A 288,358-nucleotide genomic window follows, 5' to 3' on the forward strand; every position below is an offset into this window, starting at 1 on the left:
CCATACGGAGATCATTTGCAACCTTCACTAATGCTGTTTCCGTACTGCGATGAATTCTGAATCCTGACTAAAACTCTTCAACCAAACAATTCTTCTACAGATGTTTTACAGCTACTCTATCAAGAATCTTTGAGAGAAAGGAGAAAAGGAAGGTTGGAGATTGGCCTATAATTAGCTGGAACAAGTGATGGCTTTAAAAAAAAACAAAAAAACTTTATTTTACCAGGTAAAATGTTTGAGAACCAGTTCTCATTTACAAACATGACCTGGCCATTTCTTTTTAAGTATTGTTTAATTACTCCCACCTTAAAAGCCTGTGAAACATAGCCAACCACTAAAGAAAGATTGATCATACTCAAGATTGAAGCACTGGATAATCACAGGTCTTCTTAGTGCAGTCTAGTAGGAATGGGGTCTAATAGAGACATTGATGGTTTGGAGGAAGTAACTATTGAAGCAAATGCAGAAAGACAAATTTGAGGGAGAGAGTCTAAATAAACATCAGCAGTACTGAAAGTAGCTGTATACAAAGATACGTCTGTAAGATGGAAATGAATAATTTTTTTCTCTAATGGTTAACATTTTTTTCTTGAAGAAATTCATGAAATCATTAATAGTTAAGGTTAAAGGAATGCTCAGCTCACAGAGCTCTGACTTTTTATCAGCCTGGCTACAGTTCTGAAAAGAAACCTGGGGTTGTTCTTATTTTTTTCAATCAGTGATGAACAGTAAAATGTCCTAGCTTTACAAAAAAGGAATGATATGACCCAAAGAGCACTAGTCCAACCGTCACGCATGGAGGTGGAAACATTATAATTTGAGGCTATTTTTCTGCTGAGGGTACAAGACGACTTCATCACAATGAGGGGCCACTTGACTAGCCATGTAGTATAAAATACTGCTAGAACACTGAAGATGAGTCTTGGATGGGCATTCCAGCATAATAATGACCAAGTCCATGGCAGGGCTAACACAGAGAGACAGACAACATTTCACACTCACAACCACACCTATAGCCACTTAAGAATCACCAGTTAACCTCCGGAGGTAGAGCAGGTCATCCGCTAATCAGAAGGCTGGTGGCTTGATCACTAGCTGCATACCAAAGTGTCCTTGGGCAAGATACTGAACCCTGAGCTGCCGTGTGAATGTGTGTTTGAAAGACAGAAAGCACATAGACACTGAAAAAAGTGCTTGTGTGACTAGGTGAATAAGACATGTTGTATAAAGCAGTTCAAGTGCTCAAGTAGAGTAGAAAAGCACAGTATAACAACCAGTCTAAACTAATATGCACGTCTCTGGACTCTTAGAGGAAGCTGGAGTACCTGGGGAAAACCCACACAGGCATATGGATAACATTCAGACTCCAGACTGAAAGGAAACAGCTGGCAGTTGGACTTGAACCCAAGACCTTCTTTCTGTGAGGTGATGGTGCTCTCTGTAATACCACCAATTAATCAAATATAGCATTCTAAAAATTTGGGTCACACTTACGTAGAAATTTTAGGCAATTAATTGGGGTTCCACCTCTTGATTTTTGTAACTAGGTGTTGGGTTGAAGACAGAAATGTACAATCATGACAGAAATTACTAATATTTGGATAATATATCAAGGCAGGAGCATAGAGATCCCCAGATTACAGAAAGGGCAATACTGCAACGGCATGAAAAGAAAAGACTTCTGGAGAATATTTTACCCCCCCCTCCCCAGAAGGTCATTGGGACTTGGAAGCTGTTTTGACTTGATTGCAGATAAACAAATCATATTTTTGTATAGCAAGGCAAATTAGTTTTTCACAGTGACTTTCTTAGGAAACAAAGACGATGAGAATAAATAAATAAAGAGGAGTATAGGAAATATAGCTTTTGATTTGTCTAAAGCTCTATTTGGCTATATTAATATTCGTACAATCTATACTGGATGTGTAGGCTCTATATTTAAGTGCTATAAAAGCATTTAATTTAAGTTTCATATACTCTTTTCTTACAGTCACTTTTTACTTCTGCTTTCTCAATTTCCTTTTTTCTTTTTCTTTCTTTATGCACTTATTTTGAATGTCCTATCTAAATTAACTTTAATTTCAGTTTCCATCCATGATTTATGGAGATTTATTTAAATAATATAATAATATGCATTTAAAACAAATATTAAAAGTTAACAGCAGATGTAGTAGGGTCCATCCATTCTCTTCCGCTTATCCGGGGCCGGGACGCGGGGGCAGGAGCCTAAGCAGTGAAGCCCAGGCTTCCCTCTCCCCAGCCACCTCCTCCAGCTCATCCAGAGGGACCCCAAGGCATTTCCAGGCCAGCCGAGAGATTTAATCTCCCCAGTGTGTCCTGGGTCTACCACGGGGCCTCCTCCCGGTGGGACATGCCCGGAACACCTCACCAAAGAGGCGGCCAGGAGGCATCCTAATCAGATGCCTGAGCCACCTCAACTGGCTCCTTTCGATGTGGAGGAGCAGCGGCTCTACTCTGAGCCCCACCCGGATGGCTACACTCCTTGCTTTATCTCTAAGGGAGAGGCCAGCCACCCTTTGAAGGAAACTCATTTGTGCCGCTTGTATTCGTGATCTTATTCTTTTGGTCACTACCCAAAGCTCGTGACCATAGGTGAGGGTGGGAACCTAGATTGACCGGTAAATCGAGAGCTTTGCTTTTACACTAAGCTCTCTCTTCACCACAACAGACCGGTGCAGCGTCTGCATAACTGCAGAAGCAGCCCCGATCCGTCTGTCGATCTCCCGCTCCCTTCTCCCATCACTTGTGAACAAGACCCCGAGATACTTGAACTCCTCCACTTGGGGCGAGAACTCGTCCCTGAGCCGGAGCGGGCACTCCACCCTTTTCCGGCTGAGGACCATGGCCTCAGATTTAGAGGTGCTGATTCTCATGACTCTTATTCTCATTATATGTTTTGACATGTGACAAAAACAATTTGGTTCTTAATTGATTCTTGATTCTAAATTCATGTACAGCACTTTGGTCAACTGTTGTTGTGTTAAATGCGCTACATAAATAAACTTGACTTGACTTGACACCATGTGAGAAACCTCAACAGGTCACATTTTGGCCTCATGTGGTCATTAGAGGAAGTGCAGTTTAATAAAATACCAGAGTAATAAGGAAATCAATATACATTATCAGTATATTGTAGGGCAAATTCAGAGGGGCAGACTTAGAAATATCAATTAACCTAACATGCATGTGTTTGGACTGTAGGACGAGTCTGGAACACCAAAGAAAACTCATACAAACACAGAGGAAACACGCAAAGTTCACACAGACATGCTCCAGCCAGCCAGCTGGGGAATTCAAAACATGGGCCTTTGTGCTGTGGCATGCCAGTGCTAACCACTGCATCACTGCTTTTCTTCAATATAAAAAATATAAAGAGATAATAATGTAATAGATTTAGATAAATATATGCAGACAGAAATACACTAAAAATAAATGAGTACAGGTGAAAATGTTCAAACACTCTATAAAAATAAATTGACATATTTCTCTATGGTGCTCAGCAGTTCTGCCAAGAAGAGGGGTCAAAGCCTGAATTATACCAGTAGCTTTCCTGGTCAAGGTGCACCTTGCTAAGGGACATTTAATCAAATATTAGTGGTGTGTGCATATTTGAGTGCATAGGTACTTTCTAGCCTATGTGGATTAGAGAAAATCAAAAATAAATTAAAACTTGTGCACCCAGGTCTCATTAAAATTATTAAAACCCCCAAATTGCCATGACGTTCATGTCCATAATAAGTGCATGTAACTGTAAGTGATACTTTAGCGGACTGAGCAGAAAGAGGCTTTAACATTTTAGCATCTGCTGCCCTCTAGTGCTTAGAGTTGTTCCTGCAAATGTTTCTGTTAAATGCAGCCGAGGCACTCGACCTCCATTTCTTGCTTAGGCCTCATGTCTTCCTTGCCTGTCTTTCACCAAACGTGGTGCTGTGCACTGTGGCCTTTATGCATTATCTGTCCAAAGGACATTGTTCCAAAAGTCTTGTGGTTTGTTCAGATGCAATGTTGCAAACCGAAGCTGTACCATGTTCTTTTTAAAGAGAAGTGGCTTTCTCCTGGTAACTCTTCCAATCAAGCCATACTTGTTCAGTCTTTTTCTAATTGAACCATCATGAACTTTAACATTTAACATGCTAACTGAGGCCAGAGAGTCTGAGATAAAGCTCTGGGGTTTGTTGCAGTTTCTCTGAGTATTGCAAGCTCTGACCTTGGGGGTCTTGTAAATAATCTTTCTCACTGCAGAATGATGGACTTCAAATTGTTTGGAAATGTCCTTATAACTCAGATTGGATGGGCAGCAACCTCTAGGCTTCTAGAATCACTGCTCCTTGGCATTGTGTTAACACACACCTGAATGCTCCAGACCAGCAAACTGCCAAGAGTTCCAGTTTGGAATTTGTTTTGATGTTTTGCTCATGAATGGGACACAGAACATGGAGCTTTATAGAAAAATTGCCTGAAATGAAGGAATTAAAAAAAATATATCTTTACACGAGTAAAGCAATGCAGATTTTTAACAGGCTAGAGCACTTGTGATATCCTAAAAAATTATACATAGCAAACTGAGCAGGGCTGGCAGGAGTGGAGATGTAGATGGAGCGATCATCTGCAGCTTCCGTGCATTCAAAATGGATTTCTTGCGCACCTCCCAGTGGAACAAAAATGTAAATGTATTAATTTGTTTGCTTGTTTTTTAAGCTGTTTTATTTAGGTTTGTGCACTTCATCTCATTAGAAAAATTATGTATCCTTTTCTGTTTAAGTCCATCTCTCCACTCTATGGAAACCCTCCACACCAGTGCTTCCTGCTCTGCACATTTCTCATCCTCATCCAGCTGCCTCCTTTCCACCACCTGACACATTTCGCTGGAAACAGAGTAGAGTACCATACTTCTTCAGCAGCTCAATAATATTTTAGTCTTACCGTGGTGACACTGAGTTGAGATGAACAACAGGCATGTGCACAGATAAACTCCAGGTGGTGCTCATGTTTCACTGTAGCTCAACTGATTATGATGGTATAATTATAATATGACATGGAAATGTAGGAAAAATGTATGATTTTTTTTTTAATTAAATGTACTTCTATCTTTAGAAGATACATAAGGGAGTTTGGTCCAATGAGTGATAGATTTGATAAGATGTGTGTGTATGGACTTTCAGATCTAAGAGGCAATAATGAATAGAAGGTTTCTGCCCACCCATTCATTCATTTTCTTGTGCTTATCCAATTCAGGGTTGTGGGAGGGCTGCAGCCTATCCCAGCTGCCATTGGGCAAGCAGCAGGGTACACCCTGGACAGATCAGAAGGTTTCTGTGCTACATGGAAATCCAGCACACGTGAAACACAGGACAGCAGTCATGATCAGGTCAGAAATGCTACAAGGATACAATATACTGCAACTGTGTTCAAAGGATGAAAATGTTAGCTTTATTTGGTCTATTATAAAGCAGCAGCTGTCAGTTGTCGCTTGGCTCATGGTTCAGTGAATGAAAGGGATATCCTATGCAAATTTCCTGATAGACAAATGACTCACAGCTCCATTATATACCACCAAACCTCTTTTACTCTTCATTAATCTGCGGGACTCTTTAAACAACAATGGCTCAGATCTTCTCCTGCATCCTGCTCCTGCTGAGCTTCTCTGGAACTTTTAGCAAGTATGTTTCCATTCAAGAGGAAAAGACTCGGGATCAAGCTTTAAATTTCTGTCGGCAGAACTACACAGACCTGACTCCTGTTAGTACTGAACTTGATATTGGCAAACTTCAGGTGCTCAGCAATGTCACCGCTCCTATCTGGATAGGACTGGAAAGAAGTTCCCCATACAGAAACAAATGGAGGTGGCCAAGAGGAGGGGAGGTGTCCAGGTTTTACTGGGCACCAGGTCAATCCCAAAATAGACCAACTGGAAATTACTGCTTCATTCATAACAACACTTCACATGAGACAGTGGGAGATTATCAAATAACCTTCTTCTGCTACAGAGCAGTTGTGGTGAGGGAGAGGAAGACTTGGGAGGAAGCTCTGGAGTACTGCAGGGAGCACTACAATGACCTGGCCAGAGACTGAAATGTTGCTCATACAGAGAGAGCTGAAAAAAAATGGGATCACAGAAAATGTCTGGATTGGATTGCGCTTCTTGTCTGAGGACTGGCTGTGGGTGGACGGGCAGGAGATGGACTACAAGGCCTGGGGTCAATGGGGAAAACCAGCATGTCCAGCATGTGTGCAGCCTTACAGGTGATGGGAGGAAGTCAGAGTGATCCAAACCAATTTTTGAACAGCAATGCCACAGTTGGCACAAGCATGAATGATGCAAAAACTGTTATTACTGGACAAAGTTTTACAGTTGTAAGTGTAAATGGTGTTTGGGGGGCTTGTGACTGTGAGGAGAGACTCAATTTTGCTACTGAGCAAGTTCATGTTGCAGAATGAATTTGAATCATCTACATTTATTATGGTTAGTACAGATTGCTTACTTATCTAACTTGTTTGTTTTTTTGCTCTTTGTCACCTTTCTCTTTATTTTGACAGAATTGTATCTCAGAGTTTTGTTTGCATGCCTAAATGTTAAAAAGCTACAATGTTAATAAAAATGAAAATTAAAGCATTTACCTTGAATTTATCTTCTTTTTTTTTTCTTTCTGCATAAGTAACAAAGTCTTGAATGTTTTGAGAACTTGAGATTTGTGCTTGTTTAAACATTGGCTGTGCAGAACAAGCAGATTTTGGTTTGCAGTTTTCTCAAGAAAAGGAAAGACTGGTAATAGAAATTAATATGAAAGATAAAATATCAGAACTGTTTGTCCAAACTGTTTCAAATCTGGAAATGAATTTACTTAGGTCTCCAGCAAACAGTCACCTCGAGGTATTGTGAGTAAAAACCCTACAATAATACAGAGAAATCCCAACAGTCAAAATGACCCCCTATGAGCAAGCATTTGGCAACAGTGGGAAGGAAAAACTTCCCCTTAACAGGAAGAAACCTCCAGCAGAACCAGGCTCAGGGCAGCGCAGTCATCTGCCACAACCGGTAGGGGCTGAGGGGAGGGAGACAGGACAAAAGACGTGCTGTGGAAGAGAGCCAGAGATTAATAATAACAAATGATTAAAATATAAGTGAAGTATAAACAGAGTAAATAAGGTGAATGAAAAGCAACAGTGCATTATAGGAACCCCCCCCCCCCCCCCCCCAGCAGCCTAGCCTATAGCAGCATAACTAAGGGATGGTTCAGGGTCACCTGATCCAGCCCTAAGTATAAGCTTGATCATAAAGGAAAGTTTTAAGACTAATCTCTTAGGTGAGGCATTCCGGGCATGTCTTACCGAGGCCCCGGGACAGACCCAGGACACTCTGAAGAGATTATATCTCATTCATTCATTCATTCATTCATTCATGGATGTCAACATTTCTACTTACTTACATCATCAGTAATATAAACTAATCCATTTTTACACAGACTCTAAACAATGTCATCAAAATGTATAATTGAATATTCCATTAGTTCTATTAAAGTGTCTATTTTAATCAGTGGTGTACTGAGTTTGCTGAATGAGCTCACGTGCATGAACTACTACCCCCCCCCTTACTTTTCAATACACACTAAACACATTTTGAATTTGCTTGAGGCACATTGAGTAGGTTGCTGTGATTATTTCATACATATGTGAAATGAATTTATAAAAATGAATATCATTACTATTGCAGATTAAATTAAAATGTGCTACAGACGGACACAGTTTTAATAATTTGCTATCCTGGCACTCCTATTGGCTTCACTGTGTTAAACATGTGGTAGAAATTTGAATATGAAAGATTTATTCATATGATTTCTTACCCTAATTAAATAAATAAGATTAGAAGCTCCATTGTTTAGCCTGTTGGGGTTTATAGGAAAATGTTTGCAGATCAATAAGTCGGAGTAGTGTTACGTCCTGGGTGTGTCTGTCAGAAGTACAGAATGTGCGGTGCAGACCTGGCTGTGGTGATTTGTCAAAGTAAGGTAATTAAATCTGGGATTTAATGTGTTGCAACATAAGATATCTGTGAGTTTTTAAAGACATTATAATATAGGGTCCTTTTTATGCCTTTTATGGCCAGTGCTGTCCTGTACACAGCTTCATGCCTGTTTTCTCATCGTGACATCACCACAATGCCCAGTGTGGCGAGAGTATCCAGACAGTTCATGGAGGATGAAGGAATTGATACCACTGACTGGCCCACATGCTCGCCTCACCTAAATCTAATACAACACACCGGCCAAAAAGCGCTTGTATCCAGAAAGATCAGTAACGCTCCAGAATGATCCATGGCAGATCCAAATTTATGGATCTGTCACGTGTCCATAATGTTTCCGGAGAGAAGACGGGATGATCTGATCTGTCACAGATGTTTAAATGGATATTATCTGGATATTATCCGGATATGTAACAGCAGTTGAGGTGGGGTGGCTGTAGCTCAGGAGTTTGAGCAGGTCACCTGCTGATCAGAAGGTAGGTGGTTCAATTCCTGGCTACTCTAGGCTGCATGCCAATGTATCCTTGGGCGAGATACATTGGCGCTGTTTTTACCACACCTTTGTTCATATTGCAATGAAGATCCAAATATTTTTGGATGATTTGTGTGATGACATTTTGTGTTTATTCTTCAGAAAGTATTTGCACAGCTCAGCCTTTTGATTCATGGGAACAGTCAGTATACAGGAGCCAAATGAGAACACACAGCTGTTAAACCAAATTATTGTTTGTGCATTTTCACACATTTAAATGCTAATTTTTCAAATGTATTTTTTTCTACTCCCTTATTCATTTTTGTCTTCCACAAATAAGACATTCAAAAAAGAAAGCTATGTATCATTACATATTAAAATTATGACTCACTGAGGGCTAACCAAAGTGTGTTTAGGGCACAGCTGTTTTGAGGGAAGCAGATGTGGTGCACATATGATGCCACTTGACTTGGATTATTTTGCAAGTGGTGCTTTAGTGAAATTGAAGAGCTGATTTCAAATCAGAATCAATTTATTGTCATTACATGAAAAATGCAACAAAAATAAGTTCCAGAACACCCATCCAATAATAGGTGTCTGCGGCCTTGCTGCCATCACCGAGAGACGCTGCAATAAGTCTGGCTCCTTGGAAGCAACATATAAAGAAACAAGTGGTGGTTCAAGACTTTTGCACGGTAGGTGCATATTAGGTAAATCTCTCTTTTTGTATGCTTGAAGTTCGCTCCCTTGCAGGGAGATTCAGGTCAACATCAAATATCCTCAGCTTCATTCAGTCGGTATCTGTGTAAAAAATTGAAAGTAGATTTCGGGATTAAAAATTTTTTTTTAAAATTCAGTCAAGAATATTGAGAAAATATATATGAAACTATGTCCAGTATATGCAGATCATCAGCATATAATGAGATATTGCAGCCACAAAAATCATCTGGGTTCTCAACATTTTCATATAAAATATTTGACACTTTCTAATCATAATTTGACATTAAAAAAAAAAAAGATTTAAAGTACTTAAGCAGTACCTAGTGAGCTTTTACTGAATCTTCCAGTGCACAGCGTCACAGCTTAGCAGAAATTGACTTTAACATTTAAGTCTCTGCTGCCCTCTGGTGCTCAGAATTGTTCCTGCAGAAGCTTCCACTCAGATCTGACCACAAAGGTAACCTCTTCGCACTTGCTGAGTCTCTGTTGTCTCCTCCCATTCATCACATCTTCTTTCTTTGCCGTGTGTGTGTGTGTGTGTGTATTTTCATATTTTTATATTCCTTGCTGCATCCAGCTTTACTGAGAACCATTTTCTATATTAATCACTCCAGGTTTTTGTTCTGGGCATAAAATGTTTGCATGCTGCCCCAAAACAGTGATATGGATCAGCATGGCTGGGTGGAATGGGTTAGTGTTCTCCATTAGTTTTTGATTTCTGCAGGTGGAGTTTCTGGGCGTGCTGGGTGGAGTCGCATGGCCTGGTTCCTCGTCAGGCCACTATAAAGATAAAGGGGACTGGTGGGGCTGCAGTTCCCTGCCAGACTGTTCCTCTCACCATGTTACAACTCTGAAAGCCTTGCATGGAAACCACTGGCACCACGATCCACAGACTCACAACCTGGCTTTTAGAAAAACCATATCCGAAGACATCATACATGTTAGCTTGATCTTAAAGCTCGACTCTTCTATCCTTAGAGTGGCCATCTCCAGTGTTGTTTTGTGTTGGAAAGGCCTCTGCAGTGACACAACTGATCTAAACTGCACATAACAGACCAGACTGAAAAAAAACCCCCAAAAAGAACAGAAAAAATAACAATGCCACGTTAATGTTACCAAACGTTGCATCAGTGCAGTCAGTCCTGAATCACCTGATTTCTCTCGATAGAAAACTTCTTGAATTCACCTGAGATCAACAAGGTCCTGATAGCACAGCAGACAGAGAGCGAGAGAGACCGTCCACAAGGTGGTGCCACTCGTTCAGGCTGGGACCTGGAGTCACACAGACTTACTGATCACCAACTGCTTGCAGTAGTGGATGTGTCGATTAATGCTGCCACTGAAACACACTGGAAATCCCCAGAGACTGGCCCAGTGACCAGGACGTATGCACTGCTTTTTATGCATGTCATCCCAAAGTGCACCAACTTCCTCTCATTTCATGAAGAGTCCTACAAAGTAGAACAACCCATTGTTGAAGTAGTAACTTCATGGAGAGATTATTTTTGGTCCACTGCATCACAGCCCACTTGCCAGATTGTTTCGTCTCTTTATTTAGGCGCATTCTTATTTTCTATTGGACTTTCTCACGTATGGGCTCAGCCTGTTTAAATCGAATGCCTTCTGCCTGCTCCTTCCTACTTTTTTTTTGCTTCTTCTGACAACCGTTCCCGTCTTATTCTGAATTAAAGATTTGGACTTTGCTTTTCTGGGATGTCCACCTATTTCAGAATGGACATTTTATAATAGCAGAACTGTAAGGCCTATAGACAGCACACAAGATGGATGTAGTCTGTTATGAGGACCCAAGATGAGTGTTTTAACCGTTGCTATCTTGGTATTTTAAAAGCAACTGTGATGAGTAGGGAGTGCTGTGAAACTGCACGCCCACTGGCAAGTCATTAGCCAGTGAGCGTTTCCTGGATACTCCTCCTTTCTGACACTAAGAATGACTGAAATTTACAAAGTGGAGTCAATCATTTTTTTCAGTTTCACCCAAAATGAGTGACTAAGCCCATAAAGGCATGAAGAAAGTGTTTACAGAGGTCAGGTTAGCAGCAATTTTTTTTTACAAGCTGGGGACACACAGACATGGGGGTGATTATGGGATGTAGTGAAAGATAATCCAAAATTACACTCACTGGTTATACCTCGCTAGTACCAGGTTGGACCTCCCTTTTGCCTTCAGAACTGCCTTAATTCTTCAAGGGGTTGAACAGATGTACCTAATGAAGTGCCAGTGGGTGTATATTCGTGGCACAGATTCAACAAGGTGATGGAAACATTCCTCAGAGATTGTGGTCCTTGTTGACATGATAGCATCACACAGTTGCTGCAGATTTGTCAGCTGCACATCCATGATGTGAATCTCCTGTTCCACCAGATCCCAAAGGTGCTCTGTCGGACTGAGATCTGGTTACTGTGGAGGTCATTTCAGTACAGAGAACTGTTTGGGATGATTTGAGCTTTGTGACATGGTGCATTATCCTGCTGGAAGCAGCCATCAGAAGCTAGATACACTGCGGTCATGAAGGGATGGACATTGTCAGCAACAATACTCAGGCGGTGGTGTTTAAATGATGCTCAGTTGGCACTAAGGGACTCAAAGTGTGCCAAGAAAATATGCCACGCACCTTAACACCACCAGCCCAAAGTACTGATACAAGGCAGAATGGATCCATGCTATCATGTTCTGACTCTACCATCCAACTGCTGCAGCAGAAATCGAGACCAGGCAGTTTCTTTCCAATCTTTTGTGAGCCCATGCGCACTGTAGCCTCAGTTTCATGTTCTTAGGTGACAGACGTGCCCTTCCATAGCCCATCTGCTTGAAAGGTCGATGTGTTGTGCATTCAGAGATGTTCCTCTGCAAATCTTGGTTGTAATGAATGTTTATTTGAGTTACTGTTGCCTTCCTTTCATCTCAAAGCAGTCTGGCCATCCTCCTCTGACATCAACAAGGTATTTTCACCAAGAAAAATGCCGCTTACTGAATGTTTTCTCTTTGCTGGAGAAAATACAGTAAGTCAATGTACATCTTAGACTGACTTCCTGTCAAAAGGCTGCATGAGAAGATATTTGAGCTAACAAGAAGCTGCACAGGTGTAGCCGTTACCTTTGTTTCAGTGAAAATACATTGTTCTCTGACCAGTTGCACAGCAGAGGCTTGCATGCGCTATGAGCGCGCTGTGTGTGTGTGCAAAGGACTCTCAGATTTTGTTTGTACCTCTTATTTACGTTGCGCTGTTGTGGCTCCGCCGTTCCTAAGGAGGAACCGAGCTGTGTAGGTGTTTCTTTTGTGTTTGTTATTTGATAAATGGGTTCAGACTCCTCCTGTGGAACAACTTGCGTTGAGTTATTCCATGAGGTTGCTGGATCAAGATAATAAACAATCCTTTTGGTCACAGTTAAATGGGATAGCCAATCTGAAAATCAGAACACATGCACTCACGTGTAAACTCTTTTCACAAGTGGTTATGATTCAAAGGCCCTCATCACCCGCTGCACTTCCTGCCACATTATTTCACTGCTGCCTGATTTGATTTCCCCTGTATTCCGTCTGTGACAGGGACGGTCATCTAACTCCCTCCACTCTTGTTAATTATTTGCATTTTACCATACACGGCTCATTGAGCACTGCTTCAGGTGTCAAGGTAAGAGCAATAGGGCGCAACAAGGTGACATTAAGAGTTAAAATAGCAGCATTTAGTTCAGTCACTTCTCATTCGGGCACCAAGTGTGCGTCTGTGATGTGTCTCACCTGGCTTCAAATTGTGTTTGGTTTGATCGAGGTCTTTACATTTGAAAATTGGCCATTCTAGCATCTGACTCACTACTGTCCTCCTCATCTGCTCTGTGCAGCTTAATGAAGCTTCCATAATAAAAATAGACCTGCTTTTAGTTTCAGGGAATTGAAGGTGCTGCGTCTACACTGCCAGGGCACCTCTCAAGCACACTTCAGCACATCTGGCAGAGTTGCGAGCATTGTCTTGAGTGGGCCCCAGCTGCTGTATTCCCAGGGTAATTCTAAAGAGTCAATGATGCAGCTCTAAGCAGTAGCCCAGTCTGTTTGTTTGCCACAAGTTTAAGGCCCCACCTCGCTAACTGGAGCTAGAGCCATGAAGAATGACAGCCAGTGAGGAAACGTGATCAGAACCCTGTGAGGTTCTCGTGGCTGCAGACGGTGTTCAAACTCAAAAATATGCATGACACATTCCCCCCCTGACAAATTACATACACACTGTCACTCTCCACGTCACCACAGCACATTATGAGCTGGAAGGGAGGCACACACTCCCACTGAGTAAATCATGGTTGGGTTCATGGACACTTTCCTTTCGTTCTTAATGCGGGCAGAAGTTAAGGCGACAGGCTGTGGATAGTAATCCAGTTCTTAGTCCTGTTTGCAGCCAGTGTGAACTGATTTGATTTGACACATTTATTTGAACAGGGAAAGTTCCGCTTCACAGCAAGGTTTCCTTTTTAAAAAGATCCCCCGAGCAACAAAAGAGGTTTCCATTTCAGTAAACTATAACTGACACAAAACAAACTCAAATGAAATCAAGGCAATAAAACCCCATTTGAGTTCAAACAGCAGATCGATTGCTCAGTGGTTAGCTTCCACCCTGATACCAGGTGGCTCTGGGTTTGATCGATGGCCAAGCCATTGAATAACAAATCAGAACCATATGCCTTTCTGTTAGGTCTTTGGAACTGACTTTTAAAGTTGGGAGGTAAGCCGCTGTTGAGGTATGACATTACATGTAAAGGTTATTGCAATGAAGTTTTTGTACACTGAAGATCAAAGTGTTGTAGAACTACTAAAGGTTTTTGGCCTGGAATTTACCAGGATTCAAACACACCTGACAAAGCGTCCTCTGTGATTTTAGCGCAAGCATTGAGTGATAAAATCTCCCGTTTAAAACACAATGCATAAAATTTTATGCCAAGATATTTTACTCTAGACAACAGATGCATCCACCCTGATGTACTGTTTTGAAGGCTTCTGACTGACCTAGCGACTGAGACCATAAACTCTTAAGAAAACTGTTTACCAAGTTTATAAATCAAATGGACAGCAGTGTTATTTTGCTGTTGCCGCTTCATCTTGGCCTCATGTTTCAGATCTGGATGTTGGGGGCCAGCTGTGGTTCAGGGGGTTGAGCAGATTGTCCATCAATTCACTTCAGTTTGATTCAGTTTTATTTGTAAAGCGCCAAATCACAACAACAGTCGCTTCAAGGCGCTTTATACAATAATAGAGAGAAAAGCCCAACAATCAGACGACCCCCTGTAAGTAAGCACTTGGCAACAGTGGGAAGGAAAAACGCCTTTTTAACAGGAAGAAACCTTCGGCTGAACCAGGGGGAGGGGCAGCCATCTGCTCCAGCCGGCTGGGGGTGAGGGGAGAGAGACAGGACAAAAGAAACTGTGGAAGAGAGCCAGAGATTAATAATCTAATACTCAGAAGGTCAGTGGTTCGATCCTTGGGTAACAGACTAAATCCTGACTTGCTCCAATGAAGCGAGAATGAATGTCTGTGATTGGGTGAATGAGAGTGTTCAATTAGAAAAGAAAAACACTATATAAGTTCTACTCCCTCTTTTACATCGATTCCATGTATTTTACTTGATATGAAATTCATCATATGGCATCTAAAACTGATCACAATCTAAATCCAGCTTGTGAAAGATCACTGATTTCCTGAAATCAACCTCGTAGAGCTCGAATGGTCGATGTTTTGAACTGTAAACGAGCCTCCTAAAACAAGAAGCAGAACAAAACATATGAATGTGAACCTCTCACCAGTGAAGTGAGAGCCTAAATCTGCAGTGGAAATGTGTACAGCCTGTGAGAGGCGTCTCACCCACGTACGACCTTTCCACACAGAGGCTCGCCGTTTTGGAAAAATCTGACCCCTGAACAGATATCACTGGACTGTAAATATTCAAACAAGGGAAAGTTGCCATTCCAGTTTTATCAAATGGAAAAATCAACCTGCTTGTTTTGGTTTGCACTCCACCTCCTCCGTCTTCTACTTTTTTCTTTTTTTTTTTTAACTTCCCATAGAGGATTTGGGCCTTGTTATTTACTGGATAGAAAACAGATTAAGTGAGAATGATAGTGAGAGGAGCTGCAAAGCTGAGAAGCAGGTGCTAACTGCTAGTGATCCTAAATGCACAGGCTTTTAAGAGATTATTAAAAGCTCATCAGTGATGCTGGTGAGCTGCTTCTGCCAGTGGTAATCTTCTCCGGAGAAGCCTCGATTTAGCTCATTTGCAAAGAAAAACACCCCTAGCTCATGTCATATCCGCAGTTTGACCGATTCACAGCTCCTGAGGGTTTCCTTAAGATAACAGCACTGAGTTCGGGCTTATTAAGGGTGGAAACTGGGCTTCTCCTACACTGGGCTTCACCTCATATCCACATGTTGGTCAGGAAGAGGTCGTCAAGCACTCAGCTCTGAAACAAGCCAGCTGTTCTCGAGCCAAAGCAGCAGAACAGGCTCGGGCTCTCGTCGTGTCCCCGCAACAGCTCACTGACTCCCTTTTAGCTTCACGCTTGTGCGAAGGCTCTCCGGAACAACGACTATGCATCAAAGGGAACATCAGTGTTCATATCTACCATAGCCGCATACATTTTTCAGTCTGTCACGTGAGGATCAAAGTCAAAGCCCGTTCAGCTTGTAAAGGGACAGGTTTTATGAGATTTAATGGAGACTATCAAGCTCAGTCAAGCCCAGACTTCGATTTGAAAGAAAACAAGCAGGTTTTGCCCTGCCAGAATCAGGGAAAAAGTCTACGCTCTATTTGCAGTACTTTGTTCTTTAAATCTTTGAGTTTCAACAAGGCATACAGATAATTATGAAAGACTGCTTGACATTTTGGGAAAATATACCTGTTTTTTTTTTTTTTAGAGAGAGTTGGCATAAGAAGGCTTTATTATAGCAAGAAGATTTCTGACTCTAGCATCATTCAATTGCGTGTCTACTAAGATGGTATCAACTGTCTCATCTATCTTAAAAATGTTGATCATACTTGTACTTTACTAACACAGGGATCAGAAACAGAAATAATCTTTCAGGTGTTACATAAATTGCACTCGCTCTTTTAGCATCTCTTAAGGATTTGGGTGTTAATGGGTTATATTTTGCACAAAACCAGGCTAGATTGACATTGACTAATCTTCATCTCCTGGCATGCATAATAATCTTTCACAGTATTGTGGAAACTGTGCATGTGTAACGGGTCTGTTCCGTGATCGTATAGGTTGCAGAAGAAGACAGCTCACTCATGTGACTTGAGATATTTATTTTCTGCAGAAGAGATTAAAACCACATTAATCCACTTCTGTCTGCCTTTTTCCATGCACTCTGCTCCCTCAGCAGCGCAGAACAACACTGTCTGTAACATATTTTCTTTCTTTTTAAATTCAAGCTTTAACAAATTTCCTCACAAAATGGAAGTAAAGTAACAAGAGGAGAAAAACGCCACCTAGTGGCCACATTAACATATAATGCGGGGGGGCAGAGTTAAAGAAATGAACGGAAATAAAACATATAACTTAAAATAAAAGCACATACCTGCAGAAGAGATTAAAACCACATTAATCCACTTCTGTCTGCCTTTTTCCATGCACTCTGCTCCTAAACATGTAAACAAAAGCGGTATCTAAGCAACTTGTGCTGCATGAATATACACTGGACGGCGAACTAGTGGTCATGTTCGCGCAAAAAAGATCGACAAGAAAAACATCTATAAAAGTTATAACAGTGGTCTAAACAGCCCAGAAATGCCTCACAACATACAAATAAACAATGGTAAACAACATGTGCCAGAGGTTTCTGCATACATAGCTACTTTCATGAAGAAAACAATGATAAATCACAGCAGCAAATTTTCCCGCGACTTACCCTCAGCAGCGCAGAACAACACTGTGAGGGGAAGGGGGAGGGGGGAAGCTACACACGCTAGGGAGGGCTAAGGAAGCCCAGGAGACACAAACAAGGCAGAGTGCAGGAAGGCATTACCCACAAGCTAAATCAATAAAACAATGACAAATTAAAAACAGCCCAGTGAGATAAAATTCACAAATACTCAACATAACATGAATTAGAAATAATAATTAATGAAGTTCATTTTTAACTCTGTTACACTCACCCCCACTGAATTTTATCAAACATGAGCACCAACCACACAGCATACATCATCGAAGACAATGTGAGTCCACAGATTACCTGGGGTTGACAATAGAAACACAGACAACTAATGTATCCCATAAGGATGAAGTGGTATGAGGGCAGCGCCTATCCCTCAATCCAGCAACTGTCTACAGGGTGCCTTGTACACCCCACAAGACCCCAACATATAGCATAGTGCATTCACAGTACCCATTACACAGTACAGAATGAAAACATTTTAACATCTCATCCAAACAAAAATGGCAGACCCAGAAAGATTATAGGTCAGTTGGTTAAGAAATTAATCAGTAAAAGCCTGGAACATAGATTTGCAGGCAGCTTTAACATCGAACTTGTTCTGAACAACATCCTGCCTGGACATAGTTTGTATGAGCCTGGTCACTGGTTTGACTAGGCGGCCGAATCTGGACCTGACCTGCGTCTGTGTAGTACATCCATCACAGTGCATAGCTGAGGTGTGATCAACAGTATGCAGAATGTCTGGAGCATCGTCTGTGTGAGCCACAACACTAAGAGCGGGGTCAGGTCTTCTCACACCTGCTGGGATGTCAGTCACAGACACCGGGGCAGAGTTGCCACCCACAGATCGAACAGTCGTGTGGCTCTCAGGTAATATTGAGCAGTGTTTGAGGTCAGAGGTCATGCTCAGTAAGTCAGCAACATCCCCAACTGATGAATTGGGTGCAGACAGCTGTGTTATCCATTCAATGGTTCTCCTCTCAGAATCCACAGGTTCCGAATCAGATAAAGGGTTCTCTTCCTCTTCCACAACTTCAGGCGAGTCCCCAATACTGCCACGATCACAGCTCACATTTGCTTCATGAAGAATCCTTTTGTCACTCTCATCCAAGACTCCTCCATCTCCTCCAATGTCGTCGGATTCAGTGGCTGAAGAGGCATTAGCAGACAGTGAAGCAGAGTCAGATACATCACAAGTGGGATCCACAGGGAGGAAGCTGACCAGCATGAGCAGGTTCCTGTGAACCACCTTCTCCTGTCCAGTGACTGTGTCACAGATCCTGTAAGTATGTGTTGCTGGGTTAACATCCGTCACGATGTAAATGGTTGATTCCCACCGGTCGGCGAGCTTCCTCTTGCCCCTCTCTTTTTTGTTGGCTAGGAGTACTCTGTCACCGACAGTAATGCTGGTACTCTTAACCCTCCTGTTGTACAACTGAGCATGTCTGCTCTGCTCTTTGGAAGCATGGTCCTGAGCAATCATCATCGCCTCCTTCAGGCGAGGCATGCCACATACTTGTCATAGTTCCCCACAGCAGAGTCATCAAGGACGGCATGGAAGAGGACATCGACAGGCAGGCGAGGAACCCGACCAAACATGAGGTAAAAGGGGGGATAGCCTGTTGTCTCATGGACTGCACAGTTATACATAAAGGCTAGTGTCTGCAACCGTCTTGGCCAGTCAGCTTTCTCTTCAGGGGACAATGCCCGGATCATGCCACCCAAGGTTCGATTGAACCGCTCCGCGCTCCCGTTCCCCATTGGATGATATGGGGTAGTATGGGACTTTTTGACACCTGAAACCCTGAGGAGCTCACTTATCAGCTGACTTTCAAAGTTAGCCCCTTGGTCGCTATGAATCCTCTCAGGAAAGCCAAAGACACAGAAATAACGGTCCCAGAGAACCCTCGCCACCTGTTTAGCTGTTTGGTCTCTGCATGGAAATGCTTGAGCCATTCTTGTAAAATGGTCAGTAATTACTAAGACGTCGACAGATCTGTTTCTGGAGTCTTCAGCTGACCAAAAATCAATACATACAAGTTCGAGCGGCCTGGTTGATGTTATAGTCTCCAATGGAGCTCTACCTTCAGGCTCGATGGACTTGCTGACAATACATCGCTGACAATGTCGAACATGTTCTCTGACATCCCTGTCCAGATTCAACCAGAAAAATCTCTGCCTCGTTAAGCTGAGGCTCCTGAACTGAGCCTGATGACCTGCTCGGTCATGAACCCCGTGAAGCACCTCGGTTTTGAGTGAGTCAGGGACAATGTATTGGAATCTCTTCGCCTTGGTTTTCTGGTCCCGAGAAATCCTGTATAGCACACCGTTTCGTACAGTTAGCTTGTCCCAGTGCTTTAAATATTTTGTTACAGAAACAGATTCTTTAAATCTTTCTCTCCTAGAGGGCCTCCTCCGCCTCTCAACATAGTGCAGAACATGAGAGAGAGTTCTGTCTTCCAACTGTCTGTCGCGGAGTTCTTTTTCAGTGTAGGCAGGTAGGGTGTCTTGTCCGGATGGAATGAACTGAGGTAGATGCTGCAATAGTTCAATGGCACGGGTTCTTGGACCAGCATCCCACTCAATGTGTGAGCGTAATACAGCAGACACATCCTCCCTCGCAACAGTCTCGGGGAGCACTTGTAGTGGGCTGCATGTTGATTGGACGTTAACACTCAACGAGGAGGATTCTTTGTGACCACTGGATGACCGAAAGGCATTCTGGACAGAGGAGTTTGACATATCCCTAACTTCAGTGAGAAGATTGGCGTAAGGTTCAGCAAGCAGCCTGTGACCAACAGTCTACTGAACAAATGGCACACGACTAAGTGCATCGGCCACAATGTTTTGCTGACCTGGGATGTACTTGATATCAAAGTCGTAACTCGCCAATTTAGCCACCCAGCGTTGTTCACAGCAGTCTAGTTTCGGCTTCGTCAGGACATGAGTTAATGGATTGTTATCAGTCCAGACTGTAAATTTGTGACCTTTCAGCCAGTGGCTGAACTTGTCACAGATAGACCACTTCAATGCCAGAAACTCCAACCTATGAGCTGGGTAGTTCTTTTGTGACTGGGACAAAGACTTGCTGGCAAAAGCAATGGGCCTGGCTCGTGTCTCGCCCTCCTGGACCTGAGACAGAACAGCACCTATGCCATCCAAGGATGCATCAGTGGACAGCACGAAAGGACGAGTGAAATCTGGGTGAGCCAAGACAACGCTTTGTGTCAGTGAGGACTTGAGGTGTTCAAATGCATGTTCTTGTTCCAGTTTCCAGTCGGAGGCATGTAATTTCCTGGCTGACAGTTTATTGTGTTGGTGTTTGCCTTTCCTTCTGCCACCCTTTAGCAGATCAAACAGCGGCTTGGCAATGGCAGAGTACCTGGGTACAAAATGTTGGTAGTAGTTGATCATCCCCAAAAAGGATCTTATCCGCTTCTGAGATGGAGTCACACCATCTGGTTCCATGAGTTGGGCAGCTGTCATTTTTGAGATGGTCTCAACCTTGCTGGGGTCTGTTGAAACACCGTGTTCATCAATGATATGGCCAAGAAACTTAACAGACCTCCTGAGGAAGAAACACTTTTTGGGGGCCAGTTTCAAATTGTGGCTATGTAGCCTAGAAAACACCATTTCCAGACGTTGCAAGGCGGTCTCCTCATTAGGTGCAAACACCAACAGATCATCCAAATAGCAAAGTAGGCTTAGATAGTTCTGGTCTCCAAATATGCTGGTCATCATGCGCATGAAACTCCTAGGACTGTTGCAGAGACCTTGCGGCGGGCGGTTGTATTCATATAAGCCCATAGGAGTGGTGAAGGCTGAATACTTCCTGTCATCCTCGTGTAATGGCATGTTGTAGAACCCAGAGGTCAAATCCATTGTACTGAACAGACTGTTTCCTCCCAGTGCTGCCAGACAATCTGCCTGATGAGGAAGAGGATGGGCATCCCTCAAGGTTCTCTTGTTCAACCAGCGAAAGTCTGTACAGATGCGGAGATCTCCATTTTTTTTCCACACCAGCACCAAAGGTGATGCGTATTCGCTTGTGGATTTTCTGATGATTTCCTTTTCTTCCATTTCACTCAGTACTTGGCGCAGCTTCTGGTACTGGCCAGGGGGCACTCGCCTGTATGGAAGCCGGAAAGGTCTGCTGTCAGAGAGGTTTATGCGGTGCACAAAACCCTTCGCTTCCCCACAGTCAAGATGGTGGCGGGAAAATAAACTCTCATACTGCAAAACAAGGTTAGCCATTCTAGTCCTGCAGTCCTCAGAAACTTCACAAGACTCGACATCGACATCACCGAGCCCAACTGATCTGAGCCTGTCTTTGGCCAAACTGGCATCTGCAGCGGGTGACCTGGCAGATTGAGGGCAACAAGCAAGTGGAACCTCTGAGCACTCAGCACCACCCATGTCCTCCAGGGCCACAACAGTGTAGACATCAGCCAGTTTTGCGTTGCGTCTCAACAACACAGGTCTGTCAGACATATTAATGAGCTTTAATGGGACCCACCTGTCTCCCCACAATGTAGTCACAATCTTTGCAACCAAAATACCTCTGGGTGCTGAGCGGGATGATGTGAGCTCCGTCATGATGGTGCCGCCTGGAGACACGGGAGTGTTTTTGGGCAGTTTCCCCCACACAAGATATTCTCGCCCAGGCTCAAGGCAAGTAGCTGAGTTACATCTCACAGTGCTGACCTTATGAGGAACATCTCCACCTTTCCAGGGATTGAGACCAGACAGCATGGATAGGAAGTGTTCAGTTTCTGGATCCCCAGATGAGCAGGGGGCAGACACTGTTTTCCAGTAAGACTCACAAAGCTTGGACTGATGTAGGATGTGTTTTATGACATTAGTGCCTAGTATCAAATCATCATGCTGGCCCGGAACAACGAGTGTGGGGACCACCATTTTACAACCATATACTTCCATTTCCACATCAAAAGCACATTTAGGCTTAACACGGAGTCCACCACATCCAACTAAGACCACATCAACATCAATTAGCTTTTGTTCAGTTATTACACCAGCCTCTCTAAGCTTCATTTCAGCTGCCTCACTGATGCTGCAGGCCATCGAACCACTGTCCAACATTCCACCCATCTTAAATGTCCCACCCATGTTCACAGAAGTGTAGAAAAGACTGTCACTGCTGCCTACTCGGTGAACATTCTGGTAAACAACAACTCCAGAGCCACTACAAGAATCTTTCTCTGATGCGTATAAAGTCTCAGCATCTGACATGTCATCAATGTGGGAGCTTGTGATGTGACCTGCACTGCCTCCCTCCAAATACAGGTCTGCTAGTTTCCCTCCGACTGGTGTTGGGAAGGCTTATTTGCAGGACAGTTCAGTTTAGTGTGGCCAGGAGCAAAACAGGCAAAACACAGTCTCTTAGACATGCAGTGTGACGTCGTGGTGTGACTTGAGTCGTTACAGACTCTGCAACCTGTCTCTCTGGTGCGTTGCTCACGATGTGCACGCTGGGACCTCCCACCCCGAGCAGGAGTATCACGCTGCTGCATTCTCTCCATCACCTGTTGAAACATGTCAACCATTCGAGCGAGAAGTCTCTCTTCTGACTGTTGAAGATGTTGTGTAACAACTGGAACAGTGTCTTGGCTCTGACCATCCTGGGAGCCACCTTGGAATGAGGCCAAAGCTGGAGATGAGTATGAAGGACGGTCTGCCCGATGTTGAGATTGGCGAAGGGAGGCTGACGATAGAGAGCTGGGGGTGTTACAATGCTCATAAGCTGCCAGGCTAGGTGACGCTGGGCCGGGCTGCTCGGGAGTAATGGCAGCGACCTGGCTTCTTAGCTGTGGGGCATTAGTGGTTCTGCCAGCTGCCCTCAACTCTCTCTGGTAGTCATCAATCCTTAGCTGAACATCACGTGAAGTCCACTCATGAATTGGTTTGCACTTCAAAATGCAGGATAACTCAGGGTCAGGGCAGTGTTTGACAAACATGAGAGCCACTTCATCATTCATGCTCTCCGTCTGCTTCCCACGTTTACGCTGGCCGTCAAGAGCTAGGTCTGCTGCCTTGTTTAGTCTTATCCAATAGTCAACGGGATTCTCCCTGTGTCTGGGCAGAGTGGCATAGAAGTCAGCGAGAGGGAGACATGAGGTGGCTTCACTGAAGTAATGGAGGAGAACGTCATATATCAGTTCAGGATTCTCCTTAACATCCAATGAAGGATCACTACGCAAAGCAATCTGTACCACATCCTTGGCTTTGCCCATTAAGTGGCACATGATCTCTTCTGCTTGACTACAGGTAGGTATGTCTTGTTTTCTGAGGTGCATTTTAGTCAAGTCAATCCAGTCTCGGATTGAGCAGTTGTCAGTGTTGTCGCCTCTGTATGGCTGGAGTATCCTATCAGGTTTAACATGGACTGTCACATGAGGTAGGTCATGTCTGTTACTGTCGCAGTATGAGTTCTGAGTGGCAAGGGTAGGCTCAGGTTCACTCTTTGTGTTTACAACACCAGCTGACATTAGTTTGGAAACAATTGACTCACCAATTTGTGCCCCTAACTGTCCAACCATGTCTGTGAGGTGATGGAGGGCATCAACATCGCTGCGGGGTGTGGAAGTAGGAGGATTCTCCCTCATGAACCCATCAATAGAGGTACAAGCCTGGCTCTGACCTAGCCCTGATTCTGTGCAACCATCATATGAGAGCTTTGAATGTCCCACAGCCCCACTGTCAGCAGGATCGCTGAACCATACACCCCTACCTTTAGGTAACTTAGGAGTAGCAAACCTATCCATCGTTAACACACTGGCTACCATTAACTACCAACTGTATCACAGGTGTGTTCACAAATAGAAAGAAAAAAAAAAACAAAACAAAAAAAACAAAGCAGAACAAGCATCCAAACAGGAGCAAAAGTTAAAAAAAACATCACACACTATGAACCCCTTTTTTTTTTGTTTTTTTTTTTTGTTTTTTTTTTTTTTCACTCAATGATTGCAAAAGAATAGCGTTGTAACTCAGAGTCTATTATTAACCTGACCACAAAAGGATCTTGAAACGTCGATCAGGCCAGCTGCACAGCATCCACGGTGAAAAGCGTTGAGCTGATCTGTAGATCCAAAGGGTCACGGCACCAGTGTAACGGGTCTGTTCCGTGATCGTATAGGTTGCAGAAGAAGACAGCTCACTCATGTGACTTGAGATATTTATTTTCTGCAGAAGAGATTAAAACCACATTAATCCACTTCTGTCTGCCTTTTTCCATGCACTCTGCTCCCTCAGCAGCGCAGAACAACACTGTCTGTAACATATTTTCTTTCTTTTTAAATTCAAGCTTTAACAAATTTCCTCACAAAATGGAAGTAAAGTAACAAGAGGAGAAAAACGCCACCTAGTGGCCACATTAACATATAATGCGGGGGGGCAGAGTTAAAGAAATGAACGGAAATAAAACATATAACTTAAAATAAAAGCACATACCTGCAGAAGAGATTAAAACCACATTAATCCACTTCTGTCTGCCTTTTTCCATGCACTCTGCTCCTAAACATGTAAACAAAAGCGGTATCTAAGCAACTTGTGCTGCATGAATATACACTGGACGGCGAACTAGTGGTCATATTCGCGCAAAAAAGATCGACAAGAAAAACATCTATAAAAGTTATAACAGTGGTCTAAACAGCCCAGAAATGCCTCACAACATACAAATAAACAATGGTAAACAACATGTGCCAGAGGTTTCTGCATACATAGCTACTTTCATGAAGAAAACAATGATAAATCACAGCAGCAAATTTTCCCGCGACTTACCCTCAGCAGCGCAGAACAACACTGTGAGGGGAAGGGGGAGGGGGGAAGCTACACATGCTAGGGAGGGCTAAGGAAGCCCAGGAGACACAAACAAGGCAGAGTGCAGGAAGGCATTACCCACAAGCTAAATCAATAAAACAATGACAAATTAAAAACAGCCCAGTGAGATAAAATTCACAAATACTCAACATAACATGAATTAGAAATAATAATTAATGAAGTTCATTTTTAACTCTGTTACACATGATTTTCTGTTTAGTCTGCAACTGTCGTTGAACAGCTTTCACTGAGCATGCTGAAACACGACATCTTAACTTTTAGTTTAACCCCTTAACTGGCAGCAAAAAAATCACCTGACAAAAACTACATAACGCCTTCTGGTCATTATTGGCTCTGAACAACCCATTTCATAGCCTATTAATCGGCTGCGTCTGGTCCGCGGGCCGAATGAAGTGCATTTATATGGCAGGCTAGACCCGCCCATTTTGACTGACACCTCATTCGGCCAATCATGTTAAGAAATGGGTTTCCCAGAGCCAATAATACTCAGAGGGCGTCACGTAGCTTTGTCAGGTGATTTGGTGCAGCCAGTTACATGATTGGCCGAATGACGTGTCAATAAAAATGGGAGGGTCTAGCCTGCCATATAAAAGGGACTACAAACGGCCCGTCACCGGGCCCTTGCCAGTTAAGGGGCTACAAACCGACTATTTCCTTTTCACAGTAGCACCAGGCACCCAGTCTAGCATCCCATTTAGGGTACGAGTGTCAGAGCGGGCTTACCGTTTTTCTTCTTGCCTATCAAACTATTTTGCAAAGGTTTTTAACTATTTCTGCAAATTTAGGGATCAAGAGTGGAGTGTAAGGCAGGCCGAGTGGTGCAGTGTCAGCAGTGATACTACCAGATCATAGTGAAGTCAGTCAAAAGGCCAAGAGTATTTCTTTTTCATTCACCTCTTTTCACTCTGTTTATACACCACTCTGTATTTAATCAATAGCTATTAATCTTTGGCTCTCGTCCACAGTGTGTCTTTGTCCCGTATCCCTCCCCTCACCCCCAACCGGTTGTGGGAGATAGCTGCTCCTGCCAGACCCTGGTTCTGCTGGAGGTTTCTTCTTGTTAAAAGGGAGTTTTTCCTTCCCACTGTCGCCAAGTGCTGCTCATTGGGGTCGTTTAGACTGTGGGGTTTTCTCTATAATTATTGTAATTATAATTATAATTATATAATGCACCTTCAGGTTACTGTTTGTTGTGATTTAGCAAACGGCTGTATACATTAAATTGATCTTCAGCCTCTGAGATGGCTGCAAAAATGAAACATGACAGAGGTGGGGTGGTCACCGTTTCCACCTATATGTATGAGAAAAAAACACATGTATGCGAATACTCCCAAACTTGAGTCATGTTCAGGCATAAGAGTTTTCATTTTATGATGCAGCTCCTGAGAAGCCTCGAGGCTTTGGGAAGGGCCTGGAACACAAAAATCTTCCAAGTTCGCTATGTATGGAATTGAACCAGCATAATTAGTTTCAGATGAAAAAAAAAAAAAATGCTCTGAAGCGGTGCTATTCATATACATGTATATAAGGCGCCCTTAGGTCTTCATTTGTTTTTATTATGTATTTATTTTTTTATGATCATATTTCTAAAATCTTTCCAAAGCACAGAGAAGAGAAAAGGAAACCTTTTGCTTGAAGATTCATCTGGCTGGAAAAAGCCTTTTGAGGCAAACACATGCTCCCTCAAAGGTTGCCCAGTATCAAAATGTTGAGTGCACCAGACAGACTCACATGGGCGGTTTCTGGATCAATGCAAAGGAGTCAGTGTCTTTCCAAAGTTAATAATTTCTTTGCTTTGAGGGGGTTTTGCCTTTTTTTTTTCACTCAAAATGGCAGTGATAATTACCAGCATGAATGAACATGACCACCACCATTTATTTCCTGTGTTTGAGGGAGCACCGGTTCCATTACACAACCATTATTTAGTCTATGACTTCTGCCAATGGCAATAAAAATCGAGACGATCCCCTCCACGATGGAACTTACACCCCTCAACACATTCATTCAGAGATGAGGCTGCCAGAAAACTGCAAAAAGTGTCTCTCCGAGCACACGCTCGCCTCTTCGAGCCTGTTTTTTTTCTTTAAAAAAAAAAAAAGTTCTCCCCTCTCAAAATGATTTGTTTGAAGAGACAAGTACAAGCACACCCACAAGCTTTGAATACTGTATATGCTGTTAATTCCTTAACATGTAAACCTGCAGATATCAACCACCTTGTAAATCTCCTGGAGTTCAGCACAGCCAGAATTCTTTCTGTGCATTTTTAGGATGTCTTACAGACGATTCTGTAAATATTTAGCATGGCGTTCATTTTCGTTCTCAAACCAGATTCATATTTTACATTTCCTTTCACAGTGAGGGAATTTACTCACTTTTAAATTGTACATAGCAATATATAAGTGTCCTGTTAGGAGGGGCATTTTTTGCAGTGTAGTGAGTCATTATTACATCTCTACATATGGGAAAGGTGGAGTGTCTGATGCCGTGAACTGTGATCCCTATAAAAGCCTGTTTTTTTCTTAATAGAGAAATATAGTGCAGGGCTGGTTCCTTCATTTCAAGACCAACACGGATGCACCGCATAACTCCAAGTGATGGGTATTAATAGTGGAGATACGTGTATCTACAGTTCTTACACATTCAGCATAAAACTTGCCATTTGCACATCCTCATATGTGCACTGGCCTACAGAAACCTATAACCAATACCGCTAATACCAGATTTTACAACAGAGAAAAGCACACTGAGCAAGCTACCTGCTGGGATGGGTAACTGTATATCCTCATGCATAGCAGTGGGATCCTGTTGCTACCGTTGCCTTTATCTTCTTGAGATCATTGTTTTGATATGTCAGCTGCAAATTAATTCCTGCCATAACCTGAAAAGATAGATCACAGTACACTCTGAATGCAGAACAATACTAGATTGCCGTCTTGACGTCACGATCTGCATGACGTGGAAAGGTGAGTGAGCGCAAAGGAGCCTGAGACAGACTTCTGGGATCAGGAATGTCAACAACTGTGGCGTGCCGCGTCAAAGAAGCGGGCTGTGGACACTGGCAGATTCCACGGACTTCCACCTTTGCACACTCCGTGTAATGCAACAAATATCTGTGCAGTGTTTTGTTTCAACACAGGCGCTGCTCGTTTGTTACGGTCAGCCGTGCTAGCGTGATCGCTTTAGTCTGCCGGTGGACCACTTCGATATGCGCTCACCGCCCACTTTATTAGGCACATCTGTTCAAACGCTCATTAATGCAAATATCTGATCAACCTATTAATGGACTTATCAATTAAACAAACCTGTAACTTTAGATCATTCAAATATGTTTAAATATATTTTATTAATATGTGAATACCTTCAGATGAAATCTCTTATTATCACTTTTATGCTTTTAATTTGACCAATTTTAGTCAATAATTTCAGCTGTGGACATCTGCACCAAAAATGCCATTCTGGATCATTCTGGACCTCTTTAGCCCCGGAGTATCATGCTATAAACAAGAAGCACTCAGAGAGCGCGAACCTCTGCCAAAGCAGCTCACTCTCTAAGCAGCGTTTCCTTTTAAGGGAATAGTTTTGCATTTTGTATATATTCATTTTGTTTTCTTTGTTCTTTTTAAACAGACATTAAGAAGTTTGTAGTGCAGTAAAAACAAGTGCAGACTTTTGTTATTTCCCCTGCTGTTACCCCTTTTAATATACTTGACATAATCTTGAGTATAATTATTTTTTATTATTCTTTATTTATGCGGATTCATTCTCTTTCACTTGACAATACTTTCTTTAAAGATGTAACACATTTGGGGTTCAACTTGAAGGAAAGGCAGGTCAGAGGTCAAATGTGACGTGATATTTAGAATCCCCATACACCGGCATCATTTCCTAAATGTTGCAAATAAAGGCAGCAGAGTTTTAAAGATAAACTACATTTGATGAATGTTTGACCTCATTTGACCTTGAAGAAGAGGTCAGAGGTCCAAAGTAACCTGATATTTAGAATCCCCATATATCATTCCCTGTATGCCTATATGTTGTCAGTACAAACGATGGCAGTAAGAAGAATATTTAGTAATAAATATCAAGTGAAAAAAATTTTGATCCAAAATATAAGAAACAGATTTAAACAGGTTTAAACAGCTCTGTATAACATTATTGTCACTTTGACCTTCAGATCAATCTATTGACCCTGAAGGAGAGGGCAGTGCTCAAATGTGAAACGATGTTTAAATCTTTACATGGTATTTTCTATGTGTTGACATTACACAGCACATTTGTAAGAATCATAGTTTTTGAGTTATCAGGTTTTTTTGTCAATTTTTCAACAATAAATCATAAAGTTGACCTTGAAGACCTCGGTGGATTTAAGACCAGTTTAAATGGATTGTTAACACGACCCCGCTCGGCACCCCTACAAACTTCGTGTTTACAGACAGAGTGAATGAACGAACACACATGAACGCTTCCAAAAACGTAATTTTTTACTAGTGTTAATTTTCAATTGTTGCATCAAATTTTAGATGTGCATTCACAGCATCAAACTAGAGCTTAACTGTTTGTATTTGCTAAGTACAAGTAAGTAAAAAAAATGTAATGAAAAAATTGTGGTTCTTCAAAGTTGTAGGTTTTTAATATTATTTTATATTAGACATGTTAATCCAACCTGTGTTATTTAAATATAACTGTTTGCTTTCTTTTCTTTTCTTTTTACAGTGTGCAATCCATCCAGCACGCCTACTTCGTGGTGCTGTGTGGGTGGTTTCCTGGTGCTCTCTCCCCGGCTAAGGTGCCACCCACTTTCTCCTGTGGAGCCAACGTATAACCGACTCCACTCAGCAATCAACACTGGCTATAAAAGCTGGGGAGAGGATCTGGCCAGCCCCAGCAGGCCAGCTTCAGAAGTGCTGTGAACTACAAGGAAGTAGCTGTCTTCTACTGCTAGTGAAGAAGTGTGTTTTCCTTGGGTGAGCCCGTAGTTCAGCTGTTTTCATTAGGATGTGCTGCCATCTTTCTCTTGGTTTTGGCTTTCATAGCTACAGAGGCTTAGCTATCTGTTAAAGGCAAAAGCTTTTCAAGAAAATCTTTTGTTAATTTGCTTGTTTTGGAAAATGTAACCTCTCTCTCATTTCTGTTTTCCATCTGTCTCTGTTGTAAAAACAACAATCTTTATTATTTCATATGTCCTGAGCAGAGATGCAATATGAGGAAATGATATTTCTTCATGCAAATTCATCTTGTTTCCAGGAAAAAAAAATTTTAAAAAAAGCTCTTGCATAGGTTTTATATCTGAGCATCTGGCAAAATAAGCGATGAACCCCTGGCACTGACTGTCCCTGTCGAGATGCACGATACAAACACCTACTGTAGCACGGAAAACCAACACACATGGCCTCAGCCAGGTTCAACAACTTCAGATCCCAAGTCTGCCTGGAAAACTCTGCGCAGTGGAAGCGGAAAAAAAAAAAAAAAAAAAACATAATTCACTTTCTCTCAACACTGATTGCCAGAGGTACTTTTCAGTGGATCAGTCTACTGTCCGCTGCTCCCAGATGTGATGCTGTGCAAAGTTTTGGTGCAAACTGATTGTGAATAAAGGAACTGGCACAATGCCAAACATACGATTTCTTTCTCTGCTCTTTATGTCTTTCTAAGGGAGACCTCATGTAGGAGTAAAGCAAGCATGAAGCAAACAGACAAGGCTGAGTGGTTCATTACTAATTTAAAGATGTAAGTCTGTGGTTTGAAACCATTTTGGCCTTTCCCATTTTATTTTGAAATTACTCAACTTCTTTCATTCCTGTTAGTTTTGCTTCCAGTCTTTGTTTCCTTTTCCACCTTTTATAATTACAACCCCTGCCCCCCCCCCATTAGAATCCCATGTTTTCAGTAGTTCAGTCTCTTCTGTTTATGCACTCCCCCGGCTTCCCTTTGTTCTCTGCTCAATTGTCTGTTTACTCTCTCTAATCAACCATTCAAGCCATGATTGTGTGCATTCCACTTGTGTTCTTTTGTTTGTAGTTTCTATTATCTTTATGCATTCTTGCTAGTGCCCCCATCACCTCCCCCCATGAACAGCCTTGAGATTTTTTTTTTCCTTTGTGCCTGCCTCTTGCTGTCATTTTATAAAATTCTTAATGTAAACCATGTTAGCAAACATTCATGTTCCCAGCACTACATGTTCAACACTAACTGGCCTTTAAGAACAAACTATGCTGGGGGAGTATATGTACTGGGGTGAGTATTGTGCAGATTACACACAGGAGAGCAACTTGGATCAGGAACAGGTAAGGAAAACAGCACAGCTGACAGCAATGAGGGCATGCCAAACAACTGATAATTAAAGGGAAAAAGTAAAACAGAACCAGAAATAAACCAAAGTTTTACAAAGTAAAACAGGAAATAACTTCAACCAAAGCACAACATGAAAATATGACAATAGAAGCATCATTTGCCATGCACTTAGTTACAGTCTACACCCTTCATTTTCTTTTTTCTGTGTTCTTTTCTTTACCTACTGTATTAAATTCACCAATCAATCCAAATTTCCCCTCTGTGGGACAATAAAGGCTGTTTCTTCTTCTTCTTCAATCACTCACTCAGTATATACACTCACAGGCCACTTTTTTACACTTTGCTAGTACCATGTTGGACTCCCCTTTTGAACCTGAGACTGAGTTCACTGTACTTAAATGGCCTCCACAGTCACAAGATCTGCAACAGGGCACCTTTGAGATGTGGTGGAACAGGAGATTGATATTATGGATGTGCAGCTGACAAATCTGCAGCAACTGTGTGACACTATCATGCCAAGAAACCAGTTTGAGATGATTTGAGCTCTGTGACATGGTGTGTTATCCTGTTAGAGTCCACCACTGGAAGATTCGTTTCAATTTTATTTATATAGCGCCAAATCACGACAAACAGTCACTTCAAGGCGCTTTGGGTACACTGTAGCCATAACGGGATAGACATGAACAGCAACAATACTCAGGTTGGCTGTGGAGTTCAACCAACGCTCAGTTGGTATTAAGGGGCCCAAAGTGCGCCAAGAAAATATCCCCCACACCATTACACCACCAGCAGCAGCCTGAACTGTTGATATAAAGCAGGATGGAGCCATGCTTTCATGTTGTTTACACCAAATTCTGACCATATCATTCAGATTTTCCAGCAGAAATCAAGACTCATCCGATCAGGCAACATTTTCCAATCTTCTTTTGTCTAGTTTTTGTGACCCCATGCAAACTATGTCCTCAGTTTCCTGCTCTTAGCTGAAAGGAGTGGCACCTGATGTGGTCTTCTGCGTGTGTTGTGCAGTCAGAGATGCTCTTCTGCATACCTTAGTTGTAACAAGCGGTTATTTGAGTGACTGTTGCTTTTCTGTCAGTTTCAAGCAGTCTGGCCCTTCTTCTCTGATCTCTGGCATCAACAACCATGCCACATTTGAAGCAACTTAAATCACCTGTCTTCCCCATTCTCATGCTTGCTTTGGACTTCAGCAGGTCTTCTTGATCATATCTGCATGCCTGAATACACTAATTGGCTGCCATGGTCGGACTAGCTGGTTAGACATTTGCAATAACAAGCTGTTGAGCAGGTGTACCCAGTGGAGTGGCCTGTGAATGCCTTCCACCTGTTGTTCCATTCCAGCTGTTCTATAGCACTTATTCTTTGATTCTCCCATATATGACCTCAGCTTGCACATTTCATGTTTTGGGTTTTATTTTTGGTTTTTGGTTGTTGTTTTTTTGACAATGTGCCAAAATATGCTTTAATCCTATGTAAATGTGAGAAGGTTTGCAGAGTTTGGGGTGTCAGCCCTGCTCACAATGGCTGTAGTCATTTGATTTCTTGTTTATTCTAATTTATTAATAGTAAAACTTTAAAACTTGCTTCCTGTTGTCACAGCTGGTGTGGGCAAAGCAGGGAGGACCTCAGTGCAGGACATGACGAGAGCAGAATTTAATGCGTAGATTTTATTGTTATCACTTTTACACACAGAGCTCAAAGCTAGAAACTCGAAAACAAAACACACAGCAGACATCAACATAGACGTAAAAACTGACAAGGACCTGAACAAAGAACTAAACACTGAGACTTAAATACACAGAGGGAACGAGGGGTGAGTGGAAACAGTGGGGCAAAACAGGTGAAATGAATGAACAAGACTACCAAAATAAAACAGGAAGTGACCAACATAACACACGCAGACCTAATACAGAAAACTTGACAAAGGGGATCAGACAATACACAAAGAAACTGCGAAAACTAAACTATAAGAAACACAACCCAAAAAGTGCAACAAAACAGAGCTAACCATTAGAAACTCAAAACACTGGGCCACCGGCCCAGGACCATGACACCTGTGGGTGTTGGACTCTGCCAGGGATGCCCTTTGTCCCCAATTCTGTTCATAATTTTTATGGACAGAATTTCTAGGCATAGCCAAGTGGCGAAAGGCTTCCATCTTGGTGGCCTCAGAATCTCATCTCTGCTTTTTGCAGATGATTGGGGCAGCGTCTGCAGTGATGCAGAGGCTGCACTGGTCCAGCAAGGTGAAGAGGGAGCTGAGCATGAAAGCAAAGTCCCTACCCTCACCTATGGTCACAAGTTTTGGTTAGTGACCGAAAAAAGGAGATCGCGTGTATAAGCGCCAGAAATGAGGGTGTCCAAAGGGTGTCTGGCCTCTCCCTTAGAGACAGAGTGAGGAGTGCAGCCATTCGGGAGGGGCTCAGAGTAGAGCCACTGCTCCTCCACATCAAAAGGAGCCAGTTGAGGTGGTTTGCGCATCTGACTAGGATGCGTCTTGGGTGAGGTGTCCCGGGCATGTCCTACCGGGAGAAGGCTCTCAGGTAGACCCACGACACACTGGAGAGATTATATCTCTCGGCTGACCTGGGAACACCTTGCCATTCCATCCCCCCCACCCCTGGATGAGCTGGTTGGGGAGGCCTGGGTTTCTCTGTTTAGGCTGCTACCCCTGCAACTCGGCCTCAGATAAACAGAAGAAAATGGATAACGGATGGACGGATTGATTGATGGACAACTTTAAATTGGTTCTTTTGTTTACAAGTTAATGAATGAAGAAATATTGGAACCTGTATGCTGTGTGGACCTCTATGTCACTTAACAATTTAAACACAAGCAAAGGCTCCAATCAGTCCTCTCCTCTTTGATTTCACCTTTAAACAAAATGGAATGCTGAATTTTTTTTTTAATAATGTTTTTCTGGTTTTTGTATGCAGAAAACATGTGATGACTGATTATTTCTTCCTTGTTTACTGTAACTGTTGTTTTAGCTGTGAGGCCTGCAGATCTTGCTCCCTGCTCGGTCGTGTAACTGTTTATGACCACATCTGCGAAGTCATTTATGCATGCAGGCTGTTTGCAATGTAAACAAAAGGGTTGTGGTCTAAATAAAAGAATTAGATATGGCTCATATTAAAAAGCTGATGTAAACAGGAGGTCAAAAGCACGAGCATCTCAGAGTTTCAGTTTTGGAACTCATCTGTTATTGTTACTACTATTTTCAACCGATGTGAAGAACTAAAGAGGAATGTCACAAATTCCCTCAGAGAGCATTGTGCAAGGTGAGAGGAGGCAGAAAATCACAGGCCTCAACACAACTCCCTGCTGTTGTCTTCACCTGAGCCTTCTGTATAAAGAAGCTGTTGAAGGAGCCTTTGGTCACAATGTCGCAGTGCACACATGCACATACACACATCTTTTAGTGAGAGCGTTTCAGTCAGTTTACAACCCTTAAATTAAGTTATGTAAGTTATATAAGTTCAGACTTTTGTTGTGAATAAATAAAAAGCTGCATCTTCTCTAAAATATGCAAACATATGCCAAACCACGCTGTTAATAGGTCAGCGGTTTCATGTGCGCAGCAACCAGTGTGTCCTGTTCTTTAAAGCCTGTACCTCATCCACCCACTCTTTATGTTACATCAACAAAATTCAAACAAATGAAATCCTACACAATCCCCTATTAAGCATGATAAAGTGCAATAATCATAACTTTACACAGAATTTTTGCCTGAACTCAGCACACACATGAACACACACACACACACACACACACAAAAATGTTGTAATTACATGAAATTAGAGTCATCTGATTTTCTGGTCAGTCATAGCTGTGCAGGCATGAATGTCATGTTAAAGTACACCATGAACTTTAAGGCGACCTTGTGCTCAATCTTTTATTCTATGTTGGGTCTTGGGACTGAATGAGTTCTGTAAGAAAAAGAAATTTTGATTCAAGTCATTGTTAATATGTATGGAGGAGGTCAGGAGAGAGGTGAGTGTCTACAGCCATCTATAAAGCACGGTGGAGGCTCTGTCATGGTTTGGTGCTACATTTCAGTCAGTGGTGTTGGAGATCTTGTTAAAATTGATGTCATTATGAATGCAGAAAAGTACCATCAGACTTTGATCATTGATGGGATCATCTTGACAGAGAACAGAACAAAAGGCAGAAACATCCAAAGAAGCTTTGAATGTCCTTCAAGGAGCCTGGAGAACTATTCCTGAAGACTACTTAAAGAAATGAGAAGAAAACTGCCTCAGAGAGTTCAGACTGTGCAGAAGAATAAAGGCGGTCACACCAAACATTGACTTTCAGGCTCATTAGAATTGTACAAAATGTTTTTGCCTTATAGACTGTATCTCCATGTTTGCACATGGTTCACTTAATCCCTGCACCTATTTCCCATTTTCCTAGCAAATATAAAGAAATGAGGGGTGGCTTGAGATTTTTGCATAGTAGTGTCTATTTATTTTCAGGTCTGACAATAAAAATTCAATACTGAATGCACAAATGACCCTTGAAATGTTACACCTGTCATATCCAACAACTTCATTTCAGTGCAGTTAACTAACCAGAAAGCCTCCCCAGAGCTTGCTGACCTCTTTTGGGCAGCACACATTCACACAAAAACAGCAGTTGTCATTCAAGCAACCCACTGGGCAACATCTCTCTCACACAGCTCGACAGGCAGATCTGCCTCCACGTCTTTCCACCAAAACATGTTGCAGCCTCATCCATCACTTTGACACTGAGTGTTCTCCCTTTGACTGTCCTCTCCTCACAGTTTGCAGGTAGAGTCAAAGGGAACAATGGCTATTTATGATGTGTTTATGTACAATACCATGGGATGTTGTCAGCTTTCAAGGTTCAACTCCAAACTGACAGTTTTCAAGGGCTGTAGGAACTAAATACCCATCTAAAAGCTTTCATTGTGTGCATAAGTATACTTCATGTTCTCAGTGAGTATTAGCAGAGGAGGCTCTAAGGTTTTATCATCACATCTCTGTGGTTCTTGACCTTGGAAAGACTTCCTACAACAAAATGTAACATCTTGAGTGTAATGAATGCAATTTCCCTCTTCCTCCCGCGCTGTTTTGCAGGGTTGATATGGTGTTATGCATGTTAAGAAACTCGCAACCCTCCCACACAACCATCTGCTATCATGCTGTGTGTTGGAAAGTATTTATCATGCACTTTTGCAATCAGATTCCTCTGATCCAGCAAAAGTTTGTTCTGACAACTTTTTTTTTCTTTCTTTTTTTTTTTTTTTTTAGCAGATTGTGAAAGTTACAAAATACAGTACAACAAAATCGCTTTTACATACTGCTTTCATATCAGTTTAGAATTCAAAAAGTGAGGATAAAATGGGAATTATGATGCTGCATCGTGCATGATAACAAACCACCCCCCCCCCAGCGCCCCCTCCCCAGCCCCCATCCCTCTGATCTGCTGTAAGAGGATCTGTGGGCCTGGATATGGCATGGCAGCTGTACAAGGCACCAGGCTTCCAAGCACACCGTATCTGTTTGCTTTGGATACTGGTGTTGTTGCGAACCTCCCGCAAGAGGATAATATTTCTTTGTAATTAATAGCAGCCTGTTCTGTCTTTTGGCCCAGGAAGGAAGCTGGTTTGCAAGCAGAGAGAGACGGAAACTTTGCTTCTTTGCCGGTCGTGGTTGAGTTGGATCAGCTGGATGGAAGCGGCAGGAAGAGCTTCCCTCGACTGCAAAAACTGGTTGTGAAGCTTTGCCCTGCTGGAATACCCTTGTGCAAAAAAACTGAACCTCTGCGATCTCACTTACCTGCGGGGAAAAAGAATGAATTCCAGTAATCCTTTGGAACCCAGCTCTCTGTTTTACTAAACTCTTACACAGCATGTCCAGATTCTAGAAGCTAAAAGTCCTGAAAGTAAAGCTCCCTTTGATTCTTGTTGTTAATCACAAAAAGTCTCTGTGAAAAGACAAGAATTTTGATTTAGCAAACCCTAAAAAGTGTTAGGAAGAAAAACTGCCTCGTGCGTACACGTCTGCAGTTTTATCTAATGTCATCGGGTTCACTGACTTGGCATGAACACGACACGAATTGGCATCAAGAAGCCGTAGATGCAGCCTAATCCCTGAGAAATGCCATAATCCTGGAAGGCTTTAAGGCTCTCGCCTTGCAAATACACTCAAAAGGCCTCCATCTCTCAAACATTTGCAGGCTCAGTTGAAACTGTTGCATGAATTTTATTGATTTATCTCTTAACTAGTGCAACACAAAGACTTAAACTTATTCAAACCTTACAGATAAGCCCTTTACGCAATGGCCAAACGATAGACGTGCAGACGACCCGCATCCGGCTTTGGCAAAAAAAACAAGAGCAGCTCTGTGTGTGCAGTGTGGAAAAAGGCACATCCCTCTGACACATTTCTATCAACTCCTGAGTGTGATTGTAAGAACCTCGTCTCGGCCAAGAAGAGTGACTCAGGCCCCACTCATGACATGTCATTAAATCAAGGCTGTAGTGGGTATTAAGACGTGTCAGTGACAGCTTAGTGAAAGGTTTGTTTAGCATTGTTTTTCCTTTCAGACGAGTGAAGCATGCAGTACATCAGCACTTGACTGAGGAGGAAAAACAGAAAGAGGCTGGTCTGAGAAATTTAGGACTTAAAAGTTGCAAGTGTACATGGAGGAAATGTGTCACTGTTATAAAGCCACAAAAAAAAAGGATTCAAAAATCACTGATTTTATTGCAGATACTTAATTATAGGATTAGTACCACTAACTGGACCAAGCATCAGGATTATCTTTGAAGTATTTAGCCTAACAACGTCATTTAACTCTTCCGTCAGAAGATTATAAACACTACAGTATATGCAAACAATGCCATAACTCATCAAACTTTGATGCCTGTTAAAAATCTATCCAGCAGGGCTTGAACGATTATGGCCAAAATGATTGTCACGATTATTTTTTATCAACACTGAGAGCACGACGCTTTCACTCCATTCCTGCATGATGGATGTGACTAAAGCTCACAGCGAAGAACTCCAGGGCTGCGAGATCCCCTCTGTATTTCCCCTGCAATGTTTTGCACACAGTGCAGGTTTTTCCCACTTTTGAAAAATAATTGCGCAAGGGGATAGCATATCTTTTGTCCACTATGTTAATAATTTTACTGAAGCTTTTATTGCTCACTGTGTTTATTGAACACATAGCTTTGGCCAAATGGAATGCAGTTGTGTTGGTGATTTCAGTGCTTCTTTGTGAGCTGGATGGATACGCTGACGTGCTGCGCACGCTCAGTTTTATGGAGTTGATGTTCACTTTAGCAACCACTGCATTATTTTCCTTGGCCTTTGTGCACTCATCATACTGCTGTCTGTGGTGTGTTTTAAGGTGGCTGAATAAGTTAGTTAGTTAGTGGAGACACAACTCTGTATGATTTCTTCCTGGCTAACTTCACTCGCCCTAAATCCAAAGTATCCCCCAAACAATCCACTTTTAGGGTCAAGCTCTTCGCCTCCTGCTGTGACAGTCATTTTAATTTTCTTTCAGAAGGTCTGCTATTTGTCGCATATCTGTCTTTAAATTTAGTGGTACTCATTCAGACTACATCCAGAAAACCTCAAGCTGCATAGTGCAGGGAGCAGCTCTGATTAGCACATTCTGGCACGTCGTCAGGCAGTGATTTAGGGAGCGCTTGACTTCCTTTAGTTTGGCATTCTGCAGGCAGTGCATGCTTTTTCAATATTGTTCAGTAATGTTCATTTAATTGTGGAAAGCCAAAATTGTGATTGAGATTAAAATTTGATTAGCTGTGCAGCCCTGCATCCATAGACTATCTTCACTAGCACTGATGACGCCGCTGACTGGCTGAAATTGGTTTGTGTTGCCTCCACTTCCCTTGGAAAATAATGATTTGATCCCCTGCTGAATTTATTACTGAGTTTTATTTATTAATTATTTAATCTGTTCTGGATTTTTGGTTGATATTCTGTTTCTCTCTATTGAAATGAAACTACCATAAAATTTAGAGACGGTTCTTTTCTTAGGAAGTGAGCAAATTTACAAATTCAGCAGGGGATCAAATCATTATTTTCCTCATTGTATCCAAAATACCTTGGCTATTGTGGGTGAAATGTATAGCCTACAGCATGATATATTCACCTTTTTGGCAGTTATGAGTACATAGTCTGAGTAGTCAGTACATTTCATTTAGCCATACTTGTCAGTATGTACTCAAAATGTCATGTGCAAACACTGAAGTATGCAGTTTAAAACATCTAAAACTATTCACAAGCCTCTCTCAGTCTGCTGACCAAAATGTTCTATCCCATTTGTTTTATCTGAACAAAACCTAAGGGGAAAAATGGCAAGGTTCAGATTTGCATTGGTTATGTGCCAGATTATTTTTGCAACCTCGAGTAAGAAATCGTCTGGCACATAATCATAAAATATGCTCTTATTAAAAAACTACTCAACAAAACCTCACAACACAATCTGTCGTTTTTACACTGTGTATTTATTTTTTCAGTAATGAGCTTTAATGGTGCTGGTGAGCTCTGGCACAAGTTTCCTCTGTTGACTTTATGCTAAACTAAGCTAACCGTTTGCTTGCTGACTCTTAAAGAAATCCTTGTCAAACTATAAGAGAGATTTGTTGAGATTCTACGGTCACATTTCTCCAAAGGCTGCACTTCAAGATGTTCATTTTTCTGTCAAGATAATACAACACCCTCTGACTCATTCAAGTCTAACAATGCCTGTTAAGGTATCGCATATCTTGAAAGAGACACAGCATTGGCAGCAGCTCAGAACATCAGAACAAGAGCTTCAGTCCTGATGATTTTTGGACGCGGGTGCAGTGCACAAATCTGATACTTGACAGAAACAGAGGGTGGAGGGTTTTTTTTTTTTTTTTGAGGGGGGGGTTGCTGGAGACAATGTTCATCATGCACATTTCCATGATTCCCATCAGTACAATCTCAGCACCTCCGTGTCCAAAAATGCGGAACTGACAAGCTCAGCACCTCTGATAGAAATCAGCAATGCTCATGGGAACCTGTTCTTTTCTCTTACCCACTGTCATGCCGGTCTCCTTGGCCACTCACCTTGACATTAGGTGCACGATTCCTAAGGACACTGGCAAAAAACAGGATTTCTCAAATCGCTGACATGACTTACCTGACACAAACTGTGCCAGGGTTGTAAAATAAACCACAGGATTGTACTCCCCCCCCCCCCATAATTATACACAGGCCAACATTGTTGGAGATAATTTACCTCTGAGGGTGTAAAACAAGTGTACCAGTGTTTATGAAAGCCCGCATTTACAGGAGAGTTGATATAACATTGCTGAACCTGAAAGACTGAGAAGAATTCTCTAAAAGGGTACAATTGCATAGAAAAAATAGCTTTCTAAGAAGGAGTTTATTTATAATTTTGTGTGTTTTGTGTGTAAACACACATATGTGTGAAGCAAAAAAAAAAAAAAAAGTTTATGTAAGGGGTAAAGTGTGCGTCACAGCAAAGTCAAGGCTTCATTTCGCATCTGCCCCACAGCGTGCAGCACATTCTTTCCTTTGAGTCAAGCTGGAGACTTCGCTGCCTATATAATATTATACTATAGTCAAAGTAGATTAAATGAAGGGTGTTGCTTTATGAGCGTTCTAATCTGACATATTTACTGCTTGATTGAAGGTTGCAGTTAGGTGTGTAACTGTTCCCGCGTCAGCAAATTTCAAACGGTGATTCAACTATTTTTATTTTGTCACAATTATCCACGCCTAATTGAGACAGGAACCAACCTGATTAACCTGATTACACAGTTGCTTTATTGCCCTAGATTGAAGACACAAAGTCCTGCATTGTGAAGACACAGCCTCTGGTTATTGACGTTTTGTTTTTTTTTATTGGTGCAAAAAGAGAGACTCTGAGGAGGCAGAACACAGGATATGAGGAGACCATCCAAGGCTTTTGAGTTGTTAACAGATTTTGATGAAAAAACATTCATATGCATGCCATTTTAAACCAGTTTACTCTAAATCCTTATATGTCCAGATGTTGTTCTGTCAATCTGGGCAACCTTGCAATGAGCTTGGGTCGTAACTGTCCTCTAGTAATAGAAATGGAAAAGACAAATAAGCAGACTTATCAGTCCAAGTGAGATTACAGGAGTTTAACAATGTTCCAAGAGGCCTAGATTTTGCAATCTAGTATTATTTTAACAATTTTAAACATGGGAACATTTTTTTAATGTTCCTATGATATTAAGTAAATCAGAGGAGCATAGAAGCCTAGCAACATGGGAAAGACTCCAAATAAACTGAAGCCAGTTACTGTAGTTACCTTTCCTTGTGTTGGAAAAGGCATTTGTAAGTAGTAGTCTGCCAGTTTGGACTGACAAACTAATGCTGTCTCACAGCAGTTCATGGAATAATCACAGATCTATTGCTTTGTTTCCTTGTACATGAACCAACAGATTTTAATTAAATTTCCCCTTTTTTTGTGTGTGCATAGACACAAATGTGGTTGCTGCACTTTTAGGGGTTTGTGAAACAAAAGTGCATCCTGTGTGCATGTGTATGGATGGTGTGCTGAGTCAACAAGCCTGGTTAGCAAGGTGCATCAGTGCAACGCTACAAAATAAACAGATAAAATGCAAGAATCTCACTCACTCAAAACGTGAGCGCAGACATCCCAGTGCTTGCACAAATGCACACTCAGCAGCTGCACCTTCCGAGTACAGAGTTGGATCTACGTGCAAAATACCACTTTAACCCCCCCCCCCCCCCCCCCCCCCCCCCCCCCCCCAGGGGTTAAGGTGGTATTTGGCAGATGGGGAAACCCTAAGAGCAAGAGTATTAGTGCAGCATGGGTAAAAGAATTACTTGGAAAATAAGTCACATAATTTGTTCTGTGAGCTCCAGCAGATTTTTTTTTTCTTTGTGTACAGGTGTCAGCTGTCCTGTGCTGATACTGTACTCCAATATTCTATTCTTTTTTTAGGTTTTAGGGCTTCAACAAGATACACTATACTGCCAAAAGTATTCACTCGTCTGCCTTCACATATGAACTTGAGTGACCTCCCATTCTTAATCGATGGGGTTTGATATGATGTCGGCCCACCCTTTGCTGCTACAACAGCTTCAACTCTACTGGGAAGGGTTTCCACAAGGTTTAGGAGTGTTTAGGGGAATGTTTGACCATTCTTCAGAAGCGCATTTGTGAGATCAGACACTGATGTAGGATGAGAAGGCCTGGCTCACAGTCTCCACCCTATCTATTCATCCCAAATGTGTTCTATAAGCTTGAGGTTAGGACTCAGTCAAGTCAAGTTCTTCCACACCAAACTCTCTCATCCATGTTTTTATGGTCCTTGCTTTGTGCACTGGTTTGCAGTCATGTTGGAACAGGAAGGGGCCATTCCCGAAACTGTTCCCACAGAGTTGGGAGCATGAAACTGTCCAATATGTCTTGGTATGCTGAAGCATTAAGAGTTCCTCTCACTGGAACTAAGGGGCCGAGCCCAACTCCTGAAAACCAACCCCACACAATAATCCCCCCCCTCCACCAAACTTTACACTTGGCACAATGCAGTCAGACAAGTAAAGTTCCCCTGGCAACCATCAAACCCAGACTCATCCATCAGATTGCCAGATGAGTCATCACCCAAAAGAACACGTCTCCACTGCTCTAGAGTCCAGTGGCGGCGTGCTTTACACCACTGCATCTGACGCTTTGCATTGTGCTTGGTGATGTAAGGCTTGGATGCAGCTGGTCGGCCATGTAAACCCATTCCATGAAGCTCTCTATGCACTGTTCTTGAGCTAATCTGAAGGCCACATGAAGTTTGGAGGTCTGTAGTGACGAACTTTACAGAAAGTTGGTGACCTCTGCGCACTATGCACCTCAGCATCCATTGAACCCACTCTGTGATTTTACGTGGCCTACCACTTTGTGGCTGAGTTGCTGTTGTTCCCAATGGCTTCCACTTTGTTATAAAACTACTAACAGTTGACTGTGGAATATTTAGTAGCAAGGAAATTTCACAACTGAACTTGTTGGACAGGTGGCATCCTATCATGGTACCATGCTGGAATTCACTGAGAGCGACCCATTCTTTCAGAAATGTTTGTAGAAGCAGTCTGCATGCCTAGGTGCTTGGTTTATACACCTGTGGTCATGGAAGTGATTGGAATACCTGAATTCAATGATTTGGATGGTTGAGTGAATACTCATGGCAATATAGTGTATATGCTCAGGTTTCACAAGCTACATGGATCATTTCCAAAGCCTAGGCAGTATAAACAGTAGAAAAGGCAGAATTAGGTGTCCTGGGCCACATAGGCCAAAGCAACATGGAGCAAAAATGCATGCACAGAGATAACTGTACAAGTTTCTGAGTGTTTATTTCTCACAGGTTTAAGCAAAAGAAATGGGTCACTGAGGAAGCTGGAACCAGTGACTGGATCTGCAATGGGTTGAGCCACTAAGAGAGAGGACAGGGGAGTTAATTCAGATATTCCAAGAGTGAGAAATCCATAGAAATCATCAGAAGCAGAGATGGCATTGAGGGATTGAGTAAATCCATTCTTTGGAGGGGTTGCTGGCTAGTTCATCCGCAGGGGAAGGAGTTCCAGGAGGGCAGCCAGGAAAGCCGGAGGCAGGAATCCAAGTACAGGTGAGAGATGGAAGGTGAAGAAGACCAGTTTTGCAGAACCAGGTAGCTGCAAATGTAGGTGATATGCTTTTGAGACAGGCACATTAAACTGGAAGCAGAGAAACACAAAACCAACAGAGGAACAATATTACGGAGCCAGTTTACCTCTGAGCAATAGCAGACTATCCGATGAAGAGTGGTGGCTCAAACTGGTCCTTAAGTACCAGTAGTTGATTGCAGCTTGATGGGCAACCCATGGTCTGGCTGCTAAGTGGGAAACTAGACCCCACTCCGGAGGGAGGAGGAAGCCAGTCTGTCCCACCCCGGACTCCAAGCAGAAACAATACTCCCAAAACACAACTACCAACAGAGCTCACCTTAAATGTGTGAATGTGAGTATGAATGGTTGTGTGTCTCAACAGGTTGGTGTACCTTCCCTCTTGCCCTATGACAGCTGGGATAGGCTCCAAATCAACAAAATCCACCAACACCTACGTATGTCCTGTTTCTCCTCCCCTCCCCTCCCCTCATCCAAACTTCCCCACTTCTGTCAGCTGCTCTCCAGCTTTCAACTACCATCTCCCTCTCAAATCTCTGACCTCATCTAGAAATCCAAGCCTTCCACATGTCTACTTGATCCTCTCCCCACAGCTAAATCCTGCCTCTCCTCTCTCCTCCCCTTCATATTTGCCATTATTCACTCATCTCGCCACAGCACAGAAACTGCTCTACTAAAAATCACTGACCTTCTAGTGGCAGCTGATTCCAGACTACTCTCCCTCCTCATCCTCTTTGATCTGAGTGTGGCCTTTGACACTGTCTCCCACAACATCCTCCTCAATAGATTATCTTCTATTGGCATCACCCACACCCCTCTTGACTGGTTCTTATCTCACAGGCCGCACTCAGTTCATCCAGCTTAAGGCCTTTAAATCCCCCTCTCTCCCTCCTGTAACTTCAGGTGTGCCTCAAGGCTCTGTCCTGGGACCCCTCCTTTTCATCACTTACCTCCTTCCCCTTGGCAATATTTTCTGCAAATTCAGCATCCATTTCCATTGCTTCACGGATGAGACCCAGCTCTACTTATCCATCAAACCTAACTCTTCCCTCCTACCCTCCTCCCTCACCACCTGTTTATCTGAAATCAAATCCTAGTTCACCTCAAACTTCCTTAAATTAAACAGCAAAAAACTGAGTTCCTCCTTGCTGGAACAAAATCCACCTTATCCAAAGTTGGCAGTTTCTCCCTCTCAATCGAAAGCTCCTCAGTTTTCCCTCCCCTCAGGTTAAGAGTCTGGGTGTCATTCTTGACAGCACTTCATCTTTCCACTCCCGTATCAATAATATTACGAAACATAAATCGTCTCTGCCCCCTCCCTCTCCCCGCATACCACCTCCATCCTTGTTCATAGTCTTGTTACCTCCCGTATTGATTACTGTAACTCCCTTTTATTTGGCTTTCCTCACAAATCCCTCCAGAAGTTTCAAATGGTTCAAAACTCAGCTGCTCACATTATCACCAAAACCCCCTCATTTCACCACATCACGCAGTCCTGCAGCAACTCTACTGGCTCCCAGTTAAATTCAGAATTCATTTCAAAATCCTCCTGTACGCATTCAAGGACATCCACAACCTCGCCCCTCCTTATCTAGTCAAACTTCTTCACATCAACTCCTCCTTCCTCCAGTCTTCCTCCTCCTCTATCCGCCTTACTATGCCCTCTGTCCGCCTCAGTACCCGCTCTGCTCCCCAGCTGTGGAACTCTCTCCCACCAGACCTTTGCAATATTGACTCTCTTCAAGTTTTCAAATCACAACTCAAAACTTACATGTTCAAGATTGCATACTCACTTTAGTTCCTTTGGTCAGTTTAGTTTCTGTTTGTGCTTTATGTGATTTGTTTCATTTCAACCCCTGTAAAGTGTCCTTGGGTGTTATTAATAATTTAATAATTAATTAAATAATGTATTATTATTATTATTATTATTATTATTATTATTATTATTATTATTATTATATAATTGATGTCTGTACTCTTTATGTAACCCAGTATTGACCATGAACAGCCTGCTCTGTACCCGTCCAGCATAGTGATTCTCTATAAACTTCACCACAAAACTGCAACTGCCCGGTATTTTAATGCAATCGTTAATTCAATTTGTTTTGCAGGACTTTTCACAAACATATAATTCAGCAACACATCCAATATCTGATTTTAGTCCATCTATTTGAAGAGTTGTCAGTTCAGAGATGCTCTTCTGCACACCTTAGTGATAACGAGTAGTTATTTGATTTAGTATCATCTTCCTATCAGCCCCAAGCAGTCTGGCCATTCTCCTCTGACATCAACAAGGCTTTTTCACCCAGAAAACTACCACTCTTTCTAGTCATTTTCTATAAACCCTAGAGATGTTTGTGTGGGGAGGTGGTGGCTTGTATTGAGACATATACACATTTTAGCTGATTAGTTTTGAGTTCAGTGATGATTGAAACTTGGACTGTGTTTTAATTTACAACTACACTGAAACTGACCCACACCAAATTGATCCCTTTACTGTTGTATGTTGCTCATTGCAATTTAGCACTGCTCCCACACATGGTGCACTTGGGCCTATTTGTTTTTGCAAACAAACCATTTTAAAATGAAGGAGTTAACCAAAGGAAACACTCCTATGCCACTTCATACGTGGACACAGTGATACAAATGATGCACAAAATTGTGAGCAACACTAGAAGGGGTTAGTCTAGCCTCGCCAAATCACACCGACCATGAAAACCATAGCGGGATTTATTCTAGGAAAGACCCTTTGCTAAAATGTAACCATCACTCATTGCTCCGTGCACCGACGCCTGTGGGAAAGGCCCACGTGGTCCACAACAAGGGCTAAAGCCTCAGAGCTGTAAATCAAAACAGTTCCTTGGAGAGCATCTTCTTGCCAAATTCATCCATATTTTCCTGGGAGAACTTCTGCATAGCACACTGCAGATGAGTAGAAGCCGCAAATTCCGAGAAAGCATTTTCCTTTTAACGATGATGGTGACAAGGATGCCAAAAATCTTTTTTCCAGAAATGTTTTGCTATTTTCTGATTACACAGGTGCTATGAAAGAATCACAGAACATTGAGCATCCAGACCCAAATTTAGTTGTAATTTCCATTGATAACAGTGTACACTTTTAGTAAAAACACATTAGATTTGAGAGTTTTTCCATGTGGGATATTGAAAATACAGGAATTCCTAAAGAGAGTTTGGTCTAAATCTTCTTAAAGCATGTCAACACTGGTTGTTGTGAGCCAAATCCAAGCTACCTCCCTCTGAGTCAAAGACAACCTCACATAATTTGTCTCCACTGCAAGCCATTCAGATACAGCTCACTTTTCAAAAGACAATTTGCCAACAGATCTGAATATTCAGGTTCCATGAATTCACAGAAAAAGGCACTTATTCCTTAAGTAGAATCGCCAAGGCACAGGAGCGCCAAATCTTTCCCAACATCTGGAACCAATGAACTGCCTTTGTCCCATCCACATTTGCCAGGGCCACACAGATGTGCTGACAGGGTTTTACCCAATCTGCCATCTCACGTACTGCTTTCTATAATCCTCCCTCCCCAAACCCTGCAGCCTACGGAGCTCTTTAAACACCTCGCTTACGCTTGTTTTTCCTCCCCTTACTTTGCTCTATAGTTTTGCATGCAGATCACAGCACCCTGCTGATTTGCGGGTTACATTTCCCAAACATGTACTATATGAGACATGTAATTTGGCACTGGTAACTACAATTGCCATGTCAAGGGTGGGGGGGAATGTGCACTGTCATCCTAAGTTTGTGAGTCAGAGAAACCGCAGCCAGACACGTTACGGTAAAAGGCGCAAAAAAAAAAAAAAAAAAATGAACTGGCAGAAGAATTGGGGTTTTTTTATCGTTACTGTCGGCTGTAAATAGCACTTTGTTTTTCTTCATTTTGTTTTGTTTTTTTCTCAATCCAGATACTGTCATCGATGCTGCATTGCCATTGATGTGGTATTGCATTTCACTTCCTACATATGGTTCAAGTTTTTCCTGGGAATTTTGCTCAGGGATGCTTGAACTTCTGTAGGCAGCGCTGAGCTTAATCACCGAGATGACCGAAGAGTAAACAAATATGGATATGAAAATGTTTGCTATACTCAAAGAGCCAGTAGGGATGTTGGAGATATCTAACATATCCAGTCCATTAGTTCCTTTTGTTCCTAAATAAACACAGAGGGATATAAACAGAATTCAGCTCTACCTCTACACCTGTAAGATCCACCTGTTCTTTACTTTAAGCCTACTCTTAACGCTCTTGCATTGTTTGGAAATTTAGCTCTAGTGTATCTAACCTTCACTCGTCTAATTTTGCTGTGCTTACTGTATTCTGGGAACCGGCTCTGTATTTTCACTCAGCAATACAAGCTGCCTCAGCACATTTGCAGCTGTTTATTCGGCTTTATTGCTTACAGTAAGCTCTGACTGTGTCATGTGAAGTGCATAAGTCACACATATTAGTCAACTTCAGAGCCACAGTCAGCTTTATACAGATGGATTTATACCAGCATAATCCTTTAGTGTAGGATTGATTATAGACAGGGCTGGATAAACAGGGAATTTTGAATTAAATGTAACCAAATGTTCTTCTGTGCATTTTCAATACTGCATATGGTGAAGATGCTTGAACAATAACTTGCATTGCTATTAGTGTTGCACCAATCCACCCATCACTTTCATGAATTATCTTACACTCCCTTATTCTCTTTCAGTTTTGCAGGGAAAAAAATTCAAAATATTTATAGATTGTATGTATATATATATATATATATATATATATATATATGTATATATATATAAAAAAGAAGGACATGTCTATGTAACATCACCCATAGGTTTGTGGACTACAATTCTTAAGTCTAAAATTAGATATTTTAGGTTTTTCAGAAGCCAAAAGTGACAATATTTAGGCAACAGTGCTAAGTATTCAGCTAGCTAGCTTCGCTTAGCTACATTCATTGACTGTGTAGACCAGGGGTCGGCAAGCTGTAATCCGGAAAGAGCCATTTGAACCCAGTTTCCACAGAAAACAAAACAGTGAGAGCCGCAAATACTAGCGGAAGCCGGTAGCCGCTACCATGAGTGACACATATATTGAGAAACGAAAATAAATAAATAGATAAATAAAATTATTTAATTTTAATATTTCAATATCACAATAATGTTCCAATTTAAAACTACAACTAAAACCGAACTGACAAAAATAAAATGCACTTCAATTGGATATTTATAATTTACTTCCGTGAGCCGCACAGAGCCGCGGATTAAGCCTGAATGAGCCGCATGCGGCTCCAGAGCCGCGGGTTGCCGACCCCTGGTGTAGACACATTGGATGCGCATACCAGCGAACACTAAATACCATACAAGTATAATTTTACAAAAACTGGAGCACAGATAGACAGACCAAGTAAAGCTCCAAACAGCACCACAAACATGGTAGGCAAGTCCACTTCAGTGCCTTCAATTAGCTGAGGACATGCCTAACAGATAGCTGTCAGCTATAAATACCTGTGTCTGTTAAATGTCCCGCCGTTTGTGGACTTCTGCCAACAGCTCAAGTAAAATTACTTTAATAACCACATGCTATGTCTCAGCTTTTAGAAACCATTTCAAGTTTTCTGACAGGACAAACTGCAGTGCAATTACGGTAATGCCATTAAACGTCCATTAAATGCACGTTATCAATGATTATCAGACCCATAGTTAAGGGCCAGGAGGGGTTGTCTCCACCTCCTAGCCGGCAAAAAGGTTGTTATCATCGTTCTAATAGAGGATCACAGTTCGGGTGTGATATGGATTGGAGCAGATGTCTGGAGTGGATCTGTATTCTGCTGTAATTAGTGATAACGGCCTACTGAGATGGCTAACAGGTGCAGGAAGGCCAGTCTGAACTACACTTATAGGACTGATAACTGTTAATAATGTGCATTTAAGGACTGATAACATCTGAATCGGGTCAGCGGTGATACGGTCAGTGATGATACGGTCAGTGATGAAGGCCGTAAAAGGCTGTTAATAGATGTATGTATGGCTTGGTGTTAAAGGGCTAAGGAGAGTTTGGGACTGAAAATCACGATGAGACCAACGGGCAGCCTCTGGACCGTAAAAACGTAGCCACCAAAGAAGTGGCAAAAACTGCAGTTCTTCTAGTGGCCACTTGAGGCTGACGCTAAATGGAATCAATCCCCACAGATTCCCACATTAAAATGAAAAATTTTACAGCATTAAACAGCATATTTAGAGCCTGGTAGAATAACGGTTTGGGCTTATATGGAACGTTTCTCCCTTTCACTCTACCCTTTCACCTATATAAGGTGATTTATGGTTCCAAAGAAAACAACATGGCAGCAGCCAAAGCACTAACACTGAAGCTTCAAAATTTCTAAAGCAACAGGTGATGTTAAAGTGGCTCCATCTGCCACAGTCTATGGATTCGACAAAAATGATCATACATGTTCAAATACGATGTTTTGATGTTAAAATGTTACTACCATAGAGAGTATATAAAAATTAAAGTAGCTTCCAGCTCCAAAAAAAACCAAAGCAGTGTAGAAGTAAAAGTTAAACCTGCATTCTTTCTAATGGCCAGCAGGGGTAACTCTGATTGCACAAACCCTCCGAGTCTTCTAAAGAAGAATACGGGACTTCAGTAAACATATTGTTGATGACATTGTGGGCTAAAGTCATACTGGATACAACAGGAAGTTCATTTTGGAAACTGTGGTCCCCAATTGAGTCAGAAAGGAAGATAAACCCATGTGTGAGCATACAGTGTCCTTTAGTTTCACAGTCAGCTCTGCCCCATGTTTGTAATCCCGTGTTTCAAAGACTCACAAATGGACTTCATTAATCCCTTGTGTAACATCACACAGTGGTGCGTCTTTTATGTACAGTCTGTGGTTAATGCATATTTAAAAAAATAACTTTGCAACCATAAAACATCTTACAATACATACTTTGAAAGTATCACTTTCATGAAGATTGTTTGCTGTGTATTTTTTTTCCTCCTTAATTCTCTCCTGTAATGCAGCACATTAGCCTGAGGTCCTGGGGATAGAGTGAAATCAGACACTTAAGAGCTGTTTGCCATAGATTGTATCGCCTCCCCAAACTATTTTGTGCTGAGGTTGCTTCTTTTCTCTGCTTTTGATAATTTTCTCTGCTCCCACATCATTCAAGTTGGCTCAAGCTCCATTGTCTCCTACAAGAACAAGTGCATGAAGTCTTTTAACAGATAATAAAGTAGGTCAGGCTATAAAAGCCAAACTGCAGACAGAAGATGAACAATAGTAGAAAAACCTTTCAAACTTCATTGGAATCCAGAGATTCTTGTTATATACTTTTTTTTTTTTTTTTAACCCCAAGTGGTGCTATCTAAAGAGTTGTACCTGAAATACTAGCAAAATAAAAGCACTGTTTCTTAACATTTCCCCCCCAGTAAAGTATCTGGTGGGGGCAAGAACAAAAAAGAAACTCTCATTTTGAAATGGCAAATGTTGCAAGTCATGATTTTATTTATTTTCTTTTTAAATGTCAAACATTTTTTCAGCATTTTATGTCTCTAATAAATAGACAAATATCTGCGTGTGTCTCTTTGCCTCTTTCAGCAAACCCTTAATGTAATCCTCTTCAAACTTCAAGCAGGTGTACGTCTGAGGAAGCTGGTGCTGCAGCAATTTTTACCCACTGCAGTTCAGATGAGGGGTGGTTTCATGTAGGGGGTCTTGTCCCTGTTGCTAGGCAAGCTTGTCACTCCAGACATCATCGTCAGCAAAGGCTCTTGAGCTATGACATCATCGATGTGCAGTCATTTCCCATAGATGTTGCAGATATTGGACGTATTAGTTACTGCTCTTATTCTTTCCTAAGACAACCAGAGCTGATGATATCAGTGGAATATCATAACGAGAAGATTACTGAATGTAAAATAAATACACTGAGATCATGGCATGAGAATGTTTTGACTCTCCAAAAACTTCTTTTATTTATTTATTTTTAATTATTTCTTTTATTTCTTCTTTTTTAAAAAAAAAAAAAAACCTTAGAGCACCACTGAGGCTCCAAGGCCCACGCTGTAGCAGGTGGTTCTTCTGCCATGAGTCTCTTGAGAGAATGACATGCACATACATCTCTTTCTCTGCCACACACATGCCCTATTTTCGCTCTTACTGCTACTATAGGAGTTGGATGCAAACCAGCATTGCAGGGCTGGGAGTGTCCAAGTATGAGTGGCTTGACATCATTTGGCTGGCGGGTGTGTGTTTTAATGCACACCACCTTTCTGTTCCTGACTGCGATTCAAGCATTCATATCCTCGGGTTATGACACATTCCCTCAATTCATAGAAACGGAGACCACAAGATTAAATCTAACAAATTATTAAAATGGGTTTCCTGTGTTGGCTTTTTTTTTTTTTTCCTCCAGGAAGTCAAAGCTCAGAGTCACGGGTACCGGTGCAGTTTCGGAAGCCAGTTCAGATAACAGAGGAGTTGAACCTGCACTCCCCCATAAAATGACCCAATCTTTAACTAATGTTGCATTTGGGGTATAATTTTGCAATTAAATCGCCATCCTGCAGGAGAAATCCAAACCTCGCAGCTCTATGCAGAGAAGCTACCAGATGACCAATATGCACCAGCTGACTTGGGCTTAAACTATATAAAAAAGCATAACCTCAACAGACATTGTAACATGGTTTACGGACCCTAAATGATCTTGGACAAAAAATCCTCCACAAATCTCACATCTGGCAAAAAAAAAAAAAATCAAAACAAGACCAAAGCGTGACATATTAGCACTGCCAATGTGTCTCGGGGTCATAAACCATCAATTTATGAATCATAGATGTGCAGCAGAGGCTCGGGGTGAGCTTTGACAGGAATATCTTTGCAGTTGGAGCCTGTGAAGTGCAGATGTGCCTCACAGCTTTCAGTCTGAATGGTGTTCTTTCTTCCACTCTGGGCAGGAAGATCAGGGAAAAGAAAGGAGCCAGTGGGCGACACCGAGCTGACCTTTTCCTCACTAGTGACGCCATTTGTCACTGAGCGTAAAGGTCAAGGGCAAAGGCAAGCCGGGGTCTGGTGATCTGAGCAGTTTCACAAAGGTGTGTGTATGTGTGTGTGTGTGTGTGTGTGTGTGTGTGTGTGTGTGTGTGTGTGTGTGTGTGTGTGTGTGTGTGTGTGTGTGTTGGGGGGCGTGTAAAGGTGTTTCAAAGGTCAGATTCAGTTACAAACATCTGAACTGATACATTTATGCCACACTTAAACTTCATTTAAACTGCAAGATCGAGATCTGGACTCACAGGATGTAAACAAAGAGCAAAATGAAGCTAAATAATCTAGAAAAAACACACAGCAATAACAAGAGGAGCAACAGGATGAACACGACTGGGGTCATAAGCACTAAATGAATTCATTTTGGTGTATGTGGATAGTCTGTTTACTTGCAACACAAACATGCTCATCATCTGAAATCCTCAGGCATATATTGGTAACTGCCAAAACATTCAAGTGAATTATGAGCGCTCTGTACTCCAGGAGAGCTAGCCATTTATCTCACTGGATGCTGACCTCTCTGAGTCATAAAATAAGGTCACTGTGAGTGCAACTTGCCTTGATCTGGACCTTTTGCAGCACATGTCTTTGGAGAATTCATTTGTTATTGTTAAGACAGCATCTCGCAAATATTTAAAGCTACAGCACTTTGGCCAAAAACAGAGACTGACTTGATATCTGAGGGGAATAGTAAAGTGTTCTTGTTTCACATGCAAGAACCCACCCTTAACTCTGAGAGAAGAAGAGTATTTGGGGGGTCATTAAAGGTCAGATTCACCAGTTTCTGATAGCACAGGTGCACTCGTAGGTCTCTAACAGCGAAATTCCTTCAGCTTTAGGTGAAGTTATACATCTGCTTTCAGCCAACAACAAAAATAAAGTTAATTCTGTATTCATAATCCTGACAATACTAAATGGCAACTCTGCAGTGAGGAAGATCAGGTCTTATTCAGTCCCTTACAAGAGCATCGTCTCGTATCGGGCAGATCTGGAGGCATGCCAGCACCCGCCCTGTGAAATCAGCATCTCAGCGCACGGAGTTGACAAGTGCGCCTCCCCCCTCCACACGTTGTTTGACATACCCATCCTAATAGGCTTCGCCTCCGGCAGTTTCTTTTTTAAAAGGCAAGCTCAAAGCCACAGATTATACATTCTGCTCGCAATCCGCGCGGGTAAAATAACCTACAGAGAGAGAGGGGGAGAGAGAGCGCGGGCGAGAGAGAGAGCGACAAGAAGAATCAGCAGGCTTTTTTTTTTTTCCTCATTTGGAGAGGAACAGCTTGCGCGTAAACGAAAGCGGGCATCACTGAAGGGATAGATACGTGGTGCCTGGATAATTTCATTTGTTTGTTTTCTTTTTCTTTTTGTTTAATTGTTGGTGACTCTGCGGAGTTTTAAAGAGGGGAGCAGAGTGAGGACTGCACGCATCGGATGCGCTGACATTCAGAAGTGTGCGCGCAAGGCACCTGTGGATGCAGCTGACACCCGCCTGATGTTTGGACTGACACCTTTAACAAAGAAAGAATTCACCACAAGATTTAGCTGATACTCGTTTCGATCAAACCCCCAGCCCGCAGTTTAAGACGAGAACCGTACCATGCTGCTGCGCCTTTCCTTTCTGCTGGTTCCGCTGCTGAGCACTACCGGTTGCGGCTCGTCGTACGTGCCTTGCGAGCCGTGCGATCAGAAGGTCCTATCCATGTGTCCGCCGGTGCCGGTGGGCTGCCAGCCGGTGAAGGAGCCCGGCTGCGGCTGCTGTCTGACTTGCGCGCTCGAAGAGGGCCAGGCGTGCGGTGTGTACACGGGGCCGTGCACGCGCGGGCTCCGCTGCCTGCCGAAGAACGGAGAGGAGAAGCCGCTGCACGCGCTCCTGCACGGCCGCGGGGTGTGCAGGAACGAGAAGTTGTACAAACTGCAGTATCCATCAAAAGGTAGGCTTACGAAGAGATTACTGTAAAAGGGAGATTAATTGGCAGTATTATTGTGTATCATTAGAAAAAATAAGGGGACACAAAAAGCGCTCAATCTGCAGTTCCCCGTCCTGGGTTAAGCAACATTCATGATACTTTGATGTTCTTTATGACAGCTCTGATAGCATCATCATCCATTTACACTTCAGAAAATCTGCTTCACCCAAAGATGTGACGGTGCAAAGAAATAGTAAACAGCTGGCAATGCAGGAATTGAAGCCCACAAGAGATACACAAACTCTCCGGCAGCCATTAAAAAAAAAAAAAGGAGAAATGATCTCAGTAATCTCCAGTCCAAAATTCAATTAAACCCTGTCACACAACTTTGCTCCTACGTGCATGCTATGAGTTTACTGATTTTCTGAAGGATTACAGCGAGTCTGTCTGTCGGGGAGCCAGAGAGGCTGATGTGAGTCATCTCACAGCTGTCTTTAATGCAGGCTGACACCTGTCATTATCAGGGCACAGGACTCAAACGCCACCGTGAGATTTGACCCCTTGAACTCTTTCAGCAATTGGTGTGCAGTGGCCATCAACCTGTCATCTCAGCTTGAACCTTGTGGGTCTGCGAACCCGTAATCAGTGGGTTTCGTGTGAGTGGCCCATCGCCTCAGGGGCCCCCCACAGATGGCATAAAACGAGAGAGAAGATTACAGGTGGTGCAGCGCAGGGACAGAGTTGCCATGTCTGCAGGGGAGCACTAAGGATAGCTTTGCGGGAAATGTTGGCTTGCGCTCACGCTCTTCAAGGTGTGAAATCATATTTTACCCACTTCCCTTCCTCTATGATTACTTGTGTCTTTTTTTCTTTTTGTCCCTCCTTTTGTCAGTTCATCTACCACCTGTCCCTTTTCACACACCTGACCCACCTTTTTTTTGTCTCTCTGTTCTCTTCTCTTCTTTCCCTACCTGGCTGCTGTCCCTCTTCATCTTTTCGACCCTATTCTACTCTCCCACCCCCCAACCCCACCTTTCTGTCTTTCCATTTCCATTCTATCTGGTGTTTCATTTTCCTGCAGAGTTTTAGTGATGAAGCAACGCTGCCCTGGAAACATAAATATTCTCACAAGCTGTTTTAAACCTCAGTGGGCTGAGCAAAAGAACTGCAGATTTCCTTGCTATGTGATACTGGCATGAAGTCCAGTAACAAGAGGCAGATGATAAGAAAAGAGGATGAATTGAAATAGGACTTTCAAACTAAAGATACATTTCAATCCCAAGCCAGAAATTTGGCATTTGCTTACAGTAGATGCTTTTGTGAATTCAATCTATAAAAATGTTGCAGGGCTGTCCAACTAAAGCAAGATCAGTTCACTCTTTTAATTCATCTCCCCTTCCCTTTTCCCACACTGCTCCCTCTCATCACTCTTTTGTAAGTCCCACCCTGGTCTCTTCTTCATCTGTCTACCCAGTCCTCCCCCCCCCCCCCCCCCCCCCTTCCTTGCTCGCTCCCTCCATCTCAGCGCTGCAGGCAGGCCCCGGCTGTGCAGTGATTCAGCAGAATGCAGGCTGAGCGTGGGTTTCTGATCCCCCGTCTGTCTGCCCGGCAGCCAGCTTCATCATTAACTCCCCATCTCCTGCTGGGTGTTCTGTTGACACATAAATTAAACAAAAAAAAAAAAAAACAACAACAAAAAACCCACATACACACCTCATATATACACACCTCGTATATCAAATACATTCTGTAGACACCTGAAAAGACTGGGCCATGGACATGTGTGCATACATGCATTCCTAATAGGTATATAGCTACATTAATGCACTACTATTCATGTGTGCAGTCTGAGCATTTTGCACATTCATGATGTGTCAAAGATCAGAAAAATGGTGAGATAAGCTGGTATGATAACAGCTAAAAATAGGACTGTTTCGTTTTCAGGTCTGACAGTACACGTAACACTAACATCTGGACAGATGTAGCAAAGAAGAAAACGGGAAAGAATGGATAGATGGGGGGGGCGGATTCAGTTACTAATTTCGGCAGGGAGTTGCATAGCTATCAAGGATCACAAAGGCTAACAAGAGGAAAAGAGGCAGGAAGGGGGGGGGGGGGGGGGGTGAAAGATGTGATCAGTCAGCACAGGTCAGATTAGACCAGTTTGGAGATTAGCAAGTGAAGACTTGATTGGACTTACACTGGCTGCTGAGCTGCCTCAGCTTTCTCTGGGGGAAGAAAAAAAACCCTTGTCAGCAGGAAACTACAGGGAATCTCTCTCTTTTTTCCAAGAACCTGTCATTAAGGGGAAGGGATGGATGACATCATCGTCATCATGAGCTTCATCATCATTGCTCGGGGAAGGGTGGCGGGGGCTCGGGAGGTTTTAAGCATCATTTGCAGCTACACAGTGACCTTGGTTCACCAAGCAGTTAGCTTAGTAGCTTAACGATCACGTCACTGGCAGAACTACAGAGGTTTATATGTGGAATTTTCAATCTGGCAAAATGAAAGCGGAAACAAGTGCGTGACACAGCAGTGGAAATGGGCCAACAGGGGCTTAGGACACATACACAGCTAATGCATGTTTCAGGCTATAAATGTAAGGAAATATCAGGTTATAGTGCTGTTTGGGGGGGAAAAAAATAGCCACAGGCGCTCGCTCTGACCTCAGTGCAGTTGCTGAGGTTGAGGGTGGGGACAAGGGAGAGGGGCGACTGCTGAAGTTTGTGTGATTCCCCAAAATTTAGCACAGAGCGGCGTTTTTACACCAATGAAAGATGCATGTACATGAAGGTTTCTGTGGGGGTTGGGACCCAAAATGGGTTGCGGCTGTTTTTGGTGGCTTGCCACATGACAAGGGTAATAGCATGTTTTCATGGCCCTGGGTGCCAGGGTGAGACTAAATATCTCATTTAGGTCACTTGCTATAAAAGTTTTAAAACCCCTGGTCTACATATACCCCAAACTGGCAGCCTGACTTGCCATAAATGTAGCTTATGTTGTCCTGTATGTCAACACATCCAATCTGAACCTGGCCAGTAGCCATTAACTGTGCTAAATGAGCATTTAGCTGGTGCAGTGAAACCATCAAGCTGTGTTGTGATGTTTCCAAATTCGACACTGCTGCCTTGTGTCTTCATGAGTGTTTTTTTTGGGGTTTTTTTTCTAATTTCACTGTTTAAGAAGCTACAAATCCAGGTTGGAGCAGTCCCGGTGCCCTTAATTTTTTACCAATCTTCATGCAAGCAATTGAAAAATTCTTTGAAGCCTTGTTCACACAGGCCTCATATTACACCTGTGGACTTTAAGCTGTTTGTAATGATTAGCATTACTTTAAAGAAAAATCTACCATGTCTTTAACTTGTAATCATCCATTGCAAATTATCCACCATTACTAACTGGACATGCTGTAGTTCCACTTTGTGTGACTCAAGCTTCAGCTAACTTCAGCTGCTTCTTTAGTAGTTAAGTAAGCCACAAAAGAGTCTTCACTCTCCATCTGTACATCCCCAGTTGTGACTAGTTTAAAGCGGCATGTGTTTATTCTCAAACTGTGGGATGGCTCCACTGGTGGGGTGTAGATGACCAGTGTAAAAAGATTAAGTGAAACTGAGTTGAATAAATGTGGTTTTGTAGGGAAAAGCATATTATTGTTGATTTTATAATGTTGGCATTTATTAGAGCCTGAGTGATATATCGGCCAATATTAGCTAATATCAGTATTGACATTTATAATGGCAGATAAATGAAAATTTAAACATTAAAGAAGAGACAGGTGGAATACCTTTCAGCCATGTTATGAGCATTGATGTTGCACAATCAAAGGGAACTCTGCAACTTCTCTGTTGGCAATATGTTTTGGAACTCCATAAAGAGGCATTTTGAAGAGTTTCTACCTACAAGCCATCCATCTGCTTAGCCCCGAACTGGACTGTTACGCAATATGTAAATTATTCTATTCTGTGTGACTTGCAGTATACCATGCCATGCACTTACTGACACATCTGCAATAACATAACCTTGTATAAATACTAACAACTAGAGTTTTACATTTTTTTAACCTAGATACAAAATACATTTCTCTGTGCATTGTACTGTGCAGGGTTCTAGGCAGCAGTTGTTGTGCCATGCTGAGGTCATCTTGTGCTGAGAATTTCACCGGTTCGCTATCAGAACTGTTCTATCACTGCAATTAGCAAGCGGACGCGCACCCCACACACTCCGCACACCCACAAGCTCCACGCACACACCCCATTGCCGAAACCAGGCTCGCGACGATCTCGCAACAGTCCTGCTCACGCTTGATTTTGCAGGGCAAAATAGTGACCAGCATGAAAGCAATAGAGGAAAAACGGAGCCCAGGTGCTTGTGTTGTTTCTTGTCTTCTTAGACTCACAAGGATAACACACTGAGTGTTGCTTAAGGAATGTTTATTAACAATAGCTGCAGGTAAATGTGTATCTTATTTTCAGAGCATTGTAACACAGACTAGAGGGATCCACGCTCCCTATCGTCAGAAATTACCTGGCCCAATGAGATTCAGGTGCACTGAATTAGCAAGCTGGCATGGCATTTAGTGTTTAGCATTAGTAAGCTAATTAGCATTAGCAATCTATTTCTAATTAGTGCCCACTCCCCAACACCCACGCATGCTCGGCTGAAAGTTTTTTTCTGTCTAGAGCCCTGCTGCTATAACTGCATGTGAAAAATAAACCTTATCTTATCTAAAACACAACCTGCTGATCCAAGCAGATTCCGATGGAGCCTAAACGAGTAATCCATGACCTGCTTTGGCAAGAAATAAGATGTTAAACTGTTAAACTGCATCACCACATTAACTTAGTAAAGACTCAATTAACGACACTTGACAAATTTTAGGGAAATCTGTTTATGTTTTGTGTGTCTGAAAGAAAGAAATATCAGCTGATATCTTGGATTTCACCAAATATTGGTGTCATTATTGGTCTTAAAACTCCTACATTGGTTCGAGCATTTATTTTACTAGAAGTCAGCTTGGATAGTTGGAACATTTTTCAGCTCCTACAGTGAAGCATGCTGTTGAGAGCTGTTGCTTTATTAGGTCATGGAGAAATATGCATATGTACAAGTTTTATTGTGTTAAATGACATTCTTCTGTGTTATGCTGTTGGCAGTATTAATGCTGCAACAGGCTCAGCAATCCAGCAGCAACAGGTTTAGAAGGCTTTCTAAATTTTCCAAAAATAGCAAATGTTTTATGCCAAAGGAATACATCAGGCCTTGAGCATAATCACAGAGCATTTTGATGTGAAAGTTGACTGAACTGTTTGTTGAAAGGAAAGCTAATAAATTACCCCCTTTTCTTGTGTGCTATTGTCTCCCAAACAGGTGGACAGTCTCCTGATGACATGCTAGATGTCCCAGCCCTACCACAAACAAAGGTGCCCTTATATGGAGGTCACATCAGCAGTCGCAAGGCCCAGGCCATGAAGCAGGCCAAGGACCGCAAGAAGCAGCTGGCTAAGCTTGCACCTGCCAGCAACCTGGCTCCACTCAGCATAGATAAACTGGATCCTGATTTTGTAAGTGATGCAGAGATTACAAAGATACATACCAAGGTAAAAAAAAAAAAAACACTGACTAAGGTCTGTTGATTTTGTTTTGCTGATCAAGACATTTGGAGCCATTTTTTTGCACCGTATTTCTTCTGGCTGAATAAAGCTTTACAAACGCAGATATTGCATCCTACTGCTTTGGGCTCCTCCAGTTTTCCAGGGCATTTTGAACCAAAAGTGAAATATGATGCAGGTATACATGTTGTGATCGAGTAAACACTCACTCACATTTCTTTTGTTGTGTGTGTGTAGGGGCCCTGCAGGAGAAGACTAGATAATCTCATTCACAACATGAAGGACACTTCTCAGGTCTTCGCTCTCTCACTGTACATTCCCAACTGTGACAAGAAGGGCTTCTTCAAGCGCAAACAGGTATGGATTTGACTACTTTGTGGTCAAAACAAATTATCTGTCAGCCTAATTAAGCAAATATACCACAAGAAATGAATGAAAACGAGTTCCTTATTCAGATCTAACTTTTTTAACTCACAGTGTAAGCCATCTCGTGGCCGGAAAAGGGGGATCTGCTGGTGCGTAGACCGGTTTGGCGTCAAAATTCCGGGCATCAACTATGCTGGAGGAGAACTGCAGTGCAAAGATCTCGACAACAACAGCAATGAATGAAAGCAAACCTATTTCTTCTTAAAACTTGCCAATCAAGCTAGCACACTTTATGACTGACAATCAGGAAAATATGGCACAAATGGTTTTATACTGTATATGTTCAGGTGTAATGGACTCTATCATTTTTTTTTCTTCTAAGGGAGCCAAACTGAAAAGCTTGCTTAAGTGAATCTGCACATGTAGGTCTTAATGCTGGCTTCCCACTGACTGCGTATTATTTTTGATGTTAGCTAATACATCTCTTCATAAACATTGATCATATAGACAGTATGTTGTGTGCTATTACAGAAAAGACAAGACATATCTTGAATGTGGCTAAATATTAATATTTTATATATATATATATATATATATATATATATATATATATATATATATATATATATATATATATAGGTGGCTAAGTGGGAGACATCATCTAATACTCACTGTGTCAAAAATCATGTACTTCCATAACTTTGCTTGTGCGAAGTGCTTGTGCAAAACACACTAAAGGGAACTAAAAGTACCCAAATCATGGTCAAACATTTGAGCATCAATGGCAAATACAAATGACTAATGCTAGCTACACCGTATTGTAGCTAGCATTAAGTATTTGCTCATCTCCTTCACATACATATAAACTTGAGTGACCTCCCAGTCTTAATCGCTAGGATTTAATATGATACCAGCCCACTCTTTGCAGCTATAGCAGTTTCAACTCTTCTGGAAAGGCTTTCCATAAGGTATAGGAGCATGTTTATTGGAATTTTGTTTTGTTTTTTTACATTTTTAGCCACAGCAGCTTTTACTGACAGTGGAGACAGACAGGAAATGGGGGAAAGATACACGGGAAGACACGCGGGTAAATTTGCAACGGGCCGGGACACGAACCCGCGCCACCTGCACTGCAACGCGGCATATGTATGTGGTCGCTGGCTTCACCACTAAGCCACCCAGGCGCCTGTTTATGGGAATTTTTGACCATTCTTCCAGAAGCGCATTTTTGAGGTCAGACACTGATGTTGGACGAGATTCATCCCAAAGGTGTTCTATCAGCTTGAGGTCAGGACTCTGTGCAGGCCAGTCAAGTTCTTCCACCCCAAACTCTCTCATCCATGTCTTTATGGACCTGCTTTGTGCACTGGTGTGCAGTCATGTTGGAACAGGAAGGGGCCATCACCAAACTGTTTCCACAGAGTTGGGAGCATGAAATTGACCGAAATGTCTTGGTATGCTGAAGCATTAAGAGTTCCTTTCACTGGAACTAAGGGGCTGAGCCCAACTCCTGAAAAACAACCCCACACCATAATCCCCCCTCCACCAAACTTTACACTTGTCACAGTGCAGTCAGACAAGTATCGTTCTCCTGGCAACCACCAAACCCAGACTCATCCATCAGATTGCCAGATGGAGAAGCGTGATTCTTTGCTCCAGAGAACACTGCTCTAGAGTCCAGTGGTGGTGACATACTTTACACTGCTGCATGCAACACTTTGCATTGTGCTTGATGTAAGGCTTGGATGCAGCTGCTTGTCCAAGGAAACCCATTCCATGAAGCTCTCTACACACTGTTCTTGAGCTAATCTGAAGGCCACATGAAATTTAGAGGTCTGTAACAATGGATTCTGCAGAAAGTTGGTGAGTTCCACTAACAGCTGACTGTGGAAAATTTAGTACTGAGGAAATTTCACAACTGGACTTGTTGCACAGATGGCATTCTATCATGGTACCACACTGGAATTCACTGAGCTCCTGAGAGCGACCGATTCTTTCAGAAATGTTTGCAGAAGCAGTCTGCATGCCTAGGTGCTTGGTTTATACACCTGTAGCCAGCTATTTGCCAGTCTAATTGTATCTGCATTTATTGTATCTGCAGATAAATAACATTTTAAATAAGTAAAGAACAGACAAAAGAAACACCCTTCAACCATGTTATGAGTGTCAATGTTGCTTAGTTTGTCCATCAGTGGGCACTCTGCAACTTCCCTGTTGGCAACACACATTTCCATCCTACAAACACAACAACCAGCTGATCCAAGCATAGTCGGGTAGAGCATAAGTGAGTAAATTAATAACTAAATGTGACAAATGTTAGTAAAATCCATTTATTTTTTGTGTCTGAAAGAAAAGAAAGTATCAGCCAATGTATTGGCCAAATATCGGTATCAGTCTTAAAACTCGTATATTGACCATGTGCTAATCTATCTCTATTTACTGTAGATGAATATCTTCATTGTAGGAGAATTTAACATTATGTGGTCTGAGGACTGACAGCCTGCAAATGTTCACAAACTTGCTATTTTCAGTCCCTCTTGAAATTCATGCAGTGTGCAATTACACATAATGGAAGTAAATGCATTGTGACACAGTGACTGAGTCAGCCGTAGCTAAATTAAGGGTTTCGCTGAACAGCGTTTCACGTCTGGGCTGCTTTGGGGAGGGGGAAGATTCATACCTAATTCTATGATCAACATAGATTCGCAAAAAAAAAAAAAAAAAAAAAAATCTTTAAAAACTTGGCATTTTAGTCACACTACATTTATTTGCCTTTTTTTTTTAAACTGAGAGTTATATGAGAAGATTGAGAGCACACTTATATTATTCAGTTGTATATGATGCTAGAGACAGCAGCTGGTTAGCTTGGCACACAAAGTAAGGAAACCAGAGTCTGCAATGCTTTCTAATTAAACAAGTTATGTTTGTTGATTGCTTAATCTATAGCAAAACAATTTAATGGGGGGAGTGGGTTATGCACCATATTATTTTTGTGCTTGGACCAGTAATTTCCTCTTGCCTCAACTTGTTGCCTCCAGCTCCGCAAAAGAAATCTGTACTCCCTATCTTATCTTAAGTCTATATCTTCTTTCCTCCAGTGCACTTGGACTGCACTTCCCTGTAGCGTCTGCCACTCTCAGCTAAGCTTTGTATATGCTTGTGAAACAGGATGTTCACTGATGAAGCAGGTTGCATTTTTTTTTTTTTTTTTTGGGGGGGGGGGGGGGGGGGGTGCGCCCTAATAAGAAGGGGCATTGGGTCCTGCCACCTTAAACTGAGTTCTCTCATAGTTGGATTCATGAACAATTTTTTTTTTTTTTAGTTTTCTGTGTTTGTGTTGGTGTAAGCTCAGATACTGTACACCCACAGAACTTTCATGAACAGGCAATTAGGTCCAGACAGCTGCATCCATGGTTGGTAAATGTTTGTATAAAGTATGTGTGCATGCTCTTTAGTGTGTGTGCGTGTGTGAGTGTGTGTCTGTGTGTGTGTGTGTGTGTGTGTGTTCTAGACATCCCATACCCTTGTAGTTCTCAACTTTTCAAAACACTCTGAATTCAGTTCACGTGAGCATAGCCTGCTCAAACTACTGTCCACCAGACTCGGTGCTGTGCATCTGTGCATTTCCCTTCACAGCTCGCACACAAATCATATGCAAAGGCCCCCCCGCATTGATTCTTTTTCCATGTCAAGGGTCTTCACTGCCACCGCACAGGCAAATCTGCTGGCCAATGGTGACTTGCTCTCAGGGTTCATCGGGTCCTTTATTTTGCAAAGAGCAAGGTCGCTGAGTTTTTATGTAAATTCAAGTGCCTTCTGCCCCACGCCAGTTTGAATTTTGATTTGCATGTGGCTCTGCCGAGTTGTTGAATGAGGGACACTCAAGCTCAAAAGAGGGAAACAATCATAGGTGGTGACTGTTGTGGTTTTCAGTTTTCAGTTGGTTGCTGGCACAGATTTTCATGATCTTCCAGTCAAGTGCTGCTATGACGACAGAGGAAAAGATTAGTTCTATTGTCAAACATTTGCCTAATTTCCTGTTTTCGCTGTATAATCCTCATGTTCAGTTAATGAAATGTAGATATTCCTAATGTCTCCTCACTTTGACACATTGGTCGGAGAACATTGACAGTGGCACATCAGCCTGTTCTTCTCGGTACAAACCTCTCTCATGCTGTTGATTCGAGCACAAATGTAAACACAACACAGTAATACTCTGAACACTTTAATGTGAACATTATGGTGAAATATTTATCAGGCGTGTAATTGATGTACTTGTTTTGACTTTTTTTTTTTAATTTGTTTTGTTTTGTTTTTGTAAAGGCTAATCACTATTTAAATAAAGTTCATGTACTCACAAAACTGCACGTCTGCGCTTTTGTCTCGATTGTTTAATGTGGGCCTCCCTGGTTAACATGTTGAGTCAGCTGTTGTGTGTTTTGTGTTTGCTATCTCTGTGACCTTGACACCGTCGTGCGATTCTTCACGCAGGTGGTTTCCATCTGCTGTCGAAGGAGAAACGCTCACTGTGACATCACTGAGTGGTTTTGGCTGCTCTCTGTGGCGGCACGAGCACAAACAGGATGACAAAGAGAGGGTTAGCTGCTCTTCACTGGCACCCTGTAAGATCCAGAATTCTGAGACTCGGAAAGATTGTGTTCTGTCACATCCTAAAGACCTCACAGTACTATAATATCCCAACAGAGCACTTCACTCTTAGACTGCAGGCTTACTTGAGGTTCCAAAAGTAGGGTGGGAGGCCGAGACTTCAGCTCTCAGGCCCCTCTCCTGTCAGGAGACGGACACCTTCTGTAATTTTAAGATAAAGCTTAAAGCTTTCCTTTTTGACAAAGCTTATAGGGATCATATGACCCCAACCCATCCCTACTACTGCATGCCATTAACTTTTAGCTTCTCTCTGACATGGTTTGTATGTTGTCCTTGCCTCTCCTCATACCCTACCCGCTAACAGCAGAGGGCTGCCCCTGCATGAGCCTGGCTCTGCTGGAGTTCTGTTCCTGCCAAAAGGGAGTTCTTCCTTCCCACTGTCAGCAAATGCTTGCTCACAGGGGTCTGACTGGTTTTCTCTCCAATATCGCAGGTTCTTTCCCTTACATTATAATACACTTTGAGATGAGTGTTATTATGACTTGGTGCTTTATAAATAAAACTGAATTAACCATCAGAGCAGGTTCAATCATCAGCATTTTCCCTTTAGTCCCCTGTCATTCAGTCCCCAAGCATGCTACTGCGTGCTACCGCTGCATGTCATTGTTGAATTACGGTTCGTCGCTGTGTATTTGGTCTTTCATTCCCCAGCCACTCAGGGTGAATGCCTGCCTGTGCTGAGCCTGGCTCTGTCTGAGATTTCTACCTAGGACTCTGTTTTTCTCCCCACGTGCTTGCCCACAGGGGACCACTGCGTTTCTCACTGATGTTGAGTCTTTACCTTACAGAATAAAGTGCTTTGAGATGACTGCTATTGTGATTTCGTGCTTTATAACTAGAACTGAATTGAAATGAATAGAGGGCAGTGCAGCTTTAGTTCTCTGCAGAATGTCCACTTTTTTCTTTAAACTTGCAACGGTGGATTTTTCCCTGTTGGGTGCAGTGAGAACACATTATCATATATTTTTTAAATTAAATACTGGATACCTTTATTTTTTATTGATGCTTCAATAATGTTGAGGTTCAGTCTCTGGGGAGGCCGATCCATGACTGATGGCGTTCCACTGTGTGTTTTTCCATAAAGGTATGCTTTTACTGCACTGGCAGTGTGTTTGGGATCATTGTCATACTGAAAAATGAAGCTGTGACCAATCAGTCCTTCCAGATGCTATTGTAGAGTGGATCAAAAATGTGACAGTACTTTTCTGCGTGCATAATTTCGTCCATTTGTTTGTTTGTTTTTCCGAGATCTCCAACAACACTGTCTGAAATGCACACCATGCTGACAAAAGCCAAGTTTTTAGATAACAGACCTTTGGGAATCACCTCACTGGTTCACAAACACTATTTTATTCCATTCAACCTGGGTTATCTTTGGTGTTTTCTTTGTAGGTTTAGCTAAAGAAATGGGAACAAATATTGTGTTTTTGTGACAAGTTTCTATTGCCTAAAAACTGGTTCTTTTGCTAGGTTGTCTGTTAAATGAGTTAAATGGCTTAACAAACGTTCCTCTGAAAATGGTCAGGTACAAGGACTGGACTGAAAGTGAGTGTAAAAGCAGCCAATGTCCAAAGAAAAACTGTGAAAGCCTGGAGAACTATTGCTCAAGACCATTTAAAAAAGAGCCGATTGGAAGCAAAGTATAAAGAAATGAGAGGTGGCTCAAGACTTTTGCACATACCCAGGTCTAATCATTCATTCTGAAAAGCTTTCAATGCATTGACATCACATCTTGAAGCGTACCAGTAGCTGTCAGTTGGCTTTAAATGAAAACATCTGCACAAATTGAATGTATTACAGTTTTAATGGCATTATGTGTTTATCATTTAAGGTCATGTGCTTTGGCTGAACATTTAATGGACACTACTTCCAACAAGTACTACATTTCATCTTTAATATTTTGTATTAATTGCCAGGTATACTCAAAGCCTAGTGTATAGTATGAAACTACCAGTAGTCTGTAAGCTAGAGCATTAAAAGGCTTTTCATTTTTTTCAATGCATACAGTCCAAAACACTGATAACAAAGCAATCTGAGCAAAGTCAAAATTACTAAAGCATAGTCACTGACACTCCAGATGACGGCTACTGAATATCTAAGCAGAAAAGGAGTCTTATCTCTAACCCCCCCCCACGGAAAAAAAAAAGTAATCTGCAGCTACATCTTATGCAGCAAGCTGGATTCTATCGTTTAATCCTTTTTGGTGGTTAAGATTTCAAATGTCAGTGTCATCACATGAACTAGAGACACATATGCACAGACAGATAACACATAGCTTACTCTGATGTTCTCTGTTCCCAAGCTCTTTACAGTTTTTTTTTTGTTTTTTTTTTTTAATGTTTGTTTGCTTGATGCCACTCTAGATCTGGGCCATGTCGGGGAGCTCCAGCTCTCTGAGGTACTGGCTGCAGTTGGGGTCCCCCCTCACGGTCGGGGCTGACGGGATGGGTCGGCCGGTGTGCGGGTCGACGCACCAGCACTCCCCTCTCTGACCATGGAGGGACATCTTGCACTGAAAAACAGAATCTCTGTGGTAGTATTTTCACTTGCACATTTCATGCTAATCTACGACCTCAATGTGCATGTTTTACAAGTGCGGGCAAATACACAAAAAAGACTGATTTATATCAGTACAGGCACAGGCAATGCAAATGTGTGTTGCCAGTTTTATGAAGAGAAAATGACCTAAAGTGCTGGTTTGTCAGTGTAACTGATTTTTGTTCACACTGGTGGCTGTGATGCCCGCCTCTCCCCCTCTCCTATTATCAAGTGGGTACGACCTCTGGGGCTGGGGCTTACCACCCTGCTTCCCAAAATGCCCGGAGTCACCTGTTTTAGGTTATACTGCCCCCTCTTGTCGCAGTTGGGGATATGCAGGGCATACAGGTCTTCCAGAGGCCCTCGGTTATCTCTGAAGGGCATCTTGGATATCCGCTCTAGGACCTGGTCGAGTTCCTGCTGACACTGAGTCTTTAAAAAAGGCAAACACAACAACAAAGCGGTCACGTTCACAGCAAGGTTTTCATAGTTAAAAATAAGTAACTATGAGTCAGCTGCCTCTGCAAAGCGCTGTTTTATTTTTGTTTTTGTAATAGCAATTCTGATTTCTCTCAGTATAATAATATTTAAAAAGACTTAAACAGATCCAAACTAAACTAAAAAGAAACATTTTCTACTGAAACAAGTGAACCCACTTTGGAAACTAACTGAAACTGAAAAGCAAAATTGCAAAAACAAATAAAAATCAAGACTAACTCGAACTACCTGCTACAAGCTTGCACTACAGCCATAATATTTTGATTGCGATATCTGTTATTTATTTTAAAAATGTTCAAAAGGTCTTTAAAATCAATCTGCCAAACAGGAAACTTTTCCAGCGTACACCAACACACACACACACACACACACACACACACACACACACACACACACACACACACACACACACACACACACACACACACACACACACACACACACAGCAAACTGCTCGTACTAATGCTGAAGGCCTTTCTGTTTATAAGAAAATGAACCGTCATTCTTGCCAGTAATGAATCATAACTCAGCAGTGACCTCAGATTTATTCCAGAAATCTAGTTGAGAAGTTATAAAGTTCCTGATGCAGCAATTTAACCTTTAACCGAATTGTTTAGTGGGCTGATGATGGATAGAAATGATGAGGCTTCCCCCCAAATCCCATACAGTGCAGGTCAGGGATTATAGGTTACTGAGCTGTGATTGCTTTCATCCCTTTAAACAGTCATAAAGACAGTCTCTTCAACGCAGTGTGAAAATCAGCAGCTGCAGCACCAGAGGGAGGCAGCACTCTGCTGCTTTTTTTTAATGCCTGTTAAGTCCGAGTAGCTGTTTCTCCCCACTGAAAGGAACTACAGAAGACGTCCAAAATGCTACTTCTTATATCAATACTTTGCTGTAGTGCAGAGCATCTATTTCCCCCCCTGAAAAATGAAATATATACATAATTCTGGTCTGACCTGTGCTTTATTCCCAACTGCTCATACAGACTTTTTATCACACCTTCTACATCTAATCTGGGCCGCAAGCTCCATGTGATCTCACAGCAAAGTTTTACCAGATTGTCAGTGTAATCAGGGTAAAGTCATATCAGTGCAACTTTGTTAAACCTTTGCAATAATAAAACACACTCTGCTTTGCCTTGCCTGTTTGGCCCGTGTAGGCTTCACGTCTTCCACCTTATTGGTCTTCATCTTGGTCTTCATCTCCTGCCTGTGCTGGCGTACGGCGCTCTCTTTGGGTCCCAGCCAGGCGGCGTCTTTATTGGGCTTTCGGACGCTGGGGATCTCACTCACACCCTGCTCCGGCTGCAGCTCCACAGCCTCTCCTGTGGATGATGGGTTATGACATCAAAGCATTAGATTAAGATTGACTTTTAATATTAAGAAAAATCAAAACGTTGCAGATACTATGTGGTTTTAGCCAGGAAAGTGCTGATGTCTGTTGTTCAAGGACACGCTGACAGATGCACTGCTGACAACCTGGCGACATTTCCTAGAGTGTGTCTCTGTACACTCAACCATTCTGTTTCCCATTAGCTGTCATTCTCTTGGTAATGAACTGGGATTTTTAGGAGCTGGGAGTGAAGTGAGACACACTCCAGAGTGCACAGATCATTTTTCAGAGCAACAAAAGAGGTCTGCACAAAGAGGTGCTTAGAAATCCATCGAAGGCCTTTTACAGGGTGCAGAGGTGAGGGTGACCTTGCAGTCCATCAGGAGAAAATAATAATAAAGTGCTTCTTTTTGATGAGAAATGAAAGACCTCACTACTTTTACCTTCTATTTTTGTTTCTAATACTCATTTCTGTCATATATAGGCTGTTGCAGTGGTCAGTGCTCATATGAAACATGATCAAAGTTTCATACAACTATGACTTCCCTAAATCTGCTTCACACTATGTTTTTTCTGCTTTTCTTTATGACATCAATAAAAGCAGATATGATTGTATGCTCGTCTAAGGCACGAGGCTCAGTGAAGCCAATCAGAAAAAAAAAAAGCTCTGAAAGGGAGGGTGGCCTCATAGTTAGAGCTTGTTTCAGCTTGTTTCAGGCAGGATGAACTGAGGGGCTGCAGTGTAAGATAAAAACAGTGAACTATGAATCATGCAGCGCTACTCTAATAGAGTCCAAGTACAAAAATGTGGAGCTTGATATAAGCACAATAGGTCCTCTTTAGTGTAATTTGTCTATGAGAAATCTTACTTTGTGTTCAGTAATTTTAGGTTCTATTTAATCTATTTGGTATTTGTGCACGGTTTAAATGCATTTCACTCACTCGTTCATTTTTAATGTAAACACAGTCCATACTGTATTTTACACACCTGTGTATTCGTGGCTGGATTTATATATTTTATTGTGTTTGCATTCTTACAAGCATGTTTATGAGAGTTTATAACACTTTTCACATTTCCACCAAAATAGCAGCACGGTCTCCAAACCACTGGGAGACGTATCAGCAGAATCAGCGGGTCATTAGAAACATTTCCTTTCTCTTCGAGTGAAGGAACCCCACATTCTTGACCAGCTTACGAGCTGAGAAATGTTGGCCACTACTGAACTTGAGTCATGATGAAGTTTCCATAGTGGCCTAGCAAACTGAATCAGTCTCACAGGCAGATGTTAAAGGTGTTGATAAATTGACACAAAAATGATCACCATACAATATATGGACACATTTACTGGGCTACACCCTATGCAGCCTGCCTTTACAAAGATTTGTGAAAGAATGGGTCATTACAAAGAGCTCACTGAGTTTGTGAAATTTCGTCCCTCCTGAATATTCCACGCTCAAATGTAAGGCGGTATTATTGCAAAGCGGGGTCGCTGAGTGCCTCAAATTCACCAAAGCTCTGCTGACTCAAGAACGTCAGAGTCTTCAGAACCCCAAACCTCCTCTGGTGTTATCATGAGCACAAAAAGTGTGCGCCAGAAGCTTCATTGCATTGGTTTCAATTGCCAGCAGCTCTTGAAGGCATAATGTGTAGGTGGCCCAGTGATTTTGTCCATATATTCAACTACTAAAAGCACTGCTGCTACTTCTATTAGTTCTAACTTGCTGAGGCTCGTACATAATGAATTTGATCCATATTAGAAGCTCCTAATAAAACCACCCACCCATGTGTTCGTGTCCTAAAACATCAGAGCTTTTTTTTGGTGGCACAAGAGAAACCTCCACAATATTAACCAGGTGGCTTTAATGTTTAGGCAGATGGGCCTCTTAAAACAGAAATGCACAATAACTGAGGAGCTCACAGTGTCCTGAATACCACTGGCATTAAAACAGGAACCTTCAATTTAAATTTATGGACAACTGTCTCTCCAAGTCCCTGCGGCAATCTGGTAATTCCTTCAGGCAGTTTTCATTTACTTTGACTGGGAGTCTTGTTAAACATTAACCTAAAAAGAAACAAAAAAAAGCTCTCCAGACAGACGGAGCAAACAAAGAGAGAGGCCATCAGGTCCAGCCCAACTTGTTGTCTCTGACAACAGAGCATACTTGGGAGTTGAAGGCTGGCAGGGAGTGGATAAGGAGCGTCTTTCCAAACCAGCAGATTTTAGATGAAAAGATGTTACATGTTGCACATTCTTCACAAAGCATATCTTGCTGCTGTGAGTAATATTTTGCAAGGTCAATATATGAGCCAGAACGCTGTGTTTTTGCTGAACTTTTGGTGGAAATCATGTATTTCGCTTGTGCACGGCTTCACTTGACACCTGAATGAAAGAAGGGAAATAAGCAGAGACAGTAAAGAAGGTCAAATAGTTGGCCAGTCAAGTGGATAGTTCACAGTTATGCAGACCAAGCTTTACCGTGCAGACTTGTGGAAAAGCATCTGAATGAAAGCGAGTGTGTATGTTAGTGGTGATGGTGGACTGAGGGGGCATTCCCTGCACCCTGCAAGAGGTAAATTTGACATCCGGTTGTAGAATATGATTACAAAAAGGCCTAAGAAAGGACGGGAGAAAGGAAATTCCAAACGAAGCAATAACAAGGTGCTGGTGCCTTTTGCCATCAGATAGATCTAGTGTTGTTGGACTCCAGTTCCCCCTATGACGCTCCACTGTGCTCTCTCTAGATTTTCTTTGAAGACAGCATTTCTTTGCTAAAAGGGGCAAAAGTCAAATGAAATCAGGTGGCGGCTTGGGTGCTTTTTGTTTTGCCGTCTTACATAATCCCCACAGTATCCCAGTGCAAAACCATCACTCTCTCTCTTCTGAGGGAAACCTGAGATGTTCAGTCAAAGTGTGGGCACACACAGACACACACAAAGATACACAACGTATAGCTGCAATCTCCCTCTTGAATGCACATGTGCACACACAAGCACAGAGGGTCAGGACCCCACTTTTAGGGGGCACTAGGCCTCTGCAGTGCAAGCCACTCCATAGCAACGGGCTGGGGATCAGCAGTGTCAACAGAGCAGCAGGCCTACTGTCCAGTCTACTGCTTGAATTAATCCCTACACAATAGCCTGAGAGGCTTCTTTTCTATATCTGATCCATGTTGAATTCCCAGGTGGCACGTAAGCCAGAAGTGTCATGTCTGATTGTCCAGATTTTGGTCAACTGAGCAAATGGCAGAACTGGCTGGATCATGGAGAATGGAAAGGTTCAAAATAGAAAGGTCCAAGCACCGTAGCTTTCTTGCCCCATCACACATATATATATATATGACGCAAAAACAGAGTTTGTACAAGTCAATATTTTGTGTGACCACCTTTATTCTTCAGCACAGTCTGAACTCTCTGAGGCAGCTTTCTTCTCATTTCTTTAAGTAGTCTTCAGGAAAAGTTCTCCAGCTTCTTGAAGGACATTCAAAGCTCTTCTTTGGATGTTTCTGCCTTTTGTTCTGTTCTCTGTCAGGATGATCCCACACTGCTTCAATAATGTTGAGGTCCGGGCTCTGGGGAGGCCAATCCATGACTGACAGTGTTCCACTCTGTGTGTTTCTATCCAGGTATGATTTTACTGCACTGACAGTGTGTTTGGGATCATTGTCATGCTGAAAAATCAGATGCCAAACGGATGCTTTCCAGATGGTGGATCAAAATCTGATGGTACTTTTCCGTGTTCATAATTGCTTTAATTTTGACAAGATCTCCAACACCACTGGCTGAAATGCAGCTGCAAACCATGACAGAGCCTCCACTGTGATTTGAACCAAAAATGTCAAATTTGGATCCATCACTCCATCAGAGCTGTTGCCACTAATTTTCAGTCCAGTTCTTGTGTAATGTGGCATACCTCAGCCTTTTTCCCTGTTTCCCTTCCTTAAGAATGGCTTCTTGACAGCCACCATTCCACTGAGACCATTTCTGATGAGGCTTCAGTGAACAGTAGACGGATCAATGTTTTTTTTTTTTAAATAATACACTGCACACCATGCTGAGAGCCTCTAAGTTCTTCAAGACTCCTTCAGGTTGCCAAAACCTCAACCCTTCAAGTTGAATTTGATTTCAGAAAAGTCAGAGGGAGCCAAATATAGTGAGTAGTATTGGTGTTAAACACAGAATGTGTTCATGTGGCCAAATAACTCTTGTATCACAATGGCGTGAGCAGCGGTTAAGGTAATTTCCACCAAATGACTTCTCATCAAGACATGTCAGGGCAATGTCCATGGTGAAATTGCAGTGGTCAAAATTAGACATCAAAGGAGTGATTGAAGATGAGCAACCTTGCTGAAAGCTGTGCATGAGAAGCCCACCTTGAACTTTAAATCAAGCAAGGTTTGAAGGGTTCCAGGACTGGAAATCAATTTAATTAACTCAGACATTTCTCTCTGACATTTGTTTCCATCTGTTTAAGTTTTTGCTGAAGTTGAATTCCACAGACATCCATTAACTGAGCCAAGCTAAAATCTTCACAGACATGCTATATGCCTTTTATTTTAGCTGGGCTTAGGCTAACAGTTAATCAATTAGAAGTGTACATATTTTGTCTATGCAGAAGGCAAAAAAGGCAAAAAATATAAGAACAAATGAAGCACCTCTCTGAGTAAGTGGAAACAAGAGTCACCCAAAACCGATCTCTTTAAATTTCAGAGCCTTTAAAAAAAAAACACCTTTTCTCAGTTAACTTCTTAAACATAGCTCTAAGGTGTGAAATAAATAGGTCACATGTCACTGAGTAGATTTATTGCACACTATAATCAATTACAAGACCTAGTGGGGCTGTTTTCTGGAAACACAAACTCAGCAGAGTTCAGATATGTTTACCTCGCAGGCTTTTTGGCCTGCATCAGCCATCTGAGAGCAGGCTTTTGCACAGGCTCCGGCACGTATGTACGCTCTGCGGTATCTATGACCAGCCATCGCTACTGGCACCCCTGGGTGAACTCCGGGCAGATTTTACAGGGCCTAAAACTAGGACAGGAACAGAGGCAAGCTGCAACACGATGACACTTAGAATGCCTCACACCATTAATAATTCTCTGCTACAAACCGTGTGCCTACTTTTCAGGAATTAATCATGTGTTTTACAGTCTTCAACCAATGACGGGGCCTTCTAATCCTATAAATCTTTTAACTATACTCACAATCAAACATCAGATTTCATGGTTATAATCTGTGCAATATTTTTCAACTGTAGTGATTTTTTTTTTTTTTTGACAAGTGGATCACCGTTTTGGTATTTTGCCATGACCCCAAATGGGATTGAGCAAGTGAAAAAAGTGCTGAACGGGCAAAGAAATAAAAGACGAGTGCTTGATGATATAAATGAACTTAAAAGAATGCACATTTTGTACTTTTTGGCAAACATTTAGATCAGGAGGAAATGCAGTCATGATGTTTGCTAGCCCTGAAATATACACTCAGTGTGTTTTGGAATGGAAATTTAGAATCACCAATTAACCTAACCCCACTAACTGCATGTCTTTGGACTGTAGGAGGAAGCCGGAGTACCCGGAGAGAACCCGCACAAACATGGGGAGAACATGCAAACTCCACACAGAAAGGTTCAAGCCTGCCGTGGAAACTGGAAACTGCTGGAACACCAGGATCACTGTCCACAGTGAAGTGAGTTTTGCTGCCAGTGGTACTGGTACCCTGCACAAAGTAGATGGAATAATGAATGAGGAGGACTCCCTCAAAGTTCTTCAACTTCACCTCAAATCAACAGCTAGATGGTTGAAACTTGGTTTCAGGACAATGTTCCCAAACATACATCAGAACTGTTTTTGGAACGGATAAAGCAGGCTAACATTAATTTGCTGGAATGGCCTTCCCAAAGTCCTGACTTAGACCCTATTTGAAAATTTGTGGCCCTGAAAGCTGCATCCATGCCAGGAAACAAACCAATTTAAATGTACCAATTGTGCCAAGAAGAGTGGTCAAATATCCAAGCAAAATTAAGCCAGAAGCTTGTTGATAGCTACCAAAAGGGTCTGGTCAAGGTGCAACTTGCTAAGGGACATTTAACCAAATATTAGTGGTAGTGTATGTATATATTTGAGCCTGTATGTATACTGTTGAACCTGTGTGGATTAGAGAAAATCCAAAATAAATTCAAACTTGTGCACCTACTTCTTGTTTTTTTAAAGTCTTTAAAGATATATATTGTACAGTGATTGGTGGTTTTACAGGTGGCGGCCATTGACATTTCTTTCCCTCCTCATCTTTTCTTATAGTTTTTGTACTACTTTTGTATTTGCCTAGGGTCAGTGTCTTCTGGTAGCATGAGGCACTACCTGGACCCTACAGAGGTTGCACATCAATACATGCCATTTCCAGAAGTTAGCTGCATCTCCCAGCACAGTCTAAAGAGCATGGAGGAGATTCCAGGAGACAGACAGTAGAAGGTCCTTAAACCATCAGCAGGACTGGTATCTGCTCCTTTGTGCAAGAAGGAACAGGATGAGCACTGCCAGAGCTACAAAATGACCTCCAGTAGGCCACTAGTGTGAATATCTCTGATCAAACAATCAGAAACAGACTTTGTGAGGGTGGCCTGAGGGCCTGACATCTAGTGGGCCCTGTGCTCATTGCCCGGCACCGTGGAGACAGATTGGCAATTGCCATTGAAAACCAGAATTGGCAGGTCCACCACTGGTGCCCTGTGTTTTTCACAGATGAGAACAGGTTCACCCTGAGCACACGTGACAGATGTGAAAAGGTCTGGAGAAGCCGTGGAGAACATTAGGCTGCCTGTAACATCATTCAACATGACCGGTTTGGTGGTGGGTCACTGATGGTCTGGGAAGGCATATTCATGGAGGAATCCACAGATCTTTACAGGCTAGGTAATGGCAACCTTGGACCCGTTGTCAGACCTTACACTGGTGCAGTGGTTCCTCCTGGTGCACAACAATGCCCAGCCTCATTCAGGCAGTTCCTGGACAGGAATTGACACCATTGGTTGACCTCCACGCTCGCCTGAACTAAATCCAGTAGAACACCGCTGGGAGATTATGCTTCAGCCCATCCAACGCCACCAGGTTGCACCTCAGTATGTCCAGGATGCCCTGGTCCAGATCTGGGAGGAGAGCCCCCAGAACACCATCCGTTGTCTCACTGGGAGCATGCATACAAGCATGTGAAGGTCATACAAGCTATTTTGTACCATTTTGAGCTGCTGCAATGAAATTTCAGCAAAATGGGCTAACCTGCTGCATCATTTTTCACTTTGACTTTCTGGGTGTCTGAATTCAGCCCTCGGTAGGTTGATAATTCATTTCCATCAAACAATGATGCATCTTTTCATTCCTTACACATTACCCAGTCCATATCAGTATAGATATCCAGCATGTTTTTTTTTCCCATTGACATCTGATGTGTTTTCAAAGTCTTCCTTTAATTAATTAATTTTTTTGAGCAGTGTACTTTGGTGTTATATAAATAAATAAATATTGTTTACAGACCCTCTAAGATATTATTTTGTCAGTAAACTGAGCTCAATACTTAAAAAAAACTTTCATTAAAGGCAGTTGTTACATAGAGCATCTTAAGATTTTATTACATGTTAAATTTCAGAGCTGAAATGAAATTGAACTGAACTGTAACTACTCAGAGATTTGAACTGTTTGCTCTACAATGTGTGTGTACCTCCACCCATGCCCCATTCACCTGCAGTTTTAAGGGTAGGACAAGGTGAAACACACATAAAAGGCACATACAACACACACACACACACACACACACAGTGAAACTAAAAGCACAGAATAAGACATGCAGACACCATAATGAGTGCACATATGCAGTAGTGGCATAAAAATGCATGGAGAATGCAGGAGTACTGCTCAGTGTCATGGGAAGTCCGGCAGCAGCCTGAGCATATAGCATAGGCTTATGACATCTCAAAAAAAGGAAATATTTTAAACCAAAGGATAGTGTTTGTCTCCTGAAACCTAGCTGGGAGCTGTACATATATGCACTGATACTGAAACCTATCTTTATGTATGATGAAACAGTCTTTTTGTGTCTTTCTAATACTTGCTTCTTTTTTTTTTTTAATCGTCCTTTATTGGAACAAGCTCAGAAACTGCGCCCATTCACCCTCCCAGTTTCAGTTGCATTTCAGACAGTGTTTGTATTGTCTTAAATCACCCTTGACCACTCCAGAGGGTGGGAAGTTATTCTGGTTCTCAATAGGCACGGGGGAGATTCTTGGCACGGATATGCGTAAAGTTGATGCCTCAGGGGGAGATGGCACAAATACCCATTTTGGGGGAGATTATCTCGGAGCTATTTCAGTCCTGCAGGCTCCGTCTGGATGCCCCCGCAGGTACACAGGAATGCCCCTTGTTAGCTAACAATGTTATTTCAGCAACCAGATGTCACAGGAGTTTTTCCCCCGGTTCTTTCCACCTCATTTTCCCTCTCCATAACAGCAAAAGTAACACTGGAAGAGAACTCTTTTGATTGCTGGGTTGATTAACAGTACTTTCATCGAGGTATGGGGACAACAGCATTTGGTTCACTCTTTTGAAATCAATGTTAGCAAGAACTTATTCTATTAAAGCTTTTTTGCTTCTTTTTTTTTTTATCAACTTGTTCTCTTTCGAGGTTATATGTGCTGTGATTCCAGTCAAAACAACTAAACGCCCATCCAGTCTGTTTAAAAGAACCTTTCGTTGGATCCAGGTTTCTGTGGGAATGGAATATCAAGTGATACTGTGTATAAACACAGAGGGTAGTGGGAAGAATGTGGGTGTTCGCTTTAAATAGGGAGGCATTTCAGCTGAAAATCAAAGAAATATGAAAACTACTTTGGCATTCTGTTGTTTCTGAAATTGAAATAAATGTATTCTCTGACATTTTATATCAGTATGTTCTTTTAATCAAATATTTGAACCAGTTCATGAGTTCATTCCCTGAACATTACTGTGCGAGGGATTATCCCGTTTCATCCTCCCATTTTCGCCACATCACAGAGGTTGCTCCGACATTTAAGAGCTTCTGTTAATGTTCATGGTCTGTGTCAAGTGCCAGCAATTATCTCTGGATCTCTATCCTCAAATTTTCATCCTATTGAATCCGTCCCAAGATATTCAAGACTCCACAAAAACCCACTGGATATTAGATTTACAAAAGTAGGTTTCAAAGAAATGTCATTTCTGATATGGATACAAGATTTTGAAATATGTACCAACATGTTGATGTTCATTCAATCTGAATGGTTTTGGTATAAAGCCTGAGAGCTTAATATTGTCCAAAAGAATATGCACATTATCTGAAATACATATTTCACAGGCTTAAGCCAGAGCTTGGCTTCAAGTGGTAACTTGCAAATGCAAACTTGTCAGTAAGACAGCATAGGAGTTTCTAAATTTGCACCACATCCATAAATATAAATCCTTAAGGACAATTCCTAAGGGGGGAAAGCCTTTTTACTAATACATATTGGACTGGTATTTGTGGAGGTCTGGGGGTGGTAGGTACAGTGGGTAAAACAAAAACTATATTCCTTTGAACCCATAATTAGCACAAAGATTTTTTTGGTGTATTATTAGGACTAAATTATTGTCTGATATTAGCCATCTACCGATCTCTCAGTACTGGCATTTAAAATAGCCCATAAATGAAAAATAAAAAAGTAAAGAGACACAAGAAACACCCTTCAGCCACATTATGAGTGTTGATGTTGCATAGTTTGTCCATCGGAGGGCACTCTTGAGCTTCTCAATTAGCAAACACAAATGCAACAACCAGCTGTTGGGAATGTGAGTGGGAGTGTAAACAAGTAAATAACAAATGTGTGTGTGCCAATATATCAGAATATCGTATTTTTAAATCTCCAAATATCGGCATCGGTATCAGTCTTAAAACATAGTCAGGCTGTAGACTGTTGTCGGCCCCTTGCCTGGACTGTGGAGAAGTCAAAAACCTTTTTAACACAATTAATTTGAATATGAATCTGTCATAAGGGAATTTTCAGTGATGAAGCAGCATCTGTTGCTTTCTTATTGAGCTATGCTACTAATGAGTTGCTTTGCTCGGTTAAATCGGTGAACAAAGATCATCCGTAGCCTCAACCATAAAACAAATGCCAGCTCATTAAAACCAGACAAAAAGCTAAATTATTTAACTGCTCCGCTTTTTAAAGCACCACTCGTTATCATACAGTAATGCCGTTCCCACTCCTACGTGTTCCAACTCTATCTGACTCGGACCAAAAAGCTGCACCTTCTGTTTGTTTCCTCCTACATGATCATTCACGGATCAAAGAAATACTGGCTCTGACCTTTGGCCTCTTTGCTGCGGGTCACTTGTAGTGCTGATTAAAGAGATTATAGGAATTCTGCAGCTGCTCTCGCTGCACTGTTGTATACCTGTGATCAGATAAATTCTTTCAATTTAAAACCTGTAAAAATGCCACCTCTAAGTAGATACAGCTTGCCGTTCCTTTTCTTTGTTCCTTTTTAAAAGCTGACATGTTAAACGGATGAAGAATTAGAAGACTCGCCTGAAGAAGATGATGTCAGGATGTTGCGTATTTATATAAACATCCAAATAAAGCAGCTGCGGTATTTCATCATTTGATTTCTTGCCCAGATGCCGAATCAGCTCAAGACTCACCTCTTTGGGGGCCAAGTAAATAAAACTACTTAATTATTATATTAATCTTTTTTTTTTTTCCCCCTAATTTCCAGATGCATTCCTGGAATAAAGTGGATGTAATGGGTATTAACCAGAACATTTAAAAGTTGCTCTCAATCTTCCCAAGGCCTCTGTGAGCTGATTTCTTTCCTGTTTTTGTGCTATCCAGAAAACTTCTGCATCACGGGAAATCAAACCTGTGAAGCTCAAACTGCACCAAAAAATCGGCACAGGAGATTGGCAGTAACAACCGAGTATCTTTAAAAACAAGATGGGATAGGATTCATCTCAGATTTGATCCAAGGAAGGAAAAGATTTTTAACTTCACTTTGGTAGAAAGTCAAAACTTTCTTTTAGCTTTTGACCCTGAGAAAGCTCTGCACTTCACTTAGACCACTCACTGTAATTCTGGGTGCCTTTCAGCCTCTGCTCTTCCATCTTCTGCAGCAGCAGCAGCAAAGCTTTTATTCAAAACATCTCCAGGTTCGGCTTTTAGAGCCAATTTCTAAGCTTTTACTCATTTTTTTGGACACATCCAGCTAAATCTCAGGCCTTTCAACCTCAGAGAAGAAGAAGAAAAAAAAAATAGTGACATCTAACAAATTGCCTGCTTGTAAGCGAGGCCTTTACGTGATGTGTTCATGCAGGCTGTACGCTGGTTATGTAACTCTGCAACCCATGCTCAGTTTATTCCTTTACTTACAGCATGTACGTATTCATAATCGCGCAATTATTGTGGCTGATTATTAAATCGTAAACGTGTCACAAAGCATTTTTGGCCTTTTGTGCTAAGAGTTCTTACAGAGAACAGGTGTTACACTGAATCCTGTCTTCAGTAGTTTCTCTATGTTCCAGGACTCCGGTGCCAAAATAAACGCGTCAGTCTGAAGGTAAACTATGACAAAGCACGGATTTTGGAAAGGAGCAGAAATCACACCCGGACTGGCTCCTCTGGACATTCATTGACTGTGTTAATGAGGATGTTTGCTTTTCGTCTTCACTGTGACTTGCTCCTGTTCAAACGCAAACCAAATAAGCCTCATTGGCTCCAGGCTTCATTGTGATTCTCTGGCACACACATCCAGGTAGACAACCTACAGTTAAGGCAGCCAGTGTTATAACCAGTGTGTAGTTATTACTAGTCAAAGCCTAAAGTCCACTTTTCCAATCAATGCAGCATTCCTTCCCCCTCCTCTACATCTCCATATATTTCTTTCTCTCCACTCCCCTGGGGAAATGTCAACATCAATACTACAATGTTTTCTGTGTCCATCCCACTGAGTACAACTTCTGGGGCTTTTGCAGGCGACTAACTCTGTTGCAGTGTTTTAAAGGCAGCTTTTTAGGGGACGGACTGGAGGGCCAGCTGTGTGGAGTACAGCTGAGATGAACAGGGCAGAGTGACTGTTCCTTTATCTTTTTTTGTTGTTGTTTATTTCTCTGCATGCACACTAGGAATGACTCAATACATATTACCCCCCTGCAACATGCTTTAATATTGGTCATTGTTGCAGCACAAATTAGAAAATGACACACCTCTAATGCATGGCAATGCATGGGCCATGCAGCAATGCAGCAGCTATAAGGACGTGCTGAAATGTGCATGCAATAGAAACTTGCTCATTATTACAAGAGGCGAGTGGTTTAAAAGGGGTCTCAGCGTGGCTTGTGGTTATCCAATAAGCACGACTCAGTAATATAAATATGCAGTAAAGAGAAATACGGACAAATTCACCACTGAGTCCCCATTTTCAGCCAGATTAGTGCTCAGCCCTCATGACAATGCAATATTTCTACACTGTTCCTCGGGCTGCAGTCTAGACAGTGTCATTAAAAATTGATAGAAGAAAAGCAGGTTTCCGGTAAAGTGACTGACCGCTGGTTTGATCCCGCTGCTCCTGGCTGTAGGTGCTCGTCTCGGTGTCCACTTTGCGCCGACACTGACCCTGGCCCTGCACCAGTTGCTCCAGGGGAAGCTCCGAGTCGGGCGTCGGGTAGCATCGCAGACCGGTGGAGCACCTCGGGGTGTACACGCCGCACAACTCGCCCTCTTGCCGGGCGCACACGGGGCAGCACCCGCAGCCCGGTTCGCGCACTATCTCCGCGCATGTCTCGGTGAGCTTTGGGCACAGCGCCTGGCGCTCCGCGGTGCAGCCCGGGCAGCGGAACACCATCTCGGCCAGAGAGGCACTGGCGAGAGGCACGGAGAGGATCAGCAAGCTGCAGCCCGCGTACAACAGCATTGTTACAGGCATGAGGTTTTTAGTAATTATCATGGGGCAACGGAAGGCAATCCCAAGTGGAAAAAAGGAGCAGAAATGTGCATGCGAACAGGTGAAGCCTGGGGCTGGGAGGTCTGCTGGGTCCTACACATTCCCAGGTTTGCTCTCGGGGCCAAACTCGTGTTAATTGGGGAAAACAGGAAGACTTTCTTATTATTTATATTTTTTGATACCGTGTTTTATTGGAACAACCCTGGCTAACCCTGATTATAGGAAAGAAAACCTCACTGATGCCACACAGGAAAATAAATATCATCATTATCTTTAAATGACCTGTACTGCTGCTCCCCAGCTGAACCAATTACCCCAGACATTTTTTTTTTTTTTTTTTTATGGCCATAGCGAGACAAAATTAGCCTCCTATAAGCGATTACTGGCAAACTGTTTCCAAATGCAAAACAGATTTTTACAACAACAACAAAAAAAAAAAAAAAGGAGAGAGACGTGAGGCTCGAACTTGAGCTAAAAAAAAAAAAAAAGCGCTGCTCGCATATTCAAAGACTCCTTTACATTAGCCTACTGTAGCCTGTTTGTTTCAATCAGCACCTTCTCGTCTCAACGCCAAGAATGCGTAAACAAACAAACAAACAAACAAAAGGACTATGTGCGGAGTATTCCTTGCGTGGAAAGACCTCCCCGCAGCGGCTGACATGTCCATTGACACTCAATTAAAATTTGCCAGCTGCTACCAGCATATATGCCTGCGCACAGTGGACGCTACTGTGCACGTTACACGGCGGTGTTTCCTATCGATCGGTGGGGGCCAAAGCCTTGAGGTGGCGCGCTCGCCCGCTAAACAAGCTCCGTATTAACCCCGTCCAGTGCAGGAGACTAATAGGTGTTTATCCAAGGGCCCAGAAATAGAAGCGTGTGTAACCTTACTCCGCAGATATAAATGCAGATTATTTTGTTTTGTGGGCACCCCCACAGACACACACACACACCATCCTCCCCCTCCCTGATTTCATACTATTTGGCCCCATTCACGATCGGCATCCCTGGCTCACCTTGGGGGCATGGAGCGAAGGGCACATTTGAAGCTGTCTTGTATCTCAGGGTTGTGAGTCAGGGGGATGCCTGGAGGGCTGTTTGCACTTAGAACCTCAAATGTAACTTTATAAATAATAATTAAAAAAAAAAAAAAACAGCTGCAGAGAAGGCCTGCCATATTTATAAATATGACCCAGGGGGGTGAGGATTTGTGTCTGGGCTGGTCACCAGCTAAAAGACCTAACAGGCCACAAGATCTGCCCATGTGTACAAAGTGATCCCCACCAAGGCCAGTTACTTATATTTCCTCCCCATGGAATTGTTAAGCAAACACAAATTCTATATTGATGCAGAAAAACATGGGGTCACTGATGCACTGAGGACACATAGTATATGAGCCTCAGTCTGTATACACAGGGAGTTCTGTATGCAAGAGGTCATCCCAAACGTGGGTGCAAGTACTACTACTACTACTACTACTACTACTACTTTATTTATAAAGCACTATAAAACAACAGCAGTTGCAACAAAGTGCTGCACAGATACAAATCAAATAAGCCAATACACATAACAATAACAACAACAACAAGAAAAACCAACACAAATAAAATAAATAAAACGAGTCTCAGCATGTATTAAAAGCCAGGGAATAAAAATGTGTCTTAAGAGCAGTTTTAAAGGTCGACAATAAAGGAGCGCTCCTAATATGCAACGGCAAGTTGTTCCATAATTTAGGAGCAGCAACGCTAAAAGCTCTGTCACCCCTGAGCTTCAACTTCGACCTCGGTACCTCCAGGAGCAGGTGATCAGCTGACCTGAGGCAACGAGCTGGGAGGTATGGGTTTAATAGCTCACAGAGATAAGATGGGGCAAGACCATGTAAACACTTAAAAACAAATAAGAGAATCTTAAAATGAACTCTAAAATGTACTGGCAACCAGTGTAGTGAAGCCAGAATAGGAGTGATATGCTCTCTCCATCAGAAGCCGCGCAGCAGCATTCTGGACGAGCTGAAGGCGCTTAAGGGAGGACTGACTAATTCCAAGGTAAAGAGCATTACAGTAGTCAAGCCGAGATGCAATGAAGGCATGGATCACTGTTTCAAAATGTGGTTTTGAAAGGACCGGTTTAACCTTTGCCAATTGCCTAAGATGGTAAAAACAGGACTTAACCACTGCCCTGACCTGGAAATCCAATTTAAGATCGCTATCAATTTTTACACCTAAGTTTGAGACGGTCTGCCTTAAATAAGATGCCAGGGGCCCCAGGTAAATGGAAGATGTTGCGTAGGAGCCACTGGGACAAAACACCATTACCTCAGTCTTCTTATCATTAAAATTTAGGAAATTTAAGGCCAACCATGCCTTAATGTCTATAAGACACAGCAATAGCGGCTTAATCGAGTGTGTACCTTTTTTTAAAGGTATATCTGGCTGTCGTCCGCATAATAGTGAAAGGAGATCCCATGTTTTCTAAGTATTGAGCCCAATGGGAGCAAGTAAAGTGAGAAAAGCAGGGGACCGAGGATTGAGCCTTGAGGGACCCCATAAAGTAAGGGAGCAGATGAGGATTCAAAATCTGCTAACTTTACAGACATGTTTCTGTCTGCCAGATAAGAAATAAACCATTCTAATACGGTGCCACTGAAGCCAAACTGGGTCTGTAAACGAGCTAATAGAATACTGTGGTCCACCATGTCGAGTGCTGCAGTACGCCAGAGAGCAAGTTAAATAACAGACACACAATAGTTATACAGCAAAAGATATATGCATATTTAATAGATAAGCATATAACAGATAAGTGGAAAGAAATGATTGAAATAGCTAATTAAAATTAAGCATGGGAAGTTAAAACAGTATAAATAAACAAATGAATTATGCAACCTGGTAGAATTATGAATTATGAGTGAAAAAATGTAGGTAAAATCCTGCATGAGCCAAAAAAAAAAAATTAAATCATTAAAGGATCAACAGATGAATTAACAAAGTCAAATTGTGAATATATCTGTGAACTTTTAAGATAATGAGTAAACAATAAAAAAATAAACCTAATGAATACCTGTTAAAGGAGTAGCAGCTAAAAGTAGTGCACGAATTGCTGAAATAGTGAGCCAGTAATTATGGATAAACAGTTCAGACAGTTGGCAATCCATAAATAATAAATGGTAAGAATATTTGCTCCAGTAAATGGTCATCTGGAAGGAGGCCAGATCAGCTTCAAATGAACACATTTAGACATGAGTGATGGTGCTGACAGCGAGGTTCTTGAGTCCATCTGTACATCTACTGTACAGCCCCCACACGCTGGTGCTTTAACCATGTCATTATTGATATACAGTATATGAACACCTAATCAAAAGGCCTCATTTGAAGAAGCCGTAACAGCTGCATCTCACTTGAAAAAACAAAAACCTCATTAGAGATGAATTATTCAAAACCCGATCTAATCCAGTGGTGGCTTAAACCACTATCTTGGCCATTAATATGCTGCATTTAACTCATTTTCAGCTGCTGAGCCTCACTGCAAGCCTGTGACTTCAGTCACCTTTAATTTCAAAACACTTGTTCAATTAAAAAAAAAGTTTAATAAGCTTATTTGGACTTTGCTGGCATCTCGTCACCTAATTTTTTTACACTTTGGCAGTGAATGAGTGTTTAGTGTCTGGCTTTGATTATCGACTTAAGTAAGGTTCCCTTTACTTGGATAACTGATTGGATAAGTAGAAGCAATGAGAAAGGGGGTGGGGTGGAAAAAAGTCATCCTATTAGTGGGACACGAGTAACACAGGTCACACGTACAGCTGGATTATGACTTCATATTGTAATAAACTAACTGTCAAGACTAGTCTTCATTCCTCTCTGAGTCCAGGTGGCTCGGTCCACTTCTGCTAAAAAATAAAAAGCAAAGCTTCAAAGGTTAGCTGATGACGACCCCTGATAACACAATAACTTAACCAGATGTGGAATTTGTTATGTTTCATTTCTGCTGCATGACATTTGGCTGGGTCACCGCTGGGGAGTTTTTACAACATGTTCAACAACATTAGTGTCACTGAATGATTGTATTAAGGCTTCCATTTATTCTCTATGTTACAGTTTGTTTTTTTTTTAAGTAAAATCATCAGCTTTCATGCAAAACTTACTCTAGAAAGTGTTTTTGTTTTTGTTTTGTTTTTTTTTGTTTTCAGGTGAAAATTGGAGATTAAAAATCAAAAACAAAACTTGGGCTTAAAGGGTTAACCGACTATGTCTCTTTAGCAAGTGAAACATGCAGCATCTTACTGAATGGAAATGTTTACTAAATTACAGAGCATAAATCCTTACATGGAAATGTTCGCTTCACAGGTCCCAAATGGAAAAATTCTCTTGTGTGTGTGTGTGGGTGGGTGTGTGTGAGAGAGAGAGAGAGAGAGAGAGAGACTATGTTTGTTTGCTTCCTAGCAACAAGTGATGCATGTGCAAATTAGGAAAGTTCCTGCTTTATTTTCTCATGCAAATCATTGTAAAGTATCTGTTATGAAGCCAAAGTTTTACCCAATAAAACAAAAGGCCTGCTGAAAAGCAGCACAGGTCAAGAGTAGAGAGGTTAAAGCTCGTCACCTGGTTTTATGCTGATGTAATTACAGTACAGGAACGTGACTGAAATGCCTCAATCATATTCAGATTTATGCTGTTATTTCTATTATATTTAACCTACCAGTGAAAATCAAGCTGAGATTAATACAGTTTATGCATCTGTGCAGTGCAAGCAAAATAATGCTTCTTGGACACCCATCGAACTCTGTTTTTTTATTGGTTACCATGACTAGAATCCAATTGGACCAACACCTGCCAACAGCTGTAAAACTGCAGATACCACGGGGTCTGTGTCTTATTATACGGGCTTTTAAAGGGAAGAAACAAAAAACAAGTCTTTTGTGCATGACCTTTGCAGGGTCCATGTAGGATTTGTAATACTTCTATCTGGCTTTATAAAATAAAAAAAATGAGTATTTTTGTTCAACAACATCAGTGTTACAACTATTATATACAACTACTTATGCACAGATGCACATTTTTTATCCTATGGACACCTGAATGTATCACATATCCTGGCTGCAGATTTACATTTATTTATATTAAGTATAGTGTGTCTTTGATACGGAGTCTAGACTCTTTGCTGCAGTGCGCCATCCAGTGGTCTCTTGCTCCTGCGCAGAAATCTAGTCATATGACTAGATGAAACGTCTGGTGACTCAATCCAGACGTTTACATTTCAAATAAATATGATACACAGAAATGTATTAACACCTGACAGCATTTTCTAAGTTTTTATAGAGGAAAAAATTTGAAAAGCTCTATTTAAAAACAGTTCTTCTGCAATTAAATGGGTTAGTCTTTTGTGCCTTTTAGGCAGAACATAATGCATTTCTTATGTGTGTATGTTTCCAGGAAGCATACATGCTGGGACATTTATACTTATCTTTAATGTGTGGTTTCATTTAAACTGTGAAGCACTTTGTAACTGTGTGCTTTCAAATGTCCCAAACAAATAAAGTGTATTATTATTATTATTATTATTATTATTATTATTATTATTATTATTATTATTATTATTATTATTAAAGAGGAAGCTTCATACTTTTGGTCTTTCGGGGCTGCCGTACAGCTTTCTGGTTCCGTCATGTGACAGGAAAAAAAAATGTCAACATCACCCTATACTGCATCGCCAAAGAAATGAGCATGGAAACGTCGCGTTTCTTCGTGCGCAAAAATTAATATGCTGTACTACAAGTAACACCTTGATGTGAGCTGCCGGGTTTTTGGCTGTCATTGCGCAGGTATGTCGTTTTACGCGGTTAGCAGGGTACCTTAGCCGAGCTAACTGCTAGCTGCAGTAGAGTTTTGAATGCTAATGTCAGTTATCGTGTCTAAACCGTTTGACTGCATTTATAATAACACGATAAAAGTGTATGTTAGCTTAGACTTGTGGTATCATTGCTTGTTATCTTCTTTTGCTGTTATAAAATGCGCCGCAGTAACAACGTGACATGTATTTACGGGAGCATTTTTGTTTTTTTAATTCGGGTTTATTGTATTCACCTTTATTTTGCTTGAATTATTACAGGATGGCTGCACCTCATACGGGACAGTCCTCCCTTGTACACAGCTTGGCCACACTCCTGCGAAATAACGGTATGTTACAGTGCGACATAAAGACACCCTCTCACAGTCACTCAATCAACAATAAATATACACTAAAATCAGGGTACTCGGCTCAACTAGACCTGAAAGGAAGTGAAAATAAATAGGTTTTTAGAAGTGTTATGAAATGATTGAGAGACTGGGCAGCTCTTATTTGAAAAGGTAAGGTGTGCCTAAGATTAGGTGCCAGCACTGAAAAGGCTCTGTCACCTCTGCTTTTAAGCTTGGATTTAGGAATATTCATGAGCACTCGTTCATAGACCTCAGTGCTCTGGTAGGTCTGTAGGGTTTCAAAGGTTCTGCAATAAAATTCAGTTTTAATAACTTTTTATCATTTTAACCTATTTAACCGCCTCTGTGTGGTAACTAAATTCCTTAGCACAATCAAAAATCAGAGAATAATAATAATATTCCTGTAGACTTCTTATTTTTGTCCTTAAAATCATATTTAGAAACTTGTGATTTTTCTTCCATTGCACTGAGTCAGAGTTGCACATTCATGCTGTAACAGACTAACTTGACATTAGTGGATCAAAACTGGCCGATTCCTTAAAGAAACCTAAAGCTCTCTCTGACCCTCCAGGTGACGTGGTGCTGGATGGCAGCAGCACGCTGACCTTGCCGGCTGCCACCTTGCAGCAGCTCACCAGGTTGTTTGAGCAGTACCTGCTGTCCAGGAGCCAGCAGCATGGCTTCCTCGCGCTGCCCTCCCACCCAGCTGACACTGCTTCGCTGCTACAGCTGCAGTTCCTGTTTGACATCTTGCAGAAGACCATCTCCCTCAAGGTAGGGTTTGGGAACCCAAAACTGGGTCACCCGTTCTGACCTTTCACATTGAACCAGCATTCCAGTAATATGGGCTGATGTTTTTATGGCAGCGGTATATTTAAAAGCCCTCCTCACCACTCATTTCTGACTCACTGTGTATTGTAAATGCAGCTCATCAACCCACCAGATGTCAGGCTTGAGTCCATGGTGAAAATCTTCCCTTTCAAGTCTCTTAAGTGTTTGGAGGTAATGTATGGATGCTTTCTGCTTTCACTTCTTGTTATTTAAGGTGTTTTTCATCATTACATACAAAGTCCCAGGCCTTACATTGTAACTCAGCTCTGTTTGTCCTTGTTCCTGACCAGCTGAAGAGAATCCCTCCACACTGTCTTGAGGGACTCAGAGGAGTTTACTCCCAGTTGGAGGTTTTTACCTGCTCAAAGAGCCTCAGCTCCTTGGAGGTACTCTCAAGCTTTAGTACAAGCAGGTTTCTGGGAGTGTGTGAGTGTCTAGTTCTGAAAGAGGACCACAGGATTAATAAATTATTCGATGTGTATATTTAGGAGCTGTTATCTCTGTGTGGAGGTGACCTGAGCTCTGCGCTACCTTGGCTGGAACTTCACACCCTGAACTTCAGCTACAACTCCATTGTCTGCCTTGACCAGTCACTAGTGAGACAAGCACACACACAAATGCGTCACTGCTTACTTATAAGAACGTGGTATTTTTATCTAACTTCAACCTGTCCTAATCTTATAGAGTTTACTGAATGTCCTGAAATCTTTGGATCTAAGCCATAACAAGATTCAGGAGTGCGCTGAGTTTCTGAAGGTTGGATCACTGCTGCCATTTGCTTAAATAAAATTCAACTTTTATTTATTTTGTGAATATCAGCTGCTTGTTTTACTTTATCTTTGCTTTCACTCAGCCTTTGACTGAGCTAGAAATCTTGAACCTGGGCTACAACTGCCTGCAGAGGGCGCCAACACTTGGTCTGAGCGCTAGCGCCAAGCTGGTCACACTCATCCTCAGGAACAACGAACTGGAAACTATCAATGGTAAGAACGACTGATATCAGTCATATGCTTTTTGTTTTGTTCTTAAAACACAAACAGTCTCAGCAAAGATGAGACCAAGTCATCATGAAGCTGGTAGAGAGATACACAGGAGGCTGGTCAGCATATAGATGTGCAAACTTCATTGGCACAGTGAAGCATTTGAAGAAAAACAGCATGAGAAATAAATTAAATAACTGGATGGCAGGTGTTATTTTTTTCTTCCAGTGCTCTTGATGTTGTGTATGAGTTTGATTTTGCTTGCATCATTGGCATCTCTCATTAAAACAGGGGTGGAGCAGTTGTCTTCGCTCCAGCATTTAGATTTGGCCTACAATATTCTGCTGGAGCATTCCCAGCTGGCTCCTCTTTCCTTGCTGCACTGCCTCAGCACAGTAAGGATGCACCCATATACACATTTATCTTCACATGGTCAATTTAGATGACACTATATTACCTCTGCCAGCGAGGTCACGTGATTGTTATTATTATTTTTATTTTTTTTTTATTTGCTTGTTGGCAGAATTTCTCAAACATTTATGGGTGGGTTTGCATCAAAACTTTTTACAAAGGTTTGGCTTGGCCCGACTCAGAAGGCATTTTTTTAGAGGGAGGCCTTAACATTGCAAGATGGGGTAAACGTTTCACCTCATATCTTTACAAACACATAGGAAGTTGCATTGGAGGTCCCCCAGCTAGCCTGAGCCTATATCAGCATAATTAAGGGATGGTTTAAGATCAGCTAATCTAGCGCTAATCACAAGCTTTATTACAAAGGAGATTAGAGAGGATTTCTGCCTCCTGCTCCCAAACTGGGAGTTGGTTCCATAGGAGAGTAGCCTGCAGTGCAAACTGTACTATCTTCTTGCAGCTGAATCTGGAGGGAAACCCGCTGTACTTCCAGAAGACTCACCGCACCTCCACCGTCCGACACCTCTCCCCAAAGGCTGCCAACCTCAAAGTGAGTGATAACTGCAACTGAGTATATGGTGGATACATACTTTTAAAGTGTACCTTTGTCTCATCAAATCAGAAGCAGAAATAGAAGCGGTTACATTTCCAAGGTAGGCTGGAAATGTCATCTGAAAGTATAGAGTTTAAGATAGAACAGCTGCTGGCTCATCAGTTCTCCACGAGAACAAAGTGCAGCCAGTCTACACACACAAAAGTTCAAACATGCTATGTATGAGCTGGAGTGTGTTCCTGCGTGACTGGCTGCAGTGCAGATGCTCGCTCTCAGATTGGACTGAAAGTCTTCAGCAGGCCCAACTACAGAATCTCCTTACTTGATGGATTTGACGTCATGCTTTTTTCCTCACATCACAAGTTTTCCTGTTTTTGTTTCTTTATAGCTCAGACTTGATGGTACTCCGCTGTCCTCATCTGAATTATCAGTGAGTGTCGCTCTTAATATCACACTATCATCATCATCATCATCATCCCACAGTTTAAAAAGTTCATAACAGCTGAGAAATTTAAGCGAGGGTAATTGTATGAGCATGCTGTATTTCTTTGCATTATAGTAAGATCTAATCTGCATTTATATGTTCTTTATTTTGCAAAATATAATACGGTGATAACACTTTAAACGTTTGTGGTAGTAATGCATGAGTACTCTTCTCTGTAGGTTCTGCCAAAACGAGGTCAGCTGATGGTCCAGGTACAGAGTTTGCCTTCTAGTTACTCCGTACCTGCAGATCGGAGTAACCAGGAAGTGTCTAGTGGGCCGGGCGAGCTGAGTGACAGTGTGTCTGTGGGAGAAGTGGCTGTCTCAAACCTTCGCAAGAGGAGATCTAGGGTAGGAGTGATGCTGCTTTGTGTGTTGAAATTTTTTTTGTTACTGTTTCTCTCTGATGATCTGTGCAAGATAATCCATTTTTGTTGTGTTTCAGAGTAAGGTGAAGGTGCGGAGGGCCAGCATATCCGAGCCCAGTGATACTGATTACGAGCCCAGACCCCCGTCCTGCACACAGGGTTAGTTATCAAAGAATGTTTGCCAGAGTGTCATATCAGGCCAAAACTTAAAAACATTTTGGAGTGATTAATTATACCAAATAAAAGGGGACCTATTAATGCGTCACCTTTTAATGTTACAGTGGAGGATGCTCATATTCAATATTGCTAAACTTTCAAATAATGGCTTCAGGATATGCTCAAATAAGATAAAGATACGTAGTAACTGTGAGTCATGCAAAGCTACTCTGGTAAAGTCCATGAATAAGTGTTTGACACCGGATCAGAGCATGAATGTTATATTTTATTTTTCTGCTAGGCATTGTCCTTCAGCACCAGCAGGAGATTGAACGGATGTCCAGCTTCAGGGAGCAACTCGGAGAAGACTGGCTAAGATACGAACACCATCTAGATGGAGCTTCACCCTCAACCTTCAGCACCACTGCTAACCAGCAAACCTCCTGCTCTAAAACCCTCTCCAATGGTCTCAACACAAACGCCATTGTCCCACAGCAGCAGCCATCTCCACCGCCTTCCCCTGAGGTGCTGGAAGTCCTCCTGCCGCCTATTCTTTCTTCAGAACCCGGAAATGAGACATCTGACATGGATGCAGACCTTGAAACAGAGTCCACCTTACAGGACTTTCAAACCATTCAGCTCACAGAGTCCACCTTGGAGAACAGCATGGTAGATGGGCTGGTGATGAGCCAGGGAGTTGTGAGTTCACCTCAGCCAAGCCCAGAGTCCCATAGGTCTGCTAGAGCAGCAAGTGGGGAGACCAATCATGAAGAAGAAGAGGATTTAGGAGGTTGGGAAGTTGAAATTTCACTTTTTATCCTCCCGCGCAAAATAAAGCAGGAGGATGTTGTTGTGGTCATACTGTCTGTCTCTCTGGGCGTCTGTCTGTGAGGTTTTTCCTTTCTGGTCTATAGACTCCCAAAACCACAAGGAGTTGAGTCATGAAATTTGGCATATGTGTGCTCTTCAAAGATGTGCAACACAATATTCATATTCCTGGATGTTTAGTACCCTTTGTACATTTTGGCTGCATTTATCTGAAGTGGAGAGTAATGAACGTGGAGGATTTCAGACTGCTAATGCTATGATAATATAAGATAATGATATGCAGCCTCTTCTGATTCGTCTATCACGTTGTCAGGGATGACTCATGGCCATGAATAGTACAGATTATAACTCATCATTGAGCAATATAGAGCCATACCTGCTGCTCAGCAATATTGCTCAAATGTTCTAGTTAGCAGCACTGCGCCTGGCTGAGGTATTGTCACGGCAGGCTGAGAATTTCAGTTGTTAGTTACCGGAACGGATCGCTATCATCACAGTTTGCTAGCAGCCGTGGCCATTAGCACTAGCAAGCAGTCGGTCTCCAGGTATGATTTCCTTTCTCATTGACTACTTCCTCTTTTTTCTTGTTAGTGGACCTTTGTCACCCTCTGCTTGTGGGTGTCTTATCTGACAAAGAGGAGGGGGTCGGCGAGGGTCAGGGACAGAGGAAAGGAAGAAGGGAGGTGTTCTTGTGCATCAAAAAGGGCCTAGTGCTTGAGGTGGACATGCAGTGTGGACAGGAGAGATGCCGTCTGGAGCTGGATAGCCTGGCTAAGGTGGAAACAACGGAGGCTGCATGGGCCCGAGGGGTATGAAGGGAAATTCTCGATATCTTTAACATCTTGTGATACCTTATCAAGGAAAATATACAACTTTTATCGACTTAATAAATGACTTTGACTTTCTCTCAGGATACAGAAAAGCCGTTTCCAGCTGTAGAACTTCAGTTTGATTACATCAGCAAGGAAAAAAGGAGGAGATGTTACGTCCTGTTAGATGATGACCCTCAGCAGGCACTGCAGGTTAGCTGAAAAGCTCCCATTTAAATTCATGCACACACACGCTTCTGTTGGGAGGGGGGGGCAGTTTGGAATTTGTGCTATCAGATGACACATGCAATTTTTACACACACACAACCAAATGTGCATGATGCGCATGCCGTACAAAGTGTATACATTGAAGCAATGCACATAAATAAGAACAACACCCACCCACTGACGTCTTGGACTTACCGCCCTAGTCTGGTCATGCTCACAGGCTGCCCTCTGCTCAGTCCCTGTTACCTTTGCGTATTTGATACCAATCACCAGCAGTACAGTCTGTACCATGTTTGTTATTTATTTAAGGGGGAAGTCTGTACTAGACATAATTTTAAAGCAACACAAATAGCTGTTCTCTTATCATTTTGTTCAAGATAAAGTGTGAGTTATGTTTAAACACACATAGAACTGAGTTAAGTATAAAATCAAATGAGTACCTTGAGCTTGTGCTTAAGACAAGAGGTAAGAGTAGCTGCTAATTTCACAGGTTTGTCAAAGGTGGGAGTTTATAGAAGCCCATTGTGTCCTGTAGTGATGTCCTGTATAAATGTTCCTGAGCTTCCCTAGCCTGTTAGAAGCCGTATAGAAATCCTTCAGTTTTTAGTTTGCAGCTAACCCAAACTTTCTTCCCTCCTGCCAGAGAGAAAAGAAAAGAGAATGCTTGTATAGCTCATGAATTGCTGTAAAACAAATTATTATTATTGTTACCACCTTTCTTTCCTGCAGAACTATTAAGTGAGCAGAAATATGTTGGTTTCCTGTTTGATAATGACTGTTTTTCCCCACCAGGCTCTGACTGATATACTGTCTAATGTGGTGGAGGAAAACCAACGCCGGGTCTCCGAGCTCTGTCCCAGCTGCATTCGCCTGCAGTGCCTTCGCTGCAGGTCAGAATTCACTCTTCAGGTAGAGGCTCACGAAGAAGAAGCCGGAGGACGAACGACACGGAGGAGAGGAGCCGTGATGCTACCAGAAGGTGTGGAGGAGCAGGACGGGGAGGAGCTGACGGAGACACAGTGGGCCAGCAAAGGTGAGAGCGAGTTCCCTCAGCATTCATCCGGCAGGTGACACACACACACACAGGAAGAGGCACTCGCTAATGTGCTATATGTAATTAACACTTGTGTCAGTTGGAGTAAATATTTTTCTTTCTTTAAATATTGTTGCATGTTTTCTCTTTAAAATGGCATCCACAAAGTGTGCAGTAGAAACAAAATACAAACAGCAAGAAGAGTTTAAGAAAAAACTTTTGATTTGTTTTCACTCACCAGATGTTTGGAGCTATTTTGAAATGTGGAAAAAATGTACTTAAGGCACAACTGTTTTGTTAAAAAAAAAACCAAAAAGAAAACTGCCAAAGCAAAGTGATATCTGGCTTTAGTTTATGGCTGAATCTGTCATCGTCAGATGGGAAAGAAAGCCACACGCACACTACAGCACTGATTCTGATTCATCCCTCAAACTGAGCCCGTCTCAGATGAATCACGGTCACTCTCACGAAGTCAGCTGTCCTTAAATAGCTTAGTGCTAGATGTATTTAGACTAGGTGGTTTTATTTATAAAGCACCTTTTGTATACAAAGAAAGATAAAAAGCACAGATTGGTCTATAAAGAGGTAAAACAATTTCCAGCTCCATATTTATTCTTGAATTCTACTAGAGTAGCTTTGCATGATTAACAAAATAATCCTAAGTTATCTTATACCAGGCCTTGGTGCAGCCTTGCAGTTCATACTCTGTCTGAAGCAAGCCGTTTTAGCTCCCTTCCTAATAATGTTCATATCTTCTTTAGAAAGTGGTTTTTAAACTGTGGGCCAACCGCTGTTGGTGGGGTCTGCAGCCACAGCACGTGGCGGGTGGAAAACCAGGCTAAAAATAAAGAATGAGGTGAAAACTAATCAAAGGAGAGTATTTTGCTGCCATCATGCTGACCTTAGATTTAAAGTTCAGCTGGGGTCATTCTTTATTGTTAATGAGAATCAGGCTCAGAATTGGGGCGTGACCAGAACAGTTTGAGAACCACTGCTTTAAGCCAGCTTTCATCTGATTGGCTGCCCCTTGCAAACAGAAGGACTGTGATGTCATACAGAGCCAGGAGTTGTCTGAAATAGTTCTACTTTGAAATAATAATAGCTTGATGAACAAGATAAAAGGGTGATAATAGATCCAGATTTTTTTTAAGATTAATGTTTTACTCTTTTCTTATCATCTTAATCAGTGTCAGCAGGTTTTGTGGTAACCAAAAAAAAAAAAAAAACCCAAACAAATCACACAAGGTCACAGACTCGTCGACTATCAGGTTGCCACTGGCAGAGTTACATAATTTCACAAAACAGAATGTTAGTTTCAGACTGCCTCGCTTGAAGCATCGAAAAAGTTATCTTGTCCATTTTACTGCCAAGCTGTTCCCACCTGTGTAATCAGCAGGAGACAGATAATACTCTTCGCTCCAGCAGCCTCCTCCCAGGGATCCAAGCAGACCTGACATCAGGACCTGCGCGGGCATGTCCAGGCTGTGTTTGACACACCTTTGGAGTGTTTTGGAACCATGGGCCTTTTGTTAGTGTGTTTAGTCTGTGGATCTGCTGACATTACAGGCAACAAAGGAGTCTTTAAATTCCACGTGCCTGAATGTAGAGAATTGTTGCCTGTGGGTTACAGAATACACTCCTTGCAGATACCCAATAATCTCCTTTAAACTGAAACACACTTCTTATGTACTTTTTTTTTTTTTGTATATTTATAGGAAAAAGTCAAATTTGTCCAGAATGCAGCAGTGACCATGTCGTGCAGGTGGCTGTCCAGTCATCTCCCTACAGCAGTACACCCATCCAGCGTTCATCAAGGCCTGACAGCGAAGATGATCGAGACATAACTGAGAGCATGCAAAGTGCTTATAAGGTAGTTCTGATAAGTTAAATGATTCACCGTCTCTTTGCTCCATCTCCTGCAATAATTTAATGTCAGAGTTGCTTGTGTCACTTTGTATCACAGCAGATGACAGCGGATGATTACACAGATGCTAGTAACAGCAGCAGTCCGATCCCAGAAGCTGCTACCGCGACAGAAGAGTCCATGTTTGTCACTGCCCAGGGAAGCTCCTTCTTCATTGGCGATAGCCCCGGTCAGACCAGCCGCCTTTCCTACAACTCAGAGTGCCAAAGCAAAGAGGACTTAGCAGGCAGCTACCACTACACCGCTACTGGTGCTACGCCACCTCAAGTGCAAGCCCAGCCTGCAGGGAGATCCACCCCCAATGGTGAGTGTGCCCTTTGTAGACACTGCAAGTAATGAGGGTCCAGATTCATACATTACAAATATGTCTGCAGCTCTTGAGCTTGTGCTGCCAGTGGACCTGCTTACTTGCTTGCACAGTATCCAGTTAGTTCTTAAGGCGGGGATTTTAACAGCATATTCAGAACATATGAATTCAATACACAAGCTACCAAAACAAGTGGCATGTAAGTACTAGGGTTTCTCTCGTCAGTTTTGTCTTGGGTAGGGTTCAGCAGATCTTCAGCCTCTCTTCCTCCCCCCTCACTTTAAAACAGCATGTTTATGCATAAACACAAAAATAACCAAAGCATGAAATTAAATGTCCGCCTTCCTTGCCACAACATAACTGAACTCGCTTTTATATGTAGAACTGACGTAGTTTGCCGTGATCTTTATTGCTGAATGAAATGCAAATTCTTACTCACAGAATTTTGTATTTAACTTTTTCAAGGTTCTTCAGAAGTTCAAAATGTGGTTGTGTCTTTGCTTTAAACTGACTTGTAAGATGTTAGTTTGTGAGATTTACTGCTTGGAAGAACTCCACTGATAAGAAGCAGGACGATGGTGAGACCATGGTAACCTTTGATGAACCGGGCTTTTATTTCCTCTCTTTTTTTTGGGCAGTGAGCTCAGAGCACAACATTTGGGTAGATGTTACACTGTGTTTGTATATTTTCACGTGTTACAGTTTATTACAGTACCCTAACTACTAGTGTTGGTGTGTACTGCACTTCACAGTGGCTGTTTGTACTGTGTGATTTGTGATGCCATAATTAAAGGGAATCACAACATGTGCAGGTAAAAAAAAAAAGAATGGCAGTGGTGGGTTGTGGTCACTTGTAGGACCACACATGTGGTACACTTAAAGTGCCCTTGTGGGTTTTGTTATGCCCACGAGACACACAGATTACAATCAATCAGTCAATTAATTACAGAAACTCCTGATCTGAACTCGTTACGTAAAGCACGTCACTTTTCTTTTTGTCAGTGAGCACAACACACAACATCAAACAAATTTTAATATTAGACAAATAAAACCAGTGTAAATGCAGTTTTAAATGATGATTTTAGTTTATTAAGGTAAGAGCTATCCAAGCCTGCCTGGGCCTGTGTGAAAAAGTAATCGCCCCCTAAACCTAATAACTGGTTGTGTCACCCTTGGCAGCAAGAACTGCAATCAATTATTTGCAATAACTGGCAATCAGTCTTTCACATCACTGCGGGGGAATTTTGGCCCACTCTGTTTTGCATAATTGTTTTAATTCAGCCACACTGGAGGGTGTTCTTGCATCATAGGCCTGTTTTAAGGTCATGCCAAAGCTTCTCAATTGGATTTAAGTTGACGAGGCCACTCTAAAGCCTTCATTTTTAAAACTTGTTCCCATATCATTCAGAGGCCTGTAGTTCTTTACATGTTGTACTGGGTTCTTTAGTGACCTCCTGGACGAGTCATTGATGCGCTCTTGGTAGACCGGCCATTGGGAACAGTGGGAAGCTTCACCACTGTTCCAAGTTTTCTCCATTTGTGGATAACGGCTCTCACCGTGGTTCTCTGGAGTCCCAAAGCCTTAGAAATGGCTTTGTAACCCTTTCCAGACTGATAGATGTCTTTGTTTCTCAGCTGTTTCTTTAGATCGTGACATGATGTGTTGCTTTTTTATTATAAAAACTTCACTTTTAGCTTCACTTTGTCAGACGGGTTCTATTTAAGTGATTTCTCGATTGAGCCGGTCTGGCAGTAATCAGGCCTGGGTGTGGCTAGTGAAATTGAACTCAGCTTTCCAAAATAATGTGATTAATCACAGCTAAATCATGATTTTGGAAAGGGGGGTGTTACTTTTTTTCAGACAGGGTCAGCTGGGTTTGGATAGCTTTTTTCCCTTAATAAATAAAATCATTGTTTAAAAACTGCCTTTTGTATTTCCTCAGGTTATCTTTGCCTAATATTAACATTTGTTTGATGACCTGAAACATGTAAGTGTGACAAAGACGAGGATGAGTGAGCGTTTGTCATGAAGAGTCACAATTATTTGACTGAAGGAAGCCCATAGATTTAAAAAAGTGCAGCGCTGAAGACAAAAAAACTAGCTTTGTGGCAAAGATGAGGCACTAACCGTGCTCCACTTTTTAACTGCACCAAGAGAAACTCATGGATTTGATTAGCAGACTAATCCTGCGATTGATGCACTTACGTACACATACATAAACTTTTTACATCAAAAATAACTTTGTTGGCAGGGCTGTTTATTGAAGGACAGCCCAAACAGCAGTAAAATATAAGTGGAATTTTATTGCTTCAAACTCTGCATTTCACATGTTCATTGTAAAACACATCAGCTGTGGCGTGTGGTTTAAACTGTTTACGTTGGCTTTACTGCCTTTCCTAAAGACAGATTTAAGTCTTAATTGAAAGTGAGCACAGGCGGAGAAATATTCATGAATATTGTGTGGCATAGAAATCCTCTGAGGTGCACTGTATCTCTGTGACAGCATCTGATCACACACACACGCACGCACGCACGCACACACACATCTGGCTGCCATTTTTAGATGAACCACATGGTAAATGTGCAACAAGACAGATTGGAGTCATTGCTGGAAGTGATGGGAGAGGAATGAAAGCCTCAGAGAGCGAGAGGGCTGAGTCGTAATGATAGCTTTCTGTATCTTTTCCTTTTCTTTTCTTTTTTTTTTTTTTTTTTTTTGTAAGATTGTAGCTGCAGAGCCATGTAATCTGTCCTCCTGAAATGGCAGTCTCATTCTGGAGACAGCTCATCCTGAAACACTGACGCACTTTGAATATGTTTTTTTTTTTTTTTTTCCCCATTTTTACCGACACAGTGCACCCCTTGTTCCAGGGCACTGCTTCAAGCAGTGCTTTGTCTCTGAAGACGCATCAACCTCTGCGTGTGCTTGTGTGTGCGTGCAGCTCTTCCCATTTAAAGGCAGTTATCTGAAAGTTCAAAGGCTGTTTTAATCAGATCTCTGTTTGCACTCTTCTCAAATCAAAGGGCCTTGGGTTTGCCTGTACAGGTCCGTGCACTGTCGTTTTGATCGGCTATAACCATTCATCACTGTTATAATAGGTTCTATTGCTGTACTTTGGTGGATTTATTGCTCTTAAATGCCTTTCTGTATGAGGCCTGTTGGCCAGTGCTGCAGTCTGATACATTAAAATCTGAATACGGTTTCATAAAAACCAAGAAATACGTGAGGCTATATGTGAGGCTTCCCACTGTTTCCAGGAAACTGTGCTGTAATGATATTAATGCAAAATTTATGTCTGAAGACATTAATAAAGTAAAAAACAAACCAAAAACAGCACTATAGGTTATCGAATGTTAAACATCTTGATATACCTATCTTTTTTTATTATTATTAGATAATTTGGACCTTCTGTCTGAAGATTATGAGGTGGTGGACCATCGGCTCAAGCTTTTCCTGGATGTAGAAGTCTTCGAGGAGGAAGAAGAGCTTCACTCTTTCCTCAAGGTTTGTAAGATCCACACGGGTAGTCGGATAGCTTAAAAACAAAAGAAAATACTGCATTATTGTAGGGCTTCATAATTCACAGTGAAGAGAAGATTGAGAAAATATGTTTTCATGGTCTTTAAATCTTTACTGGAGTTATTATCAAGGCAGGAAACACTATTATTTCCAGACTCTGTGTTTGCCAGTGATGGCAGCCTATGACTGATCACTCAATTTTGGCAGTGCGGTATTTTTATGTTGGTGTTATTGTTTCTTTTCTGACTGTGGTTTTGAAGAAAAAAAAAAGTTTAATTTATCTCTCCAATGGGTAAATTAAAAAAAAAAAAAATCCAGCTTAATAGTTGGTGACAACTTTAAGACCTCTTACCCTTCATCTGTGGTTTCATTTCAGTCAGCCAAGATGAACACTGTCAATAAATCTCCTAGGAGCCCCTTCAGCCCCACGCTTTGTTCTTCTTTGGCTCCTTTCTGTAGTTTGAGCACTGCTGTTGTCACTAAACATTATCTGAGATGTCTTCAAATCACCAGGCTGTTGCTCATCTCTGAAACAGTTGAGCAACGAGCCAAACGGAAACAGGAAGTCACACTCCATCCATCTTTAGTTGCGTTTATTGACCCATCGACATTGGCTGCTCCGATTTTTACTTGTTCTTTTGCTTCTTGCATTATATTGGAGGACGTTGTGCAGTAAAACTTGCAAAACTTGGTGTGATCTGATAATGTGGTTGTTAATAGTTTATTATTGACTGACTATAGTGTTTATTGCAGTGCTGTGAAAGACAACACAGAAGAGCCACTCTGCTCTTCTGCTAAGACAGACAGTTTTTTACAGCTTTTTGACACTTTCCCATTTTGATTTTTGTTTTTTTTTTTTCCTTTCTGGGCTTTCAGATGTCTGCTGTCAAATTCGGGGAGCCCGGGGAGGTTCCCTCACTGTTGGTTGTCTCAAACCAGCGGATCTATTTTCTGGAAGTGACATCGGATGTGCAGTAAGTATGGGATTTTTTTTTTTTGCTTTTGCTTTTCTTAATTAAAGAGGCTGTAATTTAGTCGTATTTTTTGTTGGTTTGTTTTTAGTACTTAAAGCTGGAGAGCAGGACTTTTAGATGGGAATGAACATCAGTGAGCATTAAGCTCAGACAGACGTGTTCACACAAAGCTGATTAAGCCAGTCAGCCCCAAGTAAATCTCAGTATTTCCCAGCACAATGGCGTTTTGTAGCATCATCGGTTCACACGTTTACTTCAGCCAGCAAGGATTGGTGTGGTAGAGCTGAAGAGGGGAGCAGCCGCGGCGACGGAGACAGAGAATAGGCTGCGTGGTAAAGCTTATGGCTGATAAACCCAAAGCACATCTGAGAAAAGTCTCTAAAGCTCCAAATAAAAAAGAAGGTTGTTGTTCAGATGAAAAGACAACAGTCTAAAACAGAAAAGGATCAACGGAGAAGGCAAACATCGATTACCATCAGTGCGATCTTGGAACCCATCGGGTAGTCTGCTTCTGACGTAAAAAAGCATTTTAAATCGCTAACAAAACATTTAATCATCATCAGGTGGTGGGCAGTCATTTCATGATTGTATTTCAGTAATTGCAGTCCCTCCTTTGCTCTCTGCAAGCACCCAAACCTGCCACAGTGTGATTGGTCAGTAGAAGTCAGATTACAAGAGGGGATTTTTGCCCTTAGCTCACAGATTCCCCATATTCATATGCAGATATCTGAATTGTCTTTATCAACAGTGCATATTTGTTTGCTTTCCTACACTGATTTGAACTGTGAGAGTAATCCTGTTACTTTGCAGTTCAATTTTAGTAATTTATGTCAAGCTTAAACTCAACAGTGTCTCAGCTCCATTGTGGGCTATGTAGTCTCCATCATGACTGGCAACTTCAGTCCCTAGAGGCTTGATTTGTGTTATTCATGCACTGGAGTAAGTGTAAAGACTTTCCAGTCATCACCGAGAGCAGGTGGATATCGACCGTAAAGCTAAAACATAAATGATAAATAAATCAAAGCCACCTAAGGGTGTGTTTAAGTAGCGTCCTTGAAGGTAACTTTTCCGTGCAGCCGCGCTGCAGTTAACAATTACGACTTGTGACGGTGGTGAAAAACTCAACACTCTCTGTTTAGGATCTGGTTGCACAACCTGCCAGCAGCATAACCTGTTTCTAGGTCACATCTTGAAAACACATTGACCTCAAAGTGCCTGTGCTCCCCGGGCTCCTTTCAGTCCTTTTTCTCTCTTCTGTGAGAAATTTACAAAAAAAAAAAAAAAAAAAGTTCTTTGTTGGCCGTAATAGATCGACTTCCCTCACACATGAGCTTTTCCTCTGATGCTCTTCCAAGGTGACGTCAAAATGGTCTGCACACTGCAGGTGCTGACTTGTTCTTGGCGCTGTCCAGGAAACCAAACTGTTAATATGGATTTGACCTTATGTCTTAATCCCTGAAAAATGAGGTATTACATAAGTTACTGCCATGATTTGTACTAAGAAAACTTTGACTATTAAGAAACACATTATTACAGGCGTCAGAGATCATATAAACTGTTTAATCCATCTCAGTGTGGCAGCACATTGTCCTTCTAATGCCTCACGTTGTTTCCTCCCAGCAGAGGCCAGCTCACTGATTGGCTGCAGAAAAGGGACAGCTACCCAATCATGGAGCTCAGCTACCTGGAGGTGGGGCTGGGCTCTCAGAGCATCCACATGGAGTTTGGAGACGGGTGTGGGATGGGTGTGGCCTACACCCTACTCGTGAGGGACAGTGTCCGCTGCAACGGTTCTTTTGGCCTCTTGACAGGTAAAAGAAACATCACTAAATTCAAGGATAGTGGAAAATGTATAGAAGTTTTATTTGTAAATACAGTCGGGAAGAGAACGCAACTGGCCTGTTCTCTCTGAACTTACTGGTTACTCTGGGTACAGGACTATCCTCAGGGCACATTGAGGGAAGATGCAACACCATTAACCTAATTTTAAAAAGTTGGAGAGCGTTGCGTTACATCCCTGAGGCAGATAATAGAACAGCATGTTCCCCTGTCACAGACCTAACCCCCTCCGCAAAGTAATATTATACCATATGTGTTTTTTGTGACGCAAATTTCTGCCCCGTCCCCCCTCAGTATTGGGTTTCCACAGACTGAACACATCACCACACCAACTTGTCTGACTGAGACGACCAGAGACTGAGAGGAAAACCTTAAATTAGATGGGGGGGCTCCTTCTTGGGCTTGGAATGTCTGGAGAAATATGGAAAATCAATTTGACAATTACCAGCCCCTAAACATTTGGAGAAAACAGGAAAACATCTCGGCCTGTGTGGGAAAAGGATGACTGTTTAGTTTTAGCATGTGTAACATTTTGATGTTGAACACATGCGAACAAAACAAGGAATTAAAACAATGCTGAGAGGAATGGTTCTGTACAGGCTTTCATTGATGCACAGTCAGGCATAGTGTGGTGTTTCATACATGAGCTTCTGCATTTTTACACAGTTTTTAAGAATCATTCAGTTTATTTGCTTGCTCTTCTGTTTATTAACATAGAAGCCTGCATGAGCGTGGGCGTAATCCTCTCACACGTTATAATGAAACAAAATGAATTGAGGGGGAAAAAAAGCAAGAATCTGAGAAGCAGCTGCACTGACCCTGAGGGCTGTTGTACAGATTCTTTAAAGTGGGGCCTCCACAGTAGCTTTGCGTGTTTCCACAGTTCAAAGTAAGCATTCCTCTGTCTGAAACAAGCTGTTTAAGTTACCCTGCCTTAAGCCAGCCGTCTTCTGATTGGCTGCCTTGTGCAAATAGAAGGTTTGAACAGCACCTGGGTGGAGCTGTGTGCCCGAGAATACCACGTTAACTGTCACTGCACAACGTCCGAGGTTTCGACTCACAGGGATGACTTGGATATAAAGTGACTTTATTTTAAACTTTGGCCGTGTTTATTATGAGCATGCACCATTGCAACGGTTTATGTTAGGGCTGTGTCATACCGTATTAACACTAGTATAAATTTGTACATGATTTAAAAAAAAAAGTGTAATTTCATAATAACACTGACGTTGCAAGCATTGCGTTTACATTCCCCAAAGTGCACAACCACACACCAAATGGTCTGAGAGCAAGAGCGGCGTGTACACCTAAAAAGGTTCTACTTTAATATTATGGAAGTGGTTTGGCTACAAGTGGCCAGACCTCCAATAATCACGATACTTCACAAAATATGCAAGAAACCTATTATCACTAAAGGTGGAAACACAACAAACTGGAAACAAACAAACTAAAAAGAAAGAGTCCAACCAGGCTATGATGGCACGTGAGGTGGAGATGAACAGCTGGTGATGTACAACCCAAAATAAACAAATGACTCAGCTGAGCTTCACTGGAGCACTCGCTGACATTAAGAGCAAACGGTGGATGGAAATTAACGTGGTTACATATTGTTTTGCCAAGGATGTGATGCCATTCCAAAGTAGTTTTTAAACTCATGTGTTAAGCAGATGTTTTACTTTTTCTTTTAAACTTTAATTCTGTTGCTGTTGTTTTTCAATAGATTTACACTTTGAATCTGCCATCAGTGACAGCAGCTCATTGGAAAAGAAGGACAGAAAATGCCCTTCATTTTGTTTGCACTAATGAATGCTGCTGCCTGCAAGTGGGTTTAAAATACTATTCATATCTTGTAAAAAACCTTTAAAAAGTGGCATTTTACATGCGTCATTCACAGAGAGGGTCAGCAACAACCACCAGTTATCAAAAGTGGGTAGATTTTCAATTTGCAAGTAATTTTTGGAAGGCTTTGTGCCATATTAGTGGGTATTTTGGCGAAAAAAGTTGCTACCACCAGTGTTAATTTTGACAGCAAATTTTGATTTTTTAATCATAGTTTTTTGATGAAAATGTCAAAAAAATCTTCAGTTCATTCAGTCAACTAAAATATAAACGGTGTAAAATGTAAACGCTTTCTTCAGTTCCCTTGAATTAGTCATTATACACACTTACACGAAATTAAACATTTATTAAAAGTTATGGAATATTATTAATGCTTGAAAAGACCATATTTTACAAACAACATCTTTATTTACCTGACCTTGTTTATTGAGCGTAACAATAAAATATTGATGAGTAGGCCTGCTCTGCCTGAGAAATTCTGGTGTGTCCTTCCCGGGTTTAGATCAGATTTGTGCAACTGTGCATTTGATTGGATGTTTTATTAACTTGTCCCGCCCTGTCACAAAATTAAATCAGTTCTGATTGGATGTCGTCCCTGCCAAGCATTTTTGTCTCGTTTTCATTCGTTGACAAAAGTGTCAATTAATTTCGTCATCGTTTTTATCCTTTTAGGTAGTTTTTGTTTAGTTATCGTCTCGTTTTCGTCATGAAACAAAGAGTCGCTGATGAAAACTGACAAAAATAGTTTGTCAATAAAATTAACACTGGCTACCTCAATTTGGTTTCCTTTACCAACAAACTGTTGTAAGAGTTACATTGTTTATCTGTTGATCCTTATATTAAAATAATTTTCACTCTGGTTTTATCTTTCAGTACAAAAAAAAAGCATTTCAAAGAAAGGGAGCTTATTGTTTTGGCCCTTTAAAGCTCCACTGGTGGATGTTTCCATCCACCGTTCCCATTGATCAGTGATTCAAAAGGCTAAATTTGAGCCCTGCTCACACAAATGAGAGTATTTATGAACTTAGCCTCTAAGTCGTGTTTGATCCTCTCGCTGACCGGAATCAAGCAACATTTTAGGCGTCCCACTTTCTTCTTTCTTCTCCCTCTTTCTTGAAGTTTGTCTTTCCACTAACAGCATTTTCTTTTAAGTCCATAAACCGCTCATTTACTGCGTTGTATTCTCTGTGGGTGAAAATAATTCCAGATTGCTTTCAGCAAGACCAGAGTGTCTCCAAAACAGAACAGGCCAGAGTCAGAAAGCCCAAATAAGATCTTTTTGTACCCTTCCAGGTGCATCCTCGGAAGACGAACGGATGTTTCTTATTGTATCAGATACTTACATGTGAGTTATATGAAGGTTGTATTGCTTCTGTCCTGCAGACAAAGTGGCTAATATGACAAACTCTCTGATGCCAATGCCAAATTAACCCGAAACAGCTGTTGCAATATTTTGTCAAGAGAAGCACGGAAAAACTTAACCATAACAAACACGACTGTTGTCCAAGCTGGCTGCTTTCATGTGGACAAAGTTTTTTGAAACCACAACTGGAATGACGATGGACTCGCTGGCTCGAAGGCAGAGGAAGGATGTGGTCCTAACAGGGACAGGTTTCTGGAGCTTAGAGCTTCTTTCTCCAACTAAGTCTGACACAACTTTATTGAAACGAGAGAGATAACACAAGACCTCTGGAATCTCCAGCCCGGTGATTTTTGTTTGCATCTGTCAGCTCTTTTCTCTCGCTCTGTTAGTATTCATCGTTGCAACCAACCGTGTTGTAGAAGGTTTAGTACAAGGGATGGATGATAGTTGTCGGTATCAACAGAGAGAGATGTTGCTTTGGAAACTAGAATTAGAAAATCAAATCTTTACCCATTTTCCTGTCTCAAGTGTCTAATGTATCAGACAATGGTTTGGTATTTGATATCATGTGAAAATGATCAGGGGTGTTGTTGTTGGAAGCATCCGCAGAGCAATATTGACACAGAGCAGAGCTCCAGTGAGAGTGTGTTTGTTTCAAATTTGGTTCTTAACACGCTCTGCTTGTCACCTTTGCTTACTCCTGATTGCAGTCTTGGATGGCACCCCTCGCTAAACTGTCCACGTTAACACGTTATTTAATCTCATTGTTAGTCTAACACTCACTGCAGACATGTTATACACTGCCAGCAGTGTGAGGAAACTCTGACCTGAGGCCAGTGCAGATTTTTTTTTTTTTTTTTTTGGTGAAAAGTGACCGAGCCATCTATCAGTTAGTCCAAAATATTTTGAAACTCATCACAATTTTTTTTTTTTTACATTTTATTTTTAAGGGAAAATATTAAATAAATGAATATGATTAAAACTATGCACAGTCTTAAAAACATCAGACACATGAGAAAGAGCGGGGCAAGAACTTTAGCTTTTTTATCCAAAAGCAACACTATTTGATAAACCACAGGATTTTAAACAATTTGACGATTACACAAAATATGATTTTTAGAAGCAGAAATGGGTTCTCATGCAAAGTGGGAACTACTAACTTTTAATTCATTTAATTAGTTCATTTAAAAACAAAACAAAAAAAGAACAAATCTAAGAGACACAAAACACAAAAAGCAGAGTGCTTAATTACAGTATATTGCCAAAAGTATTCACTCACCCATCCAGATATTTGGATTCAGGTGTTCCAGTCACTTCCATGGCCTCAGGTGTATAAACCAACCACCTAGGCATACAGGTGGCTTCTACAAGCCTTTATGAAAGAATGGTTCTCAGGAGCTCAGTGAATCCCAGCATGGCACAGTGATAGGATGCCATCTGTGCAACAAGTCTAGCTGGGAAATTTCCTCACTACTAATATTCCACAGTCAACTGTTAGTGGTAAAGTGTAAGTGATTGGAAAGGACAGTAACTCAGCCATGAAGTTAAGGCCACGTTACATCACAGAGTGGGGTCAGGGTCCATAAAGACATGGATAAGTGAGTTTAGTGTGGACGAACTTGACTGGCCGGGACAGAGTCCTGACCTCAACCCGATAGAACACCTTTGGGATGACTCAGAGTGGAGACTGTGAGCCAGGCCTTCTCGTCCAACGTCAGTGTTGACCTCACAAATGTGCTAATAGAAGAATGGTCAAAAATTCCCATAAACACTTGTAAACCTTGTGGAAAGCCTTCCCAGAAGACTTGAAGCTGTTATAGCCTGCAAAAGTTGGGCCGACATCATATTAAACCCTATGGATTAAGAATGAGAGGTCACTCAAGTTCATATGTCTGTGAAGGCAGATGAGCAAATACTTTTGACAATGTAGTGTAGATGTTTAGAAGTCGTTAGACCCGATTCATTAAAATGTATTTATTTAATTTTGAAATTGTCAGGGCTTGTTTTTTTATTTGTGAAGGAAGACACCTGAAACACTTAAAAATTTAGACATTTAATCTATTAAAGAATCAGAAGATATCACATGTACATGTGGGCAAATGTTGTTGAGGGAGTACACAGGCCTTCCCTGCCAGCTGCCTGTGCCTCCCTTCCCAGAAGAGCCCTGCTCTAAGCTAAACATAACAATTTTATACTACAAGCACTATCAATTCAAAGACAGTTGGAGAGAGCCGTGGTTTAGACTTGGCCTTCTCAGATTGGCTTGCCCAGTGGTGGTTCCGGCATCATGGCACAAGCTTCTCCAATCAGCAATAAAAGCTCCATAAAGACACACCACACTTCCCCTCTCACATACTCCTGATCATGACTTGGCAGTTTTTATTCTCCTTAGCAACAGAGTGAGATGACCTACCACACACCCCTTCCCTCCTTAGACACACATGCGCATGTTTGGCAAAACCTTTAAGGATAAGATAAACATATTCTTCTCCGAGGCTGGGAAGGTCATAAATAAGATAAATATATCGCCCAAAGGCCGTGAAGTTGGTCTGGCACTATCTGTCGCTCTCTGTCTAATGTATTATTTTATGTCTATTATTGGTTCAGCCACTGTTCTTTATTAAGTCATTAATTTACTGGAGTTTACTTTTAAACATTTGCCATTTTATTCACTGGGTGAAAAATAAACCCCAACAAAATTTATCAGGAATATAAAACTCGTGTGTGAGGCCAATGTCAGAACTGGCTTCTAAACCTGATCCTTTCTTCATACTGACTGACGTATGTGCTGCAGTTGAACATGTGTACTATTCATATACATACATTTCTGGATACATTAAACTGAGCTAGATGTGTAGTAAATATGAATAAAAAATTTTCCCCTTTCGTTTTTTAGTCTCATAATCACGTTCTTCAACATTTACTTAACTTAAGGAAACATGTTGTAGATAATGTTATGGGGATACAGTCTCATTTTGTAACGTGTAAAAATGACACTATTGAGACTTTTTTCCTTCGTTCCTCACACCTCCTCATTTCTTTTTTTTTTTTTTTAATAAAGGAGAGCTTGTAATGCTTAATTTGATTTTCCTTCAGTAATAGCAGAATATTGTCCTCTTTCTTCCCGTCTCCCCCTCAGTGTCCCTTTAAATCTTTGTGAAATCACATCCATTCAGACGTGACTCCAGATATCTTCTCTTCCCTTTATTGTTGTCTCACTCAATGATGCGCTACAATTCATGAGGGCTGGTGTGACCCAGCGGATTGTGTTCCCAGCATTTTCTCAACCACTGTTTCAATGGTAGGGATATTAACACCTGCAACCAGAGACATTTTGGCTTTTTTATGACAGTTACCAGAAGGAGTTTCAGCTTGAGTTCGGCCTTTGTGTTTAGCCTTCTTTCCATGAAAGTTTGGGTGTGGCATTTCTAGGCCAATACACCTTTTACAAGTTTAGAAGTAGATTTTTTTTTTTTTTCCCTTTCACTTGATTTCTTCCTCCTGTTAAATGTACACAACCCCCAAGTCTTACAACTTCATCCTAAATGCCTCAGGAAAGTGAGAGTAGAGATGTGTTACCCCCCTCAGCTGATTCTACAAGCTCCAAGCTGTAAACTACTGAGTTGCTCAGACGCCATTCTCGGGAGGAATCTCAATCATTTTTGGTGGTTATGCTAATAGATCTTTGGTTTGGAAGTTGAGCTTTCAACTCTTAGCCAGTCTTCATTCAACCTTCATTACATTTTTTTTTGGTTTTGGACTCATTTTTGAATTTCTGGTTGTTGGGACATTTCTTAACGTGCTACATAGAAGCACTAAAAAACAAATTACAATGCAGGTACCGAGTTAAATGTTCCACAACTTCGATTAAGGAACTACTGGTTCACTTGCACACGAGTGGTCAGTACCTCTGAGGGTTACCTAGGTCTGGAACGTCCACTATCTCGGTGACACATCGATGTGCAATGAGCGATTCACTTTATATGTGGACGCCCCTTAAACTTCACCTCAGAAATTCTGTGGTTTCTCTCAGAATATCAGTTCTCTTTCACCTCCGGAATTTCTGTGTGTCTCCTAAAACGATGCTCATATATCATATCCCAGAACGCAAGTTGACATCTTCGAATTTTCCACAAAAATGAACCAAGATCTCACAGATTTGCAGTTTACTTTTACACAATGCTGAGAAAACCTCAGCTCACCAGTTCAGGATTAAGACTGCTCTAAAACGCAGATTTATTTATTTATATATTTGAAAATATACTCTCAGGATGATGGGCAGCCAATCAGAAGTTTGGCATGAAGAGAAAGTGCTTACTTTTTGTGCGTTTGCATTGGTCCAATGCAAAGTCTAAGGATGCCTTTGCATACCATCATCTGCATGTTTACTGTCACCAGGGGGCAGTGTCACAAACAGCTGGTCTACTTGCTATTGCTACTCTTGCTTGTGCTGGTTGTTGGTGAGCCACAGAGAAGAGCGGCGAACACACGAAGAGCTGAAGTAAACCCAATTTTTTAAATCAGTCAAAAATGTCCACTGTTAGCGCTGTTATGCTGTTGATGTTTCTTTTCTCTCTTTGTTTTTTTTTTTCTCCCTTGCTTCTCCCATTTCTGTTGAACTCCACTATCAGCTCCCTTTCCTACTCTGGCTCACTTTCCAACCAATCAGCATCCACCTATGCAGAGATTCATGGGCATTGAGCTACGTGCTGTTGGGTTTTTTTGGAGGACTGCACGCGACCACAATTGCGGCAGGTTTGCACGCCCCTCTGCGTAAGCTCTGCGTGTTCAAATACCTGCACAAACCGAATAAATGCAGAACTATGAAATGGGGTTCAGAGGGAGAGGAGCTAAATGGCTTGTTTCAGATGGGATGAACTGAGGAACTTCACCAAAACCCAGCATAAGATTGATCGTAAATTATTTTGAACCGTGAATCATACAGGCCTACTCTAGAAGAGTCGATTGGGCGTTACCTATAGATAAATACCTGGATGAGTGTGAATATTCACAGATAAACTATAAATAAATAATTGGGTTTTTTTTTGTTGCTGTTTCTTCAGGAATCGTACGTGAGATGGCCTCACAAATCAGACAGCAAGTTGAAGTCAATCTCAACCAGAAGACTCACCCCCGAGCACCATCTCTGGTACGCGCCCACACTGCATCTGCATGCCTCCTTTGCTGAGGAGGACCACTGGATGCAGTGAGAAAACAGCAGGCGTCTTTGATTTTATTTTTTTATTTTTTTAATTTGCGCAGATTCTGAAAGATGTGGTCTGAATGGTGTTGTACACATTTGTATGTGGTTGGGCCATGTAGGTTAAAGGGAGTTACGGCTGTAGAAGTTCTAACGCTGCACATTTCTGATACATCTTTAGTTGATTACAGTCAGCTTTTTTTAGACTCCATTTTGTAAAACGGCTCCACTAAATTAGCTGGTAACCACATCTTAATTTGTAACATGTGTTTTTTGCTCTGCAAATCCTGAAGCGTGCATGTCCCCCGTGTGGTTTGTTAACAACGCCAGTAGTGTTTCTGCAACCTTTTATTTGTTATGTTTTCTTTCTCACTCAGAAGATAGGAGCTTTTCCTGGGTGCTCACTGAAAGGAATGTGGGTTTAGCTCATGAAAGTATGATTTCAGGAAGAAACATGCAAAAAAAAAAAAAAAGGCTCCCATAAACTGCAAAAAAAAAAAAAAAAAAAAAGTATGCTGTGAATAATCCAACTTTTCAATATGCACACCAACCTGCGTGCGTCTTTGATGCAGTTTAGACAATCTGGAAAAGATGTTTTGTCCAACCTAGTAAACCTAAATAAATACTTTTTTCTTTAGCTTAGGAAAAAAAAATACATTTAGAGTGACATAAGCCAAGCCTTATCCTGTTAAGTAGATTAGGAAATTAAGGTGGCAACCCAGTAACGCCTTAAATATCCCCAATTTGTCATTTTTCTTCAGGCTTCATGACTCGATCAAAGAAAATATAAACAAACCTTCATATGTTCTGAGGCAGCGAACCACAGTCTCACTAGTGTTTGCACAGTCCTGTCAGCTATCATTATGCAATTATCCCCTTGCTTCAGAGTCACTGTGAAATCCACCGTGTGATGTTAAAGCCCTTCAGTCTGACACCTGCCAGCCACAAGCTTCCACACCGCCCTGTTATCTTGTACAAATCGGGGCTCGAAGGAGGTTTTTGTTTTGTGTTTGTGTGTCATGTTAACACTGGATTTCTTTTGATCCATCAGGCCTCTAGTGTGTGAAGACATCCAAGCAGATGTGGAGGATGGACAGCTGCAGTTCTTCTATATTCTGGCTTTTGTCCTACAAGGTGACAGATTATGGCTTGCCTCAGTTTCTATGTTTTTATGTCATGTATAATAATTTCTCAAGATGTACTTAAACAGTTAAGACATTTTATTAAGTACACCTTTATTAAGTAGTACCAGTTTGGACCCCCTTTTCCCTTCAGCGCTGCTTTAATTCTTCGTGGCACAGATTCAACAAGGTGCTGGAAACATTCCTCAGAGATTTTGGTCCAGGTTGAGTTGACAGCATCACACAGTTGCACATCCATGATGTGAATTTCCCATTCCACCACATCCCAAAAGTGCTCTATTGGAGATCTGGTGACTGTGGAGGCCATTTTAGTACAGTGAACTTATTGGCATGTTTAATGAACCAGTTTGAGGTGGTTTGAGTTTTGTGACATGGTGCAATTTCCTGCTGGATGCAGCCATCAGTAGATGGGTACACTGTGCTCATAAAGGGATGGACATTGTTGGCAACAATACTCGACTGTAGCCCCAGTTTCCTGTTTTTAGCTGACAGGAGTGGTCTTCTGCCGCTGTAGACCATCTGCCTTCAAGATTAGATGTTGTTTGTTCAGAGATGCCTTTCTGCATACCTTGGTTGTAATGAGTGGTTATTTGAGGTACTGTTGCCTGCAGTCCATTCTCTTATAACCTCTGGCATCAACAAGCCATTTTCACCCAGAGAACTGCCGCTCACTGGATATTTGCTCTTTTTCAGCCCATTCTCGGTAAACCATAGAGATGGTTGTGTGGGAAAATCCCAGTAGATCAGCAGCTTCTGAAATACTAACAGCAGCCAGTCTGGCACCAACGCCCATGCCACGTTCAAGGTCACTTAAATCACTTTTCTTCCCTATTCTGATGCTCAGCTTTAACTTCAGCAGGGTCATCTTGAACATGTCGATATGCATAAATGCACTGAGTTGCTGCCATGTGATTGGCTCATTAGGTCTGCCTAATAAAGTGTCTAGCGAGTGCATCTCTTTATGTTGGTTTTGTTTGTTAGGATTTAGTTTATAAGTTGGAGGAAAAAATAGAGGCTAAATCCTAAATGTTAGTTTTAGCCTGCAGTAAGGAATCTCAGTGCAATTAAATCCCCGACCTTACTTCTTCATCCCCAGAATTATTGCAGGAATAAGTGCCAGGATAATGTGCTAAAGGGGAGAGTTACAAATAAAATAGCTACAAGGTTCTTTTTTTTCTTCTTTTTTTTGCTCGAAGATAAAAGTAGATTATAGCAGGAATAGAAAAAAAATTAAAAACAGGATGCAATTTGTAGGGAAGTTGCTGACGTGAGATGCCTATCAACAATCTAAGTTTTGCAATTAAAGGAGACAGACGTCTTTTGTTTCCACTTAGCGGGACGGCAGGTGACTGTTTTGCCGTCAGTTGCAGTCAGTAGGTATTGGCCCAGCAGGACGCCTAACTGGCTCCGCTGTGGCAGACGCATTTTAAAGCCGAGGTAGCTTCAGGCTACACAGTCCTGTGCATGTCTCTGGAATTTCAAGTATTATAATTTTAACATGTCTGGATCTGAATTTTTTTTTTTTTTTCTCCCCTCCACATGTTCCACAGGAGATGGAGCTTTCTGCCATGAAATGTAATAACCATAACTTATCTTTAGAAAGTACTTTGTAGAGCTTTTAACATCAGTGACCTCTAATGGTTGCTTATGTGACAAGATCAGAGGTTAAAATCTCAAAGCTCAAAACAGTGAGGCTGTAAATGTGTCGTGCCTGCTGGAGGAAGAAAATGCTGGGGTTCTTTCCAGAATGACCTGAGATGACTTTAGATATGATTTAGCTCTGTATAAGTACATTATAATGGCGCCTCAGGGCATTTATATAACATGAAATTTATCTTGCTCTCTTTAGAGGATATTTGGATGTCATTGACGGTTCTGGCGACTAGAGAAACCCTCTATCTGCTCAGTGAGGATCACCAGTGGAGGAAAAACAGCCTCACAGCGAATGAAACAAAGGACCGTACAGCGGGAGCTTCACTGTGTTAGAACTCTGCCAATCAGCTGTGTGAGCTCAGTTCTCCTATGGCCCTCAGACCAGTGCAGGATGGATATAAAGCTTTACGATGAGGTGAGTATGATATCCGCAGAAACCCCCAGAAATATCATGAGAAAGCTTCTCGTGAAGACTGAATGAAGAATTAAAGATGTCTTTGGTTTGGTTCCAGACAAGCATCCTTTTTCCGTGTCACTCTTGCTTGCAGCTGATTAAAAGCACCAGGAAGTATAGGAATAATTAGGCATGAGCAAATGCAAACACTCTCTTAGGGCGAAAGCAGTACTGAATGCACTACTGCTCTATTAGTTATGTATCTTGGCAGAAATTGCAGTTCACAGGAACATGTTCTGGCATATATTTAATTTTTCTTTGTATGAAACTTGCATATAAATTTAGGGAAACAAACTAATGGCACACTAGTGTTTAGGCAGATAAGCCCATTCTGAACTGTAGAATAATAACAGGCTGATAAAGCAACAAATAGGTAACAAAAATGACTTAGAAAAACAGTCGACTATTTGCATATGAAGTATTTTGAGGTTTTCAATTGGCCGTGGCAGTTGGGGAGTTTGTATCATTCCTTCATCTTTAGTAGCAGCTACAATTATAAAGTTAGTATTGATTTAACTTTGTGATTGTGTGACTGTAGCTGGTGCGTCTGTCTGTTGTGGGTACTTTGGCGGGGCTGTGGAGAAAAAGTGTTGCAACCGTGAAATATAAAATCACAAAACTTTTAAGTGCGATTTAGAACATGGGATAAAGTTTTCTCATGGTTCAAACGGGCTGAGAATCAAACAGCTAGGAAACATGAAAGAGGTATGGCGTTGCCAGATCTTAAGAAATATTTTCATGCCGCACAAATTAGACCCTGTAACCTGCTGGTGGTTAAGGATTATGAGGCGCAGTGGAAAAACTTAGAGCAGTATGTACAAGTCTCGTGGAGATGGGGGTAGATATTATCACCCAGTTTACATTAAAATTGTGGTTTAATAGACAGTACTGTGTAAAAATCTTGAACACCCTTTGTTTCTTATATTTTGTTTCCAAGGAGCCAGACCTTTTTTTTTAAAAAAGTAGTCTGTCAAGAAGCCATTCTTAATGAAGGGAACAGGGAGAAAAGGCTGAGGTATGCCAAATTACACAAGAACTGCACTGAAAATCAGTGGCAACAGTCTGATGGAGGGATGGATCCAAATTTGACATTTTTGGTTCAAATCATCATCAATATGTACGGAGGTCAGGAGAGACATACAATACTGAGTGTCTGCAGCCATCTGTAAAACACGGTGGAGGCTGTGTCATGGGTTGGGGCTGCATTTCAGCCAGTGATGTTGCAGATCTTGTTAAAATTGATGGAACTATGAATGCAGAAAAATACCAAACAAACTCATCATCTTTATGGACCTGCTTTGTGCACTGATTTGCAGTCATGTTGGAACAGGAAGGGGCCATCCCCAAACTGTTCCCACAGAGTTGGGAGCATGAAACTGTCCAAAATGTCTTGGTATGCTGAAGCATTAAGAGTTCCTCTCACTGGAACTAAGGGGCTGAGCCCAACTCCTGAAAAACAACCCCACGCCGTAATCCCCCCTCCACCAAACTTTACACTTGGCACAATGCAGTCAGACAAGTACAGTGATCCCTCACCTATCACCAGGGTTACTTTGCAGCAACCCCCATGATAGGTGAAAATCCATGAAGTAGCGGTATTGTATTTATTATATATTTATTTTATTATTTATATATATTTTAAGGCTTTATAAAACCTTCCCACACTCCTATAAACCTTTCTCATGCTCTTACTACAACTTGAATGATGAAGATAATGAATAATGCAGCTGTGCAGTACTGATGGCGATGAAGGTGGTGCAGCACCTTCGCCCTCGGCCTTAACTTCCATTTCCGCTAAAAGTGTAGGCGTGACTTATCTCTTTGTCCGAGTGATGAACATAGTTATGGGGTGTTGCAGAAATACCTTTATACTGCAAAAATCCCACAATATAGTGAAAACTCCGTGAAACAGAATTAGTAATATTTTTTTTAAAAATCTGCGCTACAGTGAAGCCGCAATAAGTGAACTGCGATATAGCGAGGGACCAGTGTACTGTTCTCCTGGCAACCATCAAACCCAGACTCATCCATCAGATTGCCAGACTGAGAAAAATGACTATTTACTCCAGAAAACACGTCTCCACTGCTCTAGAGTCCAGTGGCAACGTGCTTTACACCACCGCATCAGACGCTTTGCATCAAGCTTGGTGATGTAAGGCTTGAATGCAGCTGCTCAGCCATGGAAAACCATTCCATGAAGCTCTCTACATGCTGTTACTGAGCTAATCTGAAGGCCACATGAGGTTTGGAGGTCTGTAGTGATTGACTCTGCAGAAAGATGGTGACCTCTGCACACTATGCACCTCAGCATCCTCTTATGTGGCCTACCACTTTGTGTCTGAGTTGCTGTTGTTCCCAGTCACTTCCACTTTGTTATAAAATCACTAACAGTTGACTGTGGAATATTTAGTAGCAAGAAATCTATTTACTGTTATAGCGGTATCGGCATTTATAATGACTGATAAATGAAATTTTAAAAAAAGAGGTTGGATTAAAGCCCTTCAGTCATGTTAATTTTGCATAATTTGTTTACCAGATTTCACTCTGCAGCATCTGTAACAAGTGTTTGGAATACAACAAACACACCAACCAACTGATCTGAGCAGAGTCTGATGAAGTGTAAATGAGTGATCCATGACTTGTGACAATAAAATAAGATTTTTAACCTGCATTGTCATTGTCTTAGTAAGGTCTGCACAAATCACTACACATCACAGATGTTAGGGAAATCTGTTTTGTCTGTCTGGGGGGGGGATGGTCAGTATATCATATTTTTAAAATACCAAATATCAGTATCGGTCTTAAAAATTCTATATCGATCGGGCTCTATACTGTAGCACTTGTTCCACTGCAAGCCACTTTGCAACCCACCTCCAAACTAACTCATTTTTTATGCAGTTTCTTCCTGAAATCAGTGTCACATTTGTTTAAAATGTCTCGCTCTGTTCTGTACGTATCTAGGGCCATTAAATATTAAGATGGAAAATTTAAACTTTTATTTGACTATAGTGGTTAAAAAAAAAAAAAAAAAACAACTTGTAAAAACAAGTATTCATCAGTCTCTGTTTAACTGTTAATTGTGTTCACTCCGTCACACAATTTGAATACTCCTTGTTTAAACCAGAGCTGTCACAATGACAGATTTTCACAATACATATATCGTGCCCAAAATAATTTTTTAATTTATATATATATATATATATATATAATATAAAGTATAAGGATGTGGAGACAGGTCCTATGAACATAATGGTGGAAAAGCATAAAAATAGAGCTTTTACACAGTTCAGTCAGCTGTATAAGACTTATCAGATATCATCCATCCCACTACTTCACCACAGCCATATTACAAGCAGGAATTTCACTGAAAGATATGATCTCATTCTGCTTGATGTTTATTGCTGTCAACAGCATATGTACTGATGATTTAAGTACAGTGCTGTTCATTATTGACTAAAATGCTAAAATATTGTTCTGTTTATAATCATTGTTACTTTGACAACATCAGATCTGATAACAAACTGCTGCTGCTGTTCTCCTCCTCTTTGTGCAGCAGCCTGTTAAGATTGTGGTCCTGCCAAGTTAAGCTCACATGTGATTAAGTGCTTTAATTTTCATACTTTCTCGTGTGTTTCCTGCAGACTGTGAAACAGGAGAAGACGTGGTGTGTGCGCTCAGAGAGCAGCGAGCTCCTCCAGGGTCTGCTGGCCTGGGTCAGAGCACAGTGGGAGGCCATGTTTCGGAGTAAAACTGCACACAAGTCTGCAAGACGGAGCAGCATAATAGAGGATGGCACAAAAAAGAAATGTTATAGACTCCGTGTGTGCGTTCCTGTGTTTTTTGTTAAGTTGTATGGTGCTGGGTGAAGTTTGGTGAGCACGATCGAGTGTGTCTTTGTTTTCTCTCTATGCAGTCTGCACTCAGTCTGGTCCCATTACGCTTGTTGCTTTAAGCCAACTTGGAAATGATTGCACTCATTCATGTGGCACACAAGCCTGTAAAAGCCCTGGTTGCATAATTTTTCCTGCAGATACCATCCCACCGAACTTTTCTACAGCTGAAATGGAGAGTGCCTTGTTTCTTTTTGTTGATGCTGTGTTGTCCTAATGAAATGCACCTTAATGCATCTCATGCTGTTCTTTGATCGTCTGTATCATCGAGTTAATATGGAGCAGATTTGCGGGGTTTGGAGTTACAAGCATTAAGTTAGTGGGGAAAAAATGTTCTCTCTTAGGATTTTGTAGGGGAGTAATGCAAGGAGCTGAGCCTGGAATATGTCAACCCCCTTTGTCCTTTCTCACCATCTTAGGGTGATTTGCATCACGCGGTCAACACGAGGCTGGGGGAACCTCTGAAAGGCCAAGGTTCAAGATGTTGCCATCAAAGAATTTGCACACAGTTTTCACCCAATTAAGGTCACATGATGTGTCAGGCGTTCCCTGAACGGTAGCACTTCACATGTTTAAACGTTTGGGAAAAGATGTTTATTTTGTTCATTTGTAATTTGGGTTTGGTTGATTTGTTTGTTTTCAGAGCATGTATGAAGGGGAGGGGGAAATCTGTTCTGACATCAGGCACTGTCATCATTCAGTAAGGGTGATGGATAAACATTATCTCAACTGAATCCTTGTTTATTTAGTTTATATGTCGGTTAAAAATGTAAGACCGAACTTCTACAGCTGTGTGCATGTGTAACCACTGTGATGGGAAAGCGTACGTATCAGCGTGTACAGTTAGAGAAAAGGTCATATTGGACTCAGCAGTTAATTTAGATCCACTAATGTCATCATTTCTTTGTGTGTTTTTGGTTGGGGTTTTTTTTTTTTCTTCAAAACAGGCTCATGCAGAAGACTTGTCTTATTTTTATATAAATGTGATGCCTATGATTCATATACTTGACTATAAAAGTGATGTGTATACGGCTGTTTTGTGTGTTTTTTGGAGTAGTGCATACATAGAGTGCTAGAAAAAGTATTTGCCCCCCTTTCCTGATTTCTTAGGGTTTTTTTTTTTTTTTGCATATTTGTCACACTTAAATGCTTCGGATTATCAAACAAATTTTTATATTAGACAAAGATAACCTCTGTAAATAGAAAAGGCCCTTTTTTTTTTAATGATGATTTAATTTATTAGGGGGAAAAAAGCTTTCCAGTCCTACCTGGCACTATCTGAAAAAAGTAATTGCCCCTCTTGTTAAATCATGAATTAACCGTGATTAACCACATTTTTGGAAAGCTGAGATCAATTTCACTAGCCTCACCCAGGCCTGATTATTGCCAGACCTGCTGAATCAAGAAATCACTTGAGTAGAACCTGTCTGACAACTGAGGTAGGCTAAAAGATCCCAAAAGGCATCTTATCATTCCACGATGTAAAGAAACTTGAGAAAAGCTGATAAACAGTCATCTATCATTGTGGAAAGGGTTACAAAGCCATTTCCAAGGCTTTGGATCTCCAGTGAACCACAGTGAGAGCCATTATTTTAAGTGTCTTATACTATATCACTTTACAGTACTCACGGTACAGAAACAGCATTAATTAAGGTTATAAATGGACTCATTTCTGTGCTGTTAGACCTCAGTGCAGTGTTCAATACTGTTGACCATATCTTATTACAGAGATTAGAGCATGCCATAGGTATTAGAGGTACTGCGCTGCAGTGGTTTGAATCATATCTCTCTAATAGACTCCAATTTGTTCATGTAAATGCAGAGCTGTCTTCACACACCAAGGTTAATTATGAAGTTCCACAGGGTTCTGTACTAGGACCAGTTCTGTTTAAATTATACATGCTTCCCTTAGGCAGTATTATTAGAAAACATTGCATACATTTTCATTGTTATGCAGATGCTACCCAGCTTTATCTATCCATAAAGCCAGATGACACAAATCAATTAATTAAATTGCAAGAATGTCTTAAAGACATTAAAGGCCTGGATGACCTCTAATTTCCTGCTTCTAAATTCAGATAAAACTGAAGTTATTGTACACGGCCCTAAAAATCTTAGAAACATGTGTCTAACCAGATACTTACTCTGGATGGCATTACTTTGGCCTCCAGTAACACTGTGAGAAATCTTGAAGTCATTTTTGACCAGGATTTGTCCTTCAATGCACATATTAAACACATATGTAGATCTGCCTTCTTGCATTTGCGCAATCTTTCTAAAATTAGAAACATCCTTTCTCAGTGTGATGCTGAAAAGCTAATTCATGGATTTATTACTTCCAGGCTGGACTATTGTAATTCATTATTATCAGGCTGTCCTAAAAGCTCCCTGAAAAGCCTTCAGCTGATCCAAAATGCTGCAGCTAGAGTACTGACAGGGACTAGAAAGAGAGAGCAGATTTCTCCCATATTGGCTTCTCTTCATTGGCTCCCTGTTAAATCTAGAATAGAATTTAAACTTTTCTCCTCACATACAAGAGCTTGAATAATGAGGCCCCATCCTATCTTAAAGACCTTATAGTCTTTAAGAAAGGATTACTTGAATAGAGCATCCCAATAGAGCACTGCTGGCTTCCTTGTGGTTCCTCGGATACTTAAGAGTAGAATGGGAGGCAGAGCCTTCAGCTTTCAGGCCCCTCTTCTGTGGAATCAGCTCCCAGTTTGGATTCAGGAGACAGACACCCTCTCTATTTTAAGATTAGGCTTAAAACTTTCCTTTTTGATCAAGTTTATAGTTAGGGCTGAATCAGGTGACCCTGAACCCTCCCTCAGTTATGCTGCAATAGGCCTAGGCTGCTGGGAGGTTCCCATGATGCACTGAGTGTTTCTTCTTCACGCACCTCTTTTCACTCTCTGTGTTTAAACATCACTGTGTGTTTAATCATAAGTTATTATTAATCTCTGGCTCTCTTCCTCAGTGTGTCTTTTGTCCTGTCTCCCTCACCTCACCCCCAACCGGGCAGATGGCTGCCCCTCCCTGAGCCGGGTTCTGCCAGAGGTTTCTTCCTGTTAAAAGGGAGTTTTTCCATCACACTGTTTCCATGTGCTTGCACATAGGGGGTTGTCTCATTGTTGTCATTTTTTTCTCAGTATTATTGTAGTATTGTGTCTTAACCGTACAATATAAAGATTAATATTGTTAATATTTGGTGCTATATAAATAAAGCTGAATTGAATTTATTATCATTCCTCAGAATCGTTTCTAGCACTTGCAGCAAAAGAAGAGAATAAGGCCCCCCCTCCAGATGCTGATAATGGAAACTATGAGTTCAGGATTGCACTTATAATTCATTATACTGCACGTGCACTGCACTTTTAAGAGACCTTGTTACATATATTTTTCTTTTTTTACTGTTTCAGTTCACTCAAAGAAGAAAGCTTAAATTGATCTTATTACTCTGGAAAGAATAAGCGGAAGAGAATGGATGGAAGGATTTATTTGTTTTATAATTTATAACATAATGAGGATGAACTCTGGTTGGAGGGGCCTCCTGTGAATTTCTGCCCTGGGTTCGAGCAGATTTTAGAATTGCCAGTGGTCCAGGCTCAACTTTGTGAAAGATATGTCAACCAGTTTCCCTGTGCAAATATATTTTTTCCTTTTTTAGCCATTAGTGTTTTCCATGTGTTGTGCACATGCTTGTTGAAGATCTGGACAAACTTTAATTGCAGCCACGTGGCTGAGAAACCCCCCCAATCGCCAAACCAAAGAAGAGCAGTGGATTCACGCACAAAATGCCCAGGTCTTCAGGCAGTGTGGTTTAACGCCCCTCCCATAAGTCTGATTCACACAATAAACAGCAACATATTTCGTGGCTGATTCCTTTTATTTACTTTTTATTTCAGGTGCAGTTGCAGAACCTGCATACCAGCAGAGATGCTTGCAGCTTAAAAAGTTTAAATGTGTTCCAGCTAAAATGTAGAACTTCTGCTGAAATATTACAGCTCTTTTAATGTCTGCAAATTAAACCAAAGGGACTAAAGGTCATTATAAACTCGTGGGTTGCAGGAATTTTAGGATTTCATATAACACATATACACTATACTGCCAAAAGTATTCACTCACTCATCCAAATCAGTGATTTCAGGTGTTCCAGTCACTTCAGTGGCCATATGTGTATAAAATCAAGCACCTAGGCATGCAGACTGCTTCTACAAACATTTCTGAAAGAATGGGTCGCTCTCAGGAGCTCAGTGAATTCCAGTGTGGTACCCTGATAGGATGCCACTGGTCCAACAAGTCCAGTCATGAAATTTCCTCACTACTAAATATTCCACAGTCAACTGTTAGTGGTATTATAACAAAGTGGAAGCGATTGGGAATGACAACAATTCAGCTGTAAAGTGATAGGCCACGTAAAATCACAGAGCAAGGTCTGCAGATGCTGAGGAGCATAGTGCACAGAGGTCGCCAACTTTCTGGAGAGTCAATCACTACAGTCCTCCAACCTTCATGTGACCTTCAGATTAGCTCAGTAACAGTGGGTAAAGAGCTTCATGGAATGGGTTTCCATGGCCGAGCAGCTGCAGCCAAGTTTGATGCAAAGTGTTGGATACAATGGAGTAAAGCACACTACCACTGGATTCTAGAGCAGTGGAGACATTTTTTTCTGCAGTGACCAATCACGCTTCTCCATCTGGCAATCCGATGGCTGAATCTGGGTTTGGTGGTTGCCAGAACTGTCTTTGTCTGACTGCATTGTGCCAAGTGTATTTTCAGTTGGGCTCGGTCCCTTAGTTCCAGTGAAAGAAACTCTTAATGCTTCAGCATACTAAGACAATTTGATGCTCCTAACATTGTGGGGACAGTTTGGGGATGGCCCCTTCCTGTTCCAACATGGCTGCACACCAGCGCACAAAGTGGGTCCATAAAGACATGGATGAGTGAGTTTGGGGTGGAAGAACTTGACTGGCCTGCTCAGAGTCCTGACCTCAACCTGACAGAACACCTTTGAGATGAATTAGAGCGGAGACTGTGAGCCAGGCCCTTCTTCCAACATCAGTGTCTGACCTCACAAATGCACTTCTGGAAGAATGGTCAAAGATTCCCATAAACACTCCTAAACCTTGTGGAAAGCCTTCCCAGAAGAGCTGAAGCTGTTATAGCTGCAAAGGGTGGGCCGACATCATATTAAACCCTATGGATTAAGAATGGGAGGTCACTCAGGTTCGTACATCTGTGAAGGCAGATGAGCAAATACCTTTGGCAGTACAGTGTAAGTTAGCACTAACAATGTTAGCGTTTGATTTGCATTCAAGAAGTGTACTGCTATAACATGCAAGCGTTTACTGAGAAGGTGTTGTTAGTTTGATTATAGTAATGGGTTTTCTAGTTCTGAAGCAGCTTCTAAATGGGTTATTAAAGAAAAAATAGCCTACATGAAAGCAGAGAGTCGCATAAAACATTTATGGTGAGGTATACTGTACATCATTAATTCCACTTTATGGTTCTGATATGGCATCTGGGAGCATTTTGCTCACACTTGCATTCCCATAATAAGCCATGCATTTCACATTTTTATTATCTTTCTCCATGTGGTAACTGTTTTCTGTTCTGTTTCTCTGTAAACTCCTTTACAGTTCGTTTTCTTCCTGAGGATTCGAGCCTCCTCCATCTTCTTGTGAGGAAATACCGAAGCCTTTGTTTTTTGGCTTACAATGTGGTGAAATTAATGATCCCAGAAAGTCAGCCTTGACTAACCCATGAGTCATAATGATTGCATGCTTTGAATTTATGTCAGAAAGGTTTATATTTTGGGAGGCATCGAGCATCTAGGTGGATACTCAAACGCTGCCACAACTACACAGGTGGGCTAAAATTAAAAGTGCTCTTTATTAGTGAGTCCTCCCCTTAATAAAGCTGTTAATATATTCTCTGCAGGGGTGCAGGTAGGAATTTTGAGCCCCAACAAAAACATTGCCACCCCTCCGTGATGATTTGGTCCGAAACTGGCTAACACCAGTGCCATTTTGTGTGCTTGTGTTGTCATATTTATTTATTTATTTTTTGTTATATTCGTTATAAAAGGATAAAAAGGTGCAGACGAATGAGTTCATGCCTCCCCAACACCATATTTGAGCAGCAGATGAAAGCAGGGAGAATAGTTAGTATGAAAGGAAGCTGGGATGCAGCCATAGCTGAGACATCTGGCTGGACTTGACTTGCCACAGGCTCCTCCAAACATTTCAGGTCCTCTGGTAAATCAGGAGCACTACAGCTGCACTGTGCATGACAGAAAGAAATCTGTTGTTTTGCCGAATGCTCGAGTCAACTAAATTCTTGGATGGTGGGCCTCCTCGTGTAAAAGCTGCAGTCACGCAGTGCTCTGTCAGGCCAAACTGTGGTCCAGAGGATAATGCGGGGTCCTCAGCAAAAAAAGGCAAATGGTTACATTATGGTGTTGTTGCACTCAGCGTCCTTTTCACGCATTAAAAAAAAAAAAAAACAGAAACAAAAAAAAAAGAATATAAACAGATAAACTGCTTCTAACTAAAGAAACATCTCAAATGGTGTGTCTTTGGACTTACTTAAAGGGACCTTCCATAATTTTAAACAGCAAAAATCAGTAACAGTTGTCTAATCTTCCGTGACTCCAGGCAAGCTTTGAAGGTCCCTCAAAGTGATGTCATCTCAGACGGAGTTTAGGAACTTCAGATAATGATCTTCGAACCGAATGTGAAGCTTTAAAGATACAGGCACTTATCAGGAAATGAGGGCCTGATGAGAGACGCTATCAACATGTGTTAAGGGAAGGGCTGGATCCAGGATTTTTGGAGGATATCTCTGGCCCAGTCCTGACCTGCTCTAATCTGTCTTGCACGAGTCTCCTTTTAAATATGTGCCAGATAATTAGGTACACCTTTATAAAGATTCATAAAGATTGGAATGATCAGATTACAATGACCACACCTTTTTATTCTATATTTTTGACAATCGCTGTACAAAAAAGGAAAGAAAAGTACACTTTTTTATTTTTTAATTTGTTTTAAAAAATATTCAAAATATATAAAAATAAATCGATATAAAACTTTATTTAAAAATGAATAAATAATTAGAGACACAATTTATAAACGAATTCATGTTTATATTACTATTTTTAATCCATTATTTTTGTCAGTTTTTGACCTCCATACCTAGTGCCTTCACTGCTGTGAAATACTTCTTGCGTCTGCCTGTAGAGACTGCGGTTTTTAGCATCATTATATTGTAAAATCTATAGGATTCCCCTAGTTCTTAACCGTGAGGGCAGAACGGTAGTCGCGGTTCTCAGGTTTCAGATGAGGGGCCTCCTCTTCTTGAATGGGGCCGAGTTACGTGGAGGTGGTGCAGGAGGAGGAGGGAAGCAGGAGCCTGCAGGAGTCGCAAACCTCTCTTTCTTTTGTCCTTTCGTTCGGGACCCCAACACATGGGGTCAACGCGGGCTGAATGGGTTCATAGTGAAAGCTGCCTCCGACGCAGACGCAGACGCCCGGCGTGAGAGCGCGCGCGCTAATTAGAAAAACCTGGTGAAGCAATTAAGCGCGAGGAGAGAAGACGCGCACGGACGCGCAGAAGGTGAGTACTTGGTTTCGGGAAAAAGTTTGTTAGTAGAGTTTAGTTTGCTTTTGCAACTTAGCTGTGGCTGACTTGAGGGTTTTTTTTTTGTTTTTTTTTGGTTTGTTTGTTTTGGTTTTTTGGAGTGGGGAGACACCTGAAAGTTTATTTTTTTACGAGCAGGGTTTAGTCTAAATATACCGAGTAGGTCCGCGTGGCGAGTTTTGAAGCTGTGCGTGCCGGAGTGTGAGTGGTCCTAATTTCGTCAGCTTCAAGCCCAAGGGGGAAACTTTTAACACATGCAGCTCAAAATGTCCCGACGTTATATAGTTTACGAAAATGTTTTTTTCCCCATTGTTTTTAATGCGTAATTCTTCTACTAACAGCCGTTTTAACTTTAAAAAGTAATGTCTCACTCTGAACTGATGGCTTCATCTTCTAAGTCACCAGATTTTTGTTTCCCCACTGAAGCTTGGCAGAACTTAGTTTTCCTCCGGGAATGCCACAATTTCCAAAACAATTCAGTCTGAGTCAGCAAAGCGTGTTCGTAGCCTTCAACAGATCCACCGAGGAGCTTTTAAACTTCCTCCCAGCTACACAAACTGAAATCAGTCTTGTGTCGAGTCGATTTTTCACCAAGTCAAACTGTATCGCTGACACCAGAGGAAGAGATGTGATTGGCATTTGTAGATGCTGGATTCTCCTGCTGCTCAGACTGCATTGAGATTGCATGTGCCCTCTGTCTGCTCCCTGAACCCTAAAATCCAAGCTTTCTGCTTTTGGTTAAGCAGGAATGTTAACTCGCCTTTGCTTTGTCCAGATCCTTTGCCCAAAAAACTCTGCAGTCCCCCGCCCGCCCTCAAATCCCACTCCAACTCCTCCTGGAGCAGAGTGACTCCTGAAGCAGAAAAGCCAGTAAATCTGGGTTTAGACCACATGAGCAAATAAGCTACTGTTTAAGAGCTGTCTTCAGTCAGCAGGGAGTTTGCAGAAAAAGCTTGAATTTACATGAGCCGGATTCAAGTTTGTCAAATATATATCCACTTGTTTGGTTTCCTTGGTGTCTTAAACTGCCCTCCCCTGCAGATAAACCGTGTGTTAACAAGGGGTGCTGTAAAGCCCCTCAGATTAGTAAATTTTGTGCGTTTTGCTGCTTGCCCTGCACTCTAGAAGCTTTTCATGGAAACCAAGCAGGAGCTGAACTCCCCTTTGGAGCAGTAGTGCTCCTGTGCAAAGTGAACAACAGCTGGAAACAAACTATTCTGAGCCTGTGGCACAAAATTACCCAATTTTTTTTTTTCTTTTTTCACTCACCAAACACCAAGTGAACCGTGCACATTTATTTTCTGTAGCTTATTTTTCTTTTTTGGGGAGGGCTGCTAGGAAATGGTGTAAGAGCACGCAAAGCATGTTAAAGATGGAGGTGGGGGGGTGGTGGTGGTTGGGGAGTTCATGGTTTTTCAAATTTGCTGAATAATTTTGGCACGTGAATATAAAGAAAATAACCCGGCGTGACTGCAGCGCCTCCGTAAACTATGTTGGCAACAAGGTCACACGTTTGATAAATCTGCGTTTCCAGTTGCTCTCAGGTGACCTGATAAGTTTGTTTAGAAACTGATAGCTGGAGTTCATGTTGACGTCAAATTCAGATCTCAGCATTTGGCTTCTTGTGTGGGGTGGGGGTTGATGGGCAGCTGAGCCCATCAACCCCCACCCCCACCCCCTAATTATACTGATATTAGATGTCCATTATTGGTTACCCCGCTCATGCCTTTCATTGCTCAAAAGATGCTTTTGGTCTGTACGCAGTATTCTGCACATCAGGTCGTGTCCTCAGAACACCCTCGGGGCTAATTATCCCAACACAGAAACAGCTTCAGTGGAGGAAACTGAACGCAGTGCTGCCTGGGGCTGAAGTTTAAAGGGATAAGTCTGCCTCTGTGACTGCCAAAAGGGCTTTTAAATTTCAGTAGCAGCCTTTTGTTTCAGCTGCGCGACCTCTGGGGTAATGTGCCATCTAAAGGTGGGTGTTGTAATTGTGTAGTAGGGGTAAAACAGATGTCGCTGTACAACTGGACTTGTTTCTATTACTTTTTTTTTTTTTTTTTTCTTTTTCTCCCAGGGAAAAATTTCTGTTTTTGGCAAACCAAAGCATACATTTACCAGGCGTACTGGGGCACTTTTTGGTATCATGTTCCTGCTTTGGTAGATGAAGATGGTAACTTTTTTTTTTTTAAATTGAATTATGGATTCAATGACACTATTCAATGCACTTGGAAAACTGAGGGGATGTTTTCAAGGCCTGTAATTTTTATAGTCTGTAAGTTTTCATAGCTTTGGTGTGGCCCAGTCTCATGAGGGCTTTTTTTAAATTTATTTATTTATTTTTTCCCCCCATTACACCGGTCAGGCTCAGGCAAGTCACACTAACCATTTTTCATCGTCAGAAGGTGCCAGGGTTGCAAAGAAGGATTTCACAAAGGAATGGATGATTAACAATGGCGAGTGAGGGCCTGAGTGTCGAACACTAATCTGAGGAGACAAGCCTGCAGATGCCTGTAATGGCTAAAGCCTGATGCTGTTGCAATGAGTCATGAAATGCTGGTTATTTTCTTTGCTACACCCTGTGGTCTAAAAGCGGAATTGTAAAAGTGAGTGGTACATGGAGTCCTAACATCTTTTTTTTTTTTTTTTTTTTTTTCCCCGCTTTCCTTGGCCCCCTCTGTTTGTGTTGGTTTCAATGAAATGTGTTTGGAAATAAAGTTATGTTGGCATTTAAATCTTTTTATTTTTTTTATTAAACTACCACATCAAGGCAAAAAATCTTGTTTCCAGCTGGTTGCTAAAGCCAGTAAAACACGTTTCAGTGAATTCAGCCACTGCTGTAAGACTCGTGCTGCTGTTTGAATATTTGAGAATAGCTCCTGGCTTTGGGACAGCAAATTCCTAGATCTAGTCTCTGCTTTAATTCCTGTAGCCTGGAGCCACAGCAGGTCTCCTCACAGTGAGCTGCAGTGTGCCAGTTGCCACTTTGATTTTGATTAAGCACTGAGATGTTAAGAATGTGGGATCACCAAAATGAACCAGTGCACTCTGACCAACAGGACTGATTCATGTTTACTAAAGTTTAAATACCTGCATGTCTGAGAGGTGACTTAACACCAAATGTGTGGCTTTTGTTTTTTTGTTTTTTTGTGGCTTTGTGGTAGGTTTATCTGGAATACCTGTGTTTGCAAATGCTGATGGTTTGATTCTTCTGGAAACTTTAAGTCTGAGTATTTAAGTAATTCTTAAATATTTAATTCAATTGAATAAGAGCCAGAAACAAATGTTTATTTTCAGTACATGCAGAGGTGCTTTAATAAGGATGCTTACTGTTTAAAGTCCTTCAGCTCTTCATCACACTAAGCGCACTAAACAAATCTGCTGAGAGCACTCAACAAGGCATTTATACTCTCGTTTTGTTTTCCCTGAAATCTAACATCTCCAAATGTAGTATTTTGTCAAACCAAATTATATAAACACCAACTGTGTGTACTGTCATAAAGGTCTCGGAAAACAAACTGCACTGATATTTGAGCAGCTAGAAACTGTGATTATATTTTCCAGCCATTTAAGAAAAATAAACTATTACTGTAATAGTTTGATTACATTTCTGTGGATAGACCCATAATTATTCAGCTAATTGTTTCATATTTAATAATAAACATCTGCTGTATGATTCTGTCCACAAAGGCTGCTTTTTATTGTGCTCTGATCCTAAAATAAGGAAAAGATGCGCATAAAACACCACAAATTCATAGGCTGTGTGTTATTGTTTGCTTTGTATTCATAGATTTAAATACAGTTTTCCCATCAGTTGTCTGTCTTGTCATTTGTGTTTGAACCCAGAGCTGATTTAATACTCCGATCACCTTGGCACCATGAGTTGGAGCTTCCTAACCCGCCTGCTGGATGAGATATCCAACCACTCCACCTTCGTGGGGAAGGTCTGGCTGACGGTGCTCATCATCTTCCGCATCGTGCTGACAGCCGTCGGCGGTGAAACCATCTACTACGATGAACAGAGCAAATTTGTCTGCAACACGCAGCAGCCCGGTTGTGAGAACGTGTGCTACGATGCATTTGCGCCGCTCTCACATGTCAGATTCTGGATCTTCCAGGTGAGCTCGAACCTGTTTTTTGTTTTTTTGTTTTTTTTCAAATGTAAAGATGTATTAAAAAGACTCGCAGTCTTTAACAGTGTGTTTCTGTGAATAATGGTGTCGACGTGCTTATGTCCAGGTGATCATGATCACCACCCCCACCATCATGTACCTGGGATTTGCCATGCACAAAATTGCCCGCATGGAAGAGACGGAGTTCCGGCCAGGCCAAAAGCGGAAGAAGAGGATGCCCATCATCAAACGTGGGGCCGCACGGGACTACGAAGAGGTAGAGGACAATGGAGAAGATGACCCAATGATTGCTGAAGAGATTGAACCAGAAAAGCCAGACAAAGCAGAAACAAGTAGGGTATCAGTATGTCTGTCACAAAACACCATTAAAGTTCTGTCAAATAGGTTTTACCCCCAACTTGATGCTGAGTCGGCTTCTAATGTTTCTGTTTTCAAGGCTCAGAAAAAAAGCATGATGGTCGCCGGCGGATCTTGCGCGACGGCCTGATGAAAGTCTACGTGTGCCAACTGCTGTGGCGCTCTGCTTTTGAGGTCGCCTTCCTTTTTGGCCAGTATATTCTCTACGGCTTTGAGGTGATACCGTCCTACGTCTGCACTCGCTCACCGTGCCCACACACGGTGGACTGCTTCGTGTCCCGGCCCACGGAGAAGACGATCTTCTTACTTGTGATGTACGTCGTGTCCTTTCTCTGCCTACTCCTCACCCTTCTCGAAATCATCCATCTGGGTATTGGCGGCATCCGTGACACCTTCCGTAGGCGGGCCACCCTTAACTCCCGCACCTCCCGTCCACCTTCCTCGCGCTCCATGCCTACAGCCCCACCAGGATACCATGCCACCATGAAAAAGGAGAAGCTGAAAGGAGAGCTGAGGGACTTGCCAATGGGTGATTCTGGGCGAGAGAGTTTTGGGGATGAGGGCCCCTCGTCCAGGGAGCTCGAGCGGTTGAGAAGGCACCTGAGGTTGGCCCAGCAGCACCTGGACCTCGCCTACCAGGCAGATGAAGGAAGCCCTTCACGCAGCAGCAGCCCAGAGGTGAACACAGCTGCACAGACAGCTGCAGAGCAGAACCGCCTCAATCTTGCCCAGGAAAAGCAAGGAGAGGCAAGCGAGAAAGGTAAAGAAGACACTTCAGCCTCCAATCAACACACTGAATTTGACACAGATGAACCAGGAGGTAGGGTTCAGCCTTAATCAAAACCAAAGCATTTATTTATATAAAAGGCCAAACTTTCAGCTAAATATGGTTCAGGTTTCTCAAAAGTAAGGGTTTGCCACTTTTCTGTTTTGTATAACTGCAAATTAATATCATTTGGGTTTTTGGACTGTTAAAAATTGAAGAAAATTAGTTGCAGCTCTAAACCATGGAGAAAATATTTGGAAGAGAAGTATTGCCAGAATATAAAAATACTCTTTTTCTATAAATAATTTAGGCCTGTACGATGTGATTAATCAGTTAAAATCACAGACTCTGTGAAAGATGTTGCCACAGTGACCTCACCCATTGGTTTGTGGGTTTGCATTTTGAAGCTTCAACTTTAGCTTTATGGCTGCTGCCATCTTGTTTTTCTTAAGAACGAAGTGACCATATTTGGACAAGATGCTGGAGTGTTAAGGTGTTAGCTAATGCTAGCAAGCTTGGTTGGAAAGCTACACAAGGAATTCATGGGCGCATTGCCCAGGCGTAGATACCTTTTAGGTGACATACAGATAAAATAGTAGACTTTAACGTGCCAAACTGAGGCACAGACTTCTTTAACAGGTTGTGAGTACAGTTAACTGTGCTGCAAGTCATTATTTACTAGTTGTTTGTGTTAAATGTCCTAAAAGGCATCAAGAACTCAAACTAAATGGCTACCAGCTACAAGTGTCTTCTTCCGCCAGAGTTCCTGATGGTGCATAGCTACAAGCTATAATGCAGCTTAATCAGGGAGTTGGCTATAGATGCTAAAACTGTTTTTTTTTTTTTGTACTAGCCTGTAAATGTTTCTGTTCTAAAGTTTGGCATTTTAACTTGGCACTCTGTGGTTGATGTGCTTTTTGAGTAAGCCTCAAGTGGCCATTGGCAAAACTGCAGCTGTACCGTTAACGCTTCAGTGTTTTGTTTTTTTTTAAAGCTTGCTGATTGGTTGAGAGAAGTAATGTTGCTTGAAATTATTTTGTCTAATCAGCACTCTAAAATTCAAGGATAATGCAAATCTTAATTGACACATGGAAACCAGAAGATAATGGATCTTTCTGTGTAATTTCCTGCTGATTATCAAAATTGTTAGTTTTGAGCATGACTACATTTACAGTATTTTTTTTTTTTTCTTTTTGTGGTTCTCTATTTTAGGTTTGACCTAAAAACATCAGGAAAAATCAGTTTTAAGTGAACATGCATACTTAATAATCTTCTTTTTTGGTCTCTTCCTCTTCTAGGGATACATGCCTGAGCATGCTTCCTGCCTCAAACGTCTGTCCTTTCATTCCTACTGGCCTTAAACACATGGGGGAAGCACATATGGGAATGCAGTCAGACCACTGAGGGAGACCAAAGTGTGTGTGCGAGTGTGCGTGCGTGTTTGTGTGTGGGGATGAGAGAAATGTGCCTTTCAGTATTAGGGGTCAGCTGAAAACAAAGAAATGCTGACCGAGCTGTGTTGTGACAAATGGTTAATTTCCACGACTCTAAACTTGAAAGCTTGCCGACCTACATCCAAACTTTGACTGTGCCTTTGGCTAAACCTCCCCTCTGTCATCAACTGTTTTTTGTTGCCGTGTGTCCATTTAAGACCACGCAAGGATTATTGTAAGCCTTAGCTGAGTGTACTTTTCCCTTTTTTTTTTTTTTTTTTTCCCTCACAAGAAGCTTTTTTAATTTTATTATTACATGTTCCTGAATGTTTGTCTCACTTTTGTTGAGGCTTGTTGGCCTCTGAACATCTTAAACATGACCTCGGGTTATGTGCTAATCTTGAGCGTGTGCAGAAGCTGTTTGTTTTTGCAGTAGGTGAGGCTTAACCTGTGCTCGATGAGTCATGTTTAATTTAAATGTTGGATTATTGGTGTATTAACTAGAAGTCATTCTGTTTCATGAAATGTTTGACAGATTTTTTTTATTCTATTTACCCTAATTGTTCAAAAAATATGTACCTGGGAAATGCTTGAATTCTTAATCAAGAGGAACTGTTCCACACATTTCCAACAATCATCTTTGTACAATCATTTTATTTTGCCGGCCATTATTTACTGATTTGAGCAAAGCTCAAAGAAGGCGGTGTTGTCACAGTGTATACCACCTTAGCATTTCAACGTTAATCCTTTACTAAATTGTGTTCCTAAAAAATATTTAATGTTCGTCATCGCAGAAAGTTGGAAAATAAATTCACTTTTTGTGGTTTTTATGCTAACCAGCTGGAAACATCTGTCTTCTGGGGCACTGTCAAACATGTAATTCCACCCTTGTCTTTAGAAATTTACATTCTTCTTTAGTGAGACATATTTTCCATCCTTGACATGCACCCTCTTTCTCCTCCGTGCTGAAACACGCATGCCTTTGTGCATCCTGGGGAAGGAAAAAAAAAAAAAACAGCTGAAGAAAGGATGACAGCTCGCTGACGCACAGCCCGGTGCCATGTAAACATGTAATCTTCAAACTCACCATAAGCATTTTTTTTTTTTTTTTGTCTGTGTTCAGTAGCTTTCAGCATTCATACAGTTGAAACTTTTCATAGTCGGTTTTATAATCTGTGGCCGGAGGACAGGAATTGCGGATCGCCAAAGAGCTGTTTGTTGCTGTAGTCTTATAATCATCTCACTTTCAGTTTTGCTACTTATTGCAAGGTACGACATTCAATTTTGAGTATGGTACTCCTTTTTTTTTTTTTTTTTTTTTTTTCTTTTGCAAGTTTTGTAGTTATTGTAACTGTAGAGATTATTTTGTCTTCAGAGTAAATAAATATATTTGAAATGGTTTGCTGCTGTCTGGAGTTGACTTTGTTTAAACCTCAGTCTCGGTGTGTTTCTCGATAATGTAGATTAACAAACTGGTTTATTTATCCTCACTTAACATGAAAATGTATTGAATTGCAAAAATGAGGACTTGGGAATAAGGATTTTTTTTAAATTTAAACATGTAGTTATACGCTGAGATCTACAAGGTAACTAACAGGTTTCAGTATCACATGTTAATCTGCTGGTTAGTCGTGCTGTTTTTAAAGGTACTCGTGAAAAATGATGGGGTTTTAAAGTAGGCCTACTGCGCCCTCTAAAGGACAAACCAGGAAAAGAAGCAATGGGAAAGGGGAAAAAAATGCTGGCTGTATTTTCACTTAACGCCTGCTGCTAAATGATGTGACAATCATTCAAAGGCTCTCAATGCTCTGAAAAGGGAAGAATGTTTTTTTTTTTTTTCCCCCATTTTCTCCTACAAAAGTTTTTCTAAGCTTGCCTCACATAATTTATTTGTAAAAGTGACCACTTTCTAATTACACACTATATTTATATCTAACAAATCTATTCATCCCCTTTTTCTTAAGTTCCACTTTCATCAGGCTCACAGCGTGAGATGCATCATAATGAGATGTTAAATTGCGGTTTTAATATATTTAAAGTGACAAATTATACTTACATATGCATCCTAAAAAAGGGACTAGGAACAGGAAATATGAAGTTAACTATTCATTGATCATGAAGGGTGTGTGTGTGTGTGTGTGTGTGCGTGCGTACACGTGTATTGCTAGTTCTCTGATGGCTGGCTTTGTTTTCCATCCACTGATCACATTTTTTTCCCTCTAATTATTCAGTGGGCGTCAGTAAAGACTTTCAACTTGAATATTTCGCTCAAGATCTGACGACTAGAGTGTGACTAGAAAAGCGAATCATCTTCATTGACCAGAATGCTTTAGCACACACAGAATTGCATTTTCCTTTTTTAAATTTATTTGGTATTTTCAGTCGTATGAAAATATGAACGACTCTATAAATAGTAATATTGAAGTGAGGCCCAGTGAGCAGTATCAAAGGGTGAAAACAGCACATTAAACCAAAAAATGGCTGAATAGCACTTTAATCAAGTTTTATATACAAAATAGTTTTCAGACCAGAGAAATCAGTTTTGAGACTTGTGTAGCCGTCACCCAAACTAGGAACGAGAGAGAAAATCAAAGCAAATGAGTAAAATAAAAGTTTAATACGACTAATAATCAAATTCCAACTGTGACTTGTAAACTGAAAAAAAAGACCTTTTGTTGTTTGGGTGAACCGGCCTTTAAGCTCTGATGTTCAGATACATGTGCACTCTTCAGGTATAATATTAGGCAAGGTCTCATACTTGAATGAGTACCCGCCATCAGATGTCGTGGTGATCCTCAGGGACCTCATGGTCCCCGGGATGGGAGCGCAACACTGAGTGATCCCCAGCATTGCGGTGGTTCGATCCCCACCTGAGCAGTTCCCGTGACAGTAGTAAAAAGTCAGCATCTTCGGGTGGACGATCCAGTTGTCCCACCCCAGCTCCTCAAAGCTGATGTCTATCTCTTCACGGTGGCAGTCGCTGTGTAGAGGTCTCTCCTGAGAGGGCCGCTGCAGAAGGTAGATGGCAGAGGGAGACCAGGGAATGGTCACTGCTGCATTGCGGGGTGACCGGGAAGGCCCGCGAGGTTGAACGTGGAGGTGGAGAAAGGGCATCTTGTCTGGTTCTCCCGCGTGGCACTGACAGGCTGGACAGTGGACCTGAAGCAGAAAGGGGCCCTTGGCGACAAGGGCCAGCAGGTTTTGATCCAGATGGTAGGTGGTCCATCCGTCAGAACTCGACTTTGTTGGAGCTTCAGCTGCCTGAAGCAGTTTCTGTGCTGTGGTTACAATGAAAAGCTGGGTAGATGAGTTAGCTGTGACTGCTTCGCCTGCAAAGAACCAGAAGTGGGCTGATGTGACTACAGTGTCCTGGCTGTTGATGGAGGGCTGGAAGTAATATGTCATCTGTCTGTTGGCAGTTTCTCCTTGAGCTGAGTCAGATTTGGTACAGTCTGCAGTAGGAAAACAAATGAAAACCACTGGTTAGCCTACTTACCGCTTCCTTTCACTTCTAAGCACAGAGAAGAGCTCTCTACAAAGTGTGGCAGTGACATATAGGTGTACAGGACGTCACTGGTGGGTATGGTCACAGTCAAATGCATCTAATTTAGAGACGGCATCACCATCTTCCAACCAGAGAGGGCACAGAAGCTTTTTTTTCAGTCCAGTGTTAAATTATTTAACATTCTAATTAAAACTCTAATTACACGTTCCCCTGTCTACACACATTTATTGTTTTTCTCCTCACATTTTTTCACCTGCACCAAGAGGGTTATGATTTTGGCAGCATGTCATTCTGTCTGTAAACACAATAGCTCGAAAAACTTTTAGTGAATCCTGATGAAACTTTGTAGGGGTGCAGAGCGGGGCCATGCTAATGAGCCATTAAAATTAGCCTTACATCCACCGAGGTCTTCAAGGTCAGCTTCATGATTTATTGGTTGAAAATTAACAAAAAGCCTTAAAACTTAGAAATTATGATTCTTATAAGTGTGGTGTGTAGAAAATACTGTATAAAGATTTAAAATATATCCCATCTGACCTCTCCTTCAAGGTCAATAGATTGATCTGAACAACAGAGTGATGATAATGCTTTATAGAGCTGTTCAAAATATGTTTGTGTTGACAACATATAGACTTATAGGGAATCATATTTGGGGATTCTAACTATCACGTTACTTTGGACCTCTGAGCTCTTCTTCAAGGTCAAATAAAGTCAAACTTTCATAAAAATGTCTTTGATCTTCAAAACTTAAAATTCTGCTGCCTCTGTTTGTATTGGCAACATTTAGGAAGTGACCTCACTTTTACATTTCGCACCTGCCTTTCTTTCATGTTAACCTCAAAATGTGTTGCGTCTTTAAAGTATTGTCGAGAGAGGGAATAAATCTGCATAAATAAAAAATAATAAAAACAATTATGCTCAAACTTATGTCCAGTATTAAAATGGGTTTCAACAGGTAAACAACAAAATCCTGCATTTTGCACTTGTTTTTACTGCACTACAAACTCGTTAAAGAACATTTAAAAAGAACTATATATATATATATATATATATATATATATATATATATATATATATATATACCATATTATATATGATTTTCATTTGCACTTTTAATATTATATTAAAACTTGAAATGTATCTGTATACTATGTTATTTATAAGAGTCAGGATCTTCCTTTCCACAGGACAAAAAAAACAATTGCACCCATTGAGAAGATCAAAAATGGACATAAACTTCTCACCGGAACCCGGGAACAGAATGATTTGCGACATCTCCTGATTCGGATGGGTTTGAGGACTAACCCATGATGTTCTGCTTGTCCTGTGGGCCCTCTGGTGCAGGTGCCTTGTATCCAGCAGTATCCTGTCTGCATCAGGTCCCTGCAGTGAGCTCGGAGGGGGTTCTTCAAGCCCGAGACCCTCCAGAACCCGCACTTTGAACCAGGACAGCACGGCCCCCCGAGACAGCTCCTCTCCCCTGCAAGCTTGAATCAGACCATAGATCCAAACAGGACCCAGGATGAGGACAGCACAGGACACCATGGCTGTAATATATGATGACCTCTTGATGCGAGTAACAACAACAAAAAGATCCTTAAAGCAGGTGAAACTGTTACAGTTTAGGAGAGGGACTGTTTGTTTTCTGGTCAGCTCTAGAAAATAGATTCTCTCCTGTCACTTTCCCTACTTTCACATATTTGTTTTGGCTGTGCACGGCGTCTCCGTCTGAGTGGAGTCAGCGAACAAAAGCATTTTGTTGGTGGAACAAATGGAAGATAGCAAAGAGTGACCTTGAAGGATGGGATGTTGTTTCCCACAGTACCAGGGGAGCGTGTTTGCACGCTTTATTTTCTGCTTCTTTGTCCTACACAGTTGCTTTTGGGTAGACTGGTTGACTTAAAGCTTCAGGATGCAGATAAGAGCAAATATATGCTACAAATGTAAACCTGGGATGAATTATATTTGTATGTGAGCCGTCAAGTTTTGTTAAGTTTATGGATCCGTCAAGACATTCCTCTATAACCTTCCAAAAGTTTTCTGCACGCACACACACACTTGTTAAAAACAAAATATCTTTGTCTGTGCCTCCTTATCTGACTGGCCTTGAATCTCAGTCTGAGAAAATGTTTTTCATAGTCTTTGTGTAAGGACATTTTATCAGTTTTTAAACTGGCCTGAGCGCAGACGTTCACCAGTTTTTATGGTCAGCAAAGGATTCATTTTAACAAAACATTCACAGAGGACCTCGGGCTATTTCCAGGGCTTTCATTTGCATTTCATAGTATTCACTTCACGGTGGCCAGAAAGCAAAATTTGCTAATTCAATGGAAGCCCATCCTCGCCCAGTAAGGAGCTTTGTCACGCTTACATGCTTCTGATCATCAAATAAATGTTAATATTAGACAAAGACAACCTAGTAAATACCAATTGCAGCTTTTAAATGATGATTTCATTTATGAAGGGAAAATATTCAAACCTACCCGCCCCTGTGTGAAAAAGTAATCGCTCCCTAAACCGAATAACTGGTTGTGTCACCCTTGGCAGCAAGAACTGCAGTCAAGTGTTTGTGATAACCTGTAATAAGTCTTCACATCACTGTGGAGGAATTTTGTCCGACTCTACTCTGCAGAACTGTTTGAATTCAGACACACTGGAAGATTTTCCTGCATGAACGACCTGTTTAAGGTCACCCCAAAACCTTCATTTAGTTTTGCTTTTTAGCCATTCAGAGGTGGACTTGCTGGTGTGTTTCAGATCACTGTCCTGCTGCATAATCTGAGTGCTCTTGAGCTTCAGGGCATGAACTGACAACCGGACATTCTCCTTCAGGATTTTCTGGCAGAACGCAGAATTCATGTTTCCATCAGTTATGACAAGTCATCCTGAAGCAGCAAAGCAGCCCATCATGAACTCTGACCTTAACTGAGGCGAGTGAGGCCTGCAGTTCTTTACATGTTGTTCTGGGTTCTTTTGTGACCTCCTGGATGAGTCATCGATGAGCTCTTGGAGTCATTTCGGGAGATTGGGCGCTCCTGGGAAGGTTCACCGCTGTTCCAAGTTTTCTCCATGTGTGGATAACGGCTCTCACTGTGGTTCATTGGAGTCCCAAAGCCTTAGAAATGTCTTTGAAAGCCTTTGCAGACTGATAGATGTCAGTGACTTTGCTTCTCAGCTGTTTCTTTCAGCTGGTCTGGCAGTGATCAGGCCTGGGTGTGACTAGTGAAACTGAGCTCAGCTTTTCTAAAAAATTTGGTTAATCACAATTAATTTATGATTTAATGGGGGGGTCAGGGGGCCGTTACTTTTTCACACAGGGCCAGATAGGTTTGAAAAGCTTTTTTTTTTCCCCCTTAATGAATGAAATCACCATTTAAAAACTCTTTTATCTTTGTCTAATAAATTTTTGTTGATTCTCTGAAACACGTAAGTGTGACAAAAATGCAAAAAAAAAAACTGCACAACACTTTATATAACTTATTGCTCAATGCTTTGTAATGACTTCTGATGACTTTAAAATAAGACCATCACACCACTACACACTACTGTTAAGCTAAGCAGACTTTGGGTGTAATAGAGGATGTTATTATTAAAGACAAACACCAACTATCCAAAATGCAGTTATTGAATGGCATCAATATGTATGTACATTCAAGAAAAACTACAAAAAGAAAAAAAGGCATCACCACGGAGGGACGCACAGACCTCCACAGGCAAGGCAACCGCACCCGGACTGCCCCCATGGCTGCCTCTGGGTCAGTGCACAGACAGCCTGCCACGCTTTGATATTTTCAGGTGAGCAACAGTGCTGAAAGAATGTCTACAAAGCTGACTGATACACCATGTTGTGTCAAACGCCGCTCTACTTGGTGATTTTCTAATAGGGAAATCAACAGTTTAAGCACATGTAGGCTGCCAGATTAACAGCTAGTGTTAGTGGGAGTGGTCTGAATGTGGTTTGACGGATAAATAAAGAGGACGTTTTGCAGCATTGGCATGTGCCACAACCCCAAGACTGGCACAGCCCGGTTCTGAACTGGCCCAGACATTTATAACCTGTTAAAAGAAGAGGAGGGGGGTGCTAGACAGTGGTAAATGTGTTGCTGCCATCAAATTCAAAATTAGCTAATATTTGTCCTTAAATGGTACATTTTCCAGGTTTCCTGTGTTCTGCTGTGAATAAAATGTGACTTTATGAGATTTGCAAATCATGACATTCTGTTTTTATTTACACTTTAAACAGCATCCAGACTTTTTTTTGGGGGGACTGTAGATCACAGGTATTATCAGAAAAATGAACTGAAGCTGTTCTAATTCTTCAGGGGAAAAAAAAAAGCCTTGTGAGGGATGAATTATAATATATGATGATGCTGTTGCCCGTGCCTATGCAGTATTTAATTGCTGACCGAAGCAGAGCTTTTTCGACTTACTGCTGCAAAACTGCTCTCCAGTTAAATAATTTGGTCCAGTGGTGCTTAACCTAGACATGATCCCTCCACAGAAATGATTAATGACTGAGAGAAAAATAAAAAAAAGTTCTGCAACACAAAATACTGAATAATTTGACCTTATTCCAACAATGATTTTAAACCATCTGAAAAATGAAAGTAGTAGTGAACTGCTGACAACTTACATCTGAATGATAACATAAGCATAAAATGGCAATCCTCAAGTACTTCAGAACGGCTCTTAATGTACTGCAGTTGATTAAATGCACCTGGCTCCAGTCCACCAGTGGGAGAGACCTGACCCTCAACATCCAGCAGGTGGCGCTGTGGAATGTGTCTTACTGAGAGTACAACTCATGAAACTGCAAGCAAACATTTACCAAAGATATATAAGGCTCTGCAACTTTAGGAGCTGCTGCCTCATAAAGTGCAAAAAAACAAAGCAACAAACAGTAAATCTGTGCGTAAGTAAATCGATTAATGAAGACGAGCATTTGTCGCTCTTTGAGCAGGGGTTCCCAATATGGATGCTAAGCAAAAAGAAAAATCTGAGGGATTAAGGGATGGTTGACTGTATGAGAAAGTTTCAATTTAACACGGAAGTTTTTTTTAACTTCAGATTAAGTGGCTCAGATTAATAAGAGGCCAATGTTTTTCTTTTTAATTGGGGTAAAACTCACCAGTCTTTTGTCTTTCGGTCTCCTTTTAAATGACTTTGGGTAAATCTCTGTAAAATATTGTTGTAAAATAGATTTAAGCATGCTGTCAAATACAACAGTGGTACTCATAATATTGTTAAATACCACATTTCCACTCAGGATAACTCTCAAATACACAAAATTTGGTGCATATGCTTCTGTGGCGCATTTTTCAATGTATACCATGAGGGTTCTTTTTATTATGCAATATGTAAAAAAAATGATTTGAATTGGAGTTTTATGTATATATTACACTACTGAAAGCAGAGGGTTTAACCAGGTTTTGTTGTTGAATTTAATGAAGTCCTGAATGTTGTGACTGCAGGCAAACTGAAAGTCTTTAGGAGCCGTCGCCACTGCAGCAGCTCCTTGAAGTCAAACTTGGGGGAAAAAAACCCTCAAAACCCAGAATAAAGTCAGAGTGATCTAAAGCATATCTGTTCTTTTTAAGCTCAGTCACCCACTAGCTGAGCTGCATGTATAGCAGGCAGACTCCTGTCATTGCAGAGCTGTCAGTAGATCAAAGTATTTTTGCTTAAATTGAAGAAATGTCCATAATGACAAGAGTCCTCTTTGTACTTTAAGTGTATTTGAGTGCATGTGAATAAATATAGTTTAAATAAAATATTAAATCCTGAAAAAAATACCACAGATCGACAAATATACAGTGCTTAGCAAAAGTCTCGAGTCACCCCTTATTTTTTAATATTTCACCAGGAAAATGGGAAATGCTGTGATTTATTGAAACACGTGCACATATACCTGCAAATATAGTATAAAAGGGGGAAAAAAACAGCATTTGTGCAATTCTATTGAGCTTGAAAGTTAATATTTAGTGTGACCACCTTTATTCTTCCACAAAGCCTGAACTCTCTCTCTCTCTCTCATTTCTTTATTTAGTCTTCAGGAATAGTTCTCCAGGCTTCCTGAAGGACCTTCAAAGCTCTTCTTTGGATGTTTCTGCCTTTTGTTCTGTTCTCTGTCAGGATGATCCCACACTGCTTCAATAATGTTGAGGTCCGGGCTCTGGGGAGGCCAATCCATGACTTCTTTTGTCCTCCACTTGTCCAGTTTTCTGCACATCATGCTGAGAAATGCCAAGTTTATGGCTAATAGCTTTTTGGGAATCACCTTGTTGGTGTAAAAACACTTTTTTTCATGCCTGCCAAACTGTGTTATCTTTCATAGATTCAGCTTAAGATATGGGGACGCATGATATTTTTGTGACAGGCTGCTAGTAACAAAGTGCCTAAAGATACAATTTAATATACTGGTTCTTTGCTGTACACAACACTGGTTCATGAGTTTGGTGCAGTTTTTATGCTTCAGTGATTCCTAGGTCAGTGTTAACAAACTGTCGTCCGAAGAACCTCAGAAAGCCTGGAGAAATATTGCTCAAGAGCACTCTTGGGAGCAAAATATAAAGATGTGAAGCAATGTTACAGTTTAGTGAAATATGAGGATGGGTCACTGGTAGAATATTAGTGATCCTGATGGTAAAACATCCTATGCAGTCCAGATGTTTTGCAAGTGCAGTGTATTTAGAAACAGAACCTCTTGTACTGGCACAGCGTCCAGACCCTGATGGGTCTGGACGCGTAAATAAGCACAGCTTCAGTAAATGCCCCCCCCCCCACTGTACACAGCTGATTTTTTTTATAACCTGCATTAGGCTTGAAGTTTTACACAGTTAAGGTGCGGTCAGTTGAGTGACGGGTGGGCTTAGCTGCCAGCTGACTTGCATGCAATACGTTGGCTAATTCGAGTCACCTCTCCAGAGGTCTAGTTTGGTGACAGTAAAGACAAACTGACGTGGAGGCGCTGCAGACGCAGAAACACTGAGACGCGTCAGCTTTTGCTTTCACCTTGGTCATTTGAGCTGTTTGGATTCTAACAGCTGAGCTCAGAATCAGCTGAACACTTAAGTTTGCAACGATAATTAAATATTAGTTTCTGTTCAAATGTAACGTTTTCATGGAAATTCCCGTTTTCCTTGAAATGAGCGTCAAATTGTAGAATTATGATTAGTAGTGTTCCCCTTCCTGAGTAAAGCTTATTCATAAATGTGATTCTTTATGTAATATTTGGTCATAATATCGTTTTTTTTTTTTTACTATAACAGTAAATTCTGAATGTACTGTCTTTATTTGTAATCAAGCATTTTTTTTTCTACTTTTGTGTTTTACTTTAACTGACCAACAGCAACAACAACAACACAGCATTTCAAGGAGTTTTTCAGAAGAAGCCCTTTGCTTTCCTCTTCTTCGTGGTTTTATGGACTTCCGAGCACTCTGTAATAATGATCACTGACTGAAGCAGCAGGCACAGACAGAACCACTGCAGTGTCTTGTACTGTGGTGCTCTGCTACATTCAAAGCAGATGGCTACTTCTGTAACATCTTTTTGATGAAAAACTTTAGGTCATTTTTTTTGAATTGTAAAAGTATTTTGGTCAACAACAATACTCAGATATGCTGTAGTATTTAAGCAATTCTCAATTAATACCAAGGGGCCCAAAATGTGCCAAGAGAATATACCCCCCCCCCCCCCCCCCCCCCCCCCCATGCTTATGTTGTTTCTGGCCCTGCCATCTAAATATCACTTTTTTCAACATTTCTCCTGTTGTCCAATTATAGTGAGTCAGTGTGAACTGTAGCCTCAGTTTCCTGATCTTAGGTAACAGAAGTGGGAACCTGCTGTGGTCATCTGCTGCTTTAGCACATCTGCTTCAGATGTGGTCATTTTAGGCTGCAACTGAATCACACATTAGCAGGTCACATGCCCTGCCAGGCCAAGAACTATTTTGATGTTAGAGGCCAAATCCCTGATTCTTTTTGAAACACTGATCAATGAATACCCCCCCCCCCCCCCCCCCCCAAAAAAAAAGAGAAAAAGAAGATGCAATACTCAAAACTATTTTATAAGAGCTCTACAAAACCTCAGCTGCTCAAACAGCTTCAGTGAAACAAACATAGTAAATATCCTTACCAATATCCTTGTATCGTTATATCAGTGCCCTACAGTTTGTATGAATCACTCCCGTCTTTATTCTTAGACTTTCTTTTTATAGCAAGTCCAACTGTCACACACATGCTGCCTCTGCCTTTCTCGCACATACACACTCAGAGACGCGCACACATTTTGCTTGATAATATTATCTGAAGGGCTTGGAGTGTGAGCGCTTTGCGCATGCATGAGTGTATGTGTGTGTGTGTGTGTGTGTGTGTGTGTGAATAGTTATACGTGGCAGGCCAGGAAATGTGACCTATCTGTGGTGGTGCAGCTGTCGTTCCCAACCTGCAGGAGTTGGGGGTGAAGCAGTGACAAGGGAGAGAAGGAGACAGATAAGATGAGCTGACTGAAGAACATTAAAGCCTATAAAGGTTAAGGGTGTAGACTTTAAAAACCACTTACATTTTTTTGGTTTGTTTCTACCTGGAAAAACACAGGACCAAAAGGCCTGAGTAGTCTGACATTTAGGAAAAAGGATCCGTCTCACCCTTCACCGGGCTTAAAGCTGCTGACAGGGACCATGGCTGTGGCTGCTAATGCTACATGATCTAGGGTGGCCTTACACCTACAGCCCGTGCTCACTAAGGACACTGAGACACGCGGGCTTTAGCAAATGATTTGAGATGAAACGTTTTGCTCCATGGATCTTGTTACGTTAACATGGACTTTGCGGGGATGTCCAAAGGGATTCCTGTCGGCTTTGATGGCAAGAGAGAGGTAAGGTGCATTAATTCTATTATATAGCCTATTTTAGGCAACTCCTTGGATCAGCATATGAAACATCATACATTAACACATGAAAGAAATACATGAGATACTCTTTAATGAGTAACTTTGCCATCTTTGATGATTACGGCACTTTTGCCCACATAGACTCATGAACCTGCCGCTCTTAAATGCTCAAAAATGACACTTAATTGTGCGCAGGTGGAGGGAACCAATCACGACCTTTGGTGTCATTTGTAGGGCAACACAACTTCTACTGTTCTCCAAGCTGCTGGACCACACTTGGTCCACAGTCACATGACTACAAAGTTTCTTTGCAGAGAGTCTACACTGATTGCGTGGATAAAGCGTGAAAGAGCTGAGGGCTGTACTAAAAACCATGTTTGATATAGCCAGGCTTTTTTAAATGTTAGCTGGCTTGACAAAAAAAAAAGCACCACTTGGAGATAACGGGTATCATGACGGTAGTTACAGCATCAGCTTTCTGGTCCGGATCGGGTTACACGTTCAGCATAAGTTACCATGGCGATTGTAGTACACCCCTCAGAGTTTGTGTCCTGCGTGGTGCCACTAGTTTTAGCTCAGCTGTTTCAAAGAAAAAGTCGAGCTAAAGGTCACAGCCTCTGCGTCGGCATCCACGCTTCAAAAACTTTAACGTTGGCAGTGACTCGAGAGTTTAGGATGTTCAAATTCACACCGTAGCTGCATCTGCTAAAAAATCTCGGATGAGCCTGAATCTCTGTGACCTTGACCTGAAGGTAAAGGCCAGAGGTCACGTTTTCTGAAAATCTTGTGATTGCGATAACTCGAGAACGACCCAGGATGTTCAGATTCACACCTTAGATGCATACTGTTCAAATGTCACACACTTGTTCACTATCATGAGGGCTAAATGCTGACCAAGGGCCATAAATCTGTCATGCATTTTGACAAAATTAATGCAGAGCGGCCTGAGGGCCTGAAGATCACAGACATCCAATCTTTTTTATGCCCAATCATGCTGCTGACCTGTTTCCAATTAACTTAATTAGGTGCAAAATGTTCCTGCAGCTCTTTCTTTTTAGTACCACTTGCTTTTCCAGTCTTTTGTCGCCCCTGTCCAAACTTTTTGGAGATGTGTTGCAGCCATCACATTAAAAATGAACAAATATGTTTCATGACACAGTAAAATGTCTCAGTTTAGACATTTGATGTTTCTATGTTTTATTGTGTCCATAAAATATGGATTCATTAGATTCATTCTAGTGTTATTTACATTGAACACAGCATCACAACTTTTTTGGGATTGTGGTTGTTAAAAAAAAATTCAGAATTTGGATTAAAACATCATACATATTACTGATTATTAATGTTATTTTTTGTGGTTATTATTTGTTTGTTTGTTTGGCACATTGTGGCCAGTAGGTAACTTTGATGTGATTAATGGACTTTGGTCATTTCAGTTCCTGGTGCAACAACCCAGCTCAGACCCGCCTCTGTACTCCCAGAGAGCCCAGAGACATCTGAACTGATGGAGCCTTTCAGAAGAGGCATTCAATAAATGCAGCACATCTTGATAACCCAGCCAATTACCAGATAAGAAGTACAATTCATTAAGACGCCTTTGAGAAATCAAGATGGCAGAAGGCCGTGGTTCAAGTCCCAGTTTGAACATCCCTTCTAAGAGGGCCAAAATCAGCAGTGACCACGTTCCAGAAAACGGGGCTAAGATCCCAGAACCAACAGCACCGGTTTTCATGCGTAAACTCCGTAAAGCAGCGGTAGGAACAGGCTGTGATATCCGACTGAGGGTGTCAGCGTCAGGACACCCAACACCTTCACTAGCCTGGTACCACAACGATGAGCTCCTTCCTCCATCAGAAGCCCAGGACTCGGGCGGGCTGTGGATACGAGACTGCCGCACCAGTGATGCTGGCTTGTATACCTGCGTGGCAACCAATGAGCTGGGAGAGGCAAGCTGCAGTGCTGTCTTGGCCGTCATGGACCTCGGTGAAGGTAATCACAAGCAGCTGAAACACAGAACTGATTCTGTAAGACCCAAAATATTTCTGTCACGAACCAGTGACTTACAGTAATCACATACTTTTACTTACACTGTGGTACCACTATATTTTTGGATAAATTACTAAAATCTATTGAAACATTAGCCTGTGTTTCAATTGTTGATCCAAGATCCAAGACCAGGTTTTAAGTTTCAGACAGTCTGTCAGGTAGCAGCTCTGTGGCAGGCAGGATATGGACCCAAGTGCAGGGCTCGGGCAGCAGGAATGAACTCAAAGGGCAGATTTAATGGTATTATTTGCAAGAATACAAAGCATTACAGAATTGCAGGGTAGGAGCAGGGAAACAGAAAACTAGGACACACAAAGGAGAGAGAAACACAAGGAAGGACACGACAAAGGACAAAGGGAGACTCTGACAATGAATACACACCAGATAACCAGGGGAGAGGAAGCAGGTGGGAACGCAGCTGAGGGTGACTGACATAATGACGCAAGGCGAAATAAAAAATAACACAAGGGTGGGTGGTGGTCTAATGAATTGATTAAGCACTGTATGCTAATGTAACATGAATATTTTGTCTCTGAGGGTATTTTGCACCCATAACTAAAATCAGAAAACGTCACAATAGGCTGGGAAAAGTAACCTTCAAGACTAAAAAGCTCAAAAAAGTCAGTAGACTGTCCACATGAACTGCCAGCCACTCATCAGTTGTATTAGTTTGTGATCTTGGTACTGTAGCATAGTACAACCCAGACAATGATATACTAACATCACATGCTGCTTGTAGATGTCACCTCTAAGCTTTGAGGCTCTGGCACTAGACTAATGCTAATAAAGCTGTACTATATTGTATGTGTTTCAATTTAAGCAGGCCCATGCTAAAAATGGTCACCTTGAGTAGAACGGACGTGTTTTTTTAAAATTTTATTTCAATCACTCTGTATAGATTCATAAATTGCAGAAATGCTTGCGGAGGTAAATATTTCTAAGCTGATACTTAACAGCTGATTGAACATGAGAGCGGTGCTGTAAAAAGTCGTTTAGCCTGTAAAGATATTGCTGCTTTTGCAGCTCTGTATCACTTCCAAAATTAGAACACTTGGCTGAGACAGTTTCGCTTCGCTCAGGATGACTGGTCTGTCAGCATAAATTCACACAGCGGAGCATGCAAGGCATACGTTATGTTTTTAGGGGGGGGGGGGGGGGGGGGGGGGGGGGGGTTTGGTCCCATCTGTCATGCCTGCAACATCAATTTTTCAAGTCCCACACACTAAAATCCTGTCATTGCAGTGTAACAGCTACTTTAGTGCAGGTTATGAAGTGAGCTAGTCAGTTAGAATGAAGAAAGTAGCAAGTAGCAGGTAGTGCTGAATGAAAGTGCACATGCTTTATTGTCTTTGTCAAAGATTGTCTCGCATTAGGACAGCATTTGTGCAGTCCTTTCAGTGGAAGTACAACTCACAACCAGTTTGCATCATCAGTTTGAACCCTTTGTGCGGCTTGCGGTGTGATCATTGCATTGCTGGGAACATTTCGTCATGGCCTCTGTGCCCTGTCCTGGCTACAAATGTGACGGCTGAGCTCACATGTCAGCAATCCTCACACTATGAGCTGGCACGTACGGTCCAGCTGGTATACGGTATCACTCAGCGCCTCTTCGCTCTCTCCTGGTTTTTGATGGGTCTCATGAACCCACGCCTTCATTTCTTTCTCCTTGACCACCTTTATTTGTCTCTTCCTCTGCTACTTTCAGACTGATAGAAGTTATCATTTAGATTTTACGTGACAACACTGCAAGACATGCATACATCATGGAATCCAATAGGCTCTGTTTTTGGTCTGTTGCTTTGCTTTGTCCAGAGCAATGCACTTGATACCTGGCTAGACTTAAATCCCTATAATAAAGAGCTAACTTGGACTTGACTGTTGTGGGACACGGGCATGCTGTGCTGTGAAAGTTCCTTATTTTCTGAAATCTACAGCTGATTTGTTTTGATTATCAAATATGGCCCAATTTTCAAATAATGAGGCCACATGCAACTAATCCCTATGAGCCCAAAGCTCAGACTTCTTTTTTAAAACTCTGGTGCAGTGGTTAATACATTCGCTTGGAAAGCGAAAGGTCGCTGGTTTGATTCCAGCTGGAGTTGCATCAGGAAGGGCATCCGGCATCAAACGACCAAATCAAACATTCAGCGCTACCTGCTGTGGTGACCCCTTGTGGCAAGGGAGCAGCTGAAAGTAGCTTTTTATCCACATGATATCAAAGCATAGATTTGATTTAGGGAACATAATCAGTTGTATGGACATGTCTCATGGAAACTTGAATTGGACAAAAGGGGCATTGTTTCTCTTTTTCTAGCTGCTTATGTGAAAAAAATTCACCATTGCGTCTTTATTTTTATCCATTTCTTAGGTTCTGTTTTCTTATCTTTCTGACCACTGCCTCCCTCTTACATCTCCCCTTTTCTCACTCTCCTTGTGGTTATTTATGGCCCGGTATGTGCCGTGCCTGCCAGAGGGCTCGTGCTCTAGTGATGTGTGGCTGCCGTTGGCCCCCTTCTCCGATTGCACCGGCAGACATCACAGATAATTATAGCTTCGCCACGGTCAAGACGTGGCCCTGTCACACTCAATCACGGTCAGCTTGATGAATAAAAAGACAAGGAGGGTCTGCTGGGTTGGGGGACTGTGAATGTGTGTTTGCGTGTTTGCCTGTTGGTGTATATGTGCCCATGTGGGTGCAGTTAATGGGTGTTCTGTTGCTTTTGATCAGTGAGTCAGGCAGTCAGGTCTGCCACTTTAAGATATCATCCTGAGCGATCAGACCAACCAGAAACCAGAGCGGTGCCGTGTCATAAGCTAGACTACTGCTTTATTAACATCACCTTCTGTTGTATGGCTTTTCATTAATGGCCAGGTTAGCAGTTTGATGAAGCACCACAGAAATGGCAAAGAGGCCTACCCAAGCTAAGGGGTGGCAACACAATTAACAGGAGATGAAAGACAACCAACATGCAGCTACACAGAGAGCCTTTGCTGTAATCTTTGCTTTTATCCTGCTGAATGATATCACCTCCCCAGGCTGCAAAGATTATTCTCAGAAGTGCAGTTTGCGTTTGGGGTGGAACTTGATAAAACCTACTGACAACAATATCCAAGGCTTGTTTGCAAAACTTACATTACAGCTTCCATGTCAAATAAATGCCAATTTCCTTCTAACCGAGTCCCTCTTAGGGTTTAAGCCCGGGATCCGGGATTCCCGGGAAATGCGATCAGAACCATTTCCCGTTTCCCGGGAAACGTAAGACGGGAAACCGGGAAAAAAGTCGCGCACGTCGATTTGTTGTCATACGGTAACATTGATGGGGTGATGAGTCAACAGTACTTACGGTATTGCGGTAACTCAGCAGAAGCGAGGCGCATACAGGCAATGATGTCTACGAACAGTTTTGTGTGGGGGCATTTTACAAAAATAGATAATGACAGCGCCAAATGTATGTTGTGTGACCGAGTCGTCAAATGTTCTGGTGGATCAACAAGCGGACTACGCAGACATTTAGAGTCCAAACATGACAAACACGAAGAAAGGCCATCATGTTCAAAACGTGCTAAAATGCTGGATGGCTACTTTAGCCGAGTTAGCAGCAAGTCTCTTGAAGAAATACTAGCGGAGATGGCAGCTTTTGATGGATTCTCCTTTAATAGTATGGCGAAATGTGAGTATCTGAGATCAGCACTCAAGAGGGATGGCTACACTCTCCCAAAGAATCCCACAGAAATCTCCAAGCAGGTTAGAGTGTTTGCGAACGAGGAGAAAATTAAACTGGCCGAAATGTTCCAAGACATGGTGAAGAAAGGGTTGCGTTTTTCGTTGACCATTGACGAATACACTTCTTCCCAACATAAGCGGTACATGAGCATAAATGTGCACGGTGCGCAAACTTACTGGAATTTAGGTGTCATACATGTCCGTGGAACAATGCCAGCAGAAAAAGTGAAAGCATTGGTTGACGATCAGCTTCAATGTTTCAAGCTTGACATGAACCAACACATTGTGTGCTGCACTACGGATGGAGCATCAGTGATGGTGAAGTTTGGGAGACTGGTGCTGCCGGAATTACAGCTGTGCTATGCCCACGCAGTTCACCTGGCTGTCACAGATGTGCTCTACCACCGTGCCACCTCTGATGGAGAGAGCAAAGCAAGTGAAGAAGAGGAGGAGAGCAGTGAAGACTCTGATGACGAGTTAGCTGTGTGCGAGGATGGGTATCGGTCAGTGAGAGAGGACATGTACAGGAGCGTGGAGCGAGTGCGTAAAATTGCGAGGCACTTCCACAAATCCCCAGTCAGCAACGACAAGCTGAGGGAATGTGTCAAACAAGACCAGGGGAAAGAGTTGGCACTCATCTTGGATTGTCGCACCAGATGGAACAGTTTGGCTGACATGCTGGACCGCTACATTGCACTACACAGACCAGTGACGAAGACCCTCGTTGATATCAACAATGCACTAATCATCACCAACGAAGAGCTTGCACTCATTCAGCAACTCAGCTCCTGCTTAAAGCCGGTGAAGATGGGAGTCGAATCGCTTTGTAACCGTGACACCACCCTCGTTAAAGCTGATGGGATTTTCATCTTCATGATTGACCAGTTGACAAAGCAGGACACCCCCCTGAGCCTTGAAATGAGGGATGCGATTGAGAGGAGATTCATGGAACGGAGACAGAAGAACTTGGTATCTTTGTATAGGTGAGCATTATTATTATTATTATTATTATAGTAGTAGTAGTAGTAGTAGTAGTAGTAGTAACGTAGCCTATTAATTTTGTGATCGGAGAATGAGGCCTTGGTCAATCCGCTCATTTTCATTACTATATTTTTTGGCAGGTACCTTCTGGATCCCGGTGTTCTAGTCGCACCAGCACCAAGGCCCACTGAGATTTTCACCATGCCATCAAGACAGATGCTGATACGGACGGCTAAGGGACTTGTGGAGCGTCTTTTCCTCGGCCGTTTCTCCGAAGAGAGCGCGAGCGAGGGTGATGCAGATGCCAGACCTACATCACCGACTGAAGACGTCTCAACTGAAGGGAACCTAGCATTGGATCTGCAGCAGGCCATTTCAATGACCACTACGCCGGCGTCAGATGAAATCAAAGAGGGTGACCTCATGAAAGTTCTGACCAAAGAGTTTTCTCTGTTCGAAGCTACAAACAGGAGACCGCCCCACCTGCAGCAGTTGTTTGATGCCCTGCATTCTGTTCAGGCTACATCCGTGGAGGCGGAGAGAGCATTTTCTATCTGCGGCCAATTTGTCACTAAACTCCGAAATCGCTTAAGCGCAGAATCTCTCGATGCTCTCTGCTTCTTAAAAGCACACTTTCAGAAAAAAAAGAAAGCTTCCGAATGTTAAAGTTAAGGAAATATTGACAGAAGGGTTCGTTTAATGCGAAAGCATTACTTTTCATTTCAGGCACGTTCAGCCTCCGTTTCAAGCGTTTTAATACACAGTTGTACTTCTTTCCTCTTTAATTTGTTGTTAATTTTATATTATTATATATTGTTATCTTGCATTATATAGCCTATAGTATATGCCTGAACAATAAAGAAATATCTGTTTAACTTCGAGTGTTTCTTTTCCTCGTTTGCAGCCACTTACTAACAATCATGAATTAGAATACGGGCCTAATGTGTGAAGAAGGTCTCATGAAATAGATTACTTAAACATATTTCGCTTTTAAAATGGAGTTGAGTAAAATATCTACAATATCAAAATAGGTTAAGCCAGACACAGGCTACAGAAGGCCTAATTAAAATAAAAATAAATAAAACCCACTTTTTCCCGGGATTCCCGGGAAATTGCTCGTCTTTTCCCGGGATTTGATTCATGCCATTTTCGGGAAAAATATTAAACCCTAGTCCCTCTACTTGGCTTATATTGCAGCAACAAAGCGTTTTCCTGTACATTTATGCCCTCAGCCCTCTTCAGATGATGGTGCAACATGCATCTTCAACAGCTGACAAAAAAATGAATATTTGATTAAATGTTCCCTAGCAAATTGAGTCTTGACCAGGTGCTGCTGGTAGCCATCAACAAGCTTCTAATATAATTCCATGATTCTTCAGTCATCAAGCTCATGGTTTTAGGTCATACTGAATAATTGTTGTGAGATTGTCTTTTTTTTTCACTGTTAAATCCACTTTGTGCGATGTAGAAGGTCCACTGGCAGCATAACGGCACTAGAACGTGACGCTATCACCCCTGTGCCTAACAGTTTAGTCCTCCAAACATACCTCTGCCAATTATGCCCAAACAACTCAAGCTTTGTCTTATCTGACCATGAAACTTTTTTTTTTCCTTTAACTTTATTGGATTGCATCATCTCAGTTCATACTGACATTAAATTGGCTTAACAGTGCCGTAGACAGTGACAATGACGTTCCACAATTTCCAGTTCATGGCAGGCCTGGGCCTTGGTGGGTTCTGGGTTGTTTCTAATCATTAGAAGCAATTTCCTCTCAGCTGACAGTGACAGTTTAGGTCTTCTTCAGACCCTGGCAAAATAGCTGCACTTCTCAATAACTTTTATTGCACAGTTGTTTGAACTGATGATATTGGAGTTGACAGGTGTTAAGAAATGGCTCTAAAGGGGCAGCAGCAATGTGGCAATCAGGGACACTAAAGCGTCCCTGATCGTCACTGATGAAAGAATATCAATGATGTGCAGTGACGACGGGTGAAAGAACTGCTGGCAATGCAAAGTGGGGAGGTCCCGAGTTAAATTTTTCCAAGATACAAGATGAAAGATCGAAGCGATACAGTTGATTGATATGTGACAGGGTAGTAAATACACGGTTACCTGGCAATCAGATCCTGTAACGTCTGCTAATGATCCAACCACCAGCCATAACTTTTATTCTGAAATATTCCCAACTTATGTACAGCAAATCTATAAACTGATGATACTGGAATCTGCAGCTGTTTAGAAATGGTCACAGGGACATCCATACAGGGAGAAACTAGCAGCATGTGGTGATCAGGTACCACAGAGCATCAATGACATGCAGCAATGATGGGTGAATGAATGGGTGTGGGCAGGTCCCAAGTTAAAATTTTCTCAACTTTGAGATGAGTAATTGAAGTGACTATCAATGAGTGCATATTAAATTGTTGATCGACATATTACAGGGTTGTAAATACATTAGAAGGTTATCTAGGTAGCCAAAATCGGGAATGCCCACCAGCAACCAACCATCAGCGATGATCTTATTTTGAAATATTCCCACCTTGTGTAAACCTGTGATCCCCTTTCTCAGATCTGCACTGAGATGAGCTCCTTGGACTGTCCCATTATAAATGAGCCACTGAACTAATAAGCAGTGTACACTAAAATAAAATAAAAGAAATAAAGAATTTGCACCATAAACATGGGCTAATATGTAATTTAGAAGTAGTTGGGAAGCAGTAGATGATTAATAACTAACAGAAATCATCGGCTCAGTCATACTTCAGGGATTTAAACAATTTTAAGGGAGACAAATGTTCATTTGCAACACTTCAAAGGTGTACAAAGGTGTCACAGTGGTGACATAGAAGGTTCAGTCCTGGTGCACAAGACTGGCAGCTCACAATAAGACCATGCTCAGGTTTGTTATTCTTATTCACGAGACAGTTTTATGAAACTTTATTTTTAAGTGGGACAAGGCTACAGTGTTATAATAACCTCTAGCTTCAAGGTCCATGAGCACATAGCTGTCTGAAATAGGTCCACCGCATCTCAGCTATCGTCCCCATAACTGTCTCATTGTCCCATAATGTATGAGGTGCTATACCGTATCATTAATGGTGCATTACAACATATCTGCCTGCCACTAGATTTTCAAAACTGCCTGTGGTCCAAACAGAGTGACCCACAGAGGACAGCAAAGGTCGTTCTGCATAGCAGTGTGTTTAATCTCCTGCCATAACTAGGGGTGGGCGAACTCTGTGAAAGGGGGTGCAGAGGGAAAGTACAACAGTAGGGGTTGTACTATGCAGGACTTGAAATAGACTACTGAAGCTGGCAGTCAAAGTTAGGACTTTGGGGGGGACAGGGAGAGGGGAGGAACGAGAGACATGGGCTGAAGATGGCAAAGTTTGAAGGTTTAGCAGCTATCTTAAGGCGGTGCATTGTTGCGTGACCACTTCCCCATTTCATGCTACACAAGAAGCCATTTTGAAGACAAATTTATAAGAGAAGATGAATCTGGGAAACGTAGGCCTTTTGGAACAATTTTGAAGAAGTTCCTTTGTTTTTAGCAGGGTCTTAATGGGAAAGAGCTCCTGCTGGGAGAGGTTCTCTGGGGCAGAAGCAGCCATCTGATTGTGTTTTTGAAGGCGAAAACAAGAGCCATGCACAGGAGGGAGCTACTCGATGCACGGAAAGCTTTGAGGAATTTTAGGGAAGGTGTGAGTGGGCCGAAGAGCAAGAAACAAAGAGGTGAGTGGGAGATGGTATCAACAGCAAATATGTACCATGGCAGAAAAACCTTGTTTTTGTGGAGCTGAAGTAAGAGAATGATCCCATTATTGCAGGGAGTTATAATATGCATAATCAACTAAACGGAACAGCTGTAATGGAAATGAAAACAACGTAATGCACTCGAGGCCGCTATTGTTCCTGCTTAATTGGATTCAGCGTGTCTCTCTTGTGTCCTCGTGGATGATGGTTTGTACGGCAGGCTTTACTTCAAGGTACATCAATCCTGTTTAGTGAAAATATTAATAAAGCAGTTGCCAATAAACATTGGTTTTCTCTGAATTTTAAATGGGTCACATTTGAAGTTGAGAAAGCGTCATTTAAAATAATATGCCTTGCCAGCCATATACAGCACGGCATCCAACCCAGACCTCTTGGATGGATTAAATTGGCATACCGGAGCAGAAATAATCTGCCGCCGCTTGATGATTTCACATTCTCTAAACATTTTGTTCAAGTGGATTAGGGATGCGGGACAATTAATTAGGTTCTCTATTCTCACGAGGCAGCTGAGGCAATATGTGAGGGCAAAGCCTGCTCTGCTTAGCGTTTGCTCTGGCAAATGGTGTGTTCCATCCTGCTGGTACACAGTCACTCACAGCAACCCTCAGGGATTTGGTCAGGATTAGGTGGTAGGATCAGGTTTCACTGTGACTGTCAGAGTTGGCCGCTGTCATTCCGGATTTCCAGACTACCTCACAAACTGGACTGAATCAACATGCCGTTGCTTCTGAAGGTGTTTTTTGCTTTTTTTTTTTTTTCACACATTGCTTTTTACTTTTAATACAAGCATTTACATCACCTGGGGCAGCTTCATATTTCAGACTTTTAAAAAATAGCCTGCATGTAAAAAAAAAAAAAAGAATTGGGCTTAGTGAATAAGAGACGTTTTGGAGTTTTTTGAAATACAATATGTCTTCTACTCATATATCATCTGTCCATAGTGAGATTTGAAGAAAAAAAAACAACCCACAATTATACTTCTGACACAGAAAACTATAAACTGAACAATAACACTGAGACTGCAAACAGCAGTGTTACTGAACCTTGACCCACAACTGCAACTCTACCCAATTAGACACAACATAAATAAAGCGTAACAAATTCTACATCTATTCCCGTTACTGCAGTACCACGTGGCCTCTCTGTGGTACTGCCACACTTGGCAACCTTTGGAAAAATGATGCAGAGTGAATTTTATAATAGCATCCAAGACGGAAAGAATAACACAAGTGTTAGAGCTGAGTGCAGCGTGTTTGAGCCAAGATATGGAATAGAACAAGTATAGCTTACTGTAATGATTGTAGTATATGTGTGTATTTCTGCTCCCCAACTCCTCCTCTGTCACAAAATCAATGGGTTAATCAATCTGGATGAAAATGACTATATAAATTACACACATTTGCCAGGATTATCAACATCTATACAGCTTTTTGGAATATTTTTAGAATACTTAAATCCTTACAAATTATATAAATCATGCGTAGTATCTCATTATGTGTTGTTGTTTGTAGATACACTTTGGGGTCACTGGAATGTGTTGTGAAGCGTATCTATAAATAAGCGTTCATCAAAGAGTGTCGCTAATAGAGCTTGTAATAGATTACTTTGTCTAATTTCTCATGCAGCTTGCAAAGAAGCCATCTGACTATATACAGTGAAATAATGAGGATAAAAGGAGAATGTGATAAATGAACATACATGTCTGCGTTTTAATACATGAGCGAAGCAAACAAACCACCCATAGTTATTATACCCATTAATTATCAAACAGTGGTGTAAACACAAAATGTTTTGCTGAAGGTTCTCATGACATCAGAAGCCACCAGCATGTGGTTCCTTATTTTAAAAGTTTGAAAGGGGAAAAAAAATATTATTGTTTGACCATGAATTTGCTGCCTTAAAAGCTGGAACTTCATGTTTGCTTGTTTTTCCCCCCAATCTCACAAAAAATTCCAGCCACCAACACCTTATGGGATCAGGATCGCTCCCAGAAGTAATCATTTCCTGTATGATTTTATCGGTCACATTTTAGCTTGCAGGTGTTTGTTCATGCACAGCTCTCTTAACTTTTTAAAAAATATTTTTTTACTCTTGACTCTGTATGATGTCATTGAGACCAGATATCGCTTTGCACGGGCCAACCAATCAGGAGAAAGGCTTCTTAAAGGGAGGCGAGATAAAGCAGTTTGTTTCAGACAGTGGATGAACTGAGCGTGAGAGAAATAAGAAACCTTTTTCAACTGGGATTTAAAAAAAAAAAAGAAAGCTAGAAATCAGCATGATGGGTTCCGTTCAAGCTAAGGCAGAGACTGGTTTATCAATATGATAAATAATGAGCAGGCTTTTTTTGCTATAGAGTCGGCTGCATTTACTTAAGAAACCTGGTTAAAAAAAGAAGAGCCGGCCTGCAGTGAAAAGCAGGAATGGTGTGATCACAGTGTGGTCTAACAGCAGCAGAATCTGTTGTTTCTGTTGCAGGCAGATTATGCCAGCCTTGCTGCTGATAAAGCTGTGTGCCAGGAAGGCATCCATCAAGGCTTCTCCACAGAAAGCAGCCTCTGTCACAAAATCAATGGGTTTCCGTGAAGTCTGCTTTCTCTCTTGTTGCTATAAGCTAATTAAACCGTAGCACGCTCCAAATTGCACCTGTCCGAAGTCTTTTTAAGACTCTGCTACCTCTCTGCGCGCGCTGGCATCGCAAGGAAACAAATTTTGCATTGAGTTGATTCAGTTTGAATTTGACTTGCAGAAAAAAAAAAATATGAGGCCATTTGGTTTGATTCTAACTGTGTACACTGAAGGTTTGAGCAGTGCATTGGACAGTGATGCTGTCTGAAGCATCAAAGACACCAGAATCAAACTAAGATAGATACCATGCACCAATCAAATCTAATTATCCTTTCTTAATGGCTGACAGGCTATAATATCCCAGCCAGAGATTGGTTCCAGCTGCCTCGTTGTGGCTTTTAGTGAGTATGAAGAAAAAAAAAAAAAACACCCCATGAGCTTCTTCCAAGCAGCTCTGCCACCATATCTGGCTTTTCATTGGATGATGGTCATGGAAACTTGTGTTTTGATGGGCTTATTGATCTGGGGGGCGTTTGAACTGTTACTTGGGGGTGTATCCCATATCACGCATAAAGCATTGGTATCGATCGCTCCGCTTTCTGCCGGACCGAATGCCTCCGGCCGCTGGTGATGGATGGAGGAGGAAGCGAGGCGAGCGAGGGTGAATAGAGGGAGGTTTGTTAAAATAACAGTGGGAAACTGCAATCTGCTGCATCTCGGCTCACGCTTAGTGAAAATCAAGTATGGGATGTTTTGAGGAGAAGAAAATATTTCTCGCAGCTGGGCGACCAGTCATCAGATAAATCCATCAGCGCAGGGAAAATCTAATGACTAGAATTAAAACCCACGTTCACAGAGGAACCCAGCTGGAGTAAATCTCACACATTGATCCTGCGTTTGCACGGCCACAAACGGCAACACGCCTCACTTAATGACGCTAAAAAAGGATGCTGTTTGGCAAAGCAAGCCAGCAGGCAAGGATAGAAGAGGTGTGCTGATATGTGGATGTGGACTCTGGGTGGTTAGAGGCAAAAAAAAAGAAGAGATCTGGGTCTGCCTGTAATTATTTTTAGATCCATGTGATGGAGGAGGTGCAGGGAGTACAGGGATGTCTGAAAGAACAATTCATTTGAGTCAAAGTAGAGACAGATAAAGAGGTTTAAAGGAGGAGGCAGTTGGACAGTGGGAGGCGGTTGCACATTCTTGTCACATTTTCTTAAAAAAAAAAAATTAACAAGGCATTCTGGAGGGGAGTGTTTCATAACATTCTCCTTGTCTGACTGACCGAAGCCTCTAAGTAGAAATAACATTTTGAAGAAAGGCTGTCTGTAATGTTACCAGGTGACGCAGCGGTGTGGTGGTTAGCGCTGTCGCCTCAAAGCAAGGCGCGATTCTAAATCGGCCGTAGGAGTGATTGTGACTGATAAGCGGTTAAGAAAATGGAAGAATCAATGATGTAATGTGGAAGCTGTCAGTCCTCCTAATGTGAAAGGTCAGTCCTTGCAGCAAATTGCCAACAATGGGCAATGGACATGATTTTTGGGACTGGCAGCTCTCTGGTTTCCATTTGTAGTGTGTTTATGGACCAAAATTACTGACCAAAATACTAAAAATAAGAGAACTCATTGATATCATGCTGGGCCTTGGTGCAGCCTCTCTGGTCATCATCTTGAAACCACGCTTCTTTTGATTGGCTGCCCCTCACAAACAAAACGGGAGGCGGGTGTGGAGAAGACAAAAGCCAGACTACACACAGAACTTTTCTGCAGACTTTTTTGAGTGTTCACGACTCTAACAGCATATATGTGACAGCAATCAGGGGACAGCAGATTCTATTTTTGTGCACATTATAAGTGCAGCATGCATCTCTGGATTTTGAACTTGAATGACATCATCGCTGTGGGAACGCACAATCAGCAATTTTTCAGTTTCAGTTATTTGACTAAATTATTTATTCCATAATGGAAACAGTTTTATTTTTTCCCCCTCTGGCTGCTGTTTGCTGTGTACTGAGCTGTGATCCGTTCAGGGTAATGTGTTTGCTCTCAGTTACCCTCAGTTTCCTGAGGTCTGGACCCTATCACTGGTTAAAGGTAACCGACATGAAATGTCGATAAATATTTGATGGCTTGTGGCTGCGACCTTCCTTAGAGAGGACAACAAAGAGGAGGGCAGACTGGGACAGGTTGTAAGACAGGCGGTAAAGATTTGAAAGATTTATTTGTTTGGGGGTTTTTTTTGCATTTGCAGTTATAACATATTTATAGCTATAAGAAATCTTATATTTTACTCACCCTTTCCTCCCTTTTCATTTCTTTGTTTTTTAAATTTCCCCAGTTCTGTCATGTCTTCATCTCTCTTTCTTTCACTCTCCCCTTCTTTGCCTCCTCCCTCATGAATCTTCTTCACCACTATCCTTGCCTCATGCCTCCATGCCCCCGTCTGCTGTTTCCTCTTGATCCCCTCTCCTTCATCCCTAACTGACTTATTTGCATCAATCTTGCTCTTTCTTTAAGTCCTCCGACTCAGAGACGTCAACGTGCTCTGCTGAAGCTACTCATTTTCCCACCTCCTCTTCCTCTCATCCTCCAATCTCATCACTGCAATCAAGCCCCACGCACCCCTTATGCTCAGACTTAAACCCCCCACCTCCCCTTGATCTGAGTGCGCTTTCTCTCTCGCTCTCTCTCTCTCTGCCTTGATTGTGGGGGGTGGGGGTTAGACAAACGAGCTGAAAATCGCCCCTCCAAAGGCAGACTCTATGTCAGACAGGGACGCTGTTCACACCAGTGGATACACACTGAGACACAAAGACACCTGGCTTTGGCTTATTTGCATCCTCCAGCTTTCTCTCTCGCTCCCTTTCTCCCCGTCTTGCTGCCAGACTGGAGAGTAAACACGCCCACGCACAAAAGGCAGCTGAATCTCGATTTTTATGTTCTCGCTTGATGCCACACCCTGGGCTTTTTTCGGGTGGTTGGGATGTTTTTGTGAGCTCATGCCACAGGTAATCTCGCACACTCGAAGATGAAGAAAATCTGGTCCAAGAAGAGATTTCAGGTGAGTTTGCTCCTTCATGGAAAAACATAGACAGTGGTGTTTTATAGGCACTAGTCGTGTTGCTTTTCTTTGATATTTGTAGGTTTTTGTTTTGGTTTGATTTTTGTTACATATTTGGATGACCTGCCACACCCTTTACCTGATAAGGAGACAAATGTTGTTGATTCTTTAAAGGTAAAAGACTATAAAATACACGTTAAGAATTAGGATTATGACTTTTTTTTTTAAGTTAATACAATGAAATCAACTTCAATACTGTGGGGAAAATGCTACAGGAAGTACAGTATTAAATGCGATGCTTGCTGTTTTCTGCCTTTGTGGCTATATGTCATAAAATTAAGGATAAATCCGGACAATCTAACAAAGAAAGTCAGCCCAGGGAAAATACCTTTTAGCACAGCGCACACAATTCAAATGATCTCCGAAGACGCTCATCCCGAAATGCTAAAAAGGCATCATCCATCTTCACACCCTCGAGTCCAAACGCTCTCTCTGTTACAGTGTGCACATTCTTTGTCATGAAATATGCATGTTGCTTTGGCGATGGCGATGGTTTTGTTATATAATAAGAAATTCATACGACAGGTTTCGTAAATTTGGGGCAGATGAAAAGTGTGTCAGTAGGCTACACTCCATGGAGACATGAGAATCAGGGCAGCTACTCACAATGGCTACGAAGTGAGCGACGCACGGTGTGATGCTGGTTTCTGATGGTCCCTTTGCCTCCTTTGAATCCTGCACCCACATCAAACCCCTGAAACTCGTTCTTTTGCTCTCCAGCAGCAGATTTGTCAGAATAATGCTGGCAGGATTTAGATTAGACTCACAGAATGTTTTCTGAAGTCTTTGCCAAATCCAAATTTTCCAAAGGATGCCGTTTGTGGCTGGCTTTTGCTGATATGAGTGCCATGGGGGCATGACAATGGAAATCATGACAACGATGGAAGCTTCTAGGGGAATCTGTCAAACAGCGGTTACCACCAGGCAACGGTTAATCAATTTGCCCGACACAAAAGCATCAGCCAATGGGAAGTGAGGGGGGGTGGGGGCGTGGGGTGAAGTGAGTCACTTCAGTTTGCACTTTTCCTACTTCTGCTTTCAAGCCGCTGCAGAGCCGTGAGTCATTCTGAGGAGTGCTCAGCGGTGCTGATTGACAGACTGTCCAGGAAGCAGTTTCACCAGCTGCTCTAACAGCACGGACACTCAGGATTCGTCACACCGTTTCATTTTTGGCAAGTCTTCCCGATTTTAATGGGTGTGCCTGGATCAGTTTATCATCTATCAACTTTAAATTTTCAAGTTTTCTTGTCAAGGCGACCTGTTGCAACTTTTCAGAAGTCTCTCGGTTTTGTCAGATGCAAGGAGTTACCAGCAAATCAGCTGATGATGTTACAAAGAGAGGAAGAACAAAAAAATAAATAAATAAAATAGGAGAATGACCTGACAGGCCCAGTTTGTATGGAAAATTGTTCTTTTCAGCCAAATGCACAAAACCATCTCAACTTTGAGCTCCATTGTCTTTCAGTCAACCTCTCACCATCTTTATCTGCATATCTGGACACCTGAATGGAGCGCCCTAAAAGATCTGAACGTCTCGCCTAGATTGCAAGGCTTTAGGTGGGAATTAGCTATGAGCCCAAAGAGAAAGGGCCAACTCCTCCAAAAACATGAATGTGAGACCGGAAGGGGGCAACCATCATTCGACTGCCCCCCAAGCCCAGTTACAAGTGGTTCTCCTTGACCGGCTGGGGGCAGCTACAGCACAGTGATATCACTGTATCTAAGCACTAATTTTCCCAAGTGGCCACATAGGAAACTGGGACTGTTGTGGAGGGCCGCACCAACAAACTAAATGCTGCTCAGTAATAATTTGGCGGCCTCTTTACAAGTCCCAGTTTCCTATGTTAATTGCCCACTCCGGCTCCAGGTGAAGTTCACCATATGCTTTGAGAGAGTAAATCAAACTGCACTTCCCTGACGTAGGCCCAGTTTACACGACGCTGTTTCAAAATGAAAATGGCGTCGTTTTGATGCGTTTCGCCCTTCAGTTTACACGACAACGCAGTGAAAACGATGTGTTTTGGAAACGGGGTCCAGAATGGAGAGTTTCAGAAACGCACCAGCTTGCGTTCTCGTGTAAACGCTTGAAACCGGTTTTGAAAAGCGGTGACTTGCACATGCGCACTATGGTTGCGACGGCCACGGTTTTCCGCGCATGCGCAAATTGACAAACCGTACTCGCGTATTCACGAGTGCTTCTTGTGCTTTTCTTGTGTTTTTGCCGTTTTGTAATTGAGCGTTGTGTGCAGCAGTGACCCAACCTCATCGTCAGGCCACACAAAACCTCTCACATTGGCTGTAAGTAACGAACAATTTGCCGCGCTTCCTACTGTGTCCCTCCACGCATGCGCGTCTTGCATAAACAAGCTTTGCAAAGAAAAAACTAACGCCAACTCGTGGCCTGGCATGCGAACTACATCGTTTTCGTGTTTCACGTGTCACCATGTAAACGCAGATCGTTTCTGAAACGCTATCGTGTAAACTGAAGACTGAAACGCATCAAAACGACACCGTGTAAACGGGGCCGTAACCACCAGGAAAATCACTTTGATATCTGGACCTTGCAAAGAAATGAGTTCAGTGATCCCAAAGTTCTTCAAAGATGAAGAACTTCAGTGTTGAAGAAATGTACCTATAATTTATAATGACAGTTTCTTACCATGGAGTTATCCCATTATACCTTTTATGCAGTATTTCTTCTTGTTTACAGCCAATGTCTGAATCCGACATCTCCCACATTAATTCTCACCTCAGTAGTGGCCACACACCGATGCCATCTTTTTATTTCTGTTTTATAGTAAGTAGCCGCCATCATTAAGGCGTCATATAATTTAATGACTTCATTTTTCAGGCGTTAAGATTATCGTCAGCGCTGGTGTGTTTTGGCTCGTCACAGCAGGAAAAGTGTGTTGAATAACGTTACTTCCTGGAACCTGAAGTCCGTTAATTTTCAATTAGTCCATGTCAGTCGGGAAGCTTAAAAAACGCCCGGAAGCCGAGCGGAGCCCGGGAAGGACTCATGTAAATGAAACGCAGACATAATTAATGGAATTAGTTACACTCGCTGTGATGACGAGACAAAAGATCTGCTGTGGAAAAAAAAAAAAAAAAGTCTTTTTATAGAGCGTGCCCCGTTTTTGAATGTTTGTGATGAGATTGCACTAAAGAAAACTGTAAACATCCACCATCACTTCATTTCACCGCAGAGCTTTTGAACTGTTTTTGTGTTCAGATGCTTCACCAGCGAGGACGCGACAGGAAAATCAGCGCAGGAAGCGATGATCCTTTATTTAGTCAGTTATTTTTGTCACGTCCTGTGACTTATTTCAACACATTCAAAAAAAAGCCCATACGCAATGAAATATCACAACAAATGGTTGAAAATACTGGAGATGTGTAGACGTGGTTTTATCAGGGGCCACGGTGTTTTACAGTAAGTGGGATCTTTGCCGTTTGCACTGTAGTTTGTTTTTGTGTTGCACAGAGTGTTTGGCCGCCTTCACTGTTGAATAATGCATTTTACTCTTGTATCTTATTTCAGAGAACTGGGCATTCCACACGGACATTTGGCAGATTCACCCATGGTGTGTTGTCAGTATGAGCTTTACACCAGTTCTATCCTACTGTAGTCTTTTCCGTTATTATATTTCCATTATTTATTATTTGTCATGTAAACTGTAGTCATTTGTTTTGTTCTTTTTTGCCTGATTCCATTTCTTTTGTTACGGTTTTAGCTTTCAGCAGCATGCGCTTCAGTTTGAGAAACTCTTTAATACATAAAAGTTGCAGTTTCGAAGCACCTATGTCACTTTTGTGTACGTCCCACTGCTCGACTCCTTAGAAAGAAAGTGGGTTTCATTCTTGTACATCCACCCCCACGCAGCAATATTCCTGCTGCATAAAATCCTTGTGTGAAAAATGTGTAAACTCGATGGCTTAAGGTATAATATTTGTGCAATCTGTGACCTAAAGCTGTACTCGACTCCAGATCCTACCGCATCACTGTTCAGCCTGTACACTTCAAAAATATATTTCCTCGTAACTGCATCGCTAAGTCGATTTCCCTCGCCTGGTGTGCGAGCTATTTAACTTCATTTGATACAGCTGGGTGGATCTACATACCCACACACCCCCCCCCCCCAAAAAAAAAAAAAAACGCACACACACACACACTAGATGGGTTAATTGTGCTTCTTCATGTTACACTGGCTTTCTCATTGTTAGGCAGAGCTTCTGGTATTATCTAATAAGGCTGTGACTTGATGTGAGGCACAATGAGGTGCAACCTATTTTGTGGTTGTCGTCCTCCTCCTTCGCAGGCTCTCTAACCAGTAAACATATCTGTCAGCCACCCAGCAGTTTGGCTGGTGATTTTAGACTCTAATGGGTACGAAGAGGATTGGTCGTGTGGGTGAGAGAGATGCTGGTTTCCATAGTAACGGTGCTCTCCCGTCTGCCCTCTCTTGCTGCCACTATGGAAGCGAAGTTTTCCGCTCCTGCCGAAAGCAAAGCTATGGTAAACCTGCCCGTCATCCTCTGTCCTTTCATTTATTTATTTATTTTTCTTTTTGCCACCATACGCCCGTCTGTCGCCGACCTCATCCGTTCAGCGTGCCGGTGTAATGTGACCTCAGCCACAAAGATGTGCTTTCAGGCTTTCACTGTGACCCTCTGTGTATGTGTGCTTTCTGTTTCTCTCTGCACCGCATCTTCTTGTTTTCAATATCCAGGCTGAGCTTCATCAATCAGAGATCTGTACTGGATGATCCTTTGTTTGCATCATCACCATCTTCGTCACACCCTGCTGTTTGTGTCCTGTGTGTTTTTGAATGTTCCCCATCAAACCAACAAGCTGAGCCTTGTTTTTGTAAAAACGTGAAACGCTGATTTATTGCAAACCAAATTTTCATCGAGCACAGCTGTCCTCTTTTGTTGAAATAGTCAAAATGGATTGTGTTTTCAATAAACTAATGAAGGCAGTAAAGTAAAATATCAGTGCTGAGTACCTAAAAATGGACTTTTCTTCCTTATGAGACATTTTGTTACCACAGCCAAACTGACTCAAACCTGAGTGGAGAGCATCTTTACATACCCCTCCCCTGCATGCATCGGTCATGTATTTTTATAAGCCACAGCTGGCTTCATGTTTCAAACCATTTATTTCACTCTGGGGGTGGGGGTGGGGGGACCCATCAAAACGTCTCCTGCTAAGCAAATGTGAAAAGTCATTTTCAACCTGCATTCTCTTGTTGTTTTTCACCCTCCTCTTCCCGTCCTCCACTTCAATTTCCACCTTCTTCTCCCGGTCTTGTCTCACAGTGTTTTGCTTCTCTCTGTCTCAGACTCTGAGACCACAGAGGATGAAACCACAGAACCTCAGATGGAAACCAAAGAAGGGGCCGGGAGACACCAAGACAAGGCTGGTCGAAAAGGACCTTCAGGTATTTTATCTAAAAATCTTTTTGCTTTGTGTTTTTTTTTTGTTTTTTTTGTTGTTTTTTTTTAAAGGCTTATGCAAAGTTTCTAGCAGCTGGTGAAACTGAGCTTTCAAGGCTTTTTTTTCCTTTTGTAAAGTCAGATTTTGTTGCTGCGAGCATGCACTACTTCATAAGAGAGTCTGGATTGCAGCATATTCAGCAGCTCTTTTTACACAGTGATGTTCAGCACGATTTACAGCACCGCCACCAACATTTCTGCCAAAAACACACTTGTATAAAATTATGATTCAGTGCAGATTGATAGATTTAATGGCGGCTGTTATCATGCTGGCCCAAGACGTGCGCTGGATGAAATCCGATATGGCAGAAGGCATTAATCCCTCATGGTGTGATGCAACGGTGTGACACACTGCCCTAGTTTCCAGCAGGGAACCTGCCTCAGGTCTGTGTGGCTCCACAAGAGAACGTGCAGCCCCCCCACCACCACCACCACCACCAAAAAAAACAAAACAAGGGGGGGGGGGGGACTCTTTCTGCTCGATAAATGAGGCTGGAACTAATGTTATCAGTATTGAGTACTCGTGCTGTGCCAATTAAAATGTAAATGTGCATCGTTAAGTTTAAATAGAAGTGTGCTGATGAGCAGAGATTGGGAAGAACAGTACATTAAGTTGGAGAATGTTAAGATGTATTCGTGTAAAAATGAGGTGCTGCATGAGATTTCGTTCTTTCACAGTTTGTCTTGTTTGTGAAGACCTCCGACAGCTGAAATAATCAGTGAATTTACTGACTGGTTGATCATCTTCCAGTTCAGTGGGAGGATTTGCTTTGCTTTTTTTTTCTCTGAATTGAGCATCTTTGTGGTTTGGACTGCTGGTTGGACAGAAAGCGACACAGGAAGCCATCTCTTGCATAACAAAGCTTTGGGAAGTTGTAAATTATTGATAGTCTAAGACCTGCCATTATTTATATATTTTTCAAATGAATTTATCACAGAGTGTTTATATAAAAGCTAGACATATCCATTATAATGCCACCCACAAGTCTGTGGTTTCTGAACTCTCCACTGTAGTATTATGGCCATCACCAGTTTGTTTTTTAGAGCCAGAAGTGAACATATTTGGACAAAAGGGTAGAGTTATTATAACAAGCTGCAGCCAAAAGCTGGAGGGCATCCCACAGATACAGGTGCATGCTAGTTAGTTCTGAGAAATACACAAATTTCACTCATTTCATTCACCAAAACTGTTGCAGAGACTTCTTAGATGTTCTGAAGCTAAAAAAAAAAATGCTTCTGAACATCAGAAACAAGACTGAAAGGTCCAATTCAGTGACTCGGATTAGCTGAGGTAAAGCACAGCTGCTGCTGGCCTAGTTCACAGCTGTACAGCTGCCACAAAAGGGGAAATTAGCTACAGAGACTGAAGCTGTCTCATGTATCAGGCTGTAAACATGTTTATTTCTGGTGTTAAGCTGGGCATTTTTAACATGGGAGTCTGTGGTGATTGACTTACAGAAGCCTGCCTCAAGTAGCCAATTGAGGAGCTGCAGTTCTTCTACTGTGTTGAGCAAACGTCATGAGCCACCCTAGATTTCTTCATATTTTGCTAGGAAAATGGGAAATGGGTCAAATGATTTTATCTTGATCTGGAAATGCAGAAAAAAAAAAAAAACCTACTAATCAGATGCTTTCAGCACGGCTTTCTGCACTTAACAGAGGTCCCTGGTCCTAAGCTCCGTAATGCAAACGTGTTAATCAAACCTGTTATGATTTGTCCTGCATTTAAAAAAAAAATAAAAATGGAGGAATCATTGTTTCTAACACAACACTGTCTGACTTTAGACTGCTTCCTTTTTTCAATACAATGAATGCATCACCTGTCACTGCTGCAATGATGAGAACCAGTCTCTACTAATCTGCTAAAGTGGAGCTGGTACACTGGAGCCGTAGGACCTTTATGTCCTCACCATCCGCTGCTAACCAAGCAACAGGATGTCTGAATGTAGACCTGAAATACTGACACCCTTCTCCTCCACCACGAAGAAATGCTACAGCATATTCTTCCCTCGCTCGTACTCAGTGTTTGCGCTTTCTAAGCTTTTGTGTTGGTGGGCTGACTGCGCCCTCATCCCGTCCCCCCCAGAGACGAGCCACAAAAAAATAGAAAGAGAATATCAAATGAGGGAGGGATGAGGTGACACATCATTTGTTTTCTTGGTGGAACAGAGTGGTTGCCTCTGCTGAATACTAACTAATATACCTTGTAATACACAAACAAGATACATTTTCTCCTCAGGCAATAAAGCCTAAAGCCAGACATGGATGAGACACGTTTCAAAACACGGTGTGTTCAAATAAAAAATGAAAGCCCGGCCTCGGAGAGAAACGAACGCAGCATTTTGAAGTTCAGTATATCAAGGCCTCAAAGTGCAGCTGCTCTGAGAAGACTTCTCATTTTGTTCTGTCTTTCTTTTGTTTTATGAGAAACTGATACAGCGCGCTTTCTGCTGGTGACGCTGAGTCAGTATCATTCAATCAGTCAAGCAGTAAAGATGTTTTTTTTTTTTTTTTTTTTTTTTTTAATGCCCGACCGTATCGCTGCTTTAAGGTTTCCTTCGTTAATAGAAGATGCTGACCGCTCGTTTTTTTATGCTGCTAAAGCATTCCTGTCTCTGTTGCTCATCGCCGGGGCAAGGATCGCTTTAAGTGGTCCATGTTTCAAACGTAGCTCCTTTCACTTTCCGTTTCATTTCCTGTTTTCAAGCAATCAGTGGGCTGTTTATCCATCATGCTTAACGACACTCTCTGTTCTTTACACATCACTTTCTACAACCACAGGGTTTAGGCTTTTTTTTTTTTTCAGTGCACCTTCCAGTTAAGTCAGAAAAAATTATTTAGGATGTAATAATGCTGTATAGGACCGTAAAACAAAATCAGAGCCTCGGTGGTTATATTTATGCAAAATAAAAGGAGAGCTGCATTAAGAAATTACAGTGGTTCCATTAAAAGCCTTTAATGCACACGGCCCATTCGATCAGCTTTCTCTTCAGCCTGATGGTGCTTATTTTGCCAGAACTTTTCTGGTAATATTCAATTACACCAAAACCAAAATGAAGTACATACAATACTATATGATATGATTATACAGTGTGATACGATACAATACAATAGGCACAAGGGATGACTGTGGCTCAGGAGGTAGAGCAGGCCATCTATCAATTGGAAGGTTGGTGGTTTGGTTCCTGGCTGCTCCTGTTTGCATGCCAAAGTATCCTTGGGCAAGATACTGAACCCCAAGTTGCTCAAAATAATTAGTAACAAAGACACAATTTCGTCTCTGTATTGATCACCCATATTAACTAATATATTGTTTTGTCTTTGTTTACAGTAAATATAAAAATGGCTAAAAATCAAATAAAATTATACATCCTGAAACCTTAAATTCAGACTGTGTGTCTCTTTCTCTGCACAGGTGAGGGAGGAAGGGTGATGGACTACAACCCAGATGCTTCAGATCGCAGGGCCACCCTCCCTGGCACCTACGACCCTGTGGTGGAGCGAGAGCTCCGCACCCTGGGCTCCCGACCTCCAGGGCCACATTTGGACCCCACGAACCCAGCCAGGCAAGGCCTCGGTGGGGGTCCTTCCGAGGGGGCCCCCCCCGTCCGTCACCTGGGTGTGGAACCGCTCATCCGAGCGTCTCATGCTAACCTTGCCCGGCCCATTCAGGGGTCAGAGGAAAGTGTTTCCGTAGGCAGCGACTACTATGGGAGCATGTTCAGCCTGTACAGAGGGAGAACATTTTCTATGCCGTTATAGCACATGGCATTTTATTCGCAGGATTCCCCTAAAAAAGCAAAAAGACTGGCCAGAAACCCCAAATTGCAATGAAAACTGACTCATATGGCAAGACATTATATCCTCCATAGACCCAACTCGCAAAAACTTTATTCCATTTGCTATACAATTTGTTATTCATTTTTTACTCTCCTTTATATATTCCCATTTTCCATATAGTGTCCTTTTTTTTTTTGATGTCACACTTTCCTTTGGCTCTGTGTGCTGTCAGTGTGGATTAATTTGAATCTAACGACTATTACAAGTCAGCAGAATATTATTATTGATATTAATATTTCTTATAGCCATTAGACAGGATGCACTTGTACAATCTGCTAACATATATATTATTCAGCACTTCTGAAAACTGTGATTTTTACCCGCTGCATGTTTTCTACAGCCGCCCCTCACTTTTGCATTAACACCATATGTTTATGGGTTTGCAGTGGCATGCATGGGTTGCTTTGATCCAAGCTGATATTAGCATGAGTATTCTCACCAATTAATAATCATGTGATTCACAGGTTATTTTTAAGCATGGTGTTGTTGTATTAGAAGTTTAAGCAGAGATACTTTTTTTGATTTTGTAGACATTTATGTTCTTATTTTGTAATTTTGTTGGTGCAACATGCCAGCGATCGACAGTTATTACATCTTAGAGTTAAGGTCTTAAGAAATCCTAGCAACATAATTTCATTGTATTTGTTTCTCTGTTATCTTATTTCACACTGTCTGATGTGTTGCTCATTGTATGATACAACACAAAAAGCACATGCGAAACACAAAGAACTCAAACATGACGAGAAAAGATGACACAAATGGACATTCATCTGCATCTTATTACTCCTCCAAAGCCTTTGCAACTGCACCGCAGCTCTAACTTCACCCCTCCAATTATTTCCCCTCAATCCTCACCCCTTCTAGGCTTCAAACTGCTGATGAATCCCAGGGCCACTCCTCCCATGTCCCCCTGTCTTCCCCCCAGCCACCTCTCAGCATGCACAAAAACAGCATCGGTACACCAAAACAAGAAATGGACAAAGCCAAATCCTCAGATACCCAAACTTCTAAGACAAGCCAGTCATCTGGCATCAGCAGTACAGTTATGACCCCCAAACTGGCTCGTGCAGGACCCAAGATCTTTGACAAGGTCCTCGCCTTTGAGGAGCGAAGGACAAGTGTGGATCTGCCAAGAGGGGCAGCTTCCTTTGACTCAGATGAGAGTGGAAAGAAGACTGGAGGCCCCAGCAAAGAGGAGAGCCGAATCCTGCAGGGCGCAGCCCAGAAGAGAGCAGTATTCAAGCAACGGGCCTCTTCATTAGAGGACAAGACAAACTACTCCCAGAGGATCCAGACTTACCAGAGCAAGTTCACAGAGGAGCTCCAGAGGATCAAGAAGCTTGTGGGGAAACCAAGCTTGAAGAAGGCCTATTCCACTGAGCAGCTGTCGCAGAAAGACAGGCTGCACATGGGGAAACTAGAACCCATTCCTGCCCAAGTGGTTAAAAAGTTGGAGGCAAGGGAGAGAGCCCTGGAGGAAAGAAAAGCTGGGGAGAGGGAGGGGGACAGCATATGGAAGAATTCTCCACAGGCCCAAGGCAAAGGCCTCGGGAATCAAAGCAGCAGCCCCGGAAAGGATAAGATGACACGTCCAGATTCACATGGGAAACCAGTGGATAGCGCAAGGAAAATCTCTGTTACCACGGCAACGGCACCAGTTCACCAGTTACCAGGACAACCACTGCCAACAGCTACGAAGACGAGCATAATCAGGTTTGAGGAAGATTATCTTTACTGATGAAAATGTCTTTTAAAAACATTCAAATATTATCAATTTTGTGTATTTTTCTTTCAGAGGATTTGTAATTTCGTCAAAAAACAAAAAGGCACTTAATGTGAATTAAGACTTTTAGAAATCTAAATTTATTTTTCCCTCACTTGTTATATTACATAACAGCTTTCTCATCTTTGCACGCAGGGAAACCCTACAAAGCTCTCTGGCAGCTGACAAAGACACACTTGTTAACACATCCCACAAATCTTCATCCTCCTCCAGAGTTGATTCAAAGAGAGACACCAACATCGACAACAAGGCAGACCACCGATCGCCAGGCCCAACAGGGAAGAGAGCGTCCCCAGTAACTGTAAAGGAACCAGGACCCCAGTACCCACCCAAGCCTCCCCGGCTCACCCCATCACCCACTCCTTCCATCAGCCCGCTCCTAAAAAGAAGGAAGGCGGAGGTGGGGCGGACATCTCCGGCCTTGAAGGTGAACATCCCAACTATCCTGGTGGAGAATGAACCCATGGAGACAGAAAGCGTTGCAGACGGGAGCAACGAGGGACGCAAGGGAGAGGGCAGAGTGCGCAAAAGCAAAAAAGGCCGATCTGCACAACCAAAGTCTGCAGACGAAGGTAGGTGATGTTTTGTGATCTTTACAGGTAAATGCAAGCAGCATCCACCAAAAATGGGAGTGCGGGACAGTTTGGGGGCCTAGTGATAAGTAAATGGTGCAATCTGAAACAGAAAAAGTGAATGTCTTATGTGAATGTTTATAGATATGTTACCTTTTGTTAGGCTGTAAATCCCAGTAGATTTTTGTCAAACCTTTTCACCATCTTAGAGTAAAGAATAAGAAAAAATGCACGTTGCAGTACGGCGTAACCAGTGCATAAAAAAATACATATAACAAACTAAGAATAAGAAAAGGAATCATCAAAAAAGTGGAATTATATCGTCCGCCATGGAAAATTAATCAAACCCAGACTTACCGCTGGACCCAGACTCATTGATGAAACTCATTTCACACGGGGATCCATAAAAGGAAACTAGCCCAATGCTAGTTCAATCTAATTTGGGGTTTGACCTATTTTCTAAAGCAGGTAATAGAGCGCTGGCAGCTGCACAGAAGACACTGTGACCGTCTCTCTAATTCACAGCGGGTTCTTCTGATGACTCTTACCTGTCTGCTGATGACGAGCCAGCTGAGGCCCCGAGGTTTGAGAAGCCTCTTGAGGACACCACCGCACCCAGCTCCTCTGAGGTCACACTGAAATGCATCATCACTGGCAGCCCGACCCCCACTGGTACAACTAATTTAAAAGAAAAGGATCTGAAACAATGAGCACTTTTTTTTTTTTTTGCACGAGATGACCATAAATATGCACTTCTTTGCAAACAGTTTTTCTGTGGAGGGCTCGTGTGAGTGTGTTTCTCTCTGCCTTCTCAGTGACATGGAGGAAGAATAATGTGGCGCTCCGGAGCGACGCCTTCCATGTGGTTAAAGCTGAGGGCCAGAAGCACAGTCTGGTGATAAAGGAGATGAGGCTGAGCAGCGCGGGGTCGTACTGCGTCACAGCTGTCAACGCGGCGGGCAGAGCGTCCTGCAGCGCGATGCTCTACGTCCAATCAGGTGAGGCCGGAGCCAGAGAGAGCAGTCCTAACACAAAGGGGATTATCAGTTAGATTTGGTGACACATTTACCGGCACAAATTTAAATGAAGAGAGAGAGGCACTGGAGAAACATCAAAACGATGCTGCTCTCAAACATGTTGACTCACACTTTAATCCGCTGCCAGCCCTCCTCCGCCTGACATTCTGTCTTAATGACTACAAAGGCCCGCTGGAGCTCAGCATCCCGACCGGGGGCTCCTCGCAGAGATAGTTGCCATGGCAACCCATTAATTCTTGAAGGCACTGAGCTCCCCTCGGCAGGAATTCAAAACACAGACCTGCCCCTGTCACACAAAGGTCTCCTGAGCCTTGAAGGCAGCTGTGGCATTCAAAATCAGGCAAAAAGGGGGAGAAAAAAAGTGCCTGCAGTGGATGCGTGTTTGTGCTGCGTGGTGCATGCGAAAAGCTCCCAGCAGTGTTGATTCGGCTCATGCGAACGCAACTTTCCCCCTTCGCAGTTTTGTCAACAAATGCGAGCGCTCACTCTGGTGCTCTTTCACGGGGGACTCTGTTGCCATATTAGGCCAGTGGAGTATTTTTAGACGGCCTCTTGTTCTCTCGGGTAATTGCTGTCTGCTTTATGTTACAGCTGTAATCGTGGAGTTTTTCATCACTCCAGATTTCACGCTACAGGGCTTGGAGATGGAGTTGTCAAAAAAAAAGCGGTGGGAGCTTATGTGAGTCATTTTAGCCGGGTTTTTAGCTGAGAAGAGTGTAGATTGTTGGCAGAAACAAAAAAAAAACCCAAAAAAGTGAAGTGGGAGAGAGTGATTTACTGGCTTCAAAGAAACATGAAGAAGCATAACATATTGTCATTTTCGCATTTAAAAAAAAAAAAAAAATCCAATAAGTTGAAAATCTCCAGCTTTTTGTTCATTTCATAATATCAACCCCCTCCGTGGAGTCTTCGAAGATGACCTACGATTTAATGAACCTTTAAAATATGCACCTTTTCACCAGCTGGGGTTGTCAGAAACGTAAGAGAATAAGGGCATGACAATGATGGGAAGCAGAGCACAGAGGACAGAGGATGGGAGCTGAAAAGAAAGGTTAGTCGGCTCACACTGCTCGGCACTGTTGTGTAAGAGTTGGCAGGTTTACATAAATACTCCGGGGAGTTATCCCCTGGTGCACGGACGCTTCTCAGAGATGTGACTCTCGGTAGGTTATTTTGTTGTTGTTTTCTCCCTTTTTAATGCTGTGAGTGCAACAGAGTATCCACCTACTGCGCTTAATAATTTGGCATAAAGAGTATTGTTCTCATAAGGCTTTATTGCTATTACTCAGCTTTTCCAAATATGGCTTTCAATGCATTTCTTTCCATCTGTACGTGCCGCCAAGCCTGCCTTTCACTCACAGATGATGACCCACTTTCCTTTTATTTTGCTCAGTTGAGCTAGTTTCACACAAATACTTATCAGCCCACTGTGCTGTCTTCTGAAAGGGGAACGCGTCTCTATTCTGCTCGAGTAATTGATTTTATTCATTTTCACTCGCAGTGTTATCTGGTCATGCCAGATGTGTGAGGTCTTGGGTTTTCTAGAGATTGAAAAATGCTGACACAAAAAGGAGGCAAAAAGGCAGATGGGGAGACAGAAAGAGAGAGGCAGGGCTGCAGCGCTTTTTATTTCTTCCTGCTGCTGCGAGTCGAGTCTGATCAGAGTCGAAGCTGCCAAGGGTCCAGACACAGTGTCTGATCTGGAACTCATGGGAATGAGTGAATGATTGGGTCGGGGATTAAGGGATTAATTCGTTATCTGTTCACTTATGGCCACTTCAGATCGTCCCTATGCTCGTGCTCAGTGTGCATGTGTGTGTATGGGGGTGGGGTGCCCACGGCCCACTCGTGTCTAACTCTCTGCTTTGTGTTGCCAAGTGCTCATTTTGGCAAAGATCAACTCCAGCAAACCAATAAACGACCGTAAACATCAGAGCTCTGACAGATTGTTCCAATCGAAAGGCTTAACGAGCAACGCTGGTGCCATGTTAGCCATATTTCAAAAGGCTTTGCACTCAATTACTTTTACTTTTTTTTTTTTAAATCAAGAAGTGTGTAAATCAGAATTGACTTTTCGTGAACTCAAATAAAAATGAATTAGACACAGCAGTAGTATGCTTGTAATTCTATTATATTTATGTCCAGTAACTTGTTCTTCCAGAGCCGACCCACACGCAATGTGGGAAAGCTGCTGTATCCCTGGAAGTCAGCAGTCCAATCCAGTCAGATGAGGAGTACCTGAGCCCTCAGGAGGAGGTGATGGAGGTTGGGGGCTCACTTGCTCCCCATTTAAAAGAGCCTCCCTCATTTCAGGTAAGTCTGTAAAGCTCCATTTGTTTTGATTTTTTTTTTTTTTAAATATCAAGCACAGTCCATGAAGACAGGCCTAAACTAAATCCTGGAACATCAGCTGATCTGATGGCTCATCCAATACCCTTTTCACATCTGTTTGGCAAGTGACATGCCTCCACATCTGCAAGCTGCTTTGCCACCCACCTTCACCATAGCCTCTGCCTTTTTTTTTTTTTCTTTGCACATGGAAATACCAGTCTTCTTTTGATTGTGGTCCTGACCAAACTAGATGTCTTTCAGTATTAATTTTCCTAATAACAAAACATTTGTCATGTATCATTTTGCATTTCACATCATGACTCCACTTCCTTCACCATAGCATTGCCGCTTCATAGCTGCAGCCGCTCTGAGCAGAGTCATAATGTGTTTTTACATTGAGAACGAAAATTTAGAATCCAATTTGTCTGCTGAAAGCAGAGCAAACCATAGAGATTTATTAATTCCTTGAGATAACCTTAAAAGGCTCTATAGGTAACCATGTTGTCATTCTTTATAGGGGGCACCATATGACCAAATGGTAACCGAGGGTCAAGATGTTATCATGTCAGCAAAAGTGAGAGGGCAGCCCAAACCCATGGTTTACTGGTAAGACACCTTTTCCCTCCACATTTTATTGCAGATAAACATCTCATGAGATACCTGAAGCTTTTATCGCTACCAAGGTCACTAACTGTCTCTCACAAACACCCCTCCATTACACGCCTGAGCACAAATGATTCTGACAGCCACTTTATACTGACCCAGGCTGAAGGACAGAGTCTCGGTGAAGACAGCAGGGCGCTTCGCTGTGCGAGAGATGGAAGATGGCACCAGTGAAATGAGGATCAGCTCAGCTCAGAGGTCAGACGCAGGGTTGTACGCTTGTAAGATCATCAACGAGTACGGAACCAAGCAGACGGAGTGCAGACTGGAGGTCAGAGGTAGGTGATGAGAAACTGAACTGAATCTTTAATTCAGTTCAATTCAATTTTATTTGTATAGCACCAAATCACAACAAACAGTCGCCTGAAGGCACTTTGTATTGCGGGTAAAGACCCTACAATAATACAGAGAAAACCCAACAGTTAAAACAACCCCCTATGAGCAAGCATTTGGTGACTTTGGGAAGGAAAAACTCCCTTTTAATAGGAAGAAACCTCCAGGAGAACCAGGCTCAGGGAGGGGCAGTCATCTGCCGTGACCGGTTGGGACTGAGGGGAGAGAGACGGGACAAAAGACATGCTGTGGAAGAGAGCCAGAGGTTAATAATAACTAATGATTAAATACAGATGGATGGTTCAGGGTCACCTGATCCAGCCCTAACTATAAGCTTTATCATAAAGGAAAGTTTTAAGCCTAATCTTAAAAATAGAGAGGGTGTCTGTCTCCTGAATCCAAGCTGGGAGCTGGTTCCACAGAAGAGGGGCCTGAAAGCTGAAGGCTCTGCCTCCCATTCTACTCTTAAGTATCCTAGAAACCACAAATAAGCCAGCAGTCTGAGAGCGAAGTGCTCTACTGGGATGCTCTATTAAAGTAATCCTATCTTAAAGACTATGAGGACTTTAAGAAAAGATGGGGCCTGATTATTCAAGACCTTGTATGTGAGGAGAAGGATTTTAAATTTTATTCTAGATTTAACAGGGAGCCAATGAAGAGAAGCCAATATGGGAGAAATCTGCTCTCTCTTTCTAGTCCCTGTCAGTACTCTAGCTGCAGCATTTTGGATCAGCTGAAGGCTTTTCAGGGAGCTTTTAGGACAGCCTGATAATAATGAATTACAATATTCCAGCCTGGAAGTAATAAATGCATGAATTAGCTTTTCAGCATCACTCTGAGAAAGGATGTTTCTAATTTTAGAGATATTGCGCAAATGCAAAAAAGCGGTCCTACTTATTTGTTTAATATGTGCATTGAAGGACATATCCTGGTCAAAAATGACTTCAAGATTTCTCACAGTGTTACTGGAGGCCAAAGTAATGCCATCCAGAGTAAGTATCTGGTTTGACACCAAGTTTCTAAGATTTGTGGGTCTGAGCACAAGAATTTCAGTTTTATCTGAATTTAGAAGCAGGAAATTAGAGGTCATCCAGGAATATCTTTAAGACATTCCTGCAGTCTCTTCTCTTCCTGCTCTTGTCGGAGACGGTCGCACTATCTCTCTCTCCCTGCCCTCCCCATCTCTCCGCTTGCTGCTTGCTGTGAGAGCGTCTTTTACACACTGTCCGAATAAGAACAAGATTGAACCATGGATCTGGCAAACTGGGCATTCTCCATCATTGATCGAATTTTTTCCACTATGAGATCCGGGACAGGGGAGCCTGCGTGTCCGAGTGGAACAGACCCGGTTGGATACGTCATCGACTCTTGGAGCTCGTGGAGACCGGTGTGCTTCTCGGCCCTTGGAGTGGAAGATGTGGAAGACGCCTACATATTCGGCTTTTTGGTAGCAGTATCCTCTCTGTTTGGGCTCGGTGGATACCTGCTTTACTGGCAAATTAAGAAAATCTGGACGGCGGTTCAACATCTGCAGAGGCTGCCGACCCAGGTGGAGGGGCTGAGCAGAGCCGTACAAACTCAGACTCAAAGCCTGGTGGACCTGAGCCGCAAGATTAGCGAGCTCGCAGGCGAGAGGGGTTAGATCAGGAGATATAGTTCGGTTCTGCACAGTGAGGACGGCAATCAACGAATTTGGAATATTGGATTTTCGAATGGTTTCCCAGTAAGACTGAAGGCTGTTGGAAAAACAAGCAGCCTGTTCCAAAACAACATTTGTTATCAGGAATTCGGCTCCCCTGCCGGCCTTGGGTTGGCAACCATATCTCTCTCCAGGGCTCTGTGTGCGGCTGCTCTCTCCCCCACTCCGCGTTGTGACTTGTGAAGCTGGGTCTGGTGTATCACGGCCGCTGATGAAATTCCACCACTATCAGCAAACTGTTTTGGCTGGATCCTGGCATCTGGCTCCACAATGCCCCCACCTCTCGTCTCCGTCTGCATCCCCTCCTGACCTGACCTCACCTACCGCCGCTGTCCTTGCTTAACATGTGCAAATGCTTTGCTAAGGTGGTTTTTTTTGGACCCTGGTATAGTGCTCTTTTGAGCACTGTACCAGATGACTTTTTTTTTAACCTAACTTCCCCATGATGTGTTGTTTTCTCCTCCTGCCAAAGGTAGCGCCGCAAGTAAACAGCTGCATGACCCGAGGACACATATCCCCCTATGTGTGTTGTGTTTGTGTATTTGGATGGTGTTCTGTAACTGCAATTTCCAATGTGTGAACTTGTTCACCCACATGGCAATAAAACTTCATTCATTCATTCATAATTAATTGATGTGCGTCATCTGGCTTCATTGATAGGTAAAGCTGAGTATCATCTGCATAACAACGAAAATTGATGCAGTGCTTTCTAATAATACTGCCTAAGGGAAGCGTGTATAATTTAAATAAAATTGGTCCTAGCACAGAACCCTGTGGAACTCCATAATTAACCTTAGTGTGTGAAGAAGACTCCCCATTTACATGAACAAATTGGAGTCTATGAGATAAATATGATTCAAACCACTGCAGTGCAGTACCTTTAATACCTATAGCAAGCTCTAATCTCTGTAATAAAATGTTATGGTCAACAGTATCAAAAGCTGCACTGAGGTCCAACAGGACAAGAACAGAGATGAGTCCACTGTCAGAGGCTGTAAGAAGATCATTTGTAACCTTCACTAATGCTGTTTCTGTACTGTGATGAATTCTGAAACCTGACTGAAACTCTTCAAATAAACCATTCCTCTGCAGATGATCAGTTAGCTGTTTTACAACTACTCTTTACTTTCTCTACAAATTAAAGCCACCTTGAAGGTCTATAGTACATAACCAACTAATAAAGACAAATTGATCATTTTTAAGATTGAAGCATCAATGAATGGAAAGACTTCTTTGAACAGTCTAGTAGGAATATGATCTAATAAACATGTTGCTGGTTTGGAGTAAGTAACTATTGAAGTTAACTTCGAAAGATCAATTGGAGCGAAAGCGTCTAAACAAATACCAGCAGTGCTGAAAGCAGCCGAACATGAAGATAAGTCTTTGAGATGGTTATGATTAATTTTTTCTCTAATGTCTAAAATTTTATTGGTAAAGAAATTCATGAAGTCACTACTAGTTTAGTCATGACTTATCTTGTAGGACTTCCTTATAGGTGTTCGTTTTTGTGTGTGTCTTTTTAATCAACAGCTGCAGCTCAAGCGGCACTGGCAATCATCAGGGAGGTAAAAGACGCAGCAGTGAGGGCTGGAGAGTCAGCTGTGTTTGAGTGTCACATCACAGGACCTCCAGATGTGGATGTGGACTGGCTGTCCAATGGGAAGCTGATCCAGCCTGCGCTGCTCAACTGTAAGATGCACTTTGATGGAAAGAGGTATGTTTACTTCATGTTGCTGCCATTGAAGCACATACTTTAGTATCTGTCAGACTTTTGGTGTCATTTTTTTTCTTTAAATGTCTTTTTTTTTTTTATACCATAGATGTCGTCTCATGCTAAATTCAGTACATGAGGATGACAGTGGGACATACACATGCAAGCTGAGCACTGCCAAAGGTGAATTCCAAGCGCTGTTATCCCTGTTGTTAAAGAGTAGATGAGGTGTGATCATAAACTTTTAATTTGATTAAAAATGTGTCTAAATTTCCCCTTCAAGGTCATCTCCGTGTGCACCAGTGTTGCCGGTAATTTTAGATCACTCACTGGATCTGTGCAAATCTGTGATTTCACCACGGACCTCAAAGATTTTTTTGGCTATTTTTTAGCCTTTTATTGGCCAGCCACAGTAGACAGCTGACAGGAAAGTGGGGAAACCCTATTAGGGTGGCACAACCTAATAACTGGTTCTGCCAACCTTGGCAGCAATTGTGATAACCGGCAATGAGTCTTTCCCATCACTGTGGAGGAATTTTGGCCCACTTTTATTTCCAGAATTGTTTAAATTCAGCCACATTGGAGGGTTTTCCAGCATCAGTGGTCTGTTTAAGGTCATACCAAAGCATCTTAATTGGATTTAAAGATGAATTTTGACTGTTTTGTTTTTTGAGCCATTCAGAGGTGGACTTGTTGGTATGTTGTGGATCATTGTCCTGATCATTGTCCTGTGCTCTTGAGCTTCACGGCATGAACTGATGGTCAGACATTTTCCTTCAGGATTTTCTGGTAGAGAGCAGAATTCGTGGTTCCATCAATTACAGCAAGTCGTCCTGAATCAGCAAAGCAGCCCCAGACCATCACACTACCACCACCACGTTTGACTGTTGGTCTGGTGTTCTTTTTATGAAATGCTGTGTTAGTTTAAGCAGATGTAACAGGACTCAAACCTTCCAAAGGTTAAACTTTTGTCTCGTCAGTCCACAGAATATTTTCCCAAAAGTCTTGGGGGATCATCAAGATGTTTTTCGGCAAATGTGAGACGAGCCTTTGTGTTATTTTTGGTCAGCAGTGATTTTCTCCTTGAACTGTCCCATGGATGCCATTTTTTTTCCCCAGTCACTTTCTTATTGTTGAATCATGAACTTTGACCTTAACTGAAGCAAGTGAGGCCTGCAGTTCTTTAGATGTTGTTCTGGGTTCTTCTGTGACCTCCTGGATGAGTTGTCAATGTGCTCTTGGAGTAATTTTAGTACTCTGCTCCTGGGAAGGTTCACCACTGTTCCAAGTTTTCTCCATGTGTGGATAACGGCTCTCACTGTGGTTCACTGGAGTCCCAAAGCCTTAGAAATGGCTTTGTAACCCTTTCCAGACTGATAGATGTCAGTGACTTTGTTTCTCAGTTGTTTCTTTAGATCATGACATGATGTGTTGGTTTTTGAGATCTTTCAGCCTGCTTCACTTTGTCAGACAGGTTCTATTTCTTGATTCAGCAGGTCTGACAAAAATCAGGCATAGGTGTGGGTAGTGAAATTGAACTCAGCTTTCCAAAAAATGTGGTTAATCACAGTTAATTCATGATTCAACAAGGGGCAATTATTCTTTCACACAGGGTCAGGTAGCTTTGAATAGCTTTTTTCCCCCTTATTAAATGAAACCATCATTTAAAAACTGCATTTTGTATTTACTCAGGTTATCTTTGTTTAATATTAACATTTCTGTGATGATCGGAAACATGTAAGAGTGAAAAATATGCAAAAGTCAGGGGGCAAATACTTTTTCACAGCACTGTATGCTGCAACTGTTATAATGTACTGGCCTTACCCAACAAATCTGGCTCAATGCACCTTCTTTCTCTTTCCTAAAATGCAATGGATGCTGAATGTTGGCATGATTTTAAAAAAATCCAACACACACACACACAGAAGCACCAATGCAACTGATCAGAACAGGACTTTAAGGCTGTGATCTAACTAGTTTGCCCCTTTTCTTCCCAAGGAAAATAGCCTGAAGGTGGAAAACAGCCAAATTTAAACCACATTTATGATCACACCTTATATTTATGTCTGGGTTTGTTTTTTGGTCTCTGCCAGAGAACTTTTCATTGTGTTTTCCAACTTCTTTGGATCCGATTGAAGGCATTTCAGTGATACACTTACTAATAGGGCACCTCTGCATCTACAGAGGAGTTGACCTCAAGCGCGAAACTGATTGTCACACCATCCAAGGAGCCTCTGTTCACTCGAAAGCTGGACATCCTGGAGGTCATTGAAGGACGCACAGCGCGGTTTGACTGTAAGGTGAGCGGATCGCCTGCTCCAAGAGTCACATGGATGCATTTTGGTAAGAGTCTGAAAGCAGCATGTGTGGTGTGCCTAGATTTTGCCAAAGAAATGACTTTTTATCGTATTTAGTTTTTTTTATCGTGTTCTTTCAGAATCGCGAGTGGAGGAGAGTGATAATGTTCGCATCCTTCAAGAGGGGGGTCGTCACTCACTTGTCATCACCCACGTCAGCAGCGACACAGAAGGCTTTTACACAGCAGTTGCTCAAAACATTCATGGAAAGTCTGAATGTACTGCTGAACTGTACGTGCAAGAACCCAGAGCTGCCATCTCTTCTCACATGTAAGAGAAGACTTTTTTTTTTTTCTATTTGCATCTCATCTCTAATTGCGTTATTTTAAAGGCTTTGAAGGTGAGAAGATTACAAATGAAAGGGTCCTTTTTTTTCTAGGGCAAAGGAAAATCGCTCAGATTGACTGAATGCATGTGATAAAATTGAATCAACCTGTCCTGTCTGCTTCCAGATCCAAGTTGGAGAAGATGCCTTCCATCCCAGAGGAGCCTGAAGTGTTTGAAAATGAGGTGGAGAAGAGGACCATGCCAGACTTTGTTCAGCCTCTGGCTGATGTGGAAGTGATTGAAGGGAAGGAGGCAGTACTGAAATGCAAGGTGGCTGGCCTGCCCTACCCAACCATTACCTGGTACCACAACAGCAAGCGCATTGAGAACAGCGAAGAGCGTAAAATGACTCAGTGTAAGCAGAGATAACACACAAAAATCAGCCACTCAAAGGGGGGAAAGTTGGTGCATAAGAAACCCGTGTGTCTGTTCTCCAGACAGGGATGTCCACAGTCTGGTCATTCGGAGTGCTTGTCACGCTCATGGAGGTGTTTATAAGGCTGTCATCTCGAACAAAGTGGGCAAAGCAGCCTGCTATGCTCATCTATATGTCACAGGTAGGGATTCACACCATTTAATACTACATATGACAGAGCACACAATTTTCCTTATTTTATGGCCAAATAATTGTATATTTTTGCAAACAGATATCATCCCTGATCCTCCTGATGGGCCACCAGTGATTGAGGCTATTACAGGAAAAACCATAACCCTCAGCTGGAAGAGACCAAAGAGGCTCGACCCTTCACTTGGTAGGTTGGCAGGTTGGTGTGACAGAGGAGGATGCAAGGGATAGGGTGATATGGAGCCCGATGATCTGCTCTGGTGACCCCTAAAGGGAGCATCCGAAAGAAGACAATTTATAGCATCATTTGAGTGTTTTTGCTTTCTTTATTTTTCTGAGACACTTAACAAAATATTTCTCTTCCGGCCTGCATTTTTAGCACCACTAAACTGTGTCTTTGTCACCCGGTAATTAAGCAGAGTGTGTGCTTGCAGATGCTGGCTCCTTGCTGTATGTGGTCCAGCAGCAATCTCTGGGCTCTATCCAGTGGTCTGTTGTGGCGTCTAACCTGAGGGAGACAAGCTACACTGTCACCTCGCTGTCTAAGGGAGTTCGCTATGCTTTCAGAGTCTTGACATCCACTGGGAAGACACTTAGCAAGCCATCACCCGCCACTGATCTGGTCCAGCTGCTGGACAGAGGTATCGAGTGTGTTTAAGAGGCTTATGCTACCAGTAATCTGGAAGTCTCCCTTTAGGGACCTCGTGTACACTTTTAGAACTACTTTTGTTTCTTTTTCTTTGTAACACATCTTTGGCTTCTCCAGGGCCTTACTTGAGGAAAGCGCCAGTTATTGTGGACAAGCCAGATGTTGTGTACGTGGTTGAGAACCAGCCTGCGAGCATCACCATCACACTGAACCATGTACATGCAGCTGTCACCTGGAAAAAGTTAGTAATTAAGCAGCCTGTGTGTTTGCAAGTTCATTTCAAAGAAGAAACCCTAATACAAACAGCATTTTCATCCTCTTTCTCTTCACATCAGGGTCTGTTTTACAAACTGGGATGGAACATGTTAACATATTTACCCTAAGCTCCACGAAACAATAAGTTTAGATCCAGAAGATCAGGAATGAGAAACAGCGCTGTGCAGTGGTTATTTGGCATTTGCCTTTTAAGCACATGTTCACAGATGTTTTGAAGGGGAAGCTCTGTTCTGTCAGCAGGGTATTTAAGTTCCAGTAAAGTTGAAGCACTTGTAATGAAAAGTTAAAGAAGAGATGATATTGAAATGCTGCTGACCTTTCTGAACTCCTATAGTTCAAAAGCCAGCATCCATGATGGCTTGAGGAGGACATTAGTGTAATTAATGCTGAATGAAATATACAGTTTTTCAGAGTAGGCCTTTCTTATTTAAGCAAGACACTGTCAACATGCATTCTGAATGTTTTAAGAGTCTGGGTGCTAAACTGGCCTGCCTGCAGTCCAGACTTGTCACCCACTGACAGGTAAAGTGGTAAACATGTATATCTCCCAACTTTTCTGAAACCTGCTCACCTCAGGAGGGGCGTGGTACTTGTCAGCAAACCTGGGGTGTGTGAGATGAGCATGCCGGACGATGATCAGCACAACCTAAAGCTGCAGCGGGTCAGGAGCGCAGACATCGGTCAGCTGGTGGTCATGGCCAGCAACCAGTTTGGCAGCGACCTCTGCGCACTTCAGCTGGCCATGGCAGGTTAGTCGAGACAGAGCAGAGATAAATTTAAATAAATGAATGAATCTAGCATTTTAGTGAGAATCCAAAGAATTTACTGCTTACTATTGGCAGCAGTATGTGACAACAAGAAAAAGGTGCTTGTAATTTAATGGGTTAATCTCTTTTTGAAGAACCATGTGTTTAAAAAAAGAACTGCTGTGTAATGATTTGAACTGAAAACCTTTTTCCTCTGTCTTTAATTTTTGATCTCTTGAACATAAACATCAGCTTTTATATGAATTTAGTGCCCAAAAGACAATATGACTGACAACATGTTCATAATGGTATGAAATGTACTGTTGCTTAGATTTTATCAGTGAAAAGCTGCATCAAGAGAACAGTCCATAATGCTTCTCCACCAAAAAAAAAAAAAAAAAAAGATTCTTTTTTCTTCCTAATTTTTCTGCAGTGTCTCCGAAATTTGAAACTATCATGGAGGACGTGGATGTTCATGTTGGGGAAACATGCCATCTGGCTGTTGTGGTTGAAGGAAAGCCAGATCCAGATATTCTGTGGTTTAAGGTATTAGGTCTAAAATTAGATTAGACTTCTACTCAGCTGATATTTTTTGAGCCGAATGCTAACAGTTGATTGGTCTGTCACAGGATGACGTGCTCCTTTCTGAGAGCAGCCACTTCACGTTTGTTTACGATGACCCAGAATATTCCCTCGTCATCCTCAACGCTCAGCCTGATCACTCTGGTGTGTACACTTGCACTGCGAAGAACCTGGCCGGGTCCAACTCCTGCAAGGCTGAGCTCACAGTTCATACAGGTCTGCAGTCCAATGAAATACTAACAATTGTTAAAAAGACTAATGTAATATTAAAAAAAAAAAATGCTCTTCTCATGATGCTAACAGATATTTACCCAATTTGCTGATGATATTTACTGCTTAGACATACTAGTAGAAGCTAGTTGTTGTTGGAAATTACTCCTCTAAATCTGCACCATATGGGCGGGACCACAAGGTGTTTTGAAACTACAAAGTGAAACCATCTGTCACTGTGCTGGCACAAAAATACAGCCACACACATATGCATGCGCACACACACATACGCACACACCGAATGAAGATGACTATGTTGGTGCTCCCTGCAGAGCGAAAAGAAGCGGCAGAGCCGATGGAAGATGAGGGAACCATTCTGAGGAAGATGAGGCGTTTGACAGATTACTATGACATCCACAAAGAGATAGGGAGGTGAGTGTGTGGAAGCCGTGCGCTCTTCCTGCCTCACCCCCCCACCCCCCCTCCAAGACATGACGAGGACACTGACGTTAATAGCTACTTGAGCGCTCAGGGTCGAGCTGGTGGGCGGGAGGTGGGGTAGGGGTGGGGGTTGCATGTGTGTTTGCGTGTGTATTGGTGGTGGTGGTGGTGGTGGTGGGGGTTAGTTGCACCTGCTTAACAACAGCAGACAGAAACGAGAGATGAGTCACCAGCCATGAGAGTGGAGTGAATACATTAGCCGGCGACAGATGATTTGTTTTGGTCTGGAGACAGGCATTTACTGTGAGTTGCACAGCCACTGAGATGGCAGAACAGGCAGATGAAGAAATCAGTTTTCCACCCATTGAACAGCACAAGTACCCCAGTAATGGAATTCAGATTATTCCTCTTATTCTTCTACCAAATATCACAGAATAGTGCCCAAGGAGAATGAAACTTAATTATACAATGACAATTGCCTCTCCATTGTTCTCACAAAGAAGAATTTATTAATAAAGTGGAGGGAAAGGAAATTACTCATTAAAGGGATTAAAGGGGAACACATTTCACATTATCATGTGTTAGACAGTACAATTAAAAACAGACTGACCAAATGTGGGTTGTTTGGAAGGGTTGCCAGGAGAAAGCCCTTTCTCTCTAAAGAGAACATGGCAGCGCAGCTTAGGTTTGCAAAGTTACATCTGCACAAACCACCAGATTTCTGGAACGTCGTCTTTTGGAGGGATGAAACCAAAGTGGAAATGTTTGGCCGTAATGCACAGCACCACATTTGGAGAAAACCAAATGCAGCATTAGCAGCACAAGCACGGTGGTGGAGGGATGATGATTTGGGCTTGTTTTGCAGCTACATGACTGGGACACCTTGCAGTCACTGAGTTGACGATGAACTCCTCTGTGTACCAAAGTATTCTAGAGTCAAATGTGAGGCTATCTGACAGCGAAAGCTTGGTCAGAATTGGGTTATGCAACAGGATAGACAGGATGGATGGAATAACTGACCTTAATCCCAGAATAACTTGGGAATTCATAAGTAGTTTGTGATTTGTGAAAGCAGTTTGATAACAAATAGACAAAAATGTACAAAACAATAATGTCATTACTTTGTTGGTGCAGGGGGGCCTTCTCCTACGTGAAGCGAGTGACACACAAAGATGGAAAGGCCGAGTTTGCTGCCAAATTCATATCTGCTCGCGGAAAGAGGAAAACCGTGGCTCTCAAAGAGATGGATCTTCTGTCTGAGCTGGACAATGAGAGGATTCTCTTCTTCCACGATGCCTTTGAAAAGAAGAACGTGGTGGTGCTCATCACAGAGCTGTATCCTTTCAGTAGAGCATACAGTGAAATCTGTAATCTACTTTAAACAGGAAATGTTTTAGGGAACGTGTGCGTATTTTTGAAGTCAAAAAGGCTCTCCTTTTTCTGCAGTTCTGATGCAAATTTTATCTGCTATATAGTCAAACAAAAGTGCACTTAAATGCATCTCAAGTACAAGATGCACAGCATTAATCCTAATGTGTTCCAGCCTATCCCCGGAGGCATGAATGAAGCAGCCGAGATTCTTCTCTCTGACTCATCGCTGCTGAGAGGAATTAGCAAGCGCTAGGATGTGTGGGAGTTTTGCTCATTTATAATTCATTTCTCATGCACCTACCAGTTGGACTGTGCAATCAAGTTGCAGCTTTGTTTTTTTTTTCCCCCTAACTACTGTATAAAGATGTCACGAGGAGCTGCTGGAAAGAATGGCCAAGAAAACAACAGTCATGGAACTGGAGGTTTGTGTGTTTCTGCTGACTGCACTGCACTGCGCTTTCATTATGTAACATGCTTTTTAGAGTTCATTCCTTTATGTTTCACATTACAGATCCGCAGCAGTGCTCAGCAGGTTTTGGAGGGTCTTCGCTATCTCCACCAAAAAAATATTGCTCACCTCGATATAAAGGTATCCATCCATCCCACTGCAAGTGCCGTGCCAGATTTTTAAAAAATCTTTTCGGAGTTCCTAACATTGTTGTTTTTGTACACATCCCCTCTAGCCAGAAAATATTTTAATGGCAAGCCCGGGGAGTGATCAGATCCGCATTTGTGACTTTGGAAATGCCATAAAATTGGAGACTTCGGAGGAATACTACTGCAAATACGGCACGCCAGAATATGTCGCACCAGAGATTGTTAACCAAACTCCAGTTTCCACAGCAACAGACATATGGTCAGCCACCTGTTCTCTGGCATGGAGAAGTGACTAGACACAGCAGGCACTACATACACACAGTTATCTGCAAGTCCATCAAATCTTTGTCTTTATCGGTGCTTTGTTTCTCCTGAAATTCCAAGTAATATATATCTCTCCTGCTCTCCACAGGCCTGTTGGTGTCATCACTTACCTCTGGTATGTTTCTTCCACAGCATATGTATATTTAAATATAATCAATCAATCTGACATCTTACTAAATAAAGCACCTGTTCATTTTTTTTACTGTAGTCTGACTGGGGTGTCGCCCTTTGCGGGCGAGAATGACAGAGCCACTGCTTTAAACATCCGGAACTACAATGTGGCGTTTGAGGAGAGCATGTTTTCTGACCTCTGCAAAGAAGCAAAAGGATTTGTTATCAAGCTTTTGGTGGTGGACAGACTGTAAGCGTTAATTTCTCTTAGTTTTGTACCATAAACATTCTGTATATAAACCAACTGTATACTAGAGATCATAGTTTAAATGTTTCTGTAAGATGCTCCTTCTGCATGTTTTCCAATCCTAGGAGGCCCAGCGCCATTGAGTGCCTTCGTCATCCTTGGTTCAAGGTGAGCTATCACTGGAAAGTCTGTGTCACTGTTTCATGAGATTTAGTTAAGTCTCTGCTAAGGTTAAGGATGTCCCCACCTCTTTTTGTGCCTTGCAGTCACCAACAAACAAAAGCATCAGCACAGCTATGCTAAAACAAGTTTTGTCTCGAAGGCGATGGCAGGTAAGACCTGTAGATGGAGAAAAAAAATTTCTCTGTTTGTTTACAGTCATGGTAAAAGAACGTACACCCTGTGTTGTTTTTAATGTTTTACATATCAGTAAAACACTGTTTCCAAAATATCAAATAAAATGCGATAACTAAAAATGGTACAAAGACAACACAAATTTGTAAATAATTTGAGGATTTCATATATGGAACACATGTAATTTAGAGATTCAGAGACTCCAGAAAGCTCTCAAAGAAAGGGACAAGGACAAAATCCAATAATGAAAGGCTGTGGTCATCAGCCACTCAGGCAGTAAATCACACAGACATGTACATGCACCCATGGCATGGATCCAAAGCACATCTGTGAAGGCACCATTAATGCTGAACAACAAAGAAGCCTGTTTTAAGAAAGGCCTTGCTCATTTCAGCAAGACAATTTTAAACCATTTTCTGCGCATTTTACTGCAGTATCAACTTTAAAGTTGTAGTATATTTTTCTCTGTTTCTACATGCAATTTGTTTATTCACACTTGACACAGAGTTTTGGAAACAGGATTGTACTTAGATTGAAGACTAATCTCACATTATCCTCTGCTGATTGTTTCAGCGTTCCCTTATCAGTTATAAATCCAAAATGGTGATGCGGTCCATCCCAGAGCTCCTCGATGACTCATGCAGTCATTTCTCCATTGCTGTGGCCCGGCATTTAAAAGAAGGCTCCCCGCCACCCTCCTCTTCATCTGATTCAGATGCAGATGTGGATGAGCTTCCCTTTATTCCCATGCCTCTGTCCATGGTTTTCTCAGGTTCCCGGATCTCCCTCAATGAGATCCCGGGGGGTGAAGATGTCACGGGACAGCACGGTCTTGTTATGGATGGGACAAGGAAAAAGGACAGCATAGATGCAAATTCCAGAGGAGGGGCTAGTAAATCCATGAAAGGTGAAGACAAAGCCCCAAATGAGGAGGAAATGGAAAATACAAAACGAGCTCCCTTGAAAAAAGGATCGAGTGTGGAGTCAGATGAATCCCAGACAAAAACAAGGAGGTCTACAATGAGGAGAGGCAGTTCTGCCGATTCAGCGCTGCTTCTCCACATTGACCCAGAAGAAGACAATGCAGAAAAGGATTCAGAAGAAAAGAAAAAGAGTTTGAAAAAAGCTGTGTCTATGGAACTGCCTAATCGCAGCTCAAGCCCTGGGGCTGGAAAGTTAAGCCAGGAGGATTATGCCCTAAAACTGGAGCTCATGAGACAACGGCTGCTCAGGGGAGGAAACATGGACAAAAAGATGAGCGGCCTGCGAGGCCCCCTCTTTGAAACACTTGGCATTGAAGATGAAAGGCAAACAGCGTCTCTTGATCGGAACTTGAGGAGATCGAGAACAGGGCCATCAACACTCGTCAGAGCGGCCTCTTCTGAGAGCCCAGGAGAAGACATGCCAAAGACCAAAGTTTTTCGCAAAAGTACCTCTTTCACTCAGGGGGATTCTGAGCCCATGCCCCTGCACCGCAGGTTTGGAGCACCCTTAGAGATCCCATCTTTGGGCAGTGCTAGCATTGAAGGGAAAAAGCTCCAGGAGGCAACTTCAATGTCTGCACTAACAGAAGAAACAACAGTCTCAACCACAGCACAGGGAAGATTGGACCAACAGCAAAAACATGTGAAAGAGCATGACGAGGTAGATGGAATAAAAGAAAGACGGACCAAATCCCAATTCGAATGGACAGACAACACAGAGGGTGATTCTACATCTCCTTCTGTTGTTACTCCTATAATAGTAATAGAGGTAGATGAAGAAGAGGAGAGGGAAGAAAATCAGGCATTACAGATTAATGAGAAGAAAATGAAAGACAAGGGAACACGACAGAACAGTAAAGAAGCATCATTTGCAGGGCAGTCTCAAACACCTGACAAGCCCCAATCCAAAGAACCTACTACTACAGCCAATACAAAGTCTGCAGAGTCTTCATCACTTGAACATCCAGCAGTATTTGCAAAAGTGGCAACTGCTGATCACTCTCCAGGTTCTATGCCTTCTTCATCAAACCCAGATCTTCCTTCTATCCCTCGCCAGCTAGTTCTCAGAACAGACATCAAAGACATTGACTCAGAGGAGGTCTTTGAAGCAAGGTTTAAAAAACGAGAATCATCTTTGACCCGCGGCCTCAAAAAGCTGACCAGAAACAAATCTGAGGAGAAATCACCTGTATTAAGTAGAAAAGCAAACGAGGGGCCTGAAGAGATTTATAGGCCGGCACCAAGAGGGGCACCTCTTGAAATGGTTGCTACAGGACTGAAGGAGAAATCTAAATCTGTTCAAGATTTAAGGAGAGATGACCAAGAAACAGGCTTTGGTATAATTGGGAGGTTTTCTTTGCGGGCCAAGAGGTCACCATCGACTGAGAAGAAGGGTCAGAAACCACAAGAAGAAAAGCAGCCCGGTGTGCAGGAAACGGCTAAAAACAAGAGGGTTTCATGGGCTGTTGGTCGCAGTAAGTCCTTGGATACAAAGGAGCTGAATGGTGCAGGGACTCAGAAGAATGTGGATGACAGAGAGCGAGGAAAAGCCGAGGAGTCGTCTGTTTCTGCCATGAGGCGCAAGTTTGAGTCCAAAGTGGCGGGAATTTCTGCCAAAATCAGGACTCGGTCAGAGGAGAGGAACAGTAATGACACTGAGAAAGAGTTGGCTGATAGAGATTTAAAAAAGGTTTCAGACTCTCCTGTCCTGGCAATGAAACAGAGGTTTGAGAACAAAGTGGCAGGAATATCCGCAAAAATACGCAGTCAGTCTGAGGAGAGAAAAGGAGATTCAGAGGGAAAGAGCACGCCCCTGTTTTCTCGCCACCGTCACTCTCAGTCTGAGGGCCGTGGACTAAAAGGAATGGGCATCCCCGAGAATCAGCTGGCAAAACAAACTGGCACTTTGGGATCTAAGGAATCAGTTGAATCCACCTCTAGCATCCATTCTGAGAGTGAGAGAAGGTCACGGTGGGACAGGTGGGGTTTGACAAGGGGCAAGAGAGACAAAACCCCTTCCCAATCCGATTTGCCATCAAGTGTCCCCAAAGACGGGGCAAAAAGCCAACAGTTTATCCGCTCCGCTTCAGATTTTGCTCCAGTGTTCCACATCAAATTGAAGGACCACGTCTTGTTGGAGGGTGAACCTGTCACTCTTAGCTGCCTTCCAGCTGGCAGCCCACAGCCACAAATTGCATGGATGAAAGGTAGCTTTACTTCTAGCAGTGAGAGAATTATAAAAGTAATGCAAACCAGTGCTGCTAATTTGTTTTTGTTTTTTTGTGCGTTCCAGATCGGAAACAATTGGAGGTGGATGACAGAATCAACCTGATTTCCCACCCAGATGGAAGACAACTTCTAATGATCAGAAAGTCCAGCTACAAGGATGCTGGGGTTTATGAATGTGCAGCTACCAACCCCATCGCTACTATTACTACCTCCTGTACACTTTCCATAGCTTGTAAGTAGCTTGTGTGTTTCATGATACCTTAAGATTTCTTTTGGCATTAACTTTTTGTTTTATAGAACAGAGAAATTTTTGTATGAATCTGTTGATATATTGATTTGTTGCGTTAAAGTTTTTGGCTTTTAAGTGCATCATTTTGCAGCCCTGAAGACTGCAGTTAGCACTCTCCACAGAAGAACAACTGCTCATTTTCCTTTCAGACACACAGTAATTTTCATAATGTGATGTATTTTACATGATTGAATTTTAATTGCACTGAGCATGGTATGAATGATAACATAACTAAAATGAATATTAATGCCAACAGATTCATTTTACAGTAGATTAACTTAATGTTTTTTTGGGGGGGGGATTTTCTCATAATTATCACCCATTAAAAGCAAATGATACTGTATTTCCTGCAATTTATCTCACGATGATCAAAACCAACTGTGGCAGATCATACTTTAAATTCCTGGCATGCTTTTGCACCAAGAGCCCACATCGAGTGCAGTGGTCTGCCCACAAATGCAATGCAATTGCAGCAATTGTGGCTTTGGACATTATTTGCTATTTACCTCCCCTTGATAATCTTTCAGCAGTATGAAAAATACTTGGAACAGTTTATCTCACCTCCAAAGTCTTCCTAGCGGACCATCTTAATAGGAAATGCATTGTGACATTCAAGAACCACATTATCGTGTCATGTTTGGTTTCATTTAAAAACAATTTTTAGATCGGCTGGAATGGTTGTGTATTTTCACATAAATCAATGATCAGCTATAACAGAAATCTAATATAAACTAAACAAAAAAATCATGTTTTTCTCAACATATGATGATTAAATGTGACAGAAGAAATCTGCAGTTTGTTGTAAAAAAGAAAACTGAGCAGGAGAAACGGCAATCATACATGGAAACATGATCAGCATTAAATGTGAAACACAGAAGGCAGTAACGTAAAAACAAAACAACACCCACCAGTGGGCAATGAGAAATAAGGCTAAACACACAAATTGCTGAAACCACAAACAATTCAAAAACCTACTGGAATCAGACTTGGGGAACCATGCACCTTGCTGTTGATGAAAATCATCATCAAAAATCCTTTCCTAAGAGCTTAATTTTTAAGAGTGAGAGTGCTGGTTAAAATGGTCTTTTTCCCACATGTAGCGAGTGACGATAGTCTCATAGTTTGTCCACCAGAAAGGCTTCTGTAGACTCCAAACTTCAAGTCCACTGAGTGCCCTACAATATGCAAAATACCTTTTGCTGGTTAAAACATTAGGTTTATCATCAAATGAGTATTTTAGCATTCCTATGTATATTTTGCTATTAAAAGCTAATCCTAGCTATATGGTAACGCTAGCTATAAGTTTAAGCCACCCAAAAGACATATAATAACATATAATAGCTTAAAACTGTCAGTTGGATATTTGAATTATCAGTAAAAAAATTGTGTGCTGTGCAAGTAGGAATACTGACCATAAGGGTCCCACAATATTATTATTATTCATTCCTCCCATATAGTTTCAACAGTGCCCATTTTGGGTGCCTGAAAGGCTGGTTTTCTAATTCAAAACCTTGCTCTGAGTTCTGTAGTTTATTAGTAGTGTATCCTGCCATAAAAAAATCTTTTAGCCCTTTTTTGGTTATTTTGCTTGCAGATGAACTGAAAAAAAAGTAGAGCCTGACTGATATAGGATTTTTAAGACCAATACCGATATTTGGTGATTTAAAAATCCAATATATCAGTTGAATTTTTTTTTTTTTCTTTCAGACGCATGAAACCGATTTCCCTAGAATGTGTAGTTATTTATGAATCCTTGCTAAAATACTATGACAACACAGGTTAAAAATAAATCTTTCACTTCATTTACTGGCCAATAAAAATTGTTTGCCAACACTCACATTTTGGCAGATAGCTAATATTGGCCGATAACATTGCCGATATATTGGCAAAAATTGACGATCTAGTGAGAAGACACCCTTATGCCATGCAAATTAGTGCAGATCTGTGAATTGTTCTCCCCTTCAGTGCTGGCAGGATTTTAATGTGCTCTGTCTCCAATTGTCTAATGTCTTAAATTTTCTTTTGCATGCCCTCTTACAGTGTATACTCACATAATTTGTTGTTACTCTTCTTCTTTATATTCCAACTCCCTTCATCTTGTTCCACCAATGAAGGTGTCCCCAAACGGCCAGGAACCCCTGAAGTTCCTCAGACTTATAACAACACGGCCCTGGTGCTGTGGAAGCCATCTGAGACAAAATCTCCATGCAGCTACATTCTGGAAAGAAAAACAGAGGGTGAGGTAGTTAGTAATGATATTATCTTGTAGCAGCATTCAGCTTCCTCGCATTAAAAATACTTCTGATTAGAGAATGTCATTGAAAATAAGATGTAATGGCTGATTCTTTTTCAGGAGGCAGATGTCTTACCCACACAGATTACTACTTTATGTGCTTACCGATGCTGCCATCTGCTGTTAAATAGATGAACTACAACTACAAGATTTTATTACCTTTGCCAAAAGCAGGTTATGTTCTTGATAGCATTTGCGTGCGTCCGTGGCATTCTCTCTGTAAACATGATAGAAAAGTTTTGAATGAATTCTGATAAAACTTTGCAGGAGTGTAGAGTGGGGCCATGTTAATGATCCACTGAAATTTGCCTTACATTCACCGAGGTCTTCAAAGTCAGCTTAATGATTTATTGGTCCAAAATTGACAAGAAGCCTTATAACTTAGAAATTATGATTCTCACAAGTGTGGTGGGTATTGTCAGCATATTGAAAGTACCGTATAAAAATTTAAAATATGTCACATTTGACCTCTGACCTCTCCTTCAAGGTCAACAGATTGATCTGAAGGTCAAAGTGATAATAATGCTATATAGAGCTGCTTAAAACTACTTTTCTTGCAGACATTGTTTGTATTGACCACATATAGGCATGGGGATTTTAAATCATGTTTGACCTCTGACCTCTTCTTCAAAGTCAAATAGGGTCAAAATTTCATCAAATGTCTTTTAGCTTTAAAACTGCTTAAAACTCTGCTGCCTTTGTTTGTATTGGCAGCATTTAGGAAATGATACTGGTATATGAGGACTCTAAAATATCACATTATAGTTTGCATCCAAATATCAGCTCACATTTGACCTCTGACCTGCCTTTCTTTCAAGTTGACCTCAAAATGTGTTACATCTTTAAAGAAATCTTATACTCTTTATTTCCTTTCTGTCCTGCAGGGGATTCAAACTGGTTAACCGTAGCCACGGGAATTGCCGACTGCTACTACAATGTCACAGACCTGCCACCAGGTGGCGCCTTCAAGTTCCGTGTGGCCTGTGTGAACAAGGCTGGACAGGGGCCATACAGCAGCTGTTCTGCCCTTGTTAGCTTGGACCCCACAGGTATATTACCCCCTCTGAACATACAGGGATAAACAGGATGTAATTTACTGCACAGATTGATGTTCTGAAAACATCATACTAATGCACATGCTATGGATTAAATCCCACCGTGTGACACGATATTAGCATACATTCTAATATAGTACATTTTCCTGGAAAATTAATTAAGAAAATGTTCCCTTCTTATGCCATTTTTATTTAATAAATTATATAAAAGCAAGTTCTGACATTGATTCAAAATACGGACTGTAGTAAAAGACCGACATAGCCTCAAGGCCTTACAAGTAAACAGCATTCTTTCTCATGTCGCTCTGTTCTCACAGCTGGAGGAGCTTCACCTACCATTGCTGTTGTAAAGACAGCCCCAGCCCCAACAGAGCCTATGGTTACCTCCTCAGTGACGCTCCCTTCACACAAACCAATCCAAAATAGCGTTCCCAGATTAAGGGTCTCCACCATCACCTCCACCTCCTCTCCTCCAAAAGATGAAGCCCTCACTGATGCATCCTCTTTTCAAGCTGCATCTCCATCATCCAAAATGGTGGTCACACCTACACCTTCAACCTCCCTGCCTTCCAGCCCTTCAGCAAACCCTCCATCGCCATCTGCAGGTGTAACAGTAGATGACACACAAAAAATAAACCCCACTCTCCCTTCATCACCAACCACCAAACCAACTTCCCCCTTTGTCCTCCCCAAACCCCAGAGTCCAGTAAATGTGGTGACCCCTATGACGCAGACTACAGCCATATCACCCCCACCTCTGCTTGTAACCTCACCTTCAACCCCAACAAAACCAGCCGTGGCCTCAGTGCCCATGTACGTCCCCACAACCACTGCTACTGCCCGTGTGGCCCCAACTCCAGTGTCCTTTACCCCACAAGTACTACAGACCTCTAGCTTGAGTCCCATTGCTGATGGAGCCAGTACCCCCACCAGAGGCACCCCATCGGGACACATTACACCCTCCACTGTTCTACGACAGGGAGTTCCACAGAAACCGTACACTTTCTTAGATGAGAAAGCGAGGTGAGATCAATATTGACTTTTTTAGGGAAAAACCATAAATCATTAAAAAGCCGGTGAACCAAAGAGATGCTGAGACTACTGTTAAATATGTATTTTATTGACCTTAGTCTGAATATTAGAACTTTTTAGTGCCCTTGAAGAGAATAAATGTATCTGGTCAAGCTTTTATTTTTACTGCACATGGTAATCAGGACTTTTTGCCAGGGGTCGATTTGGAGTCGTCCGAGAGTGCAGAGAGAACGCAACGGGTAAAATCTACATGGCAAAGATCATTCCCTACATTCAAGAGAACAAGCAGGAGGTCCTGAAGGAGTACGAGATCCTGAAATCTCTTCACAATGAAAAGGTCATGGCTCTCCACGAGGCCTACATCACACCACGCTACCTGGTGCTGGTAGCAGAGTACTGCACTGGCAAAGAGCTGCTGTACAGCCTTATAGACAGGTAGGATGGTGGATACATCGGCTCACACTGAGACACACTTGCACATCAGGGGCCTCGAAGGAAGACTTTCTTGAAGTCATTTTAAAAAAAGGTTCAGTCAGGATCACAATAGTTAAAAGGTGGTTATTTCCATCTGCATTAAGTTATTTTGACAGTATGGTTATATTCTCAGGACAGCAGACATAACCTAGGGCTAGGGTGGGTTGCAAAGTGGCTTGAAGATGTACAGCAGATGTAGACAGGCAATGGTGACTAAAATAACATGCCCTATATGAGAAGTAAATAGAAGCATAGAAGAGTACCTTGTACCTTTTTATTGTAATTTTTTTCTTTCAGTAAGAAAACTATAATACATATTATTTAAGCTGCAGTCATGAAATGACTTGCAGCATAATATTGGTTTAACACTTCCACAAAAAAAAGAATATTGCAAATGACTTGTACATGCTCCAAGTATTCATCCATTTTCTATCACTTATCTGGGGTTGGTTCATGAGAGCAGCTCATTCGGGGTGACACTAAGACGCTCCCAAACCAGTCAGGAGATGCAATCTTTCCAGTGTGTCCTGGGTCCCTCCCAAATGACCAAGGTCCTCACCTTATCTCTAAGGGAGAGCCCAGCCACCCTTTGAAGGAAACTCATTACTGCCGCTTTGTTCTTTCGGTCATTACCCCAAAGCTTGTGGTGAGGGTGGGATGTAGATCAACAGATTGGTACAGCATCTGCATCACTGCCACTCTCCCCTCACTCATTAAAAAGACTCAGAGATAATTAATGCTTGAGCAGCTTGTTCTAAATTTTCAAAAAGTGTGTCACTATGGGCACTGGTATATTTCACTGGGTTGAACAGGGGACCCATGTGCTGAAAGGCTACTGAGGGGCCCTGGTTTGAGTGTAACTAATCACACGAGAATCTCCTTTATCGCTCACAAAAGGTTTCGTTATTCTGAAGACGACGTGGTGGGTTACCTGGTCCAGATTCTCCAGGGAGTCGAGTACCTCCATAACCGTCGCATCCTCCACCTGGACCTCAAGTCTGACAACATCATGGTGACAAACCTCAATGCCATCAAGATTGTGGACTTTGGGAGCGCGCAGAGCTTCAACCCCCTCAGCCTCAAACACCAGGAATCGGGACCCGGAACGTTGGAGTACATGGGTAAGGGTTGCATGCTGTAATCTCCACATGCTTGATATTTTTTTATGATAGATCCACTATTAAAGCACCAAAACAAAACAAAAAAAAACTTGACAGCAGCTTTTAGGTTTTCTAAATTTTCATCTTCTAACAATTGTGGTCCAAGCTCCTGAGATGGTGAAAGGTGAAGTGGTTGGTCCTCCTGCAGATATTTGGACTGTTGGCGTTGTCACCTACATTATGTAAGTTTTTTCTTTATTTCATTGCTGCTAATGACCTTTACCCTTAAGACCACAGTCAATGGGATGTATTATGACTGAATTCAGCCAAAGAAATACCGTGTTTTACAAGTTTGGTGTCTTTAAGTTTTGAAAAAGGCGTCCCATACCCATACCATTTTTTTTTCTCTCTTTCCAACCAGGCTTAGTGGTCGCCTCCCCTTTGAAGATAAGGACCCTCAACATGTTGAATCCAAAATCCTGATGGCCAAGTTTGACCCAACAAAACTGTACCCGAATGTGTCCCAAAGTGCCTCTGCATTTCTCAAGAAGATGTTGAGCAGTTACCCATGGTGATTTTTTTTTTTTTTTAAGTTAATTGTAAGGTTCTTATAAGCAAGAACAATGTCAAATGTTACCTTTTGCACATTTGTATGGGGGTTTTTTGTGTTTGTTTTTTTTTAGGGCCCGTCCGACCACAAGAGATTGCTTCACGCATGCCTGGCTGCAGGACTCCTACCTGATGAAGCTTAGGAGACAGACTCTCACCTTCGCCTCCAGCCGACTGAAGGAGTTCCTGGTAGAACAACAAAGCCGTCGCACAGAGGAAGCCACCAAGCACAAAGTGCTGCTGCGCACCTACCAGAGCTCGCCCCAGTCCCCGGCGTCCGGGACAGTAAAAACCCCGAAGTGAGGTGATGGTAAAAATGCCACACCACAATGTGAGTTTGCGATGCTCAAAAGGAAGCAAAATTGGAACTCTTTGCATCTTAATACATCCTCTGTGAACCACTGCTGCATGAAAAATGTCAGCCTGCCAAGTGAGGCACAGTTTAACGTTCGGGGCGACAGGGGCAGACACACACACGGGAGTTCAAAACTCAAGATTCGACACCAGTGGGATTCCTACGTCAAAGAAAATCCCAGGGAAGAAGAAGCACCGCCGCCGTGATGTGAATCAGCGAAGAAAGGACACAGGATGTTCTTTGCTTTTTATTTATTTTTTTTGGATTGCACAGCTTCTCAATCACATTGTGATTTCTGAAATTGCACATTAATATTCGGTTTAGCCCCTGGCCTCCACTCTGCACGATCAGCCTGGAACATGTGCACCACTAATACTTTTACCTTGTTTATGCCACTAAATTTAGTAATAAAGAACTCATGTGAATGTACCATGATTTAAGCTGCTATCTTATGTATTTTTGCATTTAGCCACACATTTTAAAACTCAGCCAAAAAGATGTCGTTTTTGTTTTTGTTTGTTTATTTTTGTCTTTTGGAAATTGTTTACTTTTTTCATGCTAATTTATTTGCATGCATGTATGTGTGTGTGTGTGTGTGTGTGTGTGTGTGTGTGCGTGCCTGTGTGAGTGTGTGCATGAGCATTTTTGCTTCACTTTTTTTGGAATTTAGCATTATAGCAGAAAAAAAAAGAGAAAAAAAAAAAACCTAAAAATAAGGGGTGTCTGTGATTAGTGTCATGCAGTAAACACGAACTGATTTAGGGTGAGTTAGGACTATCTCGTACAACTTCTTGTTCTGTGGTTAAAATTCAGCTCTTAACTGTAATACAACGATGAAAGGAGGTCCTTAATGTAGATATTTGCCTCTCAGAAGTCACACACACTGGTGAAGTACTGTGGTTTCAGTATTACCCAGCGGTTGATCAGGTCACCAGTGCCTAAATCAGATTGCTATCCAAAATGTTTAACTTGTATATGTGTCTCCACTGGTTCTAATCCACAAAGCAAAAATCTGATTACAATATTTGGACTTTACGGCAACACGCAGATGCATATGGATTCTTACATGCACAGGTTTATACATGCATACATACACACAGTACACACCGTCCTTGTAATAATAGACCGTCTTGTGTATTGCTCTATCACAGTGTTCCTTTTTTGTATGAATTTGGATGGTTGAAGATTTGTAAATGTACCAATTTGCGGTGTTTATATGTGGAAAAAGTTGAAAATGTTTTTATGAGATGGTATGTAATAAACTATTGATACGATTGGGAATATTAACATTTTTGTTGTTCTGAGTGGAATCTTGTTTTGGGTTCACGCTTGCGCTTGGGACCATAAAAATATGCAAACACTTCACCCCCTGTTGAGGGATCCCCCTGGGAAGTGCAGTTGAACACAGCCAATATGGCTGAAGCTGTGCGTTCAGTGTTCACTTCCTTAACTTGTTTGCCTGCAAATGAAACCGTGTCAAACATGGGTGGCGAGAAAAATGCAGCAAGTGTCCCTAAACCTACAACTGTGGCCATTTTATTATGTCAACACTGAAAAATTATATATTTAAAAAGCACCAGTTATATAGAAATGAATCAGTCTGCAGAGTTATAATTTTGTTATTTTTTTATTACAATATTGGGGATATTTAAGAAGCACAGAATATGTATTGCAATACAAATGCAGCACCTTGCAAAAGCGTTTGGCTCAAATTCCAGTTTAAACATGCATCAATGCCTCCCATCGTGTGCTATAGCAGTCTTAGATTATTTTCACCCAATTTAATTACCATAATGATATTTGGTCGTCTAATGTATAGTTAGCGTTGTGGGTAAAGTGCTAATACACAAACTATACTATACTGGCTAAAGCTTTTAAAGGTACAGTCAGTCGTTTGTTGAGGTTGTTCAACAGAAAACAAACATTTACATTGATGAGTGTGTAATTACATCTTCCAACAAATTGATGCATTCTCATAAACTTAATCCTTTAAAAAGACATAGGAGTAGGTGCCAGTTTGTGGAAGCTGCCATGTTGCACACAGTGGCAGTGATGGACACTGTCGTTCTGCCTAATCGCATTTTATGTATGTGGCTAGAAACCAAAGTAGCCAAAGGCGGAAGAGAAGAGAACTCTTAGGCGTATGGCGTAAGGTATGAAGGATCATACCTATGTTTTATCATCTGAGAATCCTAAATCAGAGGCGTCAAACATGCAGCCATGCAAAGTCATTCATTGGTGATGCCAAAATTGCAACACACGAGGTAAATGTATTTATTTCTAGATATCAGCAAGCTGGTTAAGGCAGATTTCTAATCTGCCAGTCACACGGCAGCTACTCAATGCATTTAGGCATGTAGGTCAAGGCAACCTGCTGAACTTTAAACTGAGAATCACAATTGTGAAGAAAGTTGATTTAAGCGACTTTGAACATTGGTGTTCAAAGGCAACAAGTCAAATACCACTTGTTACAACCAAGGTATGCAGACGAGCATCTCTGAGTGCACAGCACATGAACAACACAACAGCAGAAGACACTGGGCGACACTCCAGTCAGCTAAGACTGCAATTCATATGGGCTCACCAAAACTGGACACACTGGAAAATATCGCCTGGGCTGAGTCTCAGTTTCTGCTGCAACATTCAGATGGTAGGGTCAACAGTTCAGGCTGCTGGTGGTGGTACAATAGTGTGGGGGATGTTTTCATGGTACACAGGCCAACTGAGCATCATTTAAACACCACAGGCTACTTGAGTATTGTTGCTGACCGTGTCCATCCATTTATGGCCACAGTGTACCCGTCTTCTGATGGCTGCTTCCAGCAGGATAACACACCATATCACACAAATCAAATAATCGCAAACTGGTTTCTTGAACGTGACAATGAGTTCACTGTACTCAAATGGCCCCCTCAGTCACCAGACCTCAATCCAATAGAGGGGCAATCCAGGGATGTGGAGGACTGGAGATTGCCATCATGAATTTGCACCTGACAAATCTGTACTTCAGTTTGCAGCAACTTTGTGATGCTATCATGTCGATATGGACCGAGGAATGCTTCCAGGACCTTGTTGAATCTGTGCCATGAAGACTTAAGGCAGCTCTGAAGGAAAAAAAGGGGGTCCAACCCAGTACTAACGAGGTATAACTAATGAAGAGGCCAATGAGTGTAGAATGGTTTTGTGGTCCTGGTTTTATGCCTTTCCCCTGTCTGGTGACAGTGGTATTTTTGAAATTCCAATAATTTCTTCTGACATCTCAAACTCTTTTCTAAATAGATCACTAAATAAAACCTTTTGATGAGACCTTTTTTAAACGATTGAGATGAAGGGTGTCTTTCATTTAGGCTTTCTGCGTTTTAAAATCTTGCTTATGGCTGAGATGAAAGTTTTCAGAATGTGCATATTTACACTTAAAGAAAACTAAAAACTTGGATTTTGTTTTTCAATATAGGTAAATATGCAGTGGTTTTACAGGCACACTTGAGATCAAATTGTGCAGTGTGTGGCACATGAACTACAATGAGTCTGACATTCCTGGCCTGGAATAAGTGTTTAAGTTCAGTAAGTGAGCAGGCCTAAAAGTAATACACAACATTGCCGAACGTATTTGCTCATCTGTCTTCACACACTTGTGCACTTGAGTAATGTCCCATTCTTAATCCATAGGCTTTAATATGATGTATGCCCACTCTTTGCAGCTAGAACTGCTTCAACTCTTCTGGGAAGGCTTTCCACAAGGTTTAGGAATGTTTACGGGAATTTTTACCATTTTTCCAGAAGCACATTTGTGAGGTCAGACACTGATGTTGGACAAGAAGGCCTGGCTCACAGTCTCCACTCTAATTCATCCCAAAGGTGTTCTATTGGGTTGAGATCAGGACTCTGTGCAGGCCACTCAAGTTCTTCCACACCAAACTCTCTGATCCATGTCTTTATGGACCTGCTTTGTGCACTGGTGTGCAGTCATATTGGAACAGGAAGGGGCCATCCCCAAACTGTTTCCACAAAGTTGGGAGCATGAAATTATCCAAAATGTCCTTTAATCTAAATCTAAATGTCCTCTAATCTGAAGGCCACGTGAAGTTTGGAGGTCTGTAGTGACTGACTCTGCAGAAAGTTAGTGACCTCTGTGGTCAGCATCTGCTGGTCTACCACTTTGTGGTTGAGTTGCTGTGATTCCCAATCATTTCCACTTTGTTATAATACCAGTAACAGTTGACTGTGGAATATTTTGTAATGAGGAAATGTCACAACTGGTCTTATTACACAGATGGCATCCTATCACAATGTAGAAGCAGTCTGCATGCCTAAGTGCTGGGTTTAATACACCTGTGGCCATAGAAGTGACCGGAATACCTGAATTCAATGATTTGGATGGGTGAGTGAATACTTATGGCAATTTAGTGTGTATCTAATAGGAGTCTCTTTCTACTGGCACAAAAAAATAAAGAATTAAAAAAAAACAGTTTCACAAAATGGTTCAGGTTAACTCAATAATTTTATTATTTTCATTTACAAGAGCAAACCAGGAAACGGAGACGACACTTGCGCGACGCTCCCTGACTCCAGCCAGTTTCAAGGGACCCAATTTGGGCGTTTCTTCTCTGCTGCGACTTCCAGAAAAAAAAAATATATATATTTTTTTTGCTCTTCCCTGAACAACTTCTTACTAACGCTAGTCATTGCACGACGAAGGCGACGACAGTAAATAAGCTACACCCACACAGCATACACGCAGATCTGCCGGCGGCTAAATGCGGCTTTTACGGGTTCGTGTTATAAAATATCTGAAAGCCCTTAGGTCAAAGTTTTATGAGTTACCGCTGCTGTCTGGAGGCTTTAAATATTAAATACGGTTTGTTTTCATCTTTTAAAGTGATAGCCGAATTATAAAGTGGTTTTCAGGGGACATGTCTGAGGTCGTTAGCCGTGCAAAGGGCGCAGGGGCAGCGTCTAAGAATAGTGTGTGTCTAAAATGAGTCCGCCGCGGCTAGCTGCTAGCTCAGCTAACTTCTGAGTAACTTTGCTTCGGGCCACTTTAAGGGACCATCGTCAAAGGTGCAGAGGCCAGCAGAGGGAGCGCTGCGCAGAGCCGTGCCCTCACTGCGCCGCTTTAAGTGAAATGGGAAGCCTTGAAACCTCCATGTTTGTATCTTGAAATTGCGAGCGGAGTTGAGCACCATATTGAATCAAAGTTGCCAACTCCTACACAAACCTTTAAAAACTTCCACACGTCAAAGTTTAGCGCGTATCCGAGCGGTCAGACGCATCCGAAGAGGAATGGGGCGCGCTGTAGCCGACTTGTTGCGATGTTTCCCGGGGCGTTTCAGCTTTGTTTCGCTCACGTTAAAGTTGGGTTAATGCAGCACCGAGTCGGCGGACAATCTCTAACTTTAAAGTGTGAAGTTAGCACTCTGGACCACACCTGGATGTGTATGGACAATCCGTCCTCTATAATCACCCAAGTCAGCCGGGATGAAGAGGGAAATAAAGCCGCGGGAGAGAGGGGTAAGTGGCTTCATTTTTTTCTTTTCTTTCTTTTTTTTTTTTTGGCCCTCTGCAGTCATGTCAGGAAGAAAAAAAAAAAACTTTTGCAGCGCCGAGTTAAGAGTTCACCCCTGAACTCCGAGCCCACGCAGTAAGCTGCTTAGGTGGCAGCTGCAGCACATATACCAACAACCAGTGTTGGGAAAGTGGACAGAAAACGTGTTAGAGCGACGAAAACCGTCTTGTTGCGTATAGATTATGGCTGCGGCTCTTTGGCCTGTGATGAAAAGTAAAGGAAATGACGCGCATTTGGTTGATTGAGACATCTGTAATAGATAAAACCATTAACACGTATGCCAGCTTTTACAGGTCCACTTTACATCCAAATTTAATACAGAGATACCATATCAGCTAATAAATAACTATTTTTGGCATCACCACAATAACAGTCTGCTTCTCCTGACCTTTGACTGACTGCTTTCTGCAGCCTTACCAATTCTGTGCTCACTAGCATGGATTAGTGCCTCTGCCAGTGTACACACGCTCTCACACACACACAGGTAAGTCACCAGTGTAAATGCAGGCTGGTAAATAATCAGGTGACCTGTCAGTCATCAGCCAAACAATGCTGACTGGAAATAAGGGCTTCATTCAAACGCACACAGAGGCAGCAGTGCCTTTTTTGCCTTTAAAGTACAAGATCACATCTTATAGTCTGATCTATTACACAACCTTTTTTCCCCCATACTTGGTGTTTAAGTACTGTGAAACACAACAGCTGATTTTTTTTTCTTCACTCTAATCTACTTAAAGGGATTCCAGCAAAAAAAAATCTATAGATTGCAAACCTCATCGAATCAAAATGAAACTTTTAGTTTCTCTTTCATTGTAAGATCAGGTAGCATTTCTGCAGTCGCTGCACTTTTATTTTCTGGTGCTCACCAAACTGTGGGACATCATCGCGCTGTTGTTTAGCACACCTGGGACTTAAAATATGGCCTGAATGATTGTAAAGACCCTCTGATGGCCTTATGTCTTGTCATTAAAACCTGTTCTCATGTAGCAAGTCAGCGTTTCTCAACTGTGTGGAGTCAGGTGTTAATCAGTGTGCTGACAGAGTAAATAGAGTTTAATAAGACGGCTGCATGGAAGCGTTATATCTTTTAAAACTGAGAAATTACTAGCCACTGCTGTTCACACAATCCAGCGTTAAACTGCACTGGTGATGAACACTGAGGGCTACAAAACTGAACTAGAGGTCAGTAGATGCCCTGCTACTGCCACTACTATTAATAATATAACTTTATTGTATAGCGTCTGAGGATAAAAGAAAGTCAAATTAAGCATGTCTATAGAAGTGTTTTTTTTTTTTTAATTTTATTTTATAGTCCCTCTGTTTGCAGGTGCACTTGCCTTAGGGCTGGGTGGTATACTAGTTCGCACCAAAACCCGGCCTTTATTTTCATTATGATAGGAATTTTTCATATACCGCAATACCAGCGAATGGCCTAAACAGTGTGCGGAACGTGTGCGGCGGTGTCCAGAAGTGTTTCATTGGGGACCCATTTCACTGCTGCACCACAGGCGTGTGTGCTTGCTTGAGGGTGTGCAAAAAAAAAAAAGTTTAGAAGCGAGAATGGCTGCTGGCAAAAGTTGTAAAAGTGAAGCAACTGTACAGGTTGCTGAAGGTGACCCAGAGGAATTGATTTTTTTTTTGTTTTATTCCACTGCGCTATAAATAAGTCCGTAAAATACTGTTTTCTACTCCAGCAGATCAATAATGACCTCTAATTATGACAGCATTGCTTCTGTGAGAGGTCTCAGAATGTGCTGACTCGTTTTAGAATATGTCCCGTCTTCCCAGGAGTGTATGTGAACCCATGGCGGGCAGGCGGGAAATCTGGGCGCCGTCCATTGAAGTGTCCGCTCGAGAAGTGTTCGGCCTACACTACCAAACTTAATGGGCAGATAGCTTATGACCAACGCAAGGTTGGGCTTGTATATGGGGTCACTTAGGTCAAGCTCCAGGTCACTGTTACTTACATTGCACTTTACTAATTCACCATATCAAGATGACGTGCAGGGATCAGCTTCTGGAGGTCAAAGGTCAAGGCCATATGGTTAAATCTAAAATGACACCATGTGATAAAGCAAACTCTGCAGGAGATTTCAGGGTTTTTTCCTCTGCTTTGATATACTGTGTCTTTTAAACTCAAGAAGTTAGATTGTTTAGTCTGCCTTCCAAACCCACAGAGCTGTTTTAATTTGTCTCTGTTTTTACTGGAGACTTTTACAGTCACATCAAAGTGCAGCAGCCGCTTTTGCACTTTCTTCTGCATCGAGACAAATCCCTGTAAACAGCCCGCCGCTTGTTATCGCGCGGGGCTAATTCGAAATGTATTGTCAGCTCAGTCAATTCCATTAGCGAACACGCGGGTCGAGCCCTCGCGCCTTATCAAAACTGCAATGTTAAAGATGTTTGGCGTGAGTTAGCCAATCAGAAAAGCCCAGCCACTCACTCCTCAGTGTACAGCGTCTGACTAAAGTTCATTCTAGTTTAAATAATAGGTCAGTAATAGGATTGGAAGTGTCGATTGCGGGAAATCTTTGAAATGGCAGGCTTAAAATAAATCCAGATAAAGATCTGATAACATCTTATCATGATTGTGTGGGCTGAAGATTAATTCACAGTTATGTCATGATGTGTGAGCTATTTATTTTTGTTAAGGTATGGCACGGGATGGGTTAAAATGACCTCATTCACAGAAAGAGAAGCCTAATGCTTTTTGCAGTTGTATTTTTACTTAACTCAGTGGTGTGACAACAAACAGATGACCTGTGATTACCTAATGTTTGAAGATGATTGGTAGGCTGGTAAAGCAGTAATTTCTACTTATTGCATTCCTCTCACCTGGTTGCTTGTGTGTTGACTTTTATTCTGCATCAAGTGTTAATATTAGAAGTAGGTTTACATGCATTTTTAGCCCAAAGCTAACTTTCAGTGTGTTCTTTTTTTTGCAGTGCATTACTCAGACAGCTGTTTCATCTGTGTTTGAAGCCAGATGTTTTGTGTTTAACGCTGTGCTGAAAACCACAACTGAAATACTGACAAATAAGATGCTTTTGAAGTGAAGCTTCTGACAGTGTTAATTGTTGAAATGGAAGGGCGTTAATTAAATCTATTTTAATCTTAGGTTAATAAATCAAATTGTGCATTTGTGCCCTTTTTGATGGTATCACTATGTCTTTATTCATGCTTAATACCACGAGACTGATACTGATAGTCCGACTGATATCAGGATCGGGCTTAAAAATCCTGCACTTGGTGATTTTTAAAATCCGATATATTCCATCCATTCCATTCTCTTCTGCTTATCTGGGGCCGGGTCGTGGGGCAGGAGCCTAAGCAGAGAAGCCCAGGTTTCCCTCTCCCCAGCCACCTCCACCAGCTCATCCGGAGGGACTCCAAGGCGGTCCCAGGCCAGCCGAGAGACATAATCTCCCCAGCATTCCTGAAGGCTCTGGATGTTGTAGGGCTGTCTTGGTGACATGCTTCTGCAACATCGCGTGGAGCTCTGGGGCAGTGCCATTGGATTAGCATACCAGGGTGGTGGTCCCCATCTTTAAGAAGGGAGAGCGGAGGGTGTGCTCCAACTTCTGGGGGATCACACTCCTCAGCCTTCCCGGTAAGGTCTATGCCAGGGTGCTGGAAAGGAGGGTCCGCCCGTTAGTTGATCCTCAGATCCAGGAGGAACAATGCGGTTTTCGTCCTGGTCATGGAACGCTGGACCAACTCTTTATACTCTCAAGGATATTTGAGTGTGCGTGGGAGTTTGCCCAACCAGTCTACATGTGCTTTGTGGACTTGGAGAAGGCATTCAACTGTGTCCCTCGGGGTAAAATCCGATATATTGACCTTTTTTTTTTTTTTTTTTTTTTTTTCCTTTGCAACACAAGAAACATAAACAGATTGTGTTATGTGTAGTTATTTATGTGCCCCTATTAAGATAATATGACAGAACAGTGCAGAAAAATAAACTTGCTTTATTGCCACAACAATGAATGGATTACTCATTTACGCTCTGCCCCACTCTGCTAAGATCAGCTGGTTGTTGTGTTTGTAGTGTTCCAAACACGCGTGTTGCCGACAGGGAAGTCGCACAATGCCCTCCGGCAGGCAACCTATGCAAAATCGACACTTATAGCATGGTTGAAGTGTGTTTTTCCCGTCTTTTAAACATCCATTTTGGTTTGATTTTTTTTTTTTTTAACTGCAAGAAATGCCAAAACAAGCTTGCTGTGTAAACAACCTCTGGAAATTTGTGATGTCGTGCTAAAGAGCCAGAGCTGAAATGATTATGGACTGTGACATCAGCCAATAAGCGATTCTCATTTGTGTGATCATAGCAAATTACATAAATGAATGAGTAATTGCAAGATTAAAAAGGCATCAGCTTAATCATAAAAAAGCATTAGTCAGAGCCATAAAAATGCATGCTTTTTTTTTTTTTTTTTTGAGAAACGTTTTATGTAAAAATGTGTCATTTTTCTTTGGGACTCTGCGTAAGAAACCAATTTTAATAATGACACCATAGTGTGCAAGAAGACATGGCTGCAAAGTCATAAAGTGTTTAAAAAGTGACTATTGTGTTTGAAGAAATAAATGAATAAAGTTGTAGATAATTATCCGTATTGAAGTACCGTGAGGGAGGCATGTGATTGATCCCAAATTTCATTCCCATCCCAAGCATACAGCATGATGTTAGATGTTAGATTCAACTCATTGTCATTGTGCGCACAAGGCACACAACAAAATGATGATGAAACCTATCCCAAGCAACAAGACGAACAGAGACCCGCAACAGATGGTATGGCCCCCTCTGAGCCTTTATTGCAACATTATTAAGTTAACTGAATTACATGAAGAGAGAGAAAGGACTTGCTGCCAAGTATGTTGGAAAAACTAGTTAATAATAAAGCTATTATAAGTAATATAACTTTACTTTTAGTGCTTAAAGCTGTTGCTGGGCTTGTCCTTTCTTCAGCTGAATGCCTGCAGTATGTTCCGCTCCACTCAGTAAACTGGCTCCTTCATAACGGGGTCATCTTCATAAAGCTCCTCTTTATCAATTAACGCATCCTGTTTTTTGCAGTCAACACATCCATTTAGTCCCCTTTTTTTTTTTTTTCCTGCCAAAGTTATTGGCAAAAATATAAATACTGAAGTGAGTCAAGACTCCAGGGAGCTAATAAAGGAGACTTGGCACTAGAAATTATAAGGACCTGAGGGAGTGAATGAAGGAATGAAGGAAGGACAAAGGAAAACAAGAAGTGATGAGCTGACTTTTTTTTTTTTTTTTTTTTCTATAGCACAAGTTTGTAAAAGAATACAAAAAAACAGATTCAAGATGAAATCAGCTCGGTATACATAGATACTAGTATCGGCTTACCCCTAGCTATGCTACAAACATCATGGCAAGTAGCTTCCTCCACTGATACCCGTCTGTTTCCTCTTCCTGTTTTGGCCTGAGCACGGCAGAGGCCAGCGGAGGGTCAGACGGGGTTTGAATCCACAAAATGAGTTAGAGGGAATTGCAGAGGAGGAATGAAAGAGGCGTGAGATGGACAACAGAGGTTTGTGTGTTGGTAACACAGTCACGTCTGGACAGACAGAGGAAGGGAGTATGGTGCATAAAGGGACAGAAACCAAGCCTAATGTGAGACAGAAGAGCGCGGAGCAGAGCTAATCAGAGGTTTAGGAGACCCAGAGAGGGAAGGCATTAGAGCTTCGGCTTGACAAGCATTGATGAGAGCGCAAATGATTTCAGTAACCGAGATAAAGTTTTGTGGCCAATGAGCAAGAACCCTTCTGTTGGAACGACATTAAACTTGGTGTGTGGATCTTTTGTCTCCCCCTTTTGGCAAGAGGACTGATCACAAACACTATTGTGGTTGTGGGTTTATGACATATGTTATGCAGATCAACTACTGGCTTAGCCATTAGCTTCAGAATCTGCAGTCAAAACAACTCTCCATCACAGTAAGATTTCAAAATAAATGCAGCATCTCAGTAAACATTATTTCACAGCTATTCACTCGATCTGTCAGTAATTGGTGAATTATAATAAAGGAAAAGAATAATTAAAAGGTAAATGAAATGGATAATAAATAGTAGAGGATATGGTTTCTAATCAGGAAGATATTAGGACACCTCTGAGTCGCACTCATATTGGCAGGTAGGGCTGGTAATGTATTTTTTTTCATATCAGTCGACATATATCATGATATAAATCAAATCAATATTTATGTCAAGCTTTAAGGTTCCTTTTTACCTTTAAGATGTGAAGATATATGTAAAAAAAAAAAAAAATTAGGACAGCCCATTGATTATTCAGTTCTTTATTAATGAAGGTTCACAGATTCGTGTCTAATCAAAAACGCATATTCAAACTGTGGAAAAAGGTTAGGCCACCCTACCCCCTTATAGCTAGCTGAAATAACTTCGGCCAGTCTCTGACATCGGTCCGAGGAAAGTTACCCGCTTCTTAACGCAGAATTCCTTCAGCTGACATGCTTGTAGGGTTTCTTGCATGCAAAGCCCACTTTGTGTTTCTCTGAGAGAGCAGTTTCCTTTTTTGCACACCTCGCATGCAAGTTAAACTTGTGCAGTCTCTTCCTGATTGTAGAGGCATGCACTTTCACATCAGTAGTAGCAGGAGCCTGCTGTGGGTCCTGTGATGACAGTTTTGGAGACTTATTTGAGACTTCATTTTGAATGGGAATAAATGTTAGGGCGTTCTAATTTATTCCTCATCAGGAATTGTATTGTTTAAGAATGGCATTTTACAGAAAAAAATAAAAATTATTTCCTGTGAGAATCTGTTAATAATTTTTTGGGACAGAATTTCAAGTGGTGGAAGGATTCTGCCTCGGTGGCCTCAGATTCTCGTCTCTGCCTTTTGTGGATCCTGTGGTCCTGTTGGCTTCAGTAAGGTGGTGGCCTCCAGCTTCTCATGGAGAGCGGTTTGCAGCCAAGTGTGAAGCAGCGGAAATGAGAATTAACACCTGTAAGCCTGAGGCCATGGTTCTCAGCCCGAAAAGGGTGGAGTGCCCACTCCGGGTCAGGGATGGGTTGCTGCCCGAAGTGGAAGAGTTTAAGGGGAGTGGGAGATCGACAGACTGTGGCTGTGGTGATGCGGATGCTGCACCAATCTGTCGTGGTAAAAAGAGCTGAGCATAAAAAGAGAAGCTGTCGATTTAACCGTCGATCCACGTCCCTACCCGTAGCTATGGTCACTCACTTTGGGTAGGCTTCAAAGGGTGGCTGGCCTCTCCCTCGGCTATAGGGTGAAGAGTGCTAACATACGGGAGGGGCTCAGAGTGGAGCCGCTACTCCTCCACATCGAAAGGAGCCAGTTGAGGTGGTTCGGGCATCTGACTTGGAGGAGACCCTGGGGTGGACCCAGGACATAGTGGAGAGATTATATCTCTCGACTGGCCTGGGAACGCCTCAGTGTTCCCCCAGATAACCCGGAGGAGGTGGCTGGGGAGAAGGTCATCTGGGTTTCTCTGCTTTGGCTGCTGCCCTCGTGACACTGTCCCAGATAAGCAGAAGATGGATGGATTTTCTGTGAGGTGCTGAACATACAAAATATGCTGTAGAACACTGTTAAAGAAAAAGACAAACAAAATGGAAAACTAAATTCTTTGCCGAGTTCCAAATAGAGTAGATATTAATGCAAAATGAAATAAAATAAAAAAAAAACCCTCCACCTCTGTACAGTATCATTTACTTTTGTAGAAATTCAACCCCACAAATAAATGGAGAAAACAAACAAACCAAACTCATAAATAGGGTGGACATGCGACTTGACCACAAACTTGATGTGGTAGCAAAGTATGACACAGCTGTTCAAGTGTCTCTCTAAGGTCTGTGTGTAGCTGGGAAAGTGCTGACTTGACTCAGATAATGAAGTCAGAGCATGAACCAAAGGTTCATAGCTGAGGCTGTGAGCATACAAGCTCCACCCACCTGCTGTTTAAACCTTTTGCTTGTTAGTTGCAGCCAATCATAAGAAAGGGAAGGGCCTGTGTCAGATTCTTGTTTTCATCACGTCAGTCATGCAAAGCTGCCCTAGTAGAGTCCAGGAATAAAAAAAATACGGAGCTGGAAAAGAGAGTAGAAGGTCCAATTTAATGAATATATATTAGCTTTTTACCAATATTTTAGTAAATGATAAGTATCACTGGTATCTTGACAAAGTGATCACACGAGGAATTGTTTTCATAATTGGCTAATCTATTGATTGTTTGAATTACTAATTACTGAGCTTACATGTTTTGTTTTTTTCCTTCCTCTTTTACCATGATGATTGCCAAATTTGGTTAATCATCAGTTTGTCGGGATCAGGTCTAGCGTTTGTTTTGTTGTTAACAAAAAGTCTCAAACACGCTGCTTAAAGAATCTCTTTTTGTGCCTCTGTTCAGTGTGACAATACTTGTTAGAAAGTTGATTTCTGTAACATCTGTTAGAGCGCATGTAGCTCAGCGTACGTGAGCAATGAACCTGAAGTTCAGGTCTTTCATCATTTGAGCAGTTGGATTGCGTATTATGCACACCACAGGGTAAGGTGTATATGTTGTTTACAGAGCTCCTGCAGGGGTTGTTTATTTAGTCCATGAACCTTTTTCACAGTTTACAAGGTGTTTTGTTTGGATCAATCAGGTGTTTTGTCTTTAAATTCTTTAGATGTCATCTTTTGTGTCGAATATAATCATTGTTGTGTTTTGTGTATTTACATGCACTTAAAGGAGACTCAAAAGGAGTAGAAGATATAAATTATATATTGGAACTGAATAGAAATATGCCTCAAGGCCAACAAACAATTAACAAATCAAGCATAAACCAGAATTACTTCTTGGATTCTGACCACATCAGGAAGTTACATTTATTTATGAGCGGGTCACATGATGTCTGCCTTGTTCTGGTTGGTGCACTTTACCCCATTATAAACCCGATGTGCTTGAAATGCCTTTAAAAATGTCTGCTTGGCACCAGCGCCTTACGTGAAGTGTTAAAATGCTGAATTTTCATTGGTGGTGCTTAAGCCTGTTTTCTGCTGACATCAGAGGGACGGTTATGCAAGAGGTCCGGTCAGACACGTGTGTCTCCAGGAGGGTTTGTGCACATGACAAAAGTATGTGGAAAGTTGCTGGATGTCCTTTTTTTTACGGTCTTTCTACAATCTCTGATGGGATGGGGTCATCAGTTGGGAAGTACTGTGTACAAGTTGTATGTGGAGTATGCTTATTTCAACACAGGAAGTGTGTCAAATTTAATGACGTTTCTCTTTTTTTTTTTTTTTTTTTTTTTTTTGTCATTTAAGAGGCCAAATTTGAGGGGTAGTTACTAGTTAAAATGAACAAACACTGGGACTGGAGTCGTTTACCAGCTGACTTTACTGTGGTAAAGTTTTCACCTTGTCAGTCTGTGTGTGTAATCATGGAAAACTACGGTCCTGGAGATACTTCAGCCATTTCCACACATGCATAGCAGCTCTGGAGTTTTCCAGACATTACCCAATGAAGGTGCATGCAAGAACACACACGAGTCTCACACAGTTGGACTGGATATTAAATGTTCTTTAACCTGCCAGACCCCTAGTGCAAAATCTGTGTGATGTCAGATTGTGCTGATTTTGCACCAATGTGAGAATAAAGCAGGTAATCTAGTGGTAAATTTATCTCTAGCAAGTGTTTGTTCTGGGCTTCTTGCACGCCTGACTCAGGCAGTACCCTCGCCTAACCGTAGTGTGAACACGCCTGATGCAAATGATCTCCCGCTGTGTGCTAAATTTGAGAGACGGCATTTTCATATGTGAAAATTGCTATACTGTTCCAATGAAACAACCCGGTGTACTTTGGCGAGTGTTTGCATATTTGTGGTTAGATTTTTGTCAACAGTAGTAACAATGCTTGATATGGTCTTGAAAACTTGAAAAAGTTTGTCGTGTAAATGAAGGTTGGGGTTGAAGGCGGTTGTGTTCTGAGTAATTGCCAAATCGTTACATGAGGATTGAATATTGTGGTTGCAGCATGTGTGAGCTGACTGAGGCGGCTCTTTCTGCAGCGCTCTTTTTCAAAAGTAATAAAGTGTTTGGTCTAGAAAAGAAGGATAAACACACTTCACTGGTCAGACGGTAAAAACTAAATGATTTTTGCTTTGCTTTTTTACCATATAATCAAAGAAACAAAAAATGCTATAAATTCATCATTCATCTATATTTATTTGTACCATGACTATATGTAAAGTACATCCTCTTTATATGCTAAGGTCCTATGTAATTAGCAGCCAGGTGTGGCTAATCAAATGCACTTAATTGATCATTAGCAAGTGTGAGCATCTCATTGTGGGAAGTTTTATAAGGACACTTCCAAACAATTTGAAGTCCAGTTACAGTGAGGAAGATTATTCACAAGTGGAAAACATTCAAGACAGTTACCGATCTTCCCAGGAGTCCCAGCAAATTCACCCCAAGGTCAGACCGTGGAATGCTCAGAGAAGCTGCATAAAAGCCAAGAGCTCCATCTCAGACTCTACAGGCCACAGTCAGCATTTTAAATGTTCATGACAGTATAATTAGAAGAAGACTGAACAAGGTTGCCAGGAGGAAGCCTCTTCTCTTTACAAAGAACATGGCAGCACAGCTTAGGTTTGCAAAGTTGCAACTGAACAAACCACAAGACTTCTGGAAAAATGTCCTTCAGAGAGACAGCATCAGTGAAGATGTTTAGACATAATGCACAGCACCACATTTGAAAAAAAAAAAAAAAAGCACAAACACCTCATACCAACTGTCAGCACGGTGGTGGAGGTGTGATGATTTGGCTTGTTTTGCAGCCTCAGGACCTGGGCACCTTGCAGTCAAGATCTCCTCTGTATACTAAAGTATTCTAGGGTCAAAAGTGAGGCCATCTGTCTGACAGCTAAAGCTTGGTTGGTCATGCATCGTGCAACAAGACAATGGTGCATGCATGCATCGTGCATGACCAAGTGCATCAGCAAATCTGCGTCAGAATGACTGAAAGAAAATAATCAAGGTGTTGTAGTGGCCCAGTCAAAGTCCAGACCTCAACTCGATTGAAATACTGTGGTGAGACCTTATGAGAACTATGCATGAATGAATTCCTATAAACCTCAATGAACTGAAGCAACATTGTAAAGAAGAGTGGGCCAGAATTCTTCCATAATTATGCGAGAGACTGATGAAATCATACAGAAAACCACTGCTTCAAGTTCCTGAGCTAAAATTGGTTCTGCAAGCTATTGCATCACGATGTGTACACTGCTTCTGCATTTTGTATTAGTTTGTGTAATGACAGTGTAATATGTCAGTTGTTTTTGTTCATGTTTGGTTGTATTTATTTTATTTTAAGCTCCGGTAAGGGCCAGATAATTTTGATGTCGGAGAGTGTACTTTCCATTTTCCCCCCCATGCCTGTACACACATACATGCATACATGTAAGCCCTCGTCCTAGCTTTTACTGCAGGCTTACACTCATTTGACAGTTAATGTGTTTTTATCTTTTTGCTTTAGTGTGTTCTTTCTATGTACAAGGTCACGTGTAGGCTACTGCGACCCATATAGTTCAGCTATATCAGTATATCAGTTATGTGTTTGCCAGACCCTGATGAAGACTTTAAGTAAATATCTGCTGGTCTGTTTTGTGCCTTTTTATGTTCAAAGAATAATCTCACCACTTAATATAAGGACTTGCTGGAGTTCTTTTTTCTCTAAAAGAAAAGTTGTTGCATGTTGCGGTCATAGTAAGCTTGAAGTTTTCCTTGTCTTTCTTCTTCTGCAGGTTCTTCTCCCTCTCTGTCCTCGAAGAAACCCAGGAGTGGAGGCCTCTTCTCCAGCCTTTTCTGCTGCCTGTGTCGGGACCAGCCTGAACCACCACCCGTCAACAACAACGCCCCTCTCTTGGTAGAAGAGAATGGAACTGTGTCCAAGGTGTGTTTGCCTCTGTCTGCCTGGCTAGATTTTTATTTTGGGTTACTTTTTTTTTTTTGGCTTTATGTTGACAGTTAACAGTAGTAAGATTAAATCTGTCCTCAGAAGCAGGTCAGGAAAAAGGTCAGCAGGCATTCTATGTTCATGCTTTCTACAGGCATCTCTCAAATGTTTGGTTTGCAAAGTTTTGCTTTTGAAATGTTTTTAAGTGTTTGTGCATCGACTCATATTATTTTGTGCTGCATTTCTTTAGATCCAGGCAAAGCCGCTGTTGCCTCCAGCGAAGTCAAAAGATGCTGGAAAGATCTGTGTGGTTATAGATCTGGATGAGACGTTAGTTCACAGCTCTTTTAAGGTAAGGGGGTGGGGGGGGTAATAAATTATATCCTGAGTTACAAACAGTTGTGTTGAACTTCAACATTTGCAAGTGTGTTCTTTTAATTTCCTGCTGCAAGAACTGAAGGATGTGTGTTCAGAAAGGCTTTAAAGCACATAGCTGTTCCCTGTGATCACATTACATCATTAGTTAGTTACGTTTAAGACTTAACAGTCCAAGATCTGCACACACACACACATACACACACACGCACTGGTTGTTGTTGGCTCTGACAGTGACATTTTTGTCATGGCTGGCAAATGCCGACCCCAAATAAACACAGTCTCTCCCGCATGTGCGCGCACACACTTGTGACTCTTTGTCTCGATCGTGTCTGTCTAGCAGTTATACTGCAGTTAGTTCATGTTTTAGCCTGTAAAAGACAAAGTCCAGTGTCTGTATATGTAAAAATAAATGTATCTCTTTTTTGTTTATTAGCCTGTGAACAACGCAGATTTCATCATTCCTGTGGAAATTGATGGAACAGTACATCAGGTAATGCAAGCATCATCAAAAATGTTCATACTGTCATGTGCTGCGGCAGCGCCTCGCTGTCATTTTGGTTATGTGACGGCATTTCTCCTGAGGGTAATTTGCTGAGTATAGAAGGTGATGTCAGCGTTTAAGGGATTTGAGGATGGCTGCTTGGAGTCCAGTGACACACGATGGGTCTGGGCCTGATTCAAGTAATCCAGGATAGGTTTGTTCAGACAAGCACAGCCTATTCCGGATGACTTGGTTCAGGAACGCTGCCCCGAGCCGCCAACGCAGCAACAAGAAGAAAAAATGGAGGAGGAACTTAAAGGAGCCCAGGGCTTGTGAGCTACATGTGTCTTTTTTTTTGTTTGTGTTTTTAGCTTGAATTTCCCTTGAATGTCTCACATTGACTCTGGGCAAGTGAATAAAATGTTCTTTCATTTAAACAAGAATGTAACATCTGTCTATTAGAATGAATTTCCAGTCATGATCTGCGTGTATTCTTTAATACATTAACATAAAACTCCCTCAGGCTGGTAGAATTTGTAGAAACATGTTGCATTTAGAGCGTGAGGTGTGCGCATGATGCTGATTTAAAGATTCCTGCGTGTTCCAGGTGTATGTCCTGAAGCGGCCCCATGTCGACGAGTTCCTGAAGAGGATGGGGGAGCTGTTCGAGTGTGTCCTTTTCACTGCCAGTTTAGCTAAGGTGAGAAACCACTGCATTGCAGCCAGCTGTGGCGTATGGATGCCTGTGGAGTCACACATTTCTGTAGGTTAGGGTGGGTGTATTTTTTATTTATTTTTTTGTATTAAAATCCAATGACCTGATGGTTGAAGCCCAGAGGGACACTGAGTCCCTACGGTTGTGAGTGGCTGGCGAAGTCTGCATTTTCTGTACAAACTATGGAGAACTGTGGCAATCTGTAAGTGATCCAAACAATCACAAAGAGGTTTTTGGTGCAGCATTTTAGATCTCTGCAACTGCAAGAAGGCTCCCCTAACCGCTCGCCAACCATTCGAGGAATACATATTTTTCTGTAGCGACTGGTGATTACCAGGGGGTCTCCAACCAGTCCCTAAACCTACATGACAGCGACTGCTAGTAACTTCCAACAACAAACCGCAACCTTTCTGGCAATATTCATTTTCTTCCTAGCGACTGGTAGTTGCCAGGCAGTCTCCAGGTCTGTGTGACTGGGGTCTAAGGTGAATGTGTTAACCACTACACCATGAAGCCCCGTCATAGGGTGATAGTGATAGTAAGTGTAGTTCTAGGTTTTACTACAAACAGAAACATCAGCCTTATCCTGTATCTGCAGAAACCATTTCCATTAAAGCGAGTGCACTTCTCCTTCAGTATGCAGACCCAGTCTCCGATCTCCTGGACAAGTGGGGTGCTTTCCGCTGCCGCCTTTTCCGGGAGTCTTGCGTCTTTCACCGAGGGAATTACGTCAAGGACCTGAGTCGCCTGGGTCGTGACCTTAACAAAGTCATTATAGTGGACAACTCCCCCGCCTCCTACATCTTCCATCCCGACAACGCAGTAAGTATTCTGGACAGCAGTGATGGTGATTTTTTTTTTTTTTTTTTTTTAACTTATGTTTTAAACGACTGTAATTTGTGCAAATTTTGATGTTTTTTGTAATTTTATGTTAGAGGAGTTATAATGGGTTAAAAACCCAAATCCTAAGTCCTAAGGAAAAGAAGAAAAATAAAAGTAAGTAAATAAAAATCTGCAAAATCATAATGATACTCATGTTTTTATTCAGGTGCCTGTGGCCTCGTGGTTTGACGACATGTCCGACACCGAGCTACTCGACCTCATCCCGTTCTTCGAGAGGCTGAGCAAAGTGGATAACGTCTACACAGTCCTCAAGCAACAAGGGACCTCAAGCTAACGCCGTTTGACTTTTCATCTCAGCTCTGAACAAAACGGCGTACAAAGCAACCCCCACCGCCACCCCCACCTCAATAATACCACACCAGCGAGGCTCCAGCACCAGCTCCAGCCATCACTGCCCACCAGAACACAGACTGCTTCACAGCCGAAGGAGCCGTCAAACCGACCCTCCCACCATCAAACAAAAGTCAGGTTTGGGGAGTCTTCAGTGACTTTAATGGCCTCGACACTGCCACCTCCTGGTCAGACAGCAAACTGTCTGTAATTTGCCTTCCAAGAACCAGCTGATGTGAGTGAATGGATGAGCGGATGCGTGAATGTTTCACGGCGATTCTGCAGCCCCACTGAACTTGCAGGAGAGTAAACGGAGCAGAGGTCCGTAGCCATGAATCCTCTGGACCGGGTGCCGGACACAGACTTCACGTGGATTCAGCAGCCCGAACGTGCGAGACTGGCAGGAATTTTCGGAAAGGTTTACGCGTCTATAAACTTGATCTGTTGGATCATTGAAAGGGCAGGTGTGAGGTATACGTACTGTAGATGTCTTTTAAACATGTTGGAACAGCATTATCTTTGTCACACCCTAATTTTATCACACTATTTGTCTCCAGTCAAAAGCATGTGATCCTCAGTTGTCATTTTTAGAGCTTTTAGAGTGACGTGGTCTGGTTTTTAATAGTCATGAGTTATCAGTGTTATGAATGAATCAGATTTTTAAAAAGTGTTTTACTCAGTGGGGATTGTGAGCTCATATATAATTGAGTTGTTGAATAAACTAATAAAAAAGTGATTGGACCACTTTTAAAGTAAACCTGCAGTTACCCCATTTTACTGCAGGTTAGATTTGAGCTAAATGTATATACTAAGCCCATCTCAAACCAGTAAACACACTGTAATAAATTGGGATAACGTCGGCATGATTTTAAGTATTTACTTTTATCTTCTATATGGTGGAAAAATCAGTTGGATTCACAGCAGCGAATCAGGTCGCGGCTGCAGTATTTTATCAAAACCTCACACTAATCTTTGAATATCCATCCATCTGCACTTGAAAGTGACAGAGCAGCTGTTAGATGTTAGTCTCCTGCTTTAAAGCCACACAAACCTGAATTTTCCTTCTTTGTATTTACAGACTGTAATAGTTTTATGATGCAAAAAAAAAGGTCAGTTTGGTTGTCAACGTACCTTTTTTTTTTTTTCTTCTTCTTCTTCTTCTTCTTAAGCGGTACACCCAGGCTGGAAACAATTTCAGGATTTGGGTCATAAAATATGTGTTGGGGGGGGGGCTGCCACAAGTACCCGAGAATATATAAGGACTCACTTTTAAAAACAAAGTGTGGTTTAGTTGGTGCAGAGTTTAAAGGAGATATCCACCCCAAAACAGCTTAAACACTACAAATAAACTGCAATTAGTGATGCCTTCTACCGGATCTTTGGAAAAGAAAAAAATAGAGATTGGATTGTGTGCAGATTACGGAATGTTTCTGGAAGAGCAGCTGCAGCAGATCTAAAGCTAAATCAATAATATCTAGGTCTCTGTTTTCTTTACACACAACTGCAGAAGATTGTGTTCCTGCCAGCAGGTAAAACCCAGCAGGACGCGACAGCTTGATGCCAGTCCGCTCGTCTAAGTTGCCAAATGCGTGCTGGGAAATGTAGGAATCACTATTTGTAGTCTTGTCGGCAACAACAACACAAACAAATGGAAGATTGCTTCATGATGGGAAGTGTGAGATGATTTTGGGGTGGAATTTTCCGTTTCTCTTGTTTTATGTCTTATATTGTAACTGTATCTGTATTGTATTTGGTCCAGTCAGATTTAAGGAGCAACATGGTTGCTAACAGATTGGCGTTACCGCCCTTGTTTTGCGTTGACAATGTGTTGACACTGATGAATGAAAATGGTGGATTTGGACTTGGAGCCTTGATAGCAGGCTTACGATGCGACTTCACCTAGATGGGGCCGGGGTAACAATTAAATCCACCACCTTAAGAGCTATTATTACTTCTTTTATGTTTAACAAATTACTGTCAATCAAAATTAGCCTGTTTTCTTTTCTAAATAATTACTGATTTTTATTGCTTTTTTTTTTCTTTTCCCAGGAGTCGTCCTCTGATAGAATATTTACGGTATGTTTTCCAAAGGGGAAACATTGTTCTTGCTGTTTTCTTGCAGGACCTGGTCGGTTACCTCCTATACGAGAAGGCAGATATGGACCAGAAACACCAGCAAATGACTAAAAAAGAAGATCTTACTGTTGTAGGCACATAACAGGGTAACAGGTTTAAAAATGTGTGTTTCATGTAAGCCATCGTCACAGGTCTCGGTTAGATTCAGTTACAGATGCTGTCGGTGTTTTGGAGTCATTTGCAAAGACGAGTATTCATAGGAACGTTGAGTCATCCTGTTATTGAACAGGCTGCGTGTCACTATGGGGGCCCATTCGCTGATACTGTACTTCTTACACATTCAGTAGATATGTATATGTTGTTTTGCACAGTAATAAACGGATTTCATTAATATATGGAATGTTCATGTTACTGTACTCATGATTCAATAGATGTAACCTAATTTTTTTTTTTTTGACCTTTGTTGTTTTATCATACCAAATTCTGTATGAACTGTATAATGATGACCCCCCCCCCCCCCCCCCCCCCCATAAATGCTAAAGGAAACATGGTCTGCTGTTTGGTTTTCTCTTTTTCAAAAACAAAAGCGGTAAATTTGCACGTTTGCAACCCTGAGGGAGGGGTTTTGTTAGATTTAGTGTGAAAATAAAGTCAGACATTAATGTTACTTTGGTGTAGCAGCACAGAAATGATCTCGTTTTTGTAATCATTTGGTAAATTCCACACTAGATTTAATAGCAATGAACCAAGTCACCAGAAACTTTATTCTAGTTATTTTAGTTGCTATTTTGGCACAATTGTAAAAAAAAAAAAAAAAAAAAAAATGGCACTAAACTAGGCACTTAAGACTGACCTGTGACTCATTCAAGTATAAAAAAGGCAGTGAACTCCAGGCATGAACCAGTGCTGTTTGCACATAACAGACACCTTAGCAAAGTACCAATTTTAAATAGTATTTTTAGGTACTTTGTTACTAGCAGTCTGTCACAAAAACACCATTTGTTCTCATTTCTTCAACACAGTTTGACAGACATAACATTTTTGCACCAACGGTGAATCCCAAAGAGCTATTAGCCAAAAACGGCATCAATGGAAGCTTGTTCCCACCACTGGAAAAAATGTGATGTGTTAATTTCAAGTTATTTTCTTAATTTTGAGCAATTTTCTCTGGAGTTTACATTAGTCAAAATTTTGACTAATGGACTCTGGCACTATCCACAGTCAGATACTGTCTCATTGTGTAAAAGAATCAGTTTATGGATACTGATAATAACAAAAGAACCACAAATGGTTCAGTGAGAAAACACTTTTTAAATGACTCCATGCATTTATTTGGGCAGCTTTTCATCCAAATATAAGAATGTACTGTAACATAAACAGCAAATAAATATAATCTACACAGTAAAAAAAAAGTTCAGTCTGTCTAACATAAGGGAAGATTTTAATTCAAAATAAAGGCCTCCCATTTGTAAAGTTTTAGTGGCAGTTCCCCCAGTTTTTCCACTTTCTTCATTTTGTCAACAGTCACTTTGTTTCCAGTTATCCTACTTTTCAATTATCCTATCACGCTGAGTGTGGCGCTGCTCTTCGCCTTTCCCATTGTAAACTTCACTGTGCCGCTCATGTCCTCACTGGTGCTCTTCAGGATGAGCTTGTGAACCGTCCCGTGGTTTTCCAGGCGGACAGAGGGCCCTGGATGAAGGTTTTCTCCATTCAAAGTCCAAACGGGAGGTTTATTTATGGCGACCGACAACTCACACTGGAAAGTTGCCGGCTCAGGCGACGTCACCTCCACGTCGTCTAGCTCTTTGACCATCACAAGGGCCTGGGCTGCAGCAGCACAGAAGAAATTAGCACAGAGAAAATTATTATACAGTATACCGCTTTAGCGTTCCGCCCAACTTACCTTCAACCATCAGTTTGGCTTTGGATGTGTGCTCTCCAACCTCAATGCTGTAGGTGCCCTCATCCTCCACAGCCGCCTGCTGGATCACCAGTTTATGGGAGCAGCCATCAGCCAAGATTTCCAATCGATCTGAGGAAAAGAGTTGCTCCCTGCCTTTGTACCAGGTAGCATTGCAGTGAGGCGAGGAAACGGTGCACTCAAGGATCACACGGTGTTTCTCCAGGGCTGTTCTGTCTCGCAGGGGCTTCACAATCGAAACTGGAAGTTCTGAGAGGAATTTTTGAGATATGGAAGATTTAAAGTTATAATATGACACAGAAAAGTAGGCAAGTAAAGTATTATGAGGGTAAAAATGGACTTACCCTCTACCTCAAGGTACGCAGTAGATTCAACATCCCTGGCTACAAAGTGGATTTCTCCAGCATCTTCAGCTTGAACATTACACATCAGCAGGAAGTGTTTGGTCCCTGCAAGAGAACAACGGTTGTCAGTCTTCCCAATACTGTACAAGTGGTTGCTTACAGGAGTTGCAGGTGCTCAGAAACCCTATGGAAAATGGGATCTAAGACATTTCCAGTCATTTTCTTTTGTTTTTTGTTGGTGAAAAGTCTGGTAATCTGAAGTCTGTTTTGCTTTCTGCTCCTTCCAAGGTCATGGCCACTCCATATCTGCCCATCAGAGTGACCTCTAAAGCTACAAGTAGTTTATGATTAATTTGTAAATCTTATCAAAATTCCTGCCTTCTCTGACCTTCAGTGCGGATTTTGATGGAGCTGGTCGGCCGGATCCTGTGGCCGTCTTTGTACCACTCCCCAGTCACGCCCTCCAGAGAAACCTCACACATGAAGACAGCATTCTGGTCCTCCTGGATGTAAAGATCCTCCAAATCCTGCACTATCTCCAGCTTGTGCTCTGCAAGTTAAATAAAGAGATTAAGATCAGGGAAATAAGATGGCAAAAGATGAAAGCTGTTCTTGCCCTTAAAACCACTAGATGGAGGTATTGTATAAGCTTTACTCCACCTACTCACTGGCCACACTTTAAAATGAGTTGTGTTAAGCCAGTATCTGATCAGACACTTACCATAAACCTCCAGTGAGCAGGATGTTTTGATTTCCCCTGTGTCACACGTGTAGGTGCCAGAGTCTGCCTGGGAGCACTGCAGGATTTGACAGAACCTCTTCCGACCCATGGAGTAGATCCGACAGTTTTTCCCTGGCTTCAGCTCTGACCCGTTCTGATTCACAGAAGAAAAAGGTCAAAGGCATTCCTTATATCACTCTTAAAGCTGTGGCTTTCCTGCCACAGTGAGACAAAATATAGGCAAGAGTACTAAGAGTTTTTATTGTGTAGTTTTACCTTAAGCCATCTGACTTCAATATTTTGCCTGGAGAATTCACACTCCAGCGTGACAGGAAATTCCTCCTCCACACGGACATCAGCCAGTGGTTTCAAGATGGACACGGGTGTCTCTGTTAATCAATCAGTCAATCAGTCAGTGAACCACTTGATTAGCTATGATTTACAGACCTGTGAGTTTCACAGGCTTGTATTTACCTTTGACTGTGAGCCTTGCTGTAGTGCGCACTCCTTCAGCCGAGAAGACGATGGTGCCTGTGTCCTCCAGAGTAAGGTTGGACAAGGTGAGGCCGTGAACTTGTCCGTTGGTGCTCACCCACCACTGGTTGTTTGGCTTGACCCGGATGCCGTCCTTCTGCCAGGTGCCCTCTACATCTGTGTGGGAGAGCTCCACCACAAAGGAGGCAGTCTCTCGTTCAAAGGTTTCTTGGTCAGTTAGACCTTTGCGGATGGTGATTTTACGGGCTGGATTAGAATAGATTAGGGAGAGTAACATAGTGAGAGGACTATAATTATACAACCAGATATTAACAAATCATAGATGTAATGAATAATTATTAGATCGCTGAAAAAATAATAGAAACTGAGGGAATGCATCTTTTTTTTTTAGCTGCATTTTCCTGGTATGCATTTGAAAGCTAAAAATCTTCACTGCACTTTAAAGGACAATCAAAGGTGGCTCAAATATAGACACAGCTCAGTTTATCATATTACAAAAACATCTGCAAGAGCAGTCCATTGTCACCGTGTCACTCTTGTACACTCCTGAATAACAGCATGGCTGTGTTTCAAAACCCTTTTTGCACTTACAGGTCTAGCTCAGCTATTCTTAGTACTTTTTCCCACTGTGACATGCTGTGAAAAACACCTTCACTGTGCACTGTTTTTTACTAGGCCCAAGCTCATCTGTGTCAGATGAGATACCAATCACAAAGTCACACAGTACACTGGCTTCTGAATGTCTCCTTTTCCTGAAATTTCTTGTTTGAACAAGTCTCCAGAGCTGAGTAAGTACTGGATGTTTTTGGCTTGTATTATTCTTTCCAGCTCTTTTAGGTTTGAATAGTTTAGTCCAGACATAAAAAGCAATTTAAAGAAATCTCCATCTCTTCACTCATTATTCATAGAATAAACAAAAAGGGTCATTCCATCTCAAATCAAGTGGGCCTTCTGCTTGACCATCTCCGATTTGCATAAAAAGAATGCTAGAATAAGTGCTTTGAAATTTTAGCATATATATATATATATATATATATATATATATATATATATTTAAATATCCATCCATTCCCTTCCACTTATCCTGTCCAGGGGCATGGGGCTGGGGGGCTGGAGCCTATCCCAGCTGTCATGGGGTGAGGGGTACACTTAAATATCTTATCTATCAATTGTTTTGAGCTTGTAGTGACAATCAGGCTTATCATCATTAGAGGTAATCTCACTGCGGAGAGATATCTAGATGAGATTCTGCAACCAGTGGCATATCTCACATCTCCACAGTCTGGGGCAGAACTCTATCCTCTAAGATGATAACTCTCGCCCCCACAGTGCAGGGTTTATCAGAGACTACCTCCAGAATTTGGGAGTGGAGAGGATGGACTGGTTGAAGAATGGGATGCCATGCCACATGAAAAGGAGGTGCCAGGCTGTTGTAGCTGTGTATGGTTCTTGAGGCCCCTGTGTGTTAAATGAAAAAAATTGCAAAGTTGCCAATATGTCTTGTTTCTTCAGACTTCAATCATCCAGTAAACAACACCAAACAAGAGTCAACAGCAGAATAAGCTGTTTGGCATTGGCAGAGAAGATTTGGTTTTAAATAGCGCAACCCACATACTCAACTCAAATATGACAACTAGTACCACAGAAACAAAAATATCAGTAGGCCAGTAACCATAATCCCCCCCCTCCACCAAACTTTACACTTGGTACAGTGCAGTCAGACAAGCACCGTTCTCTAGGCAACTGCACTGTGTCTATGCTCTGTTCTTGAGCTAATCTGAAGGCCACATGAAGTTTGGAGGTCTGTAGAGCTTCACTCTGCAGAACGTTGCAGAGCTCTGTGCACTACGTGCCTCAACATCCGCTGACCCTACTCTGTGATTTTATGTGGCCTCCCACTTCATGGCTAAGTTGCTGTCATTTCCAATCGCTTCCACTTTGTTATAATACCACTAACAGCTGACTGTGGAATATTTAGTAGCAATGAAATTTCACTCCTGGACTTGTTGCACAGGTGTCATCCTATCACGGTACCACGCTGGAATTCATTGAGCTCCTGAGAGCGACCCATTCTTTCAGAAATGTTTGTAGAAGCAGTCTGTGGCCATGGAAGTGATTGGAAGACCTGAATTCAATGATTTGGATGGCTGAGTGACTACTTTGTACCATTATTGCATATATCAACCTAAAATCTCATGACAATCATCATATATATCCAGACTTTGGACCATAACATTTTTAAGCAAATCTGAGATGGTCGAGCATTAAATGTTCTAAAAATTTGATAACCTGAGATGACCCAAAAATTTACAATTAGATAAATCAAAGTAGTCATTAGTTTCCACCCCATCGTGCAGTTCACTTACGTTCTACATTGAGTTTGACCTGCGTCCGGTCATGCAGAGTCTCGCACCGGTAGGTTCCCCTGTCCGACAGAGTCAGGCTGTGGATGGTGAGACTGCGTTTATAGCCGTTCTGTGCCAGCGTGTGTCGGGAACCAGACTGAATAACCACCCCCTGCCTCATCCACTGGACCTCACCAGTCTCCAGGCTAATCTCTGTCTCCAATGTGGCATCACCAAACTCCTCCGCTGTAACAGCTTCCATTTTCTTAGTAAACATGACCTGAGCCTCTGAAGATTATAACAGGCAGAAAAAAAAAAAAAAGATTAACTGCTGGTAATTTTTATATAAAACTCTTTTAACCTTGATGTTTGGTCTTACCCTGAACTTTGAGACTGGCTCTGCTCATCTTTCCTTCAGCTTCTGCTGTAATCTTTGAGCAATCCAGCATCTGGCACTTTTTAATCACCAAGGTGTGGCACAGACCGTTCCGGGTTGCCTGGAACCGATTACCCAGGGTGATGGGCTCATTGTCCATGAGCCAGACCAGCTGGACATCCTCCGGAGAAACCACACACTTAAAGGTGGCATCTTCTCCTTCCAGCACAGTAGTGTTGTGGAGCTCAGTGAGGAACTCAACTACTCGTGGCACTGAGAAGACAAAAGTTGTAAAGCTGCTACCTCATTAAAGACAGAGAGAAAAATTCCAAAAACTCCAGGCATACTTACAGGGTTCTAAATTAACACCCGCCAACCCGCCAAATGCGGGTAAAAAATCATTTTGGCGGGTGTTAATAAAAACTTACTAGCCAATTTTGCCAGTGATGCAAGAGGCATTACATGCATGATACATAAGGCTCCGTTCTCGGTCATTTATCACCTGGCAGTACTTCCTACATTACCCATGAACACTATATGCCTTAACGCTACATCATGACATTATACGCCCATTGGCTGCGCGCAGTTTGTAGTGAAAATAGCGGGAGAAACCATGGAAATGAACGCTAACACCACTGAACAGACTTCAGAGAGCAACTCAAGGTAGAAGCGAAGTAAACGGGGCCAGAAATAAACAGAGAGCACACTGAAAGAGGAGGGAGTTAATGTTAGCTTAGTAAAAACTTTTAACCTAAATGCGGCGGTGGTTGGGACTTGGACAGACTGGGGCACCTGGGGGGGAGAAGAGGAGCGAGAAGAGGAACGAGGCAGGTGATGATAGATTGATCCCAAACCTGGTTCCACTTTCTGTGTATATTTTATGGTATGTGTTGTGTTTTTCATGCTAACAATATTAATAAAATTATCAAACGCATTCAGTGGCACTCATTTCTCTTATTTTTACCGCATAAAATTTGGCTAGTGGAAATTCTGATTGGCCGGTAACTTTAGAGAGTTACTAGCCACAAAAAAGTTAATTTAGAACCCTGCATACTTACTCTCTACTCTCAGTGTCGCAACAGTCCGGTCATCTCTGGACTCGCAGGCATACTCGCCAGCATCCTCTCGGGATAGACGGTGAATGGTCAAGCTTCGCTCGACTCCATCTGCCCGAATGGAGAATCTCCTGGTCGGGAGCACTTCTACGCCATTCTTCAACCACTGGACGTCCGCTTTTGGCTTGCACACCTCACAGCGAAGGGTCACCATACCATCAGCATGGGCCACAGTGTCTCTGAGGGGCTTTGTGAACTTAATTCTCATTTCTGTAATACAGAAAATCAAAGTTTATATAACAAAATAGGCCAGACTGAGGCTTTACAGAATAGTGTTCAGTATGCAAAACTAAATTGCAACCTTTCACCAGCAGGCTGAAGTGCATCTGATCTGTGCTGACATCGCAGGTGTACTCGCCGGCATCCAAACGCCTCAAAGGCTCGATGGTAAGAGTGCGTTTATGGCCCTCCATGAGCGCTCGGAAACGTTCGCCTTCAACGGGTGTCCAGTCTTTCATCCAGCGCACTAGAGCGCTTTCCTTGGTCACGTAGCTTGTCAAGGTCACACTCTCTGCCTCGTAGCCCGTCACAACGATGTCATCCTCCTTGTTCACAAATGTAACTGGAGTCTCTTTGATAGAAAATAAAATAAACCAAAGTTATATGACTCTCTCTCTCACCCTTAAAGCTGCACACACTTACTTTGTGAATTTGTACCTTGAATGCGTACAACGCTGACCATCTTGTCACCCACAGCGTCACACACATACTTTCCAGAATCGGAAGGCTGAATACAGGAGATGATGATTTTCCTCAGGGTACCGTAGCTCTCAATGTAGGTGCGGTCATCACTGGTGAGCAGCCTGTCATTACAGTACCACTGCACAGGAGCATTAGCACGGGACACCTCACAGGCCAGGATCAGGTCATCGCCTGCCATCATCTCCTGGTAGTCGAGGTCATTTGAGTTTCCGACTATGGTCACAGGAGGCTCTGAGGGAAAAAGGGGGATTTATTCATGTGACAGTTTCCCAGAAATATCCTTTAAATTATACAAATCAACCAGATCAACTTTACCTTCTACTGTAACCTGGAAGCTGATACTGTCATCCTCAACATCCAAGAAGTACTCTCCTGAATCTTGGAGTTCGGCGTTAAGGATGACAAGCGAGCGGAAAGCACCTTCTTCCTCCTCGCAGAACCTTTCATCACCTTGAACACGGCAGCCATCCTTGTACCATTTGGCGGAGGCATTGGCTCTGGAGAGCTCACACTCCAGCACAATGTCATCAGAAGTCAGAAACTTTAGGGTGTTCTTGATCTCCGACTTTCTTAAAATCTTCACTGGAGGCTCTGAGGATGCAGAGTTACACGTCTGTCTTTAAAATGTCACAGAGGGCCAGAAAACTCATACTGAGGGAACTCCAGCATCTTACCTGAAACTTTAACCTGGAAATCAATTTTATCGTCCGCAGCGTCACAGGTGTATTTGCCAGAATCCTCAGGGGAGGGAGAGTGGATTGTCAGACGACGAATGAGCCCATCTTCTGTGATGGTGACATTGCTGCTTTGCTGTATTTCTCCACCATTTATCAGCCACTTGACTTGCGCGTTTGGTCGGGACACCTCGAGCTCTAGAACGACTGGTTTGCCCGCAAAAGTCTCCAGTGTGTCTGTTGTGTCTTTGGGGCGAGTTAGCGCCACTGGAGGTTCTAAATGAAAAAGAGAAATGAAGTGAAATTGTAAAAAGATTATATAAAAACCAGAAATATCCTACATGTATGCCTGCTTACCTGTAATAGTTACCAGGAAAGCCACAGAGTCGTCTTCAGTGCCACATACATACTCCCCTGTGTCATGCACACTGGTTATGGGTATAACCAGCCTGCGCCGGACCCCGTCCGCCTCCAGGATTAAGTTGTGCCCTGCCTCTATTTCCAGACCATCTTTGTACCAACTCACAGGAGCATCCGCCTTGGAGATCTCACAGGTGAGCTCCAGCCTCTCTGAGACCTGATGAGTCAGTTCCACCTCTGATTCACTGGGAGAAGTGATTCTTACTGGTGGCTCTGGTGCAGGTGGAAAATATTAAAATGTAAGCATTTAATTTACATTATAGATTCCCCACATGTGTATTTGATGTCTACTAGAATAAGAGGCAAGCACTAAAGTTTTACCTTTAACAGTAAGCTGGAAAAAGACGGAGTCTCCGTCTGTTTCGCAGACATACTCTCCACCATCCTCCTCGGAGCTGCAGAGAATCATTAGCCTCCTATAAGGGCCCTCTGATATCAGCTGCATGTTTTCACTCTCTGCCACCTGCAGGCCATCCTTGAACCACCGCACTTTCCCACTGGAGCGAGACAACTCACACTGCAGGTGGACCTCCTCTGAGATGTAGCTCTCCATCACAACATCATCACTAGGTTCCACTATCATCACTGGGGGCTCTGTTTGTTGTGTGAGGAATAAGAGTGAGGCCAAATCATGTCGAAGTAATAATGTGTCCTAAATGTAAATGTGTTGTTAAATACTTGTGTGGACCAACAGGAGCTGCAGGAGAAAGGTCAGTGTACCTCTGACATTGACTGTGTACTCCATGGTGTTGTTTCCTGCCTGGCAAGTGTAACTTCCAGCATCTGAGGTTTCTGCAGAGCGGATAATTAACCTCCTCATGGTTCCTTCTGCCTGCAGAGTTATGTTGTCACTGGGCTTGAGCTCACAGCCATCTTTATACCTGGGACATATGTTTGACACTGATATCAGATTTCTCCAGCTTTATTGTCTAATAGGAATTCTCCTATCATTGTATCGTCTTACCACGCAACTTCGGCATCGTCTCTGGACACATGGCAGACCAGCACCACAGGATCCAGCTCCATGCTGCTCTTGTGGAGCTCGTCCTCGGGGACTGGACTGAACTCCACCGGAGGACCTGAAAACACAGGCAGAAGGAAGAATGCGTTTAAAGTGTTTAAGGAATGTGAGCGTGGCCAAAGCTTATCAGCTTATCATCTGTTCATAAACACTTTACCTGCAACATCCACATTGAATTTGATGACATCCCCTGAAGTTTCACATGTGTAAACTCCAGAGTGAGATTTATCAGCTGACTGGATCACAATCCTCCTCATGTTCCCGTCCGACTGGATGTTCAGACCATCGGTCACCTGGAGTTCCTCGCCATCTTTGATCCAGGATACTTTTGCAAACGGGTGAGAGACTTCACAGTAGAGTACAATGGCATCACCTGTGACCACCTTTTTATTGCTGTCTAATTCAGACAGAGGACTGAATTTCACCACAGCAGCTGATGGAAAAAGAAAACATAAAAAAGCATAAACAGGCAAACTCCAACAAAATGCATCCAATACACTGATTTAACCAAAATCAGAGATTTTTACACCTACATTTAACCTTGAGCACTGCTGAATCCCGGACTCCATTAGCTATGAAGGTGACCTCTGCTTCATCCTCTGTCATGCGAGTTTCATGGATCACCAACGAGTGCCGTGTTTGGTTCTGCTGTATTGAATACCGTCCACCATGCTGCAGTTGAGCACTATTGAGAAACCAGGTTCCAACCATTGTGGCAGACAATTCAATGGTGAAGCGAGCATCTTCTCGTTCTATAACCTCACAGCTTTGTAGGCGGCTGTGAATCTTGGGCCCAGGAACTAGGAAGTACAGAAGAAGTACAATGCAGGTATTATTCAATCAAGCCAGACTGTGGCCACACTGACATTAGCTATTTGCCCTTATATCTTCCTCAGAATTTACAACAGTAAATAAGAGATTTAAATAAAAAAAATCAAGATGAGACAGGAAGAATGCCCTTCAGCCATGTTATGAGTGTTGATCTTGCATAGTTTGTCCACCAGAGGGCACTATGCAACCTTCCTGTTGGCAGCACGGGCAGAGCGTAAACAAGCAATCCACAACTTGTTATGACAATGAAATGAAAGATTATTTTTAAACTCACTGTCATATCATCTTAATAAGGGTTCATAATTTGCTATAAATAACAAATGTTAGGGAATCCATTTGTCATGTGACTAAAGGGGGAAAAAACTCATACATTTGATTTTTAAATCATCAAATATTGTTATTGGTCTTAAAAGTCCTATATCTATATCCTCGGTCAGACTCTATTAGCCAACAAAGAATGTGTTCTGTACACTGTAGGAAATTACAAGAAAATACCGGAAGTTAAATTTGCCAGAAGGAAACTGTTATTGTACAGTGCTGATGGTAACATACAACAGTGGCTTCTTACTGTAAAAAACAGCATAGAACTTTGCTGTATAGAATAAGAGCGTCACCATATGCTCACCCAGATGGACAGCTTTGGGAAACTCCACATGGCCACTTCGTCCATATTTGTTGATGCAGCAAACTCTGAAGCGGTAGCTGCCTTCACATGGTACGCTGTCACCGGTGACCTCAGCTGAGGTGGCGGTCTCTGAGGTGAAACACTTCTGCCATTCCTGGGAACCCACTTCTTGCCTCTCCAGCACAAACATGGAGCGGGTGGAGGTCTGGCTGTTGGGGGCGGGATCCCAGGTGAGTAGGGCACTGTTGGGTCTGTCTACATCCATTTTGACTCCCACTGGACAAATAGGTGGGCAGTGTCGTGAGGCTGAAAGATAGAAGGGAAAAAAAGAAAGGATGTAACGAGTGTGGGTTGATTGCCTGGTTGCCACAGAGAAGCCATAAAGAAGGCTTAAGATTAAATTCACAATGCGTTTCCTGAATTACCTTTGACCTTGAGGCGTGATGAAGTCTTGGATCTTCCTGCGACAAATGTCACCACCCCTGAGTCGTGATAGGTCACGTTGACAAAGACCAGAATATGAGTTTTGCCAAAAGATTTTAGGATCGTTTGGTGCGTTTCATGTAGCTTCAAACCATCTTTGAACCAATGGACCTCCATGTCATCGTTCTCCACCTCCACGCAGAAGGCTGCGTTCTCACCCTCCAGGACCTCCAGCTTGCGGGGAAGCTTACGAACAATGGTACCTGGAAGTGTAAAAATAAAATTACTGACATATTTGCATTTCTTAAGCAAACTGTTTTATTTTATTTCTTTAACAAGACTTTAAAGCAGCTGCAGGTAGTTTCCCCTTTTGACCACACACTGTGCCAGCAGGTGTAATTTGGTTAAGAACTTTAGTGAACGTCATTACCCAGAGATATCAAATTCATTGCATCATACCCCCCATTTACTACAGCACATACCTTTGACCGATAGCTCAGCAATGCTCTTTCCTCCATCAGGCATCTCACAGAGGTAGACTCCGTCATCGTCTGTTCCAACATCATGAATAGTGAGTCTTCGTTTGGTTCCTTTTTGCTCCATTCCATATTTACTGCTGGGCATCAGCCTCTGGTCTTCCAGGTACCAGGCAGCTGGGAGCGACTCATCGGGTACCTCACACTCAAGCACGGCAACATCCCTCTCTTTCACCTCCACATCCTTTAAGGGGCGCCTGAACCGCACTGCAGGGCCTGAAGAACAAGGGAAATGTTTATATATATATATATATATATATATATATATATATATATATATATATATATATATATAGAATGCTTTTTATGCAATGCTTAGTAGGTGTAATGTGACTCGATATGATCTGTTTAGTAAGGACTGGCATGTTGAACCCACTGACTAAATTGGCTCTTATGCTAGAGGCAGGTCACAGACTGGAGAATGAAAGGCGTGTGCAAAGCTGTGACCCTGACAACTATCTGACCAACAGTTAACCACTTTAAAAATTGATGCTGTTGATTTCAGCTATGCACAGCCTGCACAGTGGTATAATGTTTGATCAGCGTGGTTGAAGATATGCCCAGTGACAGCTAATCATGTTACACATTCATTTAAATGGTCAATTTTCACAGACTAATGTCTCGAAATGTAATAGATGTTTTCTTTTTGTGTTATTCAACAGGTTTGAACAACATGAAGTCTCAAATTACGTTTTAGTCCACTTCAAGGGATAATAATGGGTACACTGAAGTGTTATTTGGATGGCTATTTTCAGCAGTTTGATGATAATGTTGCAGTGCTAATCACTGTTGGTGACACATTAGTAGTTTATTGTTCATTTTTCAACCACTTTCTGTATCTCCTTGTTGGACTGAATGAACCCAGATGTAGAATATTAGTGCAAAACAGGACTAACATTATTTTGTTTAAGCATAAAGGGACCACTGGCAGCCTCAGAAGATATGATTGCAATTTACATCGTGTCCTGTATTTTCCCAGTGATAGAGAACAGTCCCGATCACATTTACATTGGTTATATAAGAGGACATTTAATAAAAGGACAATTGAGTAATAGAAAATATCATCCACATTAACATGATGAATATTAAATAAAGATATATAAAAAAATAAAGATATAAAAAGCAAGATTAGTACACATCTGTGCTCTAAAAAGTACAGCATGCTCATGCTCACCAAGTAAGTGGGCAAAATACTGTTTTTCCGTGAAGTTACCGTGAAATTACGCACTACATAAAATTACCCACAATGCATTTAAATTACAGTATTATTACAGTATAATTACAAACACATTGCCATACCTTTGACAGACAGATGAACAGCACTGAGGGTGTTTCCCAATGCATTTGATGCTGCACACACATACAGCCCCGTGTCCTGCACTTTACTGTACAGGACCTTCAGGGTGTAGTAGCCCTCTCTGTCCTCAAATATCAGATGACGTCTGTCGGGCTCCAGGGGAACCCCGTCTTTCTTCCAGATGATCTCAGGTTTCGGCTTTCCTGTTACGAAGCAGCGAAACTTGGCGTGCTTCCCCTCTGCTACTGCAAATTTCTTCACCTTTGACGCATCAACGGGTGGCTCTGCTGTGATCCTGGACAAACTGGGCCTCCCACCCCTGTGCTTTGGTGACCACTGGCTGTTAGTGTGCCCGCTTGAGGATGTTTTGCTCTCCCCTCGCTCTGGTATAGGCTCAACAAGGAGGACAGCACCAGCCAGGGCCTCCCCGTGGCAGTTGACGGCCTTGCAGGTGTATACACCTTTGTCTGGCATACGTGTCCGATATATCCTGAGCTGGAACCAGCCGCCGTCTTCATTCCTCATGCTGAAGTGAGAACTCTCGAAGATGTCACCGAGTTTCTTCCCGTCCTTTTCCCAAGTCACCTCGGGCAGAGGCGTCCCCCAGATTTTGCAGGAGAAGGCAGCGTCTTCCCCTCGATCCACACGCAGGGACAGGGGCTTGATGAGGAATCGCGGTCTATCGTCAGATGTTGAATCAACCTGTTCTTGTTTTTCACTTAACTTGCTCTTCCACTCTCCATTCAGTTCCTCCCCATTCTCCTTGCCATGCTCACCATTTTGCACTGTGGCGTAGCCATTTAGATGTCCTACAAATTCCCCATTTTCTTGCACTGTTTGTGTCACACCATTGACCCCTAATTGCCTCACATCCTCATCTTGTGGCTTGGCCTCTCCTTCCACTTTGAGCGAAGCTGCTGCGTAGGTTTCACCTATGCTATTTCTAGCCTTGCAGATGTACTGCCCAGCATCCTGCTGGGTCACTCTGGTAATGGTCAGCAAGTAAGATTTCCCCTCCTCAGAGATCTTGTAACGTCCTTCCGACAGGATCTGGACATTTTTACGCTCCCAAATCACATCTGGGTGTGGGTCCCCACCGATTTGGCACTTCAGAGTCGCATCTGTTCCACACTGGGCCACTACAGGGCGTGGATAGCCTAAAACACGAGGTGCACCCCCGAAAATATCCATGATGGTGTCACCCTTTGTTTGGGTTGAACGAAGAAGTTTCTTCTCAAAATGATCTTTTTATGTTTCGCGAGGAGCTGTAAGATAAAGAAGATTATTACTTTAATAGAAGACTAAAATCTGCCCAGAATGCAGGTCTTCAACTCAAACCCCAAACAGGAAAAACAGTTATAATAGAAGGAGTTTGTGAAATAACTGTGGGTTTATACTGCCCTCTGTCCATTTCTGTTTACTGACCTTGTGGTTTAAAATGACTGTGATCGGTAATCTGACTTCAACCGAAAGCAGAATAAAGAGTGCAATCAAATGTTTAAAAATGTCAAAATCCTCAGTGTAGCTGTGAAAGCTGAATTAAAGTAGTTTTTCTCTTGTTTGGTGGTTTTGTGTGACGTGGATTTGCAGCAAACACTCTTGGTTGTCTCACAGCTGGTGCTGTAGCTCATTGAAGAGTGTATTTATAAAGTAGTCTGTCCAAAAAAAGATGCTGGAGCCCCCTGTGTCACACAGCACACAAACTGTGCGGTAACACACCTGCAGCCACTAAGTCACCAGGATAAACCTCTCCCATATATATACATGCATGTATGTATGTGTTCTGCCTTCTTTGTCACATCGTTGTTACATTGTTGCCATGCTGTGTACAACTTTGAGGTCTAGCATTGAGATAAGCCATTCTTTATCTAAAGCTTTAGCCTCTGTTTGCAGTGTAGCAGCCAGTGAGAAAAGTGTCTCTCTTTCACGGCTAATTTGTTTCCTTTCTGTTGGCACCATCTTTCTTTTGGTTTTAAAAATCACAGCCATCTGTGCACTGTCACACACTCGCGTTTGGAAGTCATAGTCATGCTCTGGTTTGAAAGTTTTCATAACCCAGACTCAGCTACTCTTTGAGTGTTTGGTATGTACATGAAAAGAGAAAGAGCCTCCTCAGGCAGCCTTTAAAGCCAAAAGGCACAAAAACATGAGCTTAACAGTTTCTAATTGTATCCATTAAAGATCAGAGGATAAACTTACCACATTAAGAGCTGTTCTTTTAAACTGTTTCAAATGTTATCCTTAAAACAAACAAGCTGGGATCAGTTCATTCAGATTTAGGCCTTTGGTGCTTTTCTTTATCAGTCATGAAGCTCTTCTGGAGTCAGCAGCTCTTGTTCCTCAGATTTCTAGTGAGTCTTGTTTGGCGTGCTGGTCACTGAGCGGCAGAGCAACTGAGAAAAATACTATCCTCCATTCACATTTGCTGGTCCAGAGTCGTACGTGTCCTATCTTAGTTGTGTCCTCTCAGTTTGGTGTTAGGTTGCAGGTGGCAAGGAGTAAAATGACCACAGCCTTTTAGCTGAGTGCTTGGTTTATGCATCAGCTCTGATACTGTCATTGTCCAATAGCTAATAAGTGTGTTGGAGAGAGAGAGAGTTGGAACGGGGGGTGGGGGGCAGTAAATGCTTTTGCAGCTGCTGCCACTGCAAGCCACCCCCTAAAAATACCAGCAGCTTCAATGACAGTGGGCCAGATAAAGATAAGGGGTGGGGGGGGTGGTCACTCAGCTTAAAAGATATCCTGAGTTAAACCCTTAGAGGAGAAAGGACGCCCCAACTGCTGGAGCTCCTTGTTTCATGAGTCATGCCGACCCATAAATAGGGTCAAATTAGTGTCACCTATTAGAAAATGGTTTATATTGAGTGATGATCAGCAGATGGAAGGAAAAATATAAAATACTAGGTCATAGTGTGTTAGCTTTTCTATTCTCCACAGGCTTTCCTGAATGGCTAAGTGCCCAAAGTCATCTTTTACTAGCATTACTAATTTCACTGTTATTATTATTTCTTTGTTTATCATTAGGTGTGTTACGACATTCACATGGTCTGCTGAGATTTCCATGGTCGTCATCATTGTTGAATATTCCAGTCGTCCTATTCTTCCCTTCTGCATTACATTAGTACTACGTGTGTATGTGTTTATTTATTTGTATATATATAAACACATAAACATATGAATCTGTTTTTGTTCATGTTTATATTAACAATTATATTAGTGTGCACATTGTCTCTGTGTTTCTGTGTGTATATGTATGTGTAAGTGGATTTAGATCCCTGCCCATATTTATATGCTTTAGTTATTTTATCATAATTTAATATTAATACACAGTTTCTACCACAGTAACTACCAGAACCCTGCGCAGCCTCCCTCTTTTTTCTTTTTTCTCAATTGATTCAGCAAATTTCTCACAGCAGAAAAAACTCATTCTCACAATTCTTAATCAGTAACGCATTTCCTCGCCCACGTTAGCCTTTCTCATTGTTTTATACATACTGCTATTGTTTCTATGCATACTTCACTGCTAAAGATATTTGATATTTGTTAGCGAGAGAGACAGAGACAGAGCTTTGTGGCACAGACTCAGTTAGATGCTGGAAATATTTTGCTCCATTTTAACATGGCAGCATCACACAGTTCCTGCAGATCTGCCAGATGCTCATCCAAATTTTCTTTTTAACAACATCCCAAAGATGCTCTACTGGACTGAGATCCGGTAACAGTGGAGGCTGTCCTTCTCCTCGCCTACAAGGTCTTGAATAATCAGGCCCCATCTTATCTCAAAGACCTCATAGTCCCGTATCACCCCAGCAGAGCACTTCCCTCTCAGACTGCTGGCTTACTTGTGGTTCCTCGGATACTTAAGAGTAGAATGGGAGGCAGAGCCTTCAGCTTTCAGGCCCCTCTTCTGTGGAACCAGCTCCCAGCTTGGAATCAGGAGACAGACACCCTCTCTATTTTTAAGATTAGGCTTAAAACTTTCCTTTATGATCAAGCTTATAGTTAGGGCTGGATCAGGTGACCCTGAACCACCCCTTAGTTATGCTGCAATAGGCATAGGCTGCTGGGAGGTTCCTATAATGTTTCTTTTCATTCACCTTATTTACTTTGTTTATACTCCATTCTGCATTTAATCAGTAATTGTTATTAATCTCTGGCTCTCTCTCCTCAGCCTAGCTGGTCGCAGCAGATGGCTGCCCCTCCCTGAGCCTGGTTCTGCTGGAGCTTTCTTCCTGTTTCTTCACTGTCACCAAGTGCTGCTCATAGGGGGTCGTTTTGACTGTTGGGTTTTCTCTGTATTATTGTAGGGTCTTTACCCACAATACAAAGTGCCTTGAGGCGACTGTTTGCTGTGATTTGGCGCTATATAAATAAAATTGAATTGAATTGAATTGCTCTGGCCATTCTCCTCTTTCTTCTGGCATCAACACGTTTTCACCCAGAGAACTGCTGCTCAATGGATATTTTCTCTATTTCAGACCATTCTCTGTAAACCTTAGAGATAGTTGTGTGGCAAATTTACAACAGACCAGCAGTTTCTGAAGCACTCAGACCAACAACCATGCCACTCTCACTCACTTCCTTACACTCATTTTGAACTTCAGCAGGCTGTGTTGGCCTGGCCTAAATGACCTGTGATTAGTCAATTAGATATTTGCCTTAACAAGCAGTTGAACAAGCGTACCTGGATATAATCCAGAACCCATGGCATATGACGGACAGTACCTTGTGTGTCAGGTACATTTTATCACCAAATTGGAATGATTGTCATCAATGTGCAACGTATTTCAGGGATTCTGGAGTTTAGGGTTACGTCCGCGGTTCCATCAGAATTATTTAATTTGGAAATAATGCAGTTATTTGCATTATCCTTAAATTGACATAATACAAGCTTAAGGCTGCTAATTAAATTACAAAAAAATATTAAAAATTAATACATTTTTATCAGTCTGGACAGGCAGCTGATTCAAAAGATTATAAATTGTCATCTGTCACCTGTAGCATCTTTTAAGCTGTATAATGTACACATAACTGGATTCAGATGCCAGACCACATGATCCAAACTTAATAACCTCTCCAGATGTGCCAAAAGATTTCCAGAATGTGAAATATCTGAGTTGAACACTAAACTTCTGTCGTCATCTCAGTATTTTTATGTCCCCCTGGCAGCACTGGTGCTTGTGCAGTTATCAATTGTCTCCTTCGGTGGCACATTTGAATCTGGCGTTGACACATATGGCCTGCATTCTCAGACAACAGCTCTCTGCGCTATCTCTCCAAGTGTTTCCTGAAGCCACTGATACACACTGCAACCTGTCGCCACAGATATTTGACCTTGAATGCAGGTCACATAGCTTCGATCCCTTTGTGACGGCGCTGACTTCACGTACTATGACACGGAATACCATTTCAATCACAGGTCTACTTTTAAACTTTCCTGGTGCACAAGTGGAATGAAGAGAAATTAATATTTACGTGATTTTTAAATAAAATAAGTGCTCTATTAAGCACGCATCAGTAAACAGATGAATTCATACCACAGCCATTTATCACAGTGCTGGCCCCATTTAAGGCTACTTATACCTCTGACATTGCAGTCCATGCAGTCATCCCTGCAGCTGTTAGGTGTACCAGGAATCAAAAGCACAGTTCTGCTCTTTGTCCTGCGATTGGGTTTCAATGTCAGAAGCTGAAGAGGACTGACTGATGTCAGCCATCCTACTTTCAAATCAAGGAAACTATTTTTCTGTACTATATTAAGGTGACACAAGCATTAATACACAGGGAATCCTTGGAATTCTGAAGTTTAAAAGCCTTTTAAGCATCAAATTAAAACCATACATAATACTGAAGTGTTTTTCAGTCCATTCGAAGGGCTAAGTTCTTATTTTTAGAGCATGAAATCAAAATGGAGATAATGTGGAAAAGTGTCACCTTTTGTCCTGTCAGAAGAAGCATTGTACAGATTAAAAGTTCCCTCTTATTAAGAGTGGAGATCTTATTGGAAATCTGTGAACACATTATGGTCCCAGGATGAAACGTTTATGACCCCAGAGACTCGAGGAAGAGTGCTCAGATGCGCGTGCACACTATCTTGAACTTGATCACTGCTGAAAATGAAATGAGATGAGACAGAAAAAGATGCAGAGAAGGTGTCAAGTGATCGCACACATTCTGGCTCTTCCCCCCTTCTCCATGTATTTTGAATTTGATGGCGGCAATACGTCTCAAAAAGTGTTTAAAAACAGGCGTGATTCAGTCACTGAAATCACTGCACAGACTCAGGAACAGTTCCAGGAATCACCATCAGTGAACACAGTTCGCCGAGCCATCCACACATGCAGGTTAAAGCTCTGTCATGCAAAAAAGAAGCTGTATATGAAGATGATTCAGAAACACTGCCGTCTTCTTTGGACCAAACCTCATTCAAAATTAACCTTAAAAAAAAAATGAACTGAGGCAAAATGGCAAACTGACGAATCATAATTTCAAATAATTTTTGGAAAATGTGGACACTGCGTTCTCTGGACCAAAGAGGAGAGGGACCTGACTCATTACCAGCTCTCAGTTCAAAAGCCTGGATCTCTGATGGTATGGGTCACCGGTTTTGTTGCAATCTTACTTACTCTGGAGGAGTACAGATGACACTACAGTACAAATTTTCTGACATTTTTTCACAAGTTTTGCTTTCACCCTCAGAAGTAGGAGAAGTGGCGACGTGAAATAATGCTTTAAACCTACATAAGTTGAATTACTTTTATGAAATTGAGTGGTTCTTTCATGACAGTCCATTCTGTCTGTCAAAATCTTTGCACCACAATAACTGAGATGATGCTTACGCGTAAGTTCAATAACTAAGATCTGTATTCACTCCTCTGTCTGCCTTCCTGGTCTTTGGCTGCTATTTTATTCTTCACATCACTTCTGCTTTCCTACGCTCTCAAACTCAAAGCTTACATCATCTCTCTAATCCAGGGATCTTCAACTCCAGGCCTCGAGGGCCAGTGTCCTGCAGGTTTTAGATGTGTCTCTGCTTCAACACACCTGAGTCAAATATAGAAGTCATTAGCAGGACTCTGGAGAACTTGACTGCATACTGAGGAGGTAATTCAGCCTTTTGATTCAGGTGTGTTGGATCAGGGACACATCTAATACCTGCAGGACACCGGCTCTTGAGGCCTGGAGTTGAATACTCCTGCTCTAATCCAATCGTCTTTCTGCCTGTGTACTTCAGAGACACTTTGCATACTTTAAATCTAAATGCTTACCTGTCATTCTTCCTTGCAGACTCAGTCATACAACCCACTCCCTCCCCATCTCCACCTCATCCAAATCACTCAGTGCGCCATTCAAGCCTCCATCTTTATCTTCTTCACCACCACCACCACCAACGTCTAGACTTCGGGAGGGTCCTGCCCTAATTCCTATCAGCACTGGGATACCGTTCTACTTCCATGGGCCAAATAGATTAATTGAATTCTGTATATCAATAAATAATATCCAACTTTTCCAAATGATCTCTCCTTATTGAAATAGTTTAGTTATATTATGTTATTATTTTGTCAGACAGTCAGTTATTGAGGGGCAGCGTTTTCAGCAGAGATGTTTCCCTCTCTCCAGCCTCCTCTTCCAGGTCTTCTGGTGAATTGACACCAAAACGTTCTGTAATTCATGTGAAATGAACTCGTTCTGGGTCTTTGGTTGATTAATAAGCTACAGTGACTCTTTCCTCCTCCTTGACCTGCGCTTTGTGGATTTTGACAGTGTGATTCTGGGATGGTGGTGTGGGATCAGTTCATTTAAACTAATGCATTCTTCTTGCTGCAAACAGGTATCTGTATTCTGTTATTCATGGTGATCAATCATCAATCCAGTCCAAGTCCAGTCTTTACATGATATACAGTACAGGATATGGTTTTACTTATGCTGCTGGATTTGTCATGATCCTGGGCCATCTGCGTTTTGTTATTCTAGTTCCCTTTGTCCCTGTCTCCTCTGTGTCTGTGGTCTTGTGTCTGTTTTGTCCTTTTTTCTTGACCCAGACCTCCTGTGTTTTCATATTGAGTTTTATTCCCAGTGTTGTGACTAGTCTGTGTTGCTGTCCCATGTCTGTGTCTCTCTTTGTCTGTTTCCCTGTGCCGTGGTCCCCGTTTAGTTTTCTGTGTGCCAGTTCCCCGTGTCAAGTCCACGTGTACCTTGTTTAGTCACTTTCTGTTTTATTTTGACAGTCTTGTGTTCCCTGTGCTTTGTGTTTAGTTTTGCTTCCCCTGTTATTCGTTTCATTTGTTTCACCTGCTGTGCCCTGCTGTTTCCTCTTGCCCTGATGACCTGATGTGTATTTAAGCCCTCAGTTTTCTTCTGTTCATTGTTGTGTCCTTCTCTATGTACCTGCTGTGTGTTTTGCCATACCTTGTGTCCCTTACGTTTAGTTCTGGCTTCAGCCCAGTTTGTTTGTTTGTATGGTCATCATTTCAGTAAAGTACATTAAGTTCATTTTCACCATGTCTGAGTCCTGCATTTGGGGTCCGCTTTTTCCTGCCTGCCACAGCAACCATGACAGGATTATCTCTGGAAAGTAAGGGCAGCATCTATGATTTTCCATAAATAGTTGTGATAATACATATTTACTGCTCCTTCTTCAGCTTTACAAGATCCCTCCACTTGGCCCTTTCTTTTCTGTTTTTACACCCATCCCCACCTTGCATAATCCAGTGATTATACACAGTCATGACTTTACAACATATCCAACAGCCCCTAGCTGCCCAGCAAGCCAGCCGTCAAGGACAGTCGCTCCTTCCTGATTAGGAAAATGATATGTTGGGATATAAGGGACATCAGGGCCACAAGTATCATCTGGTTGCACCACCGATCTTTGATGACATTCTAGCTCAAAATGCATTTTGTATAACATATTTTTCACAAGAATACACATCATAATTTATTTTTGTTTCTAAAAATCTGATAAAACTTAGAAGGAGTTTTGCCTGTTCAAGACAGGTGAAGCAAAAACTCAGGTGGGAGGAGTTTGATGATGCCATGGAAGAAGCATTGTGTTTGGAATTGAAGGAGGGGAAGGAATACTCAGAGGCTGTCCTGAATCTCACTGACACACCTTCCATAAAGGAAGCAGCGTTTGGGGACGAGGAGGACCTGTCACCCATCACTGAGGCTGAGGTCTCCGAGGTAGCTAAAAAGCTCCTTCAACACTGTTCATCACCTTGCCTTCTGTCTCTGTCAGATTTCACCTTCTGCACGAGATGTCGTCCACCTGTGAGCACCTTCCTCTGCCCTTACATGTCACTCTATGTTCCTCCCTCATCTTGAAATGTGTTCACTACAGCTGTTTCCATCCTTTTTGCAAAATCCACCACCATTAGTTTTTCCTGTATATTTCTCCTTAAATACCTTCCCAATGCTTTCTCATCACTTCTCTTTTTACTCATTGTCCCTACATTTAAAGTCCCTACACTCACCTCCCCGCTCCTGCCTTTCCTTCTCTCTCACTGCCACACCTTCCCCCTCTCCTCTGCCTCTCTCTCCAGCCAGCAGTAGCACAATTTCTATGCTGGATGCCCTTCCTCGTGCAACCCTCCCCATTTGTCAGGTCTTGGGGCCGGCACTGGTGCCCACTGGCTTGTGGCTCCCTCGTGGCTGGTTGAACTAAAAGCTCCCAACATCTAAAATATTCAATACATGATTTGAAAAAAAAAAGAAAGTTTTAACTATGCTGTTGAGGTCGGCATCTATGATCACAGCGAGGTTTCTAACCTGTGGAAAATTTTCCATAGACAGTTGTGTTCATTTTTATAGAAATTTCCAGGCTTGCAATTTAACTGCACAAAGGTATTAATGTGGTTATGAATGTCCTTTTATGCAGTCTGATAATGTATCACTGTGTCCAATAACTTAATCTAGTGGCAAAACATGTAAATTAAACAATAATGGTCCTAAGGATGCCTCATTTACCTGTATACACTTCTCTCACATTCATTCTGGAGATTTTCCATGTTTTCCTCCTCTCCCTTCTGTTTTTCAAGATTCCTTTTCCTCTTTCTTTCTTTGCATTTTTACACCCATCCCAGTCTTGCAAAATCCAGGGACTACACACAGTCATGAATTTACAACAAAAATATCCAATAACCCTCAGTTTCCCCAGCCAGGCATCAAGGACAGTCATTCTTCCCTAAGCAGGAAGATCACAGGTTGGTTTCATGTGGGATATCAGGGTTATAAATTTCCTTTGGTTACGCCATCGATCTGTGATGAAACTGTGACTCAAACAACAGCTCCTGAAAATGTTTGTACAGTAGATTTGTTTTACAAGAATATAAGTCACATGTGTTACGACCTGATGAGACCTTATCCAGTTCAGGGTTGTAGTGGGGCTGGAGCCTATCACAGCTGTCATAGGTAGGGGCAGGTTACACCCTGGACGGGTTGCCAATTGGTTGCAGGGCTAACAGATAGCTACAATCATTCACACTGTAAGGTTGTTGGTACCTGCAGCAGTGGTGGTCCCCAAACCAAATGTGGATACTAGAGGTGAAGGGAGCCATCAAGCTGAAGACAGTCATACCAAGCTTGGTTAACCAGTGGGACTCTGGAGGTTCCTGACAGGTACTGGTAGCAGGGGCTGAAGCAAGAATATGGGTGTGGGAGGTCATGGAGGAGTCCCTCCCTCTACCCGTGACCTCCCCAGCTGTGCTAATCACTTGTCCTCTACACACCTTTCCCCTAGGCTCCTCCTCTCAGGTATAAAGGTATGCTAAAATGAAGTCACCTATAATCTCTGCTCTGGGCAGAGTGAAGGAGACAGGACACAACTGGGCTGAAAGGGAGGGGTGGAATAAGGAACTTTCAATTTATAGACGATAACAGGATCGAACTGTGTCAGACTGCACTGCAACCATGGGCGAGAAGGTAAGTGCTGTCACAGGCTTTAGCCTGGAGTTGACTCAGGCTGAGACTAGGCTCTTTAATATTGTTTCAACATTAAGCTCAGACCAAATTTTGGTCACACGTTTCTAGTTAAACTTCAAAGTTGTGGATTGCAAGGTTGTATTATAGTTTTTTCTTGTGTGTGTGTTCTACAGCTTTAGAAACCATTTTTTGTTGTTTTTTTGTTGTTGTTTTTTTTTTTTTCTATTTCTGCATGTGAACATGAATATTTAATCTTCTGGGCAATCTTCACACATGTTTTCAGTCTCATTCAGAGCCTCATTTTGTGCCACTTTGTTCATTCCAGAGAATGAAAGGTGATTACACTCTGACGGAAACCTCAGAACGTGAGGAAAAGACAAACAAGAAAGGTAAAAAAAGGAGGGATACGGAAGAGTTGAAGAAAGAAGTCGTCTTGGTGAGTTCATGCGCAGCCACTCTTTAATTATCTGTCATCTAAGAGTTTGATTGACATTTTTTAATTATGACAATGGAATAAGCACACAAAGACAGCTTCTTCAATAGTTATAAAGTGTTTGTAACATGCAACAAAAACATTTCACTTTCATTAAATTTACTTCACTGTGTTACATTCTAACTCAGTCCATGTTAATGAACTTGGTCACTGCCATTTGCGTCAGCAATCATACAGTCATGGCTGAAACAAACTACTGCTATTGCCTCATACCTGGTCACATGAGATGTAATTGTCTGTGCTGTATTTCATATACTGTACACTACATTGCCAAAGGTATTTGCTCATCTGCCTTCACGTGCATATGAACTTGAGTGACCTCCCATTCTTAATCCAGAGGGTTTAATTTGATGTTGGGCCACCTTTTGCAACTATAATAAAGGGTGGCTTCAACTCTTCCGGGAAGGCTTCCCACAAGGTTTAAGAGTGTTTATGGGAATTTTTGACCATTCTTCCAGAAGCACATTTGTGAGGTCAGACACTGATGTTGGATGAGAAGGCGTGGCTCACAGTGTCCACTCTAATTCATCCCAAATGTGTTCTATCAGGTTGAGGTCAGGACTCTGTGCAGGCCAGTCAAGTTCTTCCACACCAAACTCACTCATCCATGTCTTTATGGACCTGCTTTGTGCACTGGTGTGCAGTCGTGTTGGAACAGGAAGGGGCCATCCCCAAACTGTTCCCACAAAGTTAGAAGCAGGAACTTGTCCAAAATGTCCTGGTGTGCTGAAGCATTAAGAGTTACTTTTACTGGAACTAAGGCGCTGAGCCCAACTCCTGAAAAACACCCCCACAACATACTCCCCCCTCCACCAAACTTTACACTTGGCACAATGCAGTCAGACAAGTACAGTTCTCCTGGCAACTGCCAAACCCAGACTCATCCATCAGATTGCCAGATGGAGAAGAGAACTCGTCTCCGCTCTTCTAGAGTCCGGTAGTGGCGTGCCTTGCACGACTGCATACGACGCTTTGTGTTGTGCTTGGTGATGTAAGGCTTGAATGCAGCTGCTCGGCCATGTAAACCCATTCCATGAAGCTGTCTACTCACTTTTCTTGAGCTAATCTGAAGGCCACATAAAGTTTGGAGGTCTGTAGTGATTGACTCTGCAGAAAGTTGGTGACCTCTGTGCACCATGCACCTCAGCATCCATTGAACCCACTCTGTGATTTTACGTGGACTACCACTTTGTGGCTGAGTTGCTACCGTTCCCAAACACTTCCACTTTTTTTATAAAACCACTAACAGTTGACTGTGGAATTTTTAGTAGCAAGGACATTTGATTACTGTAGTTGTTGCACAGGTGGCATCATATCACTGGAATTTCCTGGAATTCCCTGGAATTGATTGGAATTCACTGGAATTCCACTGAAAGCAATGCTGGGTTTCACTGAGCTCCTGAGAGCAATTCTTTCACAAATTTTTGTAGAAGCAGTCTGCATGCCTGGGTGTTTGGTTTTATACACCTGTGGCCATGAAAGTGACTGAAACACCTGAATTTAATGATTTGGATGGGTGAGCGAATACTTTTGGCTATATAGTGTAGGTGACTGGGGTAAGAGTGATTGACCAAAAGTCGCTGAAACAAAATACTGCAGATTTTTTAAATGATAAAATGCACTTACATAATTTAACGGGGCACTGTCACTGAACAGAGTAAACTTTTGTTTGTTTAATAATTCATTCTTTCAAGCACAAATTCATTGTTTGTTACAACAAAATGTGAGACCACAACAATGACTCTTATATTTGCACATTTGTATTTGTACAGTCCTATAAGATTATCAGCTGTAACTTTTAAACAAACAACCATATCATCATTTCCATGAACAGGTTAGTAAACAACATGAGTTGAGCTAGAAGTCTGACAGAGTGGACTCCTCTGCTTGTTCACTTGACTATAATGTCAAAAACATGAGCATAACTGTCAGGAGGGAGCATCCTCCATGGATCAACAGGCATCTATGATCCTGATCAGATGCCCAGCTTTTCTGAGTAATTTTTATGTTCTCTGCTCTCTCTCTCTCTCGAGGACACAGGGAACTTTACAGGAGATTTTGGCTTTTTATAAAAAAAACCCATATCTCTCTTTCTGTCTCTGTGTCTCATGCACTCTCCATAGGATGACCACAAATTAACCCTGGATGAACTTCGTAGAAAATATGGAACTGACCTAACCACGGTGAGCGCTCTCAATGTGTCTTTGTTTTTGTGAGTGTTTGAGCTCATAAGGACAGAGGCTCTGACTGTTTATACTCTAAAATCCTTATCAAGACAAAAAAAAAAAAAGCACAAGGGTTGGACACACTTTACAAAAAACACTTTCTTCTTGTATTTATCCAATAATTCATAGTATTGAAGGGCAGCATGATGCAGCTGCAGATTTGCTTTGTTTTATTAGCCTAATTTCACAGATTTTGTCCTCATCCATTTCCCCGACCAGTAAAAGGCAGCTCAAAGGCAATTTCCCTGTAATACTTTTGTCATAGTAAACCGAAATTTGAACACACAGAAGCAGGCACAAGTTTAAAAGGGTTATCACAACCAGAGAGATGTAATGAGCAGAATTAATCTCCATTTGGGTTACATGAAGGTCTCAGCTGAAAGACAGAGAGATTTAGAATCACCAATCAACCCAACTCCACTATTTGGACTGGAGTACCCAGATAGAACCCACACAGACATGGGGAGAACATGCAAACTCCACACAGAAAGACCCTGGCCAGATAGTGGATTTTAACCCAGGACCTTGTTGCTGTGAGGCAACAGTGCTAACCACAGCACTATCATTCTGCCCCTATTTGCAATCAGTGCTTTGTAAACGAACCAGTTTGGTTGCGACATAATGTCATAACCTAAGTTGTGGACATGAACTGTAAGCACTTCAACTGAAAGTGGATTTTCCAAGAAAAACGAAAATATGAATGCAAAACATTTTGTAATAATGAATCTTGTGACCAACTCATTTTTTTCCCACAATGAGGCCTGATGAAAGTGATGAAATCCCACTCCTCCTCTTACTTGTGTTTGGGGTTTCTTTTGTTTTTGTGTCAACCAGACCTTAACCCACCATGTCTTTATCATCTCTATATCAATGTACCTTTCAAACTGAAATGTTCATGTCCTTCATTATGTTTCCCACCTAGTAAATGAAGCTTAAGACCAATTTAAAGAACAGGGAAGAACATTTGTTTACAAATCTTCCTCTTATCTTTGTGTCTCTTTTTTAGGGTCTGTCCTGCTCCAGAGCAAGAGAGATCCTGGCCCGAGATGGTCCCAACGCCCTCACTCCTCCTCCCACAACGCCTGAATGGGTCAAGTTCTGCAAACAGGTAAGAGCCAGACATTCTCCCACTGCAACCCACAAACCAATTCGGGCTGAGTCACTGTAAGCCAGTACAACCAGCAAAACCTGACTGTTATTTTCTATGGTGCCAGCTGTTTGGTGGTTTCTGCATGCTGCTGTGGATCGGTTCCTTCCTCTGCTTCTTGGCGTATGGTATCCAGCTTGTCTCAGAAGAAGATCCGGGAAATGACAATGTAAGCAAATCTTTATCTAAATTGCTATCTGTTAACTAAATAATGTATACCACCAAAGATTACCTAACTCTCCCTTATCTCTTTGTGTAGTTGTATCTTGGTGGTGTGCTTGCTAGCGTTGTCATCATCACTGCTTGCTTCTCCTACTACCAAGAAGCCAAGAGCTCCAAGATTATGGATTCCTTCAAGAACATGGTCCCACAGGTGAGATTTTCCAGGAAGAAAAGTGTACCTGCACCTGATCCCAAATTCTTTGTTTATTTACAGTTTCCAGACAGTGAGAAACTGCAGTACATTTAATTATGTTCAATGTGTTCCCTAAAAATTCCTTAAAATCTTTGATGTCATAGCAAGCCCTGGTTGTCCGTGATGGAAAAAAGCAGAGCCTCAACACCGAGGATGTTGTGGTTGGAGATTTAGTGGAGGTGAAAGGAGGAGACAGGATCCCTGCTGATCTGAGAATCATCTCTGCTCACGGCTGCAAGGTCTGTACCTCAAATGCTCTTGCTGATCTCACCATACATTTTTTAGAGTGTGGGATTCATATCTACTATTATTTATTTATTTAGATGCTTTTTTAGATTGCACAGTTTGCATCAGCGAGTCTGTATCCATGTCATCTGATTGCTCAGCTCAGCTCACACCCACTGGGAAGCCTTAGGCTGTTCTATTTAAGTAGCTAACTATGTTTATTGATGTGGAGATCTTTATTCTTTGTAGATTTTCTTTGACTCACTCAAGCATCATAACATAACATTTCTTGAATTAAAATAATTCTTACACAAATGTTAATTGTTTACTTTGTTTATTTTGTCCATCTTTCAGGTGGACAACTCCTCCCTGACTGGTGAGTCAGAGCCCCAGACTCGTTCTCCAGACTTCTCCAATGAAAACCCTCTGGAAACCAGGAACATTGCTTTCTTCTCCACCAACTGTGTAGAAGGTAGAGGAAAAACAGCTCATGGATGACACAGAAATTTACGCGTAGTTTTAATTAGATTGACCGTAAGGATGGTGATGTTATCATCCATTGATCACTGACCTCAATTATCTATTCAGGTACAGCCAGAGGAATCGTCATCAACACTGGAGATAATACTGTCATCGGTCGTATCGCCACAATGGCTTCTAGTCTGGAGTCTGGAAAAACTCCAATTGCTATTGAGATCGAGCATTTTATCCAGATCATCACTACAGTGGCCGTTCTCCTGGGTGTTACTTTCTTCATCCTGTCTTTCATCCTTGGATACAGCTGGTTGGCTAGTGTCATCTTCCTCATTGGTATCATTGTCGCCAATGTGCCAGAAGGTCTCCTGGCTACCGTCACTGTGAGTTTTGGTGTCTAGTGCCATTCTCTTCAATTACTTGATATTTGATTGATGAAGAGTGCAGTTGTTAAAAACTTGTTGTCTGCAGGTGTGTCTGACCCTGACTGCTAAGCGTATGGCCAAGAAGAACTGCCTGGTGAAGAACTTGGAAGCTGTCGAGACTCTGGGCTCCACCTCCACCATCTGCTCAGACAAAACTGGCACCCTGACCCAGAACAGAATGACCGTGGCCCACATGTGGTTTGACGATCAGATCCACGAGGCCGACACCACTGAGAACCAGAGCGGTACCGCTTTTGACAGGAGCTCCCCCACCTGGGCAGCTCTGTCCAGAATCGCCGGACTCTGCAACCGTGCCGTCTTCCTGGCTGAGCAGGAAAACGTGGCCATTCTGAGGGTGAGAAATTTTCATCTTTAAAACTCTTCCGGTTACCAAGCACTAATGCCTAAATCATACTTGTGCAGGGAATCTTGGTAGAACTCTTGAGGTAGCACATGCAAGTGGCAGACGCTATTGGCAGAAGTTATACCTGTGTGGGAAGTGCTGCAGTCTTATGACTTAGCGTGGAACATTTGGGATTCAACCGGATACAAATGCAGCCAAAGAGCACTACAAATCTTCCTAAAATTACTCAAGATAATTAAAAGCTTTTTAAATATACAGCTGGGGCATGCAGATCAGGTTTTTTGCAATATAGTGTTCTAAAAAATACATGGGACATGATCTGTGATTGAAATGATTGATCTCTGTCTTTTGCTTAAATCCACAGCGAACTGTCGCTGGTGATGCATCAGAGGCTGCCTTGCTGAAGTGCATCGAGCTGTGCTGGGGATCTGTTAGCAGCATGAGAGAGAAATACCCCAAGATTGCTGAGATCCCCTTCAATTCCACAAACAAATACCAGGTAAACCGTCCACGCAGTGTGTTAAAGCTCTAAAATACAATGTATATATGCATTGTACATTGTATTTAAATTTCCATGTATTATAAAATGAACAGCAATGTTATTTTAAATACGACTTGGCTGTAGTAACTTAGACTATGAATTAGACAGTGAATAAGTGTTTATTGAGGTCATGATTAAAAAATGAAGTTCATTTCCTGGTAATTTTCTATAAAGTCACAGTTCTTTTTTTACTAGCAGAAGAGTCGCCCACTGCTGGCCACAGTACAGCTTAACATACTTTTGCATTGGCATTAAGCCTTGATTATACTTGCAGACACTTGCAGACAAGCACACAACTGGAGACAGGACAGCCAAGTAGTCACTACTGTTACCAATGTAACGTCCAAAGTAAAGTCTGTAAATGAAGTTCAGTGGTCACAAAAAATTGGCAAGCACACGGATGTCTGTGTGGGCCGTCATACTTACTGTTACAAGCAGAGCCAAGCAGACTTGCAGACTCAGAAATTACAATTAAGACCTTATTATTGAGACCAGGAGGCTGGGCCTATCTTTGAGAAGTGAGCACAGCAGAGTAGAACAACACTGTCTGAATAAAAGCTGTATTCAAATCCAGCTGTTCTGTTGTTCCACAGCTCTCCATCCATAAGAACACAACCCCTAGAGAAAGCAAACATCTGCTGGTAATGAAAGGAGCTCCAGAGAGGATTATCGACCGCTGCTCCACCATCATGATCCAGGGCAAAGAGCAGCCTCTTGATGATGAGCTGAAAGACTCTTTCCAGAGTACCTATCTTGAGTTGGGAGGTCTTGGAGAGAGAGTACTGGGTATAATATGACTTCAGTGTATATCTGCAGTTTTGTGTTTTTAGCTAGTAGAGAAAATGGAATCTTACAAGCATTTTCTTTTTGTCTTTTTCAGGTTTCTGTCAGTTCCACTTGCCTGATGACCAGTTCCCAGAGGGCTTTGCTTTTGACGCTGACAATGTGAACTTCCCCACTGAGAACTTGTGCTTCATCGGCCTCATGGCTATGATCGACCCTCCTCGTGCTGCTGTGCCCGACGCTGTTGGTAAATGCAGGAGTGCAGGAATCAAGGTAAGTTCACTGTTCATATCTTAAAATTTGTGGTTTATTGTTTACAACAACATTCTGCACAAAAAAACTTTAATCGTTCCGTCTTCTCTTCCCTCGCAGGTCATCATGGTCACAGGTGACCATCCAATTACAGCCAAGGCGATCGCTAGAGGTGTGGGTATCATCTCTGAAGGCAACGAGACTGTTGAAGAGATTGCTGCACGCCTGAATGTTCCAGTTTCAGAGGTCAACCCCAGGTTAGTTCTAAGATCTATTGAGCTACTTTTGAGCTTTACTTGAGCATAAGTGGCAGCTGTTCAAATTAAATCAATAACAGAGGTCCTGTAATCCCCACAGCCAAAAAGACTTTTATCATAAATTTATGCCAAACAAATAAATCTTGATGCTGGTGTCAGCATCACATGACAGACACTAAAAATATTGTAATTCTCACTCAGTATGCAGGAAGTTTATCTTTGTAACTCATGTGCAATAACAGCTGTGTTGGCAAAATATTAAACAGCATGTGCTAAAAAAAAGTGTGATTCATAATTTACAGCAACATTTCATTAAGTAGAACATGTTCTAAATATAGCTTCTAGCTTCTTACTGACCATCATTTACTTTTGGAACAGCTGATGCTGTATTAAGCAGATTTTTTTTTTCTGACCATCTTCTCTTTCTAATGTCCTGATCATGTGCTCAGACACAGGATGATTGATTGCAACTTCTGTGGAACTAACACTGTTGTTATCTCATCTTCAGGGATGCTAAGGCCTGCGTTGTCCACGGTAGTGAGCTGAAAGACATGACCCCAGAGCAGCTCGATGATGTGCTGAAACATCACACAGAAATTGTCTTCGCCAGGACCTCCCCTCAGCAGAAACTGATCATCGTGGAAGGATGCCAGAGACAGGTGAGCATCAGGGGGGGATTTTTCTCACAAACACAAGTTCAGAAATGTTCTGTTTGGAACTCCTAACAACACTTTTCTTCCCTGTGCAGGGCGCCATTGTGGCCGTGACAGGTGACGGTGTGAACGACTCTCCAGCTCTGAAGAAAGCTGACATTGGCGTCGCCATGGGGATCGCTGGATCTGACGTCTCCAAGCAGGCCGCCGACATGATCCTGCTGGACGATAACTTTGCCTCCATTTTAACTGGAGTGGAAGAAGGTAAGAACTACATCAAGACTTATCAACAATGTAGAAATACACAAAATACAAAGCATCACTGCAGCTGCTAAATGACTTTTTCAGGCCGTCTGATCTTTGATAACTTGAAGAAGTCCATCGCCTACACGCTGACCAGCAAAATCCCTGAGATGTCACCTTTTCTCCTCTTCATGATCATCAACATCCCTCTTGCCCTGGGAACTGTGACCATCCTCTGTATTGATCTGGGAACCGACATGGTGAGCTGTTTAGCTGGTTCACTTCTATGCAGAAGTTCAAATGTTAGATAATGCAAGTGTGGGCGGATAATTTGGCTTTTTTTTTTTTTTTCTTTACCTGTGGTGTTGCAGATCCCCGCCATCTCCCTGGCTTATGAACAAGCTGAGAGCGACATCATGAAGAGACAGCCGAGAAATGCCCAAACAGACAAGCTGGTGAATCAGAGGCTCATCAGTATGGCCTACGGACAAATTGGTAACACATCATTTATTTATTAACCTTTAACTACGTTCTATCCATATTTGCAGGTATTAGATGTATAACTATTTTAGACTTCTTCATCACAAACATAATCAAAATTCTGCTGTGTGCAGAATAACTCTTCTGCCCCCTGCTGTTTGTATTGCAAATACCTTTGAATGTCATATCAAAGGGGTGTGTGTTCTTAGAATGCCTTTATTGTCATTATACAGGACGCACAATGAGATCCTCCGTCCTCTGGCTACAGTTGTAGCAAAAGTCAAAATAAAAAATTTGTAAAAGGTTTCTCATTAAAAAAAAAAAAAAAAAAAGCAGACGCAAACAAACGAAATATTTTCACATTCGATGAATGATATTTGGTTAAGTAACATTTTGTGACCAGTATCAACAGCACATTTGTAAATTATTCCCATATATTTCCTGCTCCAGTTAAAAGCACCAAACACAGTTCAGTTTGAAATAATTTGAGTTTTTAGGCCATTATGTCCATCCACCTTTGGAGGGAATGACACCAACATGTTATATTTGTTAGTGTTATCTTTATGAAGAGACAGCCACAATTATTATTTAACACTTAACATTAGCAAAAGCCTGTCTCCGATAAACACTCACTGATGTTTCTGGTTGTTTTCCTCCTGTTAGGTATGATGCAGGCCACAGCTGGCTTCTTCACATATTTTGTCATCCTGGGTGAAAATGGTTTCCTGCCCTGGGACCTGCCGGGGCTCAGAGTGAGCTGGGAGGATAAATTTCTGAATGATCTGGAAGACAGCTATGGACAGGAGTGGGTCAGTCACACTAATGTCACTAGTTGTTCTCTGGACTGTGAGAACACTCAAACTCTACTGTGTAGTTCACCTAAGTTTCAGGGCTGGCAATGGAGAATGATCTGAGCTTTGAGTTTCTTGTTTTTGCGCACCAGACGTACGAGGGCAGAAAAATCTTGGAGTTCACCTGCCACACGGCTTACTTCGCCAGTATTGTGATCGTCCAGGTGTCTGATCTGCTCATCTGTAAGACCAGGAGGAACTCCATTCTGCAGCAAGGAATGAGGTATGTTTACACAGATACAAGTGTGCAGCAAACAAAGAGAACAGCTGATGTTGGTGTCATTAATTCTGCTAATGTTTACTCAAGTATAAGACTGGGCACATCTGTGCAGAGTGACTGACTGACATCTATGCGGCCTAGAATGAATGAAAGACTCAAACATTATGGCGCCATTGCAAGAAATAACTGTGCACATGCTTTGGAATCTTTTAATATTGTGTAAATGAGGCTTCAATCAAAAGAAAATCAGCCCATATTAAATATTTATGCAGAAATATAAAGGAATAGCAAAGTTCAAGATGAGCGTGTCAGATATTAAAGAACAGTCAGTGCTTTTTTACTATTACATTTATTTTTCTTCCGCAGGAACAACATCCTCATCTTTGGGATCTTTTTCCAGCTGTCTCTCGCGCTCTTCCTGTCATACTGCCCAGGAATGGAAGTTGCCATGAAAATGTACCCTCTGAAGTGAGTAAAACACACAGACAAGTTACAGCATGATCTTTTCATTTGGTATTACTGGGAATGCAGGGAAATGCCCTTTTTAGTTAGTTTATATTTTTCAGTAATGCTAATTATTAAGTGATAACACAAAGTTTTCCTGCTTCACTGTTGTTTCTGTGAACCTCTTCATGCAAGGGCATTTATGTAAGATAAAGAACGGCACCAGCCCACGCAGACTCAAACATCCTGAGCAGATGTTAAAGGACCACAGAGTCAAACATATTAGATTTAGTTTACTGGCCAACTCCACGCTGCCTTCCACTTCACTGCTGTTGGTTGGCCTTAAACCAAACCTCCTCCTTAGAGCTGCCTCCTTGATAGATGTCCTCAGCTTACTTTAAACTGTTCTCACCTCCTCCCTATTGCAGTCCCCAAAGGCACTCCTCTTCCTGCTGAGGTGTGCTTTGTTACCCATGGATTGTTGTTTGGATAACACTTAGCAGTCTCTGCTGGAATCATGGAGTCAGTGCAGAAACTCATATAGTCCCTCAAATAATTCTGTGAGCTAATCAATATCCTCTCCTGGCAGCTCACCTCAAAAAGATCCCTGCAGAGTCAGAGTGCGATCTCTTATTACAGACCCGCAGCCCTTTGTGAGATGTAGCCCCCCCGCAGAGAGCTATAGCACTCTATGAAGGAAAAACAAAACCTAAAGAAGTTTTGCAAAATGGGATTGAGGGCTTTGCATCAGTGGGCTGTCAGCAGTCTCATTAGTGTCGCCAGGGAGGACTCTCAAAGACATGTCAACAAAATATGTGCTCCCTGGCTCATTTTGGTTCACACAGTGTATAATGCTCAGCCCCAATGCTTTTAGAGAGCCTGACAGAAAACTCTTGAACAGGATGACAAGAGTGCTCAGTGTGTGTGTGTGTGTGTGTGTGTGTTTTGTCACATTCCCATTAATAATTCAACCTGTCTGTCCATCCACACCTTAGGCCATCATGGTGGTTCTGTGCCATGCCCCAGGCCCTCATTCTCTTCTTTTATGATGAAACCAGAAAATACATCCTCAGAAAGAACCCAGGAGGTAAGAGCTCAGTTAACACACTAACAGGTTTTTTTTTTTTTTTACTTTCTGAGGCACCAAGGACACATTTTCTCTACATTTGAATATGAATGTAGGCGGGTGTAGAGACCATGATTGCTTTTTTTTTTTATCCAAATGATTTGAGAAATCCTACTGTTAGCCTGATACTTAATGGAAACATTCACCCCAATTTTTTTTCTACCAACAAAAGAAAAGAGACAGCAAGCTACAGTGTATCACAAAAGTGAGTACACTCCTCACATGTCTGCAAATATTTAAGTATATCTTTTCTGACAAAATGACACTTTGGCGCAATGAAAAGTAGTCTGTGTGCAGCTTATATAACAGTCTAAATTTATTCTTCCCTCAAAATAACTCAATATACAGTCATTAATGTCTAAACTAGCTGCAACAAAAGTGAGTACACCCCTAAGAGACTACACCCGTAAATGTCCAAATTGAGCACTGCTTGTCATTTCCCCTCCAAAATGTCATGTGACTCGTTAGCGTTACTAGGTCTCAGGTGTGCATAGGGAGCAGGTGTGTTCAGTTTTGTAGTACAGCTCTCACACTCTCTCATACTGGTCACTGAAAGTTCCAACATGGCACCTCATGGCAAAGAACTCTCTGAGGATCTTAAAAGATGAATTGTTGCTCTACATGAAGGCTGTTATAAAAGCTGCACACAGACTACTTTTCATTGTGTCAAAGTGTCATTTTATCAATGTTGTCCCATGAAAAGATATACTTAAATATATGCAGACATGTGAGGGGTGTACTCACTCACTTGTGATACACTGTAGATATTGAGCGTGATTGTTTTTCCCATTAAGATTGGATGTGTTTTCAAAGTGTTCCTTTAATTTTCTTTTTTTTTTTTTTGAGTGGGGGGGGGTGAGCAGTGTCTATATTCTTTAAATGTACTTTTATGGTGACCTGACTGGAAGAGAAAGCAGATTATTTATAATATTTTTTAAAAAAATCATTGAATTATACAGAATGTACGTCGAATCATATAAAACCCAAACACATAAACATGTAGCTTTTGAGCTACAGGGTCATATCAGTAACCTTGTCATTTACACAAGTTTAAAACCTAAAATGTGAAACATCACAAAAATGATGTCGCTAATCACGTCTCCTTTGGTTTGTAGGTTGGGTGGAGAAAGAGACCTACTACTGAGCCAACATGAGACAGGCACGAAGGGGATGTTTGTTTCCTCACAGTTTAATGCCATCTCACATATTTGTCCAAAATGTTAATACCACAACACGCGGATAGTTTAAGTTTAATATTTTTATGAATGTGTGCGCCACAATAAAACATTGCCATTGTACACTGAGGCTTCTCCTGTGTTAGTTTCTTTTTTATTTGCTTTTCTTGTAAAAACACAGTTTTAGCATGTTTGTCTGTTCAGGGGCACAGAGTATTTCATGGGCACTATGTTGTGAATCCTTTCATTACATTTCAGTAAATTGCCTCACATTGATTTCAGAGATTTTTCCAAGTTTTCTCTGCCCCCTTATTATATGTTTAACAACCCCATCCCTGCACCACCATGTACTATGGATAGCCAAGTGTCCACAAAGAGTTCTAAGTGTACTACACACATCCAGCAACCCTCATTACCCAGCCATCCTTCCTGCTCTCCTCATATTCCCATAAACAAGAAGTGCACATGTTGGTTTCTTGAGGGACATCAGAGTCACAAGTGTTGTGGTGTGTCCTTGGTTACAGGCCAGTACCTTCTGACATTGACATTTTGTTTGCGGCAATCTGAGAAGTTAGAGATAACTTTGCCTTCTGCTGCTTCAGCCCCTGGACCCGCCTTCCCTGCCCTGTGGTTGGGTGTAGGAAACTGGGGGGCTAAATGAGCCAGTTGTTAGCTGTCTCTCTTCCTCCAGGGGCTTCTCCCTCCCAGTCATATGTGTCCTGACCCTTCCCCTCCTCTCACTCAAACACCACGTCACACACACATGTAAAGTCTTTTTTTGGGCGGGACTAGTACCTCAATGAGTGGGACCTCTCTCTTGGCTCTGTTCACTGGGCTGTATGTTGTCTCAGCCCTCCTTTTTAATTAAATCATACCTCCAATCATACCTTAATTACTTACCTCCAAGACCCTCAAGACCAATCATACCTTAATTACTTACCTCCAAGACCCTCAAGACATTGAGGGTCTTGGGGGGGCAGTGTGGATGAGCGCTGTTGGTCAGTGCTCATGTCTGTGTCCCTGCAATTTTAACAGCGTGGTAGCTTTCACACAGTCAAAATCATTCTTCCCACGACATACACTCATACAAACCAGCACATACACCCAACATGTTGGGTGTGAGGAGGTTTCCTACACCCTGCCTGGGGTGGGGTCTGGCTGAGTCAGCTGCTTCCCTGGGTTACCGCTGGCTCTGCGCTGATACCCACTCCTCCACACTTTGTGTCCAAGTGAAGTCTGTGAGTGTGTGCAGGAGCCTGCGACTTGTGTATACATATATGTATGTGTGTCAATGTCAATTTTATTTCTATAGCACATTTAAAGCAACAGAGTCGACCAAAGTGCTTCACAAGTTGACAGCAAAAAAGCGAGAGAATCTATAAGACAATAAAATAAATAGAGCAAAACATAAGACATAAAAACAAACAAATATAATAAAACTGAACTTGAATTAAAATCCAAGGTAAAAAGGTGAGTTTTTAGAAAGGATTTAAATGACTGTATAGAGTCTGCAGTACGAATATGCAATGGCAGATTATTCCAGAGTCTAGGGGCTGTGACTGCAAAAGCCCAATCCCCTCTATGTTTAATACAAGACCTCGGCTGCAAGACCATCTGGCTAGCTGATCTCAGTGCTCTTTCAGGGTTACAGTATATAGATTGAGCAGCTTAGCTAGGTAGCTGGGTCCCATTCCATTTAAAACTTTAAAAGTAAGTAAAAGAATCTTAAAATCAATACGAAATTGAATTGGGGGGGGGGGGGGGGGGGGGGGGGGGCAGTGTAAACCTGCTAAAACTGGAGTGATGTGATCATGTTTTCTGGTACCTGTTAAAAGCAGCAGCATTTTGGACTAACTGCAAACAATGAAGAGATGATCGTTCAAGACCTGAATACAGGGAATTACGGTAGTCCAATCTACAGGTGATGAAAGCATGTTTAAGTTTTTCAAGGTCTTCTGGAGGAAAGTAGGATTTTGCTTTGGCAATTAGTCGTAACTGATAAACAACTGTGTTCACTTGCTTCTCAAGTTTAAAGGAACTATCAAAAAACACTCCGAGAAAAATGTGTGTGCACGTGTACAGTTGAGCCCGGGCCCGGATGTCTTGGCGTGGCTGTTGGGCTGCTCCCTTGGGGTGACTTGGGCCTCTCGGGCGTGGGAGGGGGTGTGCTCTGCTGCGGATGGGCGCCTCTCCGGCGCCTGGGGCCTCGGGCTCTCTTGCCTTTTGACGGCGGGAGCTTTTGACTGTTGGATTTTCTCTGTAAATATTGTAAGGTCTTTACCTACAATACAAAGCACCTTGAGGCAAATGTTTGTGATTTGGCGCTATAAAAATTAAATTGAATTGAATTGAATTTTTTTGTTTTGTTATCGCTGATTATCTTTAGTTTTCTTTCATGTAGGTCTTGAAATTGTATCCTGTTGTCTTCCCACATCTTGGTGTTTCAGTGTCTGTTAGTTCCCTTGTCTCTTGCCTATTCCTCATGTTGTTGTGTTTAGTCTGTGTTTGTGTCTGTTTTTTTTTTACTTCCTGTTTTAGTTTGAAAGTCCTGTGGTCTCCGTAGCTGTGTCCAAATTCAGGACTTCCTGCGAAGGACCCGTCCCACGTAGACCGGGACCATGAAGGCTGGAAGTGAGCGGCTGTGAAATAGGACGGTCTAGCCTTCATATCAGCATCACCTACACATTTCAACATCAAGGAAAACAGCTGAGCTAATGATTAATTTCCAACTATATTAAGTGAGACATTAATGTTGAATAAAACTATCCAGTTATGAAGCTTAACTTGAATTTCAGCCAAACCGATTTGCTGAGGAACAAATGAAACACTGAAACAAACCAAACATCAGCCGTTAGAGATCATCTGAGTGAGTCATATCTGTGTTTGCAATTAAGTGATATTTGAGGTTTACACATTTACATTCTCACCTGAAAACATTTTAAAAATGTATTTTGTGTCACAGAAACAGTCACTTTTCAAACTTTTTGGCCGCTATTCTTCGCCATTTTTGTCTTTGAATTTTGATGCGCAATGAATCAAGGTATATCGTAGGCCACGAAGGATCCACCGGACCCATCCTTCAAATTCGAGAAAAGAAGGACGCATTCGTCGACCGCATTTGGAGGAGTCTTCGAATTTGGACAGCTTTCGTCGCCTCGCTGTGATGTAACTGGCCTACAAATACGGCCTTTGAAGGATGCGGCCTCTGAATTTGGACACAGCTGTGTGTTGTCTTGAGTTTTGCTTCCTGTGTTTTCATTAGTATGATTTGTCCACCTGTTCTCCCCAGCTGTTTCCTGTTATCCCTTGTCATTCCCTGTGTATATATTGTCTGCATTTCCCTCTGTTCTTTGTCGCGTCCTCCCTCATGGAGGTGTGGGTTTTTGTTCCAGTTTTCCTGTCTGCTAATCAGTTTAGTTTTGTTAAAGTACTCACTGCCTTTGTATTTATATTTTGGGTTAATCAGCAATAAACCACCATCAACCTTCTGTCCTGTTTTGGAGTCTGTTTTTGGGTCCACTCTGCTCGCCATGCCGCCCTTACATGACACCTTCCTCCTTTGGGGTGTGCTGCAGGTCTCCTGACTTCCGGGTGGGCTGTGGATGGCCCGGGTCTTTCCCTGTTTACCTCTAGCTCTTGGGGGCGTGGTTGCAGCTTGTCACCCTCATTACTGAGTAAGTTTCATGACAGAGAGACACACACATACATTAAAACATAACACAGCAAGATTTCCTTCTTCCTCCCTGTCAGACTTGGCAGTCATATTTTGTGGACAATAAACAAAATGAATGAATAAAAGAAATGACAGATATTAACAAGAGTATCCTATAGGTAGCGCTTATCGCACTCTTCTTTTAAAAGCAAATAATATATAATGCATTCAGATCATGATTCCCTTTGCAAAAACTGCCAGACATGACAGGCTTAAAAAAAAAAAAATTATGGGTTTGCTTTAGATTTCTGCTAACCACAGGAATGCATGAGGTGGGGTTTCCAGTTATGGCTGCAAACCGTTGGGTTCCCAGTAACGTATAAACTGAACCAATTAAATCCATATTTGTATTTAACTTTGCCTATGTTTGGAAAAGTGACCTATGTCTTTTCCTCAGAAAAGTCTCTGACTTTTTTTGTTTTTTTGTGAAAGACATTTTACATGTCAGCCCACCCATTGCAGCTATAACAGTTTTAACTGTTCTGGGAAGTCTTTCCACATACTTTTTGGAATATAGTACGTACTTGGAAAATAAGTCTGTCTTTTCCTCAGAAAAGTCCTGGACCTTCTTCTTCTTCTTTTTTTTTTTTTGTGAGAAACATTTTAGGGCTGCTGCTTTTGGTTTTCCTGAAACAACTTCAAAATCATTTGCAAGACAATTTTGTACATATTTAAAGAGAGAAAGAGCCTCAGGTTTCGTGGGTTCCTTTGCTATTAGCATTATTTTCATTATAAAGGGATAATCTAAATGAGATAATTAATAAAAATGAGAGAAGAGCATAAAATACACAATTCTTTATATAAATTGTAATTAGAAAAGTGAATAAATGTCAGTTTACTTGAGGTCTATTCAATTAAACCATACATTTTTATGAGCATGAAATTAGTGCTTCAGTTCAGCTGTAAAAAAAAATTTAAATAATAATAAACACATAGAATTGGCAAATTCTAAAAGATTTAACAACAATATGCTTATGTTAAACCTTGAGCACTGCTGAGTTTGACTGATCACTTATCAGTGCTGTTCGGTTAGGTTGTATTACACATCATCCATCGTGATGCATTTGAGCACCACTGAAAATCCAGGTTCCGACATGGCAGACATCTCAGTGGAGAACCGAGCCTCTTCTCCTTCTGCAACCTCACATCTTTGGAAGCAGCAGCAGATCCTGGGCCCGAGACCTGAGAAGTACAATTTTGAGTTAACAAAGAACGTGTTCTTTAGTCCGAAAGAAATTTCATCTTTAAATAATGGAAGCTCGATTTACAAGAAGGAAACTGTCATTTCACATTATGCTCCTGGTAACACGAAACAACTGCTTCTTATTGTAAAAACAGCACAGACCAGTGCATCAGTATTTAAACTGTATTTAGTAAATAAATTGTAATACTAAACTGTATTTGTCCTTCACTCATTACTCATGATTCAGGACAGTATTTCCCTTCAACCATGTAACTACATGACCATTATGTGACATTCAAAATTAATTTCACACTATACCAACCTGAACTAACAGCATTTTCAAGCTTTTAAAAAAACGATTAAAAATAATGAGTTGTTAAAACTATTTATTTATGTGTATAATTAAATTTCCCAGTGTGCTGCTCATAAAGATCTTTGTACTCACGGAGGGGGTAGAGGCTGCTGTCGGCAGAATCCCGGGCACGTGCATGCTTTTTGAGTTTCACAGGACAAATAGGGGCAATGTCATATAGCTGAAAGACAGAGGTGAAAAGAACAGAGTGTGACGAGTGTGGCTTGAACAGTGTGATCGTAAGAAGCCATAAAGAAGGCTTCCTATTTAATCCACTGAAAGTAGCACTGTTACAGCGCCACTAGCACTAATGTAATTTGATAGAATCTTTAAGCCAGTAAAAAATTAAATGTGAATGATAAATTATATACCTATTGATAAAACAATTTTTGCTTGTTTTTTCTAAGTTTTCTGAAATATATTCATCTACTAATTGCCAGAAATGGGTTTTAAAATTTATAGTTTTAGTAATCATAAAGAGTTTTCCAAATCTGGCTTGATTAGCAAATATCATCCCAATTTATTGTGTTAAAATGATCCTGAAACATGCTACATTTATTTAAATCTCAAGTTTACGCTTAGAAAAAAATGACAGTAAAATGCAACAAATGTCACCAGCCCACGGTCGTGATAGGTCACGTTGAGAAAGACCAGAATTTGAGTTTTGTGTTTTATGGAGCAACCAATGGACCTTCATGTTGTTGTTTTCTATCTCCATGCAGAGGGCTGCATTCTCACCCTGCAGAGCTTTTAACTTCTGAGGAAGCTTATTAACAATAGTACCAAAAAATATGTAAACAAATTTTCAAATAAACTGTCATATTTACATTTGTTAAGCAATTAAAAAAAATTAAAAGCTACGGGTAGTTTCCCCTTTTGATCACACACTGTGTCATCAGATGTAATCCAATTAAGAAGTTTTAATGAAGTTCATTAATGAAGTTCTGGAAGTTTAGCAATCTGAAGAGAAGTTAGATAACTTTGCCTTTTTCAAGGGCATTTCAGGTGCATTGTGTTTCACAAGCATTCATTAAATCCTTCTCAGGTAAACTTTATGGCTTTGCTTTAGATTTCTGCTAACCACAGGAATGCATGAGGTGGGGTTTCCAGTCATAGCTGCAAACCTTTTGGTTCCCAGTAATGTATCAACTGAACCAATTAAATCCATATTTGCTTTTAACTTTGCCTACGCTATATTGCCAAAAGTATTCCCTCATCTGCCTTCACACGCATGTGAATTTGAGTGACATCCGTTTCTTAATCCATAAGGTTTAACATGATGTCGGCCCACACGTTGCAGCTTTAACAGCTTCAACTGTTCTGGGAAGTCTTTCCACATATTTTTGGAATATAGTACGTACTTGGAAAAGAAGCCTACATCTTTTCCTCTGAAAAGCCCTGGATCTTTTTTTGGGGGGGGGCAATTTAGGGCTGGTGCTTTTGGTTTTCCTCAAGTAACTACAAAATCAGCTGCAAGATCATTTCATATACATTTATAGACAGAAAAGGCTTCAGGCAAGATGAGTCTAAATGAGATTGGGACCATCTTTAATTAACAATAATGAGAGAAGTGCATAAAATAGGTTTTCTGTATGCAATATAACAATTTTACAGATTCGTTTCTGCATAAATTGTAATTAAAAAGAGTGAGGAACTATTAAACTGAACCATGCCTTATTTATGACCATGAAATTTGTTTTCTCCAAACTCATTGTATATCCTGTATAATGACAATAAGGGCATTCTATTCTATTCTAGAAATTAGTACTCGTTTTCTCTACTATGACTTGATGTTCCGTGGCATCTCTGGTTGATGATACTTTGGCAAAAAAGTGGTACCTCCCATATCTACCTTCCTGCTGTTTAATGCTGAGGACAGCAGCTGTAAAAATAAATAAATTATAATAATAAATGAATAACACATATAATAGGTAAACTCAAATAAATAAATAATGCTAAAATTAAGAAATTTAGAAAGAGTGTGTTGGAGAGAGAGTTGGAATGGAGGTTGTGGGGCAATAAATGCTTTTGCTGCTGCTGCCACTGCAAACCACCCCCTAAAAAAAATGTGGGCCAGATAAAGCTGCGCTCTGTCTGGCAAACTGTGGTTCACTAAAGATGGGGGTGTGGGGGGTGGTCTGCGATGGATAACTCAGCTTGAGAGACATCTTGAGTTAAACCTTTAGATGATGTCACCTTACTGCAAGAAGGTCCTGGTGAGTAATTCGCATTTAGCCACATTGGTGGGTCGTTGAACATGAACAGCCGGTTTGAAGTCATGCCAAAGTATCTCAATTTGATTTAAGTCCAGACTTTTACTGGGCCACTTCAAAACATGTATTTTTTCTTGCGCTTGAGGGCATGAACTGATGGTCAGACATTCTTCTAAAAGATTTTCTGGTACAGAGCAGAATTCATGGTTCCATCAATTGCAGCAAGCCATTCAGGTCCTGAAGCAGCAAAGCAGCCCCAGACCATCATCATACCAACAATCAAACATGGTTTGATTGTTGGTATGATGTTCTTTTTTTTCTTTTGGCCACAGTGGCTCTATCTGCAGTGTAGACAGGAACTGGGGGGTCTCGTGGGCAAATCGGCAAAAGGCCAGAACTCAAACCCACGACTCCCACGATGCAAAGCAGCACATAAATGTGGTTGCCTGCTCCACCACTGAGCCACCAAGATGCCGGTATGATGTTCTTTTAATAGAATGATGTGTTAGTTTTACTCCAGTTGTAACGGGACTCAAACCTTCCAAAAAAGTTCAACTTTTGCCTTATCAGTCCACAGAATGTTTCCTGAAAGGTCTCTGGGATCATCAAGATATTTTTTGGTTAATGTGAGACGAGCCTTTGTGTTCTGTTTGGTTAGCAGTGGTTTTCTCCTTGGAACTCTCCCATGGATGCTATTTTTGCCCAGTCTCTTTCTCATTGTTGAATCATGAACTCTGACCTTATCTGAGACAAGTGAGGCCTGCAGTTCTTTAGATGTTGATCTTGGTTCTTTTGAGACCTCCTGGATGAGTCATCGATGTGCTCTTGGAAGTAATTTGGTAGGCCAGCCACTTCTAGGAAGGTTCACCACTGTTCCAAGTTTTCTCCATTTGTGGATAATGCCTCTCACCGTGGTTCTCTGGATTTCCAGAGCCTTTGTAACCCTTTTCATACTGGCAGATGGCAGTGACTTGGTTTCACATTTGTTCTTGAGTATCTTTGTGAGAGTGGCGCAGTGGGTAGGCGCTCGCCTTGCAGCCAGAAGGTTGCAGGTTTGAGCCCCTGTCCCTGCGCTGCGTTGTGTCCTTGGGCAAGACACTTAAACCACATTGCCTAACGGCAGCGCCGGTCTCTGGCTGCATGCCCGCAGGCGCTTGTCTCTGGATGAGTGATCTGGAACGATCATTTCATTGTGTGCCTTGTGCGCGCACTATGACAATGAGTTGAATCTAACATCTTCAGTATGATGTGTTGCTTTTTGAGATCGTTTAGCCTACTTTACTTTGTCAGACAGACTTCGAGACATGGACAACAATAGGCCCCTGATGGTGTGCTGCAGTATCTGCACCAAGATTTTAGCTTTCTGACCACTGCAGAATGGGAACACACCACAAGAGCTGTAGTTTTGGAAATGCTCTGACCCAGTCTTCAAGCCATCACAATTTGGCCCTTGTCAAACTCGCTCAAATCCTTACACTTACAATTTTTTCCAGGTCCTAAGACATCAACTTTGAACACAAAATGTTCACTTGCTCACTTGCTCAGTAATATAGCCCACCCACTAACAGGTGTTATTCACTTTGCCTTCCATTGGTCACTGTGTCATGCTTGATTGGTGTATAACATGTCGCTTAACCCTCTTAATTGGAGGGGAAGGCGTAATGTCAAAAAAGTAACTTAAAGGGCCAAACTGTATGTTATTTTGACATCAATTCGCCGAATTGATGTGGGCGGGGCCGGATGCGGCCCGCGGGCCGCAAGTTTGGAGACCCCTGGCGTATGTGATTTCTTGATTAAATGGGTCTGGCAGCAATCATGCTGTGTGTGGCCCAGTAGTGGGGTTACCACCAGGGTTATAATAGTTTTGGATTTTACATTATAGTTTAGTTTTAGTTAGTTTTTACTTTTTTTCTCTAATTCAGTTAGTTTTAATTAGTTTTCAGAGTGGTTTTGCTCGTTTTTATTAGTTTTTATTTTTGGTTTAATGCTTAGTTTTAGTTAGTTTCAGTATTAGTTTTAGTATTTTCATACTTAATCAGGTACGCTTTAAAGATACCCTTTAAAGAAATAAATTCAGCAACCAACTGTTCACAGACAGCAGAACTACATGCTAAATGTGTGTAATATTAAGGACACACATGAACATCAACAGGGAGAAACTGCTAACAATATGAACTCCAAAACTCGATAAATTCTACAATAAACTCCCAATAAAGTTCAGCCTCAGGGCAGCAGATTAACAACAGCTACATGTGGTGTTTGACAAAAACAAACTCCTTGAAGGAGTCAAAGCTCAAATCCAGCTGCATCCTGATGTTCTCTCCACCTGATGCTGCTTCTGTTTTGGAGCTAGCTTGGTTAGATGCTCGCTGATTAGACTTGCAGGGTCTTTGCGGCCTATGTAGCCTACGGAAGTGTCCGACCTCATGTCCGCATTTATGCATGTATAGCTGGATTGCGTGTGTTAATTACCTTGTGGTTGTGTGCTGGGGGTTTTTTGGTCCTCGCTCTTTGTGCTCAGTTTTTAGGGTGCAAACATATTTGTCCCTGTTTTTTCACTTTCTTCATTTCTTCACGTCCATTCCCATAGTTTCAGCAGCTCCCTCCAGGAATTTGCTGACATTTGTGAGTCCTTATATTGATGCTTTGATTATTAGTCCTGATTGTTATTATCTGACTGATAAAGTAGCCGGAAACGCACAAGGACTAAACACAACGTTGTGGGCTGCGTTGACCCGACGAGTAGTCACGTGGAGGTGCAGGCCAGGTTGCCTTGTAGGATGAGAGCGGTTTCCGTAGCTGCCTTGTGTGCGCTTCTCAGGTCTACTTTGATGTTGGTGTTTTTTTTCCTGACTAAGAAGTGTTCCGTACATCATCCACAACATCATCCACAACAAGACACTCGCTGCTATCTGTGCTATCATAGTAAAAAAAAAAAAAAAAAACACCACATGGGACTCTCTGAGGAGCAGCGCGGTGTGCGCACGCACATGCGCACGCACGCACATGCGCACCCATTTGCCCGACGGCGTTCCGAGCTTAAACTCGGAGAGAGGAAAAAAATGATTTCATGTCAATCCACAAGACTTTTGAAAAAATAACAATATCTATAATTTCAGTTAGTTTTAGTTAGTTTCGTAAACTCACAATTCAGTTTTAGTTAGTTGTCGTTTCTTCCTTTTAATTTTAGTTTTTATTTATTTCAGTTAACGACAATGTTTTTTCAATTTCAGTTTTCGTTATTTCGTTCGTTTTCGTTAACTATAATAACCCTGGTTACCACTAAACTGACATTTAATTTAACGGCTCAATAGCACCAAAAAGTGCTTTTGGGACATTGTAATTCGTCCCAAAAAAAGTTTCAATTTTCCAGCTAATTTCATATCCACTGTATCAAGTTGACATTAGGCTGTTGTAAATGCATGTTGGTCAAGCTCCCACACTTTTTATGAATTTACTATAAGCAAATAAAGAATGAGCACATTGTAACATATGTCCACCCTGTCATGGACAAAGTCAAATGAAAATAAAACACATTTTCATAACAACTTGATTATACAATGCACATCTTCAGATAGTTAGTTTGTCCCTTACTCAATAATAATATTTATTTGGTAAAATAAAGCTTTTGAAAATAGTGAAATAATTGCAAATTACTTGTGTCTTCAAAGAATCTGTGATAGTTGTGTTTTCATTTTTAAATAAAATCTCTAAAAAACGTGATCAGATCAGTTTTTCGAACAATATTATTTGGCAGTGATTAGTTTATTAAGAAAACGTGAAAAACTTTTACTAACTTGTGACAATAACTTGATTATTTTCAAAAAACTGAAAAATGACAGGGTGGACATTTTTTGATTAATTTAGTATCTAAGAAGCACATGGTGGACCATCAGCTACCAAAGTTATTGGTTATTGAAGGAGACCACATGCTCTTTTCAAAATATATTTTTTCTGAAACTTTCTGAAAACTTTTTCTATTAATCAACTTTTCCTATGAAAGGGTGGACATGTTAAGGTTGACAACGTCTAACTACAAACAAGATGTGCACAAAAAATTAATAAAATTGTTTTACGCAAGAATTTGATAAGAGTAATAAGAACATTTAAAAAGCATTTTCATTCTGTGCCATTTACTACCTTATTACACTGCTTGAAAGGAGCAGACCAGCAAGTGGGACATAGCAAAAACTGATACATCCAACCAAAGAAAATGGTATAAAATCAGTGAAATTAATTTTAAGAAACTTGTTCTTATACTGATTTGTGTGTCAGTGTATCCACATTTATAATAATACCTAAAATTTTCATTATTTTGAAACATGTTAACAATAATTTATTGATTCTGATGAGAACACCAAAAAGTATTTAGTAGTACTACTTAGTAGTAATACTAAGGCGGCATCATAAAACAATAAAAACGTAAATCATGATTTATGACTGACAGGTTGGTATGCAAAAAAGCAAAGCATGTGCATGTGCGTCGTCGTGCGCGTGCAGTGTGATCAAATGATTTGTCATCATGGCATGCAGGTGTGTGAGTGTGCGTGATCTAACAATCGACCCCACTGTCTCCCCCCCCTTCCTCTCCTTACAAGGGTTTTTTTTCCCAGACTTTCATCAAAGCTGCTCAATCTCCACAACACAATGCTTGAATAAAAATACAATGTTAAATAAGGCAATATCTGAGTTCACCTGGCTGCCATAAAACAGACACTATCTGTTGAAATCGTCTTTCCCACGCGGACCATATCAGCAGAGCACTGTTACAAGCCAGTTTCCTCATTTACATACAGAAAAGGTTGTTGACCCGAGTTTCACATCAGTGCTTAAAAAAATATCTGTTAGCAGATTCAGCCGGACCCAAGGTTTATTTCCACACACACACACACACACAAATAATTACATCAATGTTGTACTAAAAGCCGATGCAGCGCATTTGTATTAAAAAAAAAATATGCCGATATACATGTTGAACTTCACATGAAATCTGTATGAACAAATCTCTCAGTAAACACTATTTTAAAGGTTTTCTATACAGTCTCAAAGGGAAAGATTTAAACAACCGTATTGTTCACATTTCCAAGAGGATAAGGAATCTTAATGCATTTCAAATGTATGTCAGTGTCACGGGGTGCGTATCTGATAAAGGCTTTTTATTTTACATTTACAGATGAAAAAAAAAAATCCAACTATTTCATTTATTTCACTGCCTGCAACACTCGATACTTTAATACTTTAGGATGATATTCATTGTTTCTGTTGCGATGCATCCTCTGAACAGTGACTCTGATGCTTTGGAATGAGGATGGTTAATACACAACTGTCTAACAAATGGTTTTCTCACTGTTTTATTTTCGTTGTAGCACTGGTTGAAGAGCACTGAAGTAGAAGGGAGGCTTCTGCACTTTGAACTCTGTCTCTATGTTTTTTTTCCTCAACAAATCTTCTTCAACGCATTAAAGCCTTCTACACCTTCTGTAAAGTATAGGTACAAACGACTGCTTGATACGCTTGTGTGTATAAAACATTTGATGTCTCACATTGTTTTTGTGATATGTGATGGGAAAAAAACGTTCATAAAGAGGTCCGTCCAGGGATTTGTATAAACTTCAGAAATTGATAGTGATTTAAATTTCAAGTTTATTTAGCAAGGAAGGATCCATTGAGATTAAAAACCTCTTATTTTTCATGGGTGATCAAACTAAAATAAGCAGCAGTAGAATATAAGTATGTAAAACAGCATTACAAAAATCACATAGTTAAAATACATGTTCAAAGACATAAAATAATTAAAAATTTATAACACAAATTAAGTAAAAACAATTACAAATAAAGCCGCAAGCGGCGATAATAGGCCCTCGCCGGCCGCCGCCCAAGCGCTGGTGCCGATTTGAACCGTGGTTTTCCGGCCGTGCCAGTTTTAGCCGTTTTTTTGGCTGCTACATGTGAAATTTAGAAATGGATGAATTGGCTAACTCAACGAAAAAGATGCCATTTTCCGGACTTTGCCATGGCAACGTCTTACATATTACATCTTTTTCACCTGTAGGTTTTATGTTCAGGGAGATGTGGAGAATGCGTGTACCAAATTTCAGGCATTTGTATGCATTTTTGAGAAAGCAAGGGTCATTTTTCCATCGCAGAAATTTCACATTTTTTCCCATAGGGATAAAATGGGACAGTTTTGGCATCGTCATGGGAACAGCGTCCAAAATATGACATAGGTGTGATTGACTTTTTTGATCAGGGTGACATCAGCAATCTGTGTACCAAATTTCATGTATTTCGGACAAACTAAGCAGAAACTTTAGTATGGGGGATTTTTCGCTTTTTCCCATAGGGATAAAATGGGGCATTTCGGGCGCCGCCATGACAACACGGTAGAAAGTAGAGTATGGGTGTGATTGGCTTTTTTGATCGGGATGATGTCAGGAATGTTGTCACAAATTTTGATGCATTTCAGACAAACTGAAATTCTGGACCTCCATACAAATTTTTGTTTGCTTCTGTAGGTGGCGCTATTGCAACTAGAAACTTGATTCCCTAATTGTGGGTTCAGGCTGGTTCAGTAAACAAGTTATTAAATTTTGAGGCTGATCGGCCAAAGATTGTGCGAACGAATGCACAAACAAAATTGCGGCGAGAGACAAAAACGAAGACAAAATTCATGCGGTTGCCATGCCAACACCGTTGAATATTCTATAAAACCCCGAATAACTTTTGATGCCCCACTTGTGAAGATGTTCCTGAGCGATTTTGGTGCCAGTCGGTTTAATGCCCTAGGACAAGTTAATTCAAGTACGAGGTGTGCAAAAATGCTGACTCTGCGCTTCACAAACTTCAATTCAAGATGGCCGACTTCCTGTTTGTTGTCCGGAGTTGGTGTAATATATTTTTTGTTGGGTTTCACAAGATCTCCGTTTGATCCGAATTTCATGACTCTTGGGCTAACTTTACATGGCAAGGCCTCCCATAGGCGCAATGTATTTTGATTTTGACAGGGGGCGCAGTTGCACTGGTTTTTTGAGTTTTTTAATGGCGATATTAAAAAACAAAATTTTTCACCGGTCCTGAATTTTGTGCAAAAATTGGTGCGTTTTCGTAAATGTTCAGGGGGTCAAATTTGCGATCATTTGCGGAAAAGAAAAATAATAATAATTAAAGCCGCAAGCGGCGATAATAGGCCCTCGCCGGCCGCCGCCCAAGCGCTGGTGCCGATTTGAACCGTGCTTTTCCGGCCGTGCCAGTTTTAGCGTTTTTTTTGGCTGCTACGTGTGAAATTTTGAAATGCATGAATTGTCTAACTCAACGAAAAAGATGCCATATTCTGGGCATCGCCATGGCAAAGCCTTACACATTACAGTATTTTCACCTGTAGGTTTTATGTTCAGGGAGATGTGGACAATGCGTGTACCAAATTTCAGGCATTTGTATGCATTTTTGAGAAAGCAAGGGTCATTTTTCCATCGCAGAAATTTCACATTTTTTCCCATAGGGATAAAATGGGGCAGTTTTGGCATCGTCATGGGAACAGCGTCCAAAATATGACATAGGTGTGATTGACTTATTTGATCAGGCTGACATCAGCAATCTGTGTACCAAATTTCATGTATTTCGGGCAAAGTAAGCAGAAACTTTAGTATGGGGGATTTTTCGCTTTTTCCCATTAGAATAAAATGGGGCATTTCGGGCTCCGCCATGGCAACGTGTTAGAAAATAGAGCATGGGTGTGATTGGCTTTTTTGATGAGGATGACGTCAAGAATGTTGACACAAATTTTCATGCATTTCAGTGAAACTAAAATTCTGGACCTCCATACAATCTTTTGTTTGCTTCTGTAGGGGGCGCTATTGCACCTAGAAACTTGATTCCCTAAGTGTGGGATCAGGCCGGGTCAGTAAACAAGTTATTAAATTTTGAGGCTGATCGGCCAAAGATTGTGCGAACGAATGCACAAACAAAATTGCGGCGAGAGACAAAAACGAAGAACAAATTCACGCGGTTGCCATGCCAACACCGTTGAATATTCTATAAAACCTCGCACATCTTTTGATGCCCAACTTGTGAAGATGTTCCTGAGCGATTTTGGTGGCAGTCGGTTTAATGCCCTAGGACAAGTTAATTCAAGTACGAGGTGTGCAAAAATGCTGACTCTGCGTTTCACAAACTTCAATTCAAGATGGCCGACTTCCTGTTTGTTGTCCGGAGTTGGTGTAATATATATTTTGTTGGGTTTCACAAGATCTCCGTTTGATCCGAATTTCATGACTCTTGGGCTAACTTTACATGGCAAGGCCTCCCATAGGCGCAATGTATTTTGATTTTGACAGGGGGCGCAGTTGCACTGGTTTTTTGAGTTTTTTATTGGCGATATTAAAAAACGAAATTTTTCACCGGTCCTGAATTTTGTGCAAAAATTGGTGCGTTTTCGTAAATGTTCAGGGGGTCAAATTTGCGATCATTTGCGGAAAAGAAAAATAATAATAATAATAATAATGGAGAACGCCAACGATTCCAATAATGCGCCATTCCAGTCACCTTCATATATACGTTTTCGGAACGTCTCGACACGACCCACGTTGTCCTGAGGTCGCTTTGCGCTCGACTTTGACCCTTTTTCGTTTTTTCGCGCGAGCGAATACAATAGGCTCCTCGCCGATCCCTTCGGGAGGCTCGGGCCTAATTAAAGCTGCAAGCAGCGATAATAGGCCCTCGCCGGCCGCCGCCCAAGTGCTGGTGCCGATTTGGACCGTGCTTTTCCGGCCGTGCCAGTTTTAGCCGTTTTTTTTGGCACGCTACATGTGAAATTTTGAAATGGTTGAATTGGGTAACTCAAGGAAAAAGATGCCATTTTCCGGACTTTGCCATGGCAACGTCTTACATATTACATCTTTTTCACCTGTAGGTTTTTTGTTCAGGGTAATGTGAAGAATGTGTGTACCAAATTTCAGGCATTTCTATGCAGTTTTGAAAAAGATATGGTCATTTTTCTATCAAAGAAATTTCTCATTTTTTCCCATAGGGATAAAAAGGGGCAGTTTTGGCATCGTCATGGGAACAGCGTCCAAAATATGACATAGGTGTGATTGACTTTTTTGATCAGGCTGACATCTGCAATCTGTGTACCAAATTTCATGTATTTCGGGCAAAGTAAGCAGAAACTTTAGTATGGGGGATTTTTCGCTTTTTCCCATTAGAATAAAATGGGGCATTTCGGGCTCCGCCATGGCAACGTGTTAGAAAATAGAGCATGGGTGTGATTGGCTTTTTTGATGAGGATGACGTCAAGAATGTTGACACAAATTTTCATGCATGTCAGTGAAACTAAAATTGTGGACCTCCATACAAACTTTTGTTTGCTTCTTTAGGGGGCGCTATTGCACCTAGAAACTTGATTCCCTAATTGTGGGTTCAGGCCGGGTCAGTAAACAAGTTATTAAATTTTGAGGCTGATCGGCCAAAGATTGTGCGAACGAATGCACAAACAAAATTGCGGCGAGAGACAAAAACGAAGACCAAATTCACGCGGTTGCCATGCCAACACCGTTGAATATTCTATAAAACCTCGCACATCTTTTGATGCCCAACTTGTGAAGATGTTCCTGAGCGATTTTGGTGCCAGTCGGTTTAATGCCCTAGGACAAGTTAATTCAAGTACGAGGTGTGCAAAAATGCTGACTCTGCGCTTCACAAACTTCAATTCAAGATGGCCGACTTCCTGTTTGTTGTCCGGAGTTGGTGTAATATATATTTTTGTTGGGTTTCACAAGATCTCCGTTTGATCCGAATTTCATGACTCTTGGGCTAACTTTACATGGCAAGGCCTCCCATAGGCGCAATGTATTTTGATTTTGACAGGGGGCGCAGTTGCACTGGTTTTTTGAGTTTTTTAATGGCGATATTAAAAAACAAAATTTTTCACCGGTCCTGAATTTTGTGCAAAAATTGGTGCGTTTTCGTAAATGTTCAGGGGGTCAAATTTGCGATCATTTGCGGAAAAGAAAAATTAAAGCCGCAAGCGGCGATAATAGGCCCTCGCCGGCCGCCGCCCAGGTGCTGGTGCCGATTTGAACCCAGCTTTTCCAGCCGTGCCTATTTTAGCGGGGTTTTTTTTTGCTGCCACATATGAAAAACTGCAATGGATGTATTGACTTTCTCAAAGAAAAAGATGCCATATTCTGGGCATCGCCATGGCAACACCTTACACATTACTGTATTTTCACCTGTAGGTTTTATGTTCAGGGAGATGTGGACAATGCGTGTACCAAATTTCAGGCATGTGTATGCATTTTTGAGAAAGCAAGGGTCATTTTTCCATCGCAGAAATTTCACATTTTTTCCCATAGGGATAAAATGGGGCAGTTTTGGCATCGTCATGGGAACAGCGTCCAAAATATGACATAGGTGTGATTGACTTTTTTGATCAGGCTGACATCAGCAATCTGTATACCAAATTTCATGTATTTCGGGCAAAGTAAGCAGAAACTTTAATATGGGGGATTTTTGGCTTTTTCCCATTAGAATAAAATGGGGCATTTCGGGCTCCGCCATGGCAACGTGTTACAAAATAGAGCATGGGTGTGATTGGCTTTTTTGATGAGGATGACGTCAAGAATGTTGACACAAATTTTCATGCATTTCAGTGAAACTAAAATTCTGGACCTCCATACAAACTTTTGTTTGCTTCTGTAGGGGGCGCTATTGCACCTAGAAACTTGATTCCCTAATTGTGGGATCAGGCCGGGTCAGTAAACAAGTTATTAAATTTTGAGGCTGATCGGCCAAAGATTGTGCGAACGAATGCACAAACAATATTGCGGCGAGAGACAAAAACGAAGAACAAATTCACGCGGTTGCCATGCCAACACCGTTGAATATTCTATAAAACCTCGCACATCTTTTGATGCCCAACTTGTGAAGATGTTCCTGAGCGATTTTGGTGCCAGTCGGTTTAATGCCCTAGGACAAGTTAATTCAAGTACGAGGTGTGCAAAATGCTGACTCTGCGCTTCACAAACTTCAATTCAAGATGGCCGACTTCCTGTTTGTTGTCCGGAGTTGGTGTAATATATTTTTTTGTTGGGTTTCACAAGATCTCCGTTTGATCCGAATTTTATGACGCTTGGGCTAACTTTACATGGCAAGGCCTCCCATAGGCGCAATGTATTTTGATTTTGACAGGGGGCGCAGTTGCACTGGTTTTTTGAGTGTTTTAATGGCGATATTAAAAAACGAAATTTTTCACCGGTCCTGAATTTTGTGCAAAAATTGGTGCGTTTTCGTAAATGTTCAGGGGGTCAAATTTGCGATCATTTGCGGAAAAGAAAAATAATAATAATAATTAAAGCCGCAAGCGGCGATAATAGGCCCTCGCCGGCCGCCGCCCAAGCGCCGGTGCCGATTTGAACCGTGCTTTTCCGGCCGTGCCAGTTTTAGCCGTTTTTTTGGCTGCTACGTGTGAAATTTTGAAATGTATGAATTGTCTAACTCAACGAAAAAGATGCCATATTCTGGGCATCGCCATGGCAACGCTTTACACATTACAGTATTTTCACCTGTAGGTTTTATGTTCAGGGAGATGTGGACAATGCGTGTACCAAATTTCAGGCATTTGTATGCATTTTTGAGAAAGCAAGGGTCATTTTTCCATCGCAGAAATTTCACATTTTTTCCCATAGGGATAAAATGGGGCAGTTTTGGCATCGTCATGGGAACAGCGTCCAAAATATGACATAGGTGTGATTGACTTTTTGATCAGGCTGACATCAGCAATCTGTGTACCAAATTTCATGTATTTCGGGCAAAGTAAGCAGAAACTTTAGTATGGGGGATTTTTCGCTTTTTCCCATTAGAATAAAATGGGGCATTTCGGGCTCCGCCATGGCAACGTGTTAGAAAATAGAGCATGGGTGTGATTGGCTTTTTTGATGAGGATGACGTCAAGAATGTTGACACAAATTTTCATGCATGTCAGTGAAACTAAAATTGTGGACCTCCATACAAACTTTTTTTTGCTTCTGTAGGGGGCGCTATTGCACCTAGAAACTTGATTCCCTAATTGTGGGTTCAGGCCGGGTCAGTAAACAAGTTATTAAATTTTGAGGCTGATCGGCCAAAGATTGTGCGAACGAATGCACAAACAAAATTGCGGCGAGAGACAAAAACGAAGACCAAATTCACGCGGTTGCCATGCCAACACCGTTGAATATTCTATAAAACCTCGCACATCTTTTGATGCCCAACTTGTGAAGATGTTCCTGAGCGATTTTGGTGCCAGTCGGTTTAATGCCCTAGGACAAGTTAATTCAAGTACGAGGTGTGCACAAATGCTGACTCTGCGCTTCACAAACTTCAATTCAAGATGGCCGACTTCCTGTTTGTTGTCCGGAGTTGGTGTAATATATTTTTTTGTTGGGTTTCACAAGATCTCCGTTTGATCCGAATTTCATGACTCTTGGGCTAACTTTACATGGCAAGGCCTCCCATAGGCGCAATGTATTTTGATTTTGACAGGGGGCGCAGTTGCACTGGTTTTTTGAGTTTTTAATGGCGATATTAAAAAACAAAATTTTTCACCGGTCCTGAATTTTGTGCAAAAATTGGTGCGTTTTCGTAAATGTTCAGGGGGTCAAATTTGCGATCATTTGCGGAAAAGAAAAATAATAATAATTAAAGCCGCAAGCGGCGATAATAGGCCCTCGCCGGCCGCCGCCCAAGCGGTGGTGCCGATTTGAACCGTGCTTTTCCGGCCGTGCCAGTTTTAGCCGTTTTTTTGGCTGCTACGTGTGAAATTTTGAAATGCATGAATTGTCTAACTCAACGAAAAAGATGCCATATTCTGGGCATCGCCATGGCAACGCCTTACACATTACAGTATTTTCACCTGTAGGTTTTATGTTCAGGGAGATGTGGACAATGCGTGTACCAAATTTCAGGCATTTGTATGCATTTTGAGAAAGCAAGGGTCATTTTTCCATCGCAGAAATTTCACATTTTTTCCCATAGGGATAAAATGGGGCAGTTTTGGCATCGTCATGGGAACAGCGTCCAAAATATGACATAGGTGTGATTGACTTTTTGATCAGGCTGACATCAGCAATCTGTGTACCAAATTTCATGTATTTCGGGCAAAGTAAGCAGAAACTTTAGTATGGGGGATTTTTCGCTTTTTCCCATTAGAATACAATGGGGCATTTCAGGCTCCGCCATGGCAACGTGTTAGAAAATAGAGCATGGGTGTGATTGGCTTTTTTGATCAGGATGACGTCAAGAATGTTGACACAAATTTTCATGCATTTCAGTGAAACTAAAATTGTGGACCTCCATACAAACATTTGTTTGCTTCTGTAGGGGGCGCTATTGCATGTAGAAACTTGATTCCCTAATTGTGGGTTCAGGCCGGTTCAGTAAACAAGTTATTAAATTTTGAGGCTGATCGGCCAAAGATTGTGCGAACGAATGCACAAACAAAATTGCGGCGAGAGACAAAAACGAAGACCAAATTCACGCGGTTGCCATGCCAACACCGTTGAATATTCTATAAAACCTCGCACATCTTTTGATGCCCAACTTGTGAAGATGTTCCTGAGCGATTTTGGTGCCAGTCGGTTTAATGCCCTAGGACAAGTTAATTCAAGTACGAGGTGTGCAAAAATGCTGACTCTGCGCTTCACAAACTTCAATTCAAGATGGCCGACTTCCTGTTTGTTGTCCGGAGTTGGTGTAATATATTTTTTTGTTGGGTTTCACAAGATCTCCGTTTGATCCGAATTTCATGACTCTTGGGCTAACTTTACATGGCAAGGCCTCCCATAGGCGCAATGTATTTTGATTTTGACAGGGGGCGCAGTTGCACTGGTTTTTTGAGTTTTTTAATGGCGATATTAAAAAACAAAATTTTTCACCCGTCCTGAATTTTGTGCAAAAATTGGTGCGTTTTCGTAAATGTTCAGGGGGTCAAATTTGCGATCATTTGTGGAAAAGAAAAATAATAATAATAATAATAATGGAGAACGCCAACGATTCCAATAATGCGCCATTCCAGTCACCTTCATATATACGTTTTCGGAAACGTCTCGACACGACCAACGTTGTCGTGAGGTCCATGGTCAATGACGAGCGCGTTGCGCTCGTCATTGACCCACTTTCGTCGCGCAAGCTAGCTGATGATGCTAACGATTTCAATTATGGCCTGTTCCATTCACCCCCATATATACGTTTTCGAGAAGCGTTCGACCTGACCTACCGTGTTTGAGGGTCCATTGTCAAAGTTGAGCGCTTCGCGCTCGACTTTGAGCCTTTTTCGTTTTTCGCGGGAGCGAATACAATAGGCTCCTCGCCGATCACTTCGTGAGGCTCGGGCCTAATAATAATAATGGAGAACGCCAACGATTCCAATAATGCGCCATTCCAGTCACCTTCATATATACGTTTTCGGAAACGTCTCGACACGACCCACGTTGTCGTGAGGTCCATGGTCAATGACGAGCGCGTTGCGCTCGTCATTGACCCAATTTCATCGCGCAAGCTAGCTCATGACGCCAATGATTTCAATTATGGGCTGCTCCATTCACCCCCATATATACGTTTTCGAGAAGCGTTCGACCTGACCTACCTTGTTTGAGGGTCCGTTGTCAAAGTCGCTTTGCGCTCGACTTTGACCCTTTTTCGTTTTTCGCGCGAGCGAATACAATAGGCTCCTCGCCGATCCCTTCGGGAGGCTCGGGCCTAATAATAATGGAGAACGCCAACGATTCCAATAATGCGCCATTCCAGTCACCTTCATATATACATTTTCGGAAACGTCTCGACACGACCCACGTTGTCGTGAGGTCCATGGTCAATGACGAGCGCGTTGCGCTCGTCATTGACCCAATTTCATCGCGCAAGCTAGCTCATGACGCTAACGATTTCAATTATGGGCTGCTCCATTCACCCCCATATATACGTTTTCGAGAAGCGTTCGACCTGACCTACCTTGTTTGAGGGTCCGTTGTCAAAGTCGAGCGCGAAGCGCTCGACTTTGACCCTTTTTCGTTTTTCGCGCGAGCGAATACAATAGGCTCCTCGCCGATCACTTCGTGAGGCTCGGGCCTAATTAAAGCTGCAAGCAGCGATAATAGGCCCTCGCCGGCCGCCGCCCAAGTGCTGGTGCTGATTTGAACCGTGCTTTTCCCGCCGTGCCAGTTTTAGCCGTTTTTTTTGGCTGCTACATGTGAAATTTTGAAATGGATGAATTGGCTAACTCAAGGAAAAAGATGCCATTTTCCGGACTTTGCCATGGCAACGTCTTACATATTACATCTTTTTCACCTCAAGGTTTTATGTTCAGGGAGATGTGAAGAATGCGTGTACCAAATTTCAGGCATTTGTATGCATTTTTGAAAAAGATATGGTCATTTTTCCATCGCAGAAATTTCACAATTTTTTCCATAGTGATAAAATGGGACAGTTTTGGCATCGTCATGGGAACAGCGTCCAAAATATGACATAGGTGTGATTGACTTTTTTGATCAGGCTGACATAAGGAATGTGTGTATCAAATTTTATGTATTTTGGGCAAACTAAGGCGAAACTTCTGTATTGGAGAAATTTCGCTTTTCCCCATAGGGATAAAATGGGGCATTTCGGGCTTCGCCATGACAACGTGGTAGAAAATAGACTAAGGGTGTGATTGGCTTTTTTGATCGGGATGATGTCAGGAATGTTGCCATAAATTTGCATGCATTTCAGACAAACTAAAATTCTGGACCTCCATACAAATTTTTGTTTGCTTCTGTAGGGGGCGCTTTTGCACCTAGAAACTTGATTCCCTAATTGTGGGTTCAGGCTGGTTCAGTAAACAAGTTATTAAATTTTGAGGCTGATCGGCCAAAGATTGTGCGAACGAATGCACAAACAAATTTGCGGCGAGAGACAAAAACAAAGGCCAAATTTATGGGGTTGCCATGGCAACACCGTTGAATATTCTATAAAACCCCGAATAACTTTTGATGCCCCACTTCTCTAGGTGATCCTGAGCGATTTTGGTGACGGTTGGTTAAACGCCTTAGGACAAGTTGATTCAAATACGAGGTGTGCAAAAATGGTGACTCGGCAAAGGTCAAAGTTCAATCCACAATGGCCGACTTCCTGTTTGTCAGGCAGCAACTTCATAATGTAATTTTTAGTTGGTCTTCAGACGGTCTTTTTCTGGCCAGAATTTGGTGGTTCTGTGGGTAACTTTTTTTTCGGCCCTCCCATAGGAATGCAAAATTTCAAAATTCTAGGGGGCACTGTTTCGCCACTTTTTTGAGTTTTTTAATGGCGCCAAAAAAAACCAAAATGTTTCACCAGACCTGGCTTGCATGGAAAAATTGGTGACTTTTCGTATATGTTCAGGGGATCAAATTAGCGATCGTTTACTCAGAAAGAGTAAACGATCGGTCAATGACGAGCGTTGCGCTCGTCATTGACCCAATTTCGTCGTGCAAGCTAGCTGATGACGCTAACAATTTCAATTATGGGCTGCTCCATTCACCCCCATATGTACGTTTTCGAGAAGCATTCGACCTGACCTACCCTGTTTGAGGGTCCGTTGTCAAAGTCGAGCGCTTCGCGCTCGACTTTGACCCTTTTTCGTTTTTCGCGTGAGCGAATACAATAGGCTCCTCGCCGATCACTTCGTGAGGCTCGGGCCTAAAAAATTAATGAAGTGTAACCAGGAGGCTTCAGACTAACCCAAGAATGTGAAACAGATGTACATTCAGCAGTATTATGGGATAAGACGGGATAAGATTAGACCCTGCAAAATCAGGAGTTGCAACAAACTTCTATTGAACTCCCTCTGGGGTTGCTTCAGCATGAGGTCCACATGCCAACTTGTGAGTTAATCACAGACCCTACACTTCCACACAGATCATGTTTATTTTGCAGTAAGTCAGTTTTGTTTTCATCTCTGGCGATGTCGCTATGGTACAGTGTCATTACGCTGATGGCAGAGCAGCACGTGTGCATCTCTGAGACCATTACACGCGATAAAGAGGTTTCATGTGAAGAACGATACTAATGTGAAAAGAGTGCAAGTGGCGTACAATAAAACATGTTCAGTGGTTACACCACATTACCGTATGGATATTAAACTAGATTTGTGCTTTGATAGTGGCTTACAGCATCCGTGTTCTATGGTTGTTAGTGGACCAAGCAATTGGGGAAAGACTTTTTGTCAAGTGTTATTGAAAACGCAGCCAAAGTTATCACACAAAATTGACAATATTCCTTACATCTACAGTATGATCCTACACTTCCTGATGACAATGAAGAGGATGAGCATGACAGCATGGATGAGGAGGATTTGATGAGGCTGATTTAATGGAAATTGATAGGTGTGATGGTGAACAATCACATGAGCAGATGGGAGATGATCCAGAGCCAGCAGATGAATCGTCTAATCGTGGTTTTGCACTCGAGTCCTGTTTGCAGCCCCCTGGTGTGTCTGAGAAGATGTGTTTCAATTCAATTCAATTCAATTTTATTTATATAGCGCCAAATCACACAAACAGTCGCCTCAAGGCGCTTTGTATTGTGGGTAAAGACCCTACAATAATACAGAGAAAACCCAACAGTCAAAACGACCCCCTATGAGCAAGCACATGGCAATGGTGGGGAAAGAAAAACTCCCTTTTAACAGGAAGAAACCTCCAGCAGAACCAGGTTCAGGGAGGGGGCAGTCATCTGCCGCGACCGGTTGGGCTGAGGGGAGAGAAAAGACATGCTGTGGAAGAGAGCCAGAGATAAATAACAATTAATGATTAAATGCAGAGTGGAGTATAAACAAAGTAAATAAGGTGAATGAGAAGAAACAGTGCATTATGGGAACCCCCCCAGCAGACTAGGCCTATAGCAGCATAACTAAGGGGGTGGTTCAGGGTCACCTGATCCAGCCCTAACTATAAGCTTGATCAAAAAGGAAAGTTTTTAAGCCTAATCTTAAAAATAGAGAGGGTGTCTGTCTCCCGAATCCAAGCTGGAAGCTGGTTCCACAGAAGAGGCGCCTGAAAGCTGAAGGCTCTGCCTCCCATTCTACTCTTAAGTATCCTAGCAACCACAAGTAAGCCAGCAGTCTGAGAGCGAAGTGCTCTATTGGAGTGATATAGGACTATAAGGTCTTTGAGATAAGATGGGCCTGATTATTCAAGACCTTGTAGGTGAGGAGAAGGATTTTAAATTCTATTCTAGATTTAACAGGGAGCCAATGAAGAGAAGCCAATACAGGAGAAATATGCTCTCTCTTTCTAGTCCCTGTCAGTACTCTAGCTGCAGCATTTGGATCAGCTGAAGACTTTTCAGGGAGCTTTTAGGACAGCCTGATAATAATGAATTAAAATAGTTCACCCTAGAAGTAATAAATGCATGAATTAGCTTTTCAGCATCACTCTGAGAAAGGATGTTTCTAATTTTAGAAATATTGCGCAAATACAAAAAAGCGGTCCTACATATTTGTTTAATGTGCATTGAAGGACATATCCTGGTCAAAAATGACTCCAAGATTTCTCACAGTGTTACTGGAGGCCAAAGTTATGCCATCCAGAGTAAGTATCTGGTTTGACACCATGTTTCTAAGATTTGTGGGGCCGAGTTTCAGTTTTATCTGCATTTAGAAGCAGGAAATTAGAGCTCATCCAGGCTTTTATGTCTTTAAGACATTCCTGCAGTTTAATTAATTGATGTGCGTCATCTGGCAGTGAAGGAATCTACTCTGTTGCACCAGCTGAAAGAAACAGTCCAATAAGCTTTTTCAAAACACCTAAACTGCATTCCCTTGTGCAGTCTCCTACAGGCCAAAACACACTGGAATGAACAGAGGCTGATTAACCTGTTAACTGGCAGCAGCCCGCCTGGCGGGCCTTTTGCAGTGCTTTCCAAATTTGAAGCTCATAGCGTCACAGTAACGCTGCAGTCCGCTTATACGATGCTTTTATATGACAGACTAGACCCT

The 288,358-nt window shown here is 41.9% G+C and overlaps 10 protein-coding genes across 13 annotated transcripts; 7 read left to right on the forward strand and 3 right to left on the reverse strand.

Annotated features, from left to right (window-relative positions):
• The first annotated feature begins 54,296 nt into the window (after window positions 1–54,296).
• igfbp5a (insulin-like growth factor binding protein 5a) lies at window positions 54,297–61,548 on the forward strand. The gene is made up of 4 exons (XM_030750608.1): window positions 54,297–55,041; window positions 60,388–60,581; window positions 60,867–60,986; window positions 61,107–61,548. The coding sequence occupies exons 1-4, from the start codon at window positions 54,708–54,710 to the stop codon at window positions 61,236–61,238; spliced, it is 780 nt and encodes a 259-aa protein (XP_030606468.1). The 5' UTR covers window positions 54,297–54,707; the 3' UTR covers window positions 61,239–61,548.
• A 6,407-nt stretch (window positions 61,549–67,955) lies between these two features.
• On the reverse strand, window positions 67,956–83,095 carry igfbp2a (insulin-like growth factor binding protein 2a). 2 transcript variants are annotated; one of them, XM_030754223.1, is made up of 4 exons: window positions 82,613–83,095; window positions 69,830–70,026; window positions 68,493–68,633; window positions 67,956–68,175 (listed from the first exon to the last, which is right to left on the reverse strand). In XM_030754223.1, the coding sequence occupies exons 1-4, from the start codon at window positions 83,010–83,012 to the stop codon at window positions 68,023–68,025; spliced, it is 891 nt and encodes a 296-aa protein (XP_030610083.1). In that variant the 5' UTR covers window positions 83,013–83,095; the 3' UTR covers window positions 67,956–68,022. The 2 variants fall into 2 exon arrangements, with proteins under 2 accessions (XP_030610083.1, XP_030610084.1); XM_030754224.1 differs by having other exon boundaries at window positions 69,845–70,026; window positions 82,613–83,091.
• A 5,574-nt stretch (window positions 83,096–88,669) lies between these two features.
• On the forward strand, window positions 88,670–121,018 carry stk11ip (serine/threonine kinase 11 interacting protein). Its single transcript, XM_030753749.1, is given in 29 exon segments — window positions 88,670–88,827; window positions 89,115–89,182; window positions 89,775–89,977; window positions 90,131–90,205; window positions 90,325–90,420; window positions 90,523–90,630; window positions 90,719–90,790; window positions 90,888–91,017; window positions 91,306–91,409; window positions 91,886–91,975; window positions 92,367–92,408; window positions 92,642–92,812; window positions 92,907–92,988; window positions 93,287–93,775; window positions 94,405–94,622; window positions 94,725–94,835; window positions 95,643–95,883; window positions 97,599–97,753; window positions 97,847–98,111; window positions 101,511–101,620; window positions 102,512–102,609; window positions 104,233–104,420; window positions 112,714–112,733; window positions 112,735–112,799; window positions 113,902–113,984; window positions 115,842–115,974; window positions 115,976–116,060; window positions 119,741–119,836; window positions 119,838–121,018. Coding segments are annotated over 28 exon segments (3,642 nt in total). The 5' UTR covers window positions 88,670–88,827; window position 89,115; the 3' UTR covers window positions 119,883–121,018.
• A 6,420-nt stretch (window positions 121,019–127,438) lies between these two features.
• Window positions 127,439–135,639, forward strand: LOC115797194 (gap junction gamma-1 protein-like). 2 transcript variants are annotated; one of them, XM_030753709.1, is made up of 5 exons: window positions 127,439–127,603; window positions 131,474–131,745; window positions 131,867–132,092; window positions 132,197–132,937; window positions 134,182–135,639. In XM_030753709.1, the coding sequence occupies exons 2-5, from the start codon at window positions 131,506–131,508 to the stop codon at window positions 134,193–134,195; spliced, it is 1,221 nt and encodes a 406-aa protein (XP_030609569.1). In that variant the 5' UTR covers window positions 127,439–127,603; window positions 131,474–131,505; the 3' UTR covers window positions 134,196–135,639. The 2 variants fall into 2 exon arrangements, with proteins under 2 accessions (XP_030609569.1, XP_030609577.1); XM_030753717.1 differs by having other exon boundaries at window positions 132,197–132,877.
• A 1,176-nt stretch (window positions 135,640–136,815) lies between these two features.
• On the reverse strand, window positions 136,816–163,802 carry inha (inhibin subunit alpha). 2 transcript variants are annotated; one of them, XM_030746119.1, is made up of 3 exons: window positions 163,693–163,802; window positions 139,066–139,308; window positions 136,816–137,768 (listed from the first exon to the last, which is right to left on the reverse strand). In XM_030746119.1, exons 1-3 carry the CDS (start codon window positions 163,796–163,798, stop codon window positions 137,026–137,028), a joined length of 1,092 nt encoding a protein of 363 aa, XP_030601979.1. In that variant the 5' UTR covers window positions 163,799–163,802; the 3' UTR covers window positions 136,816–137,025. The 2 variants fall into 2 exon arrangements, with proteins under 2 accessions (XP_030601979.1, XP_030601987.1); XM_030746127.1 differs by lacking the exon at window positions 163,693–163,802 and having other exon boundaries at window positions 136,817–137,768; window positions 139,066–139,617.
• Window positions 148,322–203,239, forward strand: spega (striated muscle enriched protein kinase a). Its single transcript, XM_030746094.1, has 41 exons — window positions 148,322–148,700; window positions 168,268–168,366; window positions 171,837–171,987; window positions 173,126–173,974; window positions 174,180–174,616; window positions 175,142–175,288; window positions 175,432–175,614; window positions 177,815–177,966; window positions 178,502–178,590; window positions 178,750–178,925; window positions 182,210–182,393; window positions 182,500–182,573; window positions 184,575–184,733; window positions 184,828–185,017; window positions 185,200–185,429; window positions 185,512–185,631; window positions 185,722–185,826; window positions 186,074–186,280; window positions 186,406–186,529; window positions 187,141–187,313; window positions 187,744–187,856; window positions 187,940–188,108; window positions 188,435–188,534; window positions 189,678–189,878; window positions 190,279–190,336; window positions 190,426–190,503; window positions 190,598–190,770; window positions 190,924–190,950; window positions 191,044–191,196; window positions 191,319–191,361; window positions 191,460–191,525; window positions 192,121–194,737; window positions 194,824–194,991; window positions 197,163–197,285; window positions 198,226–198,390; window positions 198,714–199,419; window positions 199,624–199,863; window positions 200,800–201,023; window positions 201,169–201,244; window positions 201,424–201,573; window positions 201,686–203,239. The coding sequence occupies exons 1-41, from the start codon at window positions 148,322–148,324 to the stop codon at window positions 201,912–201,914; spliced, it is 10,107 nt and encodes a 3,368-aa protein (XP_030601954.1). The 3' UTR covers window positions 201,915–203,239.
• LOC115791832 (zinc finger BED domain-containing protein 4-like) lies at window positions 151,970–154,187 on the forward strand. The gene is made up of 2 exons (XM_030746107.1): window positions 151,970–153,464; window positions 153,603–154,187. Exons 1-2 carry the CDS (start codon window positions 152,083–152,085, stop codon window positions 154,126–154,128), a joined length of 1,908 nt encoding a protein of 635 aa, XP_030601967.1. The 5' UTR covers window positions 151,970–152,082; the 3' UTR covers window positions 154,129–154,187.
• Window positions 203,240–206,707: 3,468 nt separating the features above from the next.
• Window positions 206,708–224,874, forward strand: LOC115795393 (carboxy-terminal domain RNA polymerase II polypeptide A small phosphatase 1-like). The gene is made up of 7 exons (XM_030751281.1): window positions 206,708–207,477; window positions 219,323–219,471; window positions 219,725–219,826; window positions 220,286–220,342; window positions 220,941–221,033; window positions 221,685–221,870; window positions 222,097–224,874. The coding sequence occupies exons 1-7, from the start codon at window positions 207,279–207,281 to the stop codon at window positions 222,223–222,225; spliced, it is 915 nt and encodes a 304-aa protein (XP_030607141.1). The 5' UTR covers window positions 206,708–207,278; the 3' UTR covers window positions 222,226–224,874.
• Window positions 224,875–225,701: 827 nt separating this feature from the next.
• On the reverse strand, window positions 225,702–240,688 carry obsl1a (obscurin like cytoskeletal adaptor 1a). The gene is made up of 26 exons (XM_030753485.1): window positions 240,406–240,688; window positions 239,062–239,471; window positions 238,209–238,977; window positions 236,856–237,125; window positions 236,376–236,636; window positions 235,951–236,256; window positions 235,028–235,294; window positions 234,652–234,927; window positions 234,438–234,552; window positions 234,194–234,354; window positions 233,795–234,067; window positions 233,411–233,686; window positions 233,054–233,329; window positions 232,695–232,970; window positions 232,335–232,610; window positions 231,979–232,248; window positions 231,621–231,887; window positions 230,566–230,835; window positions 230,208–230,474; window positions 227,821–228,087; window positions 227,623–227,735; window positions 227,347–227,500; window positions 227,014–227,175; window positions 226,626–226,730; window positions 226,264–226,530; window positions 225,702–226,187 (listed from the first exon to the last, which is right to left on the reverse strand). Exons 2-26 carry the CDS (start codon window positions 239,395–239,397, stop codon window positions 225,913–225,915), a joined length of 6,555 nt encoding a protein of 2,184 aa, XP_030609345.1. The 5' UTR covers window positions 239,398–239,471; window positions 240,406–240,688; the 3' UTR covers window positions 225,702–225,912.
• An 8,306-nt stretch (window positions 240,689–248,994) lies between these two features.
• On the forward strand, window positions 248,995–262,048 carry LOC115793384 (sodium/potassium-transporting ATPase subunit alpha-1-like). Its single transcript, XM_030748342.1, has 23 exons — window positions 248,995–249,126; window positions 249,452–249,562; window positions 251,743–251,802; window positions 252,851–252,952; window positions 253,059–253,160; window positions 253,251–253,364; window positions 253,511–253,645; window positions 253,986–254,103; window positions 254,220–254,488; window positions 254,577–254,885; window positions 255,259–255,393; window positions 256,029–256,221; window positions 256,316–256,491; window positions 256,591–256,727; window positions 257,236–257,386; window positions 257,476–257,644; window positions 257,729–257,883; window positions 257,995–258,118; window positions 258,767–258,912; window positions 259,047–259,177; window positions 259,541–259,642; window positions 260,614–260,705; window positions 261,860–262,048. Exons 1-23 carry the CDS (start codon window positions 249,115–249,117, stop codon window positions 261,886–261,888), a joined length of 3,072 nt encoding a protein of 1,023 aa, XP_030604202.1. The 5' UTR covers window positions 248,995–249,114; the 3' UTR covers window positions 261,889–262,048.
• The last annotated feature ends 26,310 nt before the right edge of the window (window positions 262,049–288,358 follow it).

Source organism: Archocentrus centrarchus, chromosome 2 (assembly GCF_007364275.1).
Source record: "Archocentrus centrarchus isolate MPI-CPG fArcCen1 chromosome 2, fArcCen1, whole genome shotgun sequence".
Taxonomy (NCBI): Eukaryota; Metazoa; Chordata; class Actinopteri; order Cichliformes; family Cichlidae; genus Archocentrus; species Archocentrus centrarchus.

Excerpts from the sequence above, each read along its gene's own strand:
- igfbp5a (XM_030750608.1), top strand. The coding sequence starts at position 54,708 with ATGCTGCTGCGCCTTTCCTTTCTGCTGGTTCCGCTGCTGAGCACTACC. Across the intron at positions 60,582-60,866 it reads ATAAACTGGATCCTGATTTT|GGGCCCTGCAGGAGAAGACT; the intron begins GTAAGTGATGCA and ends GTGTGTGTGTAG. Across the intron at positions 60,987-61,106 it reads GCTTCTTCAAGCGCAAACAG|TGTAAGCCATCTCGTGGCCG; the intron begins GTATGGATTTGA and ends TTTAACTCACAG.
- igfbp2a (XM_030754223.1), bottom strand. The coding sequence starts at position 83,012 with ATGATAATTACTAAAAACCTCATGCCTGTAACAATGCTGTTGTACGCG. Across the intron at positions 68,634-69,829 it reads AACAGGCAAGGCAAAGCAGA|ACTCAGTGTCAGCAGGAACT; the intron begins GTGTGTTTTATT and ends CCTTTTTTAAAG. Across the intron at positions 68,176-68,492 it reads GGCAGTATAACCTAAAACAG|TGCAAGATGTCCCTCCATGG; the intron begins GTGACTCCGGGC and ends TCTGTTTTTCAG.
- LOC115797194 (XM_030753709.1), top strand. The coding sequence starts at position 131,506 with ATGAGTTGGAGCTTCCTAACCCGCCTGCTGGATGAGATATCCAACCAC. Across the intron at positions 131,746-131,866 it reads TCAGATTCTGGATCTTCCAG|GTGATCATGATCACCACCCC; the intron begins GTGAGCTCGAAC and ends GCTTATGTCCAG. Across the intron at positions 132,093-132,196 it reads GCCAGACAAAGCAGAAACAA|GCTCAGAAAAAAAGCATGAT; the intron begins GTAGGGTATCAG and ends TCTGTTTTCAAG.
- spega (XM_030746094.1), top strand. The coding sequence starts at position 148,322 with ATGGCAGAAGGCCGTGGTTCAAGTCCCAGTTTGAACATCCCTTCTAAG. Across the intron at positions 178,926-182,209 it reads GTGCAGACTGGAGGTCAGAG|CTGCAGCTCAAGCGGCACTG; the intron begins GTAGGTGATGAG and ends TTTAATCAACAG. Across the intron at positions 190,504-190,597 it reads TTGCTCACCTCGATATAAAG|CCAGAAAATATTTTAATGGC; the intron begins GTATCCATCCAT and ends CATCCCCTCTAG.
- LOC115791832 (XM_030746107.1), top strand. The coding sequence starts at position 152,083 with ATGAGTCAACAGTACTTACGGTATTGCGGTAACTCAGCAGAAGCGAGG. Across the intron at positions 153,465-153,602 it reads AACTTGGTATCTTTGTATAG|GTACCTTCTGGATCCCGGTG; the intron begins GTGAGCATTATT and ends ATTTTTTGGCAG.
- inha (XM_030746119.1), bottom strand. The coding sequence starts at position 163,798 with ATGATTTCCATTGTCATGCCCCCATGGCACTCATATCAGCAAAAGCCA. Across the intron at positions 139,309-163,692 it reads AAGACTTCAGAAAACATTCT|CTTGCAGGGGAGAGGAGCTG; the intron begins GTGAGTCTAATC and ends GTCTGATTCAAG. Across the intron at positions 137,769-139,065 it reads CATTCTGTTCCCGGGTTCCG|ACTGTACCAAATCTGACTCA; the intron begins GTGAGAAGTTTA and ends TTCCTACTGCAG.
- LOC115795393 (XM_030751281.1), top strand. The coding sequence starts at position 207,279 with ATGTTTCCCGGGGCGTTTCAGCTTTGTTTCGCTCACGTTAAAGTTGGG. Across the intron at positions 220,343-220,940 it reads TTGATGGAACAGTACATCAG|GTGTATGTCCTGAAGCGGCC; the intron begins GTAATGCAAGCA and ends TGCGTGTTCCAG. Across the intron at positions 221,871-222,096 it reads TCTTCCATCCCGACAACGCA|GTGCCTGTGGCCTCGTGGTT; the intron begins GTAAGTATTCTG and ends GTTTTTATTCAG.
- obsl1a (XM_030753485.1), bottom strand. The coding sequence starts at position 239,397 with ATGGATATTTTCGGGGGTGCACCTCGTGTTTTAGGCTATCCACGCCCT. Across the intron at positions 233,687-233,794 it reads TTTCCAGCTTACTGTTAAAG|AGCCACCAGTAAGAATCACT; the intron begins GTAAAACTTTAG and ends CACCTGCACCAG. Across the intron at positions 231,888-231,978 it reads CTTCAGCCTGCTGGTGAAAG|AAATGAGAATTAAGTTCACA; the intron begins GTTGCAATTTAG and ends TCTGTATTACAG.
- LOC115793384 (XM_030748342.1), top strand. Across the intron at positions 252,953-253,058 it reads GGGTCAAGTTCTGCAAACAG|CTGTTTGGTGGTTTCTGCAT; the intron begins GTAAGAGCCAGA and ends CTATGGTGCCAG. Across the intron at positions 253,365-253,510 it reads TCAAGAACATGGTCCCACAG|CAAGCCCTGGTTGTCCGTGA; the intron begins GTGAGATTTTCC and ends TTGATGTCATAG.